The following is a 288,358-nucleotide window of genomic DNA, read 5'->3' as shown; positions in this document are numbered from 1 at the left end:
TGCAAATAAAACCACAAAAGGTTATCACTCTCCATCCTCATAATAACCACAGTTTTTTTAGATGGGCAATATCGAATGTGGACAAGGATATGAAGCAACTAAGGCCCTCATACACAGCTGATAGAAATGCAAAGTGGGACAGCCACTTTGGAGAAGTCTGTCAATTTCTCATGAAGTTAAATATAGATTTACCATATGACCTAGAATCTGCTTCTACGTATTCACCCAAGAGAAATGAAGATGGACATCCACATAAAGACAGCAATGTTCATAACTGCTTTCTCCATAATAGTCTGAAAACTAAAAACACACTACTTGCTGTCAACAGCTGCCTAGAACAAATTATAGACCACTCCCTGGCAATGTAAAGGGACAAACTCTTGAGATATGAAATGACATGCCACACTGAAATTGGGATTTGTTCTTGTTCTGTCACTGCCTCCCCACCATACACACACACACACACACACACACACACACACACACACTCACACACCCCTCTGCCACTATATACCCCTTGAGATCAGGAACTGTTTCCTCTTTCTTCTTATTCCCAGTGCCTAGCACAGAGCCTGACCTACAGTGATTGCCCAGAAATTATGTATTGAATGAAAGAATATTATTGCTGTTCAATGTTCATGATGTTCTTTTTTTAAAAAAATACTAATGTATATAATGGGCTTTTTCAAACTTATTTCTTTGGCTGCATCGAGCTTTAGTTGCGGCTTGTGGGCTCTGCATTCCGTCATGCAGGGTTCTCTCTGGTAGTGATGCAGGGGCTCAGGAGTTGTGGCTCACAGGTTTAGCTGCCCTGAGGCATGTGGGATCTTAGTTCCCCAACCAGGGATCAAACCCGGATCCCCTGCATTGGAGGGTGGATCCTTAACCACTAGACCACCAGGGAAGTCCTCATAATGTTCTTATTAATGCCAAGTCAGCCTGCATATTTCTGAGGGCTTTGGGCTCTTTTCTCGTGGATTCTGTTTGATGAAGCACACACTCCACTTTGACTTCCAGATGCCTGGTCGGCAGAGTTGACAAGGGCAGTAATGGAAGCTTCTGCACTCCTGCTCCAGCCTTTCCTCTTGATCCTCAAAGGGTTGGAGCCAAGGTTTCTTCCATTCCTCCTTTGGGTTCAGGCGCAGCGCCAGCCTCAGCCCCAGCATTTGAATCATATGCTCCTTTGGCCAAGTTTTAAGAGCCAACTTGCACTTTGGCTGTTGCAATATGTTCTGACTCCTTCGCGTGTGGTTTGGGCTCATTGATATTCAAGAACTTGCAAACAGGAGACCTGTCTCACCGGGAGGCTGGGCAGTGGATGAAGGGCCACTTCCTGGTCTCCCTATGGTGTTGGCCAGGCTGCTGTGCCCACTAAAAATAGCCCAGATGCTCCCAGAGGAATTCTTTAAGCCCCTGTCCAGATGGAACAGATCTTTCTTCATTGAGCTTTGGGTATTTTGGCCTCCAGAGATGAGTACCCAGAAGCCCATGTCACCCTGGAAGATACTAACTGCGTTTTCACTTCTTGGGGCCCCTGATATGTATTCGATTTAGTTAAAACTGTGTTCCCAGGTCCAGTGTTATACAGCAGCTGAGAAGGAACACCAGAGCAGAGAGTAATGTCCACGGTGGCAGAGGTTGCTGCAGTTCCATGGGCCAGCAGCCAAGGAGATTGCTTTTTCTTGGAATAGGTTAATATTTCTGCTTTTTATTTTCCTGGTTAGGTCATAGACTCATAGTACAAGCATGTCTTTGCTTCCCTTAGTTTAGCTAAGCCGTTTTCCAGAATAAGCACTCTAGCTCCTCAATTGTATACTGGTATGTACACATGCGTGTGTATATGTGTATGTATATGTGTGTGCAAATAATGTAGGGGTCTCACCTAGACCAGCCACACTTTCAGGGAGTTCCAACACATGAGGTCCCCCTGCTAGTTACCGTAAAATTGGAGTACTGGAATTACTATCTTCAGATTTATAGTACATGCTATGTACTAGGCACTTTGTTTCATACTTTTCAAGGTTTATCTGCTTAAATCCTTATGAGGACCCTGTGAGATAGGCCAGTCTTAGCCCCACTTCACAGATAAGGAAACTAAGGTTAATCAAGGGAAGTAATTTGCCCAAAGTCACACCTGCAGAAGAGATGGAGCTGATTTTCTTTCCTTCTTTTTTAAAATGTGTATTTATCTACTTATCTGGCTGTGTTGGGTCTTAGTTGTGGCACGTGGGATCTTCCTTGCATCATGCAGGATCTTTCGTTGTGGTGCACAGACTCTCTAGTTGTGGCTTATGGGCTTAGTTCCTCTGAAGCATGTGGGATCTTAGTTCCCTGATGAGGGATTGGAAGCACATCCTTTGCAATCCAAGGCGGGGTCTTAATGATTAGACCACCAGAGAAGTCCCATGATGAAGCTGATTTTCAACCTCAGCAATCTGGCTTCAGAACCATGCTTTTTATTGCCACATGCAGAGACTGATGGGTCAGCCCTTGGAATAACACCATTAAATAAAGAGTGTGGACAGCAGCCAACTCTAATTTTATATTGTTGGACATAGATGAACTCCCTTCTGCTCAAAGCTAAGGGCCCAAGTGTCTGGACTCTGACTTACAGCGCTGGTTAATTTTTTGCCGATGAAACAGTTTGGTGTTTCTCCAACATCCTCCAACCTAGATGCACAGGAACTTGACCAAAGTTCCTTGATGTGGGAAGGTGGTAATGTTTTTTCTAGGAGATTGTGAAGAACTGTAACTCTGGTGGGAAGATAGACCTCCTTACTTCTGAGAAAGCAAGGGTGGCAGCCATTCCTTTATTTGGTCATCAGATATTTTTAAGCACCTCTTTTGTTGGGGAGAGAAAGGCAGCAACAGACCCTGCCTTCATAGAGCTTACCATCTGGCAGAGAAGATAGCAGTTCAACGAGCAATTGCAGATACGTGCCTTGAGAGCAAAGCTATAGACAGAGCTGGGAACTATGGGTGTGTGAGCCTGGAGGACACTGTCTCCCATTGAGAATTCACATCAAAGTCAAGGTCGGGAGACTGGAAAGGTACAAAGGCAAACTCCAGGATCAGCCCAATGACGAAGAGAGGTAGATTAAGAACACAAGGGGGCTGAGGAGTGCTTCATCTGTCCTCCTTCCAGGACATTTTAAGTGACCACCAAAATATGTTGTGAGCTCTCGTGGGCACCAGAGCAAAAGACCTGGGAAGTTTCAGGGTTCTGGTGTTTCTGCTGGTATGCTGCAAGGGAACACTCTTGCACTGTTGGTGGGAATGTAAATTGATAGAGCCACTATGGAAGACGGTATGGAGATCCCTTAAAAAACTAGAAATAAAACCACTATATGACCCAGCAATCCCACTCCTAGGCATATTCCCTGAGGAATCCAAAACTGAAAGAGACACATGTATCCCATTGTTCATTGCAGCACTATTTACAATAGCTAGAACATGGAGGCAACCAAGATGTCCATCGACAGATGAATGGATAAAGAAGTTGTGGTATATATACACAATGGAATATTACTCAGCCATAAAAAGGAACACATTTGAGTCAGTTCTAATGAGATGGATGAAACTAGCACTATTATACAGAGTGAAGTGAGTCAGAAAGAGAAAGATAAATATAATTTTCTAACACATATATATGGAATCTAGAAAAATGGTATTGAAGAATTTATTTACAGGGCAGCAATGGAGAAACAGACATAGAGAATAAACTTATGGACATGGGGAGAGGGGAGGAGAGGGTGAGATTAAAAAAAAAAAAAAACACCAGGGTGCTGAGGAGCGCCTCGTCTGTCCTCCTTCCAGGACATTTTAAGTGACCACCAAAATATGTTGTGAGCTCTCATGGGCACCAGAGCAAAAGGCCTGGGGAGTTTCAGGGGTCTGGTGTTCCTGCTGGTAAGCATGAAGAGCCAAGACATTTCTTATTCTCATTGCTAACATCTACCACCCTGCTAATTGGCTTTGATCTGTAGAAACTTGATTACATCAAGCCATTGCTAAAAGAAGTTTCCTTTTTTCCCCTAAATATCAAAGTTTGTTTTTTTTTTCATATATTGGATCTGCCATCCTCCCAGGGAGAGTAATTCATTTTCCAGAGTTGACTTGTTCTAAGAAGTAAATTTTCATCCATTTTGAAAGCCTACCACAAAGTGACTTGGCAAAACCCAGAGAACAATTGCAATAATTAAAGACAGCATTTCAGGTTTTCTCCCAACTTTTCATCAAGTGCTCCCACAACAGAGGAGAGTCAAACCCTTGCCCCTGGGAAGTTTGGAACATCCTTACAGCTCTCATAAATTTCTTCGAAGTTTTTTGTTTTATTTTGAAATACCCAACATTAATGAATTTTGCAATTAACTCTGTAACATATGCAATTATTTTAATATGAAAACAGTATATTGCAGATGAAATGTTGCCATTTGCAACAACATGGATAGACCTTAAAGGTAATATGCTAAGTGAAATAAGTCAGACAAAGGAAGACAAATACCATGTGATTTCGCTCACATGGGGAATATAAAAAACTAGTACATAAGTGAAAAAACCCAAACAAACATAGATACAGAGGACAGAGGAGTAGTGGTGACCAGAAGGAAAGGGGGAAAGAGGGAGTGAGAAATAGGTAAAAAGGATTAACTGTACGGTGACAGGTAGAAAGGAAAACTTTGGGTGGTGAGCGTGCTGCAGTGTATACAGAAGTGGAAAAATAATGTCGGACACATGAAACTTACATAATGTAATAAATCAAACTTACCTCGATAAAAGACAAGACAGACAAGCTGTATTTGCCTCCAAATCTTTGACTAGTTGATGCTCCAGAAAAATGAGCAGGCTGAATGCTCCAGGGCAAGAAAATCCTTCTCACTTATTTTCATTACACGGTGCTCTTTTTTATTTTTTGACCATAAAAACCACCAGTAAGTATAAAAAATTTATAGTGAAATTTGAAAATATTCCACAACACTTAACAATGGTTTCCTCACTACTTTGGGCTGGAGATCACAAATTTAACCCAGAAGGCTGAAATTCATCCTAGATCTCTTTGAATCTGTTTTTATTTATTTATTTGGCTGTGCTGGCTCTTGGTTGTGGCATGTGAGATCTTCGATCTTCCTTTCGGCATGCTAAATATTAAATTTTGGCATGCAAACTCTTAGTTGTAGCATGTGGGATCTAGTTCCCCGACCAGGGATCAAACCCGGGCCCTCTACATTGGGAGCGTGGAGTCCAGTTTAGCCACTGGACTGGTTCAACTTAGCCACTGGACCACCAGGAAAGTCCCCTGTTTTTGTTTTTAATCTTTACCATGGGGACAAAAATGTTTGCCCCAAAAGATTGTTACAAGGACTAAATTGAATCAGCATATGTAAAGTATTGGGAGATCAAACCAGTCAATCCAAAAGGAAGTCAGTCCTGAATATTCGTTGGAGGGACTGATGCTGAAGCTGAAGCTCCAATACTTTGGCCACCTGATGTGAAGAACTGACTCATTGGAAAAGACCCTGATGCAGGGAAAGATTGAAGGCCGGAGAAGGGGACGACAGAGGATGAGATGGTTGGATGGCATCACTGACTCAATTTTGAGTTTGAGCAAGCTCCAGGAGTTGGAGATGGACAGGGAGGCCTGGCATGCTGCATTCCATGGACATGACTGAGCGACTGAATGGAACCGAACTGAAAGTATTAGGCAATGGACTTCCCTGGTGGCTCAGACAGTAAAGAATTTGCCTGCAATACAGTAGACCTGGATTTGATCCTTGGGCTGGAAAGAGAATGGCTACCCACTCCAGTATTCTTGCCTAGAGAATTCCATGGACAGAGGAGCCTGGTGGGCTACAGTCCATGAGGTCACAAAGAGTCACAGTTGCTCGGTCACAGGACTGAGCAACCACTTTCACTTTTTTCCAAAATATTAGGCAATAATGGATACCCCATAGAAATCTGTTTCTTTCCCGTAGGTACATCTCAGTGCAATTTAGACAAAATTCAAAGAAAAAAATCAGTCTTGCTAAGTCCAGGAAAGTCAAAATACTTAACATTTAAAACAGATGATCAAGATTAGGGAAATTTCATTTCTGTTTTCAACTCCTCTGCTAACAATAAAAAATTTATTCATTCTTCCTGTGCTGTGGCCTTACCATCCAAAAGTCACAGTGGGAATTCTGACTCCTTATGGAAATAAATGGATGAAAGACACTTTACACATACATCAGTGACTGCCCCGTGTATCATCCTTGACCATGGTTTTCTAAGTTTGATGGGCCCCATCCTGGTAGAATGAGAATTACTCTCCTTCTAGGAACAGAAGAGAAATACAGGGAAAGTGGGTAGCAAACCTGCCCCAGGTGATTAAGTGACCCCTGAGCTGGCCATAATGGGAACATTAACAGCCCTGACTTCCACATGTCACAGAGACCAGTCCATCTATGTAGGCTGATGCTAGGATGGAAATTTGGAACAGATAGTCAAAGGCTCCCTGAGCAACTATTTTTTTTTAAATTATTGAACAAGAAGACTGAAAAAAGTGAAGGAAAAATGTCATTGGACCTCCAATCTCTAACTTATAAATTCTGTATCATCAAATGACATTTAAAAGAAGAATCAATGATCATATACGATTAAAATAAATGTACATGTTCTGTTTTTAAAAAGTGCTATGAGGCCTAAAATGAGTTATGTAATGCAATAAATGAATTCAATAGGACTGTGAATGAGATAAACCTTCCTATTACAATTTTTGCACAGTAACTTGTAATATGTTATTATTTTCTTATAAACAATCAGGGAATTTTTAATTATGTAGGTATAAGTTACTGAGAATTATTTTTAAAGCCATATTCCCTTAAAATAAATGTGCTAACTTTAACCATATTAAATGAAGGACTGTTGCAAAAGATTCATTAGACAGTGTTGCAAAAAACAAAGCAAAATCCTCTAAGGCACACTCCTCTTCTTACCTTGGTAAAGAGAGGAAAATATTGCATAAATTACTATGATGCCCTGAACAATGATTACATTTCTTTGATAAATATGATAGATGGAAATGGTCTAGAAAACAATAAGCTGAATATACAGAGTGACATTTTATTGTGCACATAGAATTCTCATTAGTTATGGGTTAGATGTATTTAGACCATACAACTGTCGTTGGCATTTTCCTTAATCTATTTTGTTCGTTTACTGCCTTCATAATAACCACAGCGCCCTGCAAGTAGAGTCTCACAAATTTAATCTTTTCCTATTCGATTGCGTTTTCATATTTACAAGGCTATTTGGAAAGAAGAAGACCAGAGGAAAACTTAGATGCCAGATTGTCACATGAAATTAAATCTGTGTCCTTAAAAATGAAATGGTGCAGTCAGCGCGTGGCTGTGCTCTTTGCAGAATTAGATCTAGCTTTGTTTCTGGTTTTTCATGCTGCTACAGACTATTTCTCGGTGTCTGGAAACTTCCTTTCTCAAATGATCTGTGCCATATTTCATTTAAACTGCAAGACAGGATAATCGTCTGCAGCTCACTAACATTTCTAGAACAATTGTGTACACAGCTACGTCGGCTTAAAGACAGAACACTAGCTCATATCAGTAGTAAGAGACAGATAGAAAATGCACTATATTTCTGCATAGCCATCTAAGGCTGATGTTAATTATCGAGTACAGTCTTTTGTCTTGAGTTGAGCTGTTAACACTTGAAAATCTATTTCCTGAAATTGGCTTCTTGTTATGAATATCAAGGCAAGTGAATCTCAAATAAACATAGAGGAGACAGAACCATTTTAATTTCCTTAGAGTCACAATCAGATGGTTATTTTTCCCCATTTGGCTGCACCAGGTCTTCGTGGCAGCTTGAAGGATCTTCCAGTTGCAGCATTTGAATTCAGTTCTGGCATGTGAGCTCTAGTTCCCTGACGAGGGATCAAACCCAGGCCCCCGGCATTGGGAGCATGAAGTCTTAGCCACTGGACCACCAGGGAAGTGCCCAGATGTTTCATATAATGTTGGGAATGATGTGAATTTGTTGAATGCTCCGTATGTGCCAGGCATTGTGGTCAAGATTTTTCATGATTTCTCTCCTTTAATTGGCAAAATTGTACAAAGTAAACACTCTTCTCCCCATTTCACAGATGAGGAAATGGAGGTTTTGTGTCATTGAACAACTTGCCCGAGGTTATACAGTCAATAAATGTTGAAACAAGGATTCAAAATGAGACATTTTGACTTCAGCTCTCACACTCTTAAACTGCTATTCTACCTCAAAAATGTTTTTTTCTGGGTAACTTTGAAAGATACATCCCATGTATTAAAAGAACATAAATTTAGAGCATGTGAGAAAGAGAACAGCGAATAGAGAAGAGGAATGTCAATGGAGCCAAAAATTAGGCCAATACATGAAGTGGACAGGATTCATTTAGCTTGAACCACAGTTTTATTCTACATCTTCTAGCATTCTTTGCAGAGACCAAACCCAATGATGGGGCCTATATTATCAAACCAAACCAATCGATCAAGAGAAGCACAAGTGTTTTTAATAGTCAGATGATCAAGACAGGCTCTTAAAGATCCTCATAAACAGAACTCCATGTAATGAAATGAAGCCTATTTTCAACAACATCCTTATAGTAAATGTGATGGTGCATTTTGCAGGACTCTCTCTCACCGGTCTGCCAACATGGGCGAATAGCACAATTCATTTAAAGCAATTCTCCAGAAGACCAGCACCACACGGTCCAGATATCCCAGGGCCATCAGCAAGACTGATGGGCACTCATGAACCAAGCAATTTGCTTTTGAAATAGAAAGCTAAACTGAAACACAAATAATAACTTTACTGCTTAGTTTTCCCTCATTAAAGATAACAGCTTTTTGTCTGTAGTTGTGATATATGTACAATATTTTTCAAGAAGTACCAGTGATGAAGCATAGAATTGATATTTTAAGCAAGGGGGAGTTAAAAATAGTGTGTGGTCACTGGGAGTTCGATCCCTTGGTCAGCAAAGCCTCCTGGAGAAGGAAATGGCAACCCATTCCAGTAGTCTTGCCTGGGAAATCCCACGGATAGAGGAGCCTGGCGGGCTACAGTCCATGGGGTTGCAAAAGATTTGGACACAACTTAGTGACTAAACAACAACAACAACCTTCACAGGTATTCATGACTGTTGTTGTTGTTGTTGTTCCTTAGTCACTAAGTCACGTCAGACTCTTTTGCAACTCTTTCCTTCTCCAGGGGGTCTTCTAGGACCAGGGACTGAACCCAAGTCTCTTGCATTGGCAGGAAGTTTCTATACCGCTGAGACACCAGGGAAGCCCTTTAGAAACACCTAATTGTTTACACCTACTGCTACACATTCCTCTCTTCATTTGTCCATCTCTTCCATGTGACCATGGCAGGAAACACTGTGGAAAATCATACGGAGTTTCTAGAAACCTGAAGATACAGAAGTAGACAAAAAAGAAGTTATAAAAATCAGTTGAGGGTACTTCCCTGGTGGTCCAGTGGTTAAGAGTTCAACTTTTAATGCACGGGATGTGGGTTCGATTCCTGGTTGGGGAGCAAAGAGCCCATGTGCCTCATGGCCAAAAAACCAAACCCTAAATCAGAACTAATATTAGAACGAATTCAATAAACACTTTGAAAATGGTCCCCATCAAGAAAATCTTTTTTAAAAAAACAGTCAGTTAAAAAAACCCTACTTAGGAGATTGTATCATAAGGTCAAATTTCAAGACAAAGCTGACCTTTTTAGTAATCTTTGTTCCCAGATTATTTTGCCCCACACTATCTGAATTGTTTCATGTTACCTTGTTAGACTACAAAAAAAAAAAAAAAAAAAAAAACAGGAGAAATGGTTTGGGGCTAGCAAGAATCCTCTTCTTAAAACTACAGTTTCTTCTAGCTAAGTTAATGATTTTTGAGCCGTTCCTATGTAAATATGAATTAGTTTAATCAACAACAGTTCTATCACTTAGCAGAGGAGAATTTTCTGGGGGAAATACAAATACACAAGGTATTTCAAGGCCTCGGAAAGGGAAGAAGGCAGATGCCTGATTGTTTTAGGATTTTTCCCAAGGTAAACTATTCTTTTACCCAAGGGAAAGAGAAACAAATATTTTCTTCTATCATCCTCCTTTCTCTCTGCTAAGCAGCAAACACAAAAGTAATCTGAGTAAAGGTAGCATAAGGCTTCAGTCCCTCACTTTTTGGAACCAGGGACCAGTTTTGTGGAAGACAGTTTTTCCACGGATGGGGGTGAGCAGGTGGTTTCAGGATGGTGTAAGCACATCACATTTGTTGTGCACTTTATCTCTATTATTGTTACATCAGCTCCACCTCAGACCATCAGGCATTAGATCCCAGAGGCTGGGGACCCCTGCCATAGGGGACAGATTTGCAAGTGACAGAACACATCTGTATCTTGACTGTGGTGGGTGTTACATGAATATATACATGTGATAAAACGGCATGAAATGAATGCACACATACAAGTGCGTGCAAAACTAGTGAAATCTGAATACGGTGGGTGCACTGTGCCAATGTGAATTCTCTGGTTGTGACACTGTAGTCTTACAAGATGTTACCCTTGAGGGAAGAAGTGGGGTGATGAATATAAGAGATCTCACTCTATTCTTTCTTATAATAGCATGTGAGTCTACAATTATCTTAAATATAAAGGTTTTTAAGAGAAAAAATAAGTTTAAATCTTCAAAATAGATTTTCTTCTCTTCCTTTTATTTTGTATCTTTACAAGATGATGGACATTCACTAAACTGTGGTCATCGTTTTACAATATAGGTAAGTCAAATCGTTATGCTATCCACCCTAAACTTATACAGTGCTGCCTGTCAATTACATATCAATAAAACTAGAAGAAAATTAATCTTACAAATGGATTTCTTTAAATTCCTGGTGCAGTTGTTGACCAAACTCACCCTGTGATTTCCCATTGCCTTTGTTTATCTAGTTTGTCTTCAATTTGTCTTCAATTCTCATATATACCTTTTTATTTTTTCCCTACCTGAAAAAAAAAAAGCTTACCCTTTATGATGCAGCTTCAAAAACTCTTCTACAGATTTTTCTCTGACTCTGCTCACCTAACAGGATAAGTCTTACCTTTGCTTCCTTAGTACCTGGAATAGATTAATAAAAGCTGGTACATAATGAGCCCTTACGGTACACCAGGCACTTTAATCTTTACAACAAGTCAGTGAGCAAGACATCGTACTCTCGCCGTTTGACTGACGGAGGAATTGAGGCATTGAATTTGCCCAGTGTCACACAGAGAGCAGGTGGCAGAGTCAGCTTACGTAGCTGACCAGTCTAACTCCAGAGCCCACAGGGCAACTGATATGCATCCTGCCTTTTCTATGAACCACTGGTTATCGCTTAGCACATGGTATTGAGGGGTTTAATTCTCAACTCTCTCCCTTCTTCCAAAGGAAGAGTCACCCACACTAGCTTTCTCCCCTTCTTCATCCCCCACTCATTAGGATCTGGGTTTTGTTCCCATCACTCCCTTGAAACTAGAATTTGGCTCTCTATATCCACAAGATTCAACCAACCACGGATCAAAAATATTTGAGGGACTTCCCTGGTGGTCCACTGGTTAAAAATCCACCTTGCAATGCAAGAGACACAGGTTCAATCCCTAGCTGGGGAACAAAGATCCCACATGTGGTGGAGAAACTAAGTCCATGCACTGCAACTAGAGAGTCCCTTGCACTGCAAGGCAAGATCCCACATAATGCAAGGAAGAGCTCACATGCCACAACTAAGACCCAACACGGCCAAATAAATATCTTTATATTTGAAAGAAACCCAGAAAGTTCCAAAAAGTAAGACTTGAATTTGCCACTCACCTGTGAACTATTCCCATAGTATTTACACTGCATTAGGTATTCTAAATAATCTAAGGGCTTCCCTGACAGCTCAGTTGGTAAAGAATCCACCTGCAATGCAGGAGACCCCGGTTCGATTCCTGGGTCAGGAAGATCTGCTGGAGGAGGGATAGGTACCCACTCAAGTATTCTGGCCTGGAGAATGCCATGGACTGTATAGTCTAATCAAATAGATTAATAAACTAATCTAAATAATCTAAGGATGATTTAAAGTCTATAATAGGGTGTGCCTAAGTTATATCGGAGAAGGCAATGGCACCCCACACCAGTACTCTTGCCTGGAAAATCCCATGGACGGAGGAGCCTGGTAGGCTGCAGTCCATGGGGTCACTAGGAGTCGGACATCACTGAGCAACTTCACTTTCACTTTTCACTTTCATGCACTGGAGAAGGAAATGGCAACCCACTCCAGTGTTCTTGCCTGGAGAATCCCAGGGACAGGGGAGCCTGGTGGGCTGCCATCCCTGGGGTCACACAGAGTCGGACACGACTGAGGCGACTTAGCAGCAGCAGCAGCAGCAGGTTATATAGGAGCACAGTACCACTTTATATAAGAGACTTGAGCATCTGTGGACTTTGGTATCCTGGGGGTTGGGAGTGGAGGGAGGGCTGGTCCTGGAGCCAATGCCCCAGGGAGACTAAGGAACAATTATATACTCACCATGGTCACCAGCGACCTAAAGGTTCTCAACACTTTTCTGTTTTCTCCTGACTTCTCAGTTGTGTCAGGCACTTCTGAGCCCTCTCCCTGTCTAGAAACAATCTCTTCCCTTGGTTCCCCTGAGCCCCTGCTTTCTGTTTCTTCTACTATTGGCTGCTCCCCCATCTCCTTAGTCTCCTTGGCTGCCAACCCTTAAACTTTCATCCCTTCCTTTCCCCACCCCAGTTCATTCTTAATGTTCATCCCTTTTCCCTCTACATCCTCTTCCTAGGTAGTCTCCTCCACTCCCAATTATTTCTTCCAACCCAGATATTTCTTTCGACCTTAACATCCATAAAGCCAGGTGTTTCTACCCCCAACTCTATTTTTTCCTATGTAGACCTTTACCACAGCACCTCTTTTTTAAATTTATTTTTTCTTAGCACCTGGCATAGAGCAGGTGTTTAATAAATGTATTTTTTAATAAGAGAACTTAGGTAAAAACAGATTAGAGGGTATTTTGGTAAATCAGGCCAAAATGATGATGCTATAAACCATAAAACTCTGCTGGAGGAGAAACTGGATTTAAAGACAGAACAGGCCGGCCTTTGGGGACTGATTAAATGCAGAGCTGGAAGCGAGAAACAAACATTAACTTACATGTGTCTGGCTGTAAAGTGTGCAAAGAGAGAAGGTTGGCCCTCTTCTTTGGTCAGCTTTCCAGATAATTGCCAATATTTCATTTTATTTTGTTTTGTGCTGAATAAGAAAGATGTAGGGCTTCCCAGGTGGCGCTAAGTGGTAAAAAACCTGCCTGCCAATGCAAGAAACACAAGAGATGCTGGTTCAATCCCTGGATAGGAAAGATCCCCAGGAGAAGGAAATGGCAACCACTCCAGTATCCTTGCCTGGAAAATTCTATGAACAGGGGGGCCTGGCAGGCTACAGTCCATGGAGTTGCAAAAGGAGGAAGATCTTCTCCCTAAGCCGTTAGTTAACTGCACCAGCTCCACCAGCCTATAAGCTCCATGAGAACAGAGATCCTGGCTGTCTTGTCCGGGGACCAGGATATCCCAGGCATGCAACAAATATGTATCATCTTCTGCTGAGTATCTTCTATGTACCAGGAACTACACTACATGCTTTACGTATATTTTCTTTTTAAGAAATATTTATCTATTTATTTGGTTGTGCCAGGTCTTAGCTATGGCACTCAGGATCTTTGATCTTCACTGAGGCATGCGGGGTCTTTAGTTTCATCATTTGGGATCTTGTTCCCCGACCAGGATTGAACCCAGGTTCCCTGCATTGGGATTAGGGAGTCTTAGCCACTGGACCACCAGGGAAGTCCTTATATTTTATTTTCTTCTTTAATACTCTCTACAATTCTGACACCAAATTCTGATGTGTGGGGTTTTCATCCCACACCAAGCAATTCCTGAACACCAACCGAATGTCCTGTAATTCAACTCAGTTCTGACACTATCTCCTTGAAGATAGATAGTGTCAGACCCAATGGGTTAAGGGCTCAGTCTTACAAGACTGCCACTCACTAAAACGCCCATGTCAAGCCCAAGTTATCACCTATGCTTCAGACTTGGGCTATAGACTCAAGGTCCTACAACTGCTCTTTGGTCCTCTTGATTTGCTAGAGCAGCTTACAGAACTTAGAGAAATATTTTACTCTGAGTTCAGTTTGTTATAAGAGGATGTGACTCAGGAAGAACCCTGTGGTACAGATGTTTAGGGCAGGGTACAGGCTAAGGGCACAGAGCTCCCAAGGCCTCTGGGTAGACTACTCTCCCTGAATCCCCAGTGTGTCCACCGACCTGGAAGCTTTCTTAACTCCATCCTTTGAGGTTTTTATTGAAGACTCATTAACTGCTTTCCTGATGGCTCAGAGGTAAAGAATCCACCTGCCAAGCAGACACGGGTTCCGTCTCTGTGTTGGGAAGATCCCCTGGAGTAAGAAATGGCAACCTGCTCCAGCATTCTTGCCTGAAGAATCCCATGGACAGAGGAGCCTGGTGGGCTACAGTCCATGAGGTCACAAAAGAGTTGGACACGACTTAGCAACTAAACAACAACAAGAGGCTTCATTACTCAGCATGATAGATTAAATCATTGGCCACTAGGAACTGATTTGACTTCCAGCCCGACTGCCCCTCCCCAGAAGTCAGGGACCGGAACTGAAAATTCCAACTCTCCAGTCACGTGGTTGCTTCTCCTGGCAACCAGCCCCCATCCTCAGGTACAATTCAAAAGTCACCTCATTCACGTTACAGAAAACATTGTGCTTGTTCTCTCATCCCAGGAAATTCCGAGTGTTTTAGGAGTTCTGTGCCAGAAACTGTACAAAAACCAAACGTATATTTTTTACTATGCATCACAGTATCACACTCATCAAAAAAAAAGAAAAAGACTCATTTCAGGAGTGAAGATGGTTTGGAAGGTTTAGTTGGCTTGTTCAAGTTTGTACTGCAAGTAAAGTAGCTAAGGCAGGAGTTAAACGTAAATGGGCCTTTAAATCAACCATACCTCAATTTTTAAAAAATTGTTTAAGTGGGGGGAAAAATAGCTAAATGGGTCTGATTCCAAAGGCTACCCTTTAATGGAATGCTATATATCCTTCGTGTGTGTGTGTGTGTGTGTGTGTGAGTCGCTCAGTCATGTCCAACTCTTTGAGACCCCCTGAACCGTAGCCCGCTACACTCCTCTGTCCATGGAATTCTCCAGGCAAGAATACTGGAGTGGGTTGCCATTCCCTTCTCCAGGGGATCTTCCTGACCCAGGGATTGAACCCAGGCCTCCTGCATTGCAGGCAGATTCTTCCAGGGAGATAAATTTATATAATAGGGAAGAAACTTTGTCTACTATTATAAGTTAATTACTAAAAGGACGATGCCTATAAGCTTAAATCGTACATAGTAGCCCATCTCTGGGAACCCTGCCTCCCAGGTAATGATCTTCAAGCCAAATTACCTCTGTTTACTTCACAGGAAGATCCTGAACAGGCCCACCTGTGAACGACTGCACAGAGGAAGAAACTAACAGATCCCCTCCAGAGTGTGGCCGGACCAGGACTTTATCCCTCCTCTTTTAGTGTAAAAGAAGCCTGAATTCTAACTTGGGCAAGATGCTCCTTTAGAACATGAGTTTGCCATCTTCTCTGTCTTCTGACTTGCAGAATAAAATCGCTGTTCCTTGCCCAACTCCTCGTATCCTGATTGACTGACCTGTCCTGCGGTGAGTGTGATGAGCTTGAACTTAGTAACACATTTTGGTGAGGCCAGCCAGGAGTCCTTCTGCTTGTGACCAGCTGGCCTGGCAATGAGGAACTCTCAGGTAAGGCCGTAGCAGCTGCTGGCGCCACTTGTCGTAAGTATCTTCCCTTCAGAATTACCCAAAGCAACCCTGGCTGCCCCAGCGCTTGGCAACTGGAGCAAGGAATTGGCATCTGGGAGCCGAGGGGCTCCATACAGTAGGGTAAGTGCTCTGGTATGTATAGACAGAACTTTAATTTGCTTCTTTTGGGGTCTTTTCCCCTCCAGAATAAGCTGATTTGTTTTATTTTAGAGTGGGGTACCCTGTTGGAGAGAGAAAATAATTGCTGGGCTTTTACCCAGTTTGTGGACTAGTTTATTTGGATGCTAACATTTGTTTGTCTTGTATTTAGCAATGCTTGGCCTCGGTACCTGTTAGGATCTCTGCAAGAAGGTTTCGGCAGGATTATCTGAGACCTTGTGTGCTGCGTAGCATCACCCTTGCTGTGTTAATTATGTCGTTGGCGGGCTCCTGTGTTGTTGGCCCAGTTCCAACAGCTCTCCAAAGAGTCATGTTGCAAGAGGGGTTGAGTTGATGGTTCTTGCGATATATAAAGCCCTCAGACCAAACTTAAAAGTTTATTCAGGATATTCTATTTTGTTCTTTGGGTTTTTTTTTTTTTATATAATTTTGTTTTGGTACCATTTCTCCATTTACAGACTGATGTCAAGTGGAAGAAAGGAACTGCAACCAAAAAACCTGTCTGTTCTTGTCTGAATGTGGGACATTTTCAGGGAGAAGACAAAGGTTCCACCTGGTTCCTTAAATCACCAAAAGACCCATCCAAGAATTCAGCCTGGTTGGTTGATGCCAAAGCAAAAGGGCTTCCATTTAATGGTTAGAGATGATTGATTGCTCTTTGTGGCTTTATGGTGGCCTTTGGATGGCTCTATAGCTATTCTGTGAAGAATGATGAAATCAATCCTCTAATGGGCAAGCATTTGAGCTATTGCATTAGTGTAGGAGGAGGTCAGACAGTCGTCACCTCGTGGTAAAAGGAACCCACGGGAAAATCTTCACACAGGAAGGAAGTAAAAGGAGTGCATGAGGGCTAAGCTGCTTCGGTCGTGTCCCACTCTTTGTGACCGCATGGACTGTAGCCCGCCAGGCTCTTTGGTCTATGGGATTCTCCAGGCAAGAATACTGGAATGGATTGCCATGCCCTTCTCCAAGGGTTCTTCCCAAGCCAGGGTTGAATCTGCAGTTCTTACGTCTCCTGCATTGGCAGGTGGATTCTTTACCACTACTGCCCCAAAAAGGAAGCCCAAAAAAGGTGGGTGAGGCTGTATTGCTGCAACCTCCTGCTGAGCTGGCCGTCCCAGCTGCTCCAGGGGTTATGCCATCCAGCCCCAGTTCCCAACACTGGGGCTTGGGAAGTGCTTGGACTGGCTCTCTCTCCTTATCGGGATCAGCTGGAAAATCCTTTCTTAGCTCCTGGGGCACAGGGCCCTGGTCTGGTATCCCTGTCTAAGACCCAACAGAGCACACAGTTTGGGCCAGGAGCCATTCCCAGGGCAAGGCACTTTCCCTTACGTTGTATCCCGGAAGGCAGCGGTCCCCAGTCTTTTTGGCACCAGGGACTAGTTTCATGGAAGACAGTTTTTCCATGGGCCAGGAAGGGGGCAATGGTTTGGGGATGATTCAAACACATTACATTTATTGTCCACTTTATTTCTATTACTATTACATCATCTCTACCCCAGATCATCAGGCATCAGATCCCAGAGGTTGGTGAGCCCTGCCATAGGGGACCTAAATACAAACAACCAGCTGGCTGGGTGTCTATGCAGAGTCTTTTCTCCACCAATTGTTTAATTGGACAATCCTTCTTATGGGGAGGAGCCTCTCCAAACGACAGAATTGCTCTCTTCTATTTTTTTAATTGTTTTTTAAAAACTTTATATTTTGTATTGGGGTATCACCAATTAACAATGTTTGATAGTTTCAGATGGACAGCAAAGGGACTCAGTCATACATATACATGTATCCATTCTCCCCCAAGCTCCCCTCCCATCCAAGCAGCCACATAGCATTGAGCAGAGTTTCCTGTGGTATGTAGTAGGTCCTTGTTGGTTATCCATTTTAAAATATAGCAGTGTATATACATCAATCCCAAACTCCCCATCTTTCCCCTCTGGCAATCGTAAGTTTGTTCTCTAAGTCTGTGCTTATTTCTGTTTTTGCTACCCACCACCCTTCATGGACAGACATACACATTCTTCTCAATGTAATACTTACAGGAGATGAAAAGAGAATGGTCATTGATAAGGCCAGGGAGTCAGCATACCAGCTCCACCTAACACACCCAAATGGTGCACCTGAAGACCACTTGACAGTACCTACTACTCAACCAAACTGGGGCCCCCATGAGGGAGGGAAGTCCTTATTAGAGCACTACTGTAAGTGTATCTCACCAGGCTTTGAAAGAGTTTGAACAAGATTCAAGAATTTGAACAGAAACCAAATGAAGACCCCCTCTGAATTTTTGAAAAAGATTTATCAGGCCTACAGATGTTACACTGATGCAGATCCCAAGGTCCCTGAAAATACTGGAATGATAATTCAGAGCAGCTCAGATGTCAGGAGAAAGTTGCAAAGATTAGATGGCACATTCAAAATGAACGATTCTCAATCAGAGATGTTGCTTTTAAAGTGTTCCAAAGGGAAGGACAGAAGAAAGAAGATGCAAAATGGAGCACCATTTTTCTGGCATTGGATCCCCAGAAGGAGAGTAAACTCCATAAAGGCAACTAGGAGACCTCACCCTGAAGCATAGTTTCTTGTGTTTGCTGAGTGTTCTATCCCACTTTTGAGCTGAGATCTCCTTTGTAGAAAAAAACAAAGAGAGACCCAAAGAGTGGAGTTTCACTCTTGATCACACCTCGACTGGCTGAAAATGTAGGGCACAGGGAATTGTTTGGATTCTCGCAGCATTCTTGGCAGTGTGGTACAGCACATTCATACTAAAACACATTACAGGAGAGGTGCCACCTTACAGTGTATTCAAAAGTCTATAATGGGGTCTAACCTATAGAAGACTATCCAGCAAGGCACTCAGAAGTGCATGATTTGTGCTACAAATAACCCAAAGTCTGCTATCAAACCTCCCAGAAGGGACACAACACAGAGAAACCCACCCCACCAAGGACTGGCAGGCACTCTTCACTCAAGTGCCTGGAGGTGCAGGGAATCTCAGATACCTGCTAATGTTTGTGGACACTTTTCCAGGATGGACAGAAGCATATCTTGCCTGGACAGAAAATCCTCTGAAGTTGCTATAATCCTCCTTAAGGAAATTAGCCTCCGATTTGAATGAAAGCATTACAAATTACCCAATTTTGATGTTTTTTATTGCAAGAGTAATGTCTAAAAACGAGCCCACGAGATAAAAAAAAGATTCTTTTTATCCTAAAAGAGTGAAATTGGAGAGCCTACTAAGTCATTTCCTATTTATATGATCTCCCCTTCTTTAAAAAAAAGGAAAAAGAAACCTGTTGTTTAATGTCCCAGAAAGTTTTAAAAAACAAGCAGTTTGTCCCTTCTTTTCTAAGCACCAGGCCAAAAATAGGAATTATTTGGCTTTCTCTTCTGAGGCAGATCTGTGTAAACCTAGCCTGAGAAAATCCTCCTTGCCCATTAACTAAGGGAGCTGTCACAATGGAATTCTGGGAATCATGATATGCATTTATACACAGACCGTCTGAACAGGAAACAAAGCTTGACCTGGTTTTCTTCAGAACCAGACCACACTTCTTTTCCTCTGCTTCCTTTAAAGATGAGAGGGGAAACAGCTTCAAACCAACACTGCTATCTTCTCCTAAATGCTGTCAACTTGAGTCACCAAAGGGAAGATGGTCAGCTATCTGGTGAAGTCTGATAGTATAGATATATGGCCTCTTGATTGAATGAAAACATGTTGCTTATCAAAAAAGCACATTTACTAAAAATAGCTCGTCTTTGCTGTGGGCTTCTAAGGCTCCTGGCCCCCACTATCCTAAGCACTGCATGTGCTATTTCATTTAATTTTCACAATCCTGTAAGGAAGTGTCATTTTACAGATGGCTAAACTGAGGCTCAGAGAAGTTGAATAAGGTGGTTACAGTTAGTGGCAAAGGCCAGTTTTAAACCCAGGCAATGGGACTAGAGCCATCACTCTTGGGTACTGGGCTCTAAACGTATGTTATGGAGCCAGAAAAAGAACCTACAAATATTTTTTTAAAATGTTTATGGAAGTACAGTTGATAAATAATATTATGTAAGTTACAAGTGTACAATAGAGTGATTCACAATTTTTAAAGGTTATACTTCATTTGCAATTATTATACAATATTGGGTTTTTACCCCATGTTGTACAATATATCCTTGTAGCTTATTCTATACCTAGTAGTTTGTGCCTCTTAATCCCCTACCCATATACAGCCCCTCCACACCACTGGTAACCATTGGTTTGTTCTCTATATCTGTGAGCCTGCTTCTTTTTTTTTATTATATTCACTAGTTTGTGGGCTTCCCTGGTGGCTCAGCTGGTAGAGAGTCTGCCTGCAATGTGGGAGACCTGGTTTTGATCCCTGGGTTGGGAAGATCCCCTGGAGAAGGTAAAGGCTACGCACTCCAGTATTCTGGCCTCGAGAATTCCACGCACTGTATAGTCCATGGCGTTGCAAAGAGCTGGACACGACTGAGCGACTCTCACTTCACTTCAGCTTGTTGTTTTTTCTTAGATTCCACCTACAAATGGTATCTTATAGTATTTGTCTTTTTCTGTCTGACATAACACCATTTGGCATATGCTTTATGCCAAATCAATGGGATGAACAGAGCTACCTATACAGAGCCCAGAAAGAGGATGCTTTCCCAAAGTCCCTAAGTATCCCTCCCCCCCGACTCCGGCAACTGTAAATTTGTTTTGTAAGTCTGTGAATCTCTTTCTGTTTCATAAGTAAGCTCTTTTGTATCATTTCTTTTTAGATTTCACATATAAGGAATGTCAAATGATATTTCTTCTTTGTCTGACTTACTTCACTCAGCATGACGCTGTCTAGATCCATCCATGTTGCTGCAAATGGCATTATTTTACTCTTTTTAATGGCTGAGTAATACAAAGAAAGCTGAGCGCAGAAGAATTGATGCTTTTGAACTGTGGTGTTGGAGAAGACTTTTTTTTTTTCTGTTTTTTTTTTTTATTTTTAAACTTTACATAATTGTATTAGTTTTGCCAAATATCAAAATGAATCCGCCACAGATATACATGTGTTCCCCATCCTGAACCCTCCTCCCTCCTCCCTCCCCATACCATCCCTCTGGGTCGTCCCAGCACACTAGCCCCAAGCATCCAGCATCATGCATCGAACCTGGACTGGCAACTCGTTTCATACATGATATTTTACATGTTTCAATGCCATTTTCCCAAATCTCCCCACCCTCTCCCTCTCCCACAGAGTCCATAAGACTGATCTATACATCAGTGTCTCTTTTGCTGTCTCGTACACAGGGTTATTGTTACCATCTTTCTAAATTCCCTATATATGCGTTAGTATACTGTATTGGTATTTTTCTTTCTGGCTTACTTCACTCTGTATAATAGGTTCCAATTTCATCCACCTCTTTAGAACTGATTCAAATGTATTCTTTTTAATGGCTGAGTAATACTCCATTGTGTGTATGTACCACTGCTTTCTTATCCATTCATCTGCTGATGGACATCTAGGTTGCTTCCATGTCCTGGCTATTATAAACAGTGCTGCGATGAACATTGGGGTACACGTGTCTCTTTCCCTTCTGGTTTCCTCAGTGTGTATGCCCAGCAGTGGGATTGCTGGATCATAAGGCAGTTCTATTTCCAGTTTTTTAAGGAATCTCCACACTGTTCTCCATAGTGGCTGTACTAGTTTGCATTCCCACCAATAGTGTAAGAGGGTTCCCTTTTCTCCACACCCTCTCCAGCATTCATTATTTGTAGACTTTTGGATCGCAGCCATTCTGACTGGCATGAAATGGTACCTCATTGTGGTTTTGATTTGCATTTCTCTGATAATGAGTGATGTTGAGCATCTTTTCATGTGTTTGTTAGCCATCTGTATGTCTTCTTTGGAGAAATGTCTATTTAGTTCTTTGGCCCATTTTTTGATTGGGTCATTTATTTTTCTGGAGTTGAGCTGTAGGAGTTGCTTGTATATTTTTGAGATTAGTTGTTTGTCAGTTGCTTCATTTGCTATTATTTTCTCCCATTCTGAAGGCTGTCTTTTCACCCTGCTAATAGTTTCCTTTGATGTGCAGAAGCTTTTAAGGTTAATTAGGTCCCATCTGTTTATTTTTGCTTTTATTTCCAATATTCTGGGAGGTGGGTCATAGAGGATCCTGCTGTGATGTATGTCAGAGAGTGTTGGAGAAGACTCTTGAGTCCCTTGGATTGCAAGGAGATCCAACCAGTCCATCCTAAAAGAGATCAGTCCTGGGTGATTGGTAGGACTGATGTTGAAGCTGAAACTCCAGTACTTTGGCCACCTGATGCGAAGAGCTGACTCATTTGAAAAGACCCTGATGCTTTGAAAGATTGAGGGGAAGAGGAGAAGGGGATGGCGGAGGATGAGATGGTTGGATGGCATCACTGACACAATGGACATGGGTTTGGGTGGACTCTGGGAGTTGGTGGTTGACAGGGAGGCCTGGCGTGCTGAGGTTCATGGGGTTGCAAAGAGTCAGACTGAGCGACTGAACTGAACTGAATATTCCATTGTATATATGTACCACAGACTTTGGAATTATTATGTACACACTGCTATATTTAAAATGGATAACTAACAAAGACCTAGTGTATAGCCACACGGAACTCTGCTCAGTGTTATGAGTCAGCCTGGGTGGGAGAGGATGTTGCGAGGAAAATGGATACTTGTATATATATGGCTGAGTCCCTTTGCTGTTCACCTGAAGCTGTTCAGCTGAAACTACCACAACATTGTTAATCAGCTATCTGTTATTGTTCAGTCACCCAACTGTGTCTATTTGTGATCCCCCATGGACTGCAGCACACCAGGCCTCCCTGTCCCTCACCATCTCCCGAAGTTTGCCCAAGTTCATGTCCATCACTTCAATGATTCCATCCAGCCATCTCATCCTCTGACACCCTCTTCTTCTTCTGCCCTCAAGAATCAGCTATACCCCAATACAAAATGAGTTTTAAAGTTAAAAAAAGAAAGAAAGAAAGAGGATGCTTTCAGTGCAGCCAAGACCGGAGACTAGAAGGACTGGTTTCTGGCTGACTGGCTGTACTGATGCTTCCACCAGCGTCCTCCACCCAGGAGTGGTAATAAAAACCTCTTTGGCAGGCTAGGAAGGGAGTCATTTTTTTACAGACACTTTACATTGTTCTCTATGTGTGAAACCAGTGCAATGAACAGGGGTTCAATCCCAAGAGATGTGTGTAGAGAAAACATCAGTTTGCCATTGCAAACCTCTTTAATTCTCCCCCTTCTCACCCACTGGAGAGGCAGGTTCTTGGCCCTCAAGCCACTTCCGCTGTGGCCATGAGTTTTCTGGGCTGTCAGTTTCTAGTGAAGGAAAGTTCAAAATAAAATGTGACTGATTATATGCCCTCATCTTGAACAGAAAGAGGAAAGGGTCTTTTTTCTTCTCTCATTTAAAATTGTCATGTCTTCTCTGCAATTTTTGGCAGAACTTTCAGGAAATGTTAAGTTAGGCTAAAAATTCAGAGATTCCAGTAACTTTCTGGGCTACTTTTAAATATCCACTGTATTATGAATACAGTCTAAAATCATCAAAACATTGATTCTACATATTTCAGTAAATACAGCAACTACCTAGAATCAGAAAGGAGAACAGTAATCAACTAAGGGGAAAAAGGAATTTTTATGGGAGCTAAAATGTCTTATGTGATAGAACTATTTTAATAACTGCCAACCACCTTACCCCACACAAATACTGACTTCAAAGAATTCGCAACATTAAAATTTTTTACTTCCTCCTTGCCGTCCTACACAGAATATAGGACTTAACTCTAGTACAGTTAGATTTTTTTTAAGTGTCGACCATTTAACACAGCAACTGCAGCAGCCTGAATTGCAAATAAGGATTACTGCTGGGAGTGCACAGGCAGCTTGTCTTCAGAGGACAGATTTGGAATAAAAGAAAAGGAAGTGATGAAGACAGCTTCATCTTCAGATGTAGCAACAACCAGGGTGTAACCAAATGGGAATTTGAGGGAGTCTCATATTTTACACAATACATCACTTTTTGCTTTTTGGGGCCCATTTCATGCAAATACGGTAAGATGTCACAACTACAGGCAATTTACAAGTGAGGAAACTTTTCTCCCATCTAATTCAAGCCTATGCGAATCGTATGCTTCTCCTTCACCTCACCATTGATCAGACTCTGCCAGGCAGTAAACTGTGATGAAACATCTCCTTTATTGAAATAACCTGTTAGCATTTCATGAACAAGCCCCAAATATTCGTGAACTATTTTCAGTCATACTACCTATGAAACTATTTAAAACCCATTACTCTTGCCATCTCTTTCATAAGCTGAGTAGTAAGCACAGGTTATTTATATCTTGGCCCTAGAGGCACTAGTAATTTTGATCTGGAGGATATTTGCCTTTAAGATACATCATGCAACTGGATCAGTTTATTTAACATTATGTTTACACTCTTAATCTGTTGGTAGCAATTCTAGTTAGTTCTTGTAAAAGGTTGTATAGAGGGAATATATCATGTCTTTATTTGATGGATGTAATTCAAGTGTCTTATGCTTCGAAGTAAGAATGGAGCAGTCTCTGGAGAAATCTGAGTTGGACATTTACTGTCAACCATTAAACCGGACCAGGAAGCAAATAGGACTGACCCCAGAACAAAAATTATCCTGAGTTCTTTCCCTTTAAAAAGAGTCTCAAACTTCCCATTCTGTGTGGAATAGATGGAGAACATGTTAGAACTGACATATACACGTCATAGAGAGAAAAATAAACATTTGGGGGCATCAAAAGGCCTATTAGCATCTGGTCCAAAGTGTTAAACACACGTTGTATTCTTCCAGTTAACTTCAAATGACACACCCGTGTGTGTGTGTGTGTGTGTGTGTGAGAGAGAGAGAGAGAGAGAGAGAGAGAGAGAGAGAGGTTAAATAATGCCAGCCTGAATGACGCTAGCCTCCTTCTCCATGGGTCTACTGTCTCATTTTTCAGAAGCTCTTGCCTGAGAGCACGTTTGGGCAGCAGCCTTAGTATGTGAAGAAGTTATAGTGATGAGTGTACAAGCACTTGAAAACAGTCCAGGGCGAGTTAGTGTTCGGCAGAATTGGAAGTCCTGGTCTTAGAAGGTGGAGCTCCTGTTCCTGGTGCCCTAGTTATTCTCCTTGATTCTTCTTTTTTAAAAAACATTTTTGGCTGTGCTGTGTCTTTGTTGCTTTTTTATTTTTTTGCACGGACTTTCTCTAGTTGCTGTGAGAGGACGCTACTCTTCGCTGTTGTGCCTGGGCTTCTCATTGCAGTGGCTTCTCTTGTTGCAGCTCCCAGGCTCTAGGGCACATGGGGGCTCAGGAGTTGCAGCTCCCAGGCTCTAGAGAACAGGTTCAGGAGTTGCGGCACACAGGCTTAGTTGCTCTGTGGCTTGTGGGATCTTCCTAGACCAAGGACCAAACCTGTATGCTCTGCGCTGGCAAGCAGATTCTTATCCACTGTGCCGCAAGGGAAGTCCCTGTTTTCCTTGATTCTTGATCCTCAGAACCCAACCCCTCTCTGTCATGGATCATTACCTGTAGCCATCGCTTTGGACTTCTTATTTTAGGCTTTTTTGTCTGCGCTATTATTTTGATTTGCTAATTAGGTCAAAACTGGCAATAACAGAGTGAATCCTAAGTACCAAAACTAAACCATACAAATGACCCTAGACCTCTTTCTCTCCCCACCTGTCACATCCAGTTTATCACTTCCTCCTGTTGAATGTACTTCCTAAGCCCTTGTGAAATCTGCCCTCAAGGCTCCATGATCACCATCAGTTCACCTTCGGGCCTAGTCACCCCTTACCTGGATAACTGCTCAGGGTCCTCTCTGACCATCTCTGTATGCTCCACCTCCAGCCCCTCCTCCCCGGAACGCCAAGTGGGGAGATGCTCCAAAGCAAAACTGCGATTCTAACTATGCCTTGGACAGGATACAGAGCCCTTCCTCCGCTCCCATGGCACTGAGAAGGTGTTAATGCAGCCGGCTGTGCCCTTCAGCCTCTTTCCAGTCTCTTGGCCCCTCCTTCCTCTGACACCCCTAGACCACACACACCAAGCACCTTATACCCTAGGCTCCTGTGCGCCCACACAGGCTCTGAACTCATTCTTTTCCTCCGGGCACTTGCTCTTTTTTTTTTTTTTGAATTGGAATATAGCCAGTTAACAATGTTGCGATAATTTCAGATGAAGGGCGAAAGGACTCAGCCATGTACATACAGATGTCCTTTCTCCCCCAAACTCCCCTCCCATCCAGGCTGCCGCATCACGTGGAGCAGAGTTCCCTGGGGCACTTGCTCTTTTGTACATGGCGTTCCCTGGGCCTTGGGATCTTGTTCGTCGTCCTGCAACTATGAGAGCATGCATCATACTGTAGAGTTATTGAGACACAGTAAAACTGGGTTGGGGGCGGGGGGACGCATAGCTAGTATACCTATTAGAAATCAGGAAGAAAACTCAGGGCTCCGTCAAAAACATCTCATCCAAAGTGAATGCTGTTATTGTTTAAAGCAAGTAAAGGGATAAAAATAATGTTTTCAAAGAACTCGAACATTTGAATTCTAGCCTTAAGAATGGTTTTTCTGCTCAAAGGAACAACTTACTGGAATATCTCCCCAGCTCTTTGTCGTCTGAAAGGCCTCTCTAAGCCCGTAATGACTACAAGATAACAATGTGTAAGAATTTTTTTCACCTCAGTCAACCTGGGTTTGGTGGGTACAGCAAAGCCACAGTCACAGCTTTATATTCATTTTAAAAATGAATTCAGAATGGACAGACTTTCTCCCCCAGATATACAAGCAATTGATATCCATGCAATCAATGAGCTTAAAGGGCATAAGAAGAAAAAAAAAGTGTGATATTAAGAGGCATTTTGAGGAAATATCTAGTTGACAAATCAGATAGATATCCTGGCATGTTCATCTCTCACCCTGGGAAGGGTTTGGTTTCAATTCCTCCTCTGCCCTCATCCCTGCCCCTCAATTTAGACTGAAACAAAGAAGAGATGGAAAGATTAAACAAATAGATCTTTGTGAAACAACAGAGAAGAAACAAAGAGGAACAGTGGGATCTTGGCGTAGGAGGAGAGGGTGGAGACTGTGTCTGCTTGCCTTCCTGGCTTGGGGCTAGGAGAAGAGACGCAGCTGCTCCCAGGAGTCAGAGGAGGAGTGCCCACCTCCCCCATCAGACCCTAACCTCAGCCTTTGGTGATGGGCTGCTCTTTAAATCCAAGAGTGTCCAATTTAGAGAGTCTTGGGCTGATACTACAGAGTGATTCTGGTGCTAGGCTACCCAGGACAGGTTCCGAATCTCCACCTACCAGTTAAATGACCCAGGACAAATTTTTTAACTTTTTGGAGCCTTAGTCTCCTCATCTCTAACATGGACATGAAATCACACCAACCTCCTGGGGTTGCTCAGCTAGTAACAGAGTTAAGATAAACAGAAAGCATTCCGATGTTGGCTTCCCAGGTGGCCCTACTCATAAAGAATCTACCTGCCAATACAGGAGACACAAGAGACTTAGATTCAATCCCTGGGTCGGGAAGATCCCTTGGAGAAGGAAATGGCACTCCTGTATTCTTGCCTAGAAAATCCCATGTACAGAGGAGACTGGTGGGCTACAGTCCGTGAAGTTGCAAGGAGTCAGACACGACCGAGGGCACACACACGTGCACACTGAGAAGATGAGGTCCAGGAAAAGTTAGCTATTACTATGTTAAGCAAGTTAGTTAATTATTCTGGGCCTTGATTTTTCAACCTGTAAACTTGAATTTGTTTTTACGGACTGGTCATTAAAAAAATTAGAGTATTATGTAAAAGCTGGAAAAATATAAACTAGTATGTCAACTTGGGAGACATACTGAGAAAGACTCTTAGTCACCAAAGTGTTTAACAAACAAGGCTAAAAAAAAAAAAAAAAAAACACCTGTTCACACTTAATCTTACTTCTTTCAAACACTTCACCCTAGAGATAGCATTCATTCTAGCTGCTCAACACATCAGCAATCAGAAAGGACAGCCATCTGCTTTGAAGAGATGAAAATGGAGTTTCTTCATCAACCCCTCAAGTTCCCATGAAATCCCAGTCCAGATGAGAGGCTGAGTTTGTGTTCTTTTGAGCAAACTGTCTGAAAATTTAGAAGTTAACAATGAGCTAGAATTTAAGTACAGACAGTCCCCAACTTGATGATGGTTTGCCATTGAGACATTTTTGACTTTACAATGGGGTGAAAACAACCCAAGTTCAGCAGAGACCATGCTGTAAATTTTGAATTATGACTTTTTCCCTGGACTAATGATATGAGGTCCAATCCTCTGTCTTGATGCTGGACAATGGCCAGGGCTTCCAGTCAGTCACCAGTCACAAGGATGGACAACCAATACACTTAACAACCATTCCAGACCCAGACAGAAAGGTTTTTTAGTTTCTTTCTGTTTTTCAATTTCGGTACAGTATTAGTCACATGAGATAGTCAACAACTTATCATGGAATAGACTTTGTGTTAGATGACTTTACACAACTGTTGAGTACTGTAAGTGCTCTGAGCACGTCTAAAGTAAGCTGGGTTAAGCCTTGGTGTCCCGGAGAGTAGATGTAAGTGCATTTTCAACTTTCGGTCATGATCAGTTTACTGGGACGTGATTCCATTGTTAGTCGAGGAGGATATGTACATTTTCTGCCAGATAATGCATTAGCTATATTACATGCCTACCAAGAGGAACCTTATAAGTAGAACTATAGTCTCCCATTTTACAGAGGAAACACTAAGGTGACAAAAGGCTGAGAATTAATAAATGGTCAGGTCTGTCTGACTCCACACCCTTTGGCTCAACCACTGCATTATACTGCCTCTTTTGCTCCTAAGTATCTAGATAATTATATATACAAAATATATATATACATACATATACATATATATATATACATACTCTATATAAGTATGTTGGGAGGGGGAAATTTCCTTCTCTACCCTTCTTGAGTTTTTGTGGCTGGACTAATAATAAAATTCGTATAAGACAGATTAACAGGAGGAAAAAACAAAGTTTCATTTGTGCAAACAGAGGTCTCAGGGCAATAAGACTTCTCAGGTGGTCCAGTGGTTACGAGTCTGCCTGCAATGCAGGGTACATGGGTTCAATCCCTGGTCCAGAAAGATTCCACATGCCTTGGGGCAACTAAGCCCACACGCTCTAAGGCCTGTGCTCCACAATAAGAGAAGCCCTCACACCACATCTAGAGAGTAGCCCCGGCTCACCACAGCTAGCAAAAGCCTGTACACAGCAACCAAGAGCCATACAGTCAAAAACAAATAAGTAAATGTATGTATATATAATGTATATACTTATTATATATATTATATATTAATATATATTAAAGTGGTCAAAGCAGTCAGCTCTTATACTTTTTAGACAATGGAACAATAAATTTGTGAGAAATTAACAAAGAAACTTAGGTTTTGCGTGCCTAAGGAGTGAAGAATTTAAACAGAGTTTGGGCTTGGGGTCATAAATTAAAGAAGTAATTTAATTTGTTTATACAGCCTTCTTGGTCTGAATTCCTCTCTCTGGAGATAAGAGTACCCTTGCTCCACAAGATGCTGGAAAAGTACCTTTCTTATGGGAGATCGATTTCCTGCTTTCAGGGAGACAGAAAGGAGGGTCAAGTGTCCCTCTTGCATTAGTCATTTTTAAAGTAATTTAATTCAAAATAAGGAGAATGTAATGGCACCCCACTCCAGTACTCTTGCCTGGAAAATCCCATGGGTGGAGGAGCCTGGTAGGCTGCAGTCCATGGGGTCGCAAAGAATCGGACACGACTGAGCGACTTCACTTTCACTTTTCACTTTCATGCATTAGAGAAGGAAATGGCAACCCACTCCAGCGTTCTTGCCTGGAGAATCCCAGGGACGGGGGAGCCTGGTGGGCTGCTGTCTATGGGGTCACACAGAGTCAGACACGACTGAAGCAACTTAGCAGCAGCAATTCAAAATAATCAATATACTATTGTGGCATATTTTGGAGCAGCCCACCCTGAGCTCCAAGAAGTGCAACATTTGATATTACTAATTTTGAAGTATTTTTTGTTGCCAAATCCATATTCTGAGAAACATTTACAGATTTACTAAATGTGCTTTCCCAAGAAGGCCTGTTCTTCTAAGTTGACATCTTTTGTACACATGTGGACTAAGTGCCCTTCTGAAACATGAAATAGTGGTCTCAGGCTGTGCTATAGTCATGAATGTTTCTGTCCCTTCAAAATTCATACGTTAAAATCCTAGCCCCTAACTTAATGCTCCTAGGAGGTGGGGCCTTTGAGAAGTGGTTAGCTCAAGAAAGTGGAACCCTCACAAATGGGATTTGTACCCTTATAAAAGAGGACCCACCTCCTAATACCATCACAATGGGGGTTAAGTTTCAACAGGAATTTTGAGAAGAAACATTCAGCTCATAACACGGTGTTTTGCATGCTTCATGCTAAGTTGCTTCAGTTGTGTCCAACTCTTTGCAACCCTTTAGACCATAGCCCACCAGGCTCCTCTGTCCATGGGATTCTCCGGGCAAGAATAGTGGAGTGGGTTGCCTTGCTCACCTTCAGGGGATCTTCCTGACCTAGGGATCAAACCCACGTCCCTTATGTCTCGCATTGGCAGGCGGGTTCTTTACCACTAGTACCACCTGGGAAGCCCCATAACATGGCGTTAGTAGATAGTAAATTATCCTTTTTAAAAAGAAAAAAACAAAAATAACTTCTTATGGATCTTGCCAATTATTTCTTTTAATTGATAGGCTATAAAACTATTAACATTGGAACATCCTTTGCAAAATCTTCACTAGTATTTATATTGAAAACCTCATCTCTTTTTCATTGCTTTGCTTTCTGAAATCACAAGAACTTGCTCAGACATTTTATTAACATGTATGCTCATAATTTGATTTGAACAAACCAAATGAAAAAAAGATATTTTTTAAGCAACTAGGGAAATTAATTATGGACTGATTCACATGATGCCAAAGAATTATTGTTACTTTATAAGGTATGAGAATGGCATTGCTTTTCGTTGTTTTTTTTTTAAGTCCATAGTTTTTGGAGACAGATACTGATATATGTAGGGGTGAAATGACAGATCTGGGTGTTCCTTCAAACTATTTCAGCAAACTGGAAAAGGAAAAGGAAAAAGGGAGAGAGGACGCAAACATGTTGGTCTTGATGATTATTTAATGTGGTTGTAAAGAGACATTTGTGATTATTTGGACTTTTTCATAATAAAGATGAATATCCGTGTGTGTGCGCTAAGTCCTCCAGGGGATCTTCCAGAGCAGAGATCAAACCTGTGCCTTTGCCATCTCCTGCGATGGCAGGCAGGTTCTCAACCCCTAGCACCACTTGGGAAGCCCAAAGATGGATATAATCACGTGTAATTATTCAAATCCTGTTGTCAGGTGCCACTAATTGTTTTCTATTATTAGCTTTATGGACTTGAATGATTTCCTCTTCTTTAAAAAGGAGGTGAGGGACTTTCCTGGTGATCCAGTGGCTAAGATTCCAAACTCCCAATGCAGGGGATCCAGGTTCCATCCCTAGTCAGAGAACTAGATCCTGCATGCCACAGCTAAGACCCAGCACAGCCAATAAATAAATAAATAAAGTATTTTAAAATAAAAAAATTAAAGTGTTGCTCAGAAATTAATTTTTAAGAAATTCTGAATCCTTTAAGAGTTTTATTTTATTAAAATTTTTGTCATAAGTATATTTTATTAGTTAATGTTTATACAACTAAAGTATAGCTCATTATGTTGCACTGGAAAATTCCTTTGACCTGTATCACAATCAAATTGATTAAATTTCTTCTTAATTTAATACAATTTTATGAAATTCCTCTGAAATTGTGATACTGAAAATATAGCAATTTTTCTGTAGCAAAAAAGATAGGTTTCTCTATTACTATAAATTCTTAGTAATTTTTACAGGTGTATTCACTCTTTTATTTGTGTACTATGTTAAGATTCTTAATGAAATAATAAAGAATAATGTCTAAATTAGAGAAAAGATTTTTGAAGGATGTGATGAATCAGAGTTGAAAGAGACATGTTAAGGAGAAAACTTATCCAGAAGGCATGTTTTTTTCCTAGCTTATTTCTCAGATCATCCTATTGATTATTGAGTGTAAATACAGTGTCATAAAAGGTACTCTTTTTTTTTTTAATTCACAGAAGAACCAATATGTTGTCTATACTTTTGCCACATGGACATTTTTTTAAAAATTTCAATTAAGACCTAACATTTATCTTCACTAGCACACTCATGTGCCCAGACCCTTTTAAAGGGCATTGGAACAATTTCATAAGTTAAATCCTGTCAAAAATAACTATCAAGCAGATGACAAAAGGAACCCTTGCTTTGAAGCTTGGGGGAAAAAAATTGCCTTTCACTCTGAAAAATCATCTGTCTTTAGGATCTGTTTCATGTTTCTTCAAACGTTTCGTGTCAACCTTTCCTCAGAGCAAAATTTGAGATGAAACTGCGTAATTTATTGTCATGCTTTAAACATATTATATTTATTCTTCCCTTTGATATCTTTTTTCTCTGAGGTCCTTGGAAACATTGAGATCACAATGAATTGACTCTTCCTGTGGATATTAGGAAAGGGAACAGGATTAGCAGTAAGTGAGAAGATGGCAGGAATAGGAGGTGGTAGACCAAGCATGAGGAGAGTGGAAGGTAAAGTTTCTGGGCCTAAAAATAGAAGGTCAACCCAGAAGTATACAATTACAGATATCAACAAGGGTATGGTCTTTGCATCTTCAAGAAACCAAGCCAAGTCCAATAGTCTGTTTCAAAGCAGTCAAAGGAGGAAAAGGCCTATTTAATGGGTGTCATGAACTGTGGGCAGTAGGTTCTTTCCATGTTTGTCTTATGACAAACATCTTCATGACAACCCCATGAAATAGCTGCCCCTTTCTCCATACATAAATTAAAGACTGTGACTCAAAGCTCTTAAGTGACCTTTGTGCCACAGTAGAACTCCGTCTGCTCATTCTAAAGCGTGTGATTCTCTCCCAGCAGAAATCACCTTGCTGCAACATCAAAGTCCTATTCTGTCTATGACTTGTCATTTTACTCAATTGTGATCCCAAATCAATCAACAGAGTATGAAAGAATGGATGTAAGAAAAACCTGAAAACTGAAGTCTTTTAAGCCAGAAGTTAAAGAAAATCAATGAGGAAATGCATCCAAATGGAGTGGAAACAAAAATCAGTAAATTTAGTGAGATGCTTTAAATGACCCATTTATTACCTGAATTCATGTTTCTTTTTCTTTGCTTGGATCATAGGACCCTTGGAGATTCTGAGGACAGCTATGAAAGTTCCTACAAACTTTCATAGGACTTAAGGACCACCACTTAAGTTTATTTGTGTTAATAGCCCTATTTTATATTATTCAGAGTTTAAAATGCATTTAAATATGATAATGTTTATGCATACAAATGAAGGACTTTGCAGATACTTTTACGTGCTCTGCAACACAAATTGCCTGGGCTTGATTATTGGTAATTGTATAGCTTTTGAATGGACCAGATGTTCAAGCTGGTTTTAGAAAAGGCAGAAGAACCAGAGATCAAATTGCCAACACCTGCTGGATCATCAAAAAAGCAAGAGAGTTCCAGAAAAACATCTATTTCTGCTTTATTGACTACATCAAAGCCTTTAACTGTGTGGATCACAATAAACTGTGGAAAATTCTGAAAGAGATGGGAATACCAGACCACCTGACCTGCCTCTTGAGAAACCTGTATGCAAGTCAGGAAGCAACAGTTAGAACTGGACATGGAACAACAGACTGGTTCCAAATAGGAAAAGGAGTACATCAAGGCTGTATATTGTCACCCTGCTTATTTAACTTATATGCAGAGTACATCATGAGAAACGTTGGGCTGGAAGAAGCACAAGCTGGAATCAAGATTGCTGGGAGAACTATCAATAACTTCAGATATGCAGATGACACCACCCTTATGGCAGAAAGTGCAGAAGAACTAAAGAGCCTCTTGATGAGAGTGAAAGAGGAGAGTGAAAATGTTGGCTTAAAGCTCAACATTCAGAAAACTAAGATCATAGCATCTGGTCCCATCACTTCATGGGAAATAGATGGGGAAACAGTGGAAACAGTGTCAGACATTATTTTGGGGGGCTCCAAAATTACTGCAGATGGTAATTGCAGCCATGAAATTAAAAGACACTTACTCCTTGGAAGGAAAGTTATGACCAACCTAGATAGCATATTGAAAAGCAGAGACATTACTTTGCCAACAAAGGTCCGTCTAGTCAAGGCTATGGTTTTTCCAGTAGTCATGTATGGATGTGAGAGTTGGACTGTGAAGAAAGCTGAGCGCCAAAGAATTGATGCTTTTGAACTGTGGTGTTGGAGAAGACTCTTGAGAGTCCCTTGGACTGCAAGGAGATCCAACCAGTCCATCCTAAAGGAGATTAGTCCTGGGTGTACATTGGTAGGACTGATGTTGAAGCTGAAACTCCAAAACTTTGGCCACCGGATGCAAAGAGCTGACTCATTGGAAAAGACCCTGATGCTGGGAAAGATTGAAGGCAGGAGGAGAAGGGGACGACAGAGGATGAGATGGTTGGATGGCATCACTGACTCAATGGACTTGTGTTTTGGTGGACTCCGGGAGTTGGTGATGGACAGGGAGGCCTGGAGTGCTGGAGGCCTCAGTTCATGGGGTTGCAAAGAGTCAGACACAACTGAGCGACTGAACTGAACTGAACTGAATGGACCATTGGTGACTGGCCTCATTTTGGACCCATCAATGTCAAGTGTTATTTGAGATTTGAACCATAAATTGGTCCATCTTAAGGAAACTGCATTAGAAGGGGGCCATCTAAGAAGACTGCTGTTGGTATATAAAAACAGTATCACACCCCTCAAAGTTCTAGGGGAATATACCCAAGAGTGCATGGGAACTCAGTTGTTAATTTCATTTTCACCTGTTAGATGAAGTGACATCCTAATTATTTCATGTAAATTAGTACATGACAGGGCAGGCCTGACCCAAGAGTCTAAAACCTGGTAGTGACAGTCCCCAGGCATTGAATGTACTAGTTGGCTTTCTCCCAAAGGAGAAGGAAGTTGTGAGAGGAATAGGAACTTCACCGCCCACCACCACTTCTCTTCCCCAAAAAGTGAGAAGCAGCTAAAAAAGCACAGGAGAAAAGTAAGGCAGTAGATTGAGACAAAAGACAGTCTCCACACACAATGTTTTTTAAAAAGGGTGGTGCTGGAACTTCCATGGTGGTCCAGTGGATTACGAATCCACCTTGAAATGCGGAGGATGCAGGTTTGATTCCTGATTGGGAACTAAGGTGCCACATGCATTGAAGCAACTAAGCTGGCACTCTGCAATTAGAGTCCCTGCTCCAAAACAAAAGATCCCACATGATCCTGTGGGCACAACCATGACCTGATGCAGCCAAATAAACAGCTTAATAATTGATTTTTAAAAATAGCTTCTTGCACTGTTGGTGGGAATACAATGACTATGAAGAACAGTATGGATATTCATTTAAAAATAATTGGAATAAAACTACCATGTGACCCAACAATCCCCTGAGAAAAACCATAATTCTAAGAGACACGTGTACCCTGATGTTCATGGCAATACTATCTACAATAGCCAGGACATGGAATCAACCTAGATTTCCTTCCACAGATGAATAAATACAGAAGTTGTGGTACATATATACAATGAAATATTGGTCGGCCATAAAAAGAAACGAATTTGAGTCAGTCGAACTGAGGTGGACAAACCTACAACCTGTTATACAGAGTAAAGTAAGTCGGAAAGAGAAAAACAAATATTGCATATTAATGCATATAAATGGAATCTAGAAAAATGGTACTGATGAACCTATTTGCAGGGCAGGAATGGAGATGCAGACATAGAGAAAGGACTTGTGGACACAGCAGGGAAGGAGAGGATGAGAGAAATATACACACTACCATGTGTAAAGTAGACAACTAATGGGAAGTTGCTGCATAACACAGGGAGCTCAGCCTGGTGCTCTGTTTTGACCTAGAGGGGTGGGTGGGAGGGGTGGGAGGGAGGCTCAGGAGGGAGAGGATATATGTATACATATAGCTGACTCACGTTGTTATTCATGAGTCTGAGTGAACTCCGGGAGTTGGTGATGGACAGGGAGGCCTGGTGTGCTGCAGTCCATGGGGTCGCAGAGTCGGACACGACTGAGCGACTGAACTGAACCAACAGCAGAAATTAACACAACGTTGTAAAGCAATTATCCTCCAATTTTAAGAACACATAAGGAAAAAAAAAAAAAAAGGATGGTGGTGAATAAGGTGGGGCTTGTCAAACAGCTCTACAGTCATCATACACATTCTTAGGTTAGAAAAACTCCAAAAACTGGTTTACAAACACAGCACTTGAGGAAAATGAAACCAGCAAGTTAAATTAGTTTACCTTCATTCACTGTTATTACTTAGCTTCCCATGTTTTTACACAAAGTGTCTAGTATTTAATAGTACCACCAGCAGGGTGGTTTCTAGCTTTGGCTCTGCCACCAGTTTGCTCTGAAAACTCAAGAACTTCTTTTACACATGAAGGGAACTAACAGGACTCTTCAGTTTCTCTAGTTGTTCTGAGAGTCTGTAGTCTGCTGCAGATACATACGGAAAATTTTCCAGTGGTACAACAAAAACAGGAAATAGGAAACTGCTGGGCCAATTCAGATGAAGATTATTCTCTGTCCCTCCCTGCCTGAACGAAGGGGACAACCAGAAGTTGGTTGGTGCCAATGGAGCGGGGTGGGGGCAGGAGGGCGGGAAATGGATGTGTGAATGGGTCATTTTTTCCCATCTAAATTAAAATTAAAGTCTTGAGACAAATTCTCAAAGTAGGCAGTTTATTCCCGGCACCACTCGACTCTCTGCCTCTCTGTCCCAGCTTTGGAGCCCCTGGCTGCATCTTTTCTCCAATTCTTCCCACCCTTCCCCCATGAAAAGCATGGGAGCACTTTGCAGACTCAACAAGCCCAAGCCCTCTGAAGTCTTCCAGAACCCCAGCAAACTTGGTACCCTGTATTTTTTAGATACTTTTAAAATGAGCAACCTTCTTGAGCCCATTTACATCAAGATATGAATGACTTAGCGTCTTGTAACATTCAAAGGTATTTGCATTTTTAAACACTATGGTTTAGACAGTAAAGAATCTGTCCACAATGCAGGAGACCCTGGTTCAATCCCTGGGTCAGGAAGATCCCCGGGAGAAGGAAACGGCAACCCACTCCAGTATTCTTGCCTGAGAAACCTGGCAGGCTACCGTTCATAGTGTCACAAAGAGTGGGACATGACTGAGCGATTAACACTTTCACTTTTCACTTGCATTCTAGAGAGAAAGAGAGAGATGGAGAGGGAGAAGAGCAAGTCAGCTTTTCAACAGGTAGGATGTCAGGGAAAGTAAAATGAGATTTTAAAAGAGAAAGGCAGAGAGAGAAAAGTCTTTAGTTTGAGAGAGATCTGAGCACATGAATGTACCAGAGCTGAAGTATTAGATTCCTATACCTGCTTTACAGGGCTCCTTTTCTGAAACTGGAAAAACTAAATGCTCCTTCCTGACCCCACCCCTGCACGCCCACACCTCGCTGCTTGACAGCTGAGGCTCCATCAGGTAGATAAAGAATAAACATTTGCAATTGTCTGTTATTTATAAGTTAGGAAATGTTTATATTTATAAGCGTTCTAAAATTCCACTTCCAAAATTGTGACTAATAATTCCTTTCTCAAACAGCATCTTAACACTCAACCAGCAACTCAAGGAGTGGAAAAGCATATCTCTTTGAGTCATTTTGCTCTTACACTGTTTCTGGTCTTCTGAAATAGGCAAAGGTGGAAGAGGGAAAAACACAGAAATTAAAAGAGATTCTTGGTGTCTGATTAGTTAAGAATTGACAAGTGCACAATTTGGGAAATCACCCAGACTGCAATGTTTCTATGTCCCCTTGAGATTTATAAAAGTGATTTGGAAGCACATGTGTGTGCTCAGTCACTTTAGTCGTGTTCCAACTCTTTGAGACCCTATGGACTGTAACCCGCCTAGCTCCTCTGTCCATGGGATTCTCCAGCCAAGAATATTGGAGTGGGTTGGCATGCCCTCCTCCAGGAGATCTTTCCAACCCAGGAATTAGATCTGCGTCTCCTGCATTGCAGGCAGATTCTTTACTGCTGAGCCACCAGGGAAGCCCCATGTATACATATATATGTTTGTGTGTATATCCAGACACACATCTAAGTCTACATATTTTATCATCCAAATTATCCCACTCATATTAATGGATAACATAATTTTGTAATTCTTTGTATTAGAATACAAACATTTAAAAACTATTGGTCACAGAAGATGAAAGCAGCAAATATGCTGAAATTGGGCTGAAATGAAAATTCTAGCTTGCATCCTTACCACACAATTCTATTAACATCCAAACCTTAAAACTATTATGTAAATAACTGTCAACAGAAATAAAATATGCAACTGCTATTGCTCGTGGCCTATTTTGAGATCTGATTCAATCTGTGGTCTAGCAAAGGCTATTTCTATTATAGGCCATAGGCACAATAACCAGAATATCAAACACATACAACTGTGTTTCCAAATATTTGGAATTGCCTTAATCTGAACTTTTAAAGGGCCCTTCTCTACTGGATCAGCAAAAAGTCAAGTTGCTAGACAGGAAGACTGTTTAGGTGGTAGAAACTTCATAAAAACTTAAGAGAAAGCAATATAGTTTTTTCTTTATTTTTTTGGTAAGATCTCATCCTCAATGATAGATGTATAAATTGTTACTAGTAAGAGAACATTTTTCCTACAAAAGGGCAAAGAAAAGTAGAAAAAGTCCCTAGGCTTCCCTTTGTCTATGATAAGCTTTTCTTTTTTTTTTCTAGTTATATAACCTTCCCCTTGACATTGGGCTAGATCACCATTTAGTGCAGTGACAGCACCCCCAACCTTTTTGGCACCAGGGGTCAGTTTCATGGAAGACAATTTTTCCACAGGCTGGGGGTGGGGGTGGGGGTGGGGGAAGGTGATGGTTATGGTGCACTTTATTTCTATTAATATTTTTTAATCTTTTAGATTTTTTATTATTTACTTATTATTTTTTATATTTGGCTGCACTGGGTCTTTGTTGCTTTGCATGGGCTTTCTCTGATTGCAGTGATCAGGGGCTGCTCCTCATTGTAGTCCTCGGGCTTCTCATTGCGGTGGCTTGCCTTGTTACGGAGCACAGGCTGTAGGCACTTGGGCTTCATTCCCTGCAGCACACAGGCTCAGTAGTTGTGGTGCATGGGCTTAGTTGCCCCATGGCATGTGGAATCTTCCTGGACCAGGGATTGAACCCATGCCCCTTGCATTGGCAGGCAGATTCTTATCCACTGAGCCACCAGAGAAGTCCTATTTCAGCTCCGTCTCAGGTCATCAGGCATTAGATCCCAGAGGTTGGTGACCCCTGATTTAATGAGTATATAGTCCCCTATACAGCAATCTGATGTGCTCTGAAGTTCACACTGTCAGCACTAGGAAGACACAGGTTTTCTCTGCACAATCTAGACGCAGGTTGGATCAAGGGTAGCAGCATCAGGTAGGAGTAAGCATCTGGAGTCAGAGATGGCTGAATTCAGATCCTGCTTTCTCCACTCATGAGCTATGTGACCAAATGCACTTCCTGAACCTCGGTTTTCTCATCTGTATAATGGGGATAAGAGCCTATCTCATGGGTTGCATGTTCATTAATATGCATGATGCACCTAACATATAGCAGTAGGGTGGCTGTCGTTCTTCTTAGAATGGCATGATATGATATAATGATACAAGAGCTCTAGTCTACCCTAATCTACTCTCTGTAATCTGTGAGGATTTCATGGCCTTTGTGCATAGGGCCATTCTGGGAAAACTGTCATGACAGAATAACTAAGTCCCCTGCATAGGCTCTTCAAAGAGGAAGCACAAGGAATAGGAACGGGGCTATGTACTATTAAGTCTGAACCGTCACCTAATAAGTTACTTTAAAGTGCTAGCAAAATGGTGTAGCGAAGAGTATGGAATCTGTGCCCTCTTGATTGGCTCCCATTAGAAGTTCTGGATTTAAACCCAATTCCATCCACTATTAGCAGAGTAACATGGAACAAGTTCCTTTACATTTTAAAACTTCAGTTTTCTCATATGCAAAAAAAGCCTGCTATAAGCATTCAAATAAAATAGTAGAGATACAAGAGCTGTGTAAGCATAGAGTTCTAAACACATATGATTACCTTTGTAGCAAAAATTAGCCTTTCCACAATGATATTCAAACCTTGCTATAAAATTACTCCCTAATCACAGAATTTAATATAAGCCAGATCTTTCTCAAAGCTCATCAAAGATAATTGATGTAAAGAAGTACCTCATTGACCCCATTTAAGGGGCTACGGAATATGGATTGGGATTATTGTATGGGAAGGCTCTTCTTATTTACCATACTGTGTGACACAAGTCTTTTTCATATTTGAATTTTAAAAGTAATTAGTACAAGCCCAATAATGAACTCATTGAATATGACTGTTAATTAAAATGATTGCCTTTTTAAAAATGCTCTTTTCTTTATTTCAAAAAGCATATGTGTGTATATATATACATACACACAATTTTGGAAAAACACTTTAGAAGTTACAAATAAGCAAAGATTTTTAATCATTTGGAATCTCACTACTCAGAGGGTAACCATTATTAATATTTTAAGTTATAGATTTCATATCTTTTAATATATATAAATGTATTTAGAGAGATAAATATAGATATCAGCTATAGAGATAATTAAAATGTTGTCTGAACTTTATCTCATAATCTGACTTTTTTGTTCAAGAATATTTCCATACCACTGCATTACCATTTTAGTAGCTTTCTAATATTTCATTGAGGGCACAGCCCACAATTATTCAGCTTAGACTACACTGTGAAATGTTTTGTTTATTTTCATTTCTTTCTGTTTTGAACAGCAATGTCATAAACATTCTTGCAGCTATATTTTTCTTACCTAGTCTTGGTTATTTCTGTAGAAGAAATTGCGAAAAAAGAAATTACTGATTCAAAGTGTGTGTGAAATATTACAGCTTCTGGCAAGTATTGCTAAATTCCCCTTCTAAAGTAATATGCCAAACTGATGCCATCATTAGTGTTTTATTAGAGTGCCTATTGGAGAAGGCAATGGCACCCCACTCCAGTACTCTTGCCTGGAAAATCCCATGGACGAAGGAGCCTGGTAGGCTCCAGTCCATGGGGTCGCTAAGAGTCGGACACGACTGAGCGACTTCACTTTCACTTTTCACTTTCACTTTTCACTTTCACACATTGGAGAAGGAAATGGCAACCCACTCCAGTGTTCTTGCCTGGAGAATCCCAGGGACAGGGGAGCCTGGTGGGCTGCTGTTTATGGGGTCGCACAGAGTTGGCCACAACTGAAGTAACTTAGCAACAGCAGCAGCAGCAGAGTGCCTATTTCTTCCTATTATCTCTCTCTCTTTTTTTTTTACCATTACTGTATATTTTTATAACATATTCATTGAAGAATGCTTCAGTTCAGTTCAGTCGCTCAGTCATGTCTGACTCTTCACGACCCCATGGACCACAGCACACCAGGCCTCCTTGTCCATCACCAACTCCTGGAGTCTACTCAAACTCTTCTCCATTGAGTCGGTGATGCCATCAGCCATCTCATCCTCTGTCGTCCCCTTCTCCTGTTTTCAATCTTTCCCAGCATCAGGGTCTTTTCAAATGAGTCAGCTTAAGCATAAGTAAACAGAAAAGATTAAAATTTTTATAATCTCAAGTACATGATTAACCACTGTTAACATTTTCCCATACATCTTTTTAGTCTTTATAAATATTTATATTTACATTTATATTTCAATGTGTATATTGTGACTTTTTACTTCTTTGGTGTATTTATTTTTCTTGTGAATTCATAAAAGCCCTCTTATGAAATACAAGTTACAATTTTTTTCCTGTTTTTTTAATCCTCTAAATTTTGTTCACGGTATATCTTGATGTACATTGAGTTTTTATTTTCATTATCCATGTCTATCCTTTAACCTTTTGTGTTATGCTAGAAAGGCCTTCTATATCTGATAAAAGTTTCTTTTTTGCTAATTCTTTTTTTTTTTTAAGTTAGCTTCTTAATCCACCTGTAATCAATTTGACATCTAGTGTGAGGCTGAGAAACTTTAACTGGCAATCCACTCCAGTATTCTGGCCTGGAGAATCGCAAGGACAGAGGATCCTGGTGGGCTACAGTCCATGGGATCTCACACATGAAGCGACACAACGGAAATGACTTAGCACATGAGGCTGAAAATCAATTTTTTTCTTAACTAGCTAGCCAATTGCTGTAATGCATTGATTTTTTTATTTTAATCATCCTTTTGCGATCAGTGGAAAGGTCTTCATCTTCCTTGGACTTTTATGCTGTGTTACTCTGTTTAACTGAGCTTTCTGGCTAGTACTGTGCCAGTACCACTGGTTCAATTATTTCAGTTTCATCATAAAATTGTCTACAGGAACATAGCAAATTTTGCCTTGTTATTTCTCCTTGGGAATTTTTCTTAGCTTTGCCAGAATGCTAGTATTACCAATATAATAATTGCCTTTAAAAAATATTTTGACAGCATGTTTAGAGTCTTATGATGTCACGCTAATAGAAAAAACCTTTTTTTCTAGCTAGAAATAAGTGTGTCAAGTATGCTCTGTCCTCTGTCCTCCCCTGTGTCCTGTGTATGATGCTGAGGGACACCTGGTCTTTTGTTTTAAAGTTTCTTCATGTCGTCGTCTCCTCACCAGGATGACCTTCTTGTGGGAAAAAGACTTTACTTTGTTTCTGGTCATGAGTTCCCCACCACCTGGCACTTCTCACATTTTAGGCAATCAAAAAATTTTTAAGCTTGCTGAATAAATAAATATCTAAGTAGAATACATCACTTGAAAATATTTCATTACTCTCTAAGAGAGCTAACTTTGTATCATAAACTCCACTTCTATTTCCTTCCTTTAAAAAAATAGATATAAACACACACACACACACTCGAAGGATTATACAGAAACAGAATTGAGGGCCTCAGGGAGTCACTCCAATTTCCCAAATGAAAAAAAAAAAAAATGGCAGAGGGAAACAAAACTTCCAAAATATGTGGGAAACCAATTACATGTGGAAAATAGCCATTTTTATATTTTCCCTGATAATTTGCATCATTTATTTTCATGAAGATAGAAAACAAAGCAAGGAAAATCTGATCTGTTGTAACTCAATGGTTGATGATGCTTCAGTTGCATCAGCTCTGTCCCACCCCCGTTCTGACAACCCCAAGACTCTTATTGACTCAGGTTGCTACATGCAGTGTTGGCACTAATTGGCTCATAGCTTCCTTACTCTTCTTCAGTGGTTCTTACGATTCCTTTATCAGTAACTCTAATTTTTGAAAATTATTTTTAAAGAAATGATTCTACCCATTTTCCACCAAAAAATTCTAAGCATTTCTTCTCAATCCCACCCTCCATCCATCAAGTGGAATTCCAAATAGTAGAAGCATAGAATAATTTAGTATTTCATTTTCTTCAATAACTAATCATTACACATCTATGATTAATACATATTAGAGAATTATGCAATTTAAAGCCAGGATCCTGTCCATAGTATGAAATCTCACCAAAATAAATGATGGATAATATCAAACAAAATTTACCTACCAAGTACAAAAAGGTTTTTTGCAACTCAGAAACTTTTTAAAGCTTTGATACTTAGATTTTTTTGTTTGAAATACAATATTATACATAAAACCAGCATTTAGGTAGTGTTTACCATGTGCCAAAAATTGTTCTAAGTGCTTTTCTCATCCTAATGACCAATGCTAAAAATGAATCCTAAGATGCCTGTACTGTCATTATCTCAGTTTTACAGATGAGAAAATTGAAGTGCAGAGAGATTAAATAACCTGCCCAAGGGCACACAGCTAGTCAGCATAGGCCTGGGGTCCAAATCGAGATAGCCAGGTCGAGCTTAACCATTACACTGTTTACCAGTTCTGGTTTTAAAATGCAGAAACACTCAGAGACCATGAAAGCAGGGACTTTTATGTGAAAATACTGCATTGTTGGCCTGAAGGTGATAATGAAACATGACCAATAAATTTGGAAATTACCTGAAACTCAGAGCTAAAACTTTTTCTCTCTTAATCTAGTGTTTTACTGAGAATAAAAGTAATAGGTTGGAAAATTGGAAATAATTGAGAAAGTAAAAATTGATACATATGGAAATGTATGAATTTTTGAGGTAAAATATTCGGAATAATAAAGACAGAAATGTCGCAGGGCATCGTCAGTGAACTCAATGTTCTTGAGTTTATTCAAAGAAATGTGATGAGAGATGGATGGCAGAATGCAAGAACAGCTGTCAATGTGTATAACACACACCCAGAAAATATCCCAGGCCACATTCAATAAAGCTCAGACTTTAAATGCAACATGATGTGACTGCTCTACAAGGCTTGACCTCATCGACAGCAAAGCAGACTCGATGTGAATTACGACAGATGGCCAGCCTAATGAAGGCAGTGCCAACAGGAGGGAACATTTTAGAATTAAGTGTGGCGAAGAAGAGCCAAGAATGTTAAATGAACATCGTCAATCGATGGGTCTAATGATCACAAGGATTTGTGAGACTATTTTAAAACTTAAAAATACTTTCAATGTTACTAATTGTATATACAATAAAATTTGCCCATCTGTAAAGAAATTACCAAATTTTTTAAGTAATTATATGTGGAATATAGGTATAAAAATGTTGTATACTTTATAAAAAAAATACATTGGACTTTATACTATATTTTATTAGCTGTGGCAGAGAAGTTTCTGGAGATTATTAGAACACTGGGAATTGTGTCAAAGACTTTCACACAGGAGTACAGTGAATCCAGTGGTTGACGGATAATTGCTTTTCAGATTTGGGTTTATCCTTTGTTTCCAAATTTTTATTATGTGCTAACATTACAGAAATTCTTTCTGAAGAACGTCAAAATGAAACCAAAGATATTTTTCTTTGTCTTCTAAACCCGAAGCAATATTTTGTTGTTTATCACCTGAATGAAATGATGAATATTTTTAAAATCATTTAGAAGAGAATTGGTGAATAATGCCAAAATAACCTCAAAGAGTTTCAAAGTGAAATAAACCCTTTCAAAGGAAAAGACAAATTCTAAGAAAAATAGATAATGGCTATTTGTATACTTCCTAAGAAGAACAGAAAAAATTATTAGTCATAACTGAGAATTGAGTGCTCTCGTATGGAATTTAAATATTTTTAGAAAGTAATTATAGTGACATGAAATAAATCCGAGGTTTCACTACTTAAATGGAGTGAGCCATGAAATATAGCAATGACAAACATGTATAACTATTTTACAAGCATGAGGCAAATATGATCCTAGAACTTCAACTTGAATGCAGCTACCAAAAGCTCAATTTCTGCTGCCATAGTATCGGCCTAAATGACCCTGGCTGGTTATTTAACCTAATCTTTGTTATAGTGCTTTTGTGCCTGCTCAGACTTATTATTTATTGCTTTGATTTGGCCAATCACCAAAGCAGATGCAGCCTATTTTTAAAGCTTTTCTTCCTTAAGACCTATTTTGAAGATTTACAGTACAGTCAAGGAAATAAAAGTATTTCCATAAGGGCAGGGGGTGGGGATGTCAATGGCAAGACTTAAGATTGGGAAAGTCCATGGCTACAGGCAGAAAGCTTTTGAAAGTTGTCACTAGGAGCCGGTGCTTTATCCTTAGAGTACTTTGGGATAGTGATATTGTCAGATAGGCATTTAAACAAAAGCACTCTGACAGCTGTCTAAAAAATGTATTGGGGGGAAAAGAAAACTAGAGGCAAAGAGGTAAATGAGGAGGCCAGAAATAGACCAAGAAAGGCGTGATGAGGGAATGGAAGAATTCAAGAGAAGTGCAAATGTTAGGCAGCTCCTAACAGTTGGAGACATAAGCAGAAGAGGAAATAACTTCTGAGTATTTAAGTGCATCGTTGTAAGGAAGAGTACAAAAGCCATTGTTTCCATGTACCCCCAAATGATTTCAAAATCACTGGTTGCCAGGGGTTGGGAGGGGAGAGAGGATGAAGAGGTCGAGAACAGAGGGTTTGTAGGGCAGTGAAAATGCTTCAGATGATACTATAACGATAGATACACGTCAGTACATATTTGTCCAAGCCCACAGAATGTACAGCACCAAGAATGAACCCTAACATAAATTATAGACGTCGGGTGATTATGTTGTGTCTGTGTAGTCTTATCAATTGTGGAAACCATGCTACACTGGTTAGGGGCGTGTTGATAATGGGGGAGGCTACGCGTGTATGGGGGTAGAGGGCATAAAGAATCTTGCTGTAAGCCTAAAATGACTTTTTAAAACATAGATTCTAAGGACTTGCCTGGCAGTCCAGTGGTGAAGACTCCACGCTTCCAACTCAGGGGGGCATAGTTTGATCCCCGGTCGGGGAACTAGGATCCCACATGCCATGTGGCACAGTCAAAAAACAAAAATAAATAAGTAAATAAATAATAGATCCTAAAGCAAATTAAAACTTTTTAAAAAATTAATCATGATGCTCTTTAGACTGTATAGGTGTGAAAACACATAATTTGAAAAAAAAAAAAAACCTAGCCATCACCTTTGATAAGCCCTTAGAAACCTTCGATTTGGAATATCATATCAGTTAGCAACAGGGACTTCCCTTGTGCTCCAGTGGTTAAGAATCTACCTGGGGCAACACTGAGGTCCAGTCACCATCCACCATCCTAGCACGCAATGGTATGATCTCTGGCCTGATTGCTGCAACACTTTCCCTGTTCTATTCTGGCCCCTTGAATCTGTTCTCCATGCTTTAGACAAATTACAAAACCCACATCTAGCTATGTATCCTTCCTGTTTAAAACCTCCCATTGCTTGTAGAATCAAGACTCAAGTCCTTAACACAGTCTCGCAGGGTGTGCACAGCCCCACCCCTCCCTACTCAGCCCCAAGCTGTTTCTGATCCATTCCCACCATCTTCTTTCAGTCTCCAGATCCACTGTGCTCCTGCTCACTCGGCTCATCACAGGACAGGTCAATAAATCCTGGAGATGAGGAGTTGAGGCAAGAGTTGAGGCAAGACTTTTATTCCAAAAGTCTACTGACCAAGAGGATGGCAGGCTAACTTCCCAAAATAACTATCTTGTTGGAGTCTGGATGCCAGGTTCTTTTATAGAACAGAGAGAGAGAGGGGATGAGGAACTAATGTCAAAAGGCAGAAAGAATAGGGGGAGAGGCAGTGAACTTTGCAAAACATCTCCGGAAATAGCCAGCCTTTGGAAGAAATGTGTTCATCTCTTCTTTTCACAGGTGAGCAAGGTCCTCTGAGGCAGCCATTATGTATAATATGTATGTATAATATGTATAATAACACCAGCAGCAAAAAGCAAGTCAAAGATACAGCTCCAACATGGAGTCAAAATTGGTTCATCTCTGCAACACTCCCTCCGCTCCCTGGGATTTGCACATGTGGTCCTCTGTCTATAATACAAAGCTCTTTGCTGGTTAATTCCTATCCATCTCTTATCAGCCAGCCCTTATGGCTGATAAATACTTCAAAACTCAGTCTCTTAAAACCACAAATACTTGATCGTGGCTCACATCGTTGGGTCAGCTGATAGTTCAGCTGCTCTGGGCCAGGCTGGACTGATCTCAGCTGGCTCACATCTGTGTGTCTGCGCTTGCTTAACAGGTCAGCCGGGGCCTGGCTGGTCTTGGGTGGCCTCATCCACATGTCTGGCAGTTAGCTGGTTGACTGGGCCAGGTGTCTCTTAATATCCAGGAGCCTAGCTCAGCTTATTCATATAGTGATGTCAGAATTTTCAGAGGGTGAACCATGAACCCCCTTAAGGCCTAAGTTCAGAACTGACTCACTGTCATGTCTTCCTCTTTCTATCAGCTAAGAAGCATCAGAGTCAGCTCAGATAAAGACAGTTATGGAAAAAATTCTCCTGATGGCAGGAGTTGCAAGTCACCTTGCAAAAGGACAGAAATAATTGGGACAATTTTGCAATCATCTCCCACATTATCTTTTAGATATTGGCTCTGGATAAGCTTCCTTGGGGGGAAAGCCCAGATTAAATCACACCATTACAAGCTCGCTCCAGGAACCACTGCCTCATTGCACTTGGCACAGTTGGAATTTCACATGTATTTGTGTGATTTCTTTCTTTCTTTTTTTTTTGCTTGAGATCTGTTTCTCCCTGTCTCTACCCTGCTTCTGCCTAGACTTAGAGACAAATGTCCATTTGTGCTCCCCAAGGTGTCCCAGCACCTAGCACACAGAAGGTACTCAATAAATATTTGATTAATGAATTATTTTATTTCTCATTGTGCTCTTTTTAGAATAGATTCCCTGTCTCCTAATAAAATGTTTTAAAAATGTGACCTTTTGCTTATTTGGGAGAGAAAGCCAGAGGGTATTGAGTCCTGTCCACAGCAGACTCCCCACCAAGTGATAATGTGAGAATTATCACCTTTGGGGGGCATGTGGTCCAAAAAGAAAGAACTGCATGGGAAGCCGCTGGGGGCTATGAAGTAGTTTCAGAACTTAGTCTATTAAAACTCTCAGGTCTTCTCGTTTAAGCAACACACATGCATGGACACGTGTGTGCGTGCACACACACTGGAAAAGCAGCAGGTTATTGAGAAAATAAAATGAGTTTAACATGCCCAGAGAACATCCAGGAATTTAACACTCGGGAGAGAGCTCAAGATTAAGGAGGAGATTGGTGGGTTTACAGTGTGGACATTGGTGGTAATTGCAGCTGGCAAAGTCGATGAATTTGGACGGTGAAAGAGAAGAAGGCTAAGGATGGATCCCAAAGGATGATAATATTTAAGAGGCAAAGGAACAAGCAAGGAGCATGAGGGACACTCAGAGAAATGAAAGCAGAACTAAGAAACAACCAGTCTCAGAAGTTAAAGGAGGAAAGAGCCTCAAGAAGGAAGTGGCCTCTAGCTCCAAATGCAGTTGAGAGGTCACGAAGATAAGACGCAAGAAAGACTGGTTTCCAAACGACAACTGCTTTAAGGTTATTAATTCTCTTCCTTCAAAGGATTATTTCCATTGACGTTTATATTCTAAAAATCTTAAATGTTGTGTAAGTTGCAAGAAGACAATTTACAATCACTGCAATTCACATACTGCCATTTTGTGGACAGATTTCTACTTTCGATGATGAGATAAGCCCTGTTCAAACTCCTTTCCCCTTCCCCCCATGCTATTTGGCCTCTCATTGATATACATGGGTGAAATAAGTTATTTTGGAAATGTTCACAGCCCCCGTGGCAGTAAAAAATACTGGTGTAGCTTAAGGATAATTTATTCCCATATTCTACTTCGGTTAAATATCACTGTGGCAAAATATCTCTAAGAACACATTTTTTTTTTTTAAGAAAAGCAAGACTGTTTAATAAAGCAAATAGGACATGTCCCATTTCTACCCCCAAGTGAGAAGTCTCCTGCCAAACTTGATACAAATTCATTCATTTGTTTCATAAATGTTGGCTGTTGCCCTGTCAACTGAAAAATGTATAGAATGTTTCCCTAAGTTCTGTCTTTTTAGAGAATTGCAGTACAATCCATGAAAAGAGAGGAAATAGTAAGAAATACTGAACATTCCCAGTATTAAGGAAGCCCATGTCTTCCTTTGTAGAAAGGTTTCTAACATTGAGCTAATCGGAACCACAACTGTTCAGCAACTTGTTTTAAAAAAAGGCTTTTTAGAAGTTTTATCAAAAGGTTTTCAGATGGGACTTCCCTGGTGATCCAGTGGCTAAGACTCCGTGCTCCCATTGCAGGGGGCCGGGGTTTGATCCCTGGTCAGGGGACTAGATCCCACATGCCACAACTAAGACCCAGTACAGCCAAATAAACAAACAAATAAAAAGGTTTTCAGATCTATTATTTCATTTTATTATATTTTTAAGTAGTATTGAGCTGTAACAAAATGAGACATGTAGTGAAAGGGAAATAGCCGGACTTCCATCTGTGATCGGGTAGCTACACAAAAATTTTTCCAGTCGTTGAGCCTCTAACCAAAGACTTTGCTATTTCTACTCTTAGAGAGACCTGGGTTTCAGTTTTGGCATAAATTTATTGCTGAAAAAAAAAATTTAATTTCACTGTTGAAATAAAACCAGTGACTTTGTTCCCCAGAACATCTATTCTATACAGAAACTGAGCCTTCACAGGATTAAGTGATTTGTCTAAAATTGCAAAGAGTACAGACAAAACTAAGATTAGCCCCGTCTTCTACCTCCTGGTTTCCGCACTCACCATATAAGGATTTATGCATGCATGCGTGCTCAGGCATGTCTGACTCTTTGCAACCCCATGGACTGTAACCTGCCAGGCTCCTCTGTCCATGGGATTTTCCAGGCAAGAAACTGGAGTGGGTTGCCATTTCTTCTTCCAGGGGATCTTCCCGACCCAGGGATCCAGTTCAGGCCTTCTGTGTCTCCTGCATAGCAGACAGATTCTTTACTGCTGAGCCGCTGGGGGAGCCCCATAAGTATTTATAGTAATATGTAAATAAATTTAATAAATCAAACGTTATTTTAATCTAATAGGATAACATTATTTAAGAAGAATAACTTTTTAAACAAAGAAGACTTTTACAATGTTGCTATCTTGTTCTTGAGGTTGTTGTTATTTGTTTTTAACAATGTATATCGGTAAGAGATTACGCAGTTTTTGCATTTCAAATAATTCATTAGAAAACATTTCAACATTTACACTCAACCAGAGACTCTGATAATATTATCTCACAATGAAAATGTTAATGAGAACTTGGTGCTACACTATGGTAAATAATACTTCCTAAATTCAGACTTAAATTGAAGAAAGTAGGGAAAACCACTAGACCATTCACGTATGACCTAAATCAAATCCCTTATGATTATACAGTGGAGGTGAGAAATAGATTTAAGGGCCTAGATCTGATAGATAGAGTGCCTGATGAACTATGGAATGAGGTTCGTGACATTGTACAGGAGACAGGGATCAAGACCATCCCCATGGAAAAGAAATGTAAAAAAGCAAAATGGCTGTCTGGGGAGGCCCTACAAATAGCTGTGAAAAGAAGAGAAGCGAAAAGCAAAGGAGGAAAGGAAAGATATAAGCATCTGAATGCAGAGTTCCAAAGAATAGCAAGAAGAGATAAGAGAGCCTTCTTCAGCGATCAATGCAAAGAAATAGAGGAAAACAACAGAATGGGAAAGACTAGAGACCTCTTCAAGAAAATCAGAGATACCAAGGGAACATTTCATGCAAAGATGGGCTCAATAAAGGGCAGAAATGGTATGGCCCTAACAGAAGCAGAAGATATTAAGAAGAGATGTCAAGAATACACAGAAAAACTGTACAAAAAAGATCTTCATGACCCAGATAATCACGATGGTGTGATCACTCACCTAGAGCCAGACATCCTGGAACGTGAAGTCAAGTGGGCCTTAGAAAGCATCACTACAAACAAAGCTAGTGGAGGTGATGGAATTCCAGTTGAGCTATTCCAAATCCTGAAAGATGATGCTGTGAAAGTGCTGCACTCAATATGCCAGCAAATTTGAAAAACTCAGCAGTGGCCACAGGACTGGAAAAGGTCAGTTTTCATTCCAATCCCAAAGAAAGGCAATGCCAAAGAATGCTCAAACTACCGCATGATTGCACTCATCTCACACGCTAGTAAAGTAATGCTCAAAATTCTCCAAGCCAGGCTTCAGCAATATGTGAACCGTGAACTTCCTGATGTTCAAGCTGGTTTTAGAAAAGGCAGAGGAACCAGAGATCAAATGTCAACATCCACTGGATCATGGAAAAAGCAAGAGAGTTCCAGAAAAACATCTATTTCTGCTTTATTGACTATGCCAAAGCCTTTGACTGTGTAGATCACAACAAATGGTGGAAAATTCTGAAAGAGATGGGAATACCAGACCACCTGATCTGCCTCTTGAGAAATTTGTATGCAGGTCAGGAAGCAACAGTTAGAACTGGACATGGAACAACAGACTGGTTCCAAATAGGAAAAGGAGTATGTCAAGACTGTATATTGTCACCCTGCTTATTTAACTTATATGTAGAGTACATCATGAGAAATGCTGGACTGGAAGAAACACAAGCTGGAATCAAGATTGCCGGGAGAAATATCAATAACCTCAGATATGCAGATGACACCACCTTTATGGCAGAAAGTGAGGAGGAACTAAGGAGCCTCTTGATGAAAGTGAAAGTGGAGAGTGAAAAAGTTGGCTTAAAGCTCAACATTCAGAAAACGAAGATCATGGCATCTGGTCCCATCACTTCATGGGAAATAGATGGGGAAACAGTGGAAACAGTGTCAGACTTTATTTTTGGGGGCTCCAAAATAACTTCAGATGGTGACTGCAGCCGTGAAATTAAGAGATGCTTACTCCTTGGAAGGAAAATTATGACCAACCTAGATAGCATATTCAAAAGCAGAGACATTACTTTGCCAACAAAGGTTCGTCTAGTCAAGGCTATGGTTTTTCCTGTGGTCATGTATGGATGTGAGAGTTGGACTGTGAAGAAGGCTGAGCACCGAAGAATTGCTGCTTTTGAACTGTGGTGTTGGAGAAGACTCTTGAGAGTCCCTTGGACTGCAAGGAGATCCAACCAATCCATTCTGAAGGAGATCAGCCCTGGGATTTCTTTGGAGGGAATGATGCTAAAGCTGAAACTCCAGTACTTTGGCCACCTCACGTGAAGAGTTGACTCATTGGAAAAGAGTCTGATGCTGGGAGGGATTGGGGGCAGGAGGAGAAGGGGACGACAGAGGATGAGATGGCTGGATGGCATCACCGACTCGATGGACGTGAGTCTCAGTGAACTCCGGGAGTTGGTGATGGACAGGGAGGCCTGGCATGCTGCAGTTCATGGGGTCGCAAAGAGTCAGACATGACTGAGAGAGTGATCTGTTCTGATCTGAACATAATGATTTGATATATGTATATATAGTGAAATGACTAAAGTTTAATTAATATCTTTCATTCCACCTAGATATAATTTTTTTTCTGGTATAAGAATGTTTAAGATTTACACTCTTAGCAACTTTCAAATAAACGCCGCACTCTGCTGTCCTCAGTTGCCTCAGTCGTGTCAGACTCTTTGTGACCCTGTGGACGGTAGCCCACCAGGCCAGGCTCCTCTGTCCATGGGATTCTCCAGGCCGGAATACTGGAGTGGGAAGCCTATCCCTTCTCCAGTGGATCTTTCCAACCCAGGGATTGAACCAGGGTCTCCTGAATTTCAGGCAGATTCTTTACCAACTGAGCCACCAGGGAAGCCCTGTCTTCTGTTAGTTTCCCCATATATTTACATTCCCAAAGTTTTCCAGGCCTAAAAGCCTAAACTTCTTTTCCTTTGTCTTCTCAATTTTCTCCACAAATGTATTATTATTTGTTAAGGTGCTATATAAACCCCATGTTCTAATAGCACTTTGAATTTCTCATCACTAAATTTCTACCATGAGTGTTAGTTAATTGTTTTTTCTCTTGTTGATCTATTTTTGTCAGTTTAATTTGCTAGGATCCAGTCAAAACCTAGGAAGACAGAGGAAACTTTTTTCTTTCCTCTCTCCTATAGTGTATATATTAAAAAAATACATATCAAATAATCCTATATATTATTTATGGAGACATATATATGTAAATAAAAATATAAAAAGAGGGATATTCACTATTGTAGTAAGGACGATTGTTAAGATAAATGGTTGTTACCAAGCCCCTGTTTGGGTTCTCTGAGTCATACAGGAACAGAGATAAATAGGATAAGAAAAAGTTGCTGTACTTGTAGCATTTTATTTCTCAAAAACATAAGTAAGAACTGCTTTAATATAAAAAGAAACTTGATAAAACATTTTAGAAGTAAATAGATTAGAAAATAAGTTAAAATGTAGGGAATTAAATTTACATCATCAATACACTTAATAGAAGAAATCCTGAAGGTGGTCTGAAACAATTACAGAATAGTAATGGGAACACAGCTGGTATATAAGCTATTTTGATTTTTTTGTTCCATAATCTTTATTATAAACTTTATCAAGCCAGGCTTCAACAGTATGTGAACTGTGAACTTCCAGATGTTCAAGCTGGATTTAGAAAAGGCAGAGGAACCAGAGATCAAATTGCTAACATCCGCTGGATCATTGAAAAAGCAAGAGAGTTCCAGCAAAACATCTACTTCTGCTTTATTGACTATGCCAAAGCCTTTGACTGTGTGGATCACAACAAACTGTGGAAAATTCTGCAAAAGATGGGAATACCAGACCACTTTACCTGCCTCCTAAGAAATCTGTATGCAGGTCAAGAAGCAACAGTTAGAACCAGACATGGTACAACAGACTGGTTCCAAATCGGGAAAGGAGTACATCAAGGCTGTATATTGTCACCCTGCTTATTTAACTTATATGCAGAGTACATCATGAGAAATGCCAGGCTGGATGAAGCACAAGCTGGAATCAAGATTGCCAGGAGAAATATCAATAACCTCAGATATGCAGATGACACCACTCTCATGACAGAAAGCAAAGAAGAACTAAAGAGCCTCTTGATGAAAGTGAAAGAGGAGAATGAAAAAGTTGGCTTAAAACTCAGTATTCAAAAAACTAAGATCATGGCATCTGGTTCCATCACTTCATAGCAAGATGGGGAAACAATGGAGACAGTGAGAGACTTTATTTTGGGGGACTCCAAATCACTGCAGATGGTGACTGCAGCCATGGAATTAAAAGACCCTTGCTCCTTGAAAGAAAAGTAACAACCAACCTAGATAGCATATTAAAAAGCAGAGACATTACTTTGCCAACAACGGTCCATCTAGTCAAAGTTATGGTTTTTTCAGTAATCATGTATGGATGTGAGAGTTGGACTATAAAGAAAGTTGAGCACTGAAGAATTGATGCTTTTGAACTGCGGTGTTGGAGAAGACTCTTGAGAGTCCCTTGGACTGCAAGGAGATCCAACCAGTCCATCCTAAAGGAAATCAGTCCTGAATATTCACTGGAAGTACTAAGGCTGAAGCTGAAACTCCAATACTTTGACCACCTGATGCAAAGAACTGACTCGTTTGAAAAGACCCTGATGCTGGGAAAGATTGAAGGCAGGAGGAGAAGGGGATGACAGAGGATGAAATGTTTGGATGGTATCACTAACTGGATGGAGACGAGTTTGAGCAAGTTCCGGGAGTTGGTAATGGACAGGGAGGCCTGGCGTGAGGCAGTCTATGGAGGTCGCAAAAAGTCGGAAAGGACTGTGTGACTGAACTGAACTGAAATCTATATTATATTAAAAATGCAGGGACTTCTCTGCTGGTCCACTGGTCAGGACTCCGTGCTTCCAGTGCAGGGGTCACAGGTGTGATCCCTGGTTGGAGAACTAAGACTCCACATGCTGTACAGGGTGAGAAAATAAATAAATAAATAAAACCTTTGAGAAAGTTGTAGGACTTCATTGTGCTTTAATTTCCTGTTTCATATAAAAAGTAGAAAATGCTTTTCTTTCCAATTTAGCTTTGTTTACCAAGCATTAATTTATCTCTGATGATTTCTGTTCTCTTTCCCTGTATGAGTTAGGTTTTGCTGGGTAACAAATCACACCACAACTTAGTGGCTTCAATTAGTTCACAGGTCTGTTGATTAGTAATTTGCACTGAGCTCAGTTCTACTGGTCTTGGCTGGACTCACCCATGGATCTGTGGTCAGTATCCCCGTATGCTGGGAGCTCGGTTGTCTTGGAGGCTCATCTCTTAGCTGGGAGTCCACACCACCTAGTATCTCATTCACCAGGATAATATCCCAGGCTTTTCCACATGGTTGTGGAGCCTCCAGGAACTGAAAGAGAGCTGAATCTAAGGTACAAGTGCTTTTCAAGTCTCCACTTGGATCACGTTGGTTGATGCTACATTGCCCAGAGCAAGTCACATGGCCAAGCCCAGAGTCAAAGAGTGGAGAAACAGACTTCATCGCCCCAGCTGGAGAATCTATAAAGTCACTTCACAAGGGCATGCATGCAGGGAGGGAAGAATCCATGGCTATTTTCACAATCTATTTGTTCTCTAAAGATTCATATTACATTGATCAGATCAGAACAGATCAGTCTCTCATTCGTGTCCAACTCTTTGCGACCCCATGAATCGCAGCACGCCAGGCCTCCCTGTCCATCACCAACTCCCGGAGTTCACTGAGACTCATGTCCATCGAGTCGGTGATGCCATCCAGCCATCTCATCCTCTGTCATCCCCTTCTCCTCCTGCCCCCAATCCCTCCCAGCATCAGAGTCTTTTCCAATGAGTCAACTCTTCACATGAGGTGGCCAAAGTACTGGAGTTTCAGCTTTAGCATCATTCCTTCCAAAGAAATCCCAGGGCTGATCTCCTTCAGAATGGATTGGTTGGATCTCCTTGCAGTCCAAGGGACTCTCAAGAGTCTTCTCCAACACCACAGTTCAAAAGCAGCAATTCTTCGGTGCTCAGCCTTCTTCACAGTCCAACTCTCACATCCATACATGACCACAGGAAAAACCATAGCCTTGACTAGACGGACCTTTGTTGGCAAAGTAATGTCTCTGCTTTTGAATATGCTATCTAGGTTGGTCATAACTTTTCTTCCAAGGAGTAAGCATCTCTTAATTTCATGGCTGCAGTCACCATCTGAAGTGATTTTGGAACCCAGAAAAATAAAGTCTGACACTGTTTCCACTGTTTCCCCATCTATTTCCCATGAAGTGATGGGACCAGATGCCATGATCTTCATTTTCTGAATGTTGAGCTTTAAGCCAACTTTTTCACTCTCCACTTTCACTTTCATCAAGAGGCTCCTTAGTTCCTCCTCACTTTCTGCCATAAGGGTGGTGTCATCTGCATATCTGAGGTTATTGATATTTCTCCCGGCAATCTTGATTCCAGCTTGTGTTTCTTCCAGTCCAGCGTTTCTCATGATGTACTCTGTGTAGTTAAATAAGCAGGGTGACAATATACAGCCTTGACGTACTCCTTTTCCTATTTGGAACCAGTCTGTTGTTCCATGTCCAGTTCTAACTGTTGCTTCCTGACCTGCATACAAATTTCTCAAGAGGCAGATCAGGTGGTCTGGTATTCCCATCTCTTTCAGAATTTTCCACCATTTGCTGTGATCCACACAGTCAAAGGCTTTGGCATAGTCAATAAAGCAGAAATAGATGTTTTTCTGGAACTCTCTTGCTTTTTCCATGATCCAGTGGATGTTGACAATTTGATCTCTGGTTCCTCTGCCTTTTCTAAAACCAGCTTGAACATCAGGAAGTTCACGGTTCACATATTGCTGAAGCCTGGCTTGGAGAATTTTGAGCATTACTTTACTAGCGTGTGAGATGAGTGCAATCATGCGGTAGTTTGTTCTTTGGCATTGCCTTTCTTTGGGATTGGAATGAAAACTGACCTTTTCCAGTCCTGTGGCCACTGCCGAGTTTTTCAAATTTGCTGGCATATTGAGTGCAGCACTTTCACAGCATCATCTTTCAGGATTTGGAATAGCTCAACTGGAATTCCATCACCTCCACTAGCTTTGTTTGTAGTGATGCTTTCTAAGGCCCACTTGACTTCACATTCCAGAATGTCTGGCTCTAGGTGAGTGATCACACCATCGTGATTATCTGGGTCGTGAAGGTCTTTTTTGTACAGTTTTTCTGTGTATTCTTGACATCTCTTCTTAATATCTTCTGCTTCTGTTAGGTCCATACCATTTCTGCCCTTTATCGAGCCCATCTTTGCATGAAATGTTCCCTTGGTATCTCTGATTTTCTTGGAGAGGTCTCTAGTCTTTCCCATTCTGTTGTTTTCCTCTATTTCTTTGCATTGATTGCTGAAGAAGGCTCTCTTATCTCTTCTTGCTATTCTTTGGAACTCTGCATTCAGATGCTTATATCTTTCCTTTCCTCCTTTGCTTTTCGCTTCTCTTCTTTTCACAGCTATTTGTAAGGCCTCCCCAGACAGCCATTTTACTTTTTTGCATTTCTTTTAAATGGGGATGGTCTTGATCCCTGTCTCCTGTACAATGTCACGAACCTCATTCCATAGTTCATCAGGCACTCTATCTATCAGATCTAGGCCCTTAAATCTATTTCTCACTTCCACTGTATACTCATAAGGGATTTGATTTAGGTCATACGTGAATGGTCTAGTGGTTTTCCCTACTTTCTTCAATTTAAGTCTGAATTTAGGAAGTATTATTTACCATAGTGTAGCACCAAGTTCTCATTAACATTTTCATTGTGAGATAATATTATCAGAGTCTCTGGTTGAGTGTAAATGTTGAAATGTTTTCTAATGAATTATTTGAAATGCAAAAACTGCGTAATCTCTTACCGATATACATTGTTAAAAACAAGTAACAACAACCTCAAGAACAAGATAGCAACATTGTAAAAGTCTTCTTTGTTTAAAAAGTTATTCTTCTTAAATAATGTTATCCTATTAGATTAAAATAACGTTTGATTTATTAAATTTATTTAAATATTACTATAAATACTTATGGGGCTCCCCCAGCGGCTCAGCAGTAAAGAATCTGTCTGCTATGCAGGAGACACAGAAGGCCTGAACTGGATCCCTGGGTCGGGAAGATCCCCTGGAAGAAGAAATGGCAACCCACTCCAGTTTCTTGCCTGGAAAATCCCATGGACAGAGGAGCCTGGCAGGTTACAGTCCATGGGGTTGCAAAGAGTCAGACATGCCTGAGCACGCATGCATGCATAAATCCTTATATGGTGAGTGCGGAAACCAGGAGGTAGAAGACTTGGGGCTAATCTTAGTTTTGTCTGTACTCTTTGCAATTTTAGACAAATCACTTACTCTTGTGAAGGCTCAGTTTCTTTATAGAATAGATGTTCTGGGGAACAAAATCACTGTTTTATTTCAACAGTGAAATTAAAATTTTTTTTCAGGAATAAATTTATGCCAAAACCAAAACCCAGGTCTCTCTAAGAGTAGAAATAGCAAAGTCTTTGGTTAGAGGCTCAACGACTGGAAAAATTTTTGTGTAGCTACCCGATCACAGATGGAAGTCCGGCTATTTTCCTTTCACTACATGTCTCATTTTGTTACAGCTCAATACTACTTAAAAATATAATAAAATGAAATAATAGATCTGAAAACCTTTTATTTGTTTGTTTATTTGGCTGCACCGGGTCTTAGTTGTGGCATGTGGGATCTAGTTCCCTGACCAGGGATCAAACCCGGGCCCCCTGCAATGGGAGCATGGAGTCTTAGCCACTGGATCATCAGGGAAGTCCCATCTGAAAACCTTTTGATAAAACTTCTAAAAAGCCTTTTTTTAAAACAAGTTGCTAAACAGTTGTGCTTCCGATTAGCTCAACGTTAGAAACCTTTGTTGTTCCATACACTCCTTAAACTAATAGAATGTTATATGTCAATTGTATCTCAATGAAATAAGAAGTTGCTCAGAATAATAAACTAGCAACAAAAGAGTTTTCCTCTTCCTGGTACTGGAAAGAGAGAGAGACTCCTCTACAAACAGAAGCGTATGCCCTGCTTTTAGCAGACACGGGGAGGGCAGATAGCCTTTTTTCCCCCGTCTATGTTTGCTATTTCTTTCTTCCTTTTTTTTTTTTTTAAAGATTTATATATTTATTTTATTTTTTGGCTGTGCTGAGTCTTCATTGCTGCGAGGGCTTTCTGTAGTTGTGGTGAATGGTGGCTACTCTTGATTGCGATGCACGGGTTTTTTGTTGCGGTGGCTTCTCTTGTTACAGAGCACTGGCTCTAGGCACATGGGCTTCAGTAGCTGCGGTTTGAGGGGCTCTAGAGTTCAGGCTCCCTAGTTGCGGTGCCCGGGTTTGCTTGCTCTGAGGCATGTGGGATCTTCTCCGACCAGGATTTGAACCCATGTCACCTGCATTGACAGGCTGATTCTAAACCACTGGACCACCAGGAAAGCCCAACTGTTTCTTAATTTATTTAAATGTGTATCTTTCTGTGATATTTTCTAAATTCAAAAAGCAGTGAAGCTATATCCCTTTATTTTTTTCCAGCTTTACTGAGCTATATTTTACAAGGGATATATCCATCTAAATACATAAGACAAGCTCATTCAGTTTAGCTACTGTGAAGTCTTCAGTTCAGTGATCCATTCTCTTACTGATAAAATTTACATTGCTTCTAGCTTCTTGCCATCACAGTAATTCTTCAGTGTACACTGTTGTGTGCATTTCTATGAAAGTGAAAGTCACTCAGAAGTGTCCAGCTGTTTTCGACCCCATAGACTATACAGTCCATGGATTTCTCCAGGCCAGAATACTGGAGTGGGTAGCTTTTCCCTTCTCCGGGGGATCTTTCCTACCCAGGGATCGAACCCAGGTCTCCTGCATTGCAGGTGGATTCTTTACCAGCTGAGTAACCAGGGAAGGAATACGTAATAGCATTTACCAGAGAAGTTCAAATGCTGAGGCACAGGAAATTTAGGTCATCAGCTTCCCTAGGTATTGTCAAATTGTGCTAAGAAGTTACCCTAATTTACATTCCACCAATTTACATTGACAGGAATGCAGTGTATAAGATTTCCGATTTCCTTACATCGTGACTAATTCTTTGCATAATTAGATTTTTAAAAATCAGTGCCAATCTGATGGATGAAATATAGAACACTGAAGTTCAGAACAGATTTCTAGGTTGATAGTTAACTTTTACTCAGTAACCTGTTGTCATATGGCAGCTGATGTTGCAACTGAGAGACAGATATCAGCTTAACTGTCATCCTTTTTTAGGTGACATTTCTCTACCTTTAATCTTTGTCTTTGTCTTTGACATTAGGCAGTTCACTATAACATGCTTAGGTGCTGATGTTTTAATTCATTCTAGTCTAGACTAGGTGTCCTTCTTACATTAGAGCCTTTATAACTTATGATTGAAAATACTCAATCATTATCTTTTAAAAGATTGTCTTCTGGTTTCTGTTTCCAGAAATTTGGTAAAATTTGGTGGAATCATCCAGGTACCGAACCCTTTTTTAAAAAATAATTAATTTCTTTATTTATTTGATTGCTTTGGGTCTTAGTTGCAGCACTCAGGATCTTTGTTAAGCAGGTGGGATCTAGTTCCCTGACTAGGAATCGAACCTGGGCCCCCTGTGTTGGGAGCATAGAGTCTTAGCCCCTGGACCGCCATGGAAGTGCCAGAATCCTTTTTAAAGTGTTGGACAAAATATAGGAAAAAATATATTTCAAAAAGATGTATCTCTGCTGTGGAGAAAGTAAGGGAAAACAATCAGCCTGTAAAGCACTTGAAAGCACTATTTCAAATCACTCAAACCAGCATTTAACCTGAGGGCATCTGCAGATCCCTGATGGCCCAGAATCTGAAGGCCAAGCAGAGCAAAGGCCAAGCAGGTGGAGCCGAAGATGCCCATAAAAGTCAGAACCTTCACCAAAAAAGGATTTTGTAAGTGGATGAACTAGAAAAGATATACCTTGGAAAAAAAAGAGTATTTGTCTGTGTTGGTCTTGACTCTAGGTGAGGTATTAAGAGAGGACTGACAAGTCTGTAGCATTATATCCACACTGTGTACTCACCCAGCTTGGGGAGCCAGAGTCCCATTATTTGTAAGGCAAGAAAGGTCCAAGTTGCATCCTTTCTAGAGAAACATACTTTAAATGTAGGTCCCAAGGAATGCCAAAATATTAATACTAGGTTTCAAACACACAGTTCTGCTAACACCTTGAGTTTAGCCCAGTGAAATCTATTTCAGTCTTCTGACCACCATAATCATAAGATAATAAATTTTGTTATTTTAAGCCACATTTGTTATGCACCTTACATGCCTAACCCAAGCTCTCTTGGAGGGTTCCCGGGTTTGGGGGTGGGATGAATTAGCCTCCTGACATGTCACAGTGTTCTGTCCGATTTACTGTAATTTGCACAGCATCAACAGGAAACTAAAAGCCTGGCAAAAAGCCTTAAGTTTTCCCATGGACACAGTACTGTAGGTGTGCAGAAAATAGCCTGTCCAGTACTTACTGAGATGCATGGCAAACTTCTTTGCCCCTTCCTTAACCAGGCAGAGGGGCCCAGTTCTTTCTAATGTCCTTTCCACAAGTGGGGCTGATGTTTGAGCTCAGGTTTATGCACACAACTCAGTTTTAGTTTTCAAACCTGTGCAGTACCCAGATCATGAGCCCTCAGATTTGCAAACCTTAGCACAGGGGTCACCAACCCACGGAACAGTACCTGTCTGCTGCCTGTTAGGAAACTGGCTGCACAGCAGGAGGTGAGTGGTGGGCTGGGTGAACAGCGCTTCATCTGCTGCATCACTATGAACCATTCTTCCCCCACCCCCAACCTGTGGGAAAACTGTCATCCACTAAAACTGTCATGCCAGTCCTTGGAGCCAAAAAGGTTGGGAACTGCTGCCTTAGCAGACCTGATGGGGAAAAGAGACCATCAGCCTTAGGAAACAGGGCCAATGGGTCATCATTCCCATCGACTTATAGCACTTCATTCTTTATTTCTGGCATCTTCAGATCTCTTTTTTATTTCTGCTGAGTTATTTACTAAAAATATTTTTGTTATTACATTTCCAAATAATATTACATCAAAAGGACATGCAAAATAAAATTACCAACTTTTTAGAAAAGAGCAAAAATGAGGAAACTGTAAACCTGTGAGATGTAGGCGAGTGGTGATTAGAAAAAATGTTATGTACAATTTTTTTTTGGCCGCACCACTCAGCTTGTGGGATTTTAGTTCCCCAACCAGGGATTGAACCTAGACCCTTGGCAGTGAGTGCGTGGAGTCCCAACCACTGACCCACCAGGGAACTTCTGAAAAAAATTTATGGACATAAAGGTATATTTTAGAAAGGAAGAAAGATTAGAAATCAATAAGACATATCAATCATTCAATTTAAGATCTAGAAAAAAGAATAAAATAATCCACAGAAAGTAAGAAATTTAAAAACTAAAATTAAAACTATAAGATTAGCTTAATCAATAAAACCAATAAAACTTTTTTTTGAAAGGAAGAATAAAAGCACCTGGAATTTTGTCAAATAAGGTAAAAAAAAAAAAAAAAAGAAAGCAAAAATATAGCTTGAAATTGTCATAACAGATTACTATGTAGAAATTTATAGCAATAAAATATAAAAACTAAGTGGTTAATTTTCTAGAAACATGTATATTATCAAAATTGAGCCCAAAAGATAGAAACCTGAACAGGAAAATAAATAACTACCCCAAAACTCTGAAATAGACACTTAGGACAAAAGGGTTTTGAGTGGCTTCTGCTATACCATAAATGAACAGGTGGCTTATATTTTATTTTTATTTATATAAATATTATAGGAAAAACAAGTAAAGTTTCAAATGTGTCTATTACCAAAACTATGTAAGATTTATTGTTAGAATATTATCATAAGCAATTTCACTTATGAACATAGGTATAATAAATTGCTAGTAACTAAACAAGCAGATTGTTACATGCATAGTATATCACTGAAAGAAAAAAAAATGGATTGCATTGACAAAAGGGAGGGAAATAAGCAAAATACTTAGAAGTAAACCTAACAAGAAATGTATAAGTCCTATGTTTATTTGGTTGTGCCAGATCTTAGTTATAGAATGTGGTATCTAGTTCCCTGATCAGGGATTAAACTCAGGCCCCCTGTCTTGGGAGCATGAAGTCTTAGTCACTGGATGACCAGGGAAGTTCCTAAATGTAATTGTTTTTAAATCTTAAAAAGAAAGAGAGAGAGAGGTGTTCTTCAGTGTGAAGTCTCAGTGTTTTAAAGTTGTAATATTTCAGTTTAGTCTATACATTTAATGTAATCAATAAGACAAGTTTATTCTCAAGTTCATGAGAAAGAGAAAATGCTTAAGTACAGATAACAGATTACTGGAATTGCAGAATCAAAAAATGTTCCCATTTAAGTGAAAATTTTAATCCTGGGATGTATGTCCATTTACATCAGTCTATAAAGAAGAGTCTACTAAATATTATACATGATGTTGGACATCACCTCTTACCATGAACATAAATCCAGAGGAATTAAAGAGCTGTAGACATTTCTTTAAAAAACATAGAACTATTCAAAGAAAATATAAATATTTCTATAGACATGTATGGATGTGAAAGTTGGACCATAAAGGAGGCTGAGTGTCAAAGAATTGATGCTTTTGAACTGTGGTGCTGGAGAAGACTTGAGAGTCCCTTGGACAACAAGAAGATCAAACCAGTCAATCCTAAAGAAAATAAATTCTGAATATTCATTGGAAGGACTGATGCTGAAGCTGAAGCTCCAATAATGTGGTCACCTGATAGGAAAACTGACTCACTGGAAAAGACTCTGATACTGGGAAAGATTGAGGGCAAGTGGAGAAGAAGGCAACTGAGGATAAGACGGTTGGATGGCATCACTGACTCAATGGACACGAATTTGAGCAAGTTCAGGGAGATAGTGAAGGACAGAGAAGCCTGGAATGCTGCAGTCCATGGGGTCACAGGAGTCAGACATGACTTATTGACTGAACAATTCAAAGAAAATGTAAATATTTCTATAATCTTGGAGAAGAGAAATGGACAAATTTGATTATCTAAAAGTGTAATAGGTCTTCAAAATAAATGACCCCTTAATGTTGAAAACCAGCAGGGAACTGAGATAAAATATTTACAACACATGTACTGTTTAAAGGATTAACGTCCAGAATAAAATACCACTACAAATCAAAAAAAAAAAAAAAAACAGAAAGACTATGAACAGGCAATTCAAAAATTAGTAAATATAGTCAGTGTAATGTGTGCAGTGCTATGTTCTAGTCCTGAAGGATTTATTTCCCCAGCTGCTGAGAGGGCTGCTGGCTGACTGCCCTCAGCGGTCAGTCTCTCTGGGAATGAGCCCCAGTGAAAAAGAGTGGTCTCATGGAAGGGCATGTGCCTTCCCAGGGCGGCCTCTGTTCAAGGCCTGGGGGCACAGGGCTGGCCACTGCGCGCTAACTCAGGACAATTTCAAAGGGCCATCCCGGCATCAGAGATCACCAAGAGGTCAGCTGAGGTTGTACAGCCCAACTTGTCCCTCTGCCTCGTACCACCTTCCTCCCTTCCCGCACGCACCAGTGCCATGTCACTCAGTCGTGTCCGACTCTTTGTGACCCCATGGACTGTAGCCCACCAGGCTCCTCTGTCCACAGAATTCTCCAGGCAAGAATACTGGAGTGGATATTCCCCCATGGAGGGTGATCAAAAGAGCACTCCCTAAAAACTTCCTGCTCCCGGATCTCCATCTCAGCATTAGCTTCCTAGGACTCAACCTGCATCAGTCAATGTACATGGAAAGATGTCTTGCTCCAGTTCTAATTCATTCAAGACATGAAAAAAAATTAAATCAAAAATCCTATTTTGATCATTAGATTAGTAACATTTTTAAAAACACAGTATCCAGGGTCAATGAGGGTATGGGAGAAAAGGCATTTCATACACTATCAGAAAGTAAATTATCTTTGTAAAGCAATTTGCTATAACCTGTTAATTCTACCTTGTAGGTACCTATCTTAGAGAAATTCTAGTACATTCATAAAAAAAGATATATATGTAAATGTTTCTTTGAAACATTGATAGCTTGGGATGAACACATGCCTTTTAGAAAGAAATGGGAAAAAAACCCTTTTGGTGCAGCTGGGAGATTTTCTCAGAGTAGGAGAGCAGCAGAATCGGTCCTGCTATGGGCCAGAAGTCCCATATCAGAGAAGATCTAGGCTTTAATGACTGGGTGTGTCCTGGGAGGCTGAAAGCCTCACAGAGAGCAACCATAAAGGGCCCTAGGCATGGAGCAGTGCTGACCCGATTGAGGCTCCAGGGGGAAGGACCAGGAAGCCCAAAGCCCCAGGGATTCTCTTGGGGAGGCTGGGTGGCTAAGGGGAGAAGGGCAGAAGCAAAGGGAACTGGAGTCAAGCTGGGAAGTTTCCTGAACCCAAAGGCCTGAGTAGACCTGTGGTCTTGTAGAGGTCATCCTGGTGGATACTAGGAGAAGGGGCCGCCCACAATCCATCAGTGGTCTCTATCGCCAGGCCACAACACACAAGCCCCCTGTCCCCATCCCAGGTCACTCCTAGGCAGAGGGCCATCAACTTTCACTGAGGATTTACCTAACAGAGACTGAGAATAACTCAGAGTTGACCAAGTTTATCTAGAAGGGATTTGACCAAGTTCTCTGCTGTTCAGCTAAGAACTGAGCTAAAAGCTTAATGAAGTACACAATGGACTAAAAAAAAAAGGCAGTTTTGTATCCATGAGATTTGTGATAATGAGATGAGCCTGTTACTAACATAAGGAAAGATCTCCAAGGCATTGTGTCAAGTAGAAAGGAAGCAAGTCATAAAACAATATGTAAGGAATAGTCTCCTTTACTTAGTCTCCCCCACCCTTATCCTCAGTTTTGTTTCTTGCTGTTTCAGTTGCTTATGGTCAACCTGGGTCCAAAAATGTTAAATGGAAAATTCCAGAAATAAACAATTCATATGTTTGAAATCATGCGCTGTTCTGAGTATCATGATGAAATCTTGCGCCATCCCACTCTGTCCAGCCCAGGACATGAATTATCCCTTTGTCCAGCATATCTAGCCATCCCGATTATCAGATGGACTGTTGCACATAGCAGTGCTTCTGTTCAAGGACCCATATTTCACTTGATCGTGGCCCAAAGAGCAGGATTCGGATTATGCCAAGGAGAAGCTGCTAAGTAGCCTCCTGTAAGTGAGAAGGTGATCGTTCTCAACTTAATAAGAAAAGAAAAAATGTCATATGACCAGGTTGCTACAACCTACAGTAAGAACAAATCTACCCGTGAAATTGTGAAGAAGAAAAAAGAAATTCATGCTAGCTTTGCTGTTGCACATCAGACTTTAAGTAAGGACTCAGTGGGTGGTAAGTGCTTAGTTAAGGTGGGAAAGGCATTATATTTGTACAATAATATTTTTTGAGAGAAAGCACCGCCATATAACTTTTATTACAGTATATGGTTATAATTGTTCTATTTCATTTTTATTTATTTATTTACCTATTGATTTATTTCAAGTTCCTATTGCTCCACATCCTCACCAGCATTGTCTGTCAGTGGTCCCAAATTTTGGCCATTCTAATAGGTGTGCAGTGGTATCTTATTATTGTTTTAATGTGCATTTCCCTGATGAGATTTGCTAGGAGGCATCTTTTTATATGCTTAATTGCCATCTGTATATCTTCTTTGGTAAGGTGTCTGTTAAGGCCTTTGGCCCATTTTCAACTTGGGTGTCTATTTTCATATTGTTGAGTTTTAAGACTTCTTTATGTAATTGGTAACAGTCTTTTATCAAATGTGCCATTTGCAAATATTTTCTCTCCAGGTTTGTTGAGATATAGCGACATACAGCATTGTAAAAGTTTAAGATGTACAGGATTACGATTTGGCTTATATATATCATGAACTGATGACCACAGTAAGTTTAGTGAACATCTATCATCTCATATAGACACAAAATTAAAGAAATAGAAAAAGTTTTTTTCTTTGTGATGAGAACTCTTAGGATTTACTCTTAATGGTCCTATAAAACACTGTTGTTTAGTTGCTAAGTCATGTGTGACTCTTTGCAATCCCATGGACTGCAGCACGCCAGGCTTCCTTGTCCCTTTCTATCTCCTAGAGTTTGCCCAAGTTCATACAGCAGCATCAATTATATTTATCTTGTTGTACCTTACATCTCCAGTACTTATAACTGGAAATTTGTACCTTTTAGCCACTTTCATCCAATTCTCCCTTCTCCCACCACCCCCCACCTCTGGTAACCACAAATCTCATCTCCTTTTTCTATGAGTTTATTTGTTTGTTGAAGTATAGTTGGCTTACGAAATTATGTTAGTTCCTGGTACACAATTTCATAATTGTGTTCCAGTGATTTGATAACTTGATAATTATCTATTTGATTTGATAATTCTATACATTCCAAATTGATCACCATAATAAGTCTAGATTCAATCTGTCACTGTACAAAGAAATTACAGTTACCACATTCCCTACACTGTACATTTCAAATCTGTGACATATTTATTTTGCAACTAAAATTTCTATTGTACTATTAGTTATTGTTCCTAATCCCTTACTGTGGTTGATTTATAAATCAAACTTCATCATTGGGATGTATGTGTAGGAAAAAGCATAGCATATACAGGGTTCAGTAGTCACCGAGAATTTGAGCATCCTCTGGGGGTTCTGGAACACACCCCCCAGCATGAGAACACATCACTGTAAACAGATGAGAGCAGAAGGAAGTGGGAGGGGGAAGGGCATGAGGGAAGGATGGAGAAGGAGAGAGAAGGGGAGATGGGGTAGAGGGGTGGGAGAGGGACTTTCTCCTTTTAGTTCATGACTTTCTGTATATCTTAAACTTTTTACAGGACTGAACTTAACTACTTTTTGTTTAACTACAACAATGAAATGAAAAGATGCAGTGATTATGTTGCTTTTTTTTTTTTTTTTCTGTTTTACTCAAGTACCATAATTTCAGGACCACCCTTTCTGACTCTGACCACCCAATTTCCTCTCCTTCCTCTACCTGCACAGTCTGATCCAATGGTCTTCCTCTTTGTACCTCTATAGTCTTGCTATAGTGCATGTATGGTGTTGGAAATGATTGGTTCATGGAATTATCTTCTCTACTAAGCTCTGAGCTCCTCAAGACAAGGATGCATCTTAGATCCGTTTGTTCCCAGAATTTTCTAGGACCTCAACACATATGTGATGTATGAATGAGGAAAAAAAATGATCACAGACCTATTTCTGACTTCAGATTATGTCCTTGAGTTTTATTTCATCAAGTTTTAAAATACTACTATTATGATCTTAAAATTTGAATGTGAAAGTCAAAGCAGAAAAAACCTAAATGAAGACTGGAAAAGCAGGAATCTTTATTGAAAGTTAGTTCTCTGCCAACTCTCTAAGTACAAGCCATGTCATATTTAAGATAAAAGCATGAATAAAGGGCATAGATATTATGATTGATCATCACTCTCCTATCTTTAAAATTCAAGCCTAGAATTTTATAATAATGATTTCATCTATAGCCTTATTTTAGTACAATGTTTAAATGTTAGCTGGCACAAAAATATTTAGGGGAATTAAAAGGTACTACTCTTCTGCGTCTAAGCAACCCAGGAAGTCCAACCCCATCTCTCTCAAATTTAGGAGACATGACTAAGGCCCGCTGGTGGTGACAGAATGGACACTAGATTTTGATGACAGAAATTAACCAGCACTGTATAGGCACCTAAAACCGAAACAGTGAGAAAACTCAGGCATAGAATTCTGAATCTTTATACAGGTGACAGAGAAGTTTCAACAGATTTGCAGACTTCTCTATAACTCTCAGGGGCACAATCGGGTGTGGAAATGGAGGCTCCCGGGTTTGGGAGAAGGGATGTGAGAACGTAGATGTGTCTAAGGAATGCCCATACAGTGCACCTCCCAACTCAGTGCTCTTGGCCTGCTTCTGCTTATGCAGGAAGCGGGAACAGCTAAGTTCAGGAACTGAGAGTGGCGAGGAGGAAGTGGAAACAGCCTGGGCAGGACTTGGGAATCTCTTAGGAGCCCCTTGTTCCTCTTCCCCACTTCAGTTCTTCCCCACGGGGGCTGGAGGACTAGACCTGCCTGGGGTTAACCAGCTCAGACCCAGGGTAGGAAGGCTTTTGTCCTTTGTTGACTCTCAAGGCTACTGTTTTCTATCTTCTGTTCGGTCCTCAAGAGCAGCAAAGACCATGGGAAGCATCCTATCTCCGACTCTTGGATACAGCGGCACGAAGGCAGCTGTGATCATTTCCCTTATGCTGATTTCAGATTGCATTTCTTTGGCTGAGTTTCAGACATACACATCAACTCTTTCTCTAGATTTTCTTTAGTGTAGCATCAATACAGTAGATATTAGATGTGAGAATTAAAAATACGTTCATTAAAGCAGACTTTAGGGGAGATTTCTCTTTAGGTGCCTTTTCATGAAGAGCAGCAATCACTCAAGCCAGGGTGCCCTATGGTTGTAGGAATGTTAAAAAAAAATGAGGCAGTGACTGAGATCCCCTTTAAGCAGCGAGGCCAAGTCAGCACTTTCTGCATACTCACCGACGCTAAAGCACAACTGCCCCTCTTTGATGATTTGCCCAGTTTTCCCTTATCTTTATTGTCAAGACATTAGTCCAGGGACTTCCCTGGTGGTCCAGTGGAAGACTCCACACTTCCACTGCAGGGGCATGGGTTCCATCCCTGGTTGGGGAACTGAGATCCCACAGGCCACATGTACGGCCAAAAATACACATATACATATACTTATATACATTGGAGAAGGTGATGGCACCCCACTCCAGTACTCTTGCCTGGAAAATCCCATGGGCGGAGGAGCCTGGTGGGCTGCAGTCCATGGGGTCTCGAAGAGTCAGACACGACTGAGCGACTTCACTTTGACTTTTCACTTTCATGCATTGGAGAAGGAAATGGCAACCCACCCCAGTGTTCTTGCCTGGAGAATCCCAGGGACAGGGGAGGCTGGTGGGCTGCCGTCTATGGGGTCGCACAGAGTCGGACACGACTAAAGCGACTTAGCAGCAGCATACTTATATACATGAGTAGATTGAAGTATAAAATAAACATTCAATAGAGAGGATCAACAAGTCAAAAGTTAGTTAACTAAATCCAAATCCTAATGAAAGTAGAAACATCAGGGCTGGAAAATGGAACAAGCCTAAAGATGCTGCCAACATTAAAAAGATATCGTGAAACTCATCAAGTCAGATACATTAAAGTGTACAACAAACAATCATCCCTCAATAAAGTGTTTTGTTTTCTTTTTTTTTTTTTTTTTTTTTTTAAAGATGTTAGTCCAAGCCCCTGTCAACTGTTCCCTGGGTTTTCCTATAATAGTTATCTCACTTGTCTCCCTACTTTGACATTTATGATCCTTCAATCTATTGGAGCCACGGAAATCTTTTTTATAAACAAATCCTCAGCTTCCCAAGGGCTCCCGTTATGCTGAGAATAGAATTCAAATCATTGCCAGGATCTCAGTGTTGGGGAGCCCTGCCAGCCTTGCCAGGCCTGCTTTTCATCCTAGAACAGGGGTTCTCAGGCTGATGGCCCCTCTGTCCAGGTTGCTTTTCACCCCACTGTTTCCTCATCTTTCAGGTTTAAGTATCTTTTCCTTGGAGAGGATCCCCTGACACTCTGCCTATGTTCCATAAAGGTGCTGGATTTATTACCTTCAGACCCCTCACCACAATCTGTAATTGTCAGGTTTTCTGTTTACTTGTGTCTACTCTATCCCCTTGGACTGTAAACTCTATGAGGGAAGAAGTCATATGTAGTCCCTACAATGGTACCCGGCATTTAGTAGTACAATCAATAGATAGTAGTTTCATGAATGCATTTTTTCTGAAGTGTCAGTGAAAAAGTAAATGAGAATACCAACCGTCTTTAACAATGGTCAGACTTATCTGGTGCCCAGCCATAAGGGACTGGGACAGGCCTCCAGGGTTTGCTTCATAGTAGGGTCCTTGCCGGCCCCCCAACAATGGGGTCTCCTTGCTTTCTGCCTCTGGACACCATGGACTTTTCCCTTAGCCAGGACCGAAAACTCAGGCTAAAATCTGATTCTTCTGGTCTTTTCATTCAGCCTTGACTCCTGAAGGTCACACTGATTGTGTGGCCCAGAGTTAATCAACAAAGAATGGAACCTCCCTGCTATCCCAAACATTAAGTGTCAGGCATTCTTATTTTTGGAGGCTCTACCTGCTCACTGTATCCAGCATACTAAAATGAACTCATATCTTACATTTAATACAATACTAATACGATACTCTTGCTGTAAAATATGTTGGAAAAATATTTATAATTTTGCTCTTAGAATTTTGGGCTATGACTAACATATTTGACTGGCTATTTAGTATCTTTTGAATCAACCGTATGTATACTTGTAACATGAAACCAAACTGACAAATAGCTTCTGTCATGTCATTTTTATATAAAATCTAATAAACTTGATAGTATTATGTTATGCATGGTACACAGTTAATAAAATCCTTATTAGAATATTAATTTTGCAGTTTCCTTTCGGAGTCCATATTTTTTCCTGGTTTCAAACTTCCTTTTTAATTAATTTTAAAATTTATTTTATTTCAGGCTGTGCTGGGGCTTCACTACTGTGGGCAGGCTTTTTCTAGCTACAGTGTCACAGGCTACGCTTCGTTGCAGTGAGCAGGTTTCTCATTGCAGTGGTTTCTCTTGTTGCAGAGCATGGGTTCTAGGGTGCACAGGCTCAGTACTTGAGGCACACTGGCTTAGTTGACCCATGGCTTGTGGGATCTTTCTAGGCCAGGGACCAAACTTGTGTCCTCTGCATTGGCAGGAGGATTCTTAACCACTGGACTACTAGGGAAGTCCAGCTTCTTAAAAAGGATAAAAATTCATTGACCCTGCTGCTGCTGCTGCTAAGTCGCTTCAGTTGTATCCGACTCTGTGCGACCCCATAGATGGCAGCCCACCAGGCTCCCCCATCCCTGGGATTCTCCAGGCAAGAACACTGGAGTGGGTTGCCATTTCCTTCTCCAATGCATGAAAGTGAAAAGTGAAAGTGAAGTCGCTCAGTCGTGTCTGACTCTTCGCGACCCCATGGATTGCAGCCTACCAGGCTCCTCCGCCCATGAGATTTTCCAGGCAAGAATACTGGAGTGGGGTGCCATTGCCTTTTCCACATTGGGAATTGGATGTCTAATACATAGAAACAACACTATACTATTTTCCTCATATTTGTAGCCTTCTTTTCTCTTAAGGAGTCTTCATGAACTCAGAGAGGAGCTTCCCTTCCCCCTACATGTAGAAAGATGGCCTGTTCCACTAAGACTTATTTTAACAAAAACTGTAATAAATAACAAGGAGTAACTTACAAAGCTGTTCTCTTACAGAATTTAGGCTACTATGTTAAATGCCTTTACTGTGTTATTTATTTAATGAGGGAAGATGGTTGCATCTTTTAAAATTATTATAAAGACATGCAAATTTTAGAGAATGCAGACATATTTTAAAAATCATCCAAACTGCACCACACACACACACACACACACACACACACACACAGTATGATGTATTTTCTTCTATTATTTAAAAAAAATATTTATGTATTTGGTTGTGCTGGGTCTTATTTGTGGCATGCAAACTCTTAGTTGCTTCTAGTATTTTACATGTATAAATATACAAACTCATTTTATAATATTAAAACCATATCTATAAACAATTTCCACTCCACTTTTCACTTATTTTAATATAATTATTTTATATCATTACATTTTCTGTGAAATTATCATTTTTATTGGTTGCACCGTAGTCTGCCATATGGATCTGCTCTAATTCATTTCATTGCTCTGTCAACGTTGGAAATTACTATTTCTGTTATAAATGTGTACACAGTAAAGATATGATGCTATCAGAGGTTGATTACTCTCCTCTACTCCGCTTCCTGTTCCTGACTACCGTCCTCATCTTCTGCTTGGGGAGTGGAGGGGAAGGTGAGCCAGGCTGAGAAGTGGTCACCTTAGTGTTGGCTTCTTTATATCCTGTCTTCTCCCAGTTCAGTCTGCCCAAGTCAGGCCAACAGAAGAGCTGCCAACCAAGAGGAAGATTCCTGGAATTGCTGCCCCTGTCCTGGAAGTTCCAGCCAGCTGCAGAAGCCAGAAGAATCACCATTAATATTTTAAATGGGTGGACAACCCCTGCCAGCTGGTGCCAAACCACAGGCAGCCAAAGAGGGGTTTGGATGCCACAGCCAGACCCCTAGAACTCCCAGATGGCAAGCTGTGCCACATCATGTCAACACCCTCCCCCCGAAAAGTAATTCATATGTTGCAGTTGAATTCTTGGATCTCATTTGGCCAGCTGGCATTTTGGCTGGGTTTGACTGTATATGCACTTTAATAATAGTCTTCCAAAATAACACCATTTTGAATGGCAAGACTCTGGATATCACTACAGAAGATCAAAGGGCATTGTCCCACATTCTGCTCTGATCTCTTCATAGAGCAGTGGAATGCATAACAGCTTCCAAATAGCACTAAAGAAGGTAATGAATTCCTTTTCTCAAGGAAGAATTCTAATTGGAATTATTCAACTGAGGAAGTATATTTTGATGAAAAAGGTAATAAAAAAAATCAGAGCACCTACACTATTTCAGCTTCCATTTCTGGTATTGCATACTTTCAGTCAGTTCACTCAGTTGTGTTGGACTCTTTGTGACCCCAAGGACTGCAGCACGTCAGGCTTCCCTGTCCATCACCAACTCCCGGAGCTTGCTCAGACTCATGTCCATCAAGTTGGTGATGCCATCCGACCATCTCATCTTCTGTCATCCCTTTCTCCTCCTGCCTTCATTCTTTCCCAGCATCAGGGTCTTTTCCAATGGGTCAGTTCTTTGCATAAGGTGGCCAAAGTATTGGAGCTTCAGCTTCAGCATCAGTCCTTCCAATGAATATTTAGGACTGATTTCCTTTAGGATTGACTGGTTGGATCTCCTGGCAGTCCAGGGGACTCTCAAGGGTCTTCTCCAATAGCATAGTTCAAAACCATCAATTCTTCCACACAAAGCCTTCTTTATGGTCCAGCTCTCACGTCCATACATGACTATTGGAAAAACCATAGCTTTGACTAGACAGACCTTTGTTGGCAGAGTAATGTCTCTGCTTTTTAATATGCTGTCTAGGTTTGTCATAGCTTTTCTTCCAAGAAGCAAGCATCTTTTAATTTCATGACTGCAGGCACCATCTGCAGTGATTTTGGAGCCCAAGAAAATAAAGTCTGTCACTGTTTCTATTGCATACTTTAGTCAACCTAACATTTTCACTATACTCTTCTAGGATAGTAAATAAACTTGGTTACAGTAAAAGAAAGTTTTTGTTTTTTTTTAAAGAACAGCAATCAGAAGCAAGTCAGTATTGAGAAACTTTCCATCTTCCCAACATTTCCTTCCTTCTTCTCCATGAACTTGGCTGCTGGAGCATTTCTGGCACCAAAAGCCCAACAGGCCAAATGCAAGGAGATGGAAACAGCCTCCCCCTTGACTGACATGACCACATGCCCATCCAAAATAGAACTTCCTTCCTCTTCTTTCTCTAGCCCCGCCCCTCATTAAGACCATTGTGGAATGCTGATGGTTAGGTGCTTCCCTCCTTGACTATAAAAGCAGACTGAATTAGGTGATGAACCAAAGACATATTATTGTCTCATTATCACCCAAACTCCAAAGGAAAACAGTGATCAAACTGCTAGGTTGTTAAGTTCACGTGACTTTACTATTATCGGAGATGAGTGCAATTGTCCAATGGTTAGAACATTCTTTAGTCCTGCCCTTCCTGTGAATTGGGATGAGGACTAACCTTTTCCAGTCCTGTGGCCACTTATGGGTTTTTCCAGATTTTGATAGCATCATCTTTTAGGGCTTTGAATAGCTCTACTGGAATTCCATCACATCCACTAGCTTTATTGACCGCAATGCTTCCTAAGGCCTACTTGACTTCACACTCCACAATGTCTGGCTCGGGTGACTGACCACACCATCGTGGTTATCCGTTTCATTAAGATCTTTTTTTTTTGTACAGTTTTTCTGTGTATTTTTTTCCATCTCTTCTTGATCTCTTCTACTTCTACTAGGTCTCTATGTTTCTGTCGTTTATAGTGCCCATCCTTTGGACAAAATGGTCCCTTGATATTTTCAGTTGTCCTGAAGAGATCTCTAGTCTTTCCCCTTCTGTTGCTTTCCTCTATTTTTATGCATTGCTTATTGAAGAAGTCCTTCTTGTCTCTCCTTGCTAATCTTTGGACCTCTGCATTTAGTTGGGTGTACCTTTCCCTCCAGTATTTTGGTCACCTGATGCAAACAGCTGACTCATTGGAAAAGTCCCTGATTCTGGAAAGACTGAGGGCAGAAAGAGAAGAGGGCACCAGAAGGTGAGATGGTTGGATGGCATCACCAATGCCATGGACATGAACTTGGGTGAACTTTGGGAGATGGTAAGGGACAGAGAGGTCTGGTGTGCTGCAGTCCATAGGGTCACAAAGAGTTGGACACAACTGGGTGACCGAACAGCAACTAAGTTCACGTACAGTAGTATTTAACCCTCAAGTTTAAATACTATGTCTAACCTAATTTCCTAATAGGTTCTTTCTTTCTTTCTTCCTGTAATAAACTGTATTTAGTTTAGATGAGTTTTGTTTCGTTTTTGTTTTGGTTGCACCCTGCGGCCTGCAGGACCCTAATTCCATCCACAGGGATGGAACCTGTGCCCCCCACACTGGGAGCAGAGTCTCAACCACAGGATTACCAGGGAAGTCCCCAATGAAGTATTTCTAAGTGCAACACTCCATACACCCTTTGTGGGTATAGACTCTTGTAACTTTGATGTGAGAGATGAAAATTTCTTTTTCATTGATTCACCAAAACTTAGCCATAGGTGCCATGAAAAAGCAAGTATGTTAGGTTCATTGGGAAGATTCCAGGGTGAGTATAACATGGATCCTGCCTTCAAAGAGTCTGTTGTCTCCCCCACAAGTCAGGAAATCACTTAAACCTGTCTAGATCTCCATTGTCTAATGTAGATAATTTGAGAACTGGGGTAGGTACTTTCTGAGGTCATTTCCGTGACTTGAGAACTCTGACACCACACACATCCTCCGTGGAGTAAAAAGGTCGTGTGAAAGGTCATTGGCAAAAGTCATCTCATGACCTATTTACAAATGGCATTACCTTAAATGCCATTCAAGGTGAGTTAAGTTACCAAAAACTCTGTTCCTTAATGATACTATATTAAAACTTAAAAGTTTCTAAGACAGTAAATCTTAAAGGTTCTCATAACACACTTACACACCCCCATACACAAGTGGTAATTATGTGTGATGTATGTGTTAACTAAATATATGATGGTTGTCATTTCACAGTATAGATGGGTATCAAATCATTGAGTTGTTCACCTTAAACTTATGCCATGTTATATGTCAATTATATCTTAATAAAGTTAGGGGGGAAATTCTGTCCTTTAAAAGCTACAAGCCTCCTCATTGTGCTATACGGAGTGGCTCGGGAGGTAAAGAATCTGCCTGCAAAGCAGGAGACCATGATTCAATCCCTGGATCTGGAAGGTCCTTTGGAGAAGGGAATGGCTACCCACTCCAGTATTCTTGCTTGGAGAATTTTGTGGACAGAGGAGCCTGGTGGGCTATAGTCCATGGGGTCACAAAGAGTCGGACTCACCTAAGCGACTAACACTTTCCTCATTATGCTACCTGAAAATATCACGTGGATGTACGTCTCCATACTATGCCACTGTGTGCCCCCAACAGGGATGACCCCTGCACACCCATCCAGACCTTGCTGCCCTCTTGAGTGAGACCTCAGCTGACAGTGGTCACAAGTATCCATCTTTCCTTTTTGTAGGTTCATTCAACACTTTGTCATCACTAAATTCAGCTTTTAAGCCTTCACAGTGAGCCTATCATCTTGCATTATTAATATACAGTTAAATCCAATAGACCCATCATAGAACAAAGTGCTGTGGAAGCACTGAGGTCGAATGGATTAATTTCAACTGGGAGGACTGTGAGGCACCAGGGAAGAGATAATATTAGAGTGCAGTTGTTTCATGAATAGGATTTGGTAAAGGGGTTAATGTGGAGTGGTGATGAGAGGTAATAATCAATGATGATTCTAAGCTTTCATGACTGGGTCGATGATAATTTGTTAAACAAATGAACTTCTAGCTGGAGTAACTCAGTGACATGAATGCCATTTTCAATACAATAGAAAAATGAACCAATATATGAGATGGAGGACAATGTTTGACTTGGTTTGAGACAATTTTTTAGGTGTCTGTGGGCAATCGACGTAGAGATATTCAACCAAGTACTTCTCTGAGGCCAGGGGAGAGTTTATGGGTTATTCACAGGAACTCTCTGTTCCCTCTTGGTTGTATACAGTGCTGTATTAACAAAGAGTGCTTTCCACTGTCTTAGCGGCTCAGAGAGGATAACTGTTTTGCTCAACTGGTGGGAGAATGAGCAACACTACCTCTTCTCACTGCAAATTTAGGATTTGTTTGTTTAACCACTAAGAGAGATGAGGGTTGAGGCCGAGGAAGCAGATTACATTTTGGACAGTAGCATGAAACAAGAGAGAAAGAATAAAAGGACTTTAGGGCAGCCCTTATGTTGAGGAACAGTCAAAGAAAAAAGGAGCAGATGAAGGCGACCACGTGACCTGTCACTTCCTACCCCACGAGGCTCATCAAGCTCTTTAAGGGATGGGGTCTGTCATCCTTTCTTTCCCTGAAAGCAGGTTACGAGAGTGCATAGTGGAAACCACTATACTCGAGAGGAGTAATAATGACAGTAGACATATAATGACTCTCCAAGTGGGCCGAGTAGGGTAAGTGCCTAGAACAGTATGATAATTGGGGAAGATGTAGGGACAGCAGGTTTTTAGACATGCTTGGAATGGCAGCTTCCTGAGGGTGGGTCATTAAGAAGGGTTAAATTTAGGTATACGTGGGTGAAGACAATGAAAAGATTTCTTGGAAGGTGGTGGTGTTCAATCCCTCAGTTGTGTCCAACTCTTTGTGACCCCATGGACTATAGCAAGCCAGTCTTCCCTGTCCTTCACCATCTCCCCAAGCTTGCTCAAACTCATGTCCATTGAGTCAGTGATGCCATCTCATCCTCTGTTGCCCCCTTCTCCTCCTCCTCCATGGCATCAGGGTATTTTCTAATGGGTTGGCTCTTCGCATCAGGTGGCCAAAGTGTTGGAGCTTCAGCATCAGTCCTTCTAATGAATATTCAGGATTGATTTCCTTTAGGATTGACTGGTTTGATCTCCTTACAGTCCAAGGGACTCTCAAGGGTCTTCTCCAATACCACAGTTCAAAAGCATCAATTCTTCCACACAAAGCCTTCTTTATGGTCCAACTCTCACATCCATACATGACTACTGGAAAAAACATAGCTTTGACTAGACAGACCTTTTTCGGAAAAATAATGTCTCTGCTTTTTAATATGCTGTCTAGGTTGGTCCTAGCCTTTCTTCCAAGTAGCAGGTGTCTTTTAATTTCATGGCTGCAGTCACCATTTTGCAGTGATTTTGGAGCCCAAGAAAGTCAAGTCCGTCACTGTTTCCATTGTTTGCCCACCGATTTGCCATGAAGTGATGGGGCCGGATGCCATGATCTTAGTTTTTTGAATGAGTGGAATGGATAAAAGGAAGGGGTATAGGAAACACTGCAGAGGATTTGAGGTAGAAGGTGATATTCAGGGTGTGATTCTCCTGGTCAAACCCAGGGCTCTGGATGAGGAATGCTGGGTCCTGTCTCAGGGAGGGTGTTAGTGGTGGTGGCAATGACAGTGCAGCAGCTTAGACGGGAGTCTCACTTCTGCAGCCTCGTGGGAAGGCCCAAGTTCGGGGTCCAAAAGGCCCGATGGGTAAAGGCACAGAAGGATCAATAAGGTCACTGCGGGGCCACTTTGGGAGGCGGCCAACGCTGTGCTCTTTCCCTCGGTGCTAGGGAAGCCCTGGTCTCCACAGCGTTCCAGGTCTCACTAGCTCTCCCCATTCCTGGCACGGGTAAGCGGCGCTGCACGGAGCCTCCTTTCTTCGCCTGACCACCGCCTCTTGGGAGCTCCTGTCCTCTGACCTCCCCACTCTCCCCACCCTTCCCTCTTTTCTCCAGGACGCCGCGCGGGGGTCCTCACCCTCCCCGCGTCGCACGCCCACCCCGCTGCCTCCTCGGCCCGCGGGGAACTACCGCCCCGAGCTCGCCTGCGCCCCCGGGGCTGCCGGGCCGCTGCCGGCGAGCCGGAGCGCAAGGGCGCAGCTTAACGGTCCCGCGGCCGCGCCCCGCCTGGCGGCGCCGCAACTGCTGCCCGCCCTCCCTCCCACCCCGTGCGTCATGACGCCGGCGCCCAACGCGGAAGCCGCTCGCGGCGCGCCTGGTCCAGCCGCGGGCTGAGCGCGGAGTCGCGGGCGGGCGGGCGCGGGAGCCGAGCCGGGGCGCGAGCCGAGCGCAGCCTTCTTCGCTAGCCGGGCCAAGCGGGCACCGCGGGCTGAGCGGGACGAGCGCACCAGCGGGCGGAGCGGGGACACGGCGCGCTGGGGCCGCCGCCGAGGGGGATGCAGCTGCCTCCCCGGGCCGGCGTGTAGAGAGGGCGGGTCCCCGGCCTCGGGAGCGCGGCGGTGGAGGGGACAGAGGCGGCGGCCATGGCGACCCCCAGCAACCTGGGGTCCTCCGTCCTGGCGAGCAAGACCAAGACCAAGAAGAAGCATTTCGTCGCGCAGAAAGTGAAGCTCTTTCGGGCCAGCGATCCGCTGCTCAGCGTCCTGATGTGGGGGGTAAACCACTCGGTAAGGACTCGGGCTGCGGCGCGCAGTCCCTTTCCTCCTCCTCTTCCTCCTCGCTCCCCTCCTCCTCTCGCTGCAGCTGCTGCGGGGCGGGGAGCCCGAGCCGGGCCCCGGCCCTCCGGCTGCTAGCCCTCCGGGGCTGCTCGTTCGCCGCGGCGCTTGGGTGCCCCCAGACCCGCGCGCTTCGCTCCCGCCCCTCGGGGCCACCCGGGCGCGCCTCCGGGATCCCCTTGGGACCCTAGGGCCGGATGCGGGACGGGAGGGTCCAATTTGCATTTGAACCCTGCGGCGAGTACCGGTATCGCTCCTCAGTCCGTCCGTCCGCTCTCCGGCCGATGTGTCCCCGCAGTCCGGGAACTGGGAAGTTTGTGCGGGGCACGACTCCGCCGGGGCTGTCACCCCTGGTGGCGGGGGCTGTTGGGGCCAGAGTCCCGGCGATCCCTTCCTCTGCGGGGGCGGCCCGGTCCTCCTCCGTCGGGCAGGTGTACCTGTCCGAGGTTGGGAGTGTCTGGAGCCTTTCCGCACGAGGAACAGGGACGAGAATACTGGAGATCGCGGAGCTTTGGGCAGCGGCTTAGTTCTTAGGTCCTTCCCCGCCCCCCACCCCCCTCCCCTTTAAAGGCGTTATTCTTGGACCCAAGGAATCTTTCTGGCGAAGAAAAAGGCAATGTATATATGGCACTGGCGTTTAGCATCTTTCCCTACTCTCCTCCCGTCTCGCCCTGCCGCTGTGCCTGCTGAAGAGCTGCTTGGCGGGGCGTCTTGCTCCGCACATCTCCTCCCCCACTTTGGGGAGCCAGGCCGAAGTCGCCGCCTGCGGAAGGGCGGCCTGGGGATGACCGCAGAAGGGGGGGTCTCGGCGGGCGCGGTGGAAGGCGATCTTGAGTTGACTGCACCCGTTTGGGGGGTTTATTTCAAAAGCTGGAGGAGACGGCCTGGGAAGGTTGGCTTGGAAAGGCTAGCCTAACACACAAGCCAAGGTGCTGAAGATGCGCGGCTGCGGGCTATGCGGACTGCGGTCTGGGGGTCCGAAATAGCCTCCTGCTGATCTTAACAGCGAGAAACTCTTGCAGTTTTAATCACCTTAGGATCAGGAAACCCGATAGGAGCTGTTGGCTGAGCCGTGAAAGTTTAAATGAGCCTGTGAATTTTGACCATGACCTACCCACTGCAGTCAGTCGGCGTCTGGGGATAAGTGTATGTAGGCTTGTCTTCCGTACTTTTGATTTCGATGGATGTCTATGGGCCCTTTACAGCATAATAGAAATGACGGAAAACCATGCTGGTCTTTTAAAAGAACATTCTCAATGTAATGAACTTAGTTGAAATGGTTCAAAACCATCGTATTTGTATTTTTCTTTCCCTAGCTGAGCTGGGGGAAAGGTGAAACTGTATTAGAATTGATTGTGTTTGCGTGGTGTGACTGTTTTTAAGAAGGTTGAAACATGATCATTTCTATCAAGCCTAATGCCTGATCCACTGAAGTTTAACTTCCTCACAACTTGTTAAGCAGGCTTTTGCAACAGCAGACACTACTACATCATCCTCCACCTCCCCCCCATTTTATTACAGTAAATAAAATGTTATTTTTTCTTATGTAATACATGCACAGTTCAGAGTTATGTTTTAAATTTGTTAAGCTTCTTAAAATTATGTTGTTGTTAGTTGCTTTTTAAAAAAAATTAATGTTCTGTATGTATGGATGCTTTTATCTCCTTTGAAGTGCTGGTGTTTTGGTCAGGAGAGTGTTTGTGTCTGAGAGTTTAACTTACTAAACTAGTAGCCATAACATGCCACTGGAAGAGCCTGCTCTCTGGGAATTTAGTCCCAACGCCAGTTTACTTTAGAAACCTTGTAATCCTGGGTGTGTTACTGTAACCACTTCTGTTGGTACTTTGTATTTTTTAATTGCTACATCTGTTTTAGAATTTCTTGCTAATTGGAAATATTTTGAAACTATGTAAAGTTTGTAAAAATAATGTGTGATTTGTAGATAGTGCATTTTCTTTTGCTTTCAAGAAAAGTTTGCAAGTCTAAGTGTAGTCATCCAGAGAAGTCAAGTTTCCATAGTATGAAATATAACCATGTTATTCATTCAACAAATATATATCATCAGGCATATTATGGTAGCTTCTGTACAAAGGACTGCTAAAAATGCTCCTCATGTTTTTGTCCAGGTATCTTTTTTTTTGAGGGTTCTGAGTTGACATAAGAAAGGTCTATTTCACAGCCTTCTTTTTAAAAATGTTTATTTTTTTCTTTTTTTTTTTTTTAAGAAAGGACGTATATATAAAGATGAAATCTAAGCGCTCAGATGCCATGTGTTTCTGGTTGATTTCATTTTAGGTAACAAAGTCTTAGATAAATGTTTTCATATGACCTTGTGTGCACCGAAGTCTACAGTATAGTATAAGAATGAATTTGTCAGTTGTGTTGTGTATGAATTGAGACTTTTGGGAAAGCCTGGTGGAGCAGGAAGAGATCATTCAAATCAGTCCTTCTCTATATTTCTTCTTCTTCTTCTTTTTATATAATTTTATTCATTTATTTAATTTTATTTTTGGCTGTGCTGAGTCTTCATTGCTTTGTGCGGGCTTTCTCTGGTTGCGTTGAGTGAGAGTTACTCTTCACTGGGGTGAGTGCGCTTCTCATTGTAGTAGCTTCTCTTCTCACAAAGCGCAGGCTCTAGGCATTTGGGCTCAGTAGTTCCAGCTTGTACACCCTAGAGCACTGGCTCAGTAGTTGTGGCACATGGGTTTAGTTGCTCCTGGCATCTGGAATCTTCCCAGACTAGTGGTCAAACCCCATGTCCCCTGCATTGGCAGGTGGTATCTTACCCGCTGCACCAGGGAAGTCCCCTTCTGTACATTTATAATGTAATCAAAATTAATGGGAAAAGATGTCATGAAGATTGCAATTTCTTGCTTTTACAATTTGTATTTGGACCACTAAAGGGGAAACTACTACTCTGTAGTCATTTGCTACACTGAGGATCATGTAGGCATCTTATAATGTTGGGAATATCTACACACCACAGTAAAATGCTCATTGGATCTGTGTTCCCATTCTTTTTCTAACTCTGTTGACCTTGGGCCTATTAACTATTTTTGCATCGATATTTGTTCTGTGAAGTAAGGTTATTGGACTGGATGATTTCCAACTTTTTCCCCTAACTTTAGGATTCAACTACTTTTACAGTCAATTAGGTTCCTAGCATTGACTTAGGGTCCCCAGACTAGAAAGAGTAATAATGCATGACAAAAGAAAGAATAATGATAGAGTTGGACTATTATAGAAAAGTAATAGTACATAACAACAGTTACATGACTATTATAACCTTGCAAATGCAGCCACTCTCAGGGAATTTTCAAGGCCATGGCTAGAGGCTAGGAAATCTGTGGTGATGGCAAGAGATGTGTGAACTAAGAGTTTGTGGGATTGATTGTATGTAGTTGGACTGCACTGCAGTCTGTTATGTCCAAGTCTATTTGATCGAAATGTAGAAACTTGTAATTAAGGTGGAAAATTTCAAGTTGTCCATTGTGGTGATAATTCTCAGTGACAAGAAAAAGCTTGACTTTATGTGGTTAATTTGATATGTTACTGCTTTCTGACTTAGAATACCCATCAGTGAATGGACCACTGCCAATTTTTATTTTAAGTATTTTAAGTGGAGAATATAATTGAATACATAAAAGGAAAAGATGACTTAAGAAGGCAATTTTGTCTTGTTACATTTGGAATTAAACTAAAAATGATCAGGCAGTTAGCTTCTTACAGTATTTTTAATAGTGTGTGGAACATATAGAATGATAGGAGCCAGGGCTTGTTTTAAATAGATATTCTGAAAGATTTTTATGGGAGTGAAATAGCTTTTTAGAAATGAGTATTTAAAAGCCTGTTTAAATATCTATAGGAAGACCTTTTGGACAGAAAAAGTTTAAAGGATGTAAAACTTGCTTAAAACAAATGTAGTGTTTAGAAGTAATCAACATTAATGTTAATGTTTAGATTTTTTTTTTCTTTTTTTTGGTTGCGAGCCATGGAAATGTGGATGAAGAACAGGCCAAATTCTGAAATATTAGGGGGGTTTTGGAAGTCACAGTGGAAGGATGAATTGGTAAGCAAACCAGGAGAGCAGGGCTAGGCTGGGCATCATGAATAACTGGAGCCAGTGCTTGGGTACTCTTGGGACTTTTCTGTCTGTTTTGGTTTTGTTCTTACTCATAGCTGTCAGGTTTCCTCCATGAGCAGAGAACTAATGCTTCTTGAATTTCACTGTTTGTAATCCTCCACTCCCCACAAAGGGGTTTTCTGTCTCTGATTCTGTTCATAAACATCCCATGGAAGGATTCTGACTGGTCCAGCTTCCATCAGTGGAGGCATTTCTTGGGTCGAGCCGTTGTGAAAAGGTGACGGCTCTTGCTCATTGGAGTTGAGGAAGAACAGTTCCCCACAGAACGGGCAGGCAGCATCAGGCAGGCGTGCACCCTGGTACTGGAGCTGAGTGAGTGTCTTGGTGCCCAGGCCCCACGTTTGTGTGTTTTGGCAAATACGCCGTTATCTGAGCTGAGCGCTGTAGCCTTTGTTATGTTCTCATCAAGATCCTAGACTTGCAATGGTATTGCGAAATAGTGATGCCTTTTAGGTTCACGGGTTTCTATTTGGGCACTGAAAAAGATAAAAGAAGGAAACGGGTTTAAAAGTGAAACGAGTAACTGTGAAATGTTGACTAAATGGAATGGAATGAGGCAATTAAATGAAAACCATAATGAGCTAGACAATAGATCAAACGTGAATGGAACCCAAATAACCATTCATTGAAGAACTAGTCTCAGACAATTTTTTTTCTTCTCTTTACTTTATAGAGAAAAGAATAATGCCAGGCACACACATGCAAAATGTATTATTAGGGAAATATTTTTATACCCTCTAAAACTTGGGATTATATCCTGAGGACAGAATACATTTTCTTCTCTGTTCATTGACTACCTCAGAGTGAACTTGAATATTCAGAATGATGCCCTTGGCAAGACAGGGATTTCTCTTTCTATGACAGGATTGTCTGCTACATTTTTGCTACAGCAAGAATTGTAATAAACAAACAAAACCTGCCTTATGTTGATTAGAAAATGTGGTCAACCAGAGTAGTTAATTCTGCCAACATACCTTTGGAAATACAAATTTTGGAATTTAAGAGAATTGGGACAATTTGGCCAAATGTCTTGTGCTCAGACAGATTAGGTTCAAGTCCTACCTCCATCAATGTTTCTCCACTTGCGCCTCAGTTTACTCATTCTTACAATGGAAATGATGATGGCTATCTCACAGGATTATTTGGGGTCAAGTAAGATAATGTATTTAAAGACAAGCACTATAATTGGCAGTAATTGTACCTTAAAAATGAACAAATTCAGATGCCATTAGGCTGGTAGCATATTAATCAGCATTAGACAAGTGCTTCTCAAAAATTTGTTGTGTGTTTGAATCATCTGAGGACATTTAAAAACTACCTCCTAGCTTATTTCCCCGTATATACTTTTATTCACGTTTCCTTTTGTGTGTGTGTGTGTGTGTGTGTGTGCGTGCGCGTGTGCCATGGACCGCCCCCACCCCCCCACCATGGCAGTCCAATGAAGGCTATGGATCCCTTCTCAGATTAATGTTTTTGAACAAATGAATGAAAATGGATAGGGTACATCCTACCCTTCACAGATCTGCTGAATTCTATCCATGGACAACTTCAGGGGTTTGGAGAACCCAGTTAAGAACCATTCCAAGAGTAAGTTGAAGGTGGTGTGGGGTGGAAAGCCAGGAGAGCATGGAGCAGGCGGGAAGAATCATACATGGTAGGAACAGGCATGTATGAATGATTCCCTGCTGAGATCATAGTGCTAGGAGGTGGTGGGATTCAGCCCTGTACACTTAACCATGGAGCTGTGCTGCTGGGCCGGGGCCAGAACTAATAATTTCTGCCCTCTTTAGTGATCTTTTCTTTCCTTCTTTAGCCTTAAAGGCTTTGACTGCTACTGCTGCTGCTAAGTCGCTTCAGTCGTGTCCGACTCTGTGCAACCCCATAAACGGCAGCCCACCAGGCTCCTCTGTCCGTGGGATTTTCCAGGCAAGAGTACTGGAGTGGGGTGCCATTGCCTTCTCCGAAAGGCTTTGACTAGGTATTGGCTAGTCATAAGGAGGAAAACAATTTTTCTTTAATAGAAAGAAAGTCATTACTTTTATTCAAAGCATCTAAGAAGATAGCATATGTAAAATTTATTCATGAAAAATCTTATAGGAAGTTTTAAAACAGGTTTGCCTATCAAGTGCTCCAGAGCCACCTATGGATGGTGGCCACTGAGTTGGAGAAAGACTTGTTTTGCCATCGTTGTCTCACTTTGTATTGGACAATGCTCCCTACTCTGGGGTGCTCCTTCTTGGGGCCATCTTCTTTTGTTTTTTTGTATTGTTTTCCTTCACTCCCTAGGTGCCTCATGGAGCTCCTCCTCTCCCTGTGCAGTCTCTCCATGTTGAGATGCCCTAGGATCTCAGTGTCTGCTTCTAGAACTTCAGAATGTGTTTCATCTGTGTGACCTTATTTGGCCCTGTGACTTCCCATGCTGATAACTGAGGAATGTGTATCTTCCCTTCTGACCTCCCTGCCAGCTCCATCTTCAGTGTCTTATTCGATATCTTCACTCGAATGCCCAATGGGCACTTCAGATGCGTCCCCACTAGGACTCTTCGTTTCCTCCCCCTGCCCTGTCCTACCTGCCCTGATCCAGTTTCTTCCTCATCTCAGTCAACAGACACCATCTACCCAGGTGCTCAAGCCCCAAACCCAGGAACCAACCTCCATCCTTCTCTCTGCCTCACCCCCGCCTTCGTGACTCCCAGCTCCAAGTCCTGACTCTGCATATTTGTCTCTCCCCAGTTGAATTCTCTTCCTCTAGAACACACGGGAGGCTTTAGGTCTGCCTCTGGCCACCCTGCCCTGTCTGCATCAGGTTCTCAACAGCAATGGCAGGTCGCTCATCTTTCTGAGACGTCAACAGTGTCCTGTCGCTTCTTCACTGAAAACCTTCCAGAGGCTGCCCTATGCACATTTAACTGGATCACTTTGCTGCACACCTGAAACTTACAAAACATTATAAAGCAGTTATACTTCAATAAAAAATAAAAACAAACTTGAAGAGGAAAAGAAAACTGAACACTTTTCAAGTGGCTTGGAGATCTTACCCGCCTTGTCCCAACTTTCCCCTATGCCTTCTCCCTTCTAGCCACACTGGTCTTTTTCTGTTCCTTAAATAAACCAAGCCCAGAGCAGCCCACCCCTCAGCTTCCACACTGTGTTTCTTCTTCATCTGGAATGTTCTTCCCTGAGTCTCTGAATGGCGGGCCTCTGCTCCTCATTTTACTTTCTCAGCTAAAGGCTTGCCCTCTCCTAGAGCGTCTGTGACCTTATCTAGAGAAGTCTCTCCGCTCTCACACGGCTCTTAGTCTCTCCGTGACACTTGACACTGTGGGAAGTGGAGTTGTTTACATGTTGATTATTTCTCTCCCCCGACTGGACTGTGAAGCTGTTAACTTCAGGTCTCCAGCATCTGAGACTTGATCTTGTCACTGCTGCTTTCCACATCCAGAACGGTGCTCGTATGCAGTAGGCGCCCAATAAGTACTGTGGAATGAAGAGTGGAGCCACTGAGTGCTCCACAGGGGTATCAGGAGCCCTTCCGCGATGGATTTTCATCAGCACACAAGCTCCATTTTTGCTAGGACTGAGCAGAGTGTTTAGAGCAGTTTGCTAAGTGTGTTAAGCAATGCCCGGGGGCATGGGGGAGGCCTGCCTGCAAGCTGCTGATAAGAGATGTGGGGTAACCACAAGCTGATGACAAATCAAGGAGCCTGTGTCCACAGCTGCTGGGGAGAACTTTGCCTTGTGAACATGCCGGAGAATGTTCTGAGTCAACAGCCTCTCCCAGAACATCACCAACTCAACTGTGCTGAAGACCGCGAAAGCACTGCTGAACAGTCTGAGACCCCGATGTGTAGAAGAGTGCACTTCAAGGTCATGTCTGGTCTAGCCCATGTGGTGGGAGTCTGTTAATGCAGGAGTCCCCAGCCTCCAGGATCGTTAATAGTGCCTGATGATCTGAGGTGGAGCTAATATCATAATAATAGAAATAAAGTGCACAATAAATGTAATATGCTTGAATCATCCTGAAACCACCCCCTCACCACCCCATCCTGCCCACCTCATGGAAAAAATTGTCTTTGACGAAACCTATCCTTGGTCCCAAAAAGCTTGGGGGCTACTCTGTTAATGTCTTCCGATATGCCTCTAAAAGGTCTAGCATTCAGAAGCATGCCATCCATAAATGAAACTGAAGATTCTACAAACGTTGTGAAATCAGTGATGATCCCAGTGTCTCGGATCTTCCTGGGTATCTTTCTACAGTATTACGTTTCTGCTGGTTCTTAGTCACGGTGCCTCCTTCCCATGTTCGCTTGGTAATTTTCGCCATGAGCTGCTCATTTGGACAATATTTGGGGAGGATTTTTGAGTCTTAGGGTGAAAGGGTGTCCCTCTAATGAGGATTGTTCTTGTTGTCAGGTGGCTAGGAGCACTCTGGACCAAGTCCATTTTAAACTCAGAGCTTGGGATTCTTTGGACTTGCTAGTGATATACGGAGAAGGCAATGGCACCCCACTCCAGTATTCTTGCCTGGAAAATCCCATGGACCGAGGAGCCTGGTGGGCTGCAGTCCATGGAGTCGCTAAGAGTCAGACACGACTGAGCGACTTCACTTTCACTTTTCACTTTCATGCACTGGAGAAGGAAATGGCAACCCACGCCAGTGTTCTTGCCTGGAGAATCCCAGGGACGGGGAGCCTGGTGGGCTGCCGTCTATGGGGTTGCACAGAGTCGGACACGACTGAAGCGACTTAGCAGCAGCAGCAGCAGTGATATATGTTTGGGCTGTAGTCCCATGGGGGTAGAATGGGTTTATTTGGGGATCACCTTTCCCCTGAGGCTGTAACCCTTTTGGATCCTGGCCTTATAGAGAGAGAGTTTCCTGTAAGATCCCCACGTTGGGTGGGCTCTAGGCGCCGACCTCTGTTCCTCTTCACCCACGGGACCCTCAAAGCCTTCAGAGTGCAGTGGCTCCCATGGAGCTGACAGCTCTCGCATCCCATGTTCATTCGCTCAGATTTTGGCAAGGTAACTCCTGCCTCCTCAGTGCTTTGATGCCTTTAAGAAGATGTTTTAAAAATGTATATTTTATTCAGGATATTTAGTTGTTTTCAGTGGCAGATAGTTCCACCTTATCAGCAGATATGGAAATCAGCATCAAAGTTTCTAAAGAGAGGGAAGGCCAGGGTATAAGCGAGGGTCAAGTCAGAGACCCCAGGGTGCTTGGGTGCTTCTCTGTCCACCCCAGGGATCGGTCAGTAACTCCGTGCCACCAGAGGAGACCCTGAGAAAGTCATTGTTGTCCTCCAGGTAAGAGGCAACCAGAGTCTGAACCAGGGCAGTTCCCTGGTGGCCGAGGGAGGGTGTCTCCAGAGATGTTTGGGAGGTTGACTTGGCTGGATTTGGTAACTGCATGAGGGAATGGATAGGAAGGCGTTGAGGGTGACCCTGGGTTTTCTAGTTTGGGCACCTAAATCATTCTCTTTCATTCATGCTCCATTACATTAATGGTTACCTTCTGGGCTATTAGCCAAAAAGAAGCCATATTATCTGCACTTAAATTGCTCTTTTGTAGAAATGATTATATTTGCAATTTTGATGTTTACATAAACCTTTACAGTTTATAGGTAAATCCAGCATTTGACAGATAATTCAGCATTTGACATCTTCAATCTTAATAAATTCCACCTCCACAACTAGGAGATGTGGTTTCATGGTCTAGTTTTAACTAATATATACTTTATTTTGTAAAAAGTGTCATTTTCATATCTAAAGTTCTTCTGTTAATAACCTGTAATTAGTCCAGGGTACTTTTTTTTGGGGGGGGGTGTTTTCTTTAAGGCCTTAGAGGAAGAAGTATGAAAAAGACAGGTTTTTTGCTTGTAAGGAGTTCATAGACCTACTGGGAAGATAGGCATGTAATTATGTAAACAAGGTGCTAAGTTGGTGAATTAATGAAACTGCCTTCAAGGTTTATTTGGTTGTAAACGACAGTCATGAAAATCAGCTTAGCTAGAGGAAAAAACAGGGAGGGGTGATGGGGTAGCTCCTGGAACCATAGGGCCCTGAGAGCCACATGTAGACAAGGATCCAAAGTGTCTGCTTCCTCACTTTCTCTTGAATCTTTGCAAGACTTTTCCTGAATCTTTTCTCCAACAACATTGTCTTTTCTCAGCTGCTTTGCTTATTTGCTATGCGTATTTGCAGCTATGCTTATTTGCCCCTAGGTGCAAGTCCATTCAGATGGCTTTTAGTCTCCCTGCACCTAATTTCAGATTTCTTAACAGTGAAAAAAAGGGGGAGTGACAAAGAAGAGAGTCAGTGGCCATCAGAGCAGCCAGCTGGGGCCATGGGGTCTCCCACAGTGCAGGTTTGGTGCCTAGGTGGAGGGACAGTGACAATTCTCAAACCTTGGAGTCTTTCTGGGCGAGGGACCCCTCTCCCCTGGCTGTGTGCACAGATCTACAGATGACAAAGGCTTCATAAACTGCCCCTGGAGAGTTAGTGCTACGTGAGTTGGATTTTGAAAAATGTATTGGAGTTCACCTGGTAGAGAGGCTGGAGGGGACGGTTATAGGCAGAGTAAGAAGTGTGTTGTTGCTGTTGTTTAATCTTTAAGTCGTATTTGACTGTTTGCGACCCCATGGATGAGGCTCCTCTGTTCATGGGATTCTCCAGGCAAGAATACTGAAGTGAGTTGCCATTCCCCTTTCCAGGGGATCTTCCTGACCCAGGGATCGAATGGGGTTTCCTATATTGCAGGCAGATTCTTTACTGTCTGAGAAGCGTGTACAAGAGCATAAAGCATCTGTGTCATTTTAGGGACCTGCTGAACCTTTCTTCAGGAGCTGTTATGCTTCCCATCTTCTAGTTTTACAGTTTGGTTTCCATTCTCTCGCATGTGTTCCTGTTTAAATTCCTTACTGTTTGCATTGATTCTTTTGAGCTTGGTTATATTCAAATCCTGCCTGCAAGTTGCTGGACACCCTAACAATCAGAGCTTAGTGCTGTTAGTAATTGTAAAAACATACTTTGTTTTTGTTTCCACCTGCACATTGAGAAAAGCAGTATGTATTGTACTAATGGACCCAAGGATGAGAAGCCTGGATGGCACTCATCACATAACCCGCACAGAGATGCCCACATGGGAGGGGCAGTACAGCTGCCCACATGCCCCCCCCAGCCAAGGGCTGCAGCAGTCAGAGCCAGGCTCACTTTTTGTAATTTGCCTTCACAGAAAAAGCTCATCTTCTGATGTACACAGAGGTGGCCTGTGTGCCATCAGCCTTCCTGCTTTTCTCAGGTCAGGCATCCCAAATTTCATGTCGAATTCCTAAGGAATTCCTGGAGGAAGCCTTCAGGTGGAGATTAGGCTGGACAGAAGAAAAGAAAGCAGGGTTTCCTTTACAGATTTAAATCTACTCCAGAAAACGCATAATTACGCAGGATTTTCTGCTATGTGCAAGCTTGCATTGTGCAAAGTAGTTTGCACAAGTTTGGACGATGGTGAGTGATGGCCTTTGAGGCAGAAATTGGTCCATACCCAGTTGTTCTTTGGGCACATTACTGTTTAATGCCTCCAGGTAATACAATGCAAAATTACCTGACATGACCAAAGGCAGCGGGCCAGAGACACTCTGTCGCCTGGTCCTTGCTCTTTGCTTGACTCAGGTGGCTAGATCCTCAGTGTTGGAAGAATGAATTTCATGGTTCTGTCCAGTTTTTGTGCATTTGGTTCTAGTCTGTATAGACTCAGTGGTTCCTTACATTCTTTCCATCACGTGATCTTCACAGTTGAATTTTTTTTTTTTTCAGCCTCGCATTAAGCAAGGCTTACAAAAAATTGGTTTAAGACTCAAAATTGTTTCTCTCCACGGAAATCTTTAGTAAAAGGCGAAAGATTTTTAAAGATAAAGTCCTTTCTGTATTTCTTAGAAATTAAGCACTTCTTAAGGTGGGTATGAAAGGCTTTTAGCAGTTTATTTTTTGACACGTTCTGCAGGTTTTGAGTGGCCTTCCTAAAATCTATATTAAGTGTGTAAATAGAATATAAAGTTTTTCAGGAACACATCTATCACAGTATAAATAGAAAGATTTGTCCTTACAGTTTATCTTGCACACCTGCATGCCCAGATTGGAATCCCCCGACTCCCAAACACAAACACCATCACTGTCATTGTTTCATTTCCGGGGATAACCAGGTGTGGATGGTATCAGAAGCCTTGCAGACCAAGTTATTCCTAGTCTTAAAAAACTTCAAGACACCAATCCAAATAAGCGGAAACTCAATGTCTTTACTCTTGAATTTCCCTGAGTAATTCTCCTCCAGCCCCACCACGTTGCCCCCTCCGTCTGTCATGGCCCCAGATGTCTGGGGTGTTCATGCATCTTTCACAAATCTGCCCTGACTCCTGATGTTTCCATGCTCCCAAAGGACTGGTTCCACTGTGCTGCTAATCAGCTTTACCTTTTAGAAAATATGCTCTACCTTTTTTCTGTGCCCCGGAGCCTGAGAAGAAACTTTCTTTCCAACTGACCCCCTCCCTCATAGAACCAAGACCCCAGGCTTTTACTCCATTAGGAATTGAAATATATTTCCACATCAAAACAGCCAGCCAGCCACCTTCCAAATGAATGCTTGGAACATTGAAACTCAACCCATTCGTAAAGTATTCTGCTTGCACACAGATGAAAAGTTCAAATGCTCTGGCATAGAAAGAACTGTTCAGAACAATTATGATAAATCCAGAAGGCACTTTTTTTTTCTTGAGCACCTTGAGCCAAATTAGGAGGATAGGAGAAAATTTAAGGGACATTTTAAATGAAGAATATAGGTTAGGATAAGCTAGTATATCCCTTTGACTTATTCACTTTTCTTTTGTAATTTTGGCATCAGATATTCACAAATTTAAAACATGTCAGTAAAGATTTGATCCAGTAAATAGGCCATGGTGAATATTTTTGTTTTGTGTTATATGGAACTTTTTTTTTCCTATGTCTGTTTAGGTGAACTAGAGTTGTTCATGGTTTCAGTTCAGTTCAGTTCATTCGCTCATTTCTTTCTGACTCTTTGCGACCCCATGAATCGCAGCACGCCAGGCCTCCCTGTCCATCACCAACTCCCGGATTCACTCAGACTCACGTCCATCGAGTCAGTGATGCCATCCAGCCATCTCATCCTCTGTCGTCCCCTTCTCCTCCTGCCCCCAATCCCTCCCAGCATCAGAGTCTTTTCCAATGAGTCAGCTCTTCGCATGAGGTGGCCAAAGTACTGGAGTTTCAGCTTTAGCATCAGTCCTTCCAAAGAAATCCCAGGGCTGATCTCCTTCAGAATGGATTGGTTGGATCTCCTTGCAGTCCAAGGGACTCTCAAGAGTCTTCTCCAACACCACAGTTCAAAAGCATCAATTCTTCAGCGCTTAGCTTTCTTCACAGTCCATCTCTCACATGCATACATGACCACAGGAAAAACCATAGCCTTGACTAGACGGACTTTTGTTGGCAAAGTAATGTCTCTGCTTTTGAATATGCTATCTAGGTTGGTCATAACTTTTCTTCCAAGGAGTAAGCGTCTTTTAATTTCATGGCTGCAGTCACCATCTGCAGTGATTTTGGAGCCCCCCAAAATAAAGTCTGACACTGTTTCCACTGTTTCCCCATCTATTTCCCATGAAGTGATGGGACCAGATGCCATGATCTTCGTTTTCTGAATGTTGAGTTTTAAGCCAACTTTTTCACTCTCCTCTTTCACTTTCATCAAGAGGCTTTTTAGTTCCTCTTCACTTTCTGCCATAAGGGTGGTGTCATCTGCATATCTGAGGTTATTGATATTTCTCCTGGCAATCTTGATTCCAGCTTGTGCTTCTTCCATCCCAGCATTTCTCATGATGTACTCTGCATATAAGTTAAATAAGCAGGGTGACAATATACAGCCTTGATGTACTCCTTTTCCTATTTGGAACCAGTCTGTTGTTCCATGTCCAGTTCTAACTATTGCTTCCTGACCTGCATACAGATTTCTCAAGAGGCAGATCAGGTGGTCTGGTATTCCCATCTCTTTCAGAATTTTCCACCATTTGCTGTGATCCACACAGTCAAAGGCTTTGGCATAGTCAATAAAGCAGAAATAGATGTTTTTCTGGAACTCTCTTGCTTTTTCCATGATCCAGCAGATGTTGGCAATTTGGTCTCTGGTTCCTCTGCCTTATCTAAAACCAGCCTGAATATCAGGAAGTTCACGGTTCATGTATTGCTGGAGCCTGGCTTGGAGAATTTTGAGCATTACTTTACTAGTGTGTGAGATGAGTGCAATTGTGCGGTAGTTTGAGCATTCTTTGGCATTGCCTTTCTTTGGGATTGGAATGAAAACTGACCTTTTCCAGTCCTGTGAGTTTTCCAGTCACTGCTGAGTTTTCCAAATTTGCTGGCATATTGAGTGCAGCACTTTCACAGCATCATCTTTCAGGATTTGAAATAGCTCAACTGGAATTCCATCACCTCCACTAGCTTTGTTCGTAGTGATGCTTTCTAAGGCCCACTTGACTTCACATTCCAGGATGTCTGGCTCTAGGTCAGTGATCACACCATCGTGATTATCTAGGTCGTGAAGTTCTTTTTTGTACAGAGCCTCGGGCGTGGGGTCCTCCTGGCTTCTGCCCTTGACCTCAGACGTGGGGTAGCTCCTCTCGGCTGTGCTAAGTGCGCCGGTCGCAGCCGCCCACACTAAATGCATTCACGGTTTCAGTGAAACTTAAATTCTAATAAGAGGGGAGATGTGTGTATGTATGTATGTTTGTGTATGTATGTTATATCTTCTGTTTGAAAAATACTGACAAATATAGTGAAGAATTAACATGATCATTTTATCCAAAAGCAATCATTGTATATCTTTTTGAAAAATCTCTGAGATTATACTGTCTATATATTTCCTCATATCACTGTGTTCTTCACGGTGACAATTTTTAATTATTGCCTAATGAAATTTTAATAGTCTATATATTGGTTCCAGTTCTTTACCATAAATAATGCTGCAATCAACATTTCTTTATATAAAACTCCTTATATTGGATGATCTCCTTAGATTCCCCTTTGAGGGAGTTGATGAAAGGGTACGAATACATTAAAGTTCTTGGTCCATTTTGCCAGGGTGCGTCCTGTGAAGCCTGACCCAGTTTATAGTCCCAGCAGTGTGGGTGAGAGCCCTTTCCCACATCTCCTGCTCTGAGTATTTCTAAGTTGAGCAGAAAAAGACTGGAGTAAAATGATACCATTTTCATTACATGTGTCATTTTAAGAGCATGCTTTAAATTCATTTCAAGCTCTGCTTAGAGGAGTGTTGTTGTTGTTCAGCTGCTTAGTCATGTCTGACTCTTTGCAACCCATGGACTGCAGCACACCAGGTTTCCCTGTCCTTCACTATCCCCCGGAGCTTGCTCAAACTCATGTCCATTGAGTCGGTGATGCCATCCAACCACCTCATCCTCTGTCTTCCCCTTCTCCTCCTGCCCTTTCCCAGCATCAGGGTCTTTTCAAAAGAGTCAGCTCTTCGCATCAGGTGGCCAAAGTATTGGAGCTTCAGCTTCACAATCAGTCCTTTCAATGGATATTCAGGGTTGATTTCCTTTAGTATTTACTAGTTGGATCTCCTTGCAGCCCAAGGGACTTTCAAGAGTCTTCTCCAGCACCACACTTCAGTTCAGTTCAGTTCAGTTGCTCAGTTGTGTCCAACTCTTTGTGACCCTATGGACTGCAGCACGCCATGCCCAGTCCAATGGCATTTATTGGCATACAAAACGCTTTGCCTCCAAGTATCCTAGTCAGGAATTTGTTGTTGTTTAAACTTGCTGCTTCATGTCAGACTTGACCTATGGCTGATTCAGATGCATCTGTCCAGAAGATATCATGGATGTCCACCAGAGTCCACAATCAGTGTGTGTGTGTGTGTGTGTGTGTGTGTGTGTGTGTGTATCACCCATCTGTAGTCCTGTCATTGGCTCGCAGCTTGGGTCTGTGTGCACCGCTCAGCTCTGACCCACCTTATCTGATGTAAACACATCAGTCACCTGTGCTGACCTTCCAGCCAACCTGCCACCTGGCTAGGCCGGGGAGGGGAGGTTGAAGCTTCACTCGGTTTAAACTGTGAGCATCCAGCTCCCTTCTGTTTAGATAACTGGGATTTAGAAAGGAGAAAGCAAGGTAGTTTTTCCTTTCAGCAGAAGTAAGTGAGTATACTGTGTATTTTCATAACATAATAAAATTTCCTGTTTTAACTAACTCTTTTACACAATAGAAAAACTAACACTTCCCTTTTACTGAAGGAGAATTCCTGAGAACTTTGAAGAAAACTGAAGAAACAAAGGCAGAACTCATAGAAAGAAAGAGAAGCTTCGAAGCCAGAGCCACCCAGATCACCGTGATTTCCACTTCCTGTGGATGTGTTTTATGGTGACAGTAGCAGCTACAGTTGCCAATTTTCAGGCTGCCTAAATTACTATTTCAGATGGATGCAGGCTTTAAAATTAGCCCCTGGAGAATACATTTGTTTAAAAATTGAACCTTAATTGAATTTTTTTAAAAGCTTGAATTAAGTAGAAAATTAAGGGCTTTTTATAAGAGATGGTAATATATATTTAACTTGAGTGATCAATTACCTAAGAGAAATATTTCTGTCCTATTACTATTTTAAAATATTAAACGCTTGACACAAAAAGCATAAGATATTCTATCTTACTAAAGAAATCTCTTTAATTCATGTGTTAGGGGTCACAGACTCTTCTGAATAGGCTTTGGGACGTGTGTTGAATGAGAACCTAGTCACTGTGACTTCAGTTAAATAAACAATATCAATTTTTCATTAATTCAAAATGGGAACTTTTAGAATTATGAATATAAATCTTTTATACCCCTTCTGTTCTAAAGAAAATACATTGTTTCCTCATGTGAAAATTTTCTGTAAGAGTTCGAAAAAGTTTTAGTGCACAGTAATATTTTGAATGGAATTGTTATCTTCCACTTAGCCAGAGTGGCCAAAAATACTATTGTAGAACAAATTCATTCCCATTTCTGAATCTCCAAAGCAAAAGAACATTTAAGAATTCATTTCAACTTAGTTATTTATAAGAAGAAAAAACTTTTCTTATGGTATGTAGAATAGTCCTAAATAACAAGTTACAAGCTAGAAATATTTACTTAAAACTATTGGATATACTGAGAAGAGATCTAGCCTGTGTTTCCTTTAAAAAAAAAAAACAAGACAAAGATCTTTCATAGTAAAACACAAATTGGAAAGAATATGACTATTCATTAGTGTGAAACTTGGGTTAAATGAAGTAAGATGTATATGCATGTTGAAATATGTTGTAATTCTTAAATATGTTTATGGAGATGAATGAAGTGCTATGGAGAAGTGCATATTGAGTAAGAAAGTAGCCAGTGAGTTTTAAAAATATTCAGTTCAGGTCAGTTCAGTTGCTCAGTTGTGTCCGACTCTTTGCAACCCCATGAACCGCAGCACACCAGGCCTCCCCATCCATCACCAACTCCTGGAGTTTACCCAAACTCATGTCCATTGAGTTGGTGATGCCATCCAACCATCTCATTCTCTGTTGTCCCCTTCTCCTCCTGCCCTCTATCTTTCCCAGCATCAGGGTCTTTTCAAAAGAGTCATCTCTTCGCATCAGGTGTCCAAAATACTGGAGCTTCAGCTTCAACAACAGTCCTTCCAATGAACACCCAGGACTGATCTCCTTTAGGATGGACTGGTTGGATCTCCTTGCAGTCCAAGGGACTCTCAAGAGTCTTCTCTAACATCACAGTTCAAAAGCATCAATTGGGCACTCAGTTTTCTTTATAGTCCAACTCTCACATCCATACATGACTACTGGAAAAACCATAGCCTTGACTAGATGGACCTTGTTTGGCAAAGTAATATCTCTGCTTTTTAATATGATATCTAGGTTGGTTATAACTTTCCTTCCAAGGAGTAAGCATCTTTTAATTTCATGGCTGCAATCACCATCTGCAGTGATTTTGGAGCCCCCAAAAATAAAGTCTGACACTCTTTCCACTGTTTCCCCATCTATTTCCCATGAAGTGATGGGACCAGATGCTATGATCTTAGTTTTCTGAATGTTGAGTTTTAAACCAACTTTTTCACTCTCCTCTTTCACTTTCATCAAGAGGCTCTTTAGTTCTTCACTTTCTGCCATAAGGGTGGTGTCATCTGCATATCTGAGGTTATTGATATTTCTCCTGGCAGTCTTGATTCCAGCTTGTGCTTCATCCAGCCCAGAGTTTCTCATGATGTACTCTGCATATAAGTTAAACAAGCAGGGTGACAATATACAGCCTTGATGTACTCCTTTTCCTGTTTGGAACCAGTCTGTTGTCCATGTCCAGTTCTAACTGTTGCTTCCTGACCTGCATATAGGTTTCTCAAGAGGCAGGTCAGGTGGTCTGGTATTCTCATCTCTTTGATAATTTTCCAGTTTATTGTGATCGACACAGGCATAGTCAATAAAGCAGAAATAGATGTTTTTCTGGAACTCTCTTGCTTTTTCAATGATCCAGCAGATGTTGGCAATTTGATCTCTGGTTCCTCTGCCTTTTCTAAAACCAGCTTGAATATCAGGAAGTTCACAGTTCATGTATTGCTGAAGCCTGGCTTGGAGAATTTTGAGCATTACTTTACTAGCGTGTGAGATGAGTGCAGTTGTGCGGTAGTTTGAGCATTCTTTGGCATTGCCTTTCTTTGGGATTGGAATGAAAACTGACCTTTTCCAGTCCTGTGAGTTTTCCAGCCACTGCTGAGTTTTCCAAATTTGCTGACAAATTGAGTGCAGCACTTTCACAGCATCATCTTTTAGGATTTGAAATAGCTCAACTGGAATCCCATCACCTCCACTAGTTTTGTTTGTAGTGATGCTTCCTAAGGCCCACTTGACTTGGCATTCCAGGATGTCTGGCTCTAGGTTAGTGATTACACCATCGTGATTATCTGGGTCATGAAGCTCTTTTTTGTACAGTTCTTCTGTGTATTCTTGCCACCTCTTCTTAATCTCTTCTGCTTCTGTTAGGTCCATACCATTTCTGTCCTTTTCTTTTTTTTTAACTTTTTTAGCCGCACTGTCCAGCATGTTTGATCTTAGTTTGAACTTAATCTTTTTGTGTCTGTGATTACTTATATCTTTTTATAGCTTGATTTCCCCACCCCCACCATGCATTGCAGTACTTTCATGGTTAGGAAAACCAGACATGTACTAAGATGTGATGGGTGGAAAAAATATTTTACATCTTGAATTTGGTAAGGCAGAAATAACTTGTAAATTTTTGTTTATGAAATAGATATACTTCCTTGATACAAGAGATTATTTTCTTTGGATAGCTATCTCAGGAAACCCTTTGATTAAAGGTCTTAGTGACTATATTGAAGAAATGATTAAATAAATAATGATTCTAAAAGTTGTTACTTTTTGTGAGCTTAGAATAAACAAAGATAATCTGGCATGGTTACCACATACTTAATAGGTGTCCAAGTTTTTATTCTGGACCACATCAGTGAAAAAAATCTGAGCATATGCCCTTCATATTTGAATTTTTATTTACACATTTCATATGTGTACTACTATATTATTTTATGTTTTATAGTATGCAAATGTTTTAAAAGGCTGCACTAAAGATAAAATAAATTTTAACAGATAAGAACTTGCTCCAGTTAAAAATAAAATTAACATGTTGTATTTGTTTGTTTTTTTTAATGAAGGTACTATGGATGAATTTATATTATTGTTTTTAAAAATCGTGGTGAATACTTTGCAGTAAAGCAATTTGAAAGTCTTTTCCTACATTCAACTTATTTTGCTGTTTGTTTTTAAAACTTAGAATAGCTGAAAAAAAAAAAAAGGTTAGTTTACAAAAATTTATTGATCCAAATGGATGAAAAACATTATTGAAAAATTTTATTATCTAGTGATTCTCATTTTCAAACCATCTACCAGCTATACAAGAGTTTTGGTTAAAACCTATCTGATAAATTTCTATGGTCATAGGTATTAGAGTTTATATTAATAAAGATGGGGGGTTCAAAATAAAAAACCTTTTTGTATTTATTGAAAACGTTAAAAGAGATTAGAAAGTATTTCTAAGTTTTCTGTAGATACAGAAGCACATCTCTTTTCAAAATGTTTTCCCTATAGCATGGTTGTTTCTTTCCAAAAGGCAGCTATTTTCTTGCACTGGTTAAAAGCCTCATCTTTATCTTGAAGGGATTGATTTAGTAACCTCACTAATAAAGAAAAATCTGCCAGCCCACTTGTGATCATAGAATAGGTCAATAAATTTAGGACAAATTCTTCTATGTATTTTGCCACAAAGTAACTATAACACCTCTATTTTGTACAAAATGTTTTTGTGGTCACTCTTCACCTCATTGCTTAAAGGTTTTTGCTTTTTTTTTTAAATAAAACCACAAAGATGACATCCTACTGTAAATAAACCAAACGCCTAACATAGGGCCCTCTAACATGCAAACCCAAATGAGGGTGCTGATGTTGATATAAGATGCATTTCTTTCCTTTTAAGGTAAAAAGAACCATAAACTGATGCTCTGGTCTTTTTTTTTCCCTTGCACCAGTAGATTGTCTGCTCACTCCTTCCCCATACACATGTCTTAGGAGAGTCTTAGAGTCCCTTATGTGAATGAAAGAATGGAGGGGTACTCCAGATATACTCCTCTTTCATTAGCTTCTTTTCATTTCTTAGGTTCCATCTCAAAAATCATAAAATGTTAGAACCAGATAGAACTTGTGACTTTTTTCCCCCTAGTTACAAGGAATTTAGTCTTGACTCCAGTTCTGAAATGCTTTCAGCAGCTCTTCCTTTCCAGTAATTATTAGAAATGTGACAAAGAAAGCTCACTCATTTCTGAGACATTAGAGATGTGCTGCTTTGAAGTGTGTTCTCAAGTCACTTACGAAAGCCCTGTGGGTCCAGTATTTGCTGAGAACTGGGTTTCCCTTCTGTCAGGAGCACACAGCTGAAAACACAGGAAATAACATCCAACAGTCAAGTCATGGACAAGCCCCCTCACCCTTTGTAGCACTGAGTGGGGCACACATCAGTAAGGAACAGTTCTAAGTCCCAGGTGGCACCAGTGGTAAAGAACCTGCCTGCCAAGCAGAAGCCATAAGAGGTGTGTGTTCAATCCCTGGGTCGGGAAGATCCCCTGGAGAAGGAATGGCAACCCACTCCAATATTCTTGCCTGGAGAATTCCATGGACAGAGGGGCCTGGTGCTACCATCCATAGGGCTGCAAAGAGTCGGACATGACTGAAGCAGTTTAGCATACACTATACTGTATTAGACTACTTGTATTTTGCACAAATGATGGTGTAGGGACATATTTGATGGTGAAAAGTAAGGAGTAAAACAATTTTAAAAACTCAGTATCCAAAAATTTCTGTAAGTCCTTCTGGAGGAAATAGAAGCCCAGCACCATCTTTCTCTTGTGACGGTGCATCTACCCAGAAATACACTGAGACAGAAATCAGTCATCCTGAGAAGGAGGAGAATGTGTGAGAGAATAAGGAGAAACTTGGGGCAGGGAGGACAGGACTTTCCTGCTGGTGCAGTGGTTAAGAATCTGCCTGCCAACACAGGGGAATGGGTTCGATCCCTGGTCTAGGAAGATCCCTCATGCCACGAGGCAGCTAAGCCTGTGCACCACAACTATTGAGCCCACGTGCCTAAAACCTAAACTTAGAGATTCAGTGAAAGAATCACTTAAGGGTTTATCCATATGTCTGTCTACAACCGCCTCCCCCTCTTCTGCTTTCTGGGCAAGGTTTTCCTTCTAGGAGAGTTCACAAGGCTGGACTTGCTGGAACCCTTCCGGGGACTGCTAGGGTGGGGACCCCTGAGCTCGGGTAGTAGTCCCCCACCCCAGCTCACCACAACCAGAGAAAGCCCACGTGGAGCAACAAAGACCTAGCATAGCCAAAAATAAATAAATAAAAATATTTTTCAAAATCCTATTAGAAAAGAAGAAAAAGAAACCTGGGGTTCCATCACATATAGATGTGACGAAAAAAGTAACGGGTCTAGAAAAGCACTCCCAGTTCTTGACCTCTAAGCTCCTGGGAGACAGTGCAGGAGGGAAGATGACAAGGGCGCAGGAGGGCACAAGCTTCATGTCACCGGGCTGAGGGCAGGTTGGCCAGGATGGTGGGCTAAGCTGAATCATAGCCACCATCCTGAATGCTGCCAGTGAACAGTGTTGTGGGCAGTGTGGACAGCTGCAGTCACCTGGGCACAGACACAAAGCACTTTTCATGGTATTCACAGAGGAATGCCTGTGTGTGTTTCATCTGAGGGATCAGTGACATTGCAGACCAATTGGCTTGTTGACATTTCTAGGTGGAGAGGCCTGAAGCAAGTGGGGGAAGGGAGGGGGAAGGAAGGACCCGGAGCTCAGGGGATCCCCATCCCAGCAGTCCCCTGAAAGGTTCCTGCAAGCCCAGCTTTGTGAACTCTCCTAGAAGGAAAACCTTGCCCAGAAAGGAGAAGAGGCTGTAGACAGATATAGACAGATAAATACATGAATCCTCAAGTGATTCCTTTATTGACTCTAAGTCTTGATTGTAATTAATTATTTGGAGATGTATGATAAATTATAACAAGCCCAGATCTTTTGCTCTGGATTCTGGGCATGCACATATGTAAGGAACTGAATGGAAATAGGAAATAGCTTTTGTGAGTAAAACACTTTCTGCTTTTTGTGACTGTGCAGTTTTCCCATCATATGCCAGCCCTACAACAGAAAACATATATATATAAATGCTGTAAGGTGGTTTTTAACTTTGTGCATGATATTTGAGACTGTGTATAGGTTGATTTGGTGCAGTCCTTCATCTTAAGTATGTACAGAATCCTATTCCCTATTGATAGCACGTTTTAACTCTTTTGTGTTATGTGATCAATTTCAAATTTTTCTATTCAAATTGCTTCCTTAATGTAGTCAGAAAATTTTCTTCTTTAAGAATATTTCATATTTTAATTTTGGTGGGCCCATTTACTCGTCTCTAATAAGATGTGAACTGTATTCATTTTCAGATTTAAAATATTAAAATGGTATAAACCTACTCATTACGACACTGACCTTTATTCATGGATTACAACAGAAAGAAGAGCTGCTGGCTTCAATTATTGATTGGCTGTTTACTCTAGGATAACTGCCAGGAAGAAAATAGTCCTTTTTTACACCTGTGAATATCACTTTTCAAGTCTCTGAAAGGAACCCAGGAGTTCAGTGTCCTCTCCCTCCATTCCTTTGTGGGGTTTGATTAAGATATAAAACTATGTATAAAATAGGTAACTAATAAGAACATACTGGGAACTTTACTTAATGCTCTGTGGTGACGTGAATGGGAAGGAAGTCCGAAAGGGAGTGACATGCATGTGTGTTTGCATATGTGTATGTATATATATGAAAGTGAAAGTCGCTTAGTCTTATTTGACTCTCTGCAACCCCATGGACTGTAGCCCACCAGGCTCCTCTGTCCTTGGAATTCTCCAGGCAAGAATACTGGAGTGGGTAGCCATTCCCTTTTCCAGGGGATCTTTCTGACTCAGGGATCGAACCCACATCTCCCACATTGCAGGCAGATTCTTTACCATCTGAGCCACCAGGGAAGCCCATGTATATGTGTATGTACATGTATGGCTGATTCATTTTGCTGTACAGTAGAAACTAACACAATATTGTAAGGTAACTATACTCCAATAAAAATTAATTTTCAAAAAAAGATGTAATACTCAGAGCTGATTAGATTTCCTGCAGTAGATAAGAACAACTGTCTACGAGTTCAAATTGTCCAAGGATGATGCAGTCAGCTGCCTGGGAAATAATGAGTTTCTTATTCCTGAAATTCTCTGACTCTCTGCTGGATCAGCACATTTCAAAGTTTTACCCATGGTGGTAGACAAGATGTGTAAACATTCACACCCAGAGCAACTCCCACGGGCAGACTGGGCTTGGGCAGCCTTCCTGATTCCCTAGCTTTAAGCCTACCCCTCACCCCTCGGTCAAGAATGAGGCAGAGAGATACAGTGGTCTTGAGCCTACTTACGTTCATATATAAAAATTAATTTATTACAAAACCATGTTACAAAATTATTGTTGGTGTCAGATGACCAAGAACACAGTTGCTGACTGAATACTGTCCAGTTACCAACGTTGGAGCTGACAATGGCTACCCCCAAGGTCTGTCTTTATCCAGGAATGCCAGCACCAGGTGGGGGATAGGATTAGGTAGCTTTTAACTTTCTTTCTGTTTTTCTTTTTCATTAATGTATCGTTGATTTACATTATTACATTAGTTTCAGGTGTACAACATAGTGACTCAATATTTTTCAAGATTATACTCCATTTCAAGTTAATATAAAATATTGGCTCTATTCCCTGTTCTCTAACAATCTGTCCTTGTGTCTAATTTTATATATCGTTATTTGTACAACTTTTAGCTTTCTTGACCCTGAGGCTTCAATTCTGTTTCATGACCAAAAATTCACAAGGAAAATTTTATTTTAATGACTCACTTGTCTTCTGAAATTTATTACAGTTGACATTATGATTCAGAGAGGTAGACTGATGTCCTCACCCATTCCGCCTGTTTACCTGTAAAGCAGTAAATACTTGACCCAATATTAAGTATAAAATCACTGGGTAAATAAAGTCAATTGAAGGATATGCACAGATTCTCTGTTAAAGCCCTCTTAAAAATTACAGGCATAAAATCTCTTATGCTGTGTAATTATACTTTTTCATTTTCATTCTACATCTTTTAACACTTTCAAATGAAAGCAGAACCTTAAGAATCAAAATCCTATGGAAAATGTAAACCTTAGTATTCCAGAAAAAAACATACCCATGGCTGATCTGCCATAGTTGACATGATATGACAAGAATGTCACCAGTAATGAGGGCTTTTTTCTTGGCATCTGTCACACAAGCATGAAAGTAATCCATCCTAACCCAGTGTTTTACTAGGCTGGACACTTGCCGAAACAGCCGACAATACGAGCAGTCAAGCAGCTGTACATGCTGGGCTAAAAAGAAACAGCTGCGAGCAAGACGGGTGTAAGAAATGCTCGAAGGACCCACCAGAGTACAACTTGAAATGATTTGGCCGGGCGGTGAAATGCTAGGAAACAGCAGTATTAGACTGGGCTTTTCCCCAGACTTTTTCCAAGAAGTTGAGGGGACTTTACAAGTGGTCCCTTGGCCATCCGCCTGAGACATCATAACCGTTTTCAGCAGGTGTCTCTGCTTCCCAGGACGATGCCCCAGGGGACTGTGGTGTCTGTGGACCAGGGAGCTTGAGCTGGTAGTATATACTAGGAGGGAGCTTCTGGTTTTCTGATGGCTATAAATGGTGTTTCACTAATATGGTTTCCTTTTGAGGTAGGAAATACCTTTAAAGGGATAAGGAGAGCTAGTAGATATATATATATATAAACATATATATATATGATTATAATATATATTATTGTAAGCGTATGCACACAGAAGAGTTTAATGACCCAAGCAAGTATCGTTCAAAGAATAATCGTAAACACACTGGATGTAAGCTGGGGCAGGGGGGTAGGCCAGAGAGAGAGACTTTAAAAGTTTTGAAAATAGTCTTTGATTCCATTTATACGAGGTACCTAGAGTAGTCAAATTCATAGTCAGAAAGTACATCAGTAGATACCAGGAGTCAGGGGTGGGGGTGTGGGGGGAGGGAAAATGGGGACATAGTGTTTAATTTAAAAGGAAAAAAAATTTCAACAACTTTCTCTGGCAAAAGATGTGAAGGGTCTGGCTGTGAGAGATGGAACAAGGGGCGGGACAAAGGATACTCAGTGTCGACTGTTAAGACCACATATGTTGATGCTGGTTTTTACCAAAAGAAGACCCGGTCTGTGCTCTCTTAGAGATTGCCTGAATGTACGTTTTGAGATTAAGCATTTACAGATAGGGAAACAGCAGATTAATGGGCAAGATGAAGCAAAAGTTGATCTGCCCCAGATCTGAAACTGAAGGAGTGGGCAAGCCAGTCTGCTACCGCATGCGTGTACAGAAAATTGTGAAGTAGTGCATTTAGAACCAGCACAAAGAAAGAGTCTACATTATAAAAGCAAGTTACCGGGCTCCACACTTACAGTTCAGGATTATTCATACTGTTTCTAGCGGGCGTTTGGGTGATGTGCTGCCTGTTGTAGCTGATGACAGCTACAGGAAATACGGGGTGATTCTAGGACAGTTGTAGATACTTGAAGATCTTATGCTTTGAACCATAAGCACACTTACATGTGTGTGCGTGTGCACTGTTTGGTAGAGAGCTACAGAGAACTGGAAGGGGTTAAGAGGAACAACTCAAAGACAGGAGAAGAAAGTAAAATCAAAAAGTACTCTTCAGTCTGGAAAGACAAAGCTGTGTTTGCAAACCAAAACAAAAACCTAGGCTCAACTGACTTCTTTCCCAGCCCCTGCAGAAATGAACAAAACTTCACTTGTTGATACTTGAGGAAGAAGGTTTATGATAAAAGATAATAACTTCTGTTTTAACATTTACAAAGCAGCTGTACCTTTGTCACTGCTTTGACCTTTACACAGCCCTGAGAGGTCAGGGCATGGGTCATCATTCATGTTTGATGGTTGAGAAAACAGCCCAGAGAGCCAGTTGGCTGAGTGACCCTGTTGGGGTGAGTCAGGAGCAAACCCGGCTCTGACTCAGGCCCCAGGCACTGGTCCCGCCTCTGTGTTTGAAAAACTCTGTCAATATGCCCCCTGTGTGAAGTCTGTCTCTTCAGCGACTTAAAATGGGACAGCAAACTCTAGGTAATGAAGTATACGTGTAAAACATGACTTGTATTAAAATCCTAAAGGAGAGCCTTGACTGTGCTGGTATTAGCATCACTTTGGAAAGTCCAGGGCGTAGACAGTAACCTGTCATCTCTTAGCTCCCCTGGTGAGAGGCTGGGGACTGAATAGGATAAGGTTACTGACTTGTTCCAATATAAAGTCTCCTCATTTTTATTTGTACTGTACTATCATGTAAAATAAGCTTCCCCTCCAACCCCCCCGCCCACCTTGATATCACAGATGGCCTTTGCTAGGCCCCCCCAAAAAAGGTGAAGGATCCAAAAGATCAGTCTTGTGTGAAAAAAGGACCACAGGTAACGGGGAGATGATGAGATGCTGCGTGTTTCCTGGGGCGGGGGTGATGCCAGTGTTTTCAGAGGCAGATCATGCATATTTAAAGATTATCAGACCATCTGTGCCTCTTCAGATGCCTGGGGAGAGGACCAAGTGTTCCGAACAAGGGTTAATGTGGTCCGTTGACCCCAGCGAACATCAAGTTAGAGTCATCACTGAATAAAGACTAAGAGCCAAATTCAAATATGAGGAGTTTGCAAATTAGGCTTAACATGAGAGCAGATACCCTTCGTTTCGTAGAGGCTGTCTTTCTCTCTGTCCTTATCAGCTTGGTGCAGCCGCCGCCACCACCACCACCACCAATAGTGTTTTCTGTTCCTTTTGTATGTTTTTAGCTAAACTGAGAAGTGTCTTGTTGCCTGCACTTTTTTTAAGGTTCCTGGATACTGTTAATGTGATCATCAACATTTTTTTCCAATTGAATAAAACACTACACTAGGAATAAAACGACCAGAATATGTAGTTTTCTAATTCTTAGGTAGCTGGCATTTTCTAGTATGTGGGCTTACTTGAGGCTGGAAGGCTGGCAAAGGAAACAAACAGCACTTTCTGTTGTCGGTAACAAAACAAAATTGAAGTAATCCGAAAAGTCAAACAGAAGGTAAAGTGGTGCTTCCGTAGAGCAGTTTGAGGGCAGAGAGAAATTTGGTAGCTGCAGGTTGAATGTTCTACACAGGAAACGCATGTGGCTGTGTGTGAGGTACTCAGCAGAACATTTCCTCTCTGGGCATTTTTATTACATCTTTTGAATTAACTGTAGCCCAGGGATTGGCAAAGTACACCCTGTGGGCCAAATCTGGCCCCATTCCTGTTTTGTATGGCCCTTGAGCCAAGCATGGTTTCTACATAAAACCTAAGAATGGTTTAAAAAAAAAATAAAAAAATATTTCATGATAGGTGAAAATGGTATGACATTCAAATTCCAGTTGTCCGCAGAAGTTCTACTGGAACACAGGTACACTCGTTTTGTTTGTGTGCTCCCTGTAACTGCTGTTGTGTTAGGATTAGGCCAAGTTAGTGAAAACAGAGACTGTATGACCTAACCAGCCTAGAATACTATATGTCCCCATTCTAGCCAAATATTAGTAAGGTCAGAAAGTAGAGTTTTTTCCTCTTTTTTTTTTTTTTCCTGTGATTTTTTTGGAATAGTTAAGTTTCAGCAAGCAATGTGATTTTTATCAGATGAAGGGGCCAACATGTTTTCAATAGAGTGCATCTCTTATAAGAACAGCAGAAAACAGGAACCGAACAGCAGCCTTTCACCAAACACAAAGTTTGCCTGTCGTGTTTCTTGCTCAGCAGTCGAGGGGTGACTCTTTTAGAAATGGGTTTCTTCTGGGCGTGTCTCCAGGCTGCCTATAAGGCAGGTCCCCCAGGTCTCTCCCCTTCTTGCGTCGCTGCTGCTGTCCTTGCAATCCAGGGTCTGCTGCTCTTCCCTCTGAATCTGGCCCTTCTGACTTGCTGTGACCAGTGGAATATGGGGTTTGTGATGCCGGGCACCTGCAGCCCAGTTTCGCCCTCTTGACTATCAGCTGCCAGGAAAAGAGGTCTTGGCTGGACTTCTCCCATGATGAAGAGGGACGTGGTGAAGGAAGGCCCTCTAGCTGACAGCCGCCACCAAGACCCGGAAGTCAGAGTGGGGTCACCTTAGGGTACTGAGAAGAGCCCTCCTTGAATTGTGAGCTGACGAAACTGGTGCTTTTAGGCCACTGTGCTTTGGAGTGCTTTGTTATGCAGTATTAGCCCATGGAAAAAGTCGGGGCATATATGTAGGCTTTTTACTATGAAAGATGAAAGGAAAAAAATATTCTCTAATATAAGATGCTAATAAAGGCTCTGCAGTTAACTACAATTGCATGCTTGAGTTCCTGGTACATGTGGGTTTGTCTGAAAAAGTAACTGTTTTTATGGCTGTAAAAATAATGTATACTTGTTGGAGAAAATTTAGTAAAAGGATAGAAAATCCTAAAGCATGATAATTAAATTACTCACCATTCTGCCATCTAGAGAGAAAATCCCTATTCCAGCTTTTTTTTTTTACAATATATTCTTATTTTATAAAATTACATGTTGTTTTGTACTCTGCTCTATTTCTGTAATATTATACTACCATTAAAGTACTTCAAAAACATGACTTTTAATGACCACAGCGACCTGTTTAAATAGATTATGAAAAATTCACATAATTCAAAGGTATTTACTGTAATATCTTCATTTTCTTTTCTAGATTTGCTAGAGAATTTTTTTCTTAAACAGCTATCAGTTCAGTTCATTCAGTTCAGTCACTCAGTCATGTCCGACTCTTTATGACCCCATGAATTGCAGCATGCCAGGCCTCCCTGTCCATCACCAGCTCCTGGAGTTCACTCAGACTCACGTCCATCGAGTCGGTGATGCCATCCAGCCATCTCATCCTCTGTCGTCCCCTTGTCCTCCTGTCCCCAATCCCTCCCAGCATCAGAGTCTTTTCCAATGAGTCAACTCTTCACATGAGGTGGCCAAAGTACTGGAGTTTCAGCTTTACTGAGCTATAATTCCCATACCATACAAATGTACAACCTAAATACCATTTAAAGTGTACAGTTCAGTGTCTTTAGGATATTCACAGGATTCTGTAATCATTATCACCATCTAAATTTAGAACTTTTTATCTCCCCTGAAAGAAACACAACCTCATCACCCTCCCCACCCCCATCCCCAGCCCTTGTTGTTCAGTTGCTAAGTCATGTCTGACTCTTTGCAACCCCATGGCATGTAGTGCACCAGGTTCTGCTGCCCAACACTATCTCCCAGAGTTTGCTCAGATTCATGTCCACTGAGTCAGTGATGCTATCTAAGCATCTCATCCTCTGTCATCCCCGTCTCCTCCTGTCCTCAGTCTTTCCCAGCATCAGGGTCTTTTCCAGTGAGTTGGCTCTTCACATCTGGTGTCCAAAGTATTGGAGCTTCAGCTTCAGCAACAGTCCTTCCAATGAATATACAGGGTGGATTTCCTTTAGGATTGACTGCTTTGATGACTTTGCAGTCCAAGGGACTCTCAAGAGTCTTCTCTAGCACTACAATTCAGAAACACCCATTCTTCGGTGCTCAGTCTTCTTCCCCAGCCCTAGGCAACCAGGAATCTCTTTCCTGTCTATACATTTATATAGCCTTTTGTGACTGGCTTCTTTCATTTAGCATAATGTTTTCAAGCTTCATCTTTGTTGTAGCCTGTTCCTTCTTCTGGTCAAATAATATAACTTTGTGTAGATACATCACATTTTATTTATCCATTCATCAATTGATGGTATTTGGATTGTTTCCACTTTGGGGCTATTATGAGTAACACTGCTATGAACATTCATATACAAATTGATGTGTGAACATATGTTTCTGTTTTCAGGTATTAATCCAGGAGTGGAATTTTTGGGTCATGATTGTAACTGTCTAACTTTCTGAGGAATTGCCAAACTGTTTTCCAAGGCAGTTGTATCATTTTGCATTCTTGCCGCCAACGTATGAGTTTTCTGATTTCACTACCCCTTTCCCAACACTTAATACCATATCTTTGATTACAGCCATCCTAATGGGTGTGCAGTGGTATCATTGGGATTTTGATTCATACTTTCCTAATGGCTAATGATGTTGAGCATCTTTTGATAAGGTTGTTGGCCATTTTTATATCTTTTTTTTAAGAAATCTCTATTCAGACATTTTGCCCATCTTTCAATTAGGTTGTCTTTTTATTACTAAGTTGTAAATTCTTCTGAATAAGTCCCTTATCAGAGATGTACTTTGCAATCTTCTCTCAAATTTTATGGGTTTTCTTTCCTTTTCTTGATAGCATTGTTTGCAACATTAATGTTTTCAATTTTGATGTTAGTCTGACTTACCTGTTTTTTGTTGTTGCTTCTGTCTTTGGTGTCATATCTAAGAAATGATTGCCTTCTAAGAAATGATTGCCTAAACCAAGGTTACACAGATTTCAGAGAATTTTATCCATTTATTTTCAACTTACAGCTAGTACTGCCAAGACTTTTGTTTTTAATGCTTACCCCTTTCAGAGCAATACATATGAAGCACATTCTTTTTAATTGCTGCATAATATTCTATGGAGGATGAATAGACTATTTTCCATAAAGCAAGAGAATGAAATTAATGCAAAAAGGTTTGGAAATAGCCACTGTGTGCCCCATCTTCCATTTGGATTTATTTGGGGAGATCACATAAAGATACATGCACACCAGAGTATGTCCATGAATAAACTGATGGGAGTGCCCTGGGAAAGTGGAGCCCACACAGCTTCTTTGCTGAGGTTCCATAACTGGTATTTAAGTTCTTCTGTATTGTTGAAAAGGGGGTTGGCAGAGCTAAGAAGGATGTACCTGATGTTTTTCAGGCACTTGTGACAAAATGAAGATATTTTAAAAATGAAAGTCAAGCATTTAAAGTCAATTATAAGTTTTTGGCATCGTTTATTCCTACCAGTTTAAAAGGAATGAAAAACCTGGAGGAGTCTGAACTGACGTTCTAGCCCTGTAAAATCTATTTTAACATAATTACTGGTCAGCTTTTCATTTTAAAGAACTAGAGTGGCAGGGCATGTTTTAGTGTTTTTAGATTCTTTCAACAGTCCTTAGTGGTCCATCGTATTTGATTGTATGATGGAACACACTCGGCCTCCTTTTACTAATCTTCATATCATTGCTCTTGTTTAGACTCCCATGAGAGGGCCACTTTGACACCTTAGTGACTGATTGAAAGTTATATTCTCGCTTCATTAAAAGTTTTTTCTGATGGTTTTAGGATCTGTTATTCCCTGTTACATATGAGTTTAAGTAAGTACTTTGTAGTCAACTGGCAAGTAGAGGTGATTTTGAAGGTATTTTTTAAAAAACTTTCTATTAAAGGAAACTTTAAGACTTTTCCAAAGTAAAGAGAACAGTGTACTGAAACCCCATGAATCTGTTCCTCATCTTTAGCATTTAGCATCTCAGACCCAGTTCTGTCTTATTGTTCTGTGCAGTTCATCCCACGTGGCAGCCCTGAGGACTGAACACGTGAGCCATGGCAAGTCCAAGGTGAGAAGCACTGGTGTGCAAAACACCACTTACAGCCCCTTTGGACATTCTGCCCTCCCTTCTTGGGGCTCCTCAGGGAATCCTTCCCCACCCCCATATCTGAATAAACATCCCCCCAACCCTGTTCCCTGTAAACCCCTTGTTTGTTTCCTTTATAACCAAAACTTTACAACTGGTCGTTAGTTAATTATTTGCTTGCCTGGTTAAGTTTCAGTCTGATTTTCCACGACAATGTAAGTCCCAGGAGAGGCGGGCCTGGCATGGACTCGCTGGTGACTCGCCAGTGACTACCTGGTGAGTGAGCACACCCACCACGGCAGGAATGTGCAACCCAGGTGGCTCCCACACCTCCTATTTTGCAAAACATAATCGTCATCTCCTTGACTATCTTGGTGTAAAATTCACAGATTATAGAAACTGTCAACACACATAATTATTTTTAACAATGAACAGAATGCCTAACTAGAATGTCAAAGAGAAATGTGAGTGATTTGTAATAAAATAAGGTACTTTTCTTTTTCTGTTTTTGATATTGGCAGTGTGACTTGTATCAGACTAACCCTCTGCCAGATATAGTTCTGAACTCTGGTTAATGTCCTTATAATATACATATGCACGCATACATACACTAATGACAGTTCCTGAACTGCTTGATTCCTCAGTTACTTGCGGTCTCCCTGAAAGAGTTACCAAAGAGTCCCGTCATGTCTGAGTTCCTTATACAAAAGCATAACCCTCATCTGCCCTACCCTCTTACCTCAGCTTTTTCCCCGTCACTTAGTACCATCTGACATTCTCTTTTTAAATTTTTAAATTTTATTGTCTGTCTCCTCAACTGAGAAGCTCCATGAAGGCAAGAGGTTTTTCTCTCTTGTTCACCGTATACCCCCAGCAAGTAAGACAGTGCCCTGCAATATAGTAGGTGCTCAGGCCATTTTCATTGAACAGATGAGTCCTTTCCTTCTTGCTCTGTGATTTTTCAGCAAGAAGGGACTGTGAATAGCTGGACTGTGGGCAACTGTCGAGAAACAATGTGCCCCTTATCAGCCCATTTTTGAGCCCTCTGGCTAACGTCTCCTCTTTGTCCTGGACACTGGGAAGTCTCTTTCAAAGTGAAATGATGTATCAGATGGAGACTCACTCACTATTTTTCCTGCCACATTCAGATGTTTATAGAATACCTCTCTTGATGTGGCAGTGTGTGCATTCAGTGCCTTTGATTGAGGAAGTGAACCAGATGGCTGAGAGGTGATCAGTTTGATGGTTGACCTGTAGATTCTGATTCAGACTGACTGGTCCTTGACATCTAGAAGCCATCACATCACCTGTTGGGAACAATGCCTTGTTAGTGGAAAGCTCTGTTGGTGCTAGTTTCTGAAAGAGGGGGATATGTTTTGATTAATGTAGATGCGAACTTAACCTTTATTTGCCTTTTTTTTGGTCTGTACTGCGTCTTTATTTCTCTAGTTGCGCGGAGTGTGGGCTACTCTCCAGTTGTGGTGGTGTAGGCTTCTCGGTGCGGTGGTTTCTCTTGTTACAGAGCATGGGCTCTGGGGCACACAGGCTTCAGTAATTGTGGTTCATGGGCTCAGATGCCCTGTGGCTTGTGGAGTCTTCCCAGACCAGGGACCAAACCCATGTCCCCTGCATTGGCAGGTGGATTTTTAACCGCTGGACCACCAGGGAAGTCCCTTTATTTGCTATTGAATGCCACTTAGTGAAGAATTTTATCAAGTGGAAGAAACTTTGGTGAAATGAAAGCACATTTTGTCTGGACCATAGTCTTTGAGCCGATACTGTCAGTGAAACAAGACATTGGGAACGTGCTGTACACTGAACCTCAGGAGGAAAAAGGAAAGGCATGAAGAAGAGAAGGGGCCCAGCTGCACACGAGCGTGTCACAGAGCGTGGGGGTGGAGTGGTGGCGTGAGGTGCCACAGTCTGCCCATCTGCTTGTGAGTGGTAGTTGGGAATACTGACCAGCGTTCTCAGAGTATTTAAGTAAAAGATCATGTAAAATAAATTGTGTTGTTTTACCAAAATGGAAATCAGTTTCCTTCTTCCAAGTCTTGAAATAAAGAGCATTCAAGGATGATGACCAAGACTTTAACATTGCTGGCCTCTCTCTTCTCTGGATAGCATGTAGGATAGACATGACAGCCCATCTATGAAATTATAGTTCTCGTGTCATAAGAAATGTATTACAGTGAGCTTTTAAGGGAACCCTCCTGCTTGTTACTTATGATGGCTTGTTTATTGGCCTGCCTTCTTTACTGTTTTCCTTCTAAGAGTTAAAGCAAAGGTGTCGGGTAAATACTTCCTCGTCATTGTGGCTCTTATATAAGAAGTCCATTTGCCTGTTATTTTCTCCACTCTTGTATTAGAACTAATGTTCCCAATAACCAGTGTATTAATCAACATTGTATGAATAATAAACAGTGTAAATTGTAAGAATGAAGGACCAGAGAGACATCTCATACCAATGATGACCATCCTGAGCTGTGTTCTCTTGAGGCAATGAAGTTAAGTTCTCTTTGATTAATGGTTACAACCTTGGCTGTCTTTGAACAGCCCAAGTAAAGCATAAAACAAAACGTCTTAATAAAATAAAGCTGGTTGGTTGTCCCAATAAAATTTTGTCCTGCTACAAGGAATCTGTAATTACAAAATTACATTTTCAGAAAATATTCACATCCGTCCATTGTCAGCCGAGGCTTAGAGTAAGAACTGCACCCAGCTTAGTGACTGGCACAAAGCAGATGCTCAGTAAGTGTTCATTGAATGCATAACTGAATGTTGGAGGAACAGAATTTGAGTAGCAGAAGCAACTAACTTCCCCTTCTTTTGCTTCCAGGTCTGTCTACCTGTCTGTCTGTCTTTGTTGTAGCATAATTCTTAGGACTAGAGGTGTGTGAGAAACATGGAAACTGCTTTAATTAATTAACTAACTTTTTTGGCTGCACCTGGATGCGGCCTCCTGGATCTCAGTTCCCCAGCCAGGGATAGAGCCTGCACCCCTTGCGGTGAAAGCACAGAGTCGGTGAAAGCAGTGGACTGCCCGGGAAGTCCCAGAAGCTACTTTTAAAGGGACAGTTCACCAAAAGAAAGCAGTATGAGATGAAAGGGATTACTAGGGAGACTAGTGTTGATACGGATGTCAGGGCTAGTTCACACTTTGTAAATACCCACCATGAGCAAGACAGTATCTGAGTTGCTCGAAGATGTTAGGGAAAGTGAAAGTCCACGTCCCTGTGGTTACATGTTTGGCTGTCAGCATGCACGAAAGAGACGTGACACCACGTTAGACACAGGAGGAAGCAGAAGTAAAGATTCTGTGTTGAACCAAGAGGGTGGAGTAGAGAAGGCTTGCTGGCACAGCACATTTCTGCAGAAAATAAGCTGGTTTTTTGGTTGGTAAGATGACTTTTCATTTGGCTGTACTATTCCTCTGGGATGGCTCTGTGAATTCAATAAAACAAAGCTAAAGAAAAACCTATTCTGTTTGAGGGAATATATAATTAACCCATAGAAATTAGTGCCATCCAGTATATTACTGAGGAAAAAGGATTAAATACTGGTATGAATAAAAATAGTGTCTATTATTGTTCTCCTTGGGATAAAATTACAAAGGCTGTCAATCATCCTGCGTAAGGGTCTAGTTTATTATTGGCTGGCTTGGGAACAGTGTCTTCTGTCTCCCTATTACATGATAGTCCACAATTAGGTGAATAGTGGGATTCCCCACCCCCCAGCCCCCTTTTCTTAAGGGTCTGGTGTGAGATGCTACAGGAACAGAAAAGGCAGTTGTGGTTGTTTTGGGATTGTCTTTGGTATGTTTCTGTGCTGTTAGAATGATTTGTATACCTTTTAAAATTTCTTTGTGGGTATTACATGCTACTTTTGTGTTTAGTATGCCCTCGACTTGAAACGAGACCCCCAGACCAGAACTGGGACACTTGGTTCTAGTTCCAGGTCTGCTTTTGACTTTTGTGGGTCATTTTAGTTAATTCATGAACACTGATTGCATTTTCCAGCATTACTTTCTGTAAAACAAAGGAATGGAACCCAGTTCCTGCCCTTAAAACCTCTGTTTAGTGGAAGGATCATCCACATAAATATGGTGATGATGTGTATGAACTATTATTTTGTGACATAGGGAAGGAACCCAAACCATCCTTGATGGGGAGCAGTGAGGAAAACTTCCTGAAGGAGGTGATGTCTAAGTTCGTTTGAAGTTTCCACCCTGGGGGATCAAGTGATCTGTAGGGCATTTGGGCTAGGATCTTCCAGTCTTGCTCTGCCCTGGTAGCTACGCCTAGAACTTCTCAAGTTGAAAACCATCCATAATCATTTATGCAAATACACCTTCCCTTCCCTCTTTTTTTTGATCTTCAACCTCTCCTCTTTTCCTTTTTATTCTTTCTCTCTGTGTACCAAAAAGATCTCCCTTAATTATAGCTGAAAAACATTTGTTAACACTTTTGATACCCATCAGAGAATTTCAGAACTATACATTTTGAACTAAAGTGAGTTTTAAGCAGAGTCCTCTATCTTCAGAGCTCTTGAAAGCTGCATGAGTGCATGCGTGCATGCTAAGTTGCCTCACTCGTGTCCAACTCTTCGTGACCCCATGGACTGTTGCCTGCCAGGCGCCTTTGTCCATGGGATTCTCCAGGCAAGAATACTGGAGTAAGTTGCCATGCCCTCCTCCAGGATATCTTCCTGACCCTAGGATGGAACCCTTGTCTCTTACATCTCCTGCATTGGCAGGCAGGTTCTTTACCACTGAGCCACATGGGAAGCCCTGAAAGCTCCCTAGAAATGTTTAAATCGTCTTTCTCTCCAGTTAAACATGTTTTTCCTAAATAAATGTAAACTGATAATTTTCTATATAATACTAGTGTTATTATCAACTAGCAAGAAAAGAGTGGGTATTGAAACCAGGAATGCTTCACTAAAAAATTAAATATATAGAACAGATAATAGAGTTAACAGAAGCTAGACTTGGAGAAGGAAATGGCAACCCACTCCAGTGTTCTTGCCTGGAGAATCCCAGGGACGGGGGAGCCTGGTGGGCCACCGTCTGTGGGGTTGCACAGAGTCGGACACGACTGAAGCAACTTAGCAGCTTAGCAGCAGACTTGAAGATACATCCCCAAAGTATGCTATTAAATTTTTGCTATTAAATTATCTCATTTGTTTGTTTTATAAAAACAGCCCAAACTATGTTTTTGCTTCAAACACCAAGAGGAGTAAAAATTTCTTACATAATTTCCATTAGTGTTTTGTTTTTGTTTAATGTCGAGTGTTGATGATAGAATGGGTATTGCAAAGGAAATTATTTTCTGATATTTTTCTGCTCTGAAACTGACATAACATTATTTCATTTAAAGATGAATTTCATTTGCATAGAATTTTGTGGACTAGTTTAGAAAACCAACTTCTGTTTGTGACATTAAATTTTAGAGAAAATGTATTCTGAATTGGTAGCTACCTAACTTGTACACCAACAAAAGGCTTTCACTTTCTACCATAATGAATGCAATCCAGAAACATCTAGTTCCTCTAGCAGAAGGAAAGCTTTTTTTTTTTTTGCTAATTAGCCAGGAGAGACTAATTTTCATTGAAATCAACCGATTGTCTTTTAATTAGTGATACTTGCTAATGAAAAACAACTACTGAGAAACTTTTAGGGAATTTTGAAAAATTTTAATGCAGAGATTTTAAAATAACAATTTAAAAATATTACTAATGTAAGTCCACTGACAACTTGAGGACTTTCCATGGCTAAGAGTCATATCAATCATGAAAGCATGACCTACTTTTAAAATATTTCAGAGGGGTTTTAAAACTGGTGTTCAAAGTTTTCTTCCCAGTGTTCTTTGTACAGGTGAGGAGAAGTGTCTGAAAGACACATGTATTTTCTAATTAAGAAATACAAGTAAAAGATTCGCTTTTAGAAGAGAGTTTTAATCATATAACCCACTCATATTAATGTTTTGGTGTGAAAATGTGTGTTCAGGGAAACACATGTAACATGAGAATTCATTCCTTTGTTAGGTGTTAATTGTTTTTATGACCGTTACTTTTATAAATGATCCTTTGTTTGTTGAAGAATGATTAAAATCACGTCGATGTGACTTTCTCACTTAAAACTTTTGGATGAAAGCCAGCACATTCAAAGCCAAAGAGCTTATATTGAGATCTTAAGGTATTTGCTACCATAATTGTAATTTCATTTTCTGTGAAATAATCACACAGTATTTCAAGAGTAGTATGCTGTATTTGAATACATACATCAAAATTTTCTTTTTCCTGTATGGGAAATTTAATTTAAGGCCATTTAATGGAATGAAATTGAACTCTGTAGTTATTTTATTTTCCTTGCTACTTGATGGAGATCTTGCTCTTTCAAGCATTGTTTGAAACCATTAGTACCCACATTCTTACTTGGTAAAATAAGGTGTTTTACATGATGTGGAAAATATTATTCTGAATCTGATGAAGCATTTCTGTACCAATCACACAGTATTATTTTTTTTTTATTAATACAAAGTTACAGTCTGAGGGTTAGAAATAATTAGTATTTTTTCTTCTCGTTTTATTCAGTATAATTATTAATATTGTCAAAGTCTTTGTTTTTAATTGTCAGTTCAGTTCAGTCGCTCAGTCGTGTCCGACTCTTTGCGACCCCATGAATCGCAGCACGCCAGGCCTCCCTGTCCATCACCAACTCCCGGAGTTCACTCAGACTCACGTCCATCGAGTCGGTGATGCCATCCAGCCATCTCATCCTCTGTCATCCCCTTCTCCTCCTGCCCGCAATCCCTCCCAGCATCAGAGTCTTTTCCAATGAGTCAAGTCTTCGCATGAGGTGGCCAAAGTACTGGAGTTTCAGCTTTAGCATCATTCCTTCCAAAGAAATCCCAGGGCTGATCTCCTTCAGAATGGACTGGTTGGATCTCCTTGCAGTCCAAGGGACTCTCAAGAGTCTTCTCCAACACCACAGTTCAAAAGCATCAATTCTCTGGCACTCAGCCTTCTTCACAGTCTAACTCTCACATCCATACATGACCACTGGAAAAACCATAGCCTTGACTAGACGGACCTTTGTTGGCAAAGTAATGTCTCTGCTTTTGAATATGCTATCTAGGTTGGTCATAACTTTCCTTCCAAGGAGTAAGCGTCTTTTAATTTCATGGCTGCAGTCACCATCTGCAGTGATTTTGAAGCCCCAAAAAATAAAGTCTGACACTGTTTCCACTGTTTCCCCATCTATTTCCCATGAAGTGATGGGACCAGATGCCATGATCTTAGTTTTCTGAATGTTGAGCTTTAAGCCAACTTTTTCACTCTCCACTTTCACTTTCATCAAGAGGCTTTTTAGTTCCTCTTCACTTTCTGCCAATTAATGACGTGGTGATAGTTTCAGGTGAACAGCAAAAGGACTCAGCCATACGTATACATGTATCCATTCTCCCCCAAACTCCCCTCCCATCCAGGCTGCCACTTAACATTGAGCAGGGTTCCCTGTGCTATTCAGTAGATCCTGGTTGGTTATCCATTTTAAATACAGCAGTGTGTACATGTCCATCCTGAACTCCGTAACTATCCCTTCCCCCCATCCTACCCCTTCCCCACAACCATAAATTCCTTCTCTGAGTCAAAGTCTTATACTTTTTAAAAAAAAATAAGTTTTCCTAAAACAAGTAGTGAATTGTATCCACCTGCCCTTTTTACAAAAGCTTCCTTGGTGGCTCAGGCAGTGAAGAGTCCACCTGCAATGTGGGAGACCCAGGTTTGATCCCTGGGTCTGGGAAGATCCCCTGGAGAAGGGAATGGCAACCCACTCCAGCCCTTTTTACATACGGCCCATAGAATGGCATCAGCCAACGATGAACTTTCTTGTAGAGAGGTGAACGCTGGTTATTCTGATGCTGTACTGGCATATCACCCACCCATCAATATAGAACTTTTAAAACCTTTTTGAAAGTTAATGGGAAAACATGTATCTGGGGAGCAAAGGAGTGCAAGCGACCACTTGAGAAGTTCTGTTTCAGCTGGGGCTTAAACTCCATGTCAGGGCCTGTAGAAAAGTAAGTGCTCGGAAACAGTGCAGTAAGCCCTTAGGTCCTTAAGAAGAACCACAGCTGGGGTTCTGTGGTGGCTGAAGCAAGCGTTTGATGATAAACCAGCTGCAAGATGTTGGCAGAAGGCTGTGTTGGCCTTTGGGTTTGGAGTTGCCTTCTGAGTAGGATTTTAGAGCTGCTCCTTGTCTCTCTCTGAGTATTTGATGATATCTTTTTGGACTGATAGAATTTCGAAACAGACTTACTCAATGAGTGCTTCCCTGCTGCATAAAAAAGCTACCCTTAGGTGAACTGGGGAAAGAGGCTTTGAAAGATCCTGGCTTCCTTTATGACTTCGGTATATATGTAGTTTTTCCCCTGCCTGTAGTTTAGATGGCCAGCATAAAAAACTGGTTGATAATCAGTAAGTTATTCAGTGTATTTTAAAGTCTTTCTAGCACTCCACATTTTTCAGATGTTCATTTTTAAATCAATGGTAGAAAGTTTTATTATTTTCTGTGTTCCTTAAGTAGTATGAATAATTAGATATAAGTATTAATGGGAAGCAAAGTATTAAAAATAGCACAAACAATATCATTAGGATTTGGGGAAAATGATTAAAATGCGGTCAGTGGGAATTTAGTTTTCTTCCTCAGGATATAAATGATAAGTCAGTCTTCACATGGTCAGGTTTATTAGAAACCTGTCTCAAACATTATAAAAGAACGTTACATGTTTATAGTCTTTCTGGAAAATGATCTAGAGATATCTATCAACATTAAAAGTGTATATTGATCAAAGGCACGCTCCTAGACCCGATCATCCCTCCCCTAGAAATAAAAGCACTGGATAGGAAGGTTTTATAAATAAAATACATTTTGGCATCACTGTATATTGTGTCAAAATATTGGAAACAAAAAGTGAATAACCTTCAATCGTGGAATGGCCAAATAAATTGTAGTACATTCATACTCTGGGATATTAGGCAGCTATTAAAAGTGAGTTAGCCCAGTAGGGTGAACTCTGTGATTTATTTTTGGGAACGGAAGTGTCAGCAAAGTGTATATAATAAGAGTCCGCATTTTAAAAACACAAAGTATTTCTCTGCATTGCTTTAAAAAAAAAGTTCTTGTTTTTTTTCTTCTCTGCTTTGCTTTGCTTTGTCATCTCTTCCAACCAAGCTGTCAGCATTGGCTGTGAGGTTTGGGAGGGGCCAGAAGGTTAGGGGGAAAAAGTGAAGTTTTCTTTTCTTTTCTTTTCTGATAAGACAGATACATAGTCAGTTGTTTAAGTAAAAGTAGACATGTATGTTGTTGCTTATTTGCTAAGTTGCGTCCAACTCTTTATGACCCTGTGACTATAGCCTGCCAGGCTCCGCTGATGGGATTTCCCAGGCAAGAATACTGGAGTGGGTTGCCATTTCCTTCTCCAGGGGATCTTCCTGACCCAGGGATCAAACCCTCATCTCCTACATTGACAGGCAGATTCTTTATATCGCTGAACCAATATAAACCCAAAACCTTTAATGAAATGTGCTACCTCTCAAAGAAATGCAGAAATACATTTCTTTACAAATGAAAATAATGTGTGGCCCTGGGATAGTAATTTGTGTATATCGTAAAGCTATTTCCTCTTGTGTTAAATCTGTGACATTATTAGTACTAAAAACTAAAAAGGAAAAAATTTTAAATTGTAGAATTTTTATTTAAAAACACATAGACACCAAACCAAAAACAGAAGGTAAAAGACTTATATAATGTATACATGCACACAAATCTGCATATCTCTGACCCCGTAATTCCACTCCTAGGAATTCATCATTATGTAGCTAATTAGAAATTTCTTTCAAAAAACATCGTGTCCAGTGATATTTATTAGGCAGCTTTGTTTATAATGGCCAACTATGCAGATTATAAATGCACAATAAGAATGGTTAAATTATGATATGACTATACAATCAAGTCTTATTAATACTAATGATGTAACTATTTATATGGAAAATTAGTAAAAAAATATTGCAAAATAATATATAGTACTATTTCCATTTTTATAATATATATATAGAGAGAGCATTGCCTGGAAAAAAGTCTGGAGGAATATATGTCAAAACATAATGACATTCCTGGAATGATGGAATTTTTTATCTTCTTCTCTGTATTTTTTTTTTAGCATTCTGAGATGACCTCTAACTTTTGATGAAATAATATGTTCACTTTCTACAATGAACATGTATTACTTTTATAATTAAAATAAAATGACTTTGTTCATTTGATAGATTAAGAAAACACCAAACAGAAATCCACCCCCATGGAAAATAAACAGAGTTCAAAGTTAGAGGAGAAGAGGCAGGTCAAAGTAATAAACATTTATTAAGCACCAAATGTGTGCTAGTTTTTTGTATACATTATTTCAGTTAAGTATTCTTTTATTTACTAACTTAGCAAATATATATTAAACACCTACTATTGTGTTACAGTCACAACAAACAGACCTCTTTGCAGAAACTGGCTCCAAAATTTATCCTTGGAGATCACACAGCTCGTTAACTGGAAAGCCAAGGACTTACATCCAACTAGAAGTGCCAGGATCCTCTCAATTTACTGCTGACCCAAATCTGGAATGGTTAATCTACCAGTGATCCTGGACTTTTGGTAGGACTAACAGAATATGCATCCTAATTATAGGCCGATCCCAGAATATTGGAGTTTACCAGCTCCCCCCATCCTCTCCTTATCCTGAACAACATATTCTGGATGTTGGAGAACCGCATGTGGGCTGACTACTCATGCTGGACCTTCCTCCATATGTGCATCCCACCCATGTCCAAGTGTGCAGATTCCTAGCATCTTCAGATGGTCAGATTTGAATCACTGTCATTAGACGTCCCTGCCACTGACTTTTAGCCATTAAACCTCCCCCACCTCCCGGCCCGAGTGCAGATATGTGTTGTATTAGTCACTCAGTTGTGTCCATACTCTTTGCAGCCTCATGGACTGCATCCTGCCAGGCTCCTCTGTCCATGGAATTCTCCAGGCAAGAATACTGAAGTGGGTTGCCATTCCCTTCTCTAGGAGATCTTCCCAATCCAGGAATCAGACTTGGGTCTCCCACAGTGCAGGCAAATTCTTTACAGTCTGAGCCACCAGGGAAGCCCCTACTCTCTTACTATTATGTCTCCATTTCTTGTGGGGGCGCTGTGCGTTTCTAAGCCTTTCAAGTGATCATCAGATCAACCAAAGATTCCTTATACATCACTTGACTTCACATCTTGTCAAATAAGCTTTTAATCTAGCTCAGGAGTTTATTTTTCCCCTGGATAAACAATGATGTGCCTTGCATATTAAAGGGCAAAGCTGAACACTGGAGGCCAGAATCCTTAATTACATGCAAAATGTTTTCAACTGCATCTCCTGGCACTCTCACAAGTTGAGGTTGCCTTTTGGAAACCATGCGGCATAACATTTCAGAAATCTTCTTCAGCCTTGGGCAGAATCTCACTGAGATGTTGAACCCAAATCAGAGAGAGCCCTTCTGATCTTACAAAGGCTCCTGGTTCTCTGGGTTACATTTAGAGAAGTGGAAAAAGGAAGGGTTTGAAGTGTGGGAAGAGAGGAGATAGAACTGATGGGACAGTGCAGTCTAATAGAAAAACCAGATCAAACAATTTCATCTGTGTATAAAAATGAAAGTGTGAAAGAGGAGATAAGAAGTAGTGCCGACCTGATATTGACCCAGTGTTGATCTGGTGCCTAGACTAGATAGATTTTCATTTCTGCTACCTCCAGTATAATACATGGTTACTTACTGGGGTTTTCTTGTTGTCATGCTTCGTGCCCAACTTTTCAGAGTCAGATGCTGTCGTTTCTATGAAAGAATTTTTAAAAAAATAATTTTATTTATGTATTTTTTGGCACTGCTGGTCTTCTTTGATGTGAGACCTTTCCTCTAGTTGTGGCAAGTAGAGGCTCCTCTCTAGTTGCGGTACTTGGGCTTCTCATTGCCGTGGCTTCTCTAGTAGCAGAGCACGGGCTCCAGGGCACATGGGCTTCAGTCGTTGGGGCACGTGGGCTCAGTAGTTGCTGCTCCCAGGTTCTAGAGCACAGGGCTCAGTAGTTGTGGTGCACAGGCTTAGGGGCTCAGCAGCACGTGCAGTCCTCCTGGACCAGGGATCGAACCTGTGTCTACGCACTGGCAGGTGGACTCTTCACCTCTGAGCCCCCAGGGGAGCCCAGTTATTAGGAATTTTATTCTCATACACCATGAGCTCCATTCTGGCCTCTGACTGAATTGCATAGGAGTGTTTCCACATCCCATCCCCTTTCCTCATCTTCCCCAATGTTCATCTGTGCTTTTCCTCTTTTGACTAGTTCTGTCATTTCAGCCTCTTCTTTCTGGTCCTCACTCTAGATTCTGCTTCAAGTATCTGCTCAGAAATACCAATATATATACACACATACATACACACACACACACACACACACACTTGTTTATTGACTGATTCGTTCAGACAGCACTTGTTGTGTACATACTGCCTATTACCAGATATTGAGGAAGGAGAAAATAGCACTAAAAAGCAAGTTCTTTGCCCTCAAGGAGCTTATGGTTTAATTTAAAAGCTTATGGTTTAATTTAACTTAAAGGTTTAAGTTAAAGGAGGGTGAAGGGAGGGATAGTTATTGAGTCTGGGATGGACATATACACACTGCTGTATTTAACGTGGATAACTAGCAAGGACCTACTGTGTAGCACAGGCAACTCTGCTCAATGTTATATAGCAACCTAAATGGGAAGCTGAAACTCCAATACTTTGGCCACCCGATGTGAAGAACTGACTCATTTGAAAAGATCCTGATGCTGGGGAAGATTGAAGGCAGGAGGAGAAGGGGACGACAGAGGATGAGATGGTTGGATGGCATCACCTACTTGACGGACATGAGTTTGAGTAAGCTCCGGGAGTTGGTGATGGACAGGGAAGCCTGGCGTGCTGCAGTCCATGGGGCCTCAAAGAGTTGGACACGACTGAGCAACTGAACTGAAATGGGACGGAATTTGAAAAAGAATAGATACATGTGTATATATATCTGAATCACTTTGCTGCACACCTGAAACTGTCACAACAGTGTTCATCAACTGTACTCCAATATGAAGTAAAAAGGTAAAAGAATTAAACTTTTTTTTTAATTAAAAAAAATTAAAAAAGAAACACACATCAATTTAGGCCACTGATGTAGATGATTATAATGAGGTGCAAAGAAAAGTGTTCTAGAATACGAAGGGCAGTGGGCTGGCTGCTTGCAAACCAGCAAGGGGGCAGCTGGGGAGAGAGAGAGGGCTGAGTGTCTGACGGCATTCTGTGAGCCTTGAGCTCGTGTCCAGCTGTGATCTCCTCACCCTGTTGGTGGGGTTTTTCCCTTTCTGCAGAGGAATCCCTTTCCTGTCCAGGCACACTGCTTCTCTGTTTCCTCCTTTGTTTCATCAGCCCTGCTCTTCCAGTATTAGGGCACATCACTGTCTGCTCCCTCTTTCCTTCCGATTGCAACTTGGATTAAAATGGCCTCTTCCAAAGGCGTCTTGATTGGTTCTGCCTCTGGGATGGGGCGTGTCTGGAGAGGGGAGGGCAACCTTGATAATGGGCTTCCATAGCCCACTTCAGAACAGGTGACATTGCTTGTCTTTGTTCTTGTGTATTAACAGCATCCATACAGATAGGTATAGCCTAATATACACAAATCGAAATTAAAAACAAGATGAGTTTGGAGAAAAACTAGGTATCTTCCATGGGAAAACTCCATCTGATTCATTTTAGGTGCTTGCACATACCAACGGAGAAGGCAATGGCAAGCCACTCCAGAACTCTTGCCTAGAAAATCCCATGGATGGAGGAGCCTGGTAGGCTGCAGTCCATGGGGTTGCTCAGAGTCAGTAGCGACTGAACGACTTCACTTTCACTTTTCACTTTCACACAATGGAGAAGGCAATGGCAACCCACTCCAGTGTTCTTGCCTGGAGAATCCCAGGGATGACAGAGCCTGATGGGCTGCCATCTATGGGGTCGCACAGAGTCGGACACGACTGAATCGACTTAGCAGCAGCAGCAGCACATACCAAATGATTTTGTCATGTTGTGGTTTGTAACTGGAGACATAAAGGGTCTGTGAAGTTGCCCAGTCGTGTCCAACTGTTTGCAATTCTGTGGACTGTAGCCTACCAGACTGCTCCATACATGAAATTCTCCAGGCAAGAATACTGGGGTGGGTTGCCATTTCCTTCTCCATGGGATCTTCCCAACCTAAGGATCAAACCCAGGTCTCCTGCATTGCAGGCAGATGCTTTACCCTCTGAGCCACCAGGGAAACTTTTTTTTTTTTTTTAACAAAGGGTCTAAGTTGTATAAAACACTCAAGTCATTAACAGTGTAGATTAACTGACGTTGGTGTCCAGATTCCATGGCATGTTTTTTGCTTTAAAAAAATCCTGCAAATTTTCTTGAATTATAGAGAGGTTGTCAAGTATATTTAATTATTTATTGTTGTCAGGAGATTGGAGGATGTCCAGATTATTAAAGAAAAATGTTAAGGAAATGCTGTCTGAAATTAAGATTAAAATTCTTGGAAATCATTAGCAAGATGAGTTCCAGGTTTGAATCTCCTTACTTTCAGGAATAGGTCTTTTGTATAAAATGAGGCAGGCCTGTATTTGGTGTGGGTTGAATGGGATCCTGTGAGTCATAAAGCATATAGATCACCTAGATTCTTTTCTCTCATCTGCCTTCCAGTCTGCCTTAAAAAAGAAAATTGAATATTCAGGTGAACATTTATTGACCACTGATTATGTGCCCAGCATTGTAGCAAGGATTGGATGCTGAGGATGTAGGGATAAGTGAAACCGTGTTCATGCCATCAAGGAGCTCACATCTTGCAGGGCAGACAATCATGGAAACAGCAAAGCTTATGAGGTGTGATAAGGACACAGCATGTGCACTTTGCAGCTGGGAGGAGCTGAGTTCTGCTGTGGGTGGGAAGTGTGTGGGCTGGAAGGGTGAGCTTCAGAAGACATGGGACGATTCAGCTGCAAGAGATCACCAGCTCTACCACAGCCTATCACAAAGCAGCTTCTAGAAGGATCCCCAATAGATCTGTCTGTTATGGTTTTCTGTCCAGTTCTGTCCATAATTGAATCATTTTGTGGCTAAAAAGTGTAGAGTGACATGTATTATATGTGAGTATATTGGGTAATGGGCTTCCCCAGTGGCTCTGCAGTAAAGAATCCGATTGCAATGCAGAAGCCACAGGAGACATGGCTTCGATCCCAGGGTCAGGAAGATCCCCTGGAGAAGGGCATGGCAACCCACTCCAGTATTCTTGCTTGGAGAATCCCATGGACAAAGGAGCCTAGCCAGCTACAGTCCATGGGGTCGCAAAGAGTAGGACATGACTGAAGCAACTTAGCACGCATGCAATATTGGGTGACATATGCTTAAGAAAAGAAAAAGAAATCATGGACACCTGGTTGAAGCTAGAGCTCTCAAACTGAATTCAACTATTAGCATGAGAAGGAGCCAGGACTCACCCAGCCCAGCCTTCTTGGGAGCAGAGGCCTGAGGGCTGGTGATCTGGCCCTCTCCAGATCTCTGAGATTCTGGTTGGTGCACATTCCACAGTGCTGAGCTGCCCCAGGCAGCCTCCGGGAGCCTGGGGAGCTGCTCCGGGGCCTCCCTTCAAAGGGACCCGAAGAGCTATGGGTTTTGTTGCAGGATTAAATACGACCTTGTGATCTTGGGCGAGTTATTTATCTTTTCTGAACTGGATTTCCTCTTCTTTCAAATGGAGATAAAAATTCATATCTAATGGAATTGTTCCGCAGACATTATGAGATAATATATGTAAAATGCCTAAGATATTACTGGGTTTAGGATAGCGGCTTAAAGTTAATTAAAAAGGAAGACATTCTCATTTGCATTCCTTTGAGATCTTTTGCTACATAGCAACTCTATAACCCCTGTGGGTTGATGAGATAGAGGAGAGTTGGTACAAATCTACTGAACGAAGCTTCTCATTTTATTTTTTTTTAAACAGGTAAGTATGGAATTTCTTCTAATTGTGGCTCTTGAATTTGAGTTATTTTATCTGTCTCACTGTATTTTGACCTTTCTGTGGTTTGAACCAACTATCCTTGTTTTTCTTCCATTCAACATAAATTTTATAAAGTTCTCAGATTTCTATTTGTATGCAAAATGTGGATGTATCATGGCTGATTTCTCCACCAGAGTATGGACTTCAAGTGTTAATGATGGTATTTTGTTGCAATTCCTTCTGGGGAAAAAAGAAAATCTTTCCTTGCACTTAATGTCACATTCAACAATTGGAGTCATTTTTCAGAACTTGTTGCATTTTCTAATTGGCACTATTTTTCTAAAAATGATTTCTATTGTGGCATGACATTTTGTTGCCATGTGTTCAACTTAGAGCAAACCTTTGAAAGCCTAATTCTGAAAAGATCAACAAAGGTTGACAGAAAACAGTTTCCCTCTAGGGTAAGTCAAGTATCGATATTTTTGCATTTCACTCATAGATGGTTGCTTAGAAAACAATTACATGTTTCTTTTTCTGTTTGTACTTTTGGTGCCACATATTTCTGTAGTACTGACCTCAGCATGGTTTGTAACCCCCAAAATAGGTTGATCCCTTTTGTAAGTCCATTTGAAAATGATTTCCCAGTAGTACCAGTTTATGGGACTTCCCAGGTGGCACTAGTGGTAAAGAACCCCGCCCGCCAATGGAGGAGACATAAGAGATATGGGTTCCAATCCCGGGTCGGGAAGATTCCCTGGAGGAGGGCATGGCAACTCACTCCAGTATTCTTGCCTGGAGAATCCCATGGACAGAGGAGCCTGGTGGGCTATGGTCCATAGGGTTGCAAAGATTCAGACACGACTGAAGCGACTTAGCATGCACATCAGCTTATATCCATCAAAGAAAAGAAAAAATACTGGTTCTGAAAGTTAGCATGATTGCAGCCATTTAAAAAGTCATAGTGGGCCTTCCCTGGTGGTCCAGGGGTTAAGAGTCCTCCTTGCCATGCAGAGGATGCAGGTTTGATCCCTGGTCAGGGAACTAAGATTCTACATGCTCTGGAACAACTAAGCTCACACTTAGGCCAAAATTGCTGGGCCTAAGAGCCATAACTAGAGAGTCTGAAGATCCTGCATGCTGCAACTAAGACTGGACACAGGCCAAAAAAGAAAAATAAAGACATAGTAATATTTCCATCTACTGTCTCCTGTCTCTTGCCTAGGCTTTTAGCTCTGCAGGTTGACAGGCCAGCTACGCTATATACCTTTCAAAGAGTCATAATGTGGTAAAGAACAGATTTCCAAAATTCAAGTCTTCTTTTCCTTGGTGGGTATATTCTGTTAGAACACATTTACGTAAAGAACAAAGAACAGGATGATTTAGTTCTAGAGATCTGTTTTACACCACTGTGCCCGTAAATTAATGATACTGTATTGTACACTTAAAAAGTGGATAGATCGCATGTTAGGTGTTGCTTCCACAACAAAAAAAGAAAGGAAGAAGGACACAATGTTTAGCACTGTGGACTCTAAATTAGTTTTAGTTTTCAGCCTTTTTTGGTTTTGTTTCTGTAAAAATAGTCTTTTCAGTGATGTGATGGGCCTTTTTCTTTGCTTTGGAGTGTGGAGATCAAAGTCAATCTTTTGGGGGAGTGTCTTGGTGGTCCAGTGGTTAGGAGTCCATGCTCTCACTGCCGAGGATGTGGGTTCAATCCTTGCTCAGGGAACTAAGATCCTGAAAGTGGAGTGGCCAATAATAATAATAATAAAGACATCCTTTTGGGATCCTTCAGGTGAAGAGAGAAATCTGAAATTGCTCTTGGAGGACTTGTTATAGCCACACAAAAATAAAAAAGAAAATTAAAAACATTCCTTGAAAAGGCAAATAGTCCATTGAAATTTGGAGGTGTAGGTGGAAGACTGCTGCTTTGTTCCTAAAAAATCACTCATCGCCCTAAGTGATTTGGGGTTATTCTTACCTGTTCTTCCTGGATGTCCAGAGGGGTGGGCAGAGGACAGGAAGCCCAGTATTACCGTCAGCATTGTCTCCACCAGCACACTGCAATGGGAATGATGCTTAGGAGAGTGTCTCATTCCATTCGGAAGCCTGCATTCTGAAAAGTGACAAACAGATATTTGATGTGCCCATCGCAGTATTATGTGCTGGGACAGAAACAAAGCAGAATAAAACATGATCCTAATGTGTACATTAAGCATCGAACACCATTCTCGATGTTGTTGGTAACCAAAGGGCACTTATTTGGGCTCAGGGAGTTTAAAATCCAATTGGTAAATCATTTAGGACTCAAGATTGGTTTTAATAGCTCAAGTTGGCTTGATCAAGAAGGGAACTTACTGACCTACATGTACAAAATCCAGGTGTCATTCAGCCTCAAGGCTCCCAGGGTTTACCATTCCCTGCCATTTCCTTTTTGTCTCAATGTCACTCGCTTGGTGTTTGCTTTATCTTCACCCTTGTGGTGGCAAGATAGCTTGAATTACTCCAGCTCTACATTGTTCATCATTGAATCCAGCAGGAAAGTGTCTCTTACCTTAATACAAGTTTGAATAAAAGTCTTGGGCCTGACTGTCACTGGTTCAGACTGAGTCCCATTTCTGACCCTGATGAAGTTCACATGTTCCACTTTCCAGGCTGGGCTGGGAATCAGAGAGGTGCTGGTTTCCCCAGGTAAGGACACCAGATGTCGTCACCAGGAGCTGAATAGGTGCTGAGTGGCGAGAACCGCAAGTGTGACAGGACTAATCCAAGAGGAAAAGAAAAATAACATGACATTGAACAGTTAGGGGTGGTCCTGTCATTATTTCATTAAATGTGCTATAGAAGTTGAGAGCAGCACAAAGTGAGGCTAGCGTGATGAGTGCATGAGAGCTTCTTAGAGCAGATGCACATGAACTTGGTCCTTAGGACGGGCAGGATTCTCGGTGTGACTCTCCCAAGACTCTGATGAGGCCGATGGCAGGGATGTTCATGTTGTCAGAACTAATGGTGTCCCTGCCAGTCCTTTGCGAGTCTCCAGTGGAACCAGGCAACACTCCATAACAAACCAAGCCCTTAGCCTGATAAACGGACTGAGAAACCAGACCCTCCAGCTAAGCAAAGCACGGGTGTGACAAAACACAGGGATCAACAGTATTTTCTTGAGAAAGGAAAAAATAATGGGTTATGGCTCAGATGCATGTTAGAATATTTTCTAGCCATCTAGACACCTTTACCTGCAAATAGTTGCTGAGTACCTATGCACCCAAAATATTTTGAAGAATTTTTTTTTCTTTTTTTAATTTGGCTACCTTGGGTCTTAGTTGTGGCATGGGGGATCTTTTCCTTGTGGTGCACAGACTCTCTAATTATGTCTCAAGGGCCCAGTAGTTGCTGCACACAGGCTTAGTTGCTCCAAGGCGTGTGGGATCTTGGTTCCCTGGACCCGTATCCCCTGCATTGCAAGGTGGATTCTTAACCACTGGACCACCAAGGAAGTCCCCTATTTTAAAGAATTTTTAAAGGAGAAAAAGTAGGCTGCAGAATGGTTTACTGTAGGGGCTTAGCCATCTGCAAATGACTGAAACCAAAAAACCTAGAAGAAACCCATCACAGAGGTATGTGGTTGCCTCTGTTCTTGAGAGCCCCCTGTATCGTCAAAACAAATAAAACAGACTGCACAGCTGTGAACTGACAGGCTAAGGCAAGAGACGGTGGTGGCGTCTGAAAACATGGAGCATCAGGCTTCTGCAGAGATAGAGCAGGAACCACCGTGGTTGTGAAATTCAGGGCAGCGGTCACAGGCAGACCCTCCACCCTGTGAGGGGCTCCAGCCTGGAGGATGTCGTCCAGGTGTGCAGACACAGGTGCAGTGTTAGCGGACAGTGCCCGACCCGTTGGCTTAAGAACTCCTCTTCCCCGAGAAACTTAGGGAGCTCTGCTTCCTCTGTGTTGTTGTTCAGTTACCAAGTCATGTCCGACTCTTTGCGACCCCATGGACTGCAGCACGCCAGGCTTCCCTGTCCTTCACGATCTCCTGGAATTTGCTCACTCATGTCCATTGACTCAGTGATGCCAACCAACCATCTCATCCTCTGTTGTCCCCTTCCGCTGCCTTCAGTCTTTCCCAGCATCAGGTCTTTTCCTCAGTGTTGGGTCTGATTATTTTTCCACCTGGTAGTTCCCCAAGACCTCCATCACTTACCTTGCATGTGCCTCATCTCCTCCTTCTCAGGAGGTACTTTTTCTTTCATCCACTCATTTTTTTCCCCCTGCCTTTTCCTCAGTGAAGCTCCAGACCTACTCCTGCCAGATCCTTCCTCTTTGGCTTTAATTTGAAGTGTCACAGGCTTAACCTTTCCTAGTTTTCTCACACAGCATGTCAGACACTTTGTGAAATAGCTGGATGGAGTTCTAACCCCTATTTCAAAGTGTGAGGAGAAGGTCAAGGGGTTTGCACCCTCCTGGAATTACCTAAGCAGGTCATGTGGCTCCAGATCACTTTACTTTCTGTGACACTGGGCTGATTCAGACTTTGGGGAATGCCTTCATCTCACCAATAGCAGGACTGGATTCTTTGCTGGAAATTACATGATGCCCACCCTTGCATCTCTTTATAACTTACTTTCTTTGAAGGCTTTGCTTCTCAGAGACAGCTGAACTAGCTCTGTTCAGTCTAGCTAAACCATCTTCCCTCCCACCATTGTTTTGTTCTTGTTGTTTTTGTTAAATCAAATTTTTTTATTAAGATGAAATTTACAAAACATAAAATTAGTCATTTCAAAGTATACAATTCAGTGGCATTTAGTGTATTCACAATGTCATACAAACAGCACCTCTATTTAGTTCTAAAATTTTTTCGTCACCCCCAAATAAGACTATATCCAGTAAGCCATCATTTCCCTCAGCCCTTGACAACTAACCACTCTGTTTTCTGTCTCTATGGATTTGACATTCTGGACATTTCATGTAAATAAAATCATATGTGATCTCTTGGTACACATATAATTTTTATAAATTTCATAAATGTTGCTCAACTGCCTCCATAGAGGTTGTACCAATTTTTTTCATTTTTTCATATAATCTATTTAATTTTTAAAAAAAATTTTACTGGAGTACAGTTGCTTTACACTGTTGTTTCTATTGTACAGCAAAGTGACCACCACCTTTTAAATTCTGAAATCTTAGTCCATGTCGAGAATGCCTTTCACAGGTGTAGTTGTTACTTGTTTAGTCGTTAAGTCACATCTGACTGTTTGACGACCTGCCCACCAGACTCTTCTATCCATGGGATTTCCCAGGCAAGAATACTGGAGTGGGTTGCCATTTCCTTCTCCACCCAGGAATTGAACCCAAGTCTCCTGCATTGGCCAGTGGATTCTTTACCACTTAGCCATCAGAGAAGCCCTATGTAGCTGTTAATAGAATTCTCTAATTTGTAAGTTTTTATACTTTGTGATTGGAATCATTTGGCCACTCTAAGGCTCTGCATTTCTCCATTTTTTCCCCTTACCTTCACACTGTAAATTCTTGGAAAGGGAGGGCTGTGTTTTCCATTTCCTTAATGGTTGATGTTTCTCCTAGGGGAAGTTCAAGAAGTGCTGAGTGACTGACCGGCTGACCTTGAGGAAATAAAATCATTTTCATCCTTCAGAAACGTTTTCATGGCATTTCTGGAAATAATTATGAGATTAAATTTTCCTGAAAAATTTACTGAAACATCTGTTTTCCAAAATTAAATTGGAAATGGGATGGCCTTGGGCATCTTTGCCCAGCAGAAAGTCATTTACCATTCCAGAACCCCCTAGCTGGGGGATTTCCTTTCTTCCCCGTTATTAAAATCTATGGCCCTTGGCAAGAAGGGACACTGATGCGCTTGCCAAAAACCCTCCCTTTACAGAATGTGCAGTCACTTCAGAGGCTACAGCTGATTGGTCTTGGCATTAATACTGACCTACATATCATTCTCACCTCCAGTTATTTGGATTGCAGACTTTCACCAAAGTCTCCACTAACTTTGGGAGTGTCACACTGATATCTGTTGGAGCGATTGTGGGAGTCTCAGAGAACTGCCTCCTAACAGGACTCTCAGCTGACCATGGAGGTGTCCGTGCAGGTTTATCCTCGGCCCATCTCTGACCACTGGATGTTAGGAGCTGCTGATGGGCACGCAGTATCTTCCCCTCTTCTCTCTGTCTCAGGGCAGCGTGCAGTTTATCTGCTGAACTGAGCCACTGAGAAAAGGTGAAGATCAGTGGATGGAACCTGGAGTGTGTTGGTGCTAACAGCTCACCTCCCCAGTGACCCTGGCCAGTGCAGAGAAGACAGGAATTAGAAGTCTGAGAGTCAGTTTTCTCCATCAGCCTGGCTCAGGGTCTCAGGGGACCCCCTCACTGTGACTGGGTGGGGAGAACAAAGAGGAAGTGGCTTGGCTTTTGCAGAACATCATCTGCCCGCCTACCCCTCCCTCTCCCCCCATGTCTGAGGCTAGAGGGAGGATGCCCCTCCCTTTCCATACCTTCTTATCTGAGTTTCCTCCTCAAATTTATCCTTGGAGGCATCCTGAGTTTCATTCACATCCGGTAAGATTCATACCCCAAGGCATGGCCTTTCTCATCAACATTTTAAAGCAGCATTGAAGTAAGGCGCAGAGCAGCATTTTCCACTGAGAATTATTTGTTCATTGTTCATTGAACCAAATATCATTTTCCATTTCCCTGTGCTGCACATAATACATATAACCTGAGTTCAGACTGAACTTAGACACAGTAATTGACTTTCTCTTTTCTGAAACAAAATTTTTATTGAAGCATAGTTGATTTACAGTGTTGCGTTAATTTCTGCTGTACAGCAAAGTGGTTCAGTTATATATGTGTGTGTGTGTATACATACATATGCACATTCTTTTTCATATTCTTGTCCTTTATGGTTTATCAAGGATATTGAATACAGTGCCCTGTGCTCTGCAGCAGGACCTTGTTCTTTATCCATTCTGTGTGTAATAGTTTGCATCTGCTAACCCCAGACTCCCAGTCCATCCCTCCCTAACCCTGCCTTCCCCTTGGCAACCACAAATCTGTTCTCTCTGTCTGTGAGTCTCTTTCTGTTTCACAGATAAGTTTGTTCATCCCATATTTAGATTCCACATGTAAGTGATATCATATGGTATTTATCTTTCTCTTTTTCATGGCATACCATGAGTCATATACCTAAATGAGAGACTATACTTTTGAGGCCAGAAATCCAGATTATTAACAAAATCCAACAAAATATGGCCTCACACTGATAGATCACTGTTGGAGTGTGTCATGATATATCACGGTGCCTATTTCCATTTTATAGTTAAGAAAACTAAGGCTGGAAAAAAAAGAGTGACCTGACAGCCAAACACTGACACCCACTAATAAATTCCTCTGTTGGATCATCAGGTCAGGTGTCTGTCACCTGAGAAGGCCCCAAGTGATAACTTAAAGTACAGATAACTTAAAGTGAGACCAGGGCTGCTCTTTTCAACTTCCTGAAGCCAATACTGGGGACCTTTTGTGACCAGGTGGGAGCAGAGGGTGGTGTAAATGACCTTAAGGGAAACAGAAAAGAAGAGACTGGTGGTCCTCTGCTGAAGAAGAGATCTACTTAAGCATTTTGTTCTGGGCCAGCCCTCCCTCCTACACTGCACAAGCGGTCATGTTTTGTTCCTCTGATCAAGTTAATTCTGTGTTCCGTTGTATAGCCATGGGGTCCCGGGCCAGACAGGGTACCAGACGCAACATGGCACTTGCGTAGAAAAGAAATGGCAATTTGGCTCGTATTTTGGCTCAGAATATTTTCTCGCATTCAGCAGTGACTTCCTCTTTATGTGGAGCATGAATCATTTGAGAGCCAAGTTAATATTTTCAAAATGTGGACCTAACAAAGAAACTTTTCTTGAATCGAAAAATTATAGTCAAAGGAGAAAGAAACTTTAGAGACATCTTAGATTCATCTGATAGTAGAATACGGGAAAATGTTAAATTATTCATAAGTTGCTTGATAACTGGTGAATAAATGCATGACGGAACATTTAGAATTTGGCAAAGCCTTCTAGAGAATCCATTAAACAAATGCATGCGTGCTCAATCTCGCATTTGCAAGAATTTCTGGAGAAATTTTCTGAAAAAAAAAAAAAAAGAATGACATATAAGCTAAACTCCAATTAGTGCTATGAATGAAAATATTCCAGTGCCTATGTTAGTGTTTTTTCTTTTTAAATTTGGGGCTTTCTGACTTGTAAAAATGAGACTTCTGAGGGAAGTCAGATCGAGTGCTTCTTGATGGTAAGGTATTAATATAAAAAATGTGCTTGCTGCCCCCAAGCAAATATCTCTGGGCTACATTCTCATGATCAGAAACATCTCTCTGCTTTCTGATTTCAGGAATGCGTATCTCCAGCTTTTATTGGCCACATTCATCTCTCATAGACATTGTGGTCTGGCAGAAGCACTTCTTGCTAGTTAGTCTTGGAATAGGTTTAAATCATTACATTCAATTATATTTGTTGCCTTGAAGCATGGGGAGAAAACACGCCTGTTTCAGACCACAAAGAGCAAGAGATTTTTGTAATGTTTGATTGTGGTTAATCAGTTTTCTGTTCTTCCTGGAGATAAACTGTACTGGAAACAAAACAAACAAACAAAAAACAAACAGATAAGCGTTTCAGGGTCCCCTCCCATAAACTCTGAGAGATGTATGAAAGCAAAGAATCAACCCAAATTAATGAGTGTTTTTCAATATGCGGGGAAAATACTTAGAAAAGGCAGAGAGTTCATTGTCTGGAACAAGTGGTTATAAAGATTTTCAAAGATATTCATAAAAATCTGAATGAGAGGAATAATGAAAAGAAGCTGTTCCATGGAAGAAATTTCTGTGGTATTTCTCTTCCTCTTCTTTGATACAGTAATAACCTGCCTGCATGCATGCATGCCGGGTTGCTTGAGTCGTGTCCGACCCTGTGACACGTAGCCTGGGGACTGTAGCCCACCACACTCCTCTGTCCATGGGATTCTCCAGGCAAGAATACTGGAGTGGGTTGCCGTGCCCTTCTCCAGGGGATCTTCCTGACCCAGGGATCGAACCCATGTCTCTTATGTCTCCTGCATTGGCAGGCGGGTTCTTTACCACTAGTGCCACCTGGGAAGCCCAGAAATAACCTAAGGGGCGTTTAACGTTGGCTAACAGCATACAGACAGGATGACTGCGTTATGTTGAATTACCCCTTAATTTAAATGAGTGTTAGTTGTTGTGTTGTCTGAGTGTTTTCTATACATAGAAAATTTATCACTCATTATTTTTTGCCTAATTTTTTTTTCTCTTTACTCAGTCTATTTTAAGATACAGCCTTTGCAGAGAGAGAGAAAGAAAACTGTATTATAAACACACAGAAGGGTCTGTTAATATCCTGCAGAGGCTCAGTAGATGTCAGACTGGGACATCCCAGGATGGCACTGAGGTGGAAGAGATCAAATTTGACTACCCTTGGAAGATGGGTAAATGTAGGAAGGGATTCGGGAGGGTTTTTAGATAAAAATGATTCACCATGAATAAAAGATATGGTTGAAATGTTCCCCTTGATATTTTATTTTTACCTTCTAAATGTTTTTCTTGGAGCATAAATAATTCTTAATTATTTTTCTCACGTTGTTTTTGTTTTGTTGTTCTCAGCCCTCCGTTTCCAGGGCTGACTTTGCCGTACTACTCAGTGGAGGATTTATTGCACAAAATCCCAGAGGGTCACTCCACATATACTTGTTGTCAGTGGCATATTTTCATACGCTTACTCACTGGGGCTTAATTTGCCACCTGCCTCCAGGGACCCAATGCACAGAAAGTCTTCACAATCCCGTCCTCCGTGACCTTTCAGGGCAGTTCCCTGGTTACTTGGAACGCAGATGCAGTGGCTGATTGTGGGAAGAACCATTCTCACACCAGTCACTTTACTTTTTTTTTCCCCCTATAGTTGAAGACACTGAATACTTGCCATTTTTTTGTTTCTGTTATTTCCTTCACATTGTCTAGATCAGGTGGGTCTCAGATGAGGTTTTAGAGGGGATGTCTCAAACATGAACTCTCAGGAGTGCGTGTTTATCTCTAATGAAAACTTCCTGATGTTCCTTTCATTTTCTTGTCTGTGTCCCTGCCTCTGTCTCCATCCCAAACCCTTGTACAGTATAATGGCGCCTCTACTTTATGATCAAACAGGAAAATACATGCAGTGTTTAGACACTGAATTATCTGGAATAGAATAATCATCTAGATAATTATTTAGAATGTGACTCTCCCTCCTTGTGGGTGCTGCTGAGTGGAGAGTTTGGGAAACAATGAGAAGAACAATGATGGTGGGAGTTATGAAACCTTGTGTTTTGTGTATGTTCATTTATTTATGTATTTATTTTGGCCATGCCTGGAGGTTTGTGGAGTATTAGTTCCTGACCAAGGATTGAACCAGAGCCCTCAGCAGTGAAACCTTAGAGTCGTAACCACTGGACCATCAGGGAATTCCCCAAATCTTGTATTTTTTTTTTTTTTTTTCTTTTGTAATTCTGCTTTTGCCAGAGAGCCATAGAGCCTCTTTTACAAAGTGGGTTTCGATCCTGGTTTGAAAAAACATTGTAGTGTAAGTTAACAATATTACAATATTGCTTATTTATTTTAAGGAGAGAAAACATCTATGAGGGTCAGCCGAGTTGACAACCTGGTCAATTTTCACCTCTTCCCCCCCTTTTTTTTTCCTGCTGATTCTTTTCTGTAAGGAGACTCAGTCTATATACATTGAAGTTAATAGTTAAAGAATATATCAGCCAATATATCTTGAGAATGATCTTGCTAGATAATCCTCATCTTTCTTTGATGTGTGCATCTAACCCTGGGATTGGTCCTCACTCTGCAGGGTGGGTTTTAAAGAGTAGCTTCCTGGCGATTCTTCTAGGGAGACTGCGTTGGCTCCCACCCCTCCCCGGGTTCAAAAGGGGAGGAAAACCTGTCCCTCATTAATTAAAAACTCAGTGTAGAGAGGGTAGCTTTTACTCCGATAAACAGATGGCATTCCCAACAATTATTCTCAGCAGAAGTTAGGGTGGTCTTGATTTCCTGCCATCCAAACTCCTCTGCTTCCTGTTTCTCAGAGCCCGAGGCTGATTGTAAGAAAAATGTGTGTACTTAACCCACCACCTATTAAATGAATGAAGGATACCTAGGAGCAAAATGCAAGCAAAATACAGTTCTTAGTTAAGTTCTTTTGTGTGAGGTGGAAGAATAAAAAACACAGTGTCAGACCGTCTGAATAATTTTTTTTAATTAAAAAAAATTGTATTGAAGTAGATTTACAAAGCTGTGTTGATTTCCTCTGTACAGCAAAGTGACTCAGTTACACACACATGCACACACACACACATGTATATATATTCTTTATCTTATCCTTTTCCATCATGGTTTATCATAGGATATTGAATATAGTTCCCTGTGCTCTACAGTGGGACCTTGTTGTTTGTCGAATTATTTTAAAAATAAGAATAGAATTGGAACTCCAAGAAAATCTTAAACCCTCCCTGCTCTTGGCTCTTTCTCCAGCTACATTTGGGGACAGGCCCTGTCTTCACTGAGAGAAATGTCATGACCCCAGAGGGGGGGCCCTCGTGACCAAGGAGCCAGCCTGCAGAAAACAGGGAAGTAGTTTCTTCATAGTGCCTATGGACAGCTGGCTTTCAGACGTGTCCTGTTTGTTGATCTGCTGTGCTCTGCCAGCGCTACCGATTTCTGAGGGGAGTTGATCATGAAATTAAAAGCATTTTACCTGGGTTAATGATTTCCCTAAATATTATACCCAGCTTACCCCGTTCTAGCTGAGCAGAAAGAGGGCTCCGTCACCAGGATACTAGGGTGCTTTCTGGAGGCCAGAGCCTGCAGCATGGTGGGGACCAGCGCTGCCCTCGCTGTGAGGACCTGTTTCATCTTCAGCTTCAGCCTCCTCTAGGCCGGATTATGGAGGACGATGATGGCCTCCATCCTTTATATCCTATCAGTCAGCTGTGGGGAGAGGCCAGGGTGAAGGTCCCCAGTCCAACTCAGGAAAGAAGATTCATTGCACCCGCCTGGGGCTGGGGCCAGCCCTGGACGGGCAGCTTTGGAAGGAGTAGAGAACTCTGATGACCAGGGAGTAGGGTCCCAGTGTACAGACTCCTGGGCTTCCCAGGTGACCCAATGGTAAAGAACCTGCCTGTCAATGCAGGGGACACAGGAGATGTGGGTTCGATCCCTGGGTCAGGAAGATCCCCAGGGGTAGGAAATGGCAACCCACTCCAGTATTCTGGCCTGGAGAATCCCATGGACAGAGGAGCCTGGTGGGCTACAGTCCGTGGGGGTCTCAAAGAGTCGGACACAACTGAGTGACGGAGCACAGACAGATGTAGAATCCTTACTCCTGTGATAACCCAGGTGGGTGTGGGGAGGGATGTAGGTGGGGAGCAGGGCATTCAAAAGAGAGGGCTGAGTGTGCGTTAAATGAGTAAATATGAGGTTTCTGGAAGAGAACATCCTCACTTTTAATGCCAGTGTCACGACCTTAATGTGATCTCTGAGGATCCATTTCTGAGACAGACTGTGTTTGTCGTGATAGAATGGCCTTGGTAATCTCAGGACCACTTCAAAAGGGCTGTAGGCAAAAGCAGAGGCCTCTGGGCAGCAGGAGCCTTTGGGAGAAAGCCTCTTTCTCCTAGCTTTCCCACAGATGCCCTGAGCCTGTTGTTTCATTTATAAAATGAGGTGGAGGGGTGGATAAGGGGGTCTTGCAGGGTACTAGGTACCCTCTGAGTCTAAAACTGCTTTTCTGCCTGCAGCATCATTTGCCATAGAATATAATTAATTTTACCATAAGATTTGACGATAAATTTTAAAAGCATTGCTGTCCTACAAGCATATGTTCCACTTGTTTATTGATGAGGTTTCATCATCTAAGACAGAGGCATTAAAATATTTTTTTCAAAATGGAATGTGAAACATGTTATGTATTTTTTTCCCCAAATCTTTCTCTTGCTTCTTGGAACTGTGTATTGCCGTTTTGCTTGATCATTTTCCCCTAGATCGCGTCGGGCTCCACATCTTTGGTACATGTTTATATCAAGTATTGAATATCATTCTCTTTCATCAAGCTACAACGGCTTGTCCTCTATCTCAGCTACACTTTGTTTCCACTTTGCATTAGGGAATAGGAAACCAAGCGGTGTTTAAGCAACTTAGTTTCAATCACTGGAGTCTAGATTCCTTTTTCCCACAGGCTGAATAGAAGGTAAATAAATTGGATCTAGCAAGAAGCCTGAATATTAGGATGTGCCCATAATTGTCTTTTTCAGCAGAACTCCATGAACAGGGCTGGCAAGTCCCCAAGGGGGCGCCCAGGTCACTGGGAGCGCTGCCTTATTACACAGCATCAGCGTAATCCACTCCCGGGGCCCTTTGCGGGGTAGGGGGTCCCTATCTGCCCGCCACAGCTGCCGTCCTGCCAGCCAATTCTGCTGCCCCTTAAACCCTTTCAGTGTAATTTTTATTCCCAAGAAAAAGACGTATTGGCCAACAAGCTGACAGATCTACGGCTTGAATCTCATTTTGCCCCACCCCCAGACCAGGATGCTCTTGTGTCTGTAGAAAGAGCTCTTGATTGTTGCCAAGGCTTCTTTTGGTCCTAAAATACCTAGTGCTGCTACCCGGGGAGAGACCGATGTCGTGAATTTCCCAGAGGTAGCACCGTCGTCATTCTTCCATGATTTATGAGTCCCCATTGTGTTAAGCCAAACAAACATTTTCTTTCAGTATTCTAGAACTAATAAAAAAAAATCCAGTGAGCTTCATGTAAAGGATTGTGTTTTAATAAAAGTGGTAATTCAAAACACCTGTTTAACTCGTGCCTCTCAATTCTAATCAAAGCTCTGTTAATCCTTTGCATGGGAGATCTTGATTTTTCTTTTGCTTTTTCTTTAAAAAAAAAAAAAAGATGACATACCCATTTGATTGAAATTTGATTCCTCTCAGTAAAACTGCCAGTTTTAATTAGGTTAGAAAATTGGAATATGACTGTGAGTTGGATGAAATTCAGCATAATAATTTCCTTCTCGTGTTCTGCTTGGAGAGACTATGGATTTGTACAGATGAAGACATTAATGTCTAATTGTTTCCTCTTCTGTGAATTAAATACAACTTTTTATTTCTTTTAAAATGTTATTTATTTATTTTTGGCCGTATGTGTCTTCACTGCTGCATGCAGGCTTTCTCTGGTTGTGGGACACAGGATTCTCCCTGCGATGGCTTCTCCTGCTGTGGAGCATGGGCTCTAGGGCGTGGGCTCAGTATTGTGGTGCACGGGCTCAGTTGCTCCTTGGCATGTGGAATCTTCTCAGACCAGGGATTGAACCTGTGTCCCCTGCATTGGCAGGTGGATTCTTAACCACTGGACCACCAGGGAAGTCCCAACTTTTTAGTTTTGTTGATAGTCATAAAAGTTCTTTTGTGTGTATTGAAGTAACACACTTAAAAAGATGTTCAGTTTTAGGCTATAGTTACTACTTTTTGTGGCTATAGCAAATAAGGGTTTTGACTGGGAAAATTAAAGCAGTTTGGGGTTCTGAAAAATGGTGTCCTAATTTTAAAGACATTTTAGACAGGGTATTCGTCTGTGATGGTGCACACTTTGTTTTTAATAATTTGCACTCTTGAGTGTATTATCTGCTTCCCCCGCTGTTCATTTCCCAGTCTGTTTGGACCTGATAAAAGTTGAGGATATACATACTTCTTTAAAAAAAAAAGTTCTTCGTCATGACTCTTGAATGGTACAAGTAAGAGAAATGCATTTATTTCGTGCCTCTCAATTAATTAAAGTCTTGATTCTTTTAAAAACCTCTGTTGATTTCTCTTAAATATCAACAGGGGAGCCCAGGGCGGGTGTCTTTGGCAAGCTCATCTGTGATTTCTCCGAACACTTTTTGGTTTGCTTACTTTCATGGTAAAAGCCGACAATGATCTAAATGTGCTTCAGGTGTTATTTCCTGGTCTCAATGGATTATCTGTATTTGCCTTTTAGTTTACTTTTTTTTTTTTTCCTCTGAAATCTTTGATTTGGAGAGTGTCCTTTTACTGAGGCTCCCCTTCCTTCCTGATCACATGTTTGAGTAAATTGTTTTCCTTATCAGTATAATCAGACTATTTATTTGTTTTTGAAGAATAGTTGATGTACAGTGTAGTATTAGTTTCTGGTGTACAGCAAAGTGATTCAGATATGTATATTATTGCAAGATATTGAATATAGTTCCCTGTGCTATCTAGTCATCACTGTCATTTGTCTGTTTTATGTATAATAGTATTTATCTCTTAATCCCATGCTTCCAGTTTATCCCTCCCAACACACACTCACACCTTTCTCCTTTGGTAAGTGTAAGTTTATTTTTTTTCTGTATATTAATCAAACTAATTTGATTTTGCTCCCTCTGATTGAAGGTATGGGCTAGTACCTCTGGCTCTTGCATCAAGAATATATTAATGCCTTCCAGCTTAACCATCCCATTAGTCACAGCACACCCTCAGAGTGCTGTTAACAAAAATACTTTATTTTAACCGGGTGCCAGAGAGCAGTCAAGATTTAAAAATGTGCATAGTGACAAGAAAGATTCTCACTTGGGTATACTACTGCTAATCTTTTAGAGAAAAACTGTAATAAATATTCCAAGACACAGTGATTTGTAGACCATCTCCTTTGAACGTCAAGGTCCCCCAAGTTCCTGTAAAACGAAAACCAAAAAAGTGTGTCAGAGAATTTCTTGTGATTGAATATAGAATTACATAATAGAAAAGTATATTTTCTATTAATAGAACATAATAGAAAAGTGTCTTTCCTTCCCTTAAAAAAAATCCTGTTCACTTAGGGAAATGGTAGAAGAAAATTTCTATTTTAAATGTTTACTTTTTAATACTTATATACTTAGTTGGCTGTGTTGGGTCTTAGTTGCAGCATGCGGAATCTTGCTGCGGAACTTGGGCTCTAAAGCTTGTGCGATGGGTAGGTGCATGGTGGGTTTTGTTGCCCCAAGGCATGTGGGATCTTAGTTCCCTGACTGAGTCCCCTGAAATAGAAGACCCATTCTTAACCTCTGGACCACAGGGAAGTCCTTAAATGTTTATTTTGAAAAATATTTAGATGGATCAATAGAAAGGAGGGGAAAAAAGAAAAGGGAAGGAGAGACAGAGGGTGTGGTGGACTCTTCCTGCCCTTCCTTTTGATTTCACACTGAAATATGGGATACTTTCAAGACATTCTTCGAGGATAATTGAAAGCAGGAGGTCAGGAAAAATGATTCTTGGAGAAGGGAAGAGAGACGTTACTGAGAGAGGTTGTAAGTTTAAGTCAATTAACCAAAGACCATGGCCACCCATATATTGTTGTTGGTGCTGCTCAGTCTCTCAGTCGTGTCTGACTTTTTGTGACCCCAGGCTTCCCTGTCCTTCACTGCCTCCCAGAGTTGACTCAAATTCATGTCCATTGAGTCAGTGATGCCATCCAACCATCTCATCCTCTGTTGTCCCCTTTCTCCTCCTGCCCTCAATCTTTCCCAGCATCAGGGCCTTTCCTAATGAGTCAGCTCTTGGCATCAGGTGGCCAAAGTATTGGAGCTTCAGCTTCAGCATCAGTCCTTCCAATGAATATTCAGGACTGATTTCCTTTAGGATGGACTGGTTGGATCTCCTTGCAGTCCAAGGGACTCTCAAGAGTCTTCTCCAACACCGCAGTTCAAAAGCATCAATTCTTCGGTGCTCAGCCTTTATGGTTCAGCTCTCACAGCCGTACATGACTATTGGGAAAACCGTAGCTTTGACTATAGGGACCTTTGTCAGCAAAGTAATGTCTCTGATTTTTAATACGCTGTTTAGGTTTGCCATAGCTTTTCTTCCAAGGAGCAAGCGCCTTTTAATTTCATGGCTGCAGTAACCATCCGCAGTGATTTTAGAGCCCAAGAAAATAAACACATATATAGAAACTGTATATAAAGCTATATATACCTATAAAGAAATTATTCAAAGAAAAGAGACAATGGAGTTCATTTAATATGATGTGCTTTTAATATTCCTCCTCTGTAGTTCAGCTGGTACAGAACCCACCTGCAATGCAGGAGACCCCAGTTCATTTCCTGGGTCGGAAAGATCCCCTGGAGAAGGGATACTCACTCCAGTATTGGGCTCTCCTGGTGGCTCAGAGGGTAAAGAATCTGCCTGCAATGTGGAAGACCTGGGTTCAGTCCTTGGGTTGAGAAGATCCTCCAGTATTCTTGCCTGGAGAATCCCCATAGACAGAGGAGCCTGGCAGACTATAGTCCATGGGATTGCAAAGAGTCGAACATGACTGAGCAACTAAGCACAGCACACCAAATTTTTTTATTATATAGTGTTTTTAAAATCAAGACCTAATGCTTTTTATTTTAACTTATTCTTAACAAGTGCAGTCAACCAGGAAGATGAAACCTGATTCAAAACGCAAGTTATTGCTCAAAATGCAACCCTCCTGAAGCCCCATTGGGGATCATTAGTGCAAATTCTACTGTAGGTTTTGGTCCCCAGGGACCATGCAGGAGAGTGGTGAGGAGAGAATAAGGCAGCCAAGTTGCAGAGCACTGGGTCTCCAAAGGGCAGGTTTTCTGGAGGTGATGTTTGTAGATCCATCACCAAACTGCCTTCTCGCTTATTTTCAGATTATCCATTCAGGTCATCCTGTGAATGAGGAATGCCTGTTTCAGAGTGTTCTGCAAAGCCCTCTCAGGAAACAAGCACCGCACATCCTGGGACTCGGTGGGCATCAAGGCTGACTGTTGCAGCAGCGTGTTTGCGATCGCTCTGGTGCTGGTGGCGGCCGGAGTCCTGGGCTTGTCTCAGCCCCATGGTTACTGCCACCCTCTTGCCTGGAGTTCATGCTCCTTACCTGGATGATTCCATCCAATCACTGCCCCTGACTTGACAGAGAGGAAAAGACCACGCACCCCATGTGCACTGGGGCATGAGAAAGGCTGACTTTCTCGAGGACAGTGAGTCTAAGAATAGAGTCCTTACCGGGTGACCTGTGCCAAGAGTGTGGCTGTGAGCAGGCTGGTTTGTACAGCCCAGAGCACATCAGGCTGAAGGGTGGCAGTTCTGCATTCTGGTTTTAACGTGAGGAGTAATTAGTTTGTGGTTCTTTAGAAATGAATGACTTCTTTGGTTTTAATTTCCTTGTCTTTTTGTCATTTCTAGGGCCTTTCTGCTCTTAAATTCTGAAATCTGTATTTGTAGATTATTAGGGGTGGAAACAACAGGTAAGAATGTAACAGTTTAAAAAGAGCCATCTGGGAATTCCCTGGCGGTTCCTTGGTTAGGACTTGGCGTTTTTACTGTCCAGGGCATGGGTTCCATCCCTGGGCAGGGAATGAAGGTCCTGCAAGCCCTGTGGCACAGCCAAAAAATAAAAATAATGAAAAGTAAAAAGCGCCATCAGGAAAAGGTGCTCAGAGGGATGAACCCCTATCTCAAATCTTGGGGCCATTTTCAATTTTCTGTGGGTAGAGAGTCAACTTTTCACTCTGAACCTCAGACCTCTTCCACCTTTGCTTTCTTGTTTGCCCACATGTACATGCTTTGCCCCATGTTTAAAATGTTCTGCAGCACTTAGTTATTGCTGTGCAGTAAATCACCCCATAACTTAATGGCTTAACAACAACAACTCTTTATCTGGTCATGATTCTGCAGTTAGGGCCAACCTCTGCTGGCCAATGCTTCTGGTCTCACCTGGCTGGCCCTGAGGACCCACCAGGGCTGGCTGATCCCTGATGGCTCATCTCAGGGGTCTGGCAGTCAGCTAAGGCTGTTACAGTGCCAGCAGCCCAGAAGGAGAAGCCCAGGACCCAGAAACTTGTCTTGCGGGCTTGTACCTATGGTCTCATGTCTCCTCTGCTGAGGTCCCACTAGCTGACACAAGGCTGGTGCATGGCCAAGACCAGAGTCTATGTAAGGGTGTGGATGCAGGAGATGGTATTCACTGGGGATACCAGTATGCAGTCTCCCACACATTTATCCCCTTGTATTTTGGAAGTCTGTACTTCAGATTTGAAGTACATATCTTTATTCCTTGTTCTAGATATTAGTAAGCTTTCACAAAATAACAGTGTAGTTTCTGCTTAACAGATTATTGACCAGAGACATAGCAGTAGAGTGAGTGATACAATTAACACCACTGTGCAAAGTTGTTAGAGCTTAAAGTTGATCTAGGGTCCATTATACAACAATGATTGTCATTATCATCCACATTTTGCTCCATTAGGTTTTGGTTCCAACCTTGTGTATATTATAAATGTAAAATTTTCAAAAACGATTCACTGCAAAATTTGAGGGAAGAATTTATCAGTGAATTTTATGCAGATACTTTCTGTCATTGTCTGAGCAATGTATATACTAGTGTCTCAGAGGGTGATAGTTCTTCAGAATTCAGACAGTTCTGATTCAGACAGTGTGAAGATAAAACCAACCAAAAGACAAAAACCTTAGTGATTGATTCTGATACAGAAAGTGAAAGTGAAACTCGCGGTGCTAGAAGATGCTCCTTCGCTTCTACAGACAAGTGGATGGAAGACAACATTTCACGAAAATTTGAAGACGTTACAGGTGTGTCCAGTGCAACTATTGAATATAATAACCAGCAAACTGTTAGTTTAGTAACAATTTATTTCTGGCCAGCCAAAATAAAAACTGCTGACCATGGGCATTAGTTTCTACTGAAGTCTCCCAGTCAATATTAACAATATATATGCTCTCCAGTGACATGGGGAGGGGCATAATGAATGATTTGTGATGGTAGGGGTGGATGTCTGAACCTCTGAGTGGGGCTGGGAGGGAGCGTGGGCTGCTCCTTCTGGATCCTTTGTCTCTAAATACTCCTTTTCAGACTCCTTTGCTAAGTCCTCTTCCTGAAGATTCTTTGACCATGTTCTTTTTTCCCTCGAATTGAGTCCCTTTGCAACATTATCAATTTCTACAATGGCAGCTCTTCCTAAGGCTTTAATGACTCTCTCTCTCTCTGCAGGTTTACTTCGAAATATTTTTAGCCTCAGAACTGCATTTGTAGCTGCGTGCTAGACTTCTCCACATGAATAATCTGCACACACCCAAAATAAGACATCTTCTATGTACCCCAAATCTACTTCTCTTTCTGTATTTCCTATTTTCGGTAGCAACTTCACTGTTCTAGTCTCAAAGGCTCAAAACCTCTTAGGCATTCTGAGCTCCCTGCCTTCCCCCTTCTCTTCTGGGTCCCCCCACCACATCCTGTGCCCCAGCTCGTTGTCTCAGGCCCACGCTGTGGCCTCCAGGCTTCATCATCCCTCCAAATTCCAGTCCACGCAGCAAGGAGCTAAATCCCTAGATGACCCTCGTCTAACAAGCCCCAACTCAAGACCTTCTATAACACCTCACTGCACTCAGAACAGATACCAGCCCTGTCCACCTGGCACTCAGAGTCTTGTCAGTTGGTCCCTTGAAGTCCTCCATGTCCCTGGTAGTCCAGTGGTTAAGATTCCATGCTTCCACTGCAAGGGGCGGGGGTTCTATCCCTGGTCAGGGAACCAACATCCCGCATGCCGCCTAACTCCAACAAAGATCCACGTCATTTCCCAGGTTAGTAACCCGTTCTCTTATCCAGACTCAAGTCCTTTCCCTCCTCCAAGGTCTGTCTCCAACATCTCCTTAAACTCCGTGGATAACAGTCTCTTCCTGCTAGATGCGGATAGCACTTTAAAAAAGTCATAGACTATATATTTTAGAGATGTTTTAGATTCAGATCAAAATTGAAGGAAAGGTACAGAGAGTTCTCAGCCCACCCCCCACCACCATCAACATCCGGCACCAGGCACACGTCTGTCCCAGTGATGAACCAACATTGACACCTCATTACCAGGCAGAGTCCATCGTTTACACTAGGGTTCACTCTGCATTGTACATTTTATGGGCTTTGACAAATGTACGATGACACTTATCCACCATTAATTATCATCTAGAGTATTTTTCCTGCCCCCCGAACCTCCTGTGCTCTACTTATTCCTCCCTCTCTCCCCTGAAAGCTGCTGGCAATTTTCACTCATCTTTCATAATGTCTGTTTTCATCACTTGGTTTTTGAACCCCCCTCATCTTAGTCTTGGGCTTCTCAGATGGCACTAGTGGTAAAGAACCCACCTGCCAAGGCAGGAATCATAAGGGACACAAGTTTAATCCCCAGATAGGGAATATCCCCTGAAAGAGGGCATGGCGATGCACTCCAGTATTTGTGCCTGGAGAATCCTGGGGACAGAGGAGCCTCGTGGGCTATGGTCTATAGGGTTGCAAAGAGTCAGACACGACTGAAGCGACTTAACACACACGCACACACACACATGCATACACACACATGTTAGGTCTTCATTACATAGGTCTCTAAAAAATATGGATACATAGATTACATATTTAAAATCTCACTTAGGAACTTCCCTGGCAGTCCAGTGGTTAAGACTTTGACTTCCAATGCAGGGGGTGTGGGTTTGATCCCTGGTCAGGGAGCTAGGATCCCACATGCCTCACAGCCCAATAAAAAACCCAAAACAGAAAAAAATTTGTAACAAATTCAATACTTTTAAAAAATAAAATCTCACTTAAAGAATAGAATCTCAGTAAATATCTCCTATGGAAGGTCTGGGGTTTTACTCAAGTTAGAATTTTTTGATGGGGCTAGGGCAGAGTGGATATAGCACCGATTTTAAGAGGTTGCTTTTGGAAGAGTACAATGAACCTTAATAGTTAGGGAGACATTCTTCAGCTTTGTTCAGGTCAACAAGTATTTGGTGAAATCAAAGATGACTTTGGCTTCATGTAGCAGTTGTCTGTGCTCCTTCCTAAATGGTTCCTCCATAGACCGAAAAAAATCTGTACTTTCTAAAAAACTTTGTACTCTGCTGAATGGAGAGGCAGCGAGTTGGGCGGTAGGAAAGAACACTTCAGTGAATCCTTCTTTAGAGCCATCTCCTTTTCTGATGTAGAATAACTAACTACCTCTTGATTAGTTTTCTAAATTCGGACTTTTTAAGGGTGCTCTTTCATTTTAATTAAAAAGCAAGTACATGCCAAACAGGTTAGCAGTAAGGGACCACAGAGCATGATACTGTTGCAAAGAGCTCAACAAAATCGTATACAGTGTAAAGTCGTATGAACAGCTCTGTCAGCAAGTGTCTGTATGTTCTGCACATCTGCAACCACTAAGAAAATGAAGGTGCAGAGTAAACAGGAGGTGCTGTAGGAAAGGAAGGGGAGACACCAGAGAAAGACATCATCACGGTTTCTCAGAACAAAAGGTGTGACGAACTGTTGTCTTAGGTTTCCTAACGGTCTTGAAGGAAACGGGCAGCGCTGCTTCTGGAATATAGTCCTGTTCTGATCACGCCTCCTCTCCCCACCCCCCATCCTCTGGGGCTGGCTTCTTTGGTCCAGGCTGTAATTTGTGGCCAGATGTCTTCCAGGCACTCAGGGTTGCCTCGGACTCTCTGCTGCGGTGCATCTGCTCTGTGGAACGTTAGCTGTAGTTTCTCACATCAGTTGCAGGCTTATCAAGTCTCTGAGCCAAATAAGCATTTCTTTTTTCCCCCAGTTTTATTGAGGTCTAATTGACATACAGCACTGTAGAAGTTTCAGATGACTTGACTTACATCATGAAGTGAATATCACAAGTTTTGTGACATTCATCATCTCACATAGATACAAAATTAAAGAAATAGAGAAAAGTTTTTTCTTGTGATGAGAACTCTTAAGATTTACTCTCTTGACAACTTTCATATATAGCATACAGCAGTGTTAATTATATGTATCATGTTGTACATTACATCCCTAGTATGTATTTATATGAATAATCACATTTTGATGTAACCACATTGTTTTAAATGAAAGTCAGCAAAGATTTACTAAGGGTTTTCTCTGGGACAGCACCCTAGGGATATTGAGGACAGTGACAGCCAGGCGTACTGACCCAGTGCCAGGCAGTGTTGTGGACTCAGTGCGTGCTCCCAGCAACCCCAAGCACATAGGGTCTACTCTAAACACTGCATCCGAGATGCCTTGAAAGGTACACTGCCTTCGTGTAGGTGTGGAACTTGCGCTTCCTATGGCCAGTCGCCTCCAGGCTGGGGTAAGGGTTTGAGAAAACCAAGCGACCCTCAAGTGCTTAGGATCCACGTTTGTTGTCTTGCTTCTTCAGTTGTCACTCGTATGAAGTGTTGCTGGAATGTCAAATTATGAACTTCTGGGTGTGGCGTCATGACAGCCCAGTTGAGAAGGATTCAGCACCATCTGGGAGTGGGAAATAGCCCCCCTCCTCTGCTGAGCTCTTGTGGCTGCACTCAGAATAAAATTGACAGAAGACAGATTGACCAGAGAAACAGAAACACATTTTAATTCAAGGGCACAGAGATCTCATGGAAATGGGACCTTAGAAGTGGCACCAAAGCAGGCAGTTTTTACATGTTGTAGACAAATAGATTTTTGAGGAATTGATGGGACAAAGAGACTTAGGTTTGGAGAACCCAATTAGTGAAGAATTTAGACAGAGTTTGGGCTTGTCAATTAAAGAAATAACCAGGCTTGTTTATGTAGGCTTCTGGTGTGAATCCCCTGTCTTTGATGATAAGGGTGACTATCTATCTAAATGCAGAGAAGGCACCTTTCACGTGGAATTGATTTCTTGCTTTCAGGGAGACAGGACAGTCAGAGTGTCCCTCCTCCTTTTATGTACATATGTATATAATTTTATTTACTTATTTATGGCTGTGCTGGGTCTTCATTGCTGCATGGGCTCTTCCCTAGTTGCGAGGAGTGGGGCTACCCTAGTTGCGGTGCACGGGCTTCTCGTTGCGGTGGCTTCTCTTATTGCGGAGCACGGGCTCTCAGACCGGTGGACTTCAGTGTTGTGGCATGTGAGCTCAGTAGCTGCAGCTCCCGGGCTCTAGAGCACAGGCTCAGTAGGTGTGGCACATGGGCTGAGTTGCTCTGTGGCATGTGGGGTTTCTCAGATCAGGGATCGAACCCGTGACTCCTGCATTGACAGGTGGATTCTTTACCACTGAGCCACCAGGGAAGCCTGGAATATCCCCCTTGGGCTGGCTATTTCTTAATTAACTTTAGTTCAAAATAATTACTATGCCTCAGAGGCACATTTTGGGATGGGCTACCCAACAGCACCCCTTTCCCCTGGGGCTTCTTGCCCCTATGTCCCTCTGCACCCCAGCTCCCCTCTTCTCCCAATATCCTTTCCTGCAGGCTCGGAGCAGCACCCAGAAACCACAGCCTATGCTGAATGATGAAGGTGACATTGTATTTTCCCTCTCAGAGCAGGCAAAGCTGAGGTTTCTTCCATGAAGAATTTTTACCGTGGGTGACTAGGTAAACCAAAAAGAGATGTATAAACTTAAAGTGGACAGTTGTACTTCATGTGAGTGAGTGGTTTGCTTTATGTAGTAGTCATCTGCCCCTTAAGCAGTTTTCCTCTGGTTTCTTTAAGTAACTGGACAGGTTTTGTTTATTTTTTTCTTTTTAAAATCTATGTCCTTTTTATTTATTTATGAATATAAGACAAGCAGCAGTTGACTGCCGTGGCTGAGTGCCCAGGTTCTGGAGTTGCTCTGACCAGGTGAACAGAATCAGGCCACGCTGTGTAGAGGTCACTATGACCTTGAGCCAGTCACTGAACTGCTTGCAGCCTCGGTTTTCTTATTTGTTTAGGGCTGGGGAGTGAAACAGTCCTGTTCATTTCACAGGGTTGTTAAAACAGTTGCCTAAGAAAGAGTGTCAAACAGTTTGCAGACACCAGACTCGTTTGTCTGTTATTGTTTAGTCCCTAAGTTGTGTCCAACTCTTTTACGACCCCATGGGCTATAGCCCACCAGGCTCCCCTGTCCATGGGATTCTTCCCAGGCAAGAACAGTGGGGTGGGTTGCCATTTCCTTCTCCAGGGAATCTTCCCAGACCAGGGATCGAACCCACATCTCCGGCATTGGCAGTTGGATTCTTTACCACTGAACCGGCAGGAAAGCCTTGAGGATGTGTTGTTATTGTTAATTTTTAGAAATGATGAATGCCAAAGACAATAACATGCTGTGTAGATAGAAAACCAAATAAATAAAGAAAATTAGAAAATAAAACCCAACTAATTTCCAAAAATAAGGCATCCTCCCCCCTGCCCCACCCCCACTCTTTGACTGGGAATTATTCATAAAACTTGATAATGTAACAGAGTCTAGAATATTTCATGTCCTATTCCCCTTATCTTTTTCCCCGTAATTTTAATTTTTAAAAAATAAGCCTTAAGGATTCATTCATTCATTCAGCACTGAGCCTGGTACCTAGGCTGTAGGTATATATCCTACCCCTGAGGGATATGCTTCTTGCTCATAGAGTAGAACAGATGGTACTCTTATCCCTATGGGGCATGAGAAAAATATTCCAGTTAATACTATATAAGATGCATATGTGGCATCAGTTCACTTCAGTCACTCAGTCATGTCCAACTCTCTGTGACCCCATGGACTGCAGGCACGCCAGGCTTCCCTGTCCATCACCAAGTCCCGAAGCTTACTCAAACTCATGTCCATCAAGTCAGCAATGCCATCCAACCATATCATCCTCTGTTGTCCCCTTCTCCTCCCAACTTCAGTCTTTCCCAGCATCAAGGTCTTTTCCAGTGAGTCAGTTCTTCACATCAGATGGCCTAAGTATTGGAGCTTCAGCTTCAGCATCAGTCCTTGCAATGAATATTCAGGACTGATTTCCTTTAGGATGGACTGGTTGGATCTCCTTGCTGTCCAAGGGACTCTCAAGAGTCTTCTCCAACACCACAGTTCAAAAGCATCAACTCTTCAGCGCTCAGCTTTCTTTATAGCCCAACTCTCACATCCATACATGACTATTAGAAAAACCATGGCTATGACTAGATGGACCTTTGTTGATAAAGTAATGTCTCTGCTTTTTAATATGCTATCTAGGTTGGTCATAGCTTTTCTTCCAAGGAGCAAGCGTCTTTTAATTTCATGGCTGCAGTCACCATCTGCAGTGATTTTGGAGCCCCCCAAAATAAAGTCTGTCACTGTTTCCATTGTTTCCCCATCTATTTGCCATGAAGTGATGGAACCAGATGCCATGATCTTAGTTTTCTGAATGTTGAGTTTTAAGCCAACTTTTTGACTTTCCTCTTTCACTTTCATCAAGAGGCTTTTTAGTTCCTCTTCACTTTCTGCCATAACAGTGGTGTCATCTGCATATCTGTGGTTATTGATATTTCTCCGGGCAATCTTGATTCCAGCTTGTGCTTCATCCAGCCCAGCATTTCGCATGATGTACTCTGCATATAACTTAAATAAGCAGGGTGACAATATACAGCCTTACAGACGTACTCCTTTTCCTATTTGGAGCCAGTCTGTTGTTCCATGTCCAGTTCTAACTGTTGCTTCTTGACCGCATACAGATTTCTCAGGAGGCAGATCAGGCAGTCTGGTATTCTTAGCTCTTAAAGAATTTTCCACAGTTTGTTGTGATCCACACAGTCAAAGGCTTTGGTGTAGTAAATAAAGCAGAAATAGATGTTTTTCTGGAACTCTCTTGCTTTTTCGATGATCCAACGGATGTCGGCAATTTGATCAGTGATTCCTCTGCCTTTTCTAAACCCAGCTTGAACATCGAATTTCATGGTTCATGTACTGTTGAAGCCTGGCTTGGAGAATTTTGAGCATTACTTTGCTAGCGTGTGAGATGAGTACAATTGTGTGGTAGTTGGAACATTCTTTGGCCTTGCCCTTCTTTGGAACTTTAGTGAAAACTGACCTTTTCCAGTCCTGTGGCCACTGCTGAGTTTTCCAAATTTGCTGGCATATTGAGTGCAGCACTTTCACAGCATCATCTTTCAGGATTTGAAATAGCTCAACTGGAATTCCATCATCTCCACTAGCTTTGTTCGTAGTGATGCTTCCTAAGGCCCACTTGACTTTGCATTCCAGGATATCTGGCTCTAGGTGAGTGATCACACCATCGTGGTTATCTGGGTCATGAAGGTCTTTGTTTGTATAGTTCTTCTGTGTATTTTTGCCACCTCTTCTTAATCTCTTCTGCTTCTGTTAGGTCCATATCATTTCTGTCCTTTATTGTGCCCATCTTTGTATGAAATGTCACTTGGTATCTCCAATTTTCTTGAAGAGATCTCTAGTCTTTCCCATTCTATTGTTTTCTTCTGTTTCTTTGCACTGATCACTGAGGAAGCCTTTCTTATCTCTCCTTGCTATTCTTTGGAACTCTGTACTCAAATGGGTATATCTTTCCTTTTCTCCTTTGCCTTTAGCTTCTCTTCTTTTCTCAGCTATTTGTAAGGCCTCCTCTGACAACTATTTTGCCTTTTTACATTTATTTTTCTTGAAGATGGTCTTGATCACTGCCTCCTATACAATGTCATGAACCTCCATCCGTAGTTCTTCAGGCACTCTGTCTATCAGATCTAATCCCTTGAATCTATTTCTCACTTCCACTGTATAATCATAAGGGACTTGATTTAGGTCATACCTGAATGGTCTAGTGGTTTCCCCTCCTTTCTTCAGTTTAAGTCTGAATTTGACAATAAGGAGTTCAAGATCAGCCACAGTCAGCTCCGGGTCTTGTTTTTGCTGACTGTATAGAACTTCTCCATCTTTGGCTGCAGAGAATATAATCAATCTGATTTCAGTGTTGACCATCTGGTGATGTCCATGTGTAGAGGCTTCTCTTGTGTTGTTGGAGAGTGTGTTTGCTATGACTAGTGCATTTCTTTGGCAAAACTCTATTAGCCTTTGCCCTGCTTCATTTTGTACTCCAAGGCCAAATTTGCCTGTTACTCCACGTATCTCTTGACTTCCTACTTTTGCATTCCAATCCCCTATAATGAAGAAGACATCTTTTTGGGGTGTTAGCTCTAGAAGGTCTTTTAGGTCTTCATAGAACCATTGAACTTCAGCTTCTTCAACATTTGTGGTTGGGACATAGACTTGGATTACTGTGATACTGAATGGTTTGCCTTGGAAATGAACAGAGATCATTCTGTCCTTTTTGAGATTGCATCCAAGTACTGCATTTCAGACTCTTCTGTTGACTGTGATGGCTATTCCATTTCTTCTAAGAGATTCTTGCCCACAGTAGTAGATATAATGGTCATCTGAGTTAACTTCACCCATTCCAGTCCATTTTAGTTCACTGATTCCTAAAATGTCGATGTTCACTCTTGCCATCTCTTGTTTGACCACCTCTAATTTCCTTGATTCATGCACCTAACATTCCAGGTTACTTTGCAATAAGCATCCATCTTTACTTCCATCATCAGTCACATCCACAACTGGGTGTTGTTTTTGCTTTGCTCCATCTCTTCATTCTTTCTGAGTTATTTCTCCACTGATCTCCAGTAGCATACTGGACATGTAGCAACCTGCAGAGTTCATCTTTCAATGTCCTATCTTTTTGCCTTTTCATACTCTTCATGGGGTTCTCAAGGCAAGAATGCTGAAGTGATTTGCAATTCCCTTCTCTAGTGGACCACGTTTTGTCAGAACTCTCCACCCTGATCCATCCATCCTGGGTGGCCCTACACAGCATGGGTCATAGTTTCATTGAGTTAGACAAGGCTGTGGTCCATGGGATCAAATTGGTTCGTTTTCTGTGATTGTGGTTTTCATTCTCTCTGCCCTTTGATGGAGAATGATAAGAGGCTTCTGGAAGCTTCCTGATGGGAGAGACTGCCTGAGGGGGAAACTGGGTCTTATTCTGATGGGCCAGTAAATCTTTAATCCAGTTTTCTGTTGATGGGCGGGGCTATGTTCCCTCCCTGTTGTTTGACCTGAGTCTAAACTATGGTGTAGGTAATGAAGATAATTGTGACCTCCTTCTAAAGGTCCCATGGACACACTGCCCCCAACCTTGCAGCAGCAGGCCCACACCTCCACCAGAGACTTCTGGACACTCATGGACGTGTCTGGGTCAGTCTCTTGTGGGGTCACTTCTCCTTTCTCCTAGGTCCTGGTGCGCACAAGGTTTTACTTGTGCCCTCCAAGAGTCTGTTTCCCCAGTCAGTCCTGTGTAAGTTCTGGCGGCTCCGTGGTGGGGTTAATGGCGACCTCCTCCAAGGGAGCTTTTGCCAGACCCAGGTCTACTGCACCCAGAGCCCCTGCCCTGGGTGCAGTCCACTGCTGACCCATACCACCGCAGGAGACACTCAGACACAGTTCTGGCTCAGTCTCCATGGGGTCTCTGGTCCTGGTGTGCACAAGGTTTGTTTGAGCCCTCCTAGCATCTCTGGCCGATTTGGGGTTTGATTCTAAACACAATTTTGACCCTCCTATGGTCTTGCTGGGGCTTCTCCTTTGCCCGTGGACATGTTTATCTTTTTTTGGTGGGATGCAATGTTCTCCTGTTGACAGTTGTTCAGCAGCAAGTTGTAATTTTGGAATTCTCACAGGAGAAGATGAGCACAGAACCTTCTACTCTGCCATCTTGGATATATCCTGGCTTTGTGGCATAAGGGCTGCAAATTGACATGTAAGACCAAGTTAATTTCAGTGAACAGAGTACAGAGAGGAACAATGATGGATGCTCTCTACTAAAAACACAATTTTAATTTTTTTTAAAATTTTTATTTTGAAATAATTTTAAACATATAAAAATGTTGCAAAAAATAATATAATGAATTCACATATACCTTTCATCTAGATGTTACCATCATACATAGCCAAGACTACATTAATAAAATCAGAACATTAACACTGATACAATATTATTATAAACTGATAGATCTTATTCACATTCCCCCAGTTGTCCCATTTATTTTGGTTTCCTTTCTGGTTCCAGGATCACATGTTGCATTTGGTTATCTTGTCTCCTTAGCCTCCCTTCATCTGGACCAGTTTCTCTGTCTTTATATATCTCTCTGGATCTTTGCACTTTTGATGAAGAATACCAACTGATTGTTTTATGGAACGGCTTCAGTTAGGGTTTGTGACCTAATGATTGGGTTCAGATTGTGTGTTTTTCATCAGAGTGCCAGATTATCAGAGTGGTTTCCATCTCAGTGCATCATATCAGAGGACGCATGATGTTGATTTATCTCATTAGTGATGATGTTGACTTTATCTCTTGATTATAGTGGTATCAGCTTCCTCCACCCTATGGTTATTTTTCCCTCTGTTCTTAATAAGTATTTTGTGGGGATATACTTGGAGACTATGTAAATATCCTTTTTCTTACCATATTTTTGCTGATTAATTTTAGCATCCATTGATGCTTCTTGCCTGAAATAGTTATTACTGTAAATATTTTCCAGTTGGTGATTTTAAATATTGCCATCATTTCTTCTACATTTATTAGTTGGAATTCTATTGCAAGGAATCACTTCCTCTCCTCTTCTGCCTGTCTTAGCATGAACTCATAGGTTCTTATTCTATGGATTACAATCTATTATTACCATTATTTATAAAAAGGTTAGTAAAATCTATTTGGGAGCTGCTGCTGCTGCTGCTAAGTTGCCTCAGTCGTGTCCGACTCTGTGCGACCCCAGAGATGGCAGCCCACCAGGCTCCCCTGTCCCTGGGATTCTCCAGGCAGGAACACTGGAGTGGGTTGCCATTTCCTCCTCCAGTGCATGAAAGTGAAAAGTGAAAGTGAAGTCGCTCAGTCGTGTCCGACTCTAGCGACCCCATGGACTGCAGCCCACCAGGCTCCTCCGTCCATGGGGTTTTCCAGGCAAGAGTACTGGAGTGGGGTGCCATTGCCTTCTCTGCTATTTGGGAGAGGGATTATCAATACCACACGCAAGTGCATGTCTGTAGGACCACACCATGGTCTTACTGTGCTGCTTTCTGGACAGCATACACGACTTGGCTCCTGACCTGTGAGAAGTTGGCATCTTAGTTCCTGCCTACGTTCCTACCATTCACTGGTATTTACTCTTGTAAAAAGAGTGAGAGGGTTGATGTGTTAAACTTGGCCCAAGTCTTCTGGCTTAACTGGGATGGAGGGCAGAGGAAGGTGAGAGGACTCAGAACTCAGGTACGGCACAGTAACTGGCAGGTGATGAGTCAGACCTCAAATTTGCACATCCCGTTTGAGTTTTGGTGGCTGTTGTGGTTTCTGAAACTAAGACTTGTAGAACATGAGTTTTCTGTTAGTCATTTTGAGTTTTTTACTCTCCTCTCTGGCTCATTCTAAAATTGCTGATAATCACACACTTGCCAGTGTTTTAAAAAAGAACACCCCAGTCATTGGTGTAAAGTGAACAAATACAGCAATTCTAGAAGCTGCTGACTCAGTGGTCTCACATTTACAAGGTAAAGCAGTTTTGCTCTCAGAGCCCTATTCCATGTTATCAAGATCAACTCTATCCTGTTAGACTTTTAACAGTCATTTAGTAACTCTGTATTTTAATATCTAATATCAGTGTGTAACATATTCCAAAATGGCTACAAGATAGAGCATTTGAAACAATCTTTGTAGCATCACAGTGTATAATACAGTCTGTCAGGACTCTCAGTTTTAGTGTTCTTTGTCAGGATTGGAGGAAAGAATATAAGCTGCATAATTAAACCATTATTGCAATCATCAGCATACTGTAAGTCATTGTTAAAATTGGCAGTTGGTGGAGGAAGCGGTATGGTATCATTAACAGCTTCCTATCAAACAAGAAGGTGGTCTGTCCTCTAGATCTGATTCATGCTGTGGCCTCTGGTTGGAAACCTACCCTAGTGGGCAAGCAATTAGTCAGGAAGAACCTGCTTATCAAGTACAGAGCATCATGTACATGGTCCAATCAACTGAAAGGTCAGACTTTTGGGGAGAACATCTGTCTCAGTCCATCTGGGCTTCTAGATCATAACACCGTAGACTGCATGGCTTTTAAACAGCAAACATTTATTTCTCGTGTTCTGGAGGCTGAAGTCCAAGATCAAGGCACAAGCATGGTCACATTTGGGTGAGGGCACTCTTTCTGGTTCATAGCTGGCTCCTTTTCTCTGTGTTCTCAGTTGGCAGAAGGATGTGGCCAACTCTGTGGGTCTCTCATAAGGGCAGCAGTCTCATCCATGACAACTGTGCGCCTCCCAAAGGTTCACCTCTACTACCATCATATTTAGGAAGTAAGATGTCAACATATGAATTTTGAGGGGACACAAACATTCAGACTATAGTAATACCTAACACCTCTGTTTTCCATCATTTAGTGAAAGTAAAATATCTTTTTAAAATCCCACTTTGAAACAAATCTTTCAGAAAGGAAGGTTTTCCCCCTACTCTCTAGAACTGAGCATATTTATCGCTTATCAGTGGGTTTCCCAGGTGGCTCAGTGGTAAAGAATCTGCCTGCCAATGTAGGAGACTCAGGAGATGCAGGTTCAATCCCTAGGTCAGAAAGATCCCCTGGAGGAGGAAATGGCAATCCATTCCAGTATTCTTGCCTAGAGCATCCCATGGACAGAGGAGCATGGCGGGCTGCAATTCAGGGGGTCACAAAGAGTCAGACACGACTCAGTGGCGCGCGCGCACACACACACACACACACACATTGCTATCGGTAACTACAGGCTCTGTTATCTTTGTTGTGAAGTAATACTTTACATAGGAAGTATATATCCTTCTAGAGTATTTTAGCGGAGAAGGCAATGGCACCCCACTCCAGTACTTTTGCCTGGAAAATCCCATGGACGGAGGAGCCTGGTAGGCTGCAGTCCATGGGGTCGCTAGAGTCGGACACGACTGAGCGACTTCACTTTCACTTTTCACTTTCCTGCATTGGAGAAGGAAGTGGCAACCCATCCAGTGTTCTTGCCTGGAGAATCCCAGGGACAGGGAACCCTGGTGGGCTGCCGTCTATGGGGTTGCACAGAGTCGGACACGACTAAAGCGACTTAGCAGCAGCAGCAGCAGAGTATTTTTTAAAAAGATGAGTGAAAATAGTAAGACTGGATTAACAAATCAACAATTTGGAAAATGTCATTTTCTAAAGCTTTGGTGAGGGGAGGCCTATCTTCTCAGTGAAAATTGTAAATCACCTCAAATATCATATTTGGCTATTTTATTATTTGTATTTATCTTCAGCACTGTTTACATATTATCTAAAAGTCACCCTTGCTTTTGGAAATAAATCATAGAATGTTTTTCTTTTATTTATTTTTTTTAAATGTTTATTTATTTATTTAGCTATTTTGGTTTCAGCTGTGGTGTGTGGATCCCCTGACCGGGAATCAAACCCAGGCCCACTTGTATTGGGAGTGCAGAGTCCTAGCCACTGGGCCGCCAGGGGAGGTCCCTGTTTTTCTTTTAAACTGGCAGCCTATTTTATAGTTAATTTGGTTGATATTTTGCTTTCCTTGAAATAAAAAGTCATCTGCTTCTAGCTTACTGCGTCATTTGGAATATCACTGTCCTTGTCTTTGAGTCATTCTGGGTCTCGGTAGCTCTTTATGAATTCACATTTTTAATGAACACTAGGTAACATTTAACCCCGTGTAAGTAAGTAAGGTCCATAGTGTTTGTTTAGAGATGGTGAGATTAAAGGTGCTTGTGTATTGAAACAATACGTTCTTAAGCTTTATTGAGCTAAGTCTGATTACCGTTCTGTTCTGTTTCATCGGCTGTGATCAAATTATATGGGAGTGGAAGAAAGGCTTTGTTTTGTCAGTATGAGGAGTTATTGTTTCCTTAGTGTAGAGCAGCACTTTAAAACACTCAGGATATCATTGTTTTTGTGGTTTCTGGGCCTTTGGATGGTGTCAGAGTTTTGATGATTTCAGTAAGGAATATGGACATTCTTTGTAAACTTGAAATGCTACACAGATGTACAAAAACAAACATCATCTTCTCAAGAATATCTCAGCTGGTAGAATTAAGGGCCACTCCCTAGATGTTTTAGGCTTCCCTGGTGGCTCAAAGGTAAATATAGTGTTAGAGAATATTTAACTTACTTTATTTAATACCAGTCAGTTAATCTTCCCATAAGTCATCTTGCATGCTATCAGCCCAAACTTTGGTAACTTGGTAAATAGGAATTTAGTAATTGGCTTTGTAGCTTTTGGTGTTTTGAATGATTGATACAAATATCAGGATTTATCTTTGCTGGATAAAATAGTCAAGTCCCTTTTAAGTTTATAAGCAAAGGATTTAGCTTACAATTTGTTTCACAATTGTTTCTTGTTATTGGTCCCTTTGGTGGGCAGGAATAAACAAAGATGAATAAAATCTAGTTCCTACTCTTAACATGCTTATAATCTATTAGGGGAAAAAAAGATAACTATAGGCCAGTTTTTCTTATGAGAAATTTTGTTTTATTCTTTTGTTACAGCAAATGCCTAGAGTCTCCTAGTCTCCTTGGTTTGTCTTTAGATGAAGGGTCATTAGTGCTCTGGAATAATTGCTATCAATGAATATCATGGGGATTCTTTTTGAAAAAATATGTATTTACTTTACTGTATTTTATTTATTTGGCTGCACTGGGTCTTAGTTTCAGCATGCAAGATCTTTCTGTCTTTGTTGCAGAATATGGAATCTTTAGTTCCAGCACACGGGATCCAGTTCCCTGACCAGAGATTGAGCCCAGGCCCCCTGCATTGGGAGTGCAGAATCTTAGCCACTGGACCACCAGGGAAGTCCCTCACAGGGATTCTTAAATTCAACAATAAAAGGCCTTGTTTGTAGTGAAAGGGCAGCTGTGGAAGCACAATTTGTCAGGTATCATAGTAGGGCTTTACATGGCTTTCCTTCTTTTTGTCCACATATTTGACTTTAGTTTAAAAAATGCAGGTTTATTTAGAATATTTTTCAGTTCTCACATCCTTGATGGGCAGAAAAAGGCAGTGTGGTAGCTTTAGACTGCCTTCCTGTTCATGGTCTACCACAGAGAATCTGACTTTTGTTTTCATTTTTATCTTGAATTGGTAGCAGTGAGCATCAGTAAAAGCTCTCATTCTTCACTTTTCAAAGGTATAACTGGTTCCTGTGTGTCACCACTGAACATTTCCATCAGGTCAAAATGACTTATTCGTGACCAAAAGTGTCCTTTCCTGCTACTGAGTTGTTGTTTTGTCCAACTCTTTGCAACCCCATGGACTGCAGCACACCAGTCTTCTCTGTCCTTCAGTATTTCCCACAGTTGGCTAGATTCATGTCCACTGAATCGGTGATGCTATCTAACCCTCTCATCCTCTGTCACTCCCTTCTTCTTTTGCCCTCAATCTTCCCCAACATCAGGGTCTTTTCCACTGAGTCAGTTCTTCACGTCAGGAGCCCAAAGTATTGGCTCTTCAGCTTCAGCACCAGCTCTTCCAATGAATATTCAGGGTTGATTTCCTTTAGATTGACTGGTTTGATCTCCATGCTGTCCAAGGGACTCAAGAGTCTTCTGTAGCACCACAGTTCGAAAGAATCAATTCTTCAGTTCTCAGCCTTCTTTATAGTCCAATTTTCACATCCATACATGCTAGGAAAAACCATAACTTTGACTATATGGACCGTGGTTGGCAAAGTTTGATGTCTCTGCTTTTTAACAAGCTGTCTAGGTTTATCAATGCTTTCCTTCCAAGGAGCTACTGTCTTTTAATTTCATGTCAATAGTCACTATCTGCAGTTATTTTGGAGCCCAAGAAAGTAAAATCTGTACTGCTTCCACTTTTTTCCCTTCTATTTTCCATGAAGGGATGGGACCAGATGCCATAATCTTAATTTTTTGAATGTTGAGTTTTAAGCCAGTTTTTCACTCTCCTTTCACCCTCATCAAGAGGCTCTTTAGTTCTCTTCACTTTTTGCCATTGGAGTGTTGTCATCTACATATCTGAGGTTGTTGATATTTCTCCCCACAACCTTGATTCCAGCTTGTGCTTCATCTAGCCTGGCATTTTGCATGATATACTCTGCATAGAACTTAAATGAGCAGAGTGACAAGACAGCTTTGTTGTACTCCTTTCTCAGTTTTGAACCAATCCATTGCTGCACGTCTGGATCTAATTGTTGCTTCTTGACCCACATGCAGTTTTCTCAGGGGACAGGTAAGGTGGTCTGGTATTCCAGTCTCTTTAAGAATTTTCCACAGTTTGTTGTGGTCCACACGGTCATAGGCTTTAGCATAATCAATGAAGCAGAAGTAGATGCTTTTCTGGAGTTCTCTTGCTTTCTCTATGATTCAGTGAATGTTGGCAATTGGATCTCTGGTTCCTCTGCTTTTTCTAAATCCAGCTTGTGCATCTGAAAGTTCTCGGTTCATATACTGCTGAAGCCTAGCTGGAACGATTTAAGCATAACCTTACTTGCATGTGAAATGAGCACAATTGTATGGTAGTTTGAACATTCTTTGGCATTGCCCTTCTTTGGGATTGTAATGAAAACTGCTACTGAGAAACATAGGCAAATTCAGGTCCTTTGGTCTCTCCCAAGATACAGAGATGACATGTGACAAAAGAAGAAAAAAAAGAGAGCATGAGAAAAAGTAAAAATTAACAGCAAAACAATAAAATTTTGGTCTTCCTCTACTAGAAATAAAAAATATTCATGATTCTCATCGAGTTTCACACAAAATCTCCCTGGTTTTACCTTAAACGGGTTCAGAGGTAGAAAAACACAAGTCATCAGGAATGAACTTACTCAGAGCTGACAACACATCCATTTGGAGTTATCTGTAAGTCACATTTCTCTCTCCTAAGTGTACCTTCTACCTGAGAGGTGACTGCTGAGAGGCGACTGATAAACTTTGGTCAGGTCTTTAAATCATGTTTTCAAAGGCAAGCGTGCTTCAGACACTGAACCTTTAGACTTCACGATCAAAGAGGAAGATATATCTCAATGCAACAGTGGACTCCTGAAGTTAAGGTAAAAAGACATTCCTGGGAAAATATTAAGATATTAATGCACTATTTAAGACTCGCCTTACTGCACACCTTACCTTTAGGGGAGCCCTGTGTCCTGTATTGTCCCTGAGAATGTACTTGTAATGCTGGCCCAAGGAGAGGGTTAAATGCTCATCCACAGTCTATTCCTTATCAGAGTGAATACTAGTAGCTTCAAACAATTGAGGGAAAAAAAGATGATTGAAATATAATGATGGAGAATTCCCCCACATTCCAGTGGTTAGGACTCCATGCTTTCATCTCCCTGCTGTGGGCCCGAGTTCAATCCCTGGTCATGGAACTAAGATCCCACAAGCTCACCTCCTGGCCAAATTTAAAAAATCGAAAAAGAAATATAATGAGGAAAGAAACATTTGGATTTTTTTAACAGCTAAGAGTACCATTTCTTGTGCAGCCTTTTAGAAGTTTCCAGGTTTAAAACCCAGTGAGAAGTGCCTAGATTAAATCTGGTGTGTTGCAACCTTAATTCATGTTTATAGCATATTAACATTATTTGATCCAATTAGGAATTAAGATTCTCTGTCATCTAATTCTCTGGAGGTTTTTACGTATCTGTTTTTATACCTGGTAGAATACATGGTCTGTCGTGGGACGAGGTGGGGAAAGGAGAGATTCATTTATGCAAAACTTATGTGATGGTGAGTGCTCTTTCTCCTAAAATAATGAAAACAAACAGCATTTTTTTGTTCTTTTGATCACTTGTGAATTAGGAGTATTTCTGGATAGGAGAGCTATACTCATTGGTGTGACATCTTTTTCAAAATTAATGAATGATGAAATGGTGACAGTTCTTTTTTAAAACCAGGTTTTTAAAAGTGCTTGTTATTTGCATTGTTTGTAAAATACTTCAGGACATTTACTTGTGAGTATATATGCATCTAAGTCAAGGATTTAAAAGATCCTCTCAGCCATGACAAAGAAATTAGCCTAGCTAAAGACTATTTTTTAAACCACACCCCTGTGCCTTATAGCAAAATAGAAAATAAATTCATATGTGTACAAAAAAGTGATTTTCTGCATTTCAGTGTGATGGAAGTGTAGGAATTTTAACTGAAATCTAAGTTGAGCTTATCCTCAAATTTCAGAAACATTTTCAGTGACAAAAGAAATTTATGTAAGAAATGTAGCTTGGTATGTCTCAGAAACAATCTCCTCTTGTTCTGAATAAAATAGCTTTGGACTATTGTTTGCTAAACAATTATTTCTCTTTTGGACAAAACTTGAGTTGCCTGTTGGCTTTCATTTTTTAGAAAGTGCATTCATACATGCTTGAAATAATCTTTTAGGCTAAAGAATGTAATTCACCAGGAAAACATGACTAATTCAGCATATCAGATAAAAAGGCTCAGAAACAAGTTTTGGAACAAAATGTGTTTTAGAAGTAGGGGAGGGAAGGAGAAATTAACCTAGATTATGATAGAAGATTAGATACTTAAAGTGTAGTTAATCCCTTGCAATCATTTGATATAAATTTATATTCCCAACTTTCAATGGGCTTCCCTTGTAGCTCAGTCGGTAAAGAGTCTGCCTGCAATGCAGGAGACCTGGGTTTGATCCCTAGGTCGGGAAGATCCCCTGGAGAAGGAAATGGCAACCCACTCCAGTATTCTTGCCTGGAGAATCCCGTGGACAGAGGAGCCTGGCAAGCTACAGTCCATGGGGTCACAAGAGTCAGGCACAATTTAGCGACTAAACAATCACCAACAACTTTCAAAAGTTGATTCCTGGCATGCCACCTCCCACCTGTATTAACGTGGTGCGTCCTCCTGTAGACCCGCAGCATGGAGCTCAGCCAGACCCCTGCTTCCTTGTAAACTATGGGCCACAGGGGACCGAAGTGTCATCACTTTCCATAGGACGCCCCCTTCAGGACTGCAGTGCCCAGTGTCAGAACTGTGTGTGATGTGGATGCAAACATAGGGCTTATTAGCACAGAGGAGTCAGTAACTGCCTTTTCTCATGATCTAAGGGAGGCTGTTTAATGTCTCTGCTGAGTTATTTAACTTTATTTCTCATCTGCCCAGTGAGAATAATTCTACATCATTGTTATGAGGGAAATAGCAGGTATCTAAGAAAGTACTGGGGGTAGGGACAGTTTTTAAAATCGGCTATTGCCCTGGCTAAATGAACACTGTATGGTATGACCACCTCTGGTAGCATGAATACATGAGGATGAAGTTCCTTCCTCAGCAGTGGCCACTAAGGGCTTCCCAGGTGGCACTAATGGTAAAGAACCCACCTGCCACTGCAAGAGTCAAAAGATATGGGTCTGATCCTGGGGTCAGGAAGATTCCCTGGAGGAGGGCATGGTAACCCACTCCAGTATTCCTGCCTGGAGAATTCCCATGGGCAGAGGAGCCTGGCAGGCTACAGTCCATGGGGTCTCAAAGAGTTGGATACAACTGAAGTGACTTAGTACGCGCGCGCACACACACACACACACACACACACACACACACACGCTGCTGCTGCTGCTGCTAAGTCGCTTCAGTCGTGTCCGACTCTATGCGACCCCATAGACGGCAGCCCACCAGGCTCCCCCATCCCTGGGATTCTCCAGGCAAGAACACTGGACTGGGTTGCCATTTCCTTCTCCAGTGCATGAAAGTGAAAAGTGAAAGTGAAGTCGCTCAGTCATGTCTGACTCTTCGAGACCCCATGGACTGCAACCCACCAGGCTCCTCCATCCATGGGATTTTCCAGGCAAGAGTACTGGAGTGGGGTGCCATTGCCGTCTCCGACACACACACACACATACACACACACACACACACCACTAAATGTTCTGAGCAGCAGAGGGCACACTGGCTCCCACACACACACACACACACCACTAAATGCTCTGAGCAGCAGAGGGCACACTGGCTCCCTGGGGGCAAGGTTGGGGGAGCAGATGGAGAGAGGATTCATATTGAGGTTTGACAGGAAACAACAAAATTCTGTAAAGCAATTATCCTTCAATTAAAAAATAAATAAAATTTTAAAAGATACCTGGGGACTTTTTAATTCTCCAAAATAAAACACACAGCCAAATTCCTGTTTGCCACCACAGGGCTAATAGATAGGGTATAATGCATGCATTTTGAAAAGTTTCCCATAGAATGATGGACTCCAATTATTTTTGATCACACATCATGTGGGTGAAATTTAAGCATGCTAACATGTATGAAAAATGGTAAGAGTAAGTATTTTAAAATAATTTTAATAACTATAAAAGTCTTTTGCCCTCATTAAAATGATGATTACAAGTATTTTCTTGGGTTCCAAAATCACTGCAAATGGTGACTGCAGCCATGAAATTAAAAAATGCTTGCTCCTTGGAAGAAAAACTATGACCAACCTAGACAGCATATTAAAAAGCACAGACATTACTTTGCCAGCAAAGATCCATCTAGTCAAAGCTGTGGACATAGCTTTCCAATAGTCGTGTATGGATGTGAGAGCTGGACCATCAAGAAGGCTTTGCAAGGAAGAATTGATGCTTTTGAACTGTGGTGTTGGAGAAGACTCTTGAGAGTCCCTTGGACAGCAAGGAGATCCAACCAGTCCATCCTAAAGGAAATCAGTCCTGAATTTTCATTGGAAGGACTGATGCTGAAGGTGAAGCTCCAATACTTTGGCCACCTGATGCAAAGAATTGACTCATTGGAAAAGACCCTGATGCTGGGAAAGATTGAAGGCGGGAGGAGAAGGGGACGACAGAGTTGGTGATGGACAGAGAAGCCTGGCATGCTGCAGTCTATGGGGTCGCAAAGAGTTCAACATGACCGAGCGACTGAACTGAACAAATGATAAATTTTTTAGTGAGAGCAGTATGCTTTGTGTATTTGAAGAAAATTTTGTTTTAATATTGATTTTTTTTAAGCCACTTGTAAGATTCTATATATTTTGATTCTTGGGTTTTTAAAAAAATTTATTTTGCATTGGAGTATATAGTTGATTAGAGCTTCCCTGGTGGCTCCATGGTAAAGAATCCACCTGCCAATGCAGGAGACAATAGTTTGATGCCTGGGTCTGAAAGATCCCCTGGAGAAGAAAATGGCAACCCACTCCAGTATTCTTGCCTGGGAAATCGCATGGCCAGAGGAGCCTGGCAGGCTAGAGTCCATGGGGTCGCAGAAGAGTCAGACACCAACCACCAAGAAACTAAACAGTGACAACATATGGTTGATTAACAATGTTATGTTAGTTCCAAGTGTACAGCAAGTGAAGTAGTGATTCAGTTATACATGTAGGTGTATCTATTCTTTTGCAAATTCTTTTCCCACTTAAATTATTACAGAATATTGAGCAGAATTCCCTGTGCTGTATACAGTAGGTCCTTGTTAGTTATCTGTTTTAAACATAGCAATGTGTACGTGTCAATCCCAAACTCCCAATCTGTCCCCCGCCACTGATTCTTGGTTTTAATGGCTTTTGTTTACTGGCTGAAAACTATACTCACAAAGATTTATAAATATAAGTAGAAAAAGTGTATCAGTGGCCACTTTTACTAAATCCTCATACGCCTCTTCTCAGCCCATCCTGCCAGTTTCAGCTGACTTAACAAAACTTTTAGTTCGCTTTCAGATGGTAAATTTTGGTGGTGGTTTAGTCGCTAAGTCGTGTCCAATTCTTGCAATCCCATGGACTGTAGCCTGCCAGGCTCCTCTGTCCACGGGATTCTCCAGGCAAGAATACTGGAGTGGGTAGCCATTTCCTTCTCCAGAGGATCTTCCCGACCCAGGAATCTAACCCACGTCTCCTGCATTGCAGGCAGAGTCTTTACCAACTGAGCTATGAGGGAAGCCCTCATAAATTTTAGTTTTCCTGAAAACGTCTACATTTACTGTAAGTTATTGTTGTTTTTAAAGTTTCCATGACTGGATTCAAAACCCAGTAACAAATGAGCTTTGAAACTCTTTCATGAGATTTCTAATAGATGAGAATATTCTATTTCTGAGTGTTTGAGTGTGCTGATATAGGAGTTTTCAGATGACACAGTTACACTGTTTTTGGCTAAAGATCACAAAACAGTGGATACATTCCCTGACATGTTTTCTTAGAATCCTCTCTTTTCAAGGCTTTGGTTTCTCTTAAAAAGTAGTGATTTTCTTACATGATGTTGAGTCTCACCTTTACTTTGAAAGGAAGCTTAACGTGTGTGTGTGTTTGTTTTGCTGCTCAGTAGCATGCTATTGACAATCACCTCCGACCCCGCAAAGGTCCAAGAATTTGGAACACTTGTGTTTTTTGAGAAAGAAAATTACATGCCTCATGTTTTAAATTCCACAACTTTTGAAGTACTTGGGCTCTTCTTCCATCTCAGCCATACACAGTAGTTCTTTGAATATGTGGGATAATTTAGCAAATACATAATTCTAGAAACATGATAGAATCCTCTTCACTTTGATGCAACTATAAAGCCAGTCACCTAGGCTACATAATTTCTTCTCAACCTCAAGTCTTCAAATGTTGACCCATGTTTTCTATGTATCTGCCAGTAGTGTTCACTGACAAAGAAACTCATTTGAATTTGGTGCCATATTGGTTTTTCATGTACTTTTGGCTATTTTTACTTTAAGTGGGAATAATGAGTGGTTTTTGATAGCTCAGTTGGTAAAGAATGCACCTGCAATGCAGGAGACCTGGGTTTGATTCCTGGGTCAGGAAGATCCTCTAGGGAAGGGATAGTCTACCCACTCCAGTATTCTTGGGCTCCCTTGTGGCTCAGCTGGTAAAGAATCCAACCTGCAATGCGGGAGACCTGGGTTCGATCCCTGGGTTGGGAAGATCCCCTGGAGAAAGGAAGGGCTACCCACTCTGGTATTCTGGCCTGGAGAATTCCATGGACTCTGTAGTCCATGGGGTCGCAAAGAGTCAGACACGACTGAGCGACTTTGATTCATTCGTTCGTGTGGTTTTTAGTCCTTAGCTGTTGAAGGAACCTAGAAAGAAGTGTCTGTATGTTAATCATTAAATTAGTAACATTGTGTGGAGTACTAAACAGGTAATTTAGTATTACATGATGCTGAACATCACTGAAAAAAACTATAGCGGTTTGATTTTGGTTGAGTGCTTAGTTTTTAAAGGACGTGCCCATTTTGATAGCTGTCCTCCACGCGTCAGCAGCTAATGTCTGAGGGTACAATGTCCTAAGACTCAGGGAAGTGTACTCATTTCAGTTAATCAAAATGGATGGGAGTCCATATTTTAAAGTCTTCTCAGTAATTTCAGTTGTTCTTGAACTATTCTTGTCCTATCTGACTAAATCATCAGTTCTTTGAGAGAATGTATTAATACTAGAAACGCAGCTGTTAGTACTGCTGTATTCTTGTTAACTGGTGCTTATGTTTTTAATATTAGCTTCACTTGGTGATTTCTTTTCAGATATCCTGTTAAGCACGGGTCCATTTTTCGAGGGTTGATTTATTAATAGCTTAGTCAAGTCCAGATGGCAGCTTCTGTAAATCTTCCCAGGTGGGGACATGTAAAATGCAAACCATTATACACACCAGGCATAGACAGAGCTGGGGTTGTTTTCCACTGCCAGCCCCTCCAAGACGCAGGTTCCTACTATTTCTTCAGGTTATCTCCCCTACAGTATGGAGCTCAGGACTGTTTGACATATGAACTGCTGAGGCCGTATGTCAAATTGTATAATAAGTTTTGCAAAGTTTAATTTTCTTAGATATATGATAGATAAAAATAGAAATGCTCCTATCTCCTTGCAGAGGAACATGTACTCCTTACTGGGAACCATTCACTTGAATTATATGATATGCCTCTGAGGTAGATACTTCTTGAGTGCTTTGGTTTTCACCTCCATCATTATTATGACAATAAATGTATGAAGAACTTTACCTCCACCCCAGGCCCCCAAACCTGCTCCTCCAGCTTTTAGGTACTTCCTGCAAGTTTCCATATACAAATATATGTATACTGCTACTGCTGAGTCACTTCAGTCGTGTCCGACTCTGTGTGACCCCATAGACGGCAGCCCGCCAGGCTCCCCCATCCCTGGGATTCTCTAGGCAAGAACACTGGAGTGGGTTGCCATTTCCTTCTCCAATGCATGAAAGGGAAAAGTGAAAGTGAAGTCACTCAGTCGTGTCCGACCCTCACCCTCCCCATGGACTGCAGCCTACCAGGCTCCTCCGTCCATGGGATTTTCCAGGCAAGAGTACTGGAGTGGGGTGCCATTGCCTTCTCGAAATGTATGTATACATAACATTAAAAAAGAAATGAAGTGGGAATGTATTAAAGATCTTGCTCTTTTCAATTCATACTGTTTCTTAAAGAATTTTTCATAGTAGCCAACACAGATATACATAATAATAATTTCCCCGGTGTTTAACCCTGTATTTCTAGGTAATAGGCTTATGCTGTTGTTTATGAATTTGTTAATTATAGGTATCACCTATTGAGTTTCTGCCCTGATCTATGATGCTATATAGCTTTACTACACCTTTCCATTTCTCCTTTCATCCCTCCTTTTGGCTAAAATAATAAACAGCTTTTGGTTAAAGTAATAAATGTTCACCTTACTATGCTGCAGGGTTTTTTGGTTTGTTTTTTGGCCACTTTGAGGCTTGTGGGATCCTAGTTCTCTGACCAGGGATCGAACCTTTGCCCCCCTGCAATGGAAGCACGGAGTCCTAACCCCTGGACTGCCAGGGAAATCTCTGCCTCAGTTACTTCGACTACTTCGTGAAGTACTGAATTTGGTGATTTAATATTATGTGATGTTGACTATCACTAAAAATTATAGATTTCATTCAATCCTTTTCTTCCATATTAGAAACTTTCCTCGCGCTTCTGCTGGTTCATTGTCATCCATTCAGATTTCAGAATGAGACGTGGGAAAACAGATCCTGAGCTCTGGGCACATGGAGTGCTCGACCTGCTGGGCTTCTACCTGAAGGCGGGTGGGGAGGGCTAGCCTGTCTCTGGGGCCTTTCCTCCTGAAAGGTGTGCTCCAGTTGTCCCCACAGGGCATGGCCACAGCTGCCAGTGTTCCTGGGGCAGAGAGGAGGGTAAGGGCTGCATTCCCAGGGGTGAGAGTGGAGATCTCCACTCCTCCAGTGCCCCAGTGCGGCCGTGCTCTGGGCCTGCTGTTCCCAGCTCTGAAGCCCCATGGCTTTGGTTCTCTAAAGAATCCATCCTGTGTGCGGGGTCAGTGGGGAGAGGAGTGGTTGGCAATAAGCAATGTGCTTTCTATTACCTGAACCCCAGATACCAGGCCTCTGCAATGCTGAGGGCGAAGTGGCCACAGTGCTGACTAGCACCTTTCTCTCCTCTTTTATTAGTTAATAATCTTTTTTTTTTTTTTGTCTCTTAAAGATTCATTGAAATTTCTCCTCTTCTATTATCATGGGCTACAATTTTCATTGTCTTGCCTTTTTTTTCCCTTTCATCTCAAGCTTCCTTGATTGTTATTTTAGCAGAGTTACTGGAAGGGAAGGAGATAAAAGTGCATGGTCAATTCATCATTTGACACAGGAATCTGGGAAAGTTACATAAACTGCATAAGGGTAACCTTCCTCACATTGTTCTTCTTTGTGCTCTAAAACTAGCTGCCCCTCTGTTCTGTCGATGGAAAGGAAAACACAGGTTCAACTCTACCTGAATCAGGAATTCAGTGCTTCCCTTCTGGAATATTAATATAAGTCTCAACTGCTAAAAAAAAAAAAAAATCCTCTTTAAGAAAATTAAAATACTGAACTATACGTGTTCATCCCCTTCTCTGCCATCTGGTAGGCATGGCGATCTCTTGTCGATTTTTCAGCAGCTGTGGTCCCCTGGGTGTGCTGGGGAGATAGCTGTCTTCCATACTGGACTCCTCCCTGTCTTCTCCGTAGCCAGCCAGGCCCCACTCCTGGAAGGCTGTGGGATTTAGGGCCTCCTGCCAGAATTGCTGCCAGCATTGAGTCCTCCAGTGCCCTGTGGAAGCCTCTCTTTCACAATCCACTTGGGGACTCTCTGTTTATGGTGACCTCATTGTAGGATGAATATACAGAAAGCCATCAGGAAGCATTCAGTTTTCGTGGCATGTTACATCTCTGACTGTGAAAAGTCAAGTCTGTTCGTTTGTAACTTGGAAGGTCAGTGTTGTGTCCTTGCTGCTAGCATTCATGCCCCTCAGACGAAGGAGGTTTGTATTCATTCTCCACTAAGTGTTGGGGTGTTATAGATGGATGTCTTCAGTGGTAAGTGTCAGAAACCTAACCCTTGGCTTAGAGGGTGGACTGATGTGTGTATCTGAGAAGGATGCAGGGCTAGACTGGCCTTAAGATCCACTGGGTCATCTCCACGTGGCTTTTGTCTCTCTTATTCCAGCCTTCCTGTATGTCCACCTTGACGTCCTTCTGGAGATATAATCACTGGCAGTTGCAGGCGTATATCTGTTTAGCATCCCTTCCACGTCTTTATGTTGATTTCAGGGAGGGCCCAAGATCCTGCCAGGCCCTTAATTATAACATTGGAGCTGTGGCTTCGCTTTCTGTGTTGTCTCCGCCCTCCTACAGCTATATTTACACCACACTTCACAAGGTCACCTGTTTCTTACAGGAATTAAGAGAATCTCTTCCGACAGTTGTTTCATGATTCACTTCTATTTGGGAAACTGTCTTCTGTATGCCAGGCACTGGAGCTCAGGGGTGTCTGAAACACGGAAATGAGCAAAGACATCAGACCCAAGACTGTAGGGAACGGTGGGGCCTGTTCCCAACTAGAGGGTACATCCCCACCGCTACTCAGCACTGGTGAGTGGGGCCAGGCAGAATGCCAGGTCTTTCCATTTTTCAGAGGAGCCAGAAATCTAAATCTGTATGTAAATTTTCTCCAGTCTGAAAAAAAATTGGTAATTAATTCAGGCATTTTCTAAATCACAGTCTAGGCTAAATAATACATCGTTTGCAATCTCTTTATCTTCTCCAATTCCCTTTTTTTTTTTTTTTATAGTATAAAGCGAAATCAAGAGAGCTGGAGCAACTCACTCAAGGGTAGGCTATGATGAAGCAGCACAAGCCCTAGGGCTCTGTCTGTCTCCTGACTTCAAACAGTATCCTTCTGAATGGACCGCTTGCACGTTGTTTTCATCACCAAATTTTTCTTGAATTTTCTTTAAAGCCTGTATTACCTCTGTAGCAGCCCATAAATCTTTGGTTTATTTCAACCATTTCTTGTCAGATTCTTTGGGAGGTAAAATTTTAATGCGACTTCATTCTTTTGGTTGAAGTTGGCCAGAGGCCAGCCAGTGAGAAACACCCATCAGAAGTGTCTGATTGAGCTTGAAGATACCAGGTTGACAGATGGTCTCCAGTAGAGTATATGTCTGTGTTACAAATTAAAGATTCTAAGCAAGAGTTTAAGTACTCCTGATGATGTTTTAATTTTAGTCAAGTAGCCATTAATCAAAAGATTGATTTAATGATCCTTGTTCAACAGAAAAGTCCCCTTAAGGACATTAACTTGGGCTTTTGAGTGTATCATTGCTGGAACCGCAGATATTTGTGTTCAGATTCTCATCTCCATCCAGTTTTGCTATCAGAACACTTTTATTTGGCTCATCAAAATAAAACATTCATTTTCTAGACATCTCAAGGTAGCTCACATTTCTAAAGACGGGTTTAATTAAAATATACTTGTTTTGTCTTATCTGCACACAGAAATATACTGACTTTTAAAATACGGTCTTAGAAAATGAGTGTGATGGAGCAGGTGTTGAAAGTTGACCCCTTGCCTCAAGACAGATAAAAATACAATTCACAAACATTTCAACTGCCTGTTTTTTCCTGTCTCTGTAATTGGTTCTAATTTGCCATGCCTGCCCCTCTGAAACCTCAGAACTTTCAAATTGCTCTTCAGTTTACAATCTAAGTTGTAGTGAGGGCCACACCATTCCAAGAGCAGGCTTTGTGCTAGAATCATCGAGACATCAGCTTTGAAAATTCTGCATTATTTCAGCCTATATATGTTACAAGATTACAAAATTGTTTCCAAATAAGAGCCAATATTCGTTAATATATATATATATATTAATATATGGAATAAGAAAATAGATATCAGATAGTAAAAATCAGATACAATTTTTAGGTGATCTTCCCCCACCACCACAAACTTGCTAAGAAAATTAGTAGAAGACAGTAAGAAAAAAGGTATACTGCCTCTATCATATTCTTTATTATTAGAACGTTAGGTTGCTACCACCATCATAAAATATGAACTTAAGTATATAAATTGGAGCAGTATCCCCATTTTATAAATAAATTGATGTAATACAAACAGTTCTTAGAAAGCTTGTTTAGAAGGTACTTGAACGGGGTGGTTATAGGTATTGCACCTAATTTGGACAAATCTGTATACTACAGGCAGTCTACCTAATTTCTTTCTTTAAAAAAAAAAAATCTTTATTTTTTAACTGGGTGTTTTTAATTTTTATTTATTTATTATTTATTTATTTTGACCATACCAAGAGGCATGCAGGATCTTAGTTCCCCAAGCAGGGATCAAATCCATGCCACCCCTACCCCCTTGTCCCCCCACCACAGTGAGTGTGAAGTCCTAACTACTGGACTTCCAGAGAAGTCCCTACCTAATTTCTTAAAGTTTATTATTTTAACCTTCAATGTTATTATATCTCTTTGCTTCCTGGCTCCCCGCAAGCTCTCACTCCCCACCCTTTCCAGAAATAGCAAGATCTGGACAAGAGCATGAAGAGACTTGTACAATCTTCGTGACCTATTCTGGCTCACATTATGGAAAATATTTTCTTAGAAGTGTGCCTGAGGCCATTTTGTACACCTCTGGGGGAGAACCAGGGAAAGTTCCAATTCGCATTTAAACGGCCCCTGCACTAGACTGTCCAGCTGTGATTTGTCCCAGTCGATCCTGGAACACCCTTAACTCTTATCTCATGGTGGTAGTAATTTTAGTTTTTGACTCATTCACTTTCTAAAGCCAATGAACTCTAGGGCAGAAATGTGCAGAGTAAATTATTGGGTGGGAGGAATCCTATGCTTATCAACCAGAGAGTCACAAAGGAATTTTTTTTAAAGGATGAGTCCAGTAAGTGGAAAGAATCTATTTTCAGACACTGATATGAGAGGAGGGGGGAAAAGAGGCTGTTTTGGTTTTTTATCATTAATGGTGAATTTGTATCCCTTTTTTTTAAGTTGTAAAGTCAGGATCCTTTTGTAGAAGCTGAAGCAATTGCAAAACTTGTTAAGTCTAGGGGATCTGGTATGACATAATTATTGTTTGGTTTCCCTAAGAAATTAATTAAAGTTAAAATAGTATCCAGAATTACATTCGTGTCGAGTCATGCACTGCAGTTCTTTTACCCCTTGGGTCTTTACTGATCTTGAATTCTGTGCGCTTATCTGGCCTGTTCTCATTGTTCAGCCTATCCACTTCATTGTTATTATAGTTGAATTGTGTTTTAAAATATGCACTCATATTTAAGTGGTAGGAAATGTTCGGGAGATAAACTAAGTCCTCTTCAATCTGTGTCTTGAGATTTTGAGGAGGAATAAATAGGTCTTTTAAGATAATTCCCACTCTTGTCATATCCAACTTGCTCCAGTCTGGGATGTCATACCTCCATACCCAGCACCATGCCCTGTGGCTTCATGTTCTGGGTGCCTCTTTTTGCATCTGAATATGGCATAATTTGTGTTAAGTTGTCTCTATTATAATCAGATTAAATATTTCAGTGTCTATACTACATGTGTGAGATTTCCTCATCTGTGTTTTTTCAGTCCTTTTTGTTTAAGCTTGCCTGAATGAAAACCAATAGAATTCTGTATTCATCTGGGGACACAGACAGTATTTAGAGTGAAATACATCTAAATTAATGAAGTGCCATTAGTAATGCCTCACAATTTGTAAACATATTCTTGACTCAAAAAAAAGCCTTATGAATTTGTGAAGTTGATGCTTTAAATGTCTCAGTGTGGAAACGCTGTGTGGGGACATGTCTGTATGCCTTTACTTTAGAACCATTACCAGCTGGGTCTCACTTATTTATTTCTTGTCCAGTAGTTGTTTATTATTCTCCTTTTTGCAGCTTACCTGCAACTTGGTTTTCTTGCCAGTATGAATTCAGTGTTACATCTGCAGGAATGACACCCATTGCAATCAGCAGATTTAATCCACAAAACAAATAAGAAAACATACTTCACAGTGTCCAAGGTAACTTGACTGGGATAGAAATTTGAATGTTTTGCTGAAGACAGTGATCAAGATACCTTTTCTGAGTGGGGTCATATGGTTTGTTACAAAAGGAAAAGTCACATGACTTTTACTGTACCATGTGTTAATCATATTTTTTCATAAGGGAAAACTCAGCCATTTGCTTTAATACATAATTGCTTGAGAAATTGATTTTGTATCCTTTAAGGATACTCTTTAGGATTCATTAAGGTTTAATGGAACGTTGAGGAATATTTATTTTCCTTTTTTTTTTAAATTGAAGTATAGTTGATTTACAATATTTCCCTTTTTTTTTTTTTTTTGAAATGATAAGGAATGTCAGAGAAGTGAACTTCTCAGAAATACAGGTCTTTCCAAATTTAGATTGCACTTATTAAAATTACAGCTGAGGTTAATTGTAGGTTGTGGTGCATATTCAATTAAACATGCATTTAATCATTTATTCTAAACATCTATGTAATTACTCCTTAGAGGAAAAACAGGACAAGACTCCTTTAGAAGCTTTTAACACAGTGAAGACTTGAATTGTGGGTGGACAGCTTTGTCACTTGCTCAGAGGCCATCAGAATCTCCAAAGGATCTTAGGGCCCGCCAGCCTCGCTCTCTGATTTGCATATTTGAGGTAGCTCATCTGAGTTGCCTGACTGAAGAGGTTTTAGACAGGACTAGTTTACCTAATCTCACTAAGCCTCAATTTTCTTATCTGGAAAATGGAGACAATACTAACAGCACCTACTCCATTTGGTTGAAGACTGGGTGATCTACTGTGTCTGCTGCTGCTGCTGCTGCTACTTCTGCTAAGTCGCTTCAGTCGTGTCCGACTGTATGCGACCCCATAGACGGCAGCCCACCAGGCTCCACTGTCCCTGGGATTCTCCAGGCAAGAACACTGGAGTGGGTTGCCATTTACTTCTCCAATGCATAAAAGAGAAAGTGAAAGTGAAGTCGCTCAGTCGTGTCCGACTCTTTGCGACCCCATGGACTGCAGCCTACCAGGCTCCTCTGTCCATGGATTCTCCAGGCAAGAGTACTGGAGTGACTGTGTCTAGAGTGCTGAATGTGATGCTTGTCAGATGTCCACGAAGTGTGAGCAGCAAGGTTAATGCCAAATATTAACAGGAGTCAAGGTCAAGGGGAGCCTAGACCTCACCAGCTCCTCCCATCCTCTCTCCACCCCCTCCATGTCAAAGGTATCTTTCCCCTCTACACACTCCTCCCGACACCACCCCCTCCCCATCGTCCCCACTTCACCCCCTGCAGAGCTATAACACAATCAAGAACATTTGGACACTTTGAACTGATCCTTTCACTCACACTCCCATCCCCGCTTTGCCCTTGTGTCTATTGAGGTTCACAACAAAGCCGCTTTATTTAATGTCTGATGCTGGGCCCCGGCACTGTCCACGCTGATGCCCGATGGCTAAGCAGAAAGTCTGGGCAGGTCCACACCAGCCTGTTTACTACACTGTGCCTGGCACAGTGTAAACATGAACAAGAGGCCCTTCCCAGGGCACCCAGAGACCCAGCCTACTGCTCCTCTGTGAGGGTATCTGCAATAAACTTTTATGATCATAAGCTTTGTAGGACCATGGACGTGACTGTCATTACAAACAGAAAATGAAAACTATTTTCCTAAGTAGTTTGACAACTATTAAGTACTTCACAAGAATAAAGTGATATTACACCTTTGTTGTGAGAGTTTGTTCAATATTTGTTACCCAAAGGAACCGTAAATGTGGCCTTAATAATAGAACTTCAGTTTATTATTTAAGTAACCTAATAAAAGTTAAATAAGTAAACTCCAAAAGTACTTTTATCTCCATAAATTAAAAACCATTTAGATTTCATGATGTGTGCCTCTTCCTATGGGGGTGTGTTATTTTTTCCTCCAAAGTAGTAATGGTTAAACCAAATATTTTTTATTTCTTTTATAAATATTATATAGCATATATAAATGAAACTATGTGTTTGTGTTTCCAGTATCTATGGAATAGCTATAAAGCAGAAAGAAAAGTATAACTGCTTTGTTAAAATACTGATGCAACCTAATGATGATAAACCATTATCTGCCAGTTTCCAGATAGGCTATATAGAATGGTTAGACCAGGTAGAATGCCAAACTGAAGATTCTGAAACCCAAGAATATTGTTCTAAAGTCAAGATCACAGTCCCTCACTCTACGTGGAATACAGAAGAAATAGAATCAACCCAACCTTATTCAAGTTGATACAGCTCATTGTCAACCTGCATCAGCTCATTCATGTGAATCAGAGACAAGAATATATTTTAGTTTGTGTGATGTCACATCAACAGGTTACAGGAGAGAATTATCCAGGCCTTTCAATGATCAGGCAGTGCTGTCATGAATATGTCTGGTAAAACTGATGAATGACTGGTGAGTCCTGTACATAAAAAAATAAAGTGTGCTTGTAGAAAAAAGAGGGGGCTCAAGGATACACTATCGAAAAGTATCATTTACTAATTAAGAGCTTCCTTTAAGCGGTTGGTCCTGTGGTTTGTGAAGTGTTTGTTTACACGTCATTAAATCTAGCTACTCACCTGACCGAGGGGTGAGGGGAGAGGATTTATGGGGAAGGAGAAACTTGAAAGAAATGTGAAGGCATCGTGAAGGAAAGGCAGTCTGGACAAGATGCCTGTGGAGTAGCTGGTAACTGTCTAATATTATACAAGTCAGTGTCAAATCCTTCTTGATGATGAAGGCCAGGCTGTACCAGGATATGCTGTCATTTGCACAGTGAGGCTTAGACTGGAGGACTAAGGGTCTCTCTTAATTTCATCATCTCATTATTTTTTTCATATTTATTGATTTGGCTGCACCAAGTCTTAGTTGGAGCACATGGGATCTAGTTCCTGACCAGGGAGGGAACCTGGGCCCCCTGCATTGGGAACTCAGAGTCTTAGCCACTAGACCATCAGTTCAGTTCAGTTCAGTCGCTCAGTCCTGTCCGACTCTTTGCGACCCCGTGAATTGCAGCACGCCAGGCCTCCCTGTCCATCACCAATTCCTGAAGTTCACTCAGACTCACGTCCATCGAGTCGGTGATGCCATCCAGCCATCTCATCCTCTGTCGTCCCCTTCTCCTCCTGCCCCCAATCCCTCCCAGCATCAGAGTCTTTTCCAATGAGTCAACTCTTCGCATGAGGTGGCCAAAGTACTGGAGTTTCAGCTTTAGCATCATTCCTTCCAAAGAACACCCAGGACTGATCTCCTTTAGGATGGACTGGTTGGATCTCCTTGCAGTCCAAGGGACTCTCAAGAGTCTTCTCCAACACCACAGTTCAAAAGCATCAATTCTTCAGTGCTCAGCTTTTTTCACAGTCCAACTCTCACATCCATACATGACTACTGGAAAAACCATAGCCTTGACTAGATGGACCTTTGTTGGCAAAGTAATGTCTCTGCTTTTCAATATGCTATCTAGATTGGTCGTAACTTTTCTTCCAAGGAGTAAGCGTCTTTTAATTTCATGGCTGCAATCACCATCTGCAGTGATTTTGGAGCCCCCCAAAATAAAGTCTGACACTGTTTCCACTGTTTCCCCATCTATTTCCCGTGAAGTGATGGGACCAGATGCCGTGATCTTAGTTTTCTGAATGTTGAGCTTTAAGCCAACTTTTTCACTCTCCTCTTTCACTTTCATCAAGAGGCTCTTTAGTTCTTCTTCACTTTCTGCCAAAAGGGTGGTGTCATCTACATATCTGAGGTTATTAATATTTCTCCCAGCAATCTTGATTCCAGCTTGTGCTTCTTCCAGCCCAGCATTTCTCATGATGTACTACTCTGCATATAAGTTAAATAAGCAGGGTGACAATATTCAGCCTTGATGTACTCCTTTTCCTATCTGGAACCAGTCTGTTGTTCCGTGTCCAGTTCTAACTGTTGCTTCCTGACCTGCGTACAGGTTTCTCAAGAGGCAGGTCAGGTGGTCTGGTATTCCCATCTCTTTCAGAATTGACCACCAGGAAGTCCCAAATTTCATCATCTTATGATTCTCCATAAACCAAGCTATAAGCACAGTCGGCTTTGATTTCTCGTCTCTTTTTTCCTCTAATAATGAGGGCCAAGCGTTCCCTCCTTCGTGGGGGGAACTCCTGGTTTGTGAAGATGGAATTTGTCGAAGTGTATTGAAATGAAACACTAGTAATGCCTCTCCATCCTTCAAGAGCCACGCTGGCTTCACGGCCTCCCAGAAGCCCTTGAGCACACCTGCCCCAGCCCGCTGCCCTGAGTTCCCGGGACAATTAGTGTCTGGACTCCAGCTTTCCCCTCTCTGCTGCTTCGTCCTTCACTCTGTGTGCTCGTGGCTCCATCAGCTGCAGCAGGAGGCTCTCTGTGGTCAGGGAGGAGGGTTTTGTACTGACTTTCCATTTCCAAGTGATTATCCTAGAATTAACTCCACTGCTCATTCCAGCTAGCAAAAACCTCAAACCCGAAGAAGCCCAGTCCTCCCTAATCAGCACCAGCTCCCTGCAGCCCAGCTCTGGGGAATGTCACTCCTCGGGTTCCCCTGGCGCCCTGTGCATTGACTATCACTGTGCCCCAAAGCCCAGCCACGTTTCTCCCTTCAGACTTGTTCTCCCACATTCTGCAATCACTTTTTCCAGTTCTCTGTGTTTCCTCTAAGCCGCCACATGCCTCCACCCTCAGCCGCCACATGCCTCCACCCTCAGCAGAGCCTCAGGGCTCCTCCTCGGAGGAAAAAGGAACCCCTCTCTGCTCTGGTCAGCTTCTGCCACTTCTTCACGGCCCCCTTTCCCTCTTCTCCTTTTTTTTAGCAAAACAATGGGATGGCCTTCTTTATTGTAAAACACTGTTGGCCACAGATCAGTACAAAGTTAGTGAATGTAGGAAAAGCGGGAGAGGGATTGAGGAAAGGAATTGAGAGTCACTGGTTTGTTTTATAAAAGGGGTGGGCAACATTTAATTTTTTTTGTGGTGGTGGGGGAAAAGTAAAATGAATGTGGAAGTGCTATCAAAAATCTGTGATTCCAATAGCAGAATTAGTTAGTTACTGTTTTGACATTGTTGCTTAGATACACTTGGCATGTACCTGTTGGCTGTTTGGAGGGGCTGCCTCCCCAAAGCCCATTTCCTTCAGGCAGGCTCGGAGCCCAGTGCCCCCAGCCTCCCCAGGAAGGAACATGCCTTCTTTTGACTCAGCCCCTCTCTCCATCCTCACCATCTCTCTCCTTCCAGGCTTCTGAGAAACTAGCCCTGTCCAGGGCGGCCTTCTCCCACCTCCGCTCCTCAGTGTCCCGGGCCTGGTTTCCATTGCTGTCCTCCACCAATCCCCCCGCCCAAGGCCCCCACCCCGACACCTCCAGCTGCCATACTCCAATCCTCGTCCTACTCCACTTCATCCCTTCATCCTCAGGGCCTTGCACCCTCGACTCTACTTCCTGGAAACCCCCTCCGCCTGCCCCCTCCTGCTCCCGGCTGGCGCCTCCTTCACCTCCAGCCCCGCCCTAGTCCTGCCTCTGTCCTGCTTGCTCATGGTCTGATGACCTCCTTCCTCCCAACACCTATCACTGTTGGAACTTGACAGTGGGCACTTCTTCCATTGATATGTGGGCCTCTCTGGACACAGTGTGAGAATGAACAAGGGTCTCTGCATGGCAGCCAGCAGAGTGGATGCTCACATAAAAAGGATGGATGTGGAATACATATCAGTGAGGGAAATTCACAGATCACACATTCCTTTGGGGCTGGAAGGTTGTCATGCTTTTACCACAAAACATTTTTCTGAGCAGGAACCAGATAGAGCAAAAAGGATCCCCAAAGTCTCTCTTCCTGCTGCCTTTCCAAAGAGATACTGTTACCAACACAGATGTCAGCAGCAAGACGGAGGGAGGAATGGATTTCTATGTTCCCACTTCCAGACTGGATTTTGCTTTCTCAGAAATTGTTAGAAGCAGAGATGTGATAGGAATCATTATGTTCTCTCCAACTTCTATTTAATTTGGTGAAAGCAATATGAAGTTGGTTGCTCCTTCACTTTTCCTTGTAACCCTATAAATTTCCTTTGCTTTTATTTATTCTCTTCTATTTCTCTTCTATATTGAGAAATGGATTTAATTGCTATCCAGCTTTGTTCTAACTGTGCTTGTCACAAGACTTGGTTTTCAGTTCTGAATCTTTTTTTTCCCTCTGAACTTTGACAGTCCAGTGCTAGCATCAAGATGTATAGATATTAATTTTTCACAAATATACTCTGTGAAATATTATTTAATATATTTAATATTATTTAATATTATAAGATACTTGAGTAAACTGAATGGGAGAGATTATATGATTTTAAGTTAGTATAGTGTCTTGATTAAGTGGAAGTTTCATAAGTTTTTATAGGCCATAACACAAAGGAGATTTTAATAGTATAGTCTGGGATGGGCTAAACTGATACCTGATAAAGTTATTGCCATAATTTCATAGCAACAGAATTATAATTTGGCTTTGCACAAATACAGTTGACACAGCGTTATCCCAAGAAAACGATTTACTTGAAAAGGTTATAGAGATCATCAGTTTATAGGGCTAATGGTTAAGGTTGTTTGGGGTGAATATAAAGGAGTTATAGGTTGTAATCCAGTTACAATGCATTTAGGGGATTATTTTGATTATCTTAGAACATAAATATTCTCTAAGTATATTTTATCATTTGCTGTTTTAAGCATCTGCTGCTGTTTATACCTGTGGTCCCCAAAACACACCAAGGTGCCCAGGGCACTGCAGCAAATTCCCCAGGAGTGCCCTGGGATATTTTAAAATTTCAAGGGAATTTTATGAATTCCCTTGAATGATCTCAGCATCTGCAAGACACCATGCAAACTACTAATTTGAGAGAGTTCACAATTTCAACTTCATACTACTTCTTGTAGTACAATGATAATCTTTGGGAAACTGGAATCTCAATGGTTATGTTAAAAAAAAAACAAACAAAAACAAGTACCACTTGAAAGTCAGCATGGATCCAGAAATGAGGGTGGTGGTATCCAATCCAAAAATTCATGCAGGGCTCAACATAATATAATTCTATCCATGAGATTTCCCAGGCAAAAATACTGGAGTGAGTTGTCTTTTCCTTCTGCAGGGAATCTTCCTGACTCAGGGATCAAATCGATGTCCCTTGCATTGGCAGGCCAGTTCTTTACCACTGAGCCACCAGGGAAGACACATTAAGTATTATGTGAATATAATATATATTTTATAACTATTGCTGATAGCTTGCATGCACGTTTTGTCATAGGGGTTTTTTTTTAAAGTATTAAAGTACTTAATTTTTAGAACAAGCAATTTTTCAACATGATTCAAAAATCAAAAAACATAAAAAGAGGACATCCCTGGTGGTACAGTGGATAAGAATCTGCCTGCCAAGGCAGGGGACATGGGTTTGATCCCTGGTCCAGGAAGATTCCACGTGCTGAGGAGCAATGAAACCCGTGAGCCACAACTTCTGAGCCTTTGCACTCTAGAGCCCTCGAGCTATAACTACTGAGCCTACGTGCTGTAACTGCTGAAACCTATGCACCCACAGCCCAAGCCCCGCAACAAGAGGCCACTGCAGTGAGAAACCGGAACCCCACATTGAAGAGTAGCCCCCCACTTGCCAAAACTAGAGAAAGCCCAAGTGTAGCAACGAAGACCCAATTCAACCAAAAATAAATAAAATGAATTTTTTTTTAAAAAAAAGCACAAAAAGGAACACAGTGAGAAGTCTCCCCATCTTGGTTGATGGCAGCTCCATCTTCTGACTGTTTAGAGCCTTTTAGACCAAAGTGTCTTTCTGACACTCCCCCATCCAGAACTACAGGAAATCACGTTGTCTCTACTTTCAGTAAATACCCACAATCTGATTCCCCATCTCTAACTACACTGCTGTCATCATGGTCAAAACAGCCTATTACAGGAATTCTCTGGTGGTGCAGTGGTTAAGACTCTGGGCTTCCACTGGTAGGGGCCTGGGTTCCACTCCTGGTCAGAGAACTAAGATCCTGCATGCCATGCCAAAACAACAAAAATGGTAACAACAAAAACCAGGCTGTTACTACACTTCCTTGTAACTGGTCTCCCTATTTCCATGCTTGTGCCCCTGCCCCACCACCATGATCTTTTTAAACCCTGAGTTAACTGATTTCATTGCTTTATCACCCAGAAGCTGCAATGGTTCCCATATCTCTTAGAGTAAAAGCCAGAGTCTTTCTAGTGACATGCAAGGCCCCACAGAAACCACTTCCCCTTACCCGTAACCTCAGCTCTTACTGTCTCTCCCCTCATTAATCTGCTTCAGCCACACTGGCCTCCTTGTCCCAAGCATTCGAGGCATGTCCCCACCCCAGGGCCTTTGCACTGCCATGTCAAATCTCATCTTCTCCAAACCTTGGCCTACTGGAATCCACGCTGTTTTAAATAGTGCAGTGACCCTCCCCGTGTACTGATGAGCATTCCCTAGTTTTTCTGTCCTGTCTGTCTCCTTTTTCTATAGCCTTTTAACCTAGTAGATCACTCGTTTCTAACATGGTAGTTTACCAAGTTTATTGTTTTATCTTCTGACTCTTCCCACTAAAACAGAAGCTACAGACGGCAGGCATCTTAGTCTGTTTTGTTCCACCACGTAACCCAAGCATCTGGAAGAATAATACTTGGCAATAATAGGTGTGCAACAAGTACCAAGTGATTGATATTCAGTACGTTGTGTAAACCCCTAACTTTCTTCATTTGTGTCTGTCTGAACTATATCAATAAAAGCGTATGTAAATGTGCCTCTTTAATAACGGATTGCCCATTTTCCCTGAGGTTCTAACAATTTTTGCTCTATACTCTCAGATTAATTAGGTCCTTATACCATAGGAATCTTGTCTTCCTGGCTAGTTGAACCTTTTATCACTGTGTCCAGACCTTCTTTGTCCTCAGTAATGGTTTTGTCTTAGAGTTATTCATTTATTTGATATTAATAAAACTAGGCTAGCTTTCAAGCAATTTTTAGTACTATGTAATATATTTTTTCTATTCCTTAAATTTTGATGTATTTGACAACTTATGTTTTAAGTTGTCTCATGCACATCACTTGTAGTTTTTAATTCATTTTGACAACCTTTAGTTTTAACTGCTAGTTTATTTATGCCTGTTGTGATTATGTATATATCCAGATTTATTTCTATCAGTAACTTTCTATTTGTCCCACTTTTGCTGTGCAAAAATTTTTTTTCTTCCTGCTTGTGTTTCTTTTTTTTTAATTGAGTTTTTTCTTACTCTATTTTTCTGTTTGGAAGTTATATACTGTGTTTCCTATTCTTTTAATGTTTGAGCTTAAACTTATTGCATAATACTTAACGTCTACAGTTAATATCTTACCTCTCCTCCTGAATAAAACATGAGCACTATAACCACTATTCTTTATTTATTTTCAAATTTTTGACTGTGCCACACAGCATGTGGGATCTTAGTTCCCTGTCCAGGGATCGAACCCATGCTCCCAGAATTGGAAGCTCGGAGTCTTAACCACTGGACCACCAGGGAAGTCCCTTCTTCACACACTTTATGCATAGTCTTAATTTTCTATTCTGTATTGATTGTTCTACTAGCTGAAGTCTTGAACATAATATCAAGTTTTCTGTTAACTCTCATTTCTTTGTGCCCCCAAATTTGATTGAACTTCATCTGTGGGAATCCTGAAGGACTGTGTTAGGAGTGCTTTCTTCCAGGCACCATTTGCATTTATTTCTTCTGGGCGTCAGGACCACTTTTGCTTCCTTCAAGAGTTCTAGTTTAGTGCTGCAGTCTTGGGTTGAGCTCCCCAGCTATCCTTTGACCCAAACTGTGAATTTGGCATTTATCTTCACAGAAGCCCCTCCTTTCAGGCTTACTTAATGGTCTCCACATGCCCTATGGATTAAACTCACTTTAGGGGAAGGAGCGGGCCTTAACGATTTCCTGTACTTTCTATGAACCCAGCAATGGGTTAACAACTGTGATGTATCGAGAAACTCATTTTGCTTTTTGTTTTTGTAACTAAGAACCCCTGCCATGCATCTTCCATTTACTTTGCAAAGATATTACTTTGCTGACAAAGATCCATAGAGTCAAAGCTATGGTTTTTCCAGTAGACATGTACAGATGTGAGAGTTGGACCATAAAGAAGACCAAGCAACGAAGAATTGATACTTTTGAACTGTGGTGCTGGAGAAGACTCTTAAGAGTCCCTTGGACTGCAAGGAGATCAAACCAGTCAATCCTAAAGAACATCAACTCTGAATATTCATTGGAAGGACTGATGCTGAAGCTCCAATACTTTGGCCACCTGATGCGAAGAGTTGACTCATTGGAAAAGAACTTGATGCTGGGAAAGATTGAAGGCAATGAGAAGAGGGTGGCAGAGAATGAGATAGTTAGATAGCATCACCGACTCAATGGACATGAATCTGAGCAAACTCCAAGAGATAGTGAAGGACAAGGAAGCCTGCAGTCCATGGGGTTGCAAACTTAACGACTGAACATAAACCTTTAAGATGATTTTTATTACTAGTAACCAGGGAATTATCACTTGGGAGCTAAATACAGAAATAATTAACCAAGAGAAGGTTCAGCTTTTTCAATCAAAAAGTGTCAAAAGCTGTCCCAGCCATTCATGGGAATGTAAACCGAGATGGATTAACCTCTTGTTCTCTGTAATCACATAAAGATGTGCCTTTGTCTTGACCCCTGTCCAACCCACTTCCCTGTCATCTAACCCCATGGCCATGCGTTTCTTTTCTTTTCTTCCTGAAGGTTCCTCTTCTGGTAAATTCATGTCCCACCCTAATATTTATTTTAAAATTAGGTCCCATAAGAAAGGTAAAGACCGTATAGATAACAGTGTGCCTTTTGAGTACCTCTGAAGTATAAAGAAATAGTCATATCCACTAATTCAACAAATTCTTTCTTTATGTGGCTGTGCCGGGTCTTAGTTGCAACAGGGTCTTCGATGTTCATTGCAGCAGGTGGGTTCTAGTTCCCTGACCAGGGGTCAACCCAGGTCCCCTGCATTGGGAACAGGAAGTCTTAGCCACTGGACAACCAACAAAGGAAGTCCCCCCACAAATATTTGTATCAGAAATTAAAAGGCTGTCTTTCTCAGATAGTATTTACAGAGGGACGTTGCCCTGGACATGTGATCAAAGGAGCTGTGGGTTGAGGCTCTGGAGAGGACGTGGGAAGATGGATAGAGAGGAGCTGGGATAGCTGGCTGTGAGGGTTCACCCTCCAGAACCCCTCTCTTGCCCCTGCCATCCTGGAGGCCGGTGCCAGGCAGGGATGAGCAGGGGAAATCGGAGCTGGGTGTGAGGTGGGAGACCGTGGTGGTGGTGGTGGTGGTGGCCGAGGAGAGGGTGAGGGAAGCAGCTGCACGATGGGAACAGGGAGGAAAGTGGTCTGGGAAGTGCGAGCACCCACCAGGTTTCCTTGGAAAATGAAGTGTTCAAGATAAGTGCTTCCCCCCTAGATGCTAACAACCTGTGCCATTTATTCTGTTTTCCTAGATCAATGAACTGAGCCATGTTCAAATCCCTGTTATGTTGATGCCAGATGACTTCAAAGCCTATTCAAAGATAAAGGTGGACAATCACCTTTTTAACAAGTAAGTACAAGCACGACCTTTTGTAGAACTAACGTGGCTGCCAGGAGTATGGTTTTTGTGAATTTCTATAATCACATTATTTTTCAATGGGTGGGAGTAAAGTTTTGCTGATGAAGTTAATCCTGTGATAAACACAGCCATCTGTCATTTTCAGAGAAGCAACAGCAGGCCCTCTTGGGTAATATCTTTTTGCCATATGGCATATTGTTCTCTATGAATATCTTATATGTTAAAAGTGATATTCTCATTACAATTTAAATGTTTGAAGCTGTAAATTGCTTGGAATTTTTTTTTTAGCAGCTATAGACCTCAGCTATAGACCTTACACAAAAGTCTGCTGATGATTCCTTCATGAACAGAAATGACTGCTTCCTAGAACAATAAGGAATTAAGTTGCATTTTTATAAAATGTAATTGGAAGCCATGTTGGGCATTGAGACTATTTCTCCCTCTTTCGAATGTCGTTTTAGACATCATTAGGGAGCACCTTCTGTGGCACTACACTGTGAGCTGGACATACAGGGATGGATAAGAAATATCCTGCCCTGAGACTTCCCTGGTGGCCCATGGATGGGACTTTGCCTTCCAATGCAAGGGACACAGGTTTAATCCCTGGTCAGGGAGCTGACAGTCCTACATGCCTCAAGGCCAAAAAATCAAAACCTAAAAAAAGAAGCAATATTGTAACAAAATTCGGTAATTTTTTTTAAAAGACTTTAAAAATGGTCCACATCAAAAAAAAAAATCTTAAAAAAAAAATTGTTTTTTTTAAAAGAATACTCTGCCCTCAGGGTGTTCAGTCAGGCAAGTGATTAAAAATGGACACATGTACAAATTACCATCATCTCCTATCGTATGTACAGAGTACCACGATAAGGGGGTGTGTGTATGTGTGCATGTGTGAACAAAAAGGAGGAAGCAATTCTGAATAAGTGGGATGAACCCCAGAGAAATCTCTCTCACGTGAGGATCAACTGTGAAATTTCTTAATAGGGCCATTGTTCTAACGTGAAGCTGCTGTGTTAATTATTCTCATAATACTCTTTAAAGGTTGACCTTTTGAGGGGGATCTTTCCATGTGAATTTAGAATTCGGTATTTACATAAAAGATAAAACAGGTCGAGCCAGGAGTGAGAGAAGGTCTTGTTTTGTAAGCTTTAGTCAGAAGGTAACCTATTAGAGGGCTTCCCTTGTGGCTCAGCTGATAAAGAATCTGCTTGCAACGCGGGAGACGTGGGTTCGATCCCTGGGTTGGGAAGATCCCCTGGCGAAGGGAAAGGCCACCCACTTCAGTATTCTGGCCTGGAGAATTCCATGGACTGTATAGTGCATGGGGTCACAAAGAGCCAGATGAGACTGAGGGACTTTCACTTCACTTCAACCTGTTAGGAGTGGGGAGCATGCTTTGTACTCTGCTGCCCTTCCCTCCCTCTGCAAGCCTTTTGCTTCTCTTTTATTGTCCCCCCTGAATGTCTGTCCCTTCTGCCCCCGGATCTTACTGTGGGTTGCAGCAGCTATAGACCTCAGTTCTCTAACACAATCGCGTTCAAGCAAGTTCTCTTCTCGCTTGAAGCCCATCTGTGCCTGCTGTGGGTGGGGTGCTCCAAGCACATCGTTGGCTGCAGGTGAGCAGGATGGTGGCACATTCACTGTTTGTACATCTGAACTTTATTCCACGATCTGATTGTTTCAGAGAAAACATGCCGAGCCACTTCAAGTTTAAGGAATACTGCCCCATGGTTTTCCGTAACCTGCGGGAGAGGTTTGGAATCGATGATCAGGATTTCCAGGTGAGTTGCTTTCATAACATTTATCTCAAATGGGTTTCACTCATGCCTTTTGCTCCGTAAAATAGAATTCATGTTTTTTTCATGTCAAGTAATAGTAACTTTCATTTTCTAGAAGAATTTTTAAGTGTGCTTTCTGAAATAAAAGGTTCTTTCAGTTAGGGCCCGTTATCAGTATGATCTCATTGTAATTTCATTGCATTTTTTCCCGAGGCCCCCGTAGGGCCCTGCGGTGCAGAATGGCTTAGTGACAGCCGCGCTGCTGTCGCCAGCCAGAGCCCACCGGCCTGCGGGACACTTCTGTGTTTGCGCCCTCCTGCTCTTGCGCCCCACCACGTGAAGATGTGCCCTGCTGCCTTCCTCCCCACGTTTGCCCGGGAGTCAATTTTGACTTCTAAAATCGAGTCATGGGCTGTTGGACCTGCTGATGCATGGCCATTTCTCCTGAAATGCACCTGGCGTCAGTTACCTGATTTTCAGAGAGCCGGCCAGATTCGTGAAGGCCAAGGATTTTTTTTAAGAGCAGAAGTCTAAGTCAGGAGATACCAGGGCTGCTTCCTGGTCTTTTGTGACAGTCTAGTCATTTTATTGTGTGAATACTGACTTGTTTAATTAATTAATTAATTTGTACTTTTTGGCCACAACACGTGGCTTGTGGGATCCTAGTTCCTTGACCAGGGATGGAACCCCACCCTTGGCAGGCAAAGTGTGCAGTCCTAAGGACTGGACTGCTGAGAATTCCTGTACCGATTTATTTTAAATCTAGTAAACACTTTCTCTCATTTGTCCCAAACCAGAAATTCTAACTTATCCTCCATCACGTTTCATATTCCCTGGGTGACCTTGCAAGGTGAATATTGCAACAGCTTATCCCGTACTTTCTCTTAAAGAGTAAGTCCTCAAGGCAAATCAAGCTTAGTTAATAGACTTTGCTATACATCTGTGGCCTCCCCGTCCTGTCCCACTGTTGAAAGTTTTCAAGAATTTCTCATAGGCTCATTCATGCCTGAGAAGCCTTCAAACCACCATGTTTTGAAAAAGGATCCCTAGGCTGGGAAAGTCCCCTGGACAACCTACTCCAGTATTCTTGCCTGGAAAATCCCATGGACAGAGGAGCCTGGCGGGCTAGAGTCCATAGAGTTGCACGGATTTGGACACAACTGAAGCGACTTAGCACACACACACACACACACACATATGATGCTGGCCAGGCTGCGGGTGACATTCCCTCCTCTGTGGACCAGGCCCAGGTTCTGAGCAGAGACTCCAGTGTGCCCCAGAGAGGGTGGAAGGGAAGCCTGCAGGGAGGATGTAGTCACGAGATTTGCTTTTAAAAACTGAGGTGGAGCCAGCATTCATGTGTGGGCTTCATGTGTAAGAGAGAAAGAACGTCAGTCACACTTGGACTTGACGTTTACTGCTGCAAAAGCAAGTCACCTTTAAAGGATAAATTTTGGAATAGTAATATATTAGAAGATATATATAGAGAGAATATATTTCATATAAAATAAAAAGGAATAATTCTCTATTATGTAAGAACTGTTAACTACATTTCAAGAGGCCATGTGAAAATAAACTATGTACCTTAAAAAGAATAACAACTGATAACTGACTTCCTAAGAAAATCTACTCTCTCTGACACTGCATTCAAGTGTGTTTCTTCCTTTGTTCACCTTCCCCTCTTTAAAAAAAATTTTTTTTTCAAATAAAATAGCTACACTGGCGTTTCACGGAAACTGACTTTCAGGGCCAACGCAACAGGATCTTGTTAGATTCTTCAACTTATTACCACAATGAAGTCATATTTCTTCTGAGAACCAGCCCTGTTAAATGAGATCTAAAAGGGACCCATTAGATCCTTAGTTGCTGAAATATTAGGACACCAGACTGGTTTCCCTCTCTCTTCTCCCTAAAAACAAAACCATGTAAGTTGACATTTAAGTAAGGGCAAATAGCTGAGTACAAACTTTGAAGGCAAATTAGGCAACTGGAGGGTGATTCACATGTAACTAATTGGCAAGTCTGTTAAGCTCTTAGCCTGAGAGATCAGTATAAGGGAAAACCAGTGTGAGTGTAATTAATCATTTGAACACCACTCCTTCCCTCAGCCATGTTTGGTGCTTTTGGCATTTAGATTGCTGCTTTCTCTTTGGCAACTGTATTTTTTTTTTAAGTGGGTGTTTAAAGTAATTTCCGTAAACCAGACATATGCAGTTCCTCCGCACCCACGGATTCCACCTACTGCGGGTTGAATTGCGGTTGGTGGAATCTGCGGTTACGGAATCAGCAGGTAAGGAGGGCGGAGAGTTCAGGCCTCCCTCCCCGTTTCTGTGTTCCTTTCTCAATGTCTATACCTCTTAAAATACATTCAGCCGGGGCAGGGCCCCTATCTGAAGACAAGATCTTATATGTGAGGCTCAACCCACTTTATTGCCTACTCGGTTTGGAAAAAGGGAGGAACTTGTGCCAACTCTGGCTCTGGGTTGGTGCCTCCGGGCGCCTGCATACACCTAGCCGGGCACGCAGAGGTGCTGCGTGCACGTGTGTGTGGGGGCGGGGCGGTGGCACCGCGTGCACGTGGGTGGGGGTGGGGGTGGGAGCGGCGGCACCGAGTGGGGCCCAGACCGGAGGGGAGGTCGTGTCAGCTCCTCTGTTGTGGAGTCACTTCTCCCGGGACACTTTATTCGTTGTGGCCAGAACGGGTAACAGTTATCAATTGTCACCTAGTATCAAGTTGAACCCTCTTTTCCCAATCTGATTTGGAAAGTGGGATCAATGATCCGAAGTCTCGTCATCTTTTGGAGACTCTGGATTGCTCGAGAGGCCCAGGCCCCTCCATGTTCCCGTTGCCTTGCTGTGTTTATTTTCCTGAAGTGCTTACTTTCTGGACAAAGGACTTTTAAATCTATGTGTAGTAAGGGAGCCCACCATCCAGTTCACATTCAAAGCTTCATATTAAATCAAAGGCGTAAATGTTCACCACCTGCTTTGCGTTTGTAAATGCCGTTTTGCTGCACCTGAAAACAGGTCAGTGTCCATCCATCTGATCAAAGTAGAACGTAGTGATTAAACAACTGACCTCCTCAGCCAGCTTCTAAAACTGAGACGCTTCCCTGCTGTCTCCATAAACATTTGTCGTCTTTCCTTTGGTTTTGATTCCTTGAATGTCTTTTAAAAAATAGAACTCCTTCCTGCTGTTAAAGTCAAGCAACTGTTTCAGTTGTTATTAACTTATTATTAACAAGTGTATCACTTAACATACATATGTAAACCTGTGTGTGTGTGTGCATGTATGTATGCCCAGTGCTTCCAGATTCAGAACTTTCTCCAACTTGTCAGTGCTTGTTAAAATTACTTTGGTTTGTGATATGCTCAGAGTTGACATGTATTCTTCCGATCATTGTTGGGACAATGTCTTTCCATGATCATTCTTTTAAGATGTCTTTCAAGATGAATGCTCCCCTGGAAGCCTCCACCGTTACTGTTGCTATAGTTTTTGTCTCTTTGATCTCTGCCACTCTAGTCCCCATAGGTGGGTGTTTTCATGCACAATTATCAACTCAGTGTGTTTATTTGCACCTACTGTGTGTCGGGCTCTGTGATAGACATAGGGAATGCAGAGGAAGAGAAAGGATGAACAAATTCGTTTTGAAAAAAACATTACATGACAGATTCTATAATGGATGCTGATGAGATTTACAGAAACCCAGATGTCTTGATTGTTAATGTTCTTCAAGAAAGAAGAACAGCATCCCTCTTTGCAGTCTCTGAGTACCGGAGCGTGTTAATGACAGGCCCGGCAAGTCAGCTGGAGACTTCAGTTAAAATTTCTGAGCTGCAGAAGAGGATTGCCCAGTGGAAATCAAAAAGTTAGGCAGGGTTGCAATGGTGCTGCTGCTGCTAAGTCGCTTCAGTCGTGTCCAACTCTGTGCGACCCCATAGACGGCAGCCCACCAGGCTCCCCCGTCCCTGGGATTCTCCAGGCAACAACACTGGAGTGGGTTGCCATTTCCTTCTCCAATGCATGATAGTGAAAAGTGAAAGTGAAGTCATTCAGTTGTGTCCGACTCTTCGCGACCCCATGGACTGCAGCCTGCCAGGCTCCTCCATCCATGGGATTTCCCAGGCAAGAGTACTGGGTGCCATTGCCTTCTCCGAGCAATGGTGCAATTAATGTTAAATACACCACATAATAGAAACCAGCCCTCTGGCTCTTTGTGAAGGATAATACCAGGCTTGCTTTTCCCCTGCTGAGTCTCCTGAATTAGAATCTCTTTTTATTCGCATTTGATGCATTTTCCTCTTTGTATTGGTAGCAGAGGATTCTAATTTTAAAATAATTTTAAAAGCTAACGTTTTATTAAACTTTTGATGTTCTTGTTTCCAGTTCAAAAATTCTCAAGTATCAGAGACCTTTAGTATGTACTAAACTTGGGGAAAAAATTCTACCATTATCTCTAAAGTCTATCATGGTGTTTGTAGTTTTCCCAAATATAACTGAAACTGTCTGAAGGTGGAAGCTGAGTGTAGCTTGTTTACCAGGGTTGCAGGTACAGGGGTGAGCACCAGCCTGGCTCTGGACAGTTAAGAAACATTTGAGGAAGAAAGGGAGGAAGGGCTGAGGGGACATTGCTGGGAGAAATGAGCCTCTGAACCAGACTGCGGAGGCCAGAGCCAGATGGTGGTGGGCTAGCGGAGAGAAAGGAGGGAACTCAAAGTGGGAACTGGGGAAAAGACCTCCACTGGATTCTCCAGCCCAAGAGCAGCCCTGAGGGTTTTTCTTTTTTAAGATTGACTTATTTTGTTTGGTCCGTGGTGGGTCTTCGTCGCTGCACCCAGGCGTTTCTCCAGTTGCGGTGAGTGGGGGCTGCTCTCTAGTTGCGGTGCGAGGGCTCCTCATTGTGGTGGCTTCTCTTGTTTCGGAGCTGGGGCTCGGTAGTTGCAGTGCATGAGAGCTTAGTTGCTCTGTGGCATGAGGGATCTTAGTTCCCCAGTCAGGCACCAAACCCATGTCCCTTTCATTGCCAGGCAGATTCTTAACCACTGGACCACCAGGGAAGCCCCAGCCCTGTGGATTTTGCACAGGGGAGTAATGTGATGACATCTTGATTTTCTAAAAGCAAATCGAGGCGGTTATGTGTAGAATGCATCAAAGGGAGGTAGAGAAATTAGGAAGCTACGAAATACCCCAACGAGTGAAGAGGCCTGAACCAGGGCACTTGGCACAGACAGGGTTGAGCTGAGAGCAGCTTCCCAGGATGGGGAGAAGGGAAAGCCCAGGATCAAAGGACAGGAGCCGACGTGTCGGACCCTGAGAAAGCAGGAGTGTGGGGGTGCCACTCACCAGGGGAGGGAAGTGTGGGCATGGGGGAGGGGAGAGAGGAAGTTGAGTTTTTTGCCTGTGAATGTGGAGGTGACCTGGAGGTGGCTGGGTGAGGCTAGTCAGCATGTAGTTGGGCGCCCCGGGATTGGGGTCAAGTGCAGAGGCCTAGATCCGGGGCTGATAGACACAGTGGTTCTCGTACTGTCTCCGCTCCAAGTTTGCTGACTCGAGTCAGGTAAGCTCTTTGATTCCTGTGTAACTGTCTGTCATCTCTTGGGTTTGCCCTGCCCGCTCTTTCACAGTTTCTCCTCGCATGCATTGGCCTCTCAGCTTAGTTACCATGAACTTCACAACGAACATCGGACAGAAATTCTGCCTGGGCTGAAAATCAAAGGGCGCCCATCAGCCCTCAGTTTAGACAGGTCTCTGAATAGACTTTTGGGAAAACTCCCTCCCAGCCCGCCAGCATTCTCAGGTGTTTTTCATGTGATTTTTCTGTTGCTTCTTAAGTGTTGAACCAATTCCTGCCCCATCGCAAATTGCCCTACCTGGCAACTCAGGCTGGCTGTGAGCCCTCGTTTTCCGTTCCTGAATTCATGTTGGGTGAAGTCTTTCGATTTTCAGCCGGGCGCTGACAGTCACTTCAGCCCAGGGAGCTCCTGTCCAGGTCGGACACTGCCTCGGACACAGGCCTCTTGTATTTCAGTCTCAGGCAAGTACCAACCCGAGCTTTTTAAAGGAAACCTTACGGCATGCAGACGTTCCTGTAACTCTTTGTCTTTCTCTGCCGGTCATTACCATTCGTTTCTGTGTCCTTCTTTTCTGCTTAGTTGTTTCATTATTAATAAGTGTTCAATTGCACTGCGTTTCACCCGCCTCTGCAATGAAAGCCATTCCACGCCTGGGATCACTGCTCAGACTTTCTTTGAAATTCCCCAGGAGGGTAACCCAAGGATTTAAACCCAGTGGGCTTTTAATCCTTGATGATGATGTTCTTGTTTGAGTGTTGGCCTTGCCCTCCCTGATGGGGTCAGAGGACCATCTGCTCACTCAGACCATCAAATGCAAAGCCAGAAGGCAGTCCGATCTGGGCTCTGGCTCCTGGCCCCTGGCCCGTGTGATTTGAGGCATGTAATTATAATTCTGAGTTGTCAATGAGGCAGCGACCGCCTTCCAGGTGGCAGGTCCATGAAACAGGTAGCCCGGCTCGGGAGAAAGAACGTTTTCCTGGGAGCTGGGAAGCTGGTTTGCATCTTGGCTCTTCAGATGGATTAAGTCTTGCTGTGACTTAATCCATCCACTCGGCCCTGGAGCTCTCAATTTTCTCATCTGTGAAATGAGGGGGAAGAACGCCATGCTCTCTGAGGCCAGTAGGTGACTGTCACTCGGGTTCTCGTGCACGGTATTGCCGTGTCCCCTCTGTAAGGTGCTGCCTTTACACGTTTGAGCGTGGCAAAATTGATTTTGTAAGTGGCTTTCCCATTGACTAAACAGAAAAACTTTTACACATGCTTTTTAGCAGAAATTACAAGCTCATGTCAAAATGGGGAAGAAAAAAAAAAACAAATGTCTATAAGACTGTTCAAGAGAATTAAATGTTCAAAATGCTTGGGTATTTAAAAATTGGATAGGGGACCATAATGGTTGGTAAATCACGACATTTTTATGAGATGTCTAGAAAGATTGGTGGTAAAGATGAGCTAATTAAATTGACATTTCCTCCATCCCCCCTGGGGGCCCCAGCGATCCTGGGCCTCCTACTGTGGAAATAAACATCTTCAATGCAGACTTTTAGAGGCTTGGGGAGGAAGGCAAGCACCATTAATCCCTTTCTTTAGGGAAAGGAGAATGAATTTCCAATTATAAATGTAAGCAGTCCGTTCAAGAGTGAGTTTTCATCTCTCATCTTCCTTTATTTCCTGATGAGTCTGCCATGGCACTAGAGCTTCAAATGCAGCTCTTGAGGTTTGAGATGGAGTTTTGCAGTGCTACCAGCCAGGGTTCTCGGACTCCTTAATCTATGGAAATTGGAGGCCAAATGCAGGCAAGATGTTATTGGGACTCCTGTTGCCACATGAGAAAGTGAAACAAGCAACAGGTGCCTTTGCTTGCTCCCTGAGAGCACAGTGAGCTGGGCCTTGAAATGGGGGGAGGGCACAGGCAGGACCAGGTCCAGGGTTCGGGCTGGAGGGTTGACTGGTGGTTTGCCCACACCTTGGTGGTGCTTTGTGCAGGGCACATGGGTAGTACCCTGGTTTTGCTCCAGACACCTCAGAAGTGGCAGTTGGGTTTTTGGCCCTTTTGTATCTTGTTCGTAAATTGTCAGAACTCCTCACAGTTATTTTTTAGTCCCTTATAGTTTCTTTGTATCTGTTGCTGGAGGAGATGTTTGTTCAGATGCAGGCACTGCAGCAAAGGGTCCCAGATCCCAGCCCATCTCCTTAAGATATGTGATGTATTTGGCTATGGAAAACGGGAGTGGTGGAAAGTGAGTTTACTTATCTAGTGGCAGGATCATCCTGAAACACAGACTAAGTTATCCTTTTCTTACATGCCCTGCATGTAACAGCTTTACTCTGGAACTTTAATTTTTGTCAGTTTATTTTATCCCTAGCTCCCCAGCAAGCCTGGCAGCATCCTAAGAAACAGCATGGACTTGCTGTCACATGTTCACCGCACTGGACTGAATAGAGAGCGCCGGCGATGCCGCCTTGCTCACCCAAACACAGCCCTGGGTCTACCACTAGGCCCTCAGGGTGCTAGGTGTGCTCAGGGGACTTGCAGGGAGAATGTTTGGACCAGTCACAAATGCCTGCACCCTGGATGATTGTGTTATATGAAATGTCCAGAACAGGCAGGTCTCTAAGAAAGTAAATGAGTGGTTTACTAGTTGGCTGGGCAGGGGGCAGAGTTGGCAGGGCAGAGGGCAGGAATGGGACTGACTGCTAATGGCTACAGGGTTTCTTTTTGAGGTTGATGAAAATGCCCTAAAATTCATTGTGGTCATGGTTTAACTGTATAATTGTACTAAAAACCATTGATTTGTAGGCTTTAAGTAGGTGAATTTTCTGGTACATGAATTATATCTCAGTAAAGCCATTCAGGATGTTTGGAGTTTAAGATTAGTTTATATTTGGTATGAGACCTTTTTCTCCTCCACCACTGATTTTGGTTGCCTTTTTCTTGACATATGGGGCTTGTGTTAAAGTATTTTCATTTAGAACAAGTGAATTTAAGGCATTACATAGTTTATAATATACAGCTATCAAATGTATAGAAGAAAAGGGTAGCCAGTGAATAAAAGCAGTTTGGGTGCATTTATCATTGAAAGTGAAAGTCTTAGTTGCTCAGTCATATCTAGCTCTCTGCGACCTCATGGTCTGTCCATGGAATTCTCAGGCAAGAATACTGGAGTGGGTAGCGATTCCCTTCTCCAGGGGATCTTCTGTACCCAGGGATCAAACCCAGGTCTCCTGCATTGCAGGTGGATTCTTTACCATCTGAGCTACCAGAGAAATCTTATCATTAGATTCCCCCCAAACTGAAAGCAAATCATTGTCCATTTCCTGGTTTCCGCAGACTGAAAGCAGAAGCACATTAATGAATCCTCGTAGTAGAGCAAGAAGGAAACCTAGAGACAATCAAGTCTGACTGTCTGTCTTAGCAGATAATCGAATAACAGAGTAAGGAGCAGGAGGGGCATTGATCGGAGGGGGGCCTAATGGCCCTTAACTTCTCACTGCTGCTCTTTCTGCCACACATGCTGAGACCTGAAAACCTGAAGAGGAAAGAAAGGTAATCAAGAAAGGCTGGGAGCCACTACTTGTGCAGACCTTTGCAGATTTCTATTACATATGTATTTTCAACATTGAATTAAGCCTTTTAAGGCTCTGCCTTAAACTGGATTTTGTGGTGGCCCAGCATGTTCCGTAAATGACTTCCCAGATCAACACCCCAAGATTGCTCTTCTAGACCTCCTCCTCTCCTCTCAAGCTCTCATCCAGCCTGCTCCTTGTCACCCTTCTTGCCCTGGCCACCACCTCAAGATCACCCAAGGACAGTCTGTCTGGCTCCCTGACATTCCCTGTCCTGTACCTTCCACTTGGTTGGCGTCTTCAGCCAGCCTGCTTTGCCCCCCTCCTCCGCAGGCAGGGGTCTCCCCAGCTCCCATGCTTGCTCCATCCTGTAGAGGATCAGTCCACTCCTCCACTGTCCTTCCTGTCCTTTGGTTGGAGAGGATGCAAGAAGCAGAGCAGGAGCCATGTATAACCTTTCAGGGTAGGAATTTTCAACTTGAAACTTCTTTGTGTAAAATGTTTTAAATTCTCTTTTTCAAATTGCAACTGGTTCTAACAGAGGGCTGTAGAAAGTAAGCCATGAAATGGACAGTATGAGAGTGGCAAGAATGTGGTTCTTGATTGTCACTGGGTATACAACCAAAGGCTTGGCCAGGGTGGAATCAGGAGTTAACTGGAGAGACTTTCCCGGCAGGCCAGTGGTTAAGGCTCCATTGCTGGGGGCATGGGTTCGATCCCTGGGTGGGGAACTAAGATCCCATAAACTGCAGCCAAAAGAAAAAGGAAAAGCCAACTGGAAGAGCCCATTCTATAAGTCTTTCATTTTTGACTTACCAAATTACAGAATAATTTGTTGTTATTGAGCTGTATCTCTAAATGTCTTCCAGGTTGAAATTTGCTGTTTATAATAATAGCTACCATTAAGGAGTACTACTCTTCCAGGCACTGTTATCAAAATTTTTGTCTTACCTCATTTAACCCCCAGGAAAACTTTTAATGGTGATGATTCTGTCATTATTACCTTTCTACAATGGAAATTGATGCAAGGGGGTTAAATGGTGCTTTCAGCTAGAACTTCACTCTCCCACATAAATCTTGTCCTGACTTGCAAATTTTTTCCTTTTATTTTTTTCCTATTTGCTTGTTTTAGTATTGTAGAGAGTGACCCAGAGCATCCCCAGCGTGAAAGACTATTCCTATTCCATTCAGCCTTGGCATTCTTGGCATTGTGGTTGTAAGCAGGGAAAGGAGGAGAATGGGACAGTTTTCTAAAGATTAAGCCACTGATCAAGAGAGAAAGCAGACCTCCAGCAATTCTCAGAACATGTGAATTAATTAAAACAGACATGATGAACTGTGCCACATGGTTGGAAATGTGAAGAGTTCATAGGACTGACGTTGTCACCACCGTCTACAGGACCGTAGGACACATTACTGAGCGCCAGCCCTGTCTCTCTGCAGCACAGATTGACTCTCAGCCCGGGGCTCAGCGCACATACTTCTCCTGGCCTTAAGCCTTGCTTCCAAACACATCTGTCTCAGCCCTTGCTGAGAGAGAAGACAGCCCCCTTTCCTATCTGTCTCGGATAAAGCCAAGTAATGATTGTCCTAGAAGTCAGGAGAGGTTTGTACGCATGTTAATAAAAGCATAAATTGAGGATTCTGGGCTGCATTAGCATTGAGGCTGTTACTGATGGTATTTTTACACATTTTACTTGGCAAATTTGAAGAACAAAGACAGGTTTGGCCTTGTGCCAGCTGGCTCAGGCGTTATATTATAGTGAGAAGGTGTTTGTCACCGCAGAGAAATCTATGGTAACAGTCCATCCTAACACCCTCCAGACGCATGTTCAAACAGGAGGCAGAGGCCTCTGCAAGGCCTCCACGGACACTGACCCACTCAGGTCTCAAGCAAGTGGTTTCTGCTCTCTGGGCCTCTGTTTTCTGCTCTGTAAATTGGGTGGTTTGGAACAGTCTCCAAGGTTGCCCCCAGCTGTCATGCTCTGCAACTATGAGGTTTATTTAAGCATAAGGAGACCCTTTGGGTCTGGAGGTTACTCCCTGGCTGTTTCTCTCAGGTCTTTCTCCTCTTGGCTTCCCAGACTTGTCCAAGTGTATGGACAAGTATGATGCTGTGGTTCGCTCTTCCTTTGTGACAAAATAGAGGACACTGAGGAATTTCAGTTTCTAGATAGCAGGCTGTTCGGTCTATGTACCATGCCTGTCCTCTCGTTCTTGTGAGAAGTCCCAAGAACAGCCGCCGCCTCTGACGCCTTATTTCTGTGCTGCTCTGAGAACTGTTATCGTCTCCCTTCAGTCCTGGCCCGGGTGTCCTGAGCCATTATCGTGCCCCTGCTGAGAGGGCATTGGACTGTCCTCTCACTGGACTTTTGTTGGGAGACATCAAGTCACCTTGAGGCCTGTGCTCCCCTGCACGGCCTAGAGCCGTGTGCCCTGTCTTCCTGGAAGTACATTTTAGAGTTGTTGGAGGTCCAAGGAGAGACCACCACCCCGGCTTACCCTCCATCACTTTACAGGCCCGGGAACCGATGCTCAAAGAGGCTTACTGCCTCTGGGTATCGAGGGTTGATGATGGAGAGAATGTTCTAGGGCCCAGACCAGCACCTGCCTTAGTACTGCCCTCCCCAACAGACATATTTCTCCCTTACGTTAGAGGTTACAGAAAGTCAACGATCATGGTATTAATTAATGGCAGAAGTTAGCCTTGTTTTTGTAAATTGCCCCAAAAGGTTGCCTCAGAGGTTTTAGGCAGGAGCCTTGGGTGTGACACTTGGCTCCATTGTATCCCAATTTCATTATGTTCATGTGGGAAAAGGCACCTGGCTCTTTCTATCCCATAGTAATGCTGTGGAAATAAATATGAATATGGATTTTTCCAAGCCTTAAGAGTCATTCTAAGGGCCACACATTTTGTGTAAAATTGCATTTACTCTTCTGATTGCTTGTCTAAAGCTTTTAATAAATCCGACTTACACATTTTTATATTCATAGCAATTATAAAAAGTACATCCCAATTGTTGATAAAGTGTGCTTGTCCCTCATTTCACTGTTAGAAAACTAAGAGCCTTAAAAAAATCTTCCAGACATTGGAAGCAGATATTGTGGGTTGGGACTACTTACGTGATTATTAAAATATTAAGACAGAATCAAGATTAGAATTTGTGAAGTTTTATATCCCAGGCCATTATGAGAGGGCCAATATCCTTATACAAAGTCTATAATAAATAATCATCAGTGTCTTTGAGACTGAAAGGAAAGGCAAAGAATTTGGAAGGAGGTAGCATCTGTGCTAAGGAGTTAATACTTTTAAAAATATTTTTCTTTTTATTGGAATATCGTTGCTTTATAGTGTTGTGTTAGTTTCTGCTGTGCAAGGAAGAGAATCAATCAGCTATATGTGTACATGTATCCCTTTCTTCTTGGACCTCCCTCCAACTCTACCCACCCATCTCACCCCTCTAGGTCATCACGGAACACCAGGCTGAGTTCCTGTGGTTGCAGGCTCTCACTAGCTGTCTGTTTTACACTCTGCAGCATATATATGTCAGTGGTACTCTCCCAATTCATCCACCCTACCCTTCCCCCACTGTGTCCACATGTCTGTGTCTCTACTCCAGCCTTGGAAATAGATTCATCTGTACCATTTTTCTAGATTCTACATATATGCATAAATCGGAAAGAAAAACAAATATCAGTAACGCACATATGAGGAGTTAGTATATTTTTGATTCTGCCTTTTCTAGCCCTTTACTTTGTAAATCCATACACTGAACATTGTATTATTAGACATTTCATTAGTGAATTAATACACTGAATGCAATGAATCATTATTCACTGTAACGTTTTGCATTTTAACCAAACCAGAGTTGGATGGACTATAGTGGGACGGGCATTCAGGCAGGCATGTTTGTAACACACTTACTACACTAGACCCACCATGCTCTGCTCCAGACAAATCCCATCGAGCCGTGGTTCAGGAGACTCTTGGTTCTCACGTGTGGTCTGCAGACCCGCTGTATCAGCATCATCTGTGCTTCAGACGCTGCACCCCACACCTGCTGGGTCAGAATCTGCACTGTCACGAGATGCCCAGGTGACTCCATTGCCCATTAAAGTTTAAGAAGCACTGACTCGGCAGCTTTCAATCCTGTTCTCTCCCACTAGTCAGTGATAGAACGTTAACACTTTCATATTCCATACACCTAAGAAAACAGTCCGTGAAACTGATGCTGCTGTTAATTCTGTCCTTTGCTGAATATGAGTATCCTTTGCTAGCCTCTCTTCTCCCTCAAAAGTTATTCTACATGTATTGTCAGTTTTATAGTTTATAATCTGGTCTGCCTGTCTTTCATTAAGTTCATTATTCGTGCTTTGATTTTTATGCCTGAAAGTAATTTGTAATCTTACAATTCCTAGTGTTCTTGTTTTATTTGGAATAACCTTTTACAAATGAATGTTCAGGAAGAAAAAGACCACTAGCCAAGAGCAGTGATTGCTTTTTTTGGCCAATGTTTAAAACCTCCAAACAGGACATTCACCTTGATTTCCTTCCCTTTTAATTCTTAGTAGGAAGTGATAAAAAGGGGGGTTTTTATTTTCCAGGGGAAAAAAAAAAGAAAATATAAGAATCAAACTTGTTAATATAACCGTTTTCGTCCCCCAAATCCTTTTCCTACTTCTCAGTCTATCTGATGAATTTCAGCTGTCTTCATCGTTTAATATAGCCAGATCCTTCTATTTAAAGGCATTGGGAGTTACTTTTCACAAGTTTTCTAATATGCTAAGGAAAGCAATTTTGATTAATTGGCCAGGGAGGCTCTGCCCTTGCCAGGTGTGCCTGGTGGCATTCAGATCAGGCTGTGTGGTCTCTGGATGTAAAGACAGAGACCTTGGGGCCAGGGCAGGTGCTGGGAGTGAGAACGCACTCACCTCCGTCAGCCCAAGACCGGGCAGCCCCTCCACGAGCTGCCGCAGCTCCGCAATGTCGTTAGACCTCTGAAGACTCAGTCCTGGATTTCATCTAGAAAAGGAAAGGTTAAGGAAGCTTATATTCTAGAAAGATGGAGAAGTCATGATGCAGTGATCCCACTTGCCTCTCTGAAGACATCTGCGTCCCCCTAACCAGACAGACTTTGGATCACTGGGGCTTTGGAATGCCCACTTGGGAAGAGGAAGGCGGAGTGACTGTCTTTCCCTGTGAGTCCCTCACAATCCATCCAGTGGAGCTGGGCAGGGAGTGGAAGTCAGTTCTCAAGGGCACAGTGAGCAGAGGTGAAGACCAGACTTCCTCAGATGCTGGGGGTTTGCTGATCCCAGTAAGCAGTGTAATATGCTTGGGGAAAAGGAGGAGAGTTCCCCGAGGCTCTGAGAAAAGAGATTCAAATGGGAGTCACCTGAGAGAGCAGCAGGGACTTAGCTAGTGGGAGGGTGGAGAGCCTGAATCTGGAATGAAATTCTAGACACTGGAGTGAGATGAAGCCAGGAGAGCCCCCACTCACAGCCCCACCTCATCCCCTCCAGAGATGAACTGTCCTCAACAATGACTGAAGTGGGGTTGGGGGATGGACCAGGTCAGAATCTTCTAGAGCTGTGTTATAGCATACCTGCCCAGGCCAGCCCAGGGCAGCCACAGACCCCAGGGTTCACTAATTGAGTCATTTCCTACTTGAGTAGTTGACTAGTTGAGAACTTGGGTTTGGCGCCAGCCACACTGCAGATGGAATTCCCAATCTTCCGCTTGCTAAAGCTGTGTGACCTTGGCTCAGTTATTTTACATCTCTGATCCCTATCTCCTCATCTGTAAAACAACAGTGATATAAATAGTAATTGTTCCATAGGAATGTTATCAGAATTGGGAGAAGTGCTCTGTGCCTAACTCTTGGCAGAATACCTGTTTGTATAAGGAAACTCTCAGTGAATGTAAAATGTCCTTCCATGGCTGGAACCTAACTTTATTCAGAAGGAAACCTGAGCTCTTGTTCAACTCAAAAGAACAAGGTAAACAGAGCAACTTTGATTATAATTCTAGATGTTAGAGTCACTATTTTAATTTCATTTGAAGGACTTGCCATTTGAGTTACAATGAATAGAAAATGTCCTCCTCCTTATCAACTTCTTCCAAACACAGATTTTGTGTTTTTTTTTTTAAACTTTTTATTTTTCAGTGGGGTATAGCCGATTAACAATGTTATGACAGTTCTGGGTGAACAGGGAAGGCGCTCAGCCATACATATACATGTCCCCAAGTTCCCCTCCATCTAGGCTGTCAGATAATCCTGAGCAGAGTTCCCTGTGTGATACAAGTCGGGCCTTGTTAGTTACCGATTTTCAATATAGCAGTGCAAACACATATGTTTTTGAAAACTTGTAACGACAACAAATGACCTGGAAACTGGTCTTTAACTGGTTCTCTTCCTTCCTCCCCCATCGCCCACGGGAAGAATTCCTTGACCCGCAGTGCACCTCTTCCCAACGACTCCCAGGCCCGCAGTGGAGCGAGATTCCACACGTCCTACGACAAGAGGTATATCATCAAGACCATCACAAGTGAAGATGTGGCCGAAATGCACAACATCCTGAAGAAATACCACCAGGTAATGTTTCTTTATTTTTACTTGAAACTCTGAGGTGATCAATATTCATAATGAATTATCATCAAGGCCCAAGATTTAAAGATATAGGTAGGTCATGATGAGAACACATTTGACACAAAAATTCCCTCTAGCCGTGTTTGTAAAAATTATTATATCCAGATTACAGACAGTTAACATTTAGGAATGGTAGATTGTTAGTTATATATGTAACTCTTCTAATCTAAACACCCTTCTGTTCAGTAGTTTCAATGATTACCATTCTGATTTTAAAACCACTGAGCTTCAGATCAGATCAGTCGCTCAGTTGTGTCCAACTTTTTGCAACCCCATGAATTGCAACACGACAGACCTCCCTGTCCATCACAAACTCCCGCAGTTCACTCAGACTCATGTCCATCGAGTCAGTGATACCATTAAGCCATCTCATCCTCTGTCGTCCCCTTCTCCTCTTGCCCCCATTCCCTCCCAGCATCAGAGTCTTTTCCAATGAGTCAACTCTTCACATGAGGTGGCCAAAGTACTGGAGTTTCATTTTTAGCATCAGTCCTTCCAAAGAAATCCCAGGACTGGTCTCCTTTAGAATGGACTGGTTGGATCTCCTTGCAGTCCAAGGGACTCTCAAGAGTCTTCTCCAACACCACAGTTCAAAAGCATCAATTCTTCAGCACTCAGCCTTCTTCACAGTCCAACTCTCACATCCATACATGACCACAGGAAAAACCATAGCCTTGACTAGACGGACCTTTGTTGGCAAAGTAATGTCTCTGCTTTTGAATATGCTATCTAGGTTGGTCATAACTTTCCTTCCAAGGAGTAAACGTCTTTTAATTTCATGGCTGCAGTCACCATCTGAAGTGATTTTGGAGCCCAAAAAAATAAAGTCTGACACTGTTTCCACTGTTTCCCCATCTATTTCCCATGAAGTGATGGGACCAGATGCCATGATCTTCGTTTTCTGAATGTTGAGCTTTAAGCCAACTTTTTCACTCTCCTCTTTCACTTTCATCAAGAGGCTTTTGAGTTCCTCTTCACTTTCTGCCATAAGGGTGGTGTCATCTGCATATCTGAGGTTATTGATATTTCTCCCGGCAATCTTGATTCCAGCTTGTGTTTCTTCCAGTCCAGCGTTTCTCATGATGTACTCTGCATATAAGTTAAATAAACAGGGTGACAATATACAGTCTTGACGTACTCCTTTTCTTATTTGGAACCAGTCTGTTGTTCCATGTCCAGTTCTAACTGTTGCTTCCTGACCTTCATACAGATTTCTCAAGAGGCAGATCAGGTGTTCTGGTATTCCCATCTCTTGAAGAATTTTCCACAGTTTATTGTGATCCACACAGTCAAAGGCTTTGGCATAGTCAAGAAAGCAGAAATAGATGTTTTTCTGGAACTCTCTTGCTTTTTCCATGATCCAGCAGATTTTGGCAATTTGATCTCTGGTTCCTCTGCCTTTTCTAAAACCAGCTTGAACATCAGGAAGTTCACGGTTCACATATTGCTGAAGCCTGGCTTGGAGAATTTTGAGCATTACTTTACTAGCATGTGAGATGAGTGCAATTGTGCGGCAGTTTGAGCATTCTTTGGCATTGCCTTTCTTTGGGATTGGAATGAAAACTGACCTTTTCCAGTCCTGTGTCCACTGCTGAGTTTTCCAAATTTGCTGGCATATTGAGTGCAGCACTTTCACAGCATCATCTTTCAGGATTTGGAATAGCTCAACTAGAATTCCATCACCTCCACTAGCTTTGTTTGTAGTGATGTTTTCTAAGGCCCACTTGACTTCACATTCCAGGATATCTGGCTCTAGGTGAGTGATCACACCATTGTGATTATCTGGGTCATGAAGATCTTTTTTGTACAGTTCTTCTGTGTATTCTTGCCATCTCTTCTTAATATCTTCTGCTTCTGTTAGGTCCATACCATTTCTGTCCTTTATCGAGCCCATCTTTGCATGAAATGTTCCCTTGGTATCTCTGATTTTCTTGAAGAGATCTCTAGTCTTTCCCATTCTGTTGTTTTCCTCCATTTCTTTGCATTGATTGCTGAAGAAGGCTTTCTTATCTGCATTCAGATGTTTATATCTTTCCTTTTCTCCTTTGCTTTTCGCTTCTCTTCTTTTCACAGCTATTTGTAAGGCCTCCCCAGACAGCCATTTTGCTTTTTTGCATTTCTTTTCCATGGAGATGGTCTTGATCCCTGTCTCCTGTACAATGTCACGAACCTCATTCCATAGTTCATCAGGTACTCTGTCTATCAGATCTAGGCCCTTAAATCTATTTCTCACTTCCACTGTATAATCATGCTGCTGCTGCTGCTGCTACTACTACTAAAGTTGCTTCAGTCGTGTCCGACTCTGTGCGACCCCAGAGATGGCAGCCCACCAGGCTCCCTCGTCCCTGGGATTCTCCAGGCAAGAACACTGGAGTGTGTTGCCATTTCCTTCTCCAATGCATGAAAGTGAAAAGTGAAAGTGAAGTCGTTCAGTCATGTCTGACTCTTAGCGACCCCATGGATTGCAGCCTATCAGGCTCCTGCATCCATGGGATTTTCCAGGCAAGAGTACTGGAGTGGGGTGCCATTGCCTTCTCTGGTATAATTATAAGGGATTTGATTTAGGTCATACCTGAATGGTCTAGTGGTTTTCCCTACTTTCTTCACATTAAGTCTGAATTTGGCAATAAGGAGTTCATGGGCTGAGCCACAGTCAGCTCCTGGTCTTGTTTTTGCTGACTGTATAGAGTTTCTCCATCTTTGGCTGCAAAGAATATAACATTCTGAAATCGGTCTTGACCATCTGGTGATGTTCATGTATAGAGTCTTCTCTTGTGTTGTTGGAAGAGGGTGTTTGTTATGACCAGTGCATTTTCTTGGCAAAACTCTATTAGTCTTTGCCCTGCTTCATTCCGTATTCCAAGGCCAAATTTGCCTGTCACTCCAGGTGTTTCTTGACTTCCTACTTTTGCATTCCAGTCCCCTATAATGAAAAGGACATCTTTTTTGGGTGTTAGCTCTAAAAGATCTTGTAGGTCTTCAAAGAACCATTCAACTTCAGCTTCTTCAGCGTTACTGGTTGGGGCATAGACTTGGATTACTGTGACATTGAATGGTTTGCCTTGGAAATGAACAGAGATCATTCTGTCGTTCTTGAGATTGCATCCAAGTACTGCATTTCAGACTCTTTTGTTGACCATTATGGCTACTCCATTTCTTCTGAGGGATTCCTGCCCACAGTAGTAGATATAATGGTCATCTGAGTTAAATTCACCCATTCCAGTCCATTTTAGTTCACTGATTCCTAGAACGTTGACATTCACTCTTGCCATCTCTTGTTTGACCACTTCCAATTTGCCTTGATTCATGGACCTGACATTCCAGGTTCCTATGCAATATTGCTCTTTACAGCATCGGACCTTGCTTCTATCACCAGTCACATCCACAGCTGGGTATTCTTTTTACTTTGGCTTCATCCCTTCATTCTTTCTGGAGTTATTTCTCCACTGATGTCCAGTAGCATATTGGGCACCTACTGATCTGGGGAGTTTCTCTTTCAGTATCCTATCATTTTGCCTTTTCATACTGTTCATGGGGTTCTCAAGGCAAGAATACTGAAGTGGTTTGCCATTCCCTTCTCCAGTGGACCACATTCTGTCAGATCTCTCCACCATGACCCGCCCATCTTGGGTTGCCCCACGGGCATGGTTTAGTTTAAGGGTTGGCAACATTTTGGAAGTTATTTCGCACATGCCTGTTGGCAGTGAGATGTTGACCCCTGAGTATTTAACCAATTACGCCTTTTGAGAAGAGGCTCTGATTTTAGGACATGGGTGTCTGTCTACTCACTACCTGCTTTTCAGAGCCCTCATCATTGTCCCTTCATAATCTCCTGGGAGTAGAATGAAACTACCCGGGGAAACGTCCATCTCTTTCTATCGTGTGCCCCCCACTGCTCTCTTTCTTGATGAATTCCAGCACAAGTGCCTGCAGAGCATGCTTGCTGCTGTACTCTAAGCCCTCCATAAGTGGCAGTGGTCATAGCATCATCAAGTTCTGCAGCCATGACCAGTAACAACTATGTCATCTTGAGGAAGTGTAGTCTTAGGGTGTGAATATGGCACTGTTGATGGCATTTTCAAAGCAGTCACCTTGAGAACTGGTGTTTAAACCACACACTGCAGCACATACCCACACAGGCGCACACACATACTGTTGCTGTTAACCAAAGGCTCCTCAGAAGTGTTTATATCATCACATCAAGCACCAGCCTCACAAAGTGACTTCTTCAAAGGCACTGTTTGGTTGGATCTGTGGGCGCTGAGTGTCTGTGAAAGTCAGCTTCCTTCCTCTATGGTCCCGCTTTCTGCTCTAACATCGGAAAGTGTTTCTTGCCAGTTGCTTACTCTTCTCAAATGTGATCGACTGCATTTTGCTCCGAGTGAGGTCAGTGAAACTCCTGAAGCTCCCTACCTCCTGTTTCTGGAAACTTGGAGCTCCCGTGATTTGTATTTTTAAAAACATTAGTCAGCCTCTAAATTCATTTAACATCTATTCAATGTTTATAACACTGATTCCTTTTGAAATCCATTCTACAATGCTTGCGCCATTGCCAATTATGAAGGAAATTTTAATGTGCTAGGTTAGTACCTATAAGGGTAGACACTCAGGCATTGGCTTCTGAATGGATGGAATTCTAGGATGCAGCTCTTAACCAGTCACCCCCGCTGGAACTTACTGTCATGCTGGTGCATCTTTTTCTACTTTCTTTAAATTGTCTTAGAACTTTCAAAGCAGTGTGGTACCTCAGTGACCAATGAAAACATATTATTCCGATAAGTGAGACTGTTCAAATGCAGTGTGAGATACAATTCAGATACGAACTTCTCGATGACATCTCTGAGTTCAGATTTTTTTACTTTTACAGAAGACACAGTTTGAAAGGTTTCCTCTGGGGTGGTTACTGTAATGAACGTGCAAGATTTGACATATCAGCAGTATTACATAAAATGCATTGGGGACCAAAACATAAGTCTATTAACATGCTCCAGGGGCTGTCACAGCACTAAATATTTCCTTTCACTTCACTGCTACAAAATGGCTATTTTTGTAGTATGTTCTCTATCCAGAAAAAGCTCATTTCTCACTTCTTCATCATCTATGTTTTTCCTCTTGTAAAAAGTCCTTTTACTTTTACTTTTGGCTGCGCTGGGTCTTCATTGCTGCACACGGGCTTTCTCTAGTTGCGGTGCACCAGCTTCTAACTGTTGTGGCTTCTCTCGTTGCGGAGCTCTAGGCATGCAGGCTTCAGCAGTTGTGGTGCACAGGCTTATTTGCCCCATGGTATCTTCCCAGACCAGGGACTGAACTCTTGTCACAGGTGGATTCTTAACCAGTGGCCCACCAGGGAAATGCAAAAAGTATTTAAAATATAATGAAAGGGTCTTAGTACTAACCTTAAAACAGAGTGTTGTGAGTCAATTATTCTTCAAAAACAAAGACACTTATAGAAAAAGGGATCAGATATGAGGCTACCAGAGGTGGGGGAACTGGATGAAGGCAGTCAAAAAAGTACAGACTTCCAGTGACAAGATAAATACTAGGGCTGTAATGTATAATATGATTAATATAATTACCACTACTGTATGTTATATTTATGAAACTTGTTAGGGAGTAAATCCTAAGAGTTCTCATCACAAGGAAAAAATTTTTCTTTTGTAACTGTATGAATGATGGATGTTCACTAAACTGTGATAATCATTTCTTGATGTATGTGAGTCAAATCATTATGCTGTACACCTTGAACTTGTACAGTGCCGTATGTCAATTACATCTCAGTAAAACTGGAAGAAAACAATCTTTAAATAAATAGAGGTGAAGGGTCTTCGTGACTGAGAATCACCATTGCTGATACAGTTTGCTTGGTGGAAGGTCAGGAGACCTAGGTCATAGCTGGTCACAAACGGGCTAATTCAGGGATCTCTGAACCTCAGTTTCTCCATCTGCATTTCATTCATTCATTCCTTGTGCATGCATTCACTCTGTTTCTATTGAAGTATGGTTGACGTACAATATTGGATTAGTTTCAGGTGTGTGGCACAGTGCTGTGATATTTTTATGAATTAGGTGCCACACAAGGTTTACAATATCATTGACTATACTCCCCGTGCTGTGTATTTACTCGACGTACTTCCATACAGGAGGTAAGCTGGCCTAGACTACTTTTAGGATTTACCACTAGTCAGAATTTTTTTCTTACTTTGGTGGAGACTGTCATTTCTTCTTTGCTTGCTTTTTATTGCTTTTACCTTCTAATGTGCTTCTGAACCAGCAGTCTGGTCTGGACAAGTCCTTAGGCTTGTTCAAATCCTGCTATCAATAGACAGGGCAGGCTCTCAGGGAGGGCAGCTCCTACGGAGTACATTGGATGGGCTTTCTGACAGCGTTGGTTACTCTGTGGCTCTTCTTCTTCTCTTTTCTTTCATTGTCCTTTTTTGTGTTTAAGTAAAATATATCCGGAGGTGCAGCTGTATTCTGGAAGGTTAAAATTACAGAGAAGGCAATGGCACCCCACTCCAGTACTCTTGCCTGGAAAATCCCATGGACAGAGGAGCCTGGTAGGCTGCAGTCCATGGGGTCGCTAAGAGTCAGACATGACTGAACGACTTCACTTGCACTTTCCACTTTCATGCACTCGAGAGGGAAATGGCAACCCACTCCAGTGTTCTTGCCTGGAGAATCCCAGGGACGGGGGCAGCCTGGTGGGCTGCCGTCTATGGGGTTGCACAGAGTCGGACACGACTGCAGCGACTGAGCAGCAGCAAGGCCAACCTCTGAAGGAGCAGCACAGTGCTAGATGTTGAAAGAAATTCCTCCTGATTTCCTGATGAGGCAGCCTCACCAGCAGTGCCCGTGTGGCAGGTGGTTCAGAACATGAACTCCGGAGCTGACTACTTTGCCCCCAGCCTGCTTTATGACCTTAGGCAAGTTACCTAACCTCTCTGTACCTGCTTCTCTGTCCATACAATTTGATGGTAGTGTCTCCTCCATCCCGTGTTGTATGGGCTTCCCAGGTGGCGCTAGTGGTAGAGAATCTGCCTGCCATGCAGGAAGACTTAAAGAGACTCCTGGGTCAGGAAGATCCCTGGAGAAAGGCATGGCCACCCACTCCAGTATTCTTGCTTGGAGAATTCTGTGGACAGAGGAGCCTGGCAGGCAACAGTCTCCATAGGGTCACAAAGAGTTGGATGCGACTTAAACGAGCTAGCAGCAGCACCACCCTCCTTCATCTGGTGGTGTGCTAATTAGCGGAACTGCTATTTATAACCTGCTCAGGACAGTGTCTGGTGAATAACAAGCACTATGTAAATGACTGAATAAGGTCTTTCGGTACTTCTCTTCACATACTCAGTTGCATGTCCCAGTGTTGAAATCATTAGCTTTTTCAATCCACTAGGGGGCCTGGTTTCTGGCAGAGTGTGGCACAGATGCAGAAAAATTTAAAGATTCAAACTGTAAGAAGTTAGCTTTCTTCCAGGCTCCAGCACGCTGCCGTAGTTTTTATCTGCTGCCCAGACCCCACCCTGATTTTCACTGTGAGCTAAGAAAGCACAGCAGCGTCTTTCAGACCAGTGGAAATTTATATTAAGCAGAGCAAACCTTTATGTTCCTTTTGTTTTTCTCTTTTTTATAGTTAGGAAAATAACTTAAGTGTTTTGGTGTAAATACCCTTTTCTTCTTTAGATTTCTGTCAGGTCAGGACAAACTCGGGTCTTATAAATGATGATCATTGACTGATTAGCTAAGCAATGCTGGAGCATTCAAAAAGGAAAAAAATGGTCAAGAACCTTCTTGAATACCTTATTTCTCCTACGTTGACTGATTTTTTTTTTTAACTGACCTAAATTCATTGGAAGTTTTGGAATCATGTAGCTTCTTCAGCTTTAATTAAAATGGAGTCAGTGTCAGTAAAATTTTAAAAATTTTAGGGGAGGGAACAAGTTCCAATGTAGATAATCAAGAAATGCCTATGAAAATAGCATTAAGAATATCTTTTATGTTTTTGAAATGTAGGGTTTAAATTTGTTTTTTATTTCAAAGTGACTGAACTGACAAATTGACCAAGTAACCCAAAAATCCTTTCTTAACTTTTGTTATCCGGGAGACTGTTAGTAACGTGAGCTGAATCTAGAAGTTACGCCTTAAAACTCGAATCATTGTTGAAAAAGCTACCTAGTATGTCAAGTTTCAGTGTAGGATGAGGGGGTGACTGCTTGACTTTTTTGGATCTTCCTTGGAATACATCTTTCTATCCTCCCACGAAGGACAGTGGTGTTGGCCACAAACAGAGAGAAACTGAGAAAACAGGCCCCATGAAAGCCAAAAGTTAAAACTAAAAAAATTAAGGGTTTGATGCCCAAAGAGAAGTTAGACACTCCATCAGCATTTCCCAAATTACTGACTGGAGACACAACCCCCGCTCCGCTTTAAGAATTGACGTTCTGACTCGGTAGGTCGGGGTGGACCTGAGGCGCCGCGTGTCACGGGCAGTGCTGATGGAGCCCGTGTAAATGGCAGTGTGGGCCCCACCCCCTGGAGCAGGAGAGACATTTCGAGTCTGCTCGCTGGTTCTTTTTGTTCTCTGTGGAGGAGAAGCCGATGGAAATGTGAAAAGCACAGTCGAGTTTTACGTGTAAACAGCTGCAACTGTGAGATTCACAGCAAGCAGCAGCAGGGCCTGTGTCTTCAGGAGCTGCACACACTCTCAGGAACACCAGGAGGGGCTCCTGTGGCTCAGGGAGCACCGCTCCAGCTCCGCTCTGCAGACGGGGCATCGCTGTCTGCCCCCAGGTTCCGGCAGCCGCACGGCCCACTTGCTGGCACGCGTTTCCTGCAGCAGGTGATCTCCAGTTTCTGGAAATCCCGTTGCTCTTTTGTGTTTGGATACGGTCTGTCTCCCCACCTCTCCCCAACATCTGTGGACTGGACATTCTCATTCTGGCCTCCACGGCTCTCACTTTTCCTTTCCCCTTTTCTGTCTCCAAGCATCTCTGCTCAATTTGGGGTTAATTCCTCAGCTGTGTCTCCCACTCCTCATTCTCTCATCAGCTGTTTTAATCCGTGGTCTCCCCTATCCAGTGATTTTTTTATTTCAAAGCTTGTATTTTTTCTTGTAGAAGTTCCATATTAAAAAATCCACCTATGCACTCTTGATCATTTTTCATTATATACTCATTACTGAAATTGTATCCTTTTATTTCTTTAAATGCTTTTATACATAACTCTTCCAGTTCTATTTCCGGTAGTCCTAACCTCTGCCATTCCTGGGGTCCTGAGTTTGCTGTCTCTTGTGTCTGCTGACTCTCAGGAGTGACTGACTAGAGTAGAAGGCCCTGCAGAGTGTGAGGTCAGGATACTGATGAGAGAGGGACTCCGGTCCAGGGAGAGGAACGGAGGAGGATTGGGCGGAGGAGGAGGGCAGGCTGCCAGGCAGGCCCTACAGGCCACAGCCAGCCGGTGGGGCCCTTCAGGGTCCCCCGGGTAGCACTGCCGTGCTGGGCCCAAGGAACAGGAAGGCGGACCCAGGAGGAGCTGCCAGCTGAAGCCCACTGACCACACTCCACAGCCAGACAGCACGGCTTCCCAGAGTGCATCACACCATGACGCTTGGGACAGCCCTTCTCCATTTCAGTTGTAGTCACTGAGTAAACACCAACTTCTCTTACGGTAAGGTGTTTGTTTTTAGTTGTTTTGGTTTTTTGGACACACTGACCAGCTTGTATCTTAGCTCCGCAACCTGAGCCCTCAGCAGTGAAAGCTCAGAGTTCTAACTGTTGGCCCACCAGGGAATTCCCTGATAAGGTGTTTGCTTGTTTGTTTTTCACAAGGTCACCTCGTCTCTCATGATGATGCTGTGTATGGGTCTTTATGGTCATATAATAAACTGAGCTCGGAGCACCAGTGTCGGCATGTAGATATATTCTGCAGTATATCAGTACTAAGAATGTTTGTAAATACTGCAGAGAAATGTTTATTCCCTTTAAGCCTGATTTTTATTAAGTTTAAAAACAGTAAAATTTTGTACTTACATTAGATTAAATGGAGTCATCCTTACATTCTTTTATGACTCTTGAAACCAAAATATAGTAACTAACATAGACCATTCTCCCAAATATCAACTCAAGAAATGTTTGGATTATTTATTTGTCTGGTTCTTCTGAAACAAACCAATCCTTAGTTTCAGGCTGGTTTTTTCTTTCTTCCCTCCCTCCCTTTCTTTCTTTCTGTCTCTCTCCTTCCCTCCCTCCTTGCCTCCCCACTCCCCTGCCCCGGCCTCATGTAAAGAACATTGTTGAAGTGATCTATAAACACAGGCAGAAGCACAATAAGAATTACAGATAATTTAACCTTTCAAAAACATTAACTGAAGCAAGACTTTACATTGAAGTATTAATTTGATGCTATATTAAATTGTCACTTCAAGCCCCTTAAAAAAAAAAAGAGTGAAACATGATAATAACAGCAATTTTCAAGAGCTGGAGCCCAGGTTCACACTCTCATGCAGAGATATAAATATTTATCCATTCCAGTACATCACTTAGAATCCTCTCTGCTGAAACCTTCAGTCAGCTGTGAATCTTTTAATGGCATTTCATTTTGCATACGAAAAAGCAACAGACCGGGGGATTCATAAGACTTGTATTCTTGTTGACTACCCAAGAGCAAAGGAAACTGAGACCCTGTGGCTGTTGCGTTTTGTATGTTTTTAAAATTCCAATTTCACCATGTCAGTTTATCATTATAGTTCTGACAAGCTGCTGTACAGGGAAAAAGTTCTAGGGGAGACTAATGAAGAGGTAAAATTTGCCTCTATTGATGACAACAAGGAGTCATATTAAAGAAGACTGTTTTAAGAGAAGACAGAAAACAGTAAAAACTGTATGGGTTACAGATGAACATTGCCAGCAAATACAAGTGTCTGAGAAGCACTCTAGAAAAAAAACCAAAGTCGCAGCATGAAAAATTACAGCCCAAGGTGACATGAGGCATCCAGCTATGAAAATGCTAACGTGGAAAAGACTTAATAAAAACAGTATTTTTAAAATGCAAACGTAGGTAATGCAGCAAGTTTAACACTGAGAATATGGACACTGACTCCAAGAATACTCGGTGATGGTTTTAGTTCCGTACAGTAAGCATACGAAGAATTAATGATGATCAGGGTCAGTTTTTTAAAAATTTGGGACTGTTCCATACCTTATTTAGATAGAAGGTCAGTGTCCTGGCTGAACTGCAAACATCTATCAGTTCAGGTGCCAGACAAGACCTTCCCTGTTTGATAGAAGAGAATGTGCCCCAGGGACCGAGTGGTGGAAATAACTGGCCAGCTTTGGGCCACAGATAGGAAGGCCTCTGGGAAAGGGTGGGATCTGAGGAGCCACGGAAAGGAAGGCTCTGCAGGCTTGTGTGTACACGGCTGGTACTCCCCTAACAGGCGTCACCCTCTGTGTGTGCCCTCGATTCTGGTCCACGCTGGATGACCAGTGCTGCTGTGTGTGGCCCATCTGTGTCCATTTCCTCCCTTGGGACCTAAGAGTGGCAGAGGACAGACGTCCGCACTCACTTGGGACCTCAGAGTGGCAGAGGACAGACGTCCACACTCGCCTGGCCTCTGGATTAGAGTCTCCCGGGCAGCAGTAGGGCACGGCACCGGTCAGAAGTGGTTGAGATATTAAAGCGGCAGATAGGGAACACTGTCCCCTGCCAGTGAGGAGGGCTGCCTTGTAGCCACATCAGGACGCTGATGGAAAGTGAAAGAAATATCCTCCCCTTTCTATTATTTTTTGGTTTTGGCTGTGCTGTGAGGCTTGTGGGATCTTAGTTCCCCGACCAAGGATCCAAACCGGGCCCCGGCAGTGGGAGCACCAAGTCCTAACCACTGAACCAGCAGAGAATTCCTCTGCACCTTTTTAAAGAGTGACCCTCAGGATTAAGTCACTATTTCTCCATGCTTGTAGTCCCTATTTCTCCATTCTTCCAACAGGAATTGGAAACTAAGTGTGTAAAAGGGAGGAAGCAAAGATTCATTGTTAGATTGTCTTGTGATCGAATCAACAATGTTAAAAAATTAATAGATGCTGAGGCTGTTTTTAACTATTAAAATAAGGGGTGCTCGTGCCCCCCACAAAAAAACCAATCATGAGACTGTAGTGCCCCAGTACACATTTTTAAAATAATTTTTGAAGCATTTATTTACAGGTTCTTTTGTTAATTTGTCAGTGATTAAGCTTTTGAAGGGGAAGTGCTCAGAGTTCTGATCCTAAAAGCAACATAAGTGAGAATTATGATTTTTAGTGTTTTCTGTATTTACAAAAGTATTATCATACTTTATATTAAAAAATGCACACACATAAACATTATTCATTTTTGGAAAGTCTGTTCTGTGGAGATATGCTTTAAATTGGGAGTCCCTAGCCTGCATTTAAATAGAACCCACTTCTCAGGGAGCATCTGAGGAGCACGTCAGGTGAAGCCTGCCTCTCCCACCCCTCGCCCCAGGGTCTGGATTTCATCTGGCTCCTGCTTGAGCCATCGCAGTCCCCCCAGCGCCGTTTCCCTGATCTTCATACCCTTCACAAAGCCCCTGTGCTCTAAGTACTGTTATTGCACCTCTTCTCCAAATGCAGAGACACAGAGAGGTTGAATAATTCCCAAAGGTCACACAGCTAGTGCTCATGGTGCTGGCCCAGAAAGGCTCAAGCAGTGGGATTGTGGCCGTGTGTTTACAGCGTCCCTAGATGTGGGATAACCTCCAGGAGTTTGTGGGGTGGGGGAGCCGTCTGAGATATGCCCACTGGTGTTAGGGTGTGTGCACAGCATTTAGTGGGTCAGCAGGTGAAGAACCCAAGGGGATTACTATCTGGGCCTCTCTGTGTCAACTCCCACATGCAGTGACCCTCATGCTCCGGTTCGGTGCTCTGCCAGCCCAGGTGCTCACAGACCCAGTGGGACGTTCCTCCACTGAAATGAAACAGGGTCGTCTTTTCCCAGTGCTCCCACCCAGAAACTCAATTCATGGGGGAGGTTTTCGCTCCTGCAGTTTGATGCGGGAGTGCTTTCTAAACCTTTGGGACCAACTGCTGCTTGTCAATACTGGAATCTAACATGATAGGCTTTCTGGGGTTGTGGTTTTGTACATGATTACAAACTCAGGAGTTTTAAGTTTTGTAAATCTCTGTGCTGCAGTGTGTTCAACAAAGCCTCATAGGTGAGCCTTGCTTTTGAGTATAAGAACATGTAGAAACTTTCTGATAAGATAAATCAAATTTGATCTTTGTTTTCAGTTCAGTCGCTCAGTCGTGTCCGACTCTTTGCGACCCCATGAATCGCAGCATGCCAGGCCTCCCTGTCCATCACAAACTCCCGAAGTTCACTCAGACTAATGTCCATCGAGTCAGTGATGCCATCCAGCCATCTCATTCTCTGTTGTCCCCTTCTCCTCCTGCCTCCAATCCCTCTCAGCATCAGAGTCTTTTCCAATGAGTCAACTCTTCTCATGAGGTGGCCAGAGTACTGGAGTTTCAGCTTTAGCATCAGTCCTTCCAAAGAAATCCCAGGGCTGATCTCCTTCAGAATGGACTGGTTGGATCTCCTTGCAGTCCAAGGGACTCTCAAGAGTCTTCTCCAACACCACAGTTCAAAAGCATCAATTCTTCGGCGCTCAGCCTTCTTCACAGTCCAACTCTCACATCCATACATGACCACAGGAAAAACCATAGCCTTGACTAGACGGACCTTTGTTGGCAAAGTAATGTCTCTGCTTTTGAATATGCTATCTAGGTTGGTCATAACTTTCCTTCCAAGGAGAAAACGTCTTTTAATTTCATGGCTGCAGTCACCATCTGCAGTGATTTTGGAGCCCAAAAAAATAAAGTCTGACACTGTTTCCACTGTTTCCCCATCTATTTCCCATGAAGTGATGGGACCAGATGCCATGATCTTCGTTTTCTGAATGTTGAGCTTTAAGCCAACTTTTTCACTTTCCTCTTTCACTTTCATCAAGAGGCTTTTTAGTTCCTCTTCACTTTCTGCCATAAGGGTGGTGTCATCTGCATATCTGAGGTTATTGATATTTCTCCTGGCAATCTTGATGCCAGCTTGTGTTTCTTCCAGTCCAGCATTTCTCATGATGTACTCTGCATATAAATATTATTTTATTTAATCTTAAAGATAGAGGACTTGCAGAATATAATGTGTACATGTGTTTCTCCCTGGGGTGGGGGTAGGAGGGAAGCGCATCAGTGATTTCCTGTGTAGTAGTCAGGTGTCTTTCACATATTCGTCAGTACGGATAGTGGTATCCATGCTGATCCGGGCATTCCATGGCTCTGTACAGATTTGGATCAAAGGGACGTGTTCTGCCAGCGGGACTTTTAAAAGATAGGCCATGATGAGACTAAACTGAGCAGAACAGTACAAGGGGTGGGGTCCCGGGGGAGGGAGCCGAATGGCCAAACTGAAACCTGTGTGCCCCCCAGGGCAGGGGGCATGTCGCATGGGCCCTCAGATCACCTCTGCAGAGGCTCCCTCTGGGCAGACTTCACAGCACATCTGTGAGTCAGTTTGGAGCACAGAGCATACGGGCTGACACTGAGATTCCTTACCGGAGTTCTGAATGTCAGGAGTAACCATGATCACCGTCCTCTTCGGCAGGAGAGAGAGCAGCACAGAACACTGGCCTTGTTGGGGTGTGCTGACACCCTGCCACCTGTAACCCTCACCCTAACCTTCTTGGTAGGAGTTACGGTGCTTGTTTTCTAGAAAATGACATTGAAACACAGGATGGTTTAGTAAGCTGCCCAAGGCCTCACAGCTGGTAAATGGAGGCACCGGGACGCCCCTGCATATCATCTCTCTGGCTCCAGAACCTACATCCTTCCTGCCGAACTTAAGCAGCTAGACTCCCCCAGCCTCCATGCGGCCAAGGCCCAGCCAGCCGGCCCTCCTCAGAGGCACCAACCAATCCTTTTATTTCTTTACATCAGATGTGAGAAATCATCTTTTCAGCCAAGAGCTCTTTACCACCTGTTTTGTATTAGCAAAACTCAAGTTTATTGTTTTTTGAAAGGCGAGAAATAGAAAAGTTTCCTCTGATCTGACTTCAGATTAAGAACAAGTTGGGGGTGAAACTCTACTCAGAAAAAGCCATCGTATTGAAATATGTAGCTCAGTTATGTAAGATTTTTTTTTTTTTAAGGGCAGAAGCATCTTTAAAATCTTCCAAACTTTGGGTGGCAAAAATCAAACTCCTACACTGATGCTGTACTTCTTTTCTTTAATGATGAAAATTAAAGGCTTTAAAAAAAAAAAGTCTTACGATGGCTTATTATTATCAGAGTTGATTATTGCAGTGTCTACCTCTAAAGTGTGTGACAGGGCATCCTGATTACTTTCTTTTATAAAAGTGCATTGTACAACTGAAAATTTTGAGGATTGTTTTTTTTTTTTAAATGAAGGAGTTACCTTAAATGTCACCATTACCATGATGACTATTCTTCCAGCCATCTGTGGTAAACAGGTACAGTAAGTACAATTTTTACAACAGTAGGTACAATTCATGCTAAGTTATCCTAGCGATATCACATACATCGAAGGCATAAAAGAACCTTTTTAAAAGTTTCTTTCCCCCTCGTTTTAAAGAAAGGAAAACCTAACTTTGGAAAGTACAGTGGGACCCAGTTTGTAAGGACGGTCTTTTGAAAAGTGTCTCCATCTGGTGGCCGTTTAGGGTATGGTCATTGAAGAGTGATGGACATACGTTGTGTTTTTGCAACTCTCTTGGAAGTGGTGTCAGTGCTGGGATTGACTTGTCCAGTGATGAATCCAGTGTGGGGCCAGAGAGTGTCCATCTGTCTGCAGAGCTTCACACCACTGCTCTGGTGGGCAATTTTTTATTTCTTTCACTGACATGAATTTTTTATTTAATGTCACTTGTAAATCTACAAAGTAAGCATTTTAACATATCCAAAAAAGTATTAATTTTTTCATATTTTTTAAATTTTATTGAAGTAAAGTTGATTTACAATGTATTAACTTTTTATGTATAGCAAAGTGATTCACTGATACATATATATATATTATGTGTATGTGTGTGTGTGTGTATATATATATATATATGTAAAATCTTGAAACCGAGCCTCCTATGTCTCCTGATTGGCAGGTGGATTCTTTCCCACTGGGCCACCAGGAAAGCCCATATATATGTATTTTTTCACAGTCTTTTCCATTATAGTTTGTCACAGAATATCAAATATAGTTCCCTGTGCTATACAGCAGGACCTTGTGGTTTATCCATCTTCTATGTAATAGTTTGCATTTAGTAATCCCAAACCACCGTTCTTTGCTTCCTCCATCCGTCCCCTGCTCAGCAGCCTCAGGTCTGCTGTTTTGTAGATGACATGTATTATATTTCACATCCACATAGAAGCAGTATCATATGGAATTTGTCTTTCTCCTTCTGACTTACTTTGCTTACTTAGTATGATAATCTCGAGGTCCATCTATTTGCTGCGAGTGGCATTATTTCATTCTTTTTCATGACTGAGTAAATATTCCATTGCCATCTTCGTGCCACATCATCTTCGTCCGTTTATCTGTTGAGAGACATGTGGGTGGCGTCCATGCCTTGGCTGCTATGAGCACAGGGGTGCGTGTACCTTGATGAATTATATAGTTTTGTCTTTGTCTGGATATACACACAATATGTAGTGGGACTGCTGGGTCACGTGCTGATTCTAGTTTTAGTTTCCTGAGGAACTTCCACACTGTTTCCCACAGTAACTTCACCAACTTACATTCCCCCCAACAGTGCAGGCGGCTTCCCACAGCCTCTCTACCATTTGTTATTTGTAGATTTTTTAATGTGATGGCCACTCTGACCAACATGAGGTGGCACCTCAGTGTAGTTTTTTGATTTGCATTTCTCTAATAATTGTTTAGTAGCAAAAATGGCAGTGAATCTAACTAGGCTGATGTCAGATTAGTACTGTACTGAAAAACAATTTAAAAAAAACTGTGAAAGTCAGTTATATTCCAGTTGATCTTCACTTATCAAAGACCCGTTTGCAGAGCTGAACCTGGATGTATTATTTCCCAGGTCAGAGTTCTAAATTCGTCCTTCTATTTTTCCATATTATTTAAAGTACTTAGTAGTGTGTCTTAAAAATAATATTGCATCTTTAATAAGAATGGCTACAGGTAAAATGTTGTAAGTTACACAGAGAAACCAGTGTTGATACTACATAAAAGTTAGAAATCTAAGTAGAAAACTCGCTCTACTTCAAGAGAAGTTTTAAGTAGATTAAGTAGTACTTAATCATTTAAGTAGTGGAAATGATTTGTTGTTGTTCAGTCGCTCAGTCATGTCCGATGCATTGAGACCCCATGGACTGCAACGCACCAGGCTTCCCTGTCCTTCACCATCTCCTGAAGCTTGCTCAAACCTCACGTCCATGGAGTCGGTGATGCCATCCAACTAACTCATCCTCTGTCATCCCCGTCTACTCTGCCTTCAGTCTTTCCCAGCATCAGAGTCTTACATTAAAATGTTTTCCCAAAATAAGTGCAGTTATGTTAACAATAAAGTGAGATCAAGGATTTTCATGATAAGGCCTTGAGAGGTTGAAATAACATGTCTAAGAAAGGAAAGAAGAAATGTTCAAAAGTTTACATCACATTTATTATGCAGCGTTGTGAGTAAAAATTGCAAAAGTTTGTGCTCTTTACTGTTTTTCATTTTTTAAGGAAACACCCTTATGGCAGTTACGATTTATATTTAAACACACCTAGATTGGATGTTATGGGTTGTTTTTTAATGCTCTTTATACTTTAGGATGAAGGGCCTCTGGGGGGGAGTCAGTGGTAAAGAATCAGTGGGATTCTTAAGAATACATGGGATCAGTTCCTGGGTCGGGAAGATCCCCTGGAGGAGGAAATGGCAATCTACTCCAGTATTCTTGCCTGGATGAAATTCCATGGACAGAGGAGCCTGGTGGGCTACAGTCCATGGGGTTGCAGAGTCAGAAATGACTGGGCACACACATACATACAATAATTTGTGATTTAAGCATCTTTTCATGTACCTGGTGGCCATCTGTGTTTTCTTTGGAGAAATGTCTACTTATGTGTTCTGTTTTTTTTGATTGAGTTTATTTTGTTGAGTTGTATGTGCTATTTGTATATTTTAGAAATTAAGCCCTTGTCGATCGCATCGTTTGCAAATATTTTCTCCCATTCCATAGGTTGTGTTTTCATTTTGTTTATGGTTTCCTTGGCTGTGCAAAAAGCATGTAAGTTGAATTAGCTCCCATTTGTTTTTATTTCTATTGCTCTGGGAGACTATCTGGTGGCAATTTAAACATTAGAGTCCCAATAAGAAACAGAAAACAGAGCCTGACTCTCCCAGCTTCTAACACTGAGCTCTCTCCACAATTTCCTCTGTAATCTCAACTTTAACACTATCAAAGGCATTGATTATAGTGGCCAGGTGATGCTGCCTGAACCTCGTAAAGTCATCATCAAGGCTTCTGGAAGGAAGATGGAGACCCCAGGTCATGATTTCACTTTAAAGGAGTTATAGAAAGGACTAGTCACTTGTCCTCTCGCCTCGTGCCATTATATACAAATTAGTTGGGAATGTTAAGAAAAAAGTATCTCTGGAGATAGATTTTCTTATCTGTCTGCATGGTGCACTCAGACCTGGTCTTCAGGTGTATAAACATGGTCATTTTCTGTAAAGAAGACATTAATGGTTGTATAAGCCATTATCACTTTGTAAAACACCATAGACAGAGGAGTTATTTTTTATCTGAACAAACAGCTTTTGACTGGATCATTTCCTCCCCCTCTTTTTCTTTCTTTCCTATGCAGTATATAGTGGAATGTCATGGGATCACCCTTCTTCCCCAGTTCCTGGGCATGTACCGGCTTAATGTGGATGGAGTTGAAATATATGTGATTGTTACAAGAAATGTGTTCAGCCACCGTTTATCTGTATATAGGAAATATGACTTAAAGGTAAGATTTTTACTTTTTTGTTCATTAAGCTTGTTCATTCATGTTGTGTGTAACTGAGCAGGCTGTGCACTTAAGAGGCACCCAGAGCTCAAAGCACTGGGCAGCCAGCAGTGCACTTCGTGTTAAGTGAGGATCTGGTGGCTCAGACGGTAAAGCATCTACCTGTGATGCAGGAGACCTGGGTTTGATCCCTGGGTCGGGAAGATCCCCTGGAGAAGGAAATGGCAATCCACTCCAGTACTCTAGCCTGGAAAAATCCCCTGGCTGGAGGAACCTGGTAGGCTATAGTCGATGGGATTGCAAAGAATTGGACACAATTGAGCAACTTCATTTTCTTACTTTCTTATTGTACCTATGAGAGATACCACATCTAATTTATTGAGCTAGTATGTATGGAACACCAGCTATGTGCCAGGCCCTGCTTTTAAATGCTGGGAACAGTATGATGAACAAAACAGACCAAATCTGCCCTCAACGAGCTGACATTCTGGTGGGCAAAGACAGATAAGTACGTCACATGGTGTGCTAGGAACTGATGAATGCCATGAAGAGAAGAAAAGTCAGGAAGGATGGGGAAAGGATGCAGTTTGGAATCAGGAGGTGAGGGACAGGCTGTTTCAAAGATTTGGAGTGGGAGGTAGACCACTGGAAATTCTGACTGTGGAGTGAGGGGCGCTGACTTCTGAGGTCACTGATGTAGACAACATCCGGGTCAGAGGCTGGCGTACTACGACCTGCCTGCATGGCAAGTTCAACTTGGCCGTTTTTGTAAATAGCTTTATTGGAGTCCCACTATGCCTGTGGTTTCTCTATCATGTGTGGTTGCACTATAATAGCAGGGTTGAGTAGTTACCATAGAGACCATTTTGGACCGCAAAGCGCAAAACACTTACCCTCTGACCCTTTCCAGAAAACATCTGCCAACCTCTGGTCTTCATCAGTCAGTCTCAAATTTTTTGATCTCAGACTCCTTCACACTCTTAAAAGAGGACCCCCAAAAGCTGCATATGTAGGTTAATACTAATACTTACAATGTTAGAAATGAGAAACATTTTTTAACTTAGTTTTTTAAAATAGTAAAACTATTAATGTTAGCATATCTTTATGAAAAGTATCTTTCAAACCGAAACGTTTAGTGGGACAGGTGGCATTGTTTTACATCTTTGCAAATCTCTGTGATGTCTGCCTTGGTGAGAGAGCTGAAATGTCCTGTCTGCTTCTGCTATCATGTTACTTGAAGTGTATGAAAAAAATCAGACCTTACACAAATATGTAGTTGGAAAAAGGGAGGGGTTTTTAACTTTTTCAGAAATTTGTGGGTGTTTTTCTTGGATGGCACACCTAGACCTGACAAGTGGTAATTTCTCAAAGCTGAGTTACAGTGTGGAATCTGAAATCACATCAGTGAACTTTTTAAAACCCATCAGTCTGTTTGCATGCATTGATCTGAGGGCATCATGCTTTCGTCATTTTGAACAATGGGTTTACCGAGTTATGAGCTCTTCCAAATACTCACACGTTTCATTAAACAGTATCAAGAAGCCACATTAATATCACCACCTGCCTCATTAGAAACGCCTTTATATATTGAGAAGCTGTCAAGCGCAGAGTGGTGGATACAAGTTTTTAAAAGTTTTCATTTTCACTTGAAAGCTTAAATTTTACCAGTGGGTTTCCTGTGAAATGACAGCACAAAGCTGAGCCAGCAGCTTCGTTCCTCTTTGAGCAAGTGCCTGTCAGATGCCCAGAATGGAATAAACAGGTTCCAGTTGTCCTTTCATGTAGAAATGATTTCTGGAAAAAAGTAACTAGTTCAGCTCATAACTCAAAACCATCACCAAGATGACTGTCCTTAAACTTACCTGCTTTATAAACAAAAGAGCTTTGGGCATACTCCCTATGCAGAATATTGAGAAGGTACGTCATCCAGCGTCAAGATTTAACAAAACAGATGCCATTGCTTCCTCAAGGATACTCATGTGTCGTATGACAAACTCAGTACTAATACCATTCGGTGCCACTGCTGGATCTGTGCTAACCTGCCAACGGTTTCCCCACCATTGTTTTTGCAGTATCCATGTAAATGTCAAGGCAGAGACTGTCTCCACATTATTATAAAGACACTTTTGACTTTGCAGCACCCCTGGGTGCTCAACTATGCTTTGCGAAATGTTGGTCTAAGGGAGGGGAGATGTTCCGGGCTTATCTCTTACCTCTGGAGTCTGCTCTTACCTCCAAGTCGCAGCTGTTTTGTTCCCTGGAAATCCCAGCAACCCTCAGGGCTCTTTGGAACTCTATCTCTCACAAGGCCCTCTGAAGTGTCACTAGCTCGTCCCGTTGAGTACTAGGTCTGTCTGTTGGTCTGACTCCCACATCAGGAGCCCCATGTCCCAGTCTTACTACGCGTTAGCTGGGTGCGAGATGCTGAACCTGTAGGAGCCACAGTTCCTTCATCTGTAGAACAGAGATGGGTTTACCTCCCTTGCTGGGTTGAGAGCATTAGTGTAATATGTTTGTGTCACGTCCAGCATAATGCATACAAGAAGAGGTAGATGAATTTTTGTTCTCTTCCGTTCTACTAGTACGTTTCTTAAAAACAACTGTTTTGGGTCCCACTTTATCCCCCTGAAGTGCTTCAAAGAGTGCCTCATTCAAGCAGACATCTAGTCAGCGTATCTTGATGTAAGTTACAGACTGGCTATTATGGTTTTAATTTAACCTTGGATGTCCTGGTTTCATCTCCCTTTTTAGCTTATAGAATAAACTCTGTTCTCACCAGTACTTGCCATCGTGAGTGGTGAGGGAACCTGGGCGCCTGGCATCATTTCATGGCTCAAACTCGTGGCTTTGACTGACTTCTCTAATTTTGTTTTTTTAATTCTGAATGAATTTAAATCTGGATGAGTTTTCCAGGCTAATGATCTGCATTTACATAGAGATGAAGCATCACTGAGAATCAGAAGCAGAGTAAATTATATTGTAAGGAGGGGGAAAAAAACACAAAGACTAAAAACTTGGTTAAAGACACAAAAATAATTTCCTCCCTTTGCCCATAGCATAGGAACTGCTCAAGTATTACAATGCAGTACCCAGGTATTATAAGTATTTAATACTCGAGTATTCACCCCTTCCTTCTTTTAAAATAAAGGAACATTCTTTATTAACAGTCATTGTGTAAAGGAAGATATTGTGGCCTGAAATCAAGACCCTATAAAGGAAGGAAAACAAACCATTGCAAGTGACAGCTGCTGGGCTTGGCTGGCCACAGGGCTCTCCTTCACGGACAACTCACAGGGTTCATCCTCACTTGCTGGGGCAGCTTTGTGCTTCTCCAACGTGTCCTTAAGAAGCTTCGAGCAGCATCCTGGGCTGGCCCAGCAGGGTCTTTTAGATCTACCAGACCTGGGAACACTGAGTGTGGGGATGATGATGAACTGGCACGGGGGAGCCCCTGGCTCAGGCCTGGCCCCTTTCCCCTGTAGGAGGAGTGTCTCCATCTGTGAACGACAGGTGACACACACCCTAACTAATGCCTGAGCTGCTTGAAGGCAAGATGGTCACAGAGTAAAAATGTTAAGAGTGGCCAATCTAGAAGCTACTTGAACATTTCCCAAGTCACATACACATTCTCTTAATGACTGGCTAATGCAAGTATTCCAGGCCAATAAATGTGTATTTAATAAACAGACAAGCAGCTTGTGCCACTGACCTCTGGTCATAGTTTGGGTGTCTGGTGCTGGGCTGTGATCCTTCCCCAGCCATTTACCCGGCAAACGTGGGCGCTGCTGCATGAGACACTGTGACGGCCACCAAGGAACACAGAGGAGGAATGCTCATTGTTGTTTAATATTACCAAAGTTAGGGACTTACTGGCCATTCATTTCCTAATCTTTCTTTTGCGTTAAGATCTTTCACAAACAGAGGACAGTCTCTGTTCTTAAACTCTACCCTAAAGCCCTACCACTCCATCAGCATCTAAGACAGACTTGGTCATGTTGGACAACACAGAACCAAGGGCGTTATTTGAAAACCAGTGCAGCAGAGTAGAACTACTGCAACGAAAGCTGTGTTTTCTTCTACTTATACCTTTTGTGCTCACCCTAGAGGCACAAAAGGGTGTGAGTAAAAATGTGTTTGAAGGAACCTCCAACATGAAAGGGGCCAGAAAGGCCCACTGGGTCTTAGGGTGAGTGAGGAAGTAAGGTCATCAGGAACCCTGAGCCAGAGAGATGGGCTGTCAGGGGCCAGGATGCCCCACCTACAGGACGCAGTATGGGAGACAGGCCCTGGTGCCCAGTGGTCACTGCAGCCAAGTGATGGCCCACTGTACTTTGAAGACCCTCAAACCAACCATTTCTGGTGACGTAAGGAGGAAAGTGTGGTCTGACCCTGAGTTTAGAAAGGCATCGTTCACATGACTGTTGGGTTTTTTTATTTCCACCAGGAGGACAGGAACCAGGGGAAAGACAGCACAGGTGATACCAAGAAGGAAAGGGTTGGAGCCAGAAACCCCTACAGAGGGCGCAGTGCACACTCACTCAGGGAGGGGACAGAGCACGGTCAGCGCTCGGCGCTCTGCCCTGGGGTGTTTGCAGGTTTCACGTGAAGCCAGTGCCTCGCGTGTGCTTATTTTCATCATCTCTGTTTCAGGGCTCTACAGTGGCCAGGGAAGCAAGTGACAAAGAAAAGGTAAGTGCCTGGCGTCTCTCACCTTGGTCCTCGGCGTGGGGCCCAGCACCTCTTAGTTCTGTCTTCTCCTCCTCCCCTGAGCTTCTTGTTTCCCCTCAGCTATGGTGGGAAGCTCTTCGTCGATCTGAGGAACACTCTCCTCCAGTTCTCTCCCTCAGGTTAGCTGCCCTGTTGAACCATGAAGTAGTTATTAGTTTGAAGTGTGGGTGAAACATTTCCCACAGCTGATCTTGAAAACACAGCCATCATCATGATCCAAACTAACGGGTACAGCTCAGCACCTGGGTCCTAGCCCCACTTTATGACTGACAGGCCAGGTGTGACCCTGAGTCTGTTGCCTTGCCTCCCTGAGCCCATTTTCTCACCTGTAAAATGACGGTGTTGAGCTTCATAGTCACCTGTAAAATGTTGGCTTAATGAGCTTCAAACTCCTTTCCAACTATAAAATGTTAAGACCCATTAGAATATTTTTTGTGTATAAGGACTTAGGGACAGACAAGGAGACTCCTTACCTTTCTCTGAGACACTGGACTTTAGGTAATACTTGAACCACATTTTGTCGATTATGCAGGACTCTTGACAGATTCAATGGGAATCAGCTTAAGAATTTGGAAAGCGGCTTTCTGTGCATGAACCTAAGCGGCCTGAAATCAGGGCGTGTTTACATGGACGGTGCCTCTGTTCTCAGCTATTCCTCATCATGCTGAGGCGCCTTTTCTTGACCAAACCTTTTGCAAGCTGGGCTCAAGGTTTTTGTTTCTAAATTCTTTCAGGCTGGTATCATTCAGTTTAGGTTTGAATTTTACAGATTTAAAAATCTTTTGCTTATTCATCTAGAAGTTTGTGAACATCTACGGTTACTGTCCTAGCTTAAGGGGCTAAAATAATGAACCACACAGACATGTCCAACAAAGCGACACACACGTTAAATAGGAACTGACCGTAGCAAGTGCTAAGTGCTTTGACAGGAAACACGTAGCAAGGGACCTAAATCTGGCTTGGTGGTCTTCTGGGAAGAGCTGATTGGAAACCTGAAGGACGGGTAGGAGTTAGCTAGAGGAAGAGGAAGAAACAGCAGTGTGAGCAAGGGCACACAGATGGGCAGCACTTAGTGCTCCTGCTGGAGGATGAGGTGAGGCCACCTTGCAGGACCATCTGGAGAGGCTGCTGAAATAACCCAGAATAGATGGTGGCCTGACCTGGGGTGGGAGAAGATAGAGAGAGATTTAGGAAGAAGAATCCACAGACCTCAGAGAGTGAACGAGGGAGGTGAATGGTGCCAGAGAGTGTATGTGGAGGGAGGGCGGGGTTAAGGCGACTCCCAGGTTTCTGGTTTGGACAGTGGGGTGGGTGGGAAAAGGGAGCAGATGGAGTAGTTGGAATTGTCATCTCAGCATCAGAACAGACGTCCAGTCAGCATAAGAGGCTGTAGAGAGGGCTTCAGCTGGGAAAGAGGGCTTCAGCTGGGAAAGGGGGCTTGGGAACCTCCTGGGAATGATGATCAGAGACAGGGCAGCGTTGATGAGGTCATGCAGGACTAGCCTAACATAAGAAAGGAGACACTCACTCAAGCCCAGGAAGTACAGGGAGTCCCGTACAAGATAAACCCAAGGAGGAACATGCCGAGACACATGGTAACCAAACCAACAAAGAGAAAATATTAAAAGCATCAAGGGAAAAGCAACAATTAACACCCCATAAAAAGCAACATTAAGGGAACCCCCATAATGTTATCAGCTGATTTTTCAGGAGAAACTGCAGACCAGAAGGGATCCAGCAATGTTCTCATTCAGATTTGATAGAGAAATCAAAAACTTCACAGACAAGCAAAAACTAAGAGAAATTGGCATCACCAAATGGGCTTTACAGCAAATCTTAAAGGAATCTCTAGGCAGAAAAGAAAAGGCAACTAGAAAAGAAAATTATGAATGGGAAACCTCACTAGGAAAGGCAAACATAGGGTAAAGGTAGGAAATCACCCACACACAAATATGACGTCAAAATCAGCAACTATAGCAGAGAGGAGTACAATGCAGGATATTGGACACACACTAGAAATTAAGGGACAGGCAAGTTAAAACAATCTTATATTTATATATAGACTGCTATATCAAAACTTCTGGAGACTGCAAACCAAAACTCTACACTAGATACACAAAAAAAGAAAAAGCAATCCAAACACAACATTAAAGATAGTCATCAAATCACAAGAGAAGTGAACAAATGGGGAAGGGAAGAACAAACACAAATCCAAAACTATTAACAAATTGAGAATAAGAACATACGTATTACCTTAGGGACTTCCCCAGCAGTCCAGAGGTTAAGACTCCACCTTCCAATGCAGGGGACATGGGTTTGATCCCCAGTTGGGGAACTAAGGCCCACATGCTTCAGGGTGCAGCCAAAAATTAAAAATAGTAATAATTACCAAATGTAAATGGATTAAATGCTTCCACCAAAAGACATAGACTGGCTGAATGGATACAAAAACAATATCCATATATATGCTGTCTATAAGAGATGCACTTCAGATCTAGGAACACACAGAGACTGGAAGTAAGAATGGACAAAGGTATTTCATGCAAATGGAAATCAAAAAGAAGGGTAAAATAGTAATACTCATATCACATAAAATAGACTTTAAAGACTATCATCACAAGAGACAAGGAAAGATGCTACATAATGATCAAGGGATCAATCCAAGAAGAAGATATAACAATTGTAAATACATGTATACCCAACATAAGAGCACCTCAATATACGTAATAGCCATATAAGAGGAAACTGACAATAACACAGTAATACTAGACGACTTTAACACCCTATTCTCATCAATGGACAGACAGATCATCCAGACAGAAAATCAGTAAGGAAACACAGGCCTTAAATAACACATTAGACTTAATTGATATTTATAGGACATGCCATCTGAAAGCAGCAGAATACACTTTCTTTTCAAGTACACATGGAATATTCTCCAGGATAGATCACATCTTGGGCCACAAGTCAAGCCTTGGTAAAGCTAAAAAAATTGAAATCAGGTATCTTCTCCGATCACAATGTTATGAGATTAGAAATCAAACACAGGCAAATAACTGTTAAAAAAAACAAAACATATGAACACATGGAAGCTAAACAATATATTACTAAACAACCAATGATCACTGAAGAAATCAAAGAGGAAATAAAAAAATACCTCTAGATAAATGAAAACAAAAACGCCACAATCTAAAACCTACAGGATGCAGTGAAAGCAGTTCTAACAGGGAAGTTTATAGTAATTCAGTCTTGCCTCAGGAAACAAGAGAAATCTCAAACAACTTAACCTCTTACCTAAAACAATGAGAGAAAGAGGAACAAATAAAACCCAAAGTTAGTAGAAGGAAAGAAATCATAAAGATCAGAGCAGAAATAAAAACAATAGAAAAGATCAGTGAAACTAAAAGCTGGTTCTTTGAAAAGATAAACAAAATTGATAAACTTTAAGAAGAGAAAGGGAAAGGGCTCAAATCAATAAAACTAAAACTGAAAAAGGAGAAGTTATAACTGATACCACAGAAATACAAAGAATCATAAGAAATGAAAAGAATCATAGACAACTTATATGCCAATAAAATGGACAGCCTAAAGGAAATGGACAAATTCTTAGAAAGGTACAACTTTCAAGACTGAACCAGGAAGAAATAGAAAATATGAGCAGACCAGTCACAAGTACAAAAATTGAAACAAATTTTAAAACTTCCAACAAACTAAAATCCAGAGCCAAATAGCTTCACATACATTTAGAGAAGAGTTAACACTTATCTTTCTAAAACTCTTCCAGAAAATTGCATAAGGAACACTCCAAGTCCATTCTCTGAGGCCATCACTCTGATACCAAAACCAAATATGCCACAAAAAAAGAAAATTACAGGCCAGTATCACTGATGAACATAGATGCAAAAATACTCAACAGAATACTAAGCAAACCAAATCCAACCATACATTAAAAGGATCATACACCATGATCAAGTGTGATTTATCCCAAGGATACAAGGATTCTTCAATATCTGCAAACCAATCGGTGTGATACACCACATTAAGAGACTGAAGGAGAAAACCATATGATCACCTCAATAGATGTAGAAAAAGCTGTTGACAAAATTCAGCAGCCATTTATGATTTTAAAATGGGCATTGAGGGAAATTAACATAATAAAGGCCATATACAACAAATTCTAATTTCTTCAAGAAAATTAGATACACCAAGAAGGGAACATTTCATGCAAAGATGGACACAATAAAGGACAGGCACTGTAGGGACCTAACAGAAGCAGAAGATATTAAGACGAGGTGGCAAGAATACATAGAAGAACTGTACAAAGAAGATCTTAATGACCCAGATAACCATGATGATGTGATCACTCACTTAGAGCCAGATATCCTGAATTGTGAAATCAAGAGGGCCTTAGGAAGCATCACTACAAACAAGCTAGTAGAGGTGATGGAATTCCAGCTGAGCTTTTTCAAATCCTGAAAGATGATGCTGTGAAAGTGCTGCACTCACTATGCCAGCAAATTTGGAAAACTCAGCAGCGGCCACAGGACTGGAAAAGGTCAGTTTTCATTCCAATCCCAAAGAAAGGCAATGCCAAAGAGTGCTCAAACTACCACACAATTGCACTCATCTCACACGCTAGTAAAGTAGTGCTCAAAATTCTCCAAGCCAGCCTTCAGCAGTACGTGAACCGTGAACTTCCAAATGTTCAAGCTGGTTTTAGAAAAGGCAGAGGAACCAGAGATCAAATTGCCGACATCTGTTGGATCATAGAAAAAGCAAGAGAGTTCCAGAAAAACATCTATCTCTGCTTTATTGACTATGCCAAAGCCTTTGACTGTGTGGATCACAACAAACGGTGGAAAATTATTAAAGAGATGGGAATACCAGACCACCTTACCTGCCTCCTGAGAAATCTGTATGCACATCAAGAAGCAACCATTAGAACCGGACATGGAACAACAGACTGGTTCCAAATTGGGAAAGGAGTACGTCAAGGCTGTATATTGTCCCCCTGCTTATTTAACTTATATGCAGAGTATATCATGTAAAATGCCAGACTAGATGATGCAAAAGCTGCAATCAGGACTATAGGAAGAAATACCAATAATCTCAGATATTCAGATGATACCATCCTTATGGCAGAAAGTGAAGAAGAACTAAAGAGCCTCTTGATGAAAGTGAAAGAGGAGAGTGAAAAAGCTGGCTTAAAACTCAACATTCAAAAAACTGAGATCATGGCATCTGGTCCTATCACTTCATGGCAAATAGATGGATAAATAATGGAAACATTGACAGACTTTATTTTCTTGAGCTCCAGAATCACTGCAGATGGTGACTGCAGTCATGAAATTAAAAGGTGCTTGCTCCTTGAAAGGAAAGCTATGGCCAACCTAGACAGCATATTAAAAGGCAGAGACATTACTTTACTGACAGATATCTGTAGAATCAAAGCTATGATTTTTCCAGTAGTCATGTATAGATGTGAAAGTTGGACCATAAAGAAAGCTAAGCACCAAAGAATTGATGCTTTTGAACTGTGGTGTTGGAGAAGACTCTTGAGAGTCCCTTGGACAGCAGAGATCCAACCAGTCCATCCTGAAGGAAATCCGTCCTGAATATTCTTTGGAAGGACTGATGCTGAAGCTGAAACTCCAATACTTTGGTCACCAGATGTGAAGAACTGACTCATTGGAAAAGACCCTGATGCTGGGAAAGAATGAAGGCAGGAGGAGAAGGGGATGAGGATGAGATGGTTGGATGGCATCACCAACTTGATGGACATGAGTTTGAGCAAGCTCTGGGAGTTGGTGATGGACAGCCCAGCATGCTGCAGTCCATGGTGTCGCAAAGAGTCAGACATGACCGAGCAACTGAACTGATGACAAACTCACAGCCAGTACCATTCTCAGCAGTGAAAGCTGAAAGCATTCCCTATAAGATCAAGAGCAAGACAAGGGTATCCACTGTTGCCACTTTTATTCAACACAGTTTGGAAGTCCTAGCCATAGCAATCAGAAGAAAAAATAATACAAGTAATCCAAATTGGAAAAAAAGTAAAACTGTCACTGTTTGCAGATGACATATTACAGGAAATCCTAAAGATGCTGCCAGAAAACTACTAGAGCTCATCAACGAATTGAGTCAAGTTGCAGGATACAAAAGTAATAACAGAAATCTCTTGCAATCCTATATACTGTCAACAAAAGAACAGAGTTTAAGGAAACAATCTCATTTACCATAACATCAAAGAGAATAAAATACCCAGGAATAAGCCTACCTAAGGAGGCAAAAGACCTGTAATTTGAAAACTATAAGACTGATGAAAGAAACCTAAGATGATACAAACAGGTATACCATATTCTTGGATTAGAACTCTTACAGGAAAACATAGGTAGAACACTCTGACATAAATTGTAGCAATATCTTTTTTGATCCACTTCCTAGAGTAATGATAATAACAAAAATGAAAATGGGACCTAATTAAACTTAAAAGCTTTTGCACAGTAAAGGAAACCATAAACAAAACAAAAAGACAACCCTCAGAATGGGAGGAAATACTTGCAAACAAAGCAACTGACAAGGATTAATCGCCAATGTATACAAACAGCTCATGCAGCTCTATTAAAAAGAAAAAAAAAATCAAAAAATGGTTTCTCCAAAGAAGATATACAGAGATGACCAAAAAGAACATGATGAGATGCTCAACATCACTAATTAGCAGAGAAATGCAAATCAAAACTACAATGAAACATCACCTCACACCAGTCAGAATGGCCATCATCAAAAAGTCTATAAACAGTAAATGCTGGAGAGGGTGTATAGAGGAGGGAATCCTCCTGTACTGTTGCTGTGAATGTAAATTGGTTTAACCACTATGAACAAGGAACTTTATGCAGGTTCCTTAAAAAACTAAAAATAGAACTACCATATGATCCTGCAATCCCATTCCTGGGCATATATTCAGAGAAAACTGTAATTTGAAAAAATTCATGCACCCCAGTGTTCACTGTGGTGCTAGTTACAATAACGAAGATGGAATCAACCTAAATGTCCATCCACAGATGAAGATAAGGCAGATGTGGTACATATATACAGTGGTATGTTATTCAGCCATAAAAAAGACCAAAATAATGCCATTTACAGCCATGTGGATGGACCTAGAGATTATGGTAAGTGAAGTCAGTCAGAAAGAAAGAGACAAATACCATATGTTATCACTCCTGTGGAATCTAGTTTTTTAAGTGATATAAATGAACTTATTTACAAAACAGAAACAGACTTACAGATTTCAGAAGTAAACTTGACAGTTACCAAAGGGGAAATGTGGGGAGGGACTTATTAAAAAGTTTGGAATTAACATACACACAGTACTGTATATAAAATAGATAACTGTTAATAACAAGGACCTACAATATAGCACAGAGAACTACTCAATATTCTATGTGGGGAAAGAATCTGAAAAAGCATGAATATATTTATAACTGAATTACTGTGCCATAGTCCTGAAACCAACACAACATTGTAAACCAACTGTACTCCACTGAAGTTTTTGTTAGTAAATAAAAATGAAGTGAGGCAGAGAAAGGAAACGCTGGCTCCTTTGAGAGTTTACATTGTTACTGTGCACCTGTGACTCTATTTCCACACTTCCAGCCTCTGTGTAAATCACCCTGAAGGCACCAGCTTTGACCCAAAGCAGCAGAAATGACGGACTGTTGGCCTCCGTGTTGCTATGTAAACGTTTCTTCAGGTGCTGAAGACTCAAGTGGGTGTTTAAGTTTTAGTCCATGAGAAACTCGGAGACTCACTATTATTGGGATCTTCTGCTAGGAGAAAATATTCTGGGCTGTTTAAAGGACCACACACTAGCATTGAAAGAAGGCTTTCTCAGCATCATCAAAAGAAGCCGGCCCCCAAGTAAGCTATGGATGCGATGCCATGCGCTACACCGCAGGGACTGCTCTGCTTTGTTCCCTAGTCTCCTGTGACCACAGCCAGCGGTCTCCGCACCACCACCCCAATTTTGATCTCTTCAGGTTCTAGCTCCAAGGGCTTGCTTGGTCTACTCTGACAATAACCAGTGCCAAGAAAGACAGTTACGGCCAATGGGGTGATTGCCTCAGAATCCCAAATTCTAAAACAAGAATGCATGTGAAGGAAAGCCACGGTATTTGACATGGCCGTGACGGTTCATCGTCTGTCTGTCCCTCCCCATCTCTGCCTCTAGGACCACACGCTTCCCAGGCACCCCTGGCACCCACCACAGCCCCACTCCCTCCCTCAGCAGCCTTTTATTGGTGTAGGTTCCTGTGACAAGGCAGGAAATCACAGAATGTGTTTAACAGAAACCCAGTTTTCTGAGGATGCTTCTTATCATACACTGAATGTATGCAAACTATTCCTCAAAATATCTCCCCAGAGGTGGACATCAGAGACAAGAGGGACCTTGACCGTCAGAGTCCGGTTCCCCCACCTCACGTGTGACAGATCCAAGACCCGGGAGCCTCTCTTCTCACACTGCATCACACAGCTGGTGGCAGAGGCAAAACCTTACCTGGGCGGGGGGTGGTGAGGGGTGTATTTTTTTCTATTAATCTCAATATACTGGGATTTAGAAAGGTACTTAATAGTAACCAATGTTTGTTGAGCATATACTATATGCCAGACCTGTTTTCAATTTTACACAAATTTGGTCATGTCATCCTGATCACTACCTTTGAGATGGGGGCTATTGCTACTTCCTTTGTATAAATGAAGTTACTTGACAGACAAGCTCTAACCTGTCCCACAGTTCTGACATGACAAAGCCAGGTTTCCAGTCTACAGTGCACATTCCTAACCTTCTAAATGTTTAGGGCTTCCTTAAAAAAAAAAGAAAAAGAAAAAGGGATTTATTATCAAAAATTCATATTAATCCCATGAAGATGAACAAGGAGACATTCCACCACATTTCACTGACAAAAGCACATAACGCAAAACCACATGGTGCTAAGACAATTCATTGAGTCTTGATTTAAAAGTTAGAAAAGTAATGAAATGACTTGAAACCATGTTGGCAAAAACAACCAATTCATATTTCCTCCATTTGAGACGTATAGTTACTTCTGTACATATAGTCTGTCTTACTGTATCTTACACTATATAAACATTAAGACTGTTTATACAACAGCCCCAAGGAAGACGTCAATGCTTTCTGCTCCTTTCTGGGCTTGGGGATCCTGATAGCTCTTCCTCCAGGAGCAGCAGCTCCAAAATGCCATCCAGCCCCGCTTCTAGCTTATAGGCGCTCACTGGGAAAGGCTTAAAGACACGGGATGTGAAAGTAATTAAAATTGGTAATTGATGGAGACTGTGCGTGCTTTGACAAGAGAACATCATGCCTCTCTGATAAGGCAGTTTGTTTATAAAAGCTAGCAACAACCAAAGTAATATTTACTAAACTGTAATACATAAAGATAAATGAAATGAATCAATGGAGCTGAAGTCTTAAAAACTTTGGATTTTTAAACTCAAAAAAATTTTTATTTGCTTTCTTTTTTCTGTCAATTTTCAGGTTTTCTTTCCATGATCAGTAAATATTTTTGACTCTTCTGAACAGCATGCTCTTGCCTTTATAAATTATCAAAATAATCACTTATCTCTGGTTAGAAATAATTGGAAAAGGCTGAAAATATTTTCTACAGTCTAGCCTTTATAAACGAAATCAAATGGTTTGCAAGAATATTTTCATTGCAGTCATATAATCATTTTCTGAAAAATTGCAAAGAACAATTTTCATGGAGAATCTCCACTGTCGTGGCTTAGTCATCTGGATTCCTAATTTTTCGTTCATTTGCATCATTGTAGTTGTTTTAATTTCCCATACTTTTCACTTGTTGATGACAAGTTTTCAAACTGTCATTTCAAATATTTCATGATATAGGTGCAGACAAGTCTCATCCCTACGATTTGAACCTGACATGTAATTAGTGTGATCTGCATTAGCATAATAATGAATATGGAACTGAAGGAAATAAAGAAGCTATTTTCCAACAATAATGGAATCAGTTTCATGGCAACAAGTATCAGAACATGCATGTACAGATGTCTTGAATTTTTTTTTTACAGCAGAATGGTGCTTTAAAAAAAAAAAAACCGTTGTCAGATTCTGACAGCTGCTATGACTTGTTTTATTCTTTAATTCTTTCCTTTATTAATGGAAGGGCATCTTCCATTCATGGCTCCAGCAGTTTTGCCCCCTCTAAATGAGACAGAAACGCAAATCTCCCTGGTGGTCCATCTTTTCACAGCTGCGCTGCAATTCCAGTGTGACATCAAATTAGTAATTATAGCTGAGCAGACTGCTTTTTACAAATGACAGTCTTAGCATGCTGCCAGCAAGCAAGCTACCCAGCAGGGAACCCGGACAAGAAAACATAACTGGACTCACTTGATTTCTGGGGGATTTGACCTGCCTCTTTAAAACGCCCATGTTCTTGAGAGAGTGAATGAGGCCTGGGGATTTACACAAATGTGCATTTTGTTCATCATTCTGCACAGTTCTTCTCAAAACTTATGTCTGGTTTTATTAAGTAAAGCCAAGCCTGTGTAATGGAGTCATTGGGTCACAGTAAGAAGATTCCTTTTAACATCTAACCTTCTCCCTGGAACCTATTTGAAAGAAAACAGCTGCCCTGCAATTGGCATTTGTATAACTATATTGGCAATAATCACTGTTGACACCTTGATAATGGGCTACAAAAAGCTGCCTGGTCGATTCTTAGGAATTGTGAATTGTGCTAGCAATTAAGTGACTGTCACCATCTCTGACATTGTACCTATTATTGACTGAAGGTTCAGGAAAATTCATCATTAATACCCTCACACACACACACACAAAAGCTTTCCTAAACCAGTTTTCAGCATTTCTTTTGTGATCTTTAACTTGTAACAAATTATAATTAATTACCACCTCCAGCTGGTTCTTTGGGATGAGTGAAAGGCAAGGTAACAAAGACAGTGAGCTCAGAGCAGAACAGGAGCAGCAGTGCGTTCTTCTGGGAATCTTCCTTTGCTATCAGTGAAAAAGCGCTTCCTTTTCCGTGTCAGTGAATGACCAGTTAAAGGGAGGTTGTCAAGGTTTTCAGGTCCTCAATTCAGCTAATGCTTTAACCTTCTGTAAAATTTCTTCTCTCTCCAGATGGAAGTGAATTATTTCCTTTGCCAGGGCTAGATACGTCTATCCCAGCACCCAAAGTGCAGGGGAAATTTTCCCATCGGGCAGAAGCAGGGCCATCTGCCTGTCTCCTGGCCCTGAAATGCTGTATTAATGTAAAAGGGGGCTTGGAAGGGAAAGGCACCAAACCAGAGCCTTAGCCAATCTGAGTCCCAACCCCTGCTCTGGCATTAATGGAAGTTTGGGGATAAATCATTTGACTTTGTCTTCATTCGTAAAATTAAAGGATCTCATTGGTCCTCATGCTTTATCGTTTGCGAGAATCTCTTGTTTCAGGTGACTCTTTCCCTCCTGTAAAGGTGCACTGCAGCCAACTTGACAATCACCAAAGTCCTGTCTGCTCTGGCCATGGGTTATGGTGATTGCTATTACTAATGGAAAAAATGTTCTAAATTGTTACATAAGTCTGCAGATGTCTGAGCAAAGGCTTAAGAACCCTATAATGTAAACCATGGGGGTTATTCTGGGAAGTGGAGTTTTAAAGTTTGATTCCTTTGGAATTTGGTAAGAGTGGCATGTGAAGAGGAAAGATAACATGCAGTATAATTCCTGGGAGCTTCTCCCAGATGACAGCATGAGAGTGCTAAGGCCAGTCTGGGCTTATGGCAGTGTATAAACACAGCTTCACTGAATGCACTCAACTCAGATTATCCCAAGCACACAGAAGCAGTGCTGTTAGATGTGGAAATTTCTGACAACTTATGCAGTTGATTCTAGAAAGAGTTGGAGCGGAGATACAACTTCCAAAATGTAATATGGCTTGAATTTAAGCCAACCTGCTGCAGATGTATAATAAAACAATGAACTTCTAATGTTCACTAGACTGGTATTAAACCAAAAACTATACAATTTAGCAAACTGCATGCATTTTCAGACTTGGACATTTTTTAGACTGTCACCAGAGAAGGCAATGGCACCCCACTCCAGTACTCTTGCCTGGAAGATCCCATGGACAGGGGAGCCTGGTAGGCTGCAGTCCATGGGGTCACTAAGAGTCGGACATGACTGAAGCAACTTAGCAGCAGCGGCAGACTATCAACATCCAGGCCACAGAATCTCCCAATCAGATGGAAACACATCAGTTCTGTAAGGCTTGCACGTGCTTCATCTGTCACATCACAGCTCACAGAGGAAAGCCAAACCATCACCATGCCACTTAAATGGCCCTTCTGAGAAGTCTGACAGTATTAGGAAAGGAGTAAGTTTCACTTTCTTAATATCAGCTTTTAGGGAAAATAAATAACCAACAGCTGGGTCCTGCCAGTCTTAACAGTTCTAAATTGTAGAATTACGACAGGGCTTATCTGGTTTTGTGCTTCCTAGTTGCAGTGCTATTTCTCCAAGTATGTTGAGGTATATTCTCTTTCTACATTTACACAAAGAGGTCCAAAACAAAAATTATGTGAGACTTTCATATCCAGATTCTGGTCACAAATATATACATTCTCAACGTGGAAACAACTAGTTATTGACACGTTGGATCATTTCCCAAGCTATGAACTTGTGTAGACGTTCCGCTTATGTTTTTAAAGGTTATATGTACTTTCTTGTGAGAAAACACCTGTTATCTTTACTACTTCTGTTTGAACTTTACGCATATTCACTAATTTGCTTTTTCATGTATCAAATTTGTGACTTGGATGTTTTGAGAAGCAGAACTGATTTTATTATAAAATCTTTAATCTCTCTTACTACCCCCAAATTGATACCACATATGTGATGTTATTCAGGCAAATTATCTTTATCCCAGCTCCAATATAAGGATTATCTAAAAAGTCTCTCCCTTACAGAAATATTTCTGGAGTATATCTTCAGCCCTACAGACTCTGATTCTTATGCCGTTACTTTGGCAAGCCTGATGAAAGGGGGTTTATTCTTTCTTTGCAAGTTTATTTTCATTTAGATGAGCTTGGACTAACAAGTAAATCAGAAGCATCAGCAGTCCCTAACTTGAGACAGTAACTAGTACATATTTTTTATGTTGTGCATTCAGTTCCAAGTGTAATATGGCTCATCAAAGGGACACCGGACAGCAATTTTAGACACCAAGGCTTACAATTAGACTTTTTAAAAACAGGTTGCCAAATGAGCACGTTGAACAAAAATTCATTTCTTTCTGAAATACAAGTCCTTTAATCAGAGAGTGCCATGCTATGCATCATTCTTTTCATTGAAACCTTCTGGTGTCAGAATCCTGTTTGCAGTAAACACTCGAGTGTGATAGAAGTACATTCCATCTTCCTGTTAAGGTTTCCATCCTCAAATGTGACTGTATATATACTTTTGGCTCTGAACATTTTAAGTACATGTATTTTTAAATTTTTCTGTTAGTAGCAATTTAATAGACTCTTTGTAAAACTTAATTGTAGAATGATGTTAAAAGCCAGTATATTTTCATTTGAATTCTGTATTTGAAGTTTTTGTCTGTAAATACAGATTTTAAATATTTGATTTTAAAAATGTTTGAGTCATCCAAAAGACATTTTAGTGACATTAAAAAGCTAATGAAAATTTCCATGTAATTTCTGGCTTTACTAATAACTCTTAACATATCCAATATTATTAAACTCCACACGAATGACAGCAATCATGCACCAAGTTACAGAATCCAATGAAATATAACTTATTACTAACAGGTTAACTCTCAAATATAAAATTTAAATCCTTTTAGTAAGCATATTTTTGCTTTTGGAGAATGTGCAAAATTCAGTAATTTAAAATTTTAAAGTTTATTAAAAGTGCTAAATATTTTTATATTAGAAGCAAATGCAAAGTGCAAATGCCTTGCATTTTCTAAAACTCTTTCTACCATCCTAATGGAAGGAAGCAGAGCCCTCTGCTCCCAGGATCCATGATTTCTCTCTGGCCACCGCCTTCTGCTAAGCTGGCTACAGAGGCACAGTTCTAAAAACAATGCTCTGGACTTTGTAGCTCTTAGTTATGAATACTTTTCCCTTTTTCACCTCAAACTGCTGGCCAAATGTGTCCTAAGAGATCATTTACATCTTTTATTGGATCCTAGGGAATACTTACATATTCAGAAGTGTTTATACATTTAGAATACTGTCCACACATCAATTATCTTTAAGCCCTGATGCACATAAAGCATCTTTGACAATGACCAATATTGTTAACAGTGTGTTTCTTACTATTTAAGAGTATGGACTTGCTGAGTGACAACCTATAATACTGTAGTTTGAAAGAAACCAAGAACTGGCACTCTCCTTGTGGCCCAGTGGTTAAGACTCAGGGCTTTCACTGCCAAGGGTCTGCATTTGATCCCTGGTCAGAGAACTACAATCCCACAAGCCGTCTAGCATGGCCAAAAATAAATAAGAGACTTTTCACCCAATAGTGTAGTCACAAAAAGCAAAGGAGGGAATGTTTATCAGGAAACAGTTTTCTTTCTACAGCCCACAGCAAAAAAACCCACTTTAGAAAGTGTTCCCAAGGAGCTTGCTACTCTCTAGTTTTTGGGGGGTGTTTTCTGGTTACTGAGATTTCAGTTAGTGAATCTTTGCTTTAAGTCAGCAAAATTGCATTCACTAAGTTACCCAATATTATCATTTACTCTCTGAGAAAAATGAAACCCATGAAAAATTAAGACAAACTTCTGTCTTTAGCCATATATATAACTATTTTATTCCATATTAATAAATGCCATAAAATATACTTTATCAGTCTAAAATTTTAACTTACCCAGTTACTGTAAAGCAACATTTTATTCTCACTTGGATTTCAGTGAAGCTTTCTGGCTAGGGAGAGCTTTTGCAGTGACCAGAGGTCTTTCTGGCCAGGAGGATTCAGTCCCGGTTTGGAGAGCAGCCAAGGCAGGGGCATGCACAGCCTCTACTGCACCTTGTGTGACTCAGTGAAGTGAAACAGCCTCGAGACAGTCACGGGAGGTGTTCGTGCCTAATGAGGAAACCTGAAAACGCAGGCAGTTGTAAACATGGCTTACTGATATCCCAAATTTAAAGAGCCTATTTCTTCTAGAAAATCAGGAAGGATAGACGCCTATATTCATTAGTAGGAAACACTTAGTAACACCATTGGTCATGGTCAAAACTGATGGGAAACTAAGGTGCAAACTAATACCCAGTGAGTTCTCACTGCCAAGCACTGTGTTTCCTGGCTTTTCATTCAGTCACTAACCCTACTGGATAAGTGTTGTTAATATCCCATTATATAGACGAGGAAACTGAAGCTTGAACGGATTGAGCAGCTGGGTCTAAACACCCCAGCTGTTATAAAAGTGTTAAATATGCCAACTTTGTATTTTAAATCTTGCTCTGGATTTATCGCTGATGAACTTTTCTCTAGATTCACATACCATACTTGAGAATATGACCAGCAAATAACAAGAATATGTATATGTAACTCCACGTGGCAAGGAGAGCCCTAAGCTTTTTAACTGTACAAATGACTGTAATACTCACAACAGTGTTGTCTGCTAATCCCCATTTAAAGATGAGGAAGCCAAGCCACAGAGAAGGTCAAGTAACTCGCTCAAGTCACACAGCTAACTGGAGGAGCTGAGATGCAACCCAGGTGGCGCAGTTCCAGCCTATGCTCAAAAGCGCATGCTTCAGTCTGTGTCCCAAGTAGAAACCTGGGCCATACTGACTCTAGCTGCGGGGGATCACCTGGCAGGAAAGTACCAGGAATAGTCACCGTGCCAATTGCATCCACCCAGCGAACACAGGATAGCTTGCTTGCTGGGAGATCAGTGTCGCTCTGCTTATGCCGTTAGCTGTGTTTGTACATTTACACATCACATCAGTAGAGATGAATGCCATTTTGAGTCCAGCCCACCCCAGTACAGTCACTTCCTGCAAAAGGGATGTAGATGTGAGCTGTGCTGGCCTGGGTTTTACACACCTCACTCCCTGGCCAGGCCGGGCAGACCAAGGAGGGCAGCGTAGGAAGGGCAGGGCACCTCGTCCTCCTTGGCATTGCCACTTCTAAGCACCATGTGAGATACTGGAGGCTCCCAGTCTACACAACACCAGCTGGGAGAACGTTAATGCAGAGTTAATAAATGAAGACCTAACCTACAAGCACTTCAAAAAAGGTGACTGACCACTAGCTGGGAGCCAGCTTCCGAGTCCACAGTTCACAAGTGTTTCTGAGCTGATGTCTTTAGCCCTAGTGGTTTCCTCCGCCCTCTAGCTAGTTCTGCATTGAGTTAGAAAGGCTATGAAAGATGCCTGTTAAAGAACCAGACCCAGAGACTTCAGCGCTTTCAAAGCTCCCCTAAGTGCAAATAATCTGGTGCTGCAAAGCAAGGGGTGGGATCGGTTGCTGCCCACAGTCATTTCTGTGCTGCTCTGTAGACATCATCTTTGTGGACACTGTTAACACCAAGAGTTTATGATATTCATTAATTCACAGCAAAATAGTTTCCCTCACATTAAAAAAAAAGGTGCATCTTTACTATAGATGCTGCTCATTGTTAGAAGGATATATTGAAATTTATAAGAAGTCAAGCACCAGGGTTTTCTTGAGGGTGTCTTGTTGTCAGGTGACTTCAGTTTTGTCCTTCAGCGCTTAGTAGAAAACAGTGAAGCTCTATTTTTAAGGAAAATATTTTCTCTCAACCTATAATACAATTTTAAACCCACACCAGTTACTGAATGCTCCCAGCAATGACAACGACAGTAAGTGCCACTCGCCTCACTATCTAAACGTCACACAGGTTTTGGCCAAAATCTCAGTCATTCTGCTACAGGTAGAGTGGTGCTGAGGAGGGCATGGCAGCCCACTCTGGTATTCTTGCCTGGAGAATCCCATGGGCAGAGCCTGCTAGGGTACAGTCCATGGGGTCACACGGAGTTGGACACGACTGAAATGACTCAGCATGCACACTCAGAATTGCGCTAAGAGTCAGGCAGCCCAGGTTCCCACCTTAGCTCGGAAACTAGCTTACCAGCTCCACTTACCAAGCTGGGAGACCTTGGCTGTGTTATCTCACTTAACCCGGTTGCTCTGTCTGTAAAAAGGACGGTGAGAATTAGGGTGGTTTTGAAGAGTAAATGAGATGATGCACTTTAATAAATGGATGCACGTCAAGGGCTTAGCAGGGTCTCCCCTTCTGCGTGTAGAGGTCCTGCAGAGGTCCAGAAACTGGCCCCTGGCTAGTAAGGGAAGGATTAAGGCTAGGAACCTCAGAATTCATGTTTCTAAACTCTGGTGCTCCTAAGCAGTCTGCCATCCTGCTTACACCGGGGGGTGGGCATCTGTGGATCAGCATTGGGTTCCTCTAACCACTGCTCTAAGGATCTACCTACACCTCTTGAGCCTTTCAGTAAGCCCTTAAGTCTCTTAACCAATCTGGTTGCCCTCTTTTGAACTTCATCCAATCTAAATACATCCGTAGTACCTGGAAATTTCACAAGTAAGCCTCGTAATATAGTACAGCGTGTCCAGAGTTTTATGAGGTAGGATTATATTCTCCCTGTCACAGGAGGTAGTTCTGCTGGGGTGACCCTAAAGCGGCACTCATTCATCTCCATGAATGTGACCAGTACCCCCAACACAGACTGTGTGTCATTCACTGCCTTGTCCGTAGCCTGTCAGCCCTGCCTTCAGGTTTCTCGCTCATAAACAAGAATCCCTCTCCTGTTCTTTGCTTACACTCATAAAATGAGTTGTGGAGTTTAGGCAGATCTGAATCCTTAATGCCCCCCCAACACACACACACACAGCCATCCCCTAAATGTAGACAAATGTCCATGATGTCTACTTAAGGAATCCTGATCCTTCTGCGTCTCCTATGTTTGTACATAGGTCTGGCTTCAGCGCTTTCTGAAGCACTCCAGTTTTTCACCTTTCCTGATGCTTAGCTTCTGACAGGCCTCTGAGTTTGTTAAAACTTCAGATCTTCACATTTCATTCACTGTGAAATTTCATTGTTTCAGTTCCAAGAAAATAACTTAGGGTCCATGTAATTGACTCAAACATTTAATAATCTTCACATTGAGAGTTTTCTTTCACATTTTACATGTTTAAATGATAAATGACCAACTTAGGCAGTTAATCTATCTGGACCCTGGTAAGTTTTTATGATGAAGGATATTTCATTTCTTTAGACTGACTGAGCATAAAAGTATTTGAAAGTAGATCAGTCCTCAAGAACCGTATTATTTATCTGTATGCCTTATGCACTGCCTTGTTTTCTTGCTTTCAGTGTCACTCATACAAAATTACAAACTCCTTTAAGGATAGAAATGTTCACCTATTCATTTTTACACTCCTGTATGTGACAGTCATTCAGCAACCACTTATTGAATGGAATCTTTGGGTTTCTGAGCTTTGCAAAGATAATCTATTTAGCAGTAGTTATATCAAAATCAGAACTCACAAAACTGCAGATTTTCTCAAAGTTAAAATGAGTAGCAAAGCTACTGACTTAGAACTGCATAATACACACGCATGTGTGTCTACCAATAGACATGAGTAGTTTACACACATGTGTATACCTTACAAAACAGGAAGAAAAAGTTGAGCAGTTCAGAGATTTGGAAGGTGGTTCAGCTTCCCTGGTGGCTCAGATGGTGAGGAATCTGCCTGCAATGCAGGAGACCCTGGTTTGATCCCTGAGTTGGGAAGATCCCCTGGAGAAGGGAAAGGCAACCCACTCCAGTATTCTTGCCTGGAGAATTATTCCATGGACAGAGAAGCCTGGCAGGCGCGACTGAGCAACTAACACCTTGACTTTTTTTTTTTTTTTCCAGTAAACATATGTACCCAGTGAGTGTTTTGTACCTCTGAATGCAGGGAGGCAGTGTGGGGACCAGGATGGAGAATATTTTCTTTCCTTGGGGTTTTTTCCCCCATTTGGTTCACACTTAGGGAAAGGAGGCATTCATTAGTATACTAAGAAAGGCAAGGTATTATGCTGAATTCCTTTCAACTGGAAGAAGAGGAATGGTTGTTTTTCACAAGGTCAGTCAAAAGGAGGGAGGAGGGGTTTTGAACTCTCCCAGAATGCAGGTTGCACAGAGGTGAATGGTACACACTACTTTAAAGCTAGGCTGTTTTTGTTTTTTTGCTTGCAAACCATATTTTGATAATCACGCATTACTTTGTGTTGGTCAGCATAAGTATAGTTTAGTTGCCAGCTCACTACCATCCTGTTTATTTTTAAAGGGTAGACGTCTCACCTTAATATGCTTTATGCCAGAAGACATTTTTCTTCAATATTATCCAAATGAAAAGAGGACTTCCTTCTTGGAGTGGTGTGCCGGAAGGTTTAGAAGGGCAGATGGCCAACCTCTGGCTGCATATTCTCCCCAACTTAGATTTGTACATGATTATGGGTGGCGCTTTTCCGAGCAAGATAACATTTTATCTTGAACCCAGATGAACATGAACCCAGCAAAGGCTACCCCAAAAGAGTGTGTGTTGGGGGAGGGGGTGGGGGAGGAGTTGGGTTGAACCAGTAAGAAAATTGAGGGTTCCTGACAAAGAATTTCAAGAATACTAATTCTGTACTTAGAAGACTTCTTGTGAATCCAAGAAAGCCGTCAGGTTCCCTCTTAGGAAACCATGAAATCTGTTACAAAAGCCTCATAATATGGAGTATGCCTGACTCCATTCCTAGTGGGAATGCTTCCAGTGGTCATAGCTCACTGGCGCCCCCTTGCGGCACGCAAGCCACCTCACATGTTGTTGCCTTGGGTAAGACCCCTCAGGGATCAAGGCAACTCAGCCTCCGGGGTGGAAACTTAACCTCCAGGATTGGAGAGCGTAGGAGTCCTTCAGATTTTTGTCAAGCTCCTTCCTTATTCTTTTTCTCAATTTCTCAATTTTTTTTTTTTTTTTAGGCCAAAGAACTGCCAACTCTAAAGGATAATGATTTCATTAATGAGGGTCAAAAGATTTATATTGATGACAACAACAAAAAGGTATTTCTGGAAAAGCTGAAGAAGGATGTAGAGGTAAGGAAGAAAAAAAAGAAAAATCAATATAAGGGATGGCCCCTTATATGAATGTCAACACTACTGGGTTTTTAGAAGCTTTTAAAACCATCTATTTGTATCTGAAACCAAGGCAAAAATATATGTTGTACATTAGACAAAGCAGCTATAAACAGGTGTAGCTCATGTGTGATCTGATTTAAAAGAGAAGTGTGCTGATTCAGCAGCTCCCTCCTTCAGAGGACAAACGAAAGCAGGCACATGGTGTCTTCTGCTGGTGTCCCCTCCCCCAGGGTCCCACCTTCTTGGTTGTGGGGATAGCCTGTGCGAGGTTACAGCCCCTTCAGACCCACCGCCTTTCCCCGCCCACCGGCAACCAGGGCCGGGGTGGAGGGGACTGACTGCATTCTGTCAAAGACCAGAGCATGTTGACAAGTGTATGGTGACTGTTTGAATTTGGGGTTTTCTCCATCTGAAGCACATCTGGGTGTTAGGAAACACCAGCCTCAATAATACTGCCACCAGCCTCTATGAAGTCAGCATCGTTGGGCCCATCAAGTCAGCCTTGCACAGCATGGGAACAGCGCAGAGGCAGTTTAGGACACCAGGGTCAAGGGGGATGCTGTGAGAAAGAAATGTGGAAATGGCCTTTTAGTCTATAAAGGACTTTTCTTTGTAAATATTGTTTTAAGTATTAAAAATACACCTTTCCCTATCTTTTATTTATTGTAAAGGCAGTGCAGTTCTCCCAATGAACTTCTTTATATAAATCTACTAGAAATAAATTCAGGAAAAAAGTTCTTTTTTTGAAGTTTTTTAGGTTACAAAACAGTGCAAAGAGAGCTCTAATTTAGACAGTAACTAAGCTACAGTATTCTTAGCTGTGACTTTTGTTCATGTGTGCATTTTTTGTTTTTGTTAACTTGGAAATACAGTTCCCCACATACCAGTGCAGATCTGCTACTTAGAAAGGCTTTGTGAAAAGATTCTTTCTTGTGTCATTAAAGACAAAATGACTTGGGAATTCCCTGGCCGTCCAGTGGTTAGGCCTCAGCGCCTTCACCACCAGGGCCCAGGTTCGATCACTGGTCAGGGAACTAAGACCTGGCAAGCAGGGCAGCATGGCCAAAAAACTGAAATGAAACAAAAAATGACTTAAGCCAAGAACAAACAAATGTCATGGATTAGATTATATCCCCCATGAGGGCAGAAGCAGTATTATAATTTTCTTTCTAATCTCCTAACATCTTTCATTTAAAGACACATAGACTGACCGAATTAGTTCATGATTATTTTTAGGTTACAAGTTACTTTAAGGAATTTTTTTTGCATTTTAACCTATATCATATATGTGCTTTGATTAGAACCTAGATATTGGTTATCTGTAAAGAGGACCACCAAGTGTCTTGTTAAAAAGTAGTTTTTCTACAGTTTCTCATTGTTCAGCATTTATTTTTCCTCAGTTGTCAGCAGTTTTTATTAAAATGCATATTAGTTAAGTATTTCCCTTTTACTTTGGGATCAACTTGATCTGATAACTAAGAGGGCGGTGGCACCCCACTCCAGTGCTCTTGCCTGGAAAATCCCATGGATAGAGGAGCCTGGTGGGCTGCAGTCCATGGGGTCGCTGGGGGTTGGACATAACTGAGCGACTTCACTTTCACTTTTCACTTTCATGCATTGGAGGAGGAAATGGCAACCCGCTCCAGTGTTCTTGCCTGGAGAATCCCATGGATGGTGGACCCTGGTGGGCTGCCGTCTACAGGGTCACACAGAGTCGGACACGACTGAAGCGACGCAGCAGCAGCAGCAACTTGATCTGATAACTAAGTGCCATAGGTAGACATACTATTTGGGAGTTTTATTCATTATCCTGAAAGGCTTTGATCCTGAGAAGTAATACTGCTTTAGCAGTTATAGTAAATAGCCCTTAGGGATATCTCATCTGCTTGCAAAAATGTTTTTTATCTTTTTTTCCTCTCAGCTGTATATCACTCTGATTTTTAGACTCCAGAAATTATGTAACTGAAGCCATTCAAATTTACAGTTGAATTACACAAGAATTCTCTTTGCCTTTTCATTGTCTCTAATAGTGTTGTTGATGAGAAGATTTGGTTAATTTTAATCCCATCCATGGCTCTCCCACTTAGCTGTTTTGTTTAAATGGAGGCAGGCCATAAAGCAGTCTTTCATTTTAATAAAATTCTCAATGGTTGGTAAGTGTCTAGTTTTGAAAATCATGCAGAAGCATTATTAATTTTTAAGCAGGTAATTATGGTAAAGTAGCTTGACATCTGATAGAATGTAATCTAGTTTCATTTTCCATCAGTTCCATGCTTGCTAATTTAGCTGGCTGGCCTGTTTAAGTACAGGATGGGGTGGGGAATGGGGGTGGTGACTTAATGTTTTAAGTAAAAAATGAATTCATTACAGCTCAAATATTTCTGTAGGAAAATAAGAACCTAGCCAGCTTTTCTCTGCATTTGAAATTCTGTTCTATTTATATGCTGGGCAAAGTAGCAAAGTACGTTAGTCCTGATAGCTTCACACGTGAGCATATGTGAGCCCTTTTCCCCAAAGAAAGCACTTGATGGAGAATGGAAGGTCACTTTTGCCCTCTGACTCTCTTCCTGTCAGCTTTGACCGTGGCCATGGAGGGCTGGTCCTCGTCTCTCATGGCCTCACACTGGGATCCAAGTTTCACACACGAGACTACACCTTGTGTCCCATGGCATCCACCCCATCACAGGCCATCTCATGCCTCACATTTTTTTGGGGGGGTGGCGTGGAGGGGAGGGAGCAGCTATCAAATCACCCATGACATTTTCCACAGAACTAGACCAAATAACCCTCTAAAATCTATATAGAACCTTTAAAGACTCAGAATTGCCAAAGTAATCCTGAGGAAAAAGCACAATACTACAAAGCTTGTTGTTCAGTCACCAAGTCGTGTTCGACTCTTCACGACCCCATGGACAGCAGAACGTCAGACTTCCCTGTCCCTCATCATCTCCCGGAGTTTGCTCAAGTTCATGTCCATTGAATCCAAAGCTACAGTAATCCAAACAGTGTGGGGCTGGCACAAAAACAGACATACGAATCAATGGAATAGAACAGAGAGCCCAGGGGAAAAACCAGCACACCTACGGTCAAAGACAAGAATACAAAATGCGAAAAAGATCATCTGTTCAGCAAGCGGTGCTGGGAAAGTTGGACAGCCACATATAAATCACTGAAGTTAGAACACACCATCAAGCCATGCCTAAAAATAAACTCAAAATGGCTTAACAACTTAAAGATATGACCATAAAACTCCTAGAAGAGATCATAGGCAAAACATTCTCTGACATAAATAGTACCAATGTTTTCTTAGTCAGCCTCCCAAGGCAATAGAAATAAAAAAACAAATGAGACCTAATCAAACTTACAAGCTTTTGCACAACCAAGGAAACCATAAACAAAATGAAAAGACAGCCTACAGAATGAAAGACAATATTTGCAAATGATGCGAACAAGGGCTTATGTATTTCCAAAACAAGGGATTATGTATTTCCAAAATACATAATCAGTTCATACAACAACAAAAACACAAACAACCCAATCGAAAAATGGGCAGAAGATCTAAATAGACACTTCTCCAGAGAAAACATACAGAGTTTATTAACAGCTCTTTGGCCATACAGTTTTCAGTAAGTGTTTGTAACAGGGCTCGTAAAGGGAATACTAGCTCAGATTTGGCATAATGAAGAATGAATTATGAGGGAAGCAGGTTAGGTGGGATATTCTGAGGGACAAAGAAGCTGATCAAGGTCCGGCGGACAGTTATTAAGAAGTTGGAAAGCAGGGGAACCTAAAGATTTTTAAATCTTCATGGTTTGAAATTTTATATATTTAAAAACACTAATTTGAGTTAGAAGTTTAAAGGAATGAGCAGAAAACAGTAAATGTGTTTAAGTTCCAAATATTAGCTGGAGACAGACCCTCCGGGCAGCCCTGAATCCCTCTTCTTCTTGGGCCTGTCATCTTCAGCCCACAGTAGTAGAGATGCCCTACAGCGACTTTCTCCAGCAGGAATCTCAGGTCTACTGCCTACTGTGTTTCCCTCTACTTTAGAAGAGATTTTAAACGACGTTTTGTGATAAGAGCTGGGGCATCAGTACAGGCTGTTCAACACGTCTCCCCTCTTGGCGCATGTCTGTTTAAGTTACATACTTGATGGAAAAAAGTCTTTTACCACAGCAACAACAGGGACAGTTGTAAAAACCACTTCCACTGCTACATGCCAGGCACTTCTCATTGCCCCCACTACGTTCTCTCTAATCCTTTCTCCACCACTGTGAGTTTACTGGTGCGGTCCCATTTTATAATTAGAATAACTGAGGTTCAGAGTAGTGAATTCATCATCAAGACACAGAGCAAATAGGTTCATCAACACCATCTTTCATGGAAGAGAGGCGAGGATGTGGAGATCAGACTTGTGGACACAGATGGGAACAGACAGGGTGGGAGGAACTGAGAGCGCCGCACTGACATATATACACTGCCATGTGTAAAACAGACAGCTAGTGGGAAGCAGCTGTAGAGCACAGGGCGCTCAGGTTGGTGGGATGGGGCGTGAGAGGGAGCGAGGCTCACGAGGGAGGAGATACATGTATGCATGTGGCTGATTCATGATGCTGTACAGCAGAAACTAACACAACATTGTAAAGCAATGATAGGCCATTAAAAAAAATTCCATAAAAGATGGAGCAAGTAACCTAAGATTTAATTGCCCATCTGACTCCAAAACTTAAGTTTTATTTAAGATAATCTGATACTTCAGTGGGTCACCGTGATCAGCTAAAGCTATACGTTTAATCCCGGTGCTGTCCTTGGTCTTCTTCATTGGTCTCAGTCACACGGATTTGAAGACTTACATAATCCCCACTTGGGGCTGCAACTCACCTCCTTAGTCTTGGGTATGTCAGAACAACTTCTTACCAGGAGATGCATTTTTCATCTCACTGATACTTTAGTGGGTGATGCCGGGAGCTAACTTCGCTTTTATTATTGAATACAAATGTTTCCTTTCTGGGTAAGGAGTCCAAGCAGTGGTCAGACCACAGATCAGAGACCCAGGAAAGGAGCTCTGGGCGGGGCTGACATTGTGAGTAGCACAGGTGCCAGGGGAAGATATGGGCCTGCAGACTCACTCTACTTCCAACGGCAGTAAAGCCCAGGCTGTTACCCTTTCCCTGCCTGACCTTTGGCACGTTAATTACAGGCAGCCCCTTTTGTACTTTCCAAAACACTTGAAAGTGGATTTGTACCTCATCCATCTGAAAGTCAAAGGGACCTATATGTACAGAGAGACTCTGCTCTGCAGAGCAAAGATATGTTGTAAATGACCTCATTTTCTTCCAATGGGTGCTGCCTCTTGCAGGCTCATAGAAAGGTTTTTTGTTGTTGCTTTATTCTTTTTATTTGGTTTAGGGGGTTCTTTTTCTTAGAGGAAGGGGTCAGGGGAAGTTAGAGGAAAGGGGTACAGGGGAAGTAGCAGCAGGCAGTCCATTCACTTGTTCAGTAAATATCGAGTAGCTACATCACTTACCTGGGAGTCAGGAGGGCAGTGATGGCGTCACCAAACCAGGTTCGTTTGTGCCCAACCTGGAGCCAGCCAGACGCCGAGGTCTAGCAGCAGAAGGTTTATTCGCGGGGCAGCCAAGCAGGAAGAGCAAATCTCCAGTCCGCCTCCCCAAGCTAGGGGCTCGCTCTAGCGGCAGGGCGGTCTGAGGCATGGAGCGTAGGGAAAAAAGATTGGGAAAAGGTGCGCGAATCCTCGTTCGGCACAGGCGTAAACTAGGCTACTGACCTCTGCACGATCCATGGGTGGGGCTGGCCATCCTCGCACGTGTGAAAGACCCTCACGCATGCCCAGTTGGAGGGTCCGCGAGTCTATCCAGCCTTAACCCGCTCAGCTGGAACTCGACAGAGCTGATTCCGAGTTCCTAGAAAAGAACAGGCAGACAACATTGTTCGGGCTACATGCCCCTTGGGGGGCCTGTGAGTCTTAAACGACCTTGATTAGTGAAAGCAGGTGAGATGATCTGGCTAATCATAATGCAGTTTCAAGGGCAAAACCTGCCAGAGCCCCTGCCCCTGGGGGCCTGCAGTGTTTGGGGAAGATAGAGAAGTTTCTCAAATAATTTAATAAAATGAAAAAAAAAAAAAGTGAAAGTGTTAGTCACTCAGTGTTGTCCGATTCTGGATTCCATGGACTGTAGCCCTCCAGACTCCTCTGTTCATGGAGTTCACGTGTGCAGCTAAGCCAGGGGTCCTTAGGGCACACATATGTGCAGGGCACACGTGCCCAGGCAGGAGTTGTGACAGGCTTCGGAGAGCAAGGGCCCTGCAGCCGTGACCTCACGGTTCTGTGGGAGGTAAAGGACCAGAGGCCAGAACAGGATGCAAGACGGCCTGAGGGGTGATGAGACCAATCTAGGTCCCATGGACCACGTGAGATGTTGTTTCTACCCTTTGAGAAATGAGACCCCATCGAAAGGCGTGACAAGATGAAATGCTTCCCCCGCCAGAGGACCAGAAGGGGAAGTTCCGACAACATGCAGTCCTTGCCACTTCTCAGGGACCTTCCAAGGGCCAGAGGAAGCAGGGAGAGGGAGAAGGGGGCTTGTGCCTTGTCACCCTACAAGCTGAGCAGGACCAGGCCCGGCCAAGCCCCACTCACCCTGCACCCACTACACACTTTTGGGTAGGAGATGTTGCCACCGGGCAACCCACATCTCCAGGTGTGCCCACACCTCTGGAGGGCATCCAGGGTGGGCACTGGGGGCAAGGGGAACAGGCCAGAGAGAGCTCCTGGATAAAAGGGCACGGGAGGGGGCGACGGAGGAGCCTCCCCAGCTCCCGCTTCCATCAGGACACCCCCAAGCAGGAATGAAGGAGGGTGTTGTTCACAAGAGCAGTGACAGAGGCATTTGCTGGTTGATTGGGACATTGGTGTTTTTACTTATTTGTGATGGACAGCATAATACTCAGCTTCACTGAGTGCTGTTTCCAAGTGCTTTCACAAGCCAGATCTGAGAGGCTCCCTTGGCAGCGACGTGGGAGGTCCCTGGGTTCCCCATTAAGCCAGTCTTCATCGTTGGGAGAAATCTTTTCTTCCCTGTGTCCTCCTTGCCAGTCGTGCTCTCTGCACTTTGGTGCAGTCATTGATGTGATGCACACATCCCTCTCAGCTTCCAGCCCTGCAGTTCAGGGAAGCGGTCCTGGCTCTGAGCCAGCCCCGAGTGGGAGGCTGCAGCTCTGCCCGAGAAGCTGCCTGGGAGGAGACTGCCCCATTCGAGAGGCTCCTGGCCACTCTACAGGAAGTCCCCTTCTCGCCTCTGCCGCCCCAGGGCTCACAGCCTTCTACGTGTGCTTCTGTGAGCTTGCCGTCTTTAAATCTGGGGCTGTATTTAAGGCATAAACGATCGTGTCGTTTCCGCCCCTCCAGTTTCTTGCCCAGCTGAAGCTCATGGACTACAGCCTGTTGGTGGGAATCCACGACGTGGAGAGAGCCGAGCAGGAAGAGGTGGAGTGTGAGGAGGACGGAGAGGAGGAGGGAGAGAGCGATGGCGCCCACCCTGTGGGGACCCCTCCCGACAGCCCTGGGAACACGCTCAACAGCTCGCCACCCTTGGCTCCGGGCGAGTTTGATCCAAACATTGATGTCTACGGAATTAAATGCCATGAAAGTAAGTGGCGATACCATCCACTTTTTTTTTACCATTGGTTTGATTTTTTTTTTTTTTTGCACTGTTAGTCTACTGGTAAACATGAACCCAGTTAAAAGCATGCTGTCCTGTAAGACTCCTTCTCAAGAGTCCTAATCAGTTGATTCCGGGACAGAGTATATTAAAGGTAATTGTAATCTCTGGTTTTGAAATGCAATGTGATGAAATCCTTGAATTGTGGGATGTTGAGGGAACAGGTGAAACCACACAGCAGTGTGTTCTGTGTATATAACACCCATATGCATCTGCTTGTGTAAATGTCCGTACCACATATAAGAAATATTTTTAAATACTTTTTTTCTTAGCCAACTCTCTTTTATGTGGATCGCAAATCACAAGTCTGTCCTGAGCTAGCCACATACATGGTCCACGCCAGACCTCCTATGGACACTGTGTAGGGCAGGTATCCTTCCTTCTCAAGAAAGGAAGCTGAAGCTAGCCCAGGTGTGGGAAGAACATCTCCAATTTGCTGCTGCGTATCTGTCCTCTGCTCTTCCCCCATTAAGGGGTCTGTGGCTCGCTCTTCACGAAAGTGAGATTGATTTTAATCCTCAATAGCCGGGTGATTGGATATTTATAGGAATATTACATGCTATGTTAGCTACTTATACATGAAAAAATTTGAGATAAACACAGGCCTCTGGGGTTTTTTTTAGTAATAAAAATTAGTGGTTCAGCATTGTTAAAAAAAAAAAAACATGTCATGGCAAAACAGCCAGGTTGAGTTTGAGTTCTGCTTTTTATTTTGCTCACCAAAATGGTTTCTTCAACACAGAAAATTAGAGTCAAGTATACTTGAACAACAGTTCATAATTGAAACAGCAGCTTATTTGTGGAAATATGTAGAAGACGGGTATTGTAGATGACGTATGCCTTTATCCAGTTCTCATACTAGAGCCAATGAGCATTACGAACAGTTACAGGTAACAGTAGAAAGTGTAAGCATATTTACTTCAATTGGGTTGGCCCAAAAGTTAGTTCAGATTTTTCCATAGCATCTCATGGAAAAACCGGAATGAACTTTTTGGCCAACCCAATTCTTGTTTTAAACAGTATTTCTTTAAAAAGCACTTTTCTTTCTACCAAAGTAATATACAATCACTAAAGAAAGTGCAGATTAATAAAAAACATACAGTCTCACCCTTGGACCTCTGCTGGTAATATCCTGAGGTTACATTCTTTTTTACTTTTTAAATTGAGAGAGAATTGGGAACAGAAAGTTAAGCTGTTTCTTGGGGATGCACAAGACTTTCTCACAGCCCCTGCTGCCTTTGTTTTCAGACCTTGAACCCCTCACCCCTCCCCCACAGCAGCTCAAACTGTCCCAGGCGTTGTCACCATCTGTCCCACAATCCTGTCTCCCATCCCTTTGCAGATTCGCCTCGGAAGGAGGTGTACTTTATGGCAATTATTGACATTCTGACTCATTATGATGCGAAAAAGAAAGCTGCCCACGCTGCAAAAACTGTTAAACATGGCGTAAGTATCTCCGTTTGGTTTCCCTCTCTGCTCCCTGCTTCCTGTCATGCAGGGGCCAGCACAGGTCCACTCCTTTTCCTGGGAGCTGCCCAGTCCCTTCCATGGCTCGAGGTCTCTGCAAGGGCTGCACTCCAACGCAGAGTCAGAGCTCCCAAGGCCTCTGGCAAGTCACTTAGACCCTGCATGGCTCTTCTGTTACCCACTGGGGTTATTAACAGACACACGCATCATGAGAATATTACACAAATTATTTGTTTGAAAAATGCTTCAAAGACTAAAGCGCTGAATGACAGCTGTTTTAATATGAAGTGCTTAGAACTGAAGCACTTAGTCTCTGCTTAAGATGCTTCTAAGATACACAGTATCTCTTTCCACACAGTGGACTGTATTTTTTTCTATTACAGAAGATTTTGAGTGCAAGATCAAAGTTTAGTGATACGAGTCCCTCGCTTTTATTGTCCTTACCCAGAATTCTCACTGTTCCCGGCATACGTTAACTTGGGGAATCCCATGACAAGCCTTGATAAGGATAACTAGTGTGCTCCTTATCAGGTGAAGGAGCTGAGGATGAGCATTTACGGAGTAACTTGCCAGGATCAGGTCACTAGGCAGGGTAGAGAGGAGTGCTCCCCGGGACCCAGCCCCAGCCCCCAATAAACCAGTGAGGCTCATTTGCCGGTTGGACTTCACCAGTTGTGAATCCCCACTGGGCCTGCGTTGTAGGACTCCATTTGGCTTTGCAGGTGTGCTGAGAAGGCCGCAGAGCCCACCACACGCGGATGGACTTGTGCTCTGGCTCGTTCACACTGCCCCAGTGTGGAGTCAACCAAGATCCACCAGAACATCAACGTCTTTTTATTTTAAAATCGAACAGGCTGTCATTCCAGCGATGGAACCAGCCCAACACCATATCCCATTTGCCACAGAAATGTTTCCGTCACATTGCCAACTAGTTACGGTGTTCCAGCTTTGTGCAGTGCCCAAACCAGGACCTCGCCCTACCCTTGAACACACGGGAAATCATCTGTCAGAGAGGAGGGTACACAGCAGTTCTCACACAAGGGTGGGCACTGCAGCCTTCTGAGAACCATTTTAAAGTCTGTGCCAGCCAGATGCACCAGCCCTTCCCCGGATTCTGAGTCCAGTTCAGGAGGCTAGTGGGGGAGGTTGACTCTGAAAGGCTCTGGTAACTCCGATGCTCATCTCTGGTTGAAAAGCCTGGCTGTATTGCACTGGGCCCGAGTCCCTACCTCACCTCTCTAGTTGTGTGACCTGGAGGAAACGCCCTGGTGCCCCAGTTCCCCCAGCTGCTGACAGGGCCCTAACGCCTTGCTGATGAGGCTTTGTGGTGAGTGGGGAGAGGCTCTGTTTGTTCCCAGCCTTCCTCAAACCTGTATGATATTCTAGACCAGGTGAAACTGGAAATGTGCCAGGGCAAACACGGCTCCACATGTGCCTCCCCTGCACGTCACCAGCTCAGCTCCATGGTATGGCACCCAGCCTAAAATCGGGTGCAGTTTGCAAGAGCAAGACATTACTCTCTGCAAAGGAACGTTGTGTCAACCTGCTGCTGGGAACCATTCTCTGCCTTCAAAACCGGGGCTCCTCCGTGGAGATCCCGGCGGCCCAGGCCAGGCATGGAAATTACAGCTTCCTCTGTGAGCTGCTGGTATCAAAATAGCACCTGGTGACTTGGTAAAAACGCTGGTCCTGCCCTTTGCAGCTCTGAAAGCTGGCCAGTAACTACCGAGGGTCTTCTGGTCTGCACTGTGCTCGTCACAGGAAACCCCGCTGAGCCTCTTCGAGGGGTGGCTTCCCAGCGCCAGGCAGGCCTCTGAACGGGGACAGTGGCACCCCTGTGCCTGCGCTGCGAGGACCAGCCCTGGCCCCTCAGGGCAAGTGCATCACAGCTGATGCCACCCCTGCCACTGCCGCTCCTTACTGCTGAGCACCCAGCCGCTTTTTTGGTCCTAAAAAATGAACACGGCCCTTGTGTCCTTGTCATCGGAGTTTCCCTTTGGCCAGACGTTGCTGTTTGTGTCATTCTCAAGGTGTCTCCCATCTGCTCTCCTGAGAAACAGAAGTGTTGTCCCCGTGGCTTCTGAATGGAGGCCACACAGACGCCACATTTGACAGGAACATCTCAAACGTGGTTGGATTTTTTTTTTTTTTTTGGTGGCAGCAGTCACAATGTATATGACACCAGCCTCTGTTTTTCCTGAGACTGCCTCATTTTCACACCCAGATTCTTAAGTCTTGGTTATTCAGACCCATATCCAAGATATTCTGAGTTACGAGTAGAGGCTGCACAGGTTTGAAAGTGACTGGCTTCATATTCAGCTGCAGTGGAAGCTGCTGTTGGTGCTGATCAAGTAGTTCTAACAGTATCACTGTTCCTCTTCTCCCACACTGCCCAGGCTGGCGCGGAGATCTCCACCGTGAACCCAGAACAGTATTCCAAGCGCTTTTTGGACTTTATTGGCCACATCTTGACGTAACGTCCTGCACAACTGTGGATGGACGTGAGCACGGGAAGGATAGAGGTGGCTTCAGCGCAGGAAAAACGAACACCAAACTCAGTGAAGCACACCTCCTCGTTTACATCTTCAGGCCAAGATGACTGACTTGGGGGCTACTCGCTTTAATGGCTACCTGATATTTCCCAGCATCATTCTAGCTATTTCTGACGTGTGTGTGTCTGTGCGTGTGTGCATCTTAAAAATTGATTGATTAATGGACACCGACCAGCTTTGGTCAGTGTGTGTTTGGGGTAACAAACCTCTGATTCCAGCTGTGGACAAATGAATGAGTGAGTGAGTGAGTGAGTGAGTGAACAAACCCAAGAGGGGGGAGGGGGAGAAGGCAATGCATGTCAGACCAACCAGGTTGGCACCACACGATAAACTGTGGATCAGTTTATTTTCTGGAGTTGAAAGATGTGAGACAGTATTCGTAATAATAATGAAGATAATAATAATGATGATAATAATAATGATGGTGATTAAGAGGGAAAAAAAAAACTTACTGCAGATGTTACACTTCTACCACGCACGCTGACACTCCTTAATAGTTGTACCTGGGCGCTGGACGAAGGAGGCTGGCGTCTCCCGTGCCTCCTGGTTTGGGTGTCGGGACTCCCCGTGTCCCGACAGGCGCCCCTCCTCCAGCAAGAAGCTGATGCCCCTAGTGACTCTCTCTGTACATTTTCACCTCAGTAAATATGTCCAGGAAAACTGCTTACTTCTCTTTTCTTGCCTGGAGCTTCTTCACTGATAACACTCTTTCGTTGCAATACAGCAATTAATGCTACAAAATAAAAATAAAAGCTTATCTGCAAAGTGCATAGTTTTGGGCAATGGTATCTCCATCTCCCGTGGTGGGAAGGTGAGCAAAGCATTTAGAACTCTCAATTCTCCTGCTCAACAGTGGTATTTTGTTATAAATTTGCCCTTTAACTGAAATCCTCAATATTACTGTTTACATTATTAGGAAAACAGGGATATTTTTGAATCTAAAAATTTAATGTACAGCACGTGATTTTTGAAGTTTACATGTAAAGTCATTTTACAGTGTAGGTGAAATAATGTTTGTCATATTTTGAAATGTATCCTGCAGTCACGTTTTGGAGTGAATGTTTTATTCAAAGTACCAGGTAGACAGTCTTTTACAGTTAAAGGAAAAGGGTTGTTTTCCTCCAGATGTACATTATCAGTCTAATGATTTTTTTATTTTTAAAGAAAATGTTTAACCCAGATCTGGTTATGTAAGTTCATTGCCCTAAACTGTGCTGACTGTGTCTAATCAAGTTATAAATTTCCAACATCGATCATGTATTTACCAACTTCCTGGCATTTTCTGAAAGGCGTCAAGCTAAAATATTAGACTTGCTTAGGAATACGTTATCAACTTATACACTGTGCTAAAGCTGTGCCTTTGAAATTCTTTGTTTAAAATGTGAGATGATTTTTGTAGGCAGGTTCAGGAAAGAAGAAAAAAATCCACCCTTTAATAATCACTTGCAACTCAACACACAGTCCCGCCACACTGCCTCTTCCAGTAACTTTACTTCAGGGCTTATCAAGTCTGCAACTGTGCCCAAAGTATATAGGTTTACTTCAGAAAATACAAGGTGACGGCAGCTGGAATCTGGGGAGCAAGGCCATTCTACCCCATCTACTGACTTCACTCAGAATTGTTATCCTCAGCAGACGACGTTGACAGCACTGTGATCTGACTGTCCAAATCTGTATTTCTTGTGTCTAATTGAAATGGTGATTTAATATGCCCCCACCCCCACCCCGCCATTCATTCTGGCATCGAGTCCCTTTCAGTGCTCTGAAGTTAGGCTGCAGTTTCTTTAATCCAGGATTACAAATGTGAGACCCTGAAGTAAAGAGAAGGTACCCACACATTATTTGAGTAACTGTTCCTTTGTGGCCCATCTGTGTATGCTTTTAGAAGTTTACAAAATGCTTTATTTTTGTCTGTAACAGTCTGTGTCATCCATCCTGTTATCAAATCTTCAGACAGAGTGAGGAAGTTTGCCTTGTATCTTCTAGTGCTAACAGTACACTCCAGTTACGAGCCGGGCTTTACAAAATAAAGCACTTTGATGACTCACAAGGTGCAGTCTTCGTGCTTCTCTCTCAATTGTGTGTCTCTTTATTGCAAACAAAATTTAAATAGTACTAAGAGTGTCTTTAGCTGATCCTGAAGAAGACTAAAATTGAATCTTTTCACAAACAGAAACTTTGCCTTCAACCTGTGAACTATTTCACTAGTAAATAACAGAAACGCGCCATGACACACATGGCAAAATTGGCTTGTTGAAAGATGGGCAGAGAAAGGAACCTCTTCAGTGAATACCCTTTAAAGTTACACACTTTTATTCTTTATATCTACCAACCATAGTTCTGTGGCTCACTCAGCATTTTTTGAGACTTTACTGGAATGCCATTGGTGGCTTCTAGAAAGCTAGAAGGCTTTTTAAAGCATTCCCTTGTCATTGTGCCAGGTGAGCAAACACAGTTAAGCTAGAGTAGCACTTGTTTTGAAAATGTGTGATGGTTCTAATGGGAGAGATGTCAGGGGATCATTTGAGCATCACGCACTTTTCACATCTGCTGTGTGCACACTGCTTCTCATGGAACATCAGCTGAAAACAGAAGACTGCACCCCAATTAACTGCACCAGTAGGAACATGCCAGGCATACCCTCACACGATGAGGGTGAGCTCAACATGCTGGGGGCACACGGGCCAGGGCCTGCTGACCTCACATCACTCTCCTTCCCTTACTTTCAACAACCCAGCAGCTGCAGCCCTTCTGATGCCCACTACCCATGACCACAGGCATCCTCCATGTATTTTTCAAGATAATGTGCCGCATTTATTGTAGTATTTATGTATTTCCTGACCATTTAGTATGTAAAACTGTGCTACTGTTTGTATTGATAGGCTCCTTTTTCACCAGTGTATCAGTAATGACACTTTTGGGTGTTGTGCCCCCAATCTCATTATTCCCATGAGCTCCGTGGTTTTTACTGTGTGATTTTGCACAGAGCAGGGATTTTTAGGAACGTATATGCTACATTACAGCAGAGCTGACTGTGGTCAGCAGGGAGCTTAAATTCCATTTTCTTTGTGGAACAGAGACATTCATTTTCATTTTGGTTATTTAATTTCATGGGCAGAATTCACATTAGTCCCAGAAAATTGGTTATTGCTAATTCACAGAAAGACCAGAGTTGGTCTGAAGCATTAATCCTTCGTGCAGCACTTTTGGAAATAGTGGTTAAGGTTAAATGCAAGAGATTAGGAACTGTATGTAATAATAATGAAGTGGTAATGCATATAATATATAAGTGTATAAAACGAAGTCGGGGAGTGGGAAGAAGGCAAGGCTGAGAGGTTCAAGTCCAGAGTTCTTAGCATCTGTGGACTTGAGGCCCCAGGACCGCTGCACACGGCCTCTCCAGAAATTCTGTAATCAGCGCAAAAACAATGGTTACAGTGCGTGTTGTGCGTGTGTACAGCCTTCCAGCTCTCAAAATCACGCCCCGTCTCTTCCTCTCTCCCTATTTCAAACAGCACTTTATTCAGCTCCAGTCATGTGACTGCTATGTTAAAAACAGAAAAGTTACCCTCTGAAGGGCAGAAACCTGCTGCTCCTTTTGGATTCCCATACACAAGCGTTACCCAACTCCCCTCCTCACACACAACTGGCATGGCCCTGTAACCAGCCTGGCACAGTGAAGTGGCCCAGAAGACCGGCGGAGTGTCTGGAAAAATCGAGTTGACAGGTTCTCCTGAGTTATTATTGAAAGTTCCTTCATAAACGGAAACCCCATCATCTAAACCAAATGTCCTTCAGGAGTTCAGTCCTGTTTTTGTGATTCTATGAAAAATCCTGCCAAAGGGCTGTTAACATGCCATAGTCAGTGATTTTCCCACTCTTAAACACTTGTATTTAGTTCAATTTCATAAGAGAGGGGCAAAGGTTAGAATTTCTCCAAAGCCACTGTGAGATGTCTGTGTTTTATAGAATCCTACCCGTGCTGCTGGGGGAGGGGTCCCAGAAGAGCAAACCTTGGCCCGGAGAAACAAAGGGGCTTGTCCAAGGTCATGTGACAGTTCATGGCAAAGCCAGGGCTGGGGCCTGGCTCTGGCAACTCGGCTAAAAGCTGAAAGCATGAGTGAGGGACCTGGTACCCCTGGGGCTCAACCTCACAGCCACTCCTCCGTCAAACTTCTTGACCCATCTGTTCTGCTGCTTCTGGAAAGGCCTGCTGGGTATGCACCCTCCAGAATTTTAGAGCAAATGATCCACATATTTCATTTTATGAGAGTCAACCTATATTATTCCATTTTCCTATCATTTCCTCCTAGTTCTACAGCATTTTATATTGTCAATAGACTTTTTAAATCAAAGGATCTCACTAGAAAATATAAAAATATCCCTAGGCTACTGAATGGCAGTCTCTGCATCTATAACTTAAATGCTTCCCAGGTGCTTCTGATGAATGGCCCCCATTTGGAAAACACTGTCTTAAGCGATCAACCCCTCCCACTAAACTGAGCATGAATTTTAAATATTTTTCATAACATGCTTCCCTCCCGCCTCCTTCCTACCTCTCCTCTTCCCCCTTTTTCCGTTCCTGTAATATATGAACAAGGCAGCTTCTTACTGATCAGAGCAGCAGTCCACCAACCACAGCCTAAGGGTCAAATCCAGGCCACCACATGACTTTTATAAATAAAATTTTATTGAAACACAGCCACGCCCATTCATTCACATATTTGCCATATTTCCATTCACAAATCATGGTGGCAGTTTGTAGAGTTGTGATTAAGACTGATGACCTACTAGGCCTAAAATGTTACTATGTAGCCCTTTTCAAGAAAGTTCACCGACCCCTGAAAGAGAGCCTCATTTCAGTATCACAAAGTAGTTTCTGCAATGGACTTCAGGATTGCTGTTTTATCTACAGAAAGCTTTCACCTCCCATCTGGAGACAATGAGATTTCTTTCATTCTTTTACTAAAAGCTGTGATCACTGCCCTTGGTTTTTACTGAAGGCACACAAATTGAAGAAAGTAGGGAAAACCACTAGACCATTCAGTTCAGTTCAATTGCTCAGTCGGGTCCAACTCTACGACCCCATGAATCGCAGCACTCCAGGCCTCCCTGTCCATCACCAACTCCCGGAGTTCACCCAAACTCATGTCCATCGAGTCAGTGATGCCATCCAGCCATCCCATCCTCTGTCATCCCTTTCTCCTCCTGCCCCCAGTCCCTCCAGCATCAGGGTCTTTTCCAATGAGTCAACTCTTCTCATGAGGTGGCCAAAGTACTGGAGTTTCAGCTTCAACATCAGTCCTTCCAATGAACACCCAGGACTGATCTCCTTTAGAATGGACAGGTTTGATCTCCTTGTAGTCCAAGGGACTCTTAGGAGTTTTCTCCAACACCACAGTCCAAAAGCATCAATTCTTCGGTGCTAAGCTTTCTTCACAGTCCAACTCTCACATCCATACATGACCACTGGAAAAACCATAGCCTTGACTAGACGGACCTTTGTTGGCAAAGTAATGTCTCTGCTTTTTAATATGCTGTCTAGGTTGGTCATAACTTTCCTTCCAAGGAGCAAGCGTCTTTTAACTTCATGGCTGCAGTCACCATCTGCAGTGATTTTGGAGCCCCCCAAAATAAAGTCTGACACTGTTTCCCCATCTATTTCCCATGAAGTGATGGGACCAGATGCCATGATCTTCGTTTTCTGAATGTTGAGTTTTAAGCCAACTTTTTCACTCTCCTCTTTCACCTTCATCAAGAGGCTCTTTAGTTCTTCACTTTCTGCCATAAGGGTGGTGTCATCTGCATATCTGAGGTTATTGATATTTCTCCTGGCAATCTTGATTCCAGCTTGTGCTTCATCCAGCCCAGCATTTCTCATCATGTATTCTACATTTAAGTTAAATAAGCAGGGTGACAATATACAGCCTTGATGTACTCCTTTTCCTATTTGGAACCAGTCTGTTGTTCCATGTCCAGTTCTAACTATTGCTTCCTGACTTGCGTACAGGTTTCTCAAGAGGCAGAGAAACCATTCTTTCAGAATTTTCCAGTTTATTGTGATCCAGTCAAAGGCTTTGGCATAGTCAATAAAGCAGAAATAGATGCTTTTCTGGAACTCTCTTGCTTTTTTGATGATCCAGTGGATGTTGGCCATTTGATCTTCGGTTCCTCTGCCTTTTCTAAAACCAGCTTGAACATCTGGAAGTTCACGGTTCATGAACTGCTGAAGCCTGGCTTGGAGAATTTTGAGCATTACTTTACTAGCGTGTGAGATGAGTGCAATTGTGTGTTACTTTGAGCATTCTTTGGCATTGCCTTTCTTTGGGATTGGAACGAAAACTGACCTTTTCCAGTCCTGTGGCCACTGCTGAGTTTTCCAAATTTGCTGGCATAGTGAGTGTAGCACTTTCACAGCATCATCTTTCAGGATTGAAATAGCTCAACTGCTATTCCATTACCTCCACTAGCTTTGTTCGTAGTGATGCTTTCTAAGGCCCACTTGACTTCACATCCCAGAATGTCTGGCTCTAGGTGAGTGATCACACCATTGTGATTATCTGGGTCATGAAGATCTTTTTTGTACAGTTTTTCTGTGTGTTCTTGCTTCTGCTTCTGTTAGGTCCATACCATTTCTGTCCTTTATCGAGCCCATCTTTGCATGAAATGTTCCCTTGGTATCTCTAATTTTCTTGAAGAGATCTCTAGTCTTTCCCGTTCTGTTGTTTTCCTCTATTTCTTTGCATTCATCGCTGAGGAAGGCTTTCTTATCTCTTCTTGCTATTCTTTGGAACTCTGCATTCAGATGCTTATATCTTTCCTTTTTTCCTATGCTTTTCACTTCCCTTCTTTTCACAGCTATTTATAATGTCTCCTCAGACAGCCATTTTGTTTTTTTGCATTTCTTTTCCATGGGGATGGTTTTGATCCCTGTCTCCTATACAATGTCACAAACCTCCATCCACAGTTCATCAGGAACTCTATCTATTCAATCTATTCCCTTAATTTCTCACTTCCACTGTATAATCATAAGGGATTTGATTTAGGTCATACCTGAATGGTCTACTGGTTTTCCCTACTTTCTTCACATTAAGTCTGAATTTGGCAATAAGGAGTTCATGATCTGAACCATAGTCAGATCCTGGTCTTGTTTTCGCTGACTGTATAGAGCTTCTCCATCTTTGGTTGGAAAGAACATAATCAATCTGAAATCGGTCTTGACCATCTGGTGATGTCCATGTATAGAGTCTTATGTTGTTGGAAGAGGGTGTTTGCTATGATCAGTGCATTCTCTTGGCAAAACTCTATTAGCATTTGCCCTGCTTCATTCCGTACTCCAAGGCCAAATTTGCCTGTTACTCCAGGTGTTTCTTGACTTCCTACTTTTGCATTCCAGCCCCCTATAATGAAAAGGACATCTTTTTGGGGTGTTAGTTCTAAAAGGTCTTGTAAGTCTTCATAGAACCATTCAACTTCAGCTTCTTCAGCATTACTGGTTGGGTCATAGGCTTGGATACCGTGATATTAAATGGTTTGCCTTGGAAACGAATGGAGATCATTCTGTTATTTTTGAGATTGCATCCAAGTACTGCATTTCAAACTCTTTTGTTGACCATGATGGCTACTCCATTTCTTCTAAGGGAGTTCTGCCCACAGTAACTCAATGAAACTAAGCCATGCCGTGTGGGGCTACCCAAGACGGATGGGACATGGTGGAGAAGTCTGACAAAATGTGGTCCGCTGGAGAAGGGAATGGCAAACCACTTCAGTATTCTTGCCTTGAGAACCCCATGAACAGTATGAAAAGGCAAAATGATAGGATACTGAAAGAGGAACTCCCCAGGTTGGTAAGCACCCAATATGCTACTGGAGATCAGTGGAGAAATAACTCCAAAAAGAATGAAGGGATGGAGCCAAAGCAAAAACAATACCCAGTTGTAGATGTGACTGGTGATAGAAGGTCCGATGCTGTAAAGAGCAATATTGTATAGGAACCTGGAATGTTAGGTCCATGAATCAAGGCAAATTGGAAGTGGTCAAACAGGAGATGGCAAGAGTGCACGCCAACATTCTAGGAATCAAGGAACTAAAATGGACTGGAATGGGTGAATTTAACTCAGATGACCATTATATCTACTACTGTGGGCAGGAATCCCTTAGAAGAAATGGAGTAGCCATCATGGTCAACAAGAGAGTCTGAAATGCAGACCATTCAGGTATGACTTAAATCAAATCCCTTACGATTATACAGTGGAAGTGAGAAATAGATTTAAGGGACTAGATCTGATAGAGTGCCTGATGAACTATGGACAGAGGTTCGTGACATTGTACAGGAGACAGGGATCAAGACCATCCCCAAGAAAAAGAAATGCAAAAAAGGTAAAACGGCTGTCTAAGAAGGCCTTACAAATAGCTGTGAAAGGAAGAGAAGTGAAAAGCAAAGGATAAAAGGAAAGATATACTCATTTGAATGCAGAGAATAGCAAGGAGAGATAAGAATACCTTCCTCAGTAATCTGGAGAAGGCAATGGCAAGCCACTCCAGTACTCCTGCCTGAAAAATCCCATGGACAGAGGAGTAGGGTAGGCTACAGTCCATGGGGTCGCTATGAGTCAGACACAACTTCACTTTCACTTTTCACTTTTACCCACTGGAGAAGGAAATGGCAACCCACTCCAGTATCCTTGCTTGGAGAATCCCAGGGACGGGGAAGCCTGGTGGGCCGCTGTCTATGGGGTCCCACAGAGTTGGACATGACTGAAGTCACCCTGTTTATTTAACTTATATGCAGAGTACATCATGAGAAATGCTGGGCTGGAAGAAGCACAAGCTGGAATCAAGACTGCCGGGAGAATATCAATAACCTCAGATATGCAGATGACACCACCCTTATGGCAGAAAGTGAAGAGGAACTAAAAAGCCTCTTGATGAAGGTGAAAGAGGAGAATGAAAAAGTTGACTTAAAACTCAACATTCAGAAAACGAAGATCATGGCATCTGGTCCCATCACTTCATGGGAAATAGATGGGGAAACAGTGGAAACAGTGTCAGACTTTATTTTGGGGGGCTCCAAAATCACTGCAGATGGTGACTGCAGCCATGAAATTAAAAGACCCTTACTCCTTGGAAGGAAAGTTATGACCAACCTAGATAGCATATTCAAAAGCAGAGACATTACTTTGCCAACATAGGTCCGTCTAGTCAAGGCTATGGTTTTTCCTATGGTCATGTATGGATGTGAGAGTTGGACTGTGAAGAAGGCTGAGTGCTGAAGAATTGATGCTTTTGAACTGTGGTGTTGGAGAAGACTCTTGAGAGTCCCTTGGACTGCAAGGAGATCCAACCAGTCCATTCTGAAGGAGATCAGCCCTGGGATTTCTTTGGAAGGAATGATGCTAAAGTGGAAACTCCAGTACTTTGGCCACCTCATGCAAAGAGTTGACTCATTGGAAAAGACTCTGATGCTGGGAGGGATTGGGGGCAGGAGGAGAAGGGGACAACAGAGGATGAGATGGCTGGACGGCATCACTGACTCGATGGATGTGAGTCTGAGTGAACTCCGGGAGTTGGTGATTGTCAGGGAGGCCTGGCGTGCTGCAATTTACGGGGGTCGCAAAGAGTCGGACACAACTGGGTGACTGAACTGAAATGAACTGAAGTGACTTAGTAGCAGCAGCAGCAGCAGCCTCAGTCATCATTGCAAAGAAATAGAGGAAAACAATAGAATGGGAAAGACTAGAGATCTCTTCAAGAAAATTAGAGATACCAAGGGAACATTTCATGCAAAGATGGGCTCGATAAAGGACAGAAATGGTATGGACCTAACAGAAGCAGAAAATATTAAGAAGAGGTGGCAAGAATACACAGAAGAACCATACAAAAAAGATCGTCATGACCCAGATAATCACGATGGTGTGATCACTCACCTAGAGCCAGACATCCTGGAATGTGAAGTCAAGTGGGCCTTAGGAAGCATCACTACGAACAAAGCTAGTGGAGGTGATGGAATTCCAGTTGAGCTATTTCAAATCCTGAAAGATGATGCTGTGAAAGTGCTGCACTCACTATGCCAGCAAATTTGGAAAACTCAGCAGTGGCCACAGGACTGGAAAAGGTCAGTTTTCATTCCAATCCCAAAGAAAGGCAATGCCAAAGAACGCTCAAAGTAACACGCAATTGCACTCATTTCACACACTAGTAAAGTAATGCTCAAAATTCTCCAAGCCATGCTTCAGCAATACGTGAACTGTGAATTTCCAGATGTTCGAGCTGGTTTTAGAAAAGGCAGAGGAACCAGAGATCAAATGGCCAACATCAACTGGATCATCGAAAAAGCAAGAGAGTTCCAGAAAAACATCTATTTCTGCTTTCTTGACTATGCCAAAGCCTTTGACTGTGTGGATCACAAGAAACTGTGGAAAATTCTGAAGGAGATGGGAATACCAGACCACCTGACCTGCCTCTTGAGAAACCTGTACGCAGCTCAGAAAGCAACAGTTAGAACAGGACATGGAACAACAGACTGGTTCCAAAAAGGACAAGGAGTACGTCAAGGCTGTATATTGTCACCCTGCTTATTTAATTTAAATGCAGAGTACATCATGAGAAACACTGGGCTGGATGAAGCACAAGCTGGAATCAAGATTGCCAGGAGAATATCAATAACCTCAGATATGCAGATGACACCACCCTTATGGCAGAAAGTGAAGAAGAACTAAAGAGCCTCTTGATGAAAGTGAAAGAGAAAAGTGAAAAAGTTGGCTTAACGCTCAACATTCAGAAAACGAAGATCATGGCATCTGGTCCCATCACTTCATGGGAAATAGATGGGGAAACAGTGTCAGACTTTATTTTGGGGGGCTCCAAAATCACTGCAGATGGTGACTGCAGCCATGAAGTTAAAAGACGCTTGCTCCTTGGAAGGAAAGTTATGACCAACCTAGACAGCATATTAAAAAGCAGAGACATTACTTTGCCAACAAAGGTCTGTCTAGTCAAGGCTATGGTTTTTCCAGTAGTCATTTATGGATATGGGAGTGGACTATAAAGAAAGCTTAGCACCGAAGAATTGATGCTTTTGAACTGTGCTGTTGGAGAAGACTCTTAGAGTCCCTTGGACTGCAAGGAGATCAAACCAATCCATCCTAAAGGAGATCAGTCCTGAATGTTCATTGGAAGGACTGATGTTCAAGCTGAAACTCCAATACTTTGGCCGCCTGATGTGAAGAGCTGATTCATTTAAAAAGACCCTGATTCTGGGAAAGACTGAAGGTGGGAGGAGAAGGGGATGACAGAGGATGAGATGGTTAGATGGCATCACCAAATCAATGGACATAAGTCTGGGTAAACTCCAGGAGTTGGTGATGGACAGGGAGGCCTGGCATGCTGCAGTACATGGGGTCGCAAAGAATGGACATGACTCAGTGACTGAACTGACTGACTGATACTGCATTCTGACTTTGTTTTTTAGTAAATTGCTGTGGTTATTTAAATTAACATCACAGTTACCGGTGGAGCTGAGAAACCCATTTATAAAAGGGTTATAACTTTAAGTCATTCAATCAGTTTGTTAAAGTCTTGTGAAAAAAGAGGCCTAAGTTCTTCAACATACGTGATATTTTCATAAAAAACAACTTTAATATCTGTATATATACTTAAAAGTGTTTTTTGGTCTCACACAGTATTAGATAAAGGTTCTGTGGCAACAAATATGTGCTATTTTTACTTAATTTTACTAAACCTGATAGTACTCAATTATAAGAATTTGGTTGGACTCTGTTTACCTAATTGTTTTTTCCCCTTAAGCTTCTTGGTGGCTTGGGGTAAGTTCCTTAAATGACCTCAGATAGTTTCCCCCAAAATTCCAGAAAGGATCTTCTTCTTGCTTTGGTTGTACTTATACAGGATTTGACCAGACAAAATAAGGGAGTTTTCCATTTCAATTCTAATAAATGAACCCATGGGCTTCCCTGGTAGCTCAACGGTAAAGAACCCACCTGCCAATGCAGGATATGCAGATTCAATAACTGGGCTGGGAAGATTCCCTGGAGAAGGAAATGAAAACCCACTCCAGCATTCTTGCCTGGGAAATCCCACGGACAGAGGGTCCTGGCAGGCTCCATTCCATGGAGTCACAAAGAATCAGACACAACATATTTAACTTATACACAGAAAACACCTTGTGAAATGCCAGACAGGATAAATCACAAGCTGGATTCAAGAGTGCTGAGAGAAATATCAACAACCTCTAGATATGCAGATGATATCACTCTGATGGCAGAAAAAGAAGAGGAACTAAAGAGCTTCTTGATGAGGGTGAAAGAGGAGAGTGAAAGAGCTGGCTTGAAACTCAACATTCAAAAAACTAAGATCATGGCATCCGGTTCCACCACTTCATGGCAAATAGATGCAGAAACAATGCAAAAGTGAGAGACTTTATTTCCTTGGGCTCCAAAATCACTGCAGATGGTGACTACAGCCATGAAATTAAAAGACGCTTTCTTCTTGGAAGAAAAGCTATGACAAACCTAGACAACATTTTAAAAAGCAGAGACATTACTTTGCTGACAAAGATCTGCCTCGTCAAAGCTATGGTTTTTCCAGTGGTCATATACAGATGTGAGAGATGGACTATAAAGAAGGCTGAATGCTGAAGACTGATGCCTTCAAAATTTGGTGCTGTAGAAGACTCTTGAGAGTTCCTTGGTCCGCAAGGAGATAAAATCAGTCAATCCTAAGGAAATCAACCCTGAATATTCATTGGCAGGACTGTTGCTGAAGCTCCAATACTATGGCCACCTGATGTGACGAGCTGACTCATTGGAAAAGACCCTGATGCTGGGAAAGATTGAAGGCAAAAGGTGAAGTGGACAGCAGAGGATCAGATGGTTAGATAGCATGACCAACCCAATGGACAGGAATTTGAGCAAACTCTGGGAGATAGTAGAGAACAGAGGTACCTGGCATGCTGCAGTCTACAAGGTCGCAAAGAGTCAGACATGATTTAGTGACTGAACAACAACTCATTCTTCTCCCACCATACCCTCCTCTCCCCACCCTTGACTGTGGAGTTGATTTCCTGAAAATGAGCACGTCTTTCTAAGTCTCTGAAATAAATGAATAATCAGAGTGAATAGAACATGTTTCTGCAGTGAATGCAGATGCAGTGCTGGGCACGGAAACCAAAATATCCTCACACTGTCAAACACAAAGTCCCCCAAATCAAACACTGAGTGTTTAACACTGAAATAATTTTTTTCTTTAATATTTTCCTACATGAACTTTACTTAGTTTTTAACTAAACAAAATGCCATAAACTAAGCACTGCCTCTTTCAACCAAAAACAAGCAGCAGCAAACAATGCTAAAAATACACAAGTGAATTGTCAAAACTGATCACAGCTCTAGAGACCAACCTCAGGGGCATCTGGGATTCACTGATGGGCCTCACATCCACTGTTTCCATGTGGGTGGAGGATATCTATGCCATCACTGTGTAGATGCTATCAGTTTTGTCCAGTCTTCTTGACTATTCTAAATAATGTTATGTAAAATGGTGTTTACATCATCAGTGTGCTGAAACTTAGTAATTCTGATGAATTTGGTGTTTACATTATGAATCAGGTGTTTACATTATGCTTTACAGTTCATAAAGCATTTTCCTTCACTTTCTCTCATTTAAAGCTCATACCCAGGGTTTTGCTATTATTACTATTCTCCTTTCACAGCTGAGAACACTGAAGCTCAGGCAGGTTGGGAAGCTCTGAGGTACTGAGTCACAGAGCCAGGTGGTCTTTGCGTTCTCTGCACTGCATCCCATCACTGCTACTTTCAAGTTTCCCAGACTTTTAGAAGTCCTGTTCAATTTCCTTCCATTCAGTGCATGTGGATTCACTGCTTCCTATACCTTTATACTTCATCTGATTCGGGCAGTCATGGTCGGCTTGCCTTGTTTGTATTAATAGCTCTTGAAACCTGTGGCCTTCTGAGACTCACTCCCATGGCTTCCCCAGAGATCAGATAAAAACAATCAAACACTAATCCAGGTGTTGCTGTGAAGGTAATTTGTAGATGGGATTTAAGTCTATAATCAATTTACTTCAAGAAAGATTATCATAGACAACCTGGGTGGGCCTGATTCAATTAAGGTGAAAGACCTTAAGGGCAGAACTTAAGTTTCCCAGAAGAAGAAATTGTATCTGTGGACAGCAGCTTCTGCTCATGCCGAAGAACTCTAGCCCATCCTGCCTGAGACTCTGCCCTGTGAGTTGTGGACTTAGCTAAACAGTTTCCACAATCGCAATAACCAATGCTTGCAATAAATTTAATATATAGCTCCTACTATATATTTTTTCTAATGGAAGATCAGATCTGATACAGATCTTCCAGAGCTTTTTCAATAACAAAGGGAAGAAGCACTTCTGGAATGGTGGGATGAAAACCTCTGAAAATCTACTCCTCCAGGAAAGCATCAGGACTAGCAGAAACAGCCATACTCTTTTTCTGGACATTAGCCAAAAAGCATGCAGCAATCTGAAGAGTCTTTATTCAAGAAAATAATTGAATTTTGGAAAGAACAGTGAACTTTTTGAGTTTCATCTTGGTTTATATAAACATTAAACGAGGTTCTTTGAGCTGAATTGAGAGTGAAGTCAGCAAAATGGTGGCAGAGGAAGCCCTAGAACTTCCTCCCCAACAAACACACCAATTCATCAGCAGTTCACAGACAAAGTTGCTTTATGTATAATTCAGAAACTAACCAAAAAGCTCCCACACCTGGGAGAACCCAAAACTAGATGCAACAGAAGTCAGCAGGGAAATTCAGGGCTCCCTCTCGCTGAAGTCCCTGCATCCGGCACAGCACCGAGAGATCAGGAAGAGACCCCCTCACCCCCTGCTTACTGCAGGGAAGGAAGGGCTTGGCTTACACATTCAACACCTCAGCTTTTACAAGCAACCTCCTCAGAGGACTAGCTGCTGCTTTTTTTTTTTTTTTTTTTTTTTGGCCATGAGGCTTGCAGGATCTTAGTTCCCCCATCAGAGGCTGAATCAGGCCCACAGCAGTGAAAGCCTCCAGTCCTAACCACTGGACCAACAGCAAACTCCTGACTAGCTCTGTTTGCCAGTCCTGGAGCTCTGACACATCTGGAACAGTTTAGCTGCCTGGGGAAAAACAGACATGGGGGCTTGGGCTGGCAGATGCCACAGACCTGCCCTCTGCCTAGCAGAGAATGAGTAGATGAGAAACCCCAGAGGTCAGCACCCTCTAGGGAGGGAAAGAGTTGATCTGTGTGTCCACAGACCCAACTTCTCCAGGACTGCCCAAAGCATTAGCATCAGTCTTGATCTCTGACAGGTGCACACAGTCTAGCTGCCTGGCAGAGAACAGAGACAATGGTTTGGACTGACAGATGCCGTAGCACACCACCACCTCCCACTCAGCTGGCAAAAACAGCAGCAAGCTGCTTCCCCCTGAGGAGGGAAAGAGTTGGTAGAGACCCTCCAGAATCTCTAACTGGGCTGACTGATGGGAGTTTTCTCCTTTACAAGACTAGCCCATGAAGACTGGAAGAGGTGCCTGTTTTGTCCAATGTACAGATACCAACACAAAAAGTCAATAAAAATGAACAATCAGGCAAAAACGTTCAAAACAAAGGAACAAGACTTGTATCAAGAATTCATCAAGAACTCTTATAACTCAACTTATTAATAAAAGAGACAAATTTTTAAATGAGGAAAGAATTAGAACAGGCATTTCTTCAGAGAAGATACACAAATGGTCAACAAGCACTTTAAAAGATGCTCAATATCATTAGTTATCACTTCACCCCTGACTAGGATGGATATAATAAAACAAGACAGACAACAGCAAGCATTGGTGAAGATGTGGAGGAACTGGAACACTCAAAACACTGCTGGTGGAGATGTAAAATGGTGCAGCCACCTTGGAAAACAGTCTTAGGCACGGTTCCTCAAATGGTTAAGCATAGGTTACCATGTGACTCAGTAATTGTACCAGTCCTGGAGAAAGAAACGGCAACCCACTCCAGTACTCTTGCCTGGAAAATTCCATGGACAGAGGAGACTTGTAAGCTATAGTCCATGGGGTCGCAAAGAGTCGGGCATGACTGAGCGACTTCACTTCACTTCACTTCATTCTAAAGGAGATCAGTCCTGGGTATTCTCTGGAAGGAATGATGCTAAAGCTGAAACTTTGGCCACCTCATGTGAGAGTTGACTCATTGGAAAAGACTCTGATGCTGGGAGGGATTGGGGGCAGGAGGAGAAGGGGACGACAGAGGATGAGATGGCTGGATGGCATCACCGACTCGATGGATGTGAGTTTGAGTGAACTCTGGGAGTTGGTAATGGACAAGGAGGCCTGGCGTGCTGCGATTCATGGGGTTGCAAAGAGTTGGACACAACTGAGCAACTGAATTGACTGACTGACTGACCCAGGAGAAGGGCTGCATTTCTTCTGGAAGCCCCAGGGAAGAATCCATTTCCTGCTTTTCCAGTGTCTAGAGGCTGCCTGCATAGTGGGCTTATGGCCTCTTCATCTTCAAAGCCAGCAGGGTAGCATCTTCAAATTAATCTCTCACTCTCCTTCCTCTCTCCTTCTCTTCCCCTCCTTCCCTCTCTCTCTCTCTGACTCTGATTCTGTCATCAAATCTCCTTTATTAGTGATCCCTTCTGTACTTTTTTCCCAAAGGACCAGAATTTTGATTAACAGATTTGATCTACTATTTTTGTTTTCACTCTCAACATAATCTCTGCATTTATCTTTTGTGCTTTCACTTAGCTTATTTTATTGTTACTTTTTCCCTAGATTTCTGAATTGGGATCTAATTCATTTATTTTCATTCAAAATGTTTACTTGATATAGGTGTTTAGGGCTATGAATTTTTTTCTGATCACTGCTTGCTTCTTAAAACAGAAATATATGCTCTCGATTTATAGCCTTTTCATTATCATAATTTTTCAGAACTTCTGTAGTGTTTTTCCTATTTCCTCATTAACCCAAAAGTTGTCTAATAGAATTTTTTTTTAATTTTCAGGTGGAAAAGTTTTTGCTGTTGTTTTTAGTTTCATTTTTAATTTCTAGCTTTCTTGTGCTGGGTTCAGAAACTGTTACTAATATTTAAGTTTGATGAAGCCTATCTATGATTTCTTTATGCCCTAATATATGATATTTTTTCAGGAATGTTAATAAGTACTTTAAAAGCAGGTGGTCCATCTAGTCAAAACTATGGTTTTTCCAGTAGTCATGTATGGATGTGAGAGTTGGACTATAAAGAAAGCGGAGCACCGAAGAATTAATGCTTTTGAACTGTGGTACTGGAGAAGACTCTTGAGAGTCCCTTGGACTGCAAGGAGATCCAACCGGTCCATTCTGAAGGAGATCAGCCCTGGGATTACTTTGGAAGGAATGATGCTAAAGCTGAAACTCCAACTTTGGCCACCTGATGCGAAGAGCTGACTCTTTTGAAAAGACCCTGATGCTGGGAAAGATTGAAGGCGGGAGGAGAAGGGGAGGACAGAGAATGAGACAGTTGGATGGCATCACTGACTCGATGCACAGGAGTTTGAGTAAGCTCCAGGAGATGGTGATGGGACAGGGAACCCTGGCGTGCTGCAGTCCATGGGGTCACAAAGAGTCGGACAGACTGAGCGACTGAACTGATATTCTACATTAACAAGGAGTAGTGTTTGATATGGGCTTGCCTGGTGGCTCAGTGGTAAAGAATCCACCTGCCAATGCAAGAGATGTGGGTTCTATCCCTAGGTCCCGAAGATCCCCTGTAATAGCAAATGGCAACCCGCTCCAGTATTCTTGCCTGGGAAATCCTATGGACAGAGATGACTGGCGGACTACAGTCCATGCAATCGCGAATGAGTTGAATAGGGCTTGGCGACTAAACAACAATAAAGTGTCTGATATACATCTAAAGGATGCTAAAACTCGGCATGCACAATCCATTCTTTCGGGGGTACTGTCCGAATTGTAGTCCACAATAACTGCAGGTCTCAGTTTTTGTTACTTTGCTCAAGTTTACAAACACTTTCAGATGACCAGTAGCCCCCACCGCCATCCCACACGATCACCCTTAGCTTCAGTCAGATTGGCTCTGCTATTAAATCAGTGGCAAAGTTTTCACTCACCTCTTTCTGATGACTTACAATTCGAATTTCCTGTAGTCTTTAAGGCCACAATCCTGGCGAGTGTGCATGACTCCTAAACAGTTTGTGCTCTGGAGGAGGCTCAGGGCGGCACGGAGCTTCCAGCCCGGCGGCTGGCAGTTCCCCACCAGGCCGCCATCTCCCTGGACTGACCTTTGACCTGGCGTGCCATTGCATCAGTGCCCACGCATGCTCACTCTATCATTTAATAGGCATCTTTTGACTCCTGTTACTTACACAGCAACATACAAGCTTTCTCTGCTTTCCTGTCTTCTCTTCTCATTTTGAGTTGCACTCTACTTTCTCAGACCATACATATGTTTCTATATTATTCTTATACCCATAACTTCTACCCATGGATTTGCAACTAAATATAGAACATGCTCACCGTCAGTCCTTTTACACACGTTTTCTCAATCATCTCTAATTAGGTGAATCTCATCGCATTGAGCCTCAGGTGAGACCCAGGGCTGACAACTTAATTGCAGCTTCATGAGAGACCTTTAGGCAGAAGTACCCAGATAAACTGCTGCTGGATTCCCGACCCACAGAATCTGTGAGGTCCCACAGAATTGCTATTTTAAGCTGCTAAATTTGGGAGTAATTTGTTCTACAACAATAGATACCAAATACCCCAGGATATCTCAAAATTGATCATACCAGGTTCATTTTGAGTGTGCCCTGTTCCCTTTTTTTAAAATGTGGTAAAATATACATAACATAAAATTTTCCATCTTAATCATTTTTAAGTGTAGAGTTCAGTAGTGTTAAGTAAATTCACATTCACACTGTGTATACCCTCCAGACTCTTTTCATCTCACAAAACTGAAACTCTCTACCTATGAAGCAGCAGCTGGCATATCCCTCCCCTCCCTGGCAACTACCCTTTCACTTTCTAGGAATTTGACTACTCTGGATTCTTCATATTAGTGGGATCATAAAGTATTTCTTTTTCTGTTGACTGGCCTATCTCACTTAACATAATGTCCTCACGTTCACCCATGTTTTAGCATATGTCAGAATTTTCTTCCCTTTTAAATAGAGTATTCCACTGTATGTATATACCATATTTTATTTATTCATTCATTCATTGACAGACTTCCATCTCTGGCTACTGTAAATAATGCTATGAACGTGGGTGGCAGTAGCTCCTTTTAATAGATTTGGGGTTTGTTGGTTTTTCCCAGGAAGTTTTCATCCATTTTAATTTTAAATATCAGTTTAGTTCCACTGCTTTGATCTTATGCAGGGTCTCCAAGTATAAAAATACTGGACCACCTTAGCCCTCCATTTCAACCACTTTTTCTGTAATCCATTTCACATCTATATTTACCTAGTTTTCTATCTCTTGATTTTTTTTTCTCCATGTTTTTCTTCAATATCCTTTATTAAAATTTCACTAGAAGCTATTCTTCCTTGGGTATTTTGTAATTGAACCTTCATTTCTGAGAAGAATTTTTCTTTTCCTATTGCTTTTCTGAGTTCTATATTCCCTTGTCTTATTTCTTACCTTTGTTCTTTTCATTTTTGCTCTTCATTTTTATATTTCTGGTTCAAGATGTTTCATCAAATCCCCAAATGCTATTTGAACATATTTTGAAGTATTACATTATAGTTTTCTTCAGCTTCACAGTCGTTGTTCTGGAGAGAATTTTCACTGTCAGACTACTGTATGTTTTGTAATTTTACAATAGTTTTGTATGGATGTGGTCTGGCCTTGTTTATTTTCTTGCATTTCTTTAACAGGGTGGGAGGAGGCATTGGCATGCCTTTTGTTTCTGCAGGATCCTTAATTTTCTCCTCTTGTTTCTTTCTTTTCCTCACTACCACATCTCCAATAAGTACCTTCCTTCCCTATGTAGTTAAGTCTCCCCCAGAAGCAGTGCTTCTCCAAGAGGCGACTTCCTTTCCTACACACTTTCAAGCTGCTTTCCTGTAGCCAGTGCTATGAATTTCCGAGTCCTGACTTGCATTCAGTATTTTGCATTGGACTTTTTTTTATAGAGGTAACTTTTCTGTCTGATGTACCCCTCTGCCCTCTCTCCTTTTTTAATTGAGTCTCTTAAGCTTCCTTTCCTCCACTGTCCACACCCAAAGGTTTGCAGTAGTGAGTGGATGAGGTGATGATGGGAGCTACTGGAATTTGGAATTTTCTGTAGGTCATTTGAGCATGATGATAGTCTCTGTCTCTTCATACTGCTGAAGAGGTGGGTCATGTGTGGTTTTATCTGCTCTCCTCATTGGATTTATAGATATTTGGGGAGGGAAAGTGGGAAGATTCAGAATTAAGCAGCCACCATTGTCCTCCAAACCTGAAAGTTCTAACTGAGCTTTAAATGGTTTCCTTTGGAGGCTGGACCTGAGTCCTCTGCTCACTGTGTAAAACCACTTCTAGTCAACCTCGGCTACTTTCATGACTCCAGTACAATTTTATCAATTGTACATCATTAACTCCCACATACAATCTCCTACCCAAAACTTTAGCCAATTGCCTAATCATCCTCTACATCTGAACTTGTCAAAAGCCCTTAATTTACAGATTTTGAAAGTACCAAACTAAAGTCATGCTATTATCTTCCCCAAACCCAGGCTTCTTTTGGTGTTTCCTATCTTACTCCCTCCGTTTTGGCATATAAGCCAATGTCTTAGGAGTCATTCCTTCCCAACCCCAGTTCCATCATCCCTACCACATCCAGGAATACCACATCCTCCTCATTCTCCCTCCTTAATGTCCCTCAAATTCACCTACTTCCTCCAAATCCATCCACCCTGTTTAAGTTCCAGGCTTCATCCAGTTGTTCAATCCACAAATCTGGTAACCTCTGTTATTTCTTTCCCTTACTACCATATTCCACTAATTAGCAGATCCTGCTGGCTTTTCCTTCACAATCTCTCATTCCATCAACTTTTCTGTTTCCACTGTTACCCATCATCCCTCCCTGAACATCCTTTTGCTAAGTTATATTCTCTTCTTCCTAAATGGTAAATTGAAGCATGTCATTCACATATATAAAAACTTTCAGTGGCTCTTATTGTACTTAGAATAATATGCCCTCCTGACATGGCCTGCCATGCCTTAGATCATATTCCCCCTGCCTGGGTTTTTTGCTATTTTTCCTTAAAACTTATTATTGTCTTATTTCTTCAAAAGAATGATTTATTATTAAAGTATAATTGACATATAACATTAATTTGATTTCAGGTGTACAAAATGTTTTGATACTCGTATACACTGTATCAATATTCTATACACTATATTCAATACATGTATACACCCTGAAATGATCACTACAGTAAATCTAGCTACCATCCATCTCCTTGCTGCTGCTGCTGCTGCTAAGTCGCTTCAGTCGTGTCCAACTCTGTGCAACCCCATAGACGGCAGCCCACCAGGCTCCCCTGTCCCTGGGATACTCCAGGCAAGAACACTGGAGTGGGTTGCCATTTCCTTCTCCAATGCATCTAAGTGAAAAGTGAAAGTGAAGTCGCTCGGTCGTGTCCAACTCTTCGCGACCCCATGGACAGCAGCCTACCAGGCTCCTCCATCCATGGGATTTTCCAGGCAAGAGTACTGGAGTGGGGTGCCATTGCCTTCTCCAATCCATCTCCTTACATAGTTACAAATTCTTTTTTTCTTGTGGTGAGAACTTTTAAGATCTACTCTCTTCCCAGTTTTCAAATATACAGTAAAGTATGAATAACTTCGTTGTTGTTTAGTCACTAAGTCATGTCCGACTCTTTGCAATCCCATTGTCTGTAGCCCTCCAGGCTCCTTTGTCCATGGGATTTCCCAAGCAAGAATACTGGAGTGGGTTGCCATTTCCTTCTCCTGGGGATCTTTCTGAACCAGGATTCAAACCCCTGTCTCCTGCTTGGCAGGCACATTCTTTACCACTGAGCCTCCAGGGAAGCCTATGATTAACTTTAGTCACCAGCAATTTGTTCTCAGACTGATTTAAGGTTTGATTTCTCTGAGCCTCCTCTGGAGTGAGGCTGTGGTCAGGTGTCTGTGCTTCAAAGGGCTCTCAGAGAAGACGGTGGGACCAGAGCTGTCCACACAGCAGTCCAAGCACACGGTTAATTCTCCTTTCTCCTGGTGGCTGTAAGCCTAGATATATCTGCTTGTGCTCTAAGCAGATAGGGTGATGCATGGCAGCTTTTAAAGCACTTTTGTTTACAGAGAAAGTTGTGGATTTACCTAGAGCTAAGTTCTCACATCCACATTCTCCACACTCTCAAGTAGATTTTATAAGTCTGGTAATACCTAGGTGCTGATTAGCTGGGCCTTATTGGGGCTGAATTAAATCACACATGTCAGGGATGGTACCAGATGTAGATTCACCTCCTCGTTATTCTTTGAATGAATGTCAGTTCAGCATTTATAACTTTTCTTGTGAAAAATAGGATGTGAATCCCCATCCTGCTCCTTTCTCCTTTTTTATTTCCTCACTTATTTTCATGTATTTGTCATTCCCCAGTCAGAATTCTCACAGAGGCAAAAACAATTGAGACATGTGAATCAGATGTCAACAATAAGCCCTGAGTTTGTGCAGGGACCAGCCTTAACAGTCAGCAAAGGAAGGGAGAGGTCTGTGTGGGCAGACAAGTTCCCAGACGCTTATAAAATCAGGCCTGAGACTTAGAAAGTGCTGCCAAGAAACAAGATCTCTGGATGAATGGAAAAGGCCTCCAGGATTTGATGATACAGAATTGGCATCATAAACTCTCATCTAACAAATTGTATGGAGCTCCTGCTATGTGCTAAGCTTCATGTGAGCCACTGATGATGTAAAAGTAAGTGAACTAAATCAAAAGGCTTTCAGGCTAGCATAAACGATAACTTCAATGTTCTGCCAGCACTGGAGGGCTAGGGCTCCCCAGGAGATCGGACTGTGTGCTGGGTGCCATTGTGCTAAGGGTCTGGGCCCCTGTTCTTTGCTCTCTGCCTGTGGGTAGATCTGTATCTCCCTTGCACACTCTGCAAGTGTGTCTCCCTTGAACACTCTGTGAGTGGACAGCTCAATGTTCTTTCGTATCCCATCATGAGAAGAGCACAGACTTTAAAATCACTCAGATTTGAGATGAAATCTCAGCTCTACAGCATGACCCCAGGCAGGCTTCTGAGCTTCCATTGCCACATTTATAGAAAGTGGATGATCTGCAGCTCACAAGGCTGCTCTGTGATGAAGGGAGATAACCTACATTATGCACTAGTTTTAGGACCTAGCACATAGTAGATGTATGTGTTCCCCACATCACTCAGGACTCTGGGTATTCATCAGATATTCCTAGTTTATTAATTAGAAGGAATTAATGGAATCCACTTCCATATAGTCATCTAACACCACAAAATGAGTACCATATGGGTGGATGGTTGGAAGAGATCTGTCTGCATCCTGTCCTCATCCATGGTTTTCATTCCTTTTTATTTCTGAATCAAGTTATCAGAAAATGGCTCTTCCCTCTATTTTTCCTTCCTTTCAAACTTTATTCCTTAGGTATTTTTATGCTGTCTCAGAGCGAGGTCACCCATGTCTAACATGTCAGAGCAAGGATAATGTTTGAGAGTTATGATTTGATGTGTAGGTACGGTAAAGTAGGTTTCAAGGTAGTAGGAACAAATTGGTCACCAAACAGGATCAGATTTTGCCCTAAATGAAGTGATATCTTTTCAGGCAGCTATAGAAAGCAACACAGTGAGGGACTTCCCTGGTGATCCAGTGGCTAAGAATCTG

The 288,358-nt window shown here is 42.1% G+C and overlaps 1 protein-coding gene, 1 long non-coding RNA gene and 1 pseudogene across 2 annotated transcripts; 1 reads left to right on the top strand and 2 right to left on the bottom strand.

Annotated features, from left to right (window-relative positions):
• The first annotated feature begins 80,302 nt into the window (after positions 1-80,302).
• PIP4K2A (phosphatidylinositol-5-phosphate 4-kinase type 2 alpha) lies at positions 80,303-266,494 on the top strand. The gene is made up of 10 exons (XM_061435983.1): positions 80,303-80,718; positions 191,070-191,167; positions 192,861-192,957; positions 208,536-208,688; positions 227,610-227,756; positions 232,407-232,445; positions 252,528-252,641; positions 260,113-260,353; positions 261,768-261,871; positions 264,289-266,494. The coding sequence occupies exons 1-10, from the start codon at positions 80,575-80,577 to the stop codon at positions 264,367-264,369; spliced, it is 1,218 nt and encodes a 405-aa protein (XP_061291967.1). The 5' UTR covers positions 80,303-80,574; the 3' UTR covers positions 264,370-266,494.
• Positions 92,718-92,823, bottom strand: LOC133259957 (U5 spliceosomal RNA; annotated as a pseudogene).
• Positions 230,707-282,950, bottom strand: LOC133259045 (uncharacterized). Its single transcript, XR_009740244.1, has 5 exons — positions 282,606-282,950; positions 258,472-258,607; positions 247,399-247,627; positions 232,468-232,613; positions 230,707-231,253 (listed from the first exon to the last, which is right to left on the bottom strand). It is a non-coding gene; the product is annotated as an uncharacterized LOC133259045 (long non-coding RNA).
• Between the last annotated feature and the right edge of the window lie 5,408 nt (positions 282,951-288,358).

The sequence above is a fragment of the Bos javanicus genome, chromosome 13, assembly GCF_032452875.1.
Source record: "Bos javanicus breed banteng chromosome 13, ARS-OSU_banteng_1.0, whole genome shotgun sequence".
In the NCBI taxonomy this organism is placed as follows: domain Eukaryota; kingdom Metazoa; phylum Chordata; class Mammalia; order Artiodactyla; family Bovidae; genus Bos; species Bos javanicus.
Note: the sequence above shows the minus strand (reverse complement) of the source record. Positions and strands in the feature narration are given on the sequence as shown.

Excerpts from the sequence above, each read along its gene's own strand:
- PIP4K2A (XM_061435983.1), top strand. The coding sequence starts at position 80,575 with ATGGCGACCCCCAGCAACCTGGGGTCCTCCGTCCTGGCGAGCAAGACC. Across the intron at positions 192,958-208,535 it reads TCGATGATCAGGATTTCCAG|AATTCCTTGACCCGCAGTGC; the intron begins GTGAGTTGCTTT and ends GCCCACGGGAAG. Across the intron at positions 227,757-232,406 it reads ATAGGAAATATGACTTAAAG|GGCTCTACAGTGGCCAGGGA; the intron begins GTAAGATTTTTA and ends TCTCTGTTTCAG.